The following is a 229,683-nucleotide window of genomic DNA, read 5'->3' on the forward strand; positions in this document are numbered from 1 at the left end:
GATGCTGAACGGAAAATAAAACGCTCCCTCGCCACCTCCACCATTATCATCCTCATCACCTTTCTGAACACTAATCAGTTTATCTAAATGACTGATCGCTCCGATTTCCTCTTCAGGCTGATTCACGGTACACATCCAGGCACATAACGGCAGCTATGATCCTGACATATGTCTTCATTAAACACACATACGGTTCTCGGTTCTTACGCTCGACATCGTGCAGTTTGGCTCTCTCCTCCTCCAGCTTCGTCTTCAGCGTCTCGGACTCGGTTTTGAGCGTCGTCAGAGTGTCGCTTGGCTGCGCGTCCACCTCCTGCGCGGCCATTTCCACGAGAAAACACAAGGTTCGCGGAGGCGAGGAGTGTTTTGTTGGAGAGAGGAGAGCAGGGACACGGAGGAGAGCTTGGAGACGGAGCGCACGGATAGATGATGCAGCTGGCGTGACGTCGTGAGGGACGCGCACGTGCGCGCGCTCTCGCTCTCTTCAGCATCCGTCTGAACCCCCAGAGAGCCACTCGGATGTGCGTTATATCCTCCTGATGATCAATATTTGCGCTTTCTACATCTGCAAGGGCTTCACAAATCCCTGACTGGAAAATGTATTCTCTATAAATTCACTACTCCTTTTTATCAATCTCAGGATTTACCTCAAAATAACAAGAAAAAATATTAAACAAACTAATTTTACAATTATTTACCTTAATTTAAATATTTTATTATATTCTTTAAAAATTTGTTTAAAAAAGTGAAACCTATATGCAGGGCCATATTGTTATGTGACATTTTTATGACAACTAATATATATATAGAAAAAAAGATGTATTACTTAAATTTTAGTACTGGTAAAATTGGATGTACTGTATCTAATGTGATGATATATATATATATATATATATATGTGTGTGTGTGTGTGTGTGTGTGTGTGTGTGTGTGTGTGTTCTGATGATTTTTATTGCCTTATTAGATTATGGAGAATATGCAAATGAACATTGAAAATTAAAACTCAAAAGTAAAACATTACAGCAATGAATATATATATATATATATATATATATATATATATACATATATATACATATATATATGTAAACACAAACTTATATTTTTAGATGTTAGATTTGACAGCCCTAATATATATATGACAGCTAATATTTATATTTGACAGCCCTAATATATATATATATATATATATATATATATATATATATATATATATATATATAATATATATATTAATACTCTGTGAGAGATTTACTAATTGCTAGATTAGTTCTAGGGGTTTCCTTCTCTAGTCCTCAGAGAATTAACCATCATAAATATTGTATTTCCACTGCATATTGTGGCGAAGAGAGAAGGACTCATTTGGCAGTTGTGTTTATTGATTTATTTCTGATTTATAAAAAATTCAACGGAAGAGCAATTTGTGACAATAACTATTTAGGATTTACAAAATGGAGCTGAACATGTGAGGCTGGTTTGGGTTATTGAATAGTATGTTACAGTGTTTGTTCATGGTTGATAAAAAGCTATTCTAAAAGATACTATTTAGAGAACATGTGATTAAAATATTTATAAATAAATCTAAAAATATACAAATGTTAGCATTAATGTTAGCAGTGTTTACATAATGCATTCAGGTCAGCACAGACACATCCTGATCATAAGTACTGGTGTCAGACGCATAAACACAGTTAACAACCAGTCTGACCAACTAGCAGTTTGCCAAGAGGTAATAATTAGTCTTACTTTTCAGATTAAAATTACACCTTTCTACATTATGTAACTGACTTAAAAAAAGTTATTACTAGTCTTACAGAAAAAAATAGATGTCTAAGCATTTTATGCAACTGGCCCCTGGTCCTGAGATCACTAAGGTCAGAGGTTAAAGGTCAAATACGAGTGGCGAAGCCCAGACGGAGGCTGCTGGGCACCTGTAGGAGTTCCAGTGCTTGTGGCGAGGAGCAAAAGGGAAAAGTGACCTGGAAACGATACTGTGAGTCCATCATCAGCTGAGACGAGCCCTCGCGCTCCTGCAGCAACGCCTGTTTCCATAGAGACAAAACAAAAGCCAATCAGAGATGATGCTTGATGCTCAATTCTACAATAGAGTGCATTAGTTCCTGCCTCCTTTTTCAGCAGTGTTGGTTCCGGTGTAGTGACAAATTGGGTCCCCCCCATGTAATCTGACAAAATGACAATGATACAAGACTGCGTACTTAACGGCTTTAGTGAGGGAAAGAACTACAGTCCCATGAAGCATTGCGAACAGCATTATCGAATTAAAAATGACGGAGAAATATAAAACTTCTCATGTACAAATGTTGATTGTATGTATAAAAACAATATATATAATTAGTTTGTACGCAGATATATACACAAATATTTAAGTATTTTGAGAGCTTAAAGAGATTGACTCAATTACATTCATGGGAGTGGGCGGGGCTGCTCTTTTTGACTCACTAATTGGTGTAATTTTCTGCACAGCATCATGGGTAATGTAGTTTTTAACTAGGAATTCTATCATTAAATATAATTATTTTAAAAATAAGCTGAAATAACTCGGGCTGACGACGAAAACACCATGTATTAACAACCTCGTAACTCACAGTAGGCTTGTTCAAACACTACTGTTCAAAGGCTTGGGGTCAGCAAGATTTTTTAAAAAGAAATTAATACTTTTATTCAGCAAAGATGCATTAAATTGATCAAAAGTGACACTAAAGACATTCGTAATGTTACAAACTATTCATATTTTAAATAAATGCTGTAAATGCTGCTTTCTATTCATCAAAGAAAGTATGTATCATAGTTTCCACATAAATATGAAGCAGCACAACTGTTTTCAATATTCATAATAAACAGAAATGTTTCATGAGCATCAAATCATCATATTAGAACGATTTCTGAAGGATCATGTGACACTGAAGACTGGAGTAATGATGCTGGAAATTCAGCTTTGATCACAGGAATAAATTACACTTTACAATATATTCACATAGAAAACTGTTATTTTAAATTGTAATAATATATTTGAACCTTTCAAAAACATAAAAAAATCATACCGATCCCAAAATTTGAACGGTAGTCTATCTGCTTAAAAAAAAAAAAAAAAAAATCTTACCTGCACTTTGCGGACAAAGGATGGAGTCACTCGCTTTTCGAAATCATCAATGGGTGTGTAGGAGTTAAGGATTTTCACAATCTACAAAAACACAAAACAATCAGATTCTGAAGACTTATAAATGAAGACAAAAGAAATGACAATCTGTGGAGGTGGTGGCACAATTTAACTAGGCCAGTGTTATATATTTTGTTCACTTGAGTATTTACAATATCCCAAATGTTTCCAACTATTTGTAAATCGTGAGAAAATTGCAATTTTAACCAAGGCTCCGGGACGTGTGAGGAGTCGCCTGTCAATTGCGTCATACCCGCGTTACCCTCGGTCTGCCTCAGTTTCCGGTTTTATTTTGTAGAAACCATGGAAACATGGAAGACGCTTTAATATTTACACGTTTTAATAGACAAGGGAACAACTGTTTTGATATATTTATAGACAGAAATCTAATTATTGTTATGTAGTTCAACACGTTTAGTCTTATTGTTTAAATCTAATTTTCTTGATTTTTTGTGAGTACCATGCTTTACCATGCCTCAGAGAAAAACACTATTTTGTCAAGTAGCTAACATAGCATAATCAGATGCAGCTTTATTTTTAGTAACAGTAATACAGAATTTTCTCCATCATACAATACGTTTTAAAATAATTGCAAGCCATCCAGCATTTAATATGATATTCTAAAATCGATCTATCTTACTGCAGTGTGTAACAAGTGTCTCACAGCAGCTGCCAAGCGAACGCACAGAGTAACGTTATAACATCATTTTCAACACACTCAAATGTATCTAATATGATAAACAGAGCTGCGTTACCTCATATTCGTGACCAGAAAAGCGGAAGCAGCGCCGGCTGTGTCATAATAAAAGTTCTGCTGCTCATGAGGCGTGTGTTGCGCAATCGCTCCAGCTCCCACAACACTCGGTCCTGCTCTGCTTCATACTACAATAACGTTAATAATCATATCCATGAACATGATTTCTTCCCGAGTCCTATCCCTATTCTTTTGCACTGTCTGTTGAGGTGAAGACCACATTCTGCGCTCAAACCGCATCAAGCTACGCCTTTGTTTTGAATAGGCCTCTAGTGGACAGAAATCCTACATGCTGCACCTTTAAATAGCATAGGTAAAGTGGCAGGCTTTAGATTTCACCTGCACGGACGAGAGCTCGGAGCATCTCTGCTTGATCTCGGCTGCGTCTTCATCTGTGGTCTTGTTGACTTGAAGAAGCCAGGCGACCTGAGACAGCGGCCCCAGCGTTTCCATGGCAAAGCTGCTCTGCAGACCCTTTTCTCGCAGCCACTCCTCTAGATAACTGATGTTACACCTGACAAAGAAAGATGCTCTAATAAACTCTATTTCTGAGGACGTTCAGAAAGGTGAACTACCATGCTAGCCATATTAATTGTGCAGTAGATCTCAACTTCATTTCCTGTGTGATGAATAAACAATCTCAACTGCAATCGCTTTCTTGACTCACTGTTCGATTGGTCTACCAAGTTAAGACATTTTTATTCAAACTCTAATTAAAAACTAAATAACATGCAACATATTGAGGTCATGTGCATATACACACCTGATCTGCATGCCCTTCCGGCAGGAGCACAGGTCCTTACGGAGCAGAATGCTGTTCACCGACGTGGATCCGATGAGGTAGAACAGCTGTCGTATGACCTGACCCTGCAGCTGCGGCTCCATGCCCTGCTGCGCCATGCTGGTGTGGAACGTGCCGAGCTGCTGCAGGATGGAGGTCACGCTGAATGGCTCAGCCCCGCTGAGGTCCCCGCCATCCTCGAACACGCTATTCGAGCGCTTACGGAAACCCGTGGGCTTCATGCTGGAGATTCCCTGGAGACTTTCGTGCTCCAACATCCCGGGGACTAAATGAAGAGAGGATTGTTTAACAAGAAGGACCAAAGAAATATACATTATATAAACACCAACATATCAAATTAATTTCCATACTGATCATGGGATAGAGCGTGTCCTCCATCACGCTGATGAACTGATGGTAGATGTTGATGGCGAGGTCGCTGAGAATCTGCCGGTGCTCAGACAGGTCGAAGTTCTTCAGGCAGTTCTTATTCTGACGAGGCGTGTTGTGCTTCATGAACTCCTGTTGATAGAGGGAAAACAAGGAATCTCATTGGTTGTTTTCAGGCGTTGTACATTAAAGGTGAACTTTCAAAAACACTGTTTGGAAGTTAGTCGGGCCGACTCCAACAACAAACGTCTAACCGATCAGCATTAGGGGGCGTATGACAGTCAAGGAGAGAGAACGAGCAAGAGGGAGATTTGAAAATAAGAAAAAAAAAAAACTGCAGAAAGAGAGATGGGACACAATACAAAACAGCTCAAAAGAATATCACTGGAATGAAGGTTTATGACTGGGCAAGCGCTTTAGGACCGCGTTTATATTAGAAAAGCTTTCCGGCGCTGGAGAGAGCTAAGCGGGAAGGCCTGAAAACAGATGCGAAGGCTGCTTTGATTCTGCTTCACATATGAGTAACACAGTTTTGATTGTCTGGAGCTGCTGTGCTGTTTGCGACTAACAACAAACACTTTGTATTTACTCGTACATTTTTTGTGCTTATTTTTCGTGAAGCATTTTGTGGCACGTCAGCTGTGATAAACAGACATCCACTCATGTACCAGTGGCCAGATAGTGAGAGTTGTGAGGTAATCCACTGCACACTGACGCCCACTAGAGAATGCCACGTTTAGCGTCATTGTTAGTGGATTCGCGTCGACTGCCAGCAGCAATCGGGCCGGGGTTCGAGACCGACTCAGAGCAGGGTGGTTAGGATTGGAAGGTGAGTTTTGGAGGCGGAGCAATGAAGAAAGGGGTGGGTTTGTTTGGGTTGATTTCAAATATCAACAATGTTCAACAACGTTTTTGAAAATCTACTTATCCCACCTTTAAGATAGATTCTTGCTGATGATGGTGTTGATGTATTAATAATAATATATTGTAGGGGTGTAACGGTACACAAACGTGATGGTTCGGTACGTACCTCGGTATTGAAGTCACAGTTTGGTACAGGTTTGGTACAGCAGGGGGGCAGAAAACTAAACATAAAATTGCTTCTTTTTTATTAAACAGTGGTTTATTGAACAAATTGTGTCTCTCTCTTTAAATAAATTCAATTATAATTAACATTTTCTTAAGGATAAAAAAATATCTCAACTAATGCTGAAAACTATATACAGGGAGCCCTTTTTTGCACATTACTATAATATTAAAGGTTACAGTTAACAACAGAGCCTAAACTATTAAATTCAGCTGCTATTTATTTTTTAGATATAATAATCAACACTCAAATAAAAAAAAAAAAACATGTATATAAGGCAAGTTTTTTTTTCAATTATTTTTCTACTTCATTTTTGAAATATAATCATTTACACAGTTACTGTCATAACTTGTTTTCATGACAAATTTACTTAAACGTATATTAAATAAGACATTACTAACAGGTAAAGTAAATATAATTAATATATATAAGCTAATATAGTGCATATATTTAGTGAAATGTTCATTTCTCTAGTGAACTAACATACTGTGGACACTAAATGACTTGCCTGAGGTAAATGTGATGCTATGTGAGATATTATTCTCAAGCTGTTTTATTAATGTTTTTCTGCGGTTAAAACACTGGTTAAGAGATTACATGTATATCTATGCATAGATCGTCTCTTCTTCTTCTTCTTCTGCACTTTTTCCTGTTGTGGCGGTTAGCAAACAGCGTTGCATTACCGCGCGCGCCCCCTTCTGGATTGGAGTGTGGATCGCCTGTGACTGACTGTATGCACCGAACCGTGACGATTAGGGACGAATTCATGTACTTTTAGACCCCTAATACACTGTATTTATAATTTTCTCATGCCTAAAGTGCTACAAAACAGAAAATAGAAGTAAAATACAGAAACTACAGACATAATACAATACAATAAATACAGTAAAACAAACAATAAATAACTCAATACTCTATTAAAGAGCTAAATGTATTTTCTATTGAATCAGGATTTACATTTTTTTGGGTCTTTATTAGTGAAGGAGAAAGACACAGAAAAAGACTTTACCTCGTCCCCGCTGTACTGTTTGAGACAGTTGAGGAAGTGATATGTGTTGGAGAGCCAGAAGGACAGAACTTCAAAATTCTCCTGGTGGCCCTGAAATCATAGTTATCATCATTAAGGAAACTCTAGTGACATGCAGCAGCAACACCCCATGTCAGAGGATTCTGTAGCGCCTTAGCTGTGTTCAGATGTGATTGCGTGTTTGAAAGAGCACAGCGTCTTACCGCGATCACCTCTTTTATGGCTGTAATGATGCCGCGCATGAGGGACTTGAGCTTGTTTCCATCGTTGAGGTAATCGGCGTGTCTCACACACATGAAGAGGAGATGTGCAGCCAGACCGGGGATCATTTGCACACCCACACCACGAGGTTTCAGCTCTGCAGATTATAAATCGCTGATTAAGTTATGAGTTATGATTTAAACTTACACAGGCTTTACATTATAGGTTTACCGAGTATGAGCGCCTGGATCAGCCTGCTTTCATCCTCCTTCTTGTACTCCAACATGCCCAAGTACTCTTTGGGCACAGCCGGTACTGCTTTCTGATTGGCTGATGGGCACATGAAACACACAGAGAATGAGACATGATTGGCTTAATGTGAAATCAGCTAAATAGAGAGAGTTTTACCTGTCACATGTGTTTGAAGAGCTTTGATTTGGTCTTGGAGTCGTTTTATCAATCTGTCCTTCATGTCTAACTGTTCCTCAAAGTCCTGAAACAAGAAAATGTTCGAACACATTAGATTAAGATTAACAGATCGACATTTTGGTCCGCAAAAATATATTTCCTTTGCATTTCTCCAACCGTTTATTTATGTTGTATATTGTATTATTGTATTGTTTTTGATGAGGGGTGCCTTTATTTATGCATGTATGCTTTGGAAAAAAGCTAAATGAATGCATGTAAACGCGAATGCAATCATGAGCGTGACCTTTCACACACACCATATTCTCAGCTGTGAGGCGTGAGGTCTCCTGTCTGAGTTTGTTCTTGGCTTCGCTCTCTGAGAGCTGAGCTTTCTGTAGCTGTTCGTTCTCCTCCTGGAGGTCAGCCATCTGTCTCTCCATCTCTTCTCTTCTTCTCTCGCTCTCTGTAATCTTCTCCTCCAGGTGCCTGTGAACACAAGCACAACACCTGCTCCTTCAGCCTCGTGCCACAGTCTGTGGTGTAAATATAGTTTGAGGGTTATAAACGCCTCACCTGCGCTGTGATTGCTCCTCTTCGACAGTGAGCTGAAGCTCATTTGATAACTCCTTTATTTTTGCTGCCACATAAAAATTAAGTTGTAAAGAAATGCCAACAGATACAACAGATAACCACAACTGTATAAACCTAAACAGATATATTTTTGAATGTAACATTATTTATTAATACATTTTAAGTGCCCCTATTATGCTAATTTAAAGGCTCCTAATTTTGTTTTGGAGTCTCCTAGAACAGGTTTACATGCATCAGATAAGTCTTTTGTGATTGGTCTACTCTGCTCTGATTGGTCAGATGGCCCAGTCTTTTACATTCACAAACAGCTATATTACACTACATGAAAGGTCATATCCGATAAAGCATAATAGGGGCACTTTAAAAAATATCCTGTTGCCCAGATTTGTCCAAAATATTTTTGCATGCATACAAGCTAGTCTATTCAAAATGTGTTCGGCTCACCGCTCATCTCAGCGCTCTGATCTTGTAACTGGGTCTCAAGCTCGTGTTTGTGGCGGTTCAGTTCTGACACCTGCTGCTTCAGTTCTGGAATCGCCTGCACACGGGAAGTCACCATCATCACCAGGTGACTTTAAACTATGACTATAAACAAACATACGCGCTTCATAAATACACTCTACCATGTTCTCAGCAGTGAGGCGGGCCACTTCCTGCCCGATGCTTTGGTTGACGTTACTTTTCTCCTGAAAGAGAGCTTGAAGCTGCTCGTTCTCTTTGTTTAAATGTTCGTTTTTGAAGACCAGAGCTTCCAGTTGACTCCCATAAGCTTCTTTCTGCTCCCGCAGCTGAGTTTCCATCACCCTGAGAGAGAAGGACAGTAAATTTGCTAGTTATGGTCAACTATTTTGGTCATATATATATAACTATAAAATAGTTGCAAAAACATGCTTACTTTTCTTTAAGCAAAATATATATTTTTCTATTTGATGAGAAAACAAACACTATGGATAAAACTGAAAACCTTTAGAGGTCATACTTTGCAGCTTTCTCCATGCCGTCAAAAGCAGTGAGAAGATCAGCTCCATCATCAACATCTTCATTCAACCTGGAGAAAAAGAGACAATCTGAATCAAGCTAATCCAGATAACAATCAGCGCTGGCAATCCCAATATTTTGACGCACCTCTGGATGAGATCTTCTTCTGTGGTGTTCCTGAGCAGCTGCCTCGTGATTAAACCCATCTTAGCTGAGGGCATAAAAATGGATTAAGACAGCTCAGAGTTTAATAGTTTTAAATGTATTGCTCGTTGTATGTTTTATACCTCTGGCTTGTAGACTTTGCGCTCTCATGGCTTTATCAGCTTCAGCTCGTTGCATCTGTAGGCTGTTGATTTCTTTCCGTAAATCTGGTATGATCTTCAAATGTCACAAAAAAAAGTTATTGTCTGTGTGACTGACAGAGAAAAACCCTTCACCTTAAGGTCCCTATTAATAACCAATATTATAATATTATATATTAAATGTCTTGGAAGCACTGTAATAAAACAACCGTTTGCACCTGTTCTTAAAGGGGTGGTTGATTATGATTTCACTTTTTTAACTTTAGTTAATGTGTAATGTAAGTCTGAACACCGTTACTGACAATCCTCATTTTGGCTGCGTGAGATTCTCCAGCTTTGTTGTTGTTGAGCAACCGAAGCACGAGCTGTTAAAGCTCCGCCCTCTTCTGGAAAGGGGGCCGGGAGCAGCAGCTCATTTTCATTTAAAGGGACACACACAAAAATGGTGTGTTTTTGCTCACACCCAAATAGGGGCAAATTTGACAAGCTATAATAAATGATCTGTGGGGTATTTTGAGCTGAAACTTCACAGACACATTCTGGGGACACCAGAGACTTATATCACATCTTGTGAAAGGGGCATTATAGGTCCCCTTTAAAAAAAATGTAAGAAAAAAAAAGGAAGCATTACAGGTGTAATTCACCTTAACGTGTTTAGTGAGCTGCAGAAGTTGTTCTTGCAGTTCTGCATTGACCTTCATGTCCTCCTCCACTTGCGTCTGGAGTCTGATTCGCTCCTCTTTCAGTCTACGGCTTTCCTCTTTCAGTGTTACAATCTCTTTGTCCGCGTCTTCCTTCTGGAGTTCACCGTTGTGCTCCGCCACCCTGACAGAACAGAGAACGGATTTGGACAAACACGTTTAGACAAAGGTCTGATTGATAGCCAAACAAAAGATAAAGAGAAATGTCCAAGCTGCAATTTTCTGCGTGAACAACTGAAAGTTGGGTCTGTTCCTCACAAGGTTGTCCTTTAGCTTCTGATGCCCAACTTTTGAGTTTTACTGAGGAAACAAACTCAGACGTGTTTGGAATGAGATGAGAGTGAGTAAATGAATTGGGGGAAATATCCCAATGAAGGTGTGGTTGATTATGATTTCACTTTTTTAACTTTAGTTAGTGTGTAATGTTGTTGTTTGAGCTTCTTCCCAGGTTGGTGACATCACAAACCCCAAAATTTACATAAACCCCGCCCCCGAGAACACACAACAAAGGGGGTGAGGCCATGTTGGGCTGCTTTAGAGAAGAGGAAGAGTTGCTGTAGTAGAATGTTGATGTCATGCCGTCACTTTATGCCGGACTTCTTCACAAACGAGGGTCAATTCAACGCTGGATTTACACAAAAGTTTAACATGACGGCACATGCTAGTCGATGAGTTGAATCAACTCCACAGCAACTACATACATTTATCCACTAACCATTCAGAAACGTCCAGTTTCATTCTAAAAGTTGTAACTTCTTCCTGAGTCTCTCCATCAGTGTCGACTCTGGTTTGAACAATGTAAGGCTGAACACCGTTACTGACAATCCTCATTTTGGCTGCGTGAGATTCTCCAGCTTTGTTGTTGTTGAGCAACCGAAGCGCGAGCTGTTAAAGCTCCGCCCTCTTCTGGAAAGGGGGGCGGGAGCAGCAGCTCATTTGCATTTAAAGCGACACACACAAAAACAGCGTGTTTTTGCTCACACCCAAATAGGGGCAAATTTGACAAGCTCTAATAAATGATCTGTGGGGTATTTTGAGCTGAAACTTCACAGACACATTCTGGGGACACCAGAGACTTATATTACATCTTGTGAAAAGGGGCATAATAGGTCCCCTTTAAGAAAGCGCTCTTACTTTCTGAGCCTCTCCTCTCTTTCCAGATCTTCCATCAGTTTTCTCTTTACATTCTCAAATTGATCTGAAAAACAAATGTTTCGTAAGTCACAGTCACATACTCTTCAATATCACGGTTTTAAAATCAGTTCACTCTTCACCTTGCATCTGAAGGGTCGTGTCTTTCAGTTTCTGTTCCAAAGCCTTATTCACCTGAACAAGTTTCTCTTTATCATTCTGAAGCAGAGCGATTGCCTTAGAGAAGAGAACAAAGTGAACAACCTCAGAATTATATTCAATATTGTATCAACGCTACAAAGATATTGTACAAATCAGTGTGTGTATTACCTGATTGGCCTCTTCTGAGTTTGTTCTCGCCCTCTCCTCTAAGGCTGCCATCTCATTGGTTAGCTTTCCAAGCTCCACCTCCAGAGCCTGAATCTTTTCTAGTCCTTGAGCACGTGCATTGGACAAACTGGTGACTCTTTCCATGAGGCCACGGTTCTCTTTATTCTAGAGGAAGAGAGAGAAAGGGCTTGTATTTCAGAGACACTGAAGAAAATTACATATTTAAAAAGTCTGGACACTTTATTTTAATTTGTACATTTGATCATTAGTGTTAGTATTTATAAATATCTTGTATAATAACTTCAAATTATTTATTTCAGTTAGTTGGCTAGGTAATTTTTTTATTTTTTTTTATTTTAATTTATCTAATATTTATACTTTAATTTATAAAATATAAATATTACATTATTTTGAATTTGAGCTTTTATTGTTAATTAATTTTAGTTTAAGTTGTAGTAATTTTTGTTATGTGCTTATTTCATTTTCATTATATATATTTTTTCAATATTTCTATTTATTTTAATATTAGTAATTTTCATTTTGGTAAATTTAATATTTAATTTAATATAATTTATTCAATTTGTTTTATTTTATAAAATATAAATATTTTATGAACACTGACCCATTTGCGACTACTTTCATTCATATGATAGAATTTTAGGAGAAACATCGGAGACAAAGTTCATATTTAATTGAAATCTCCATTAAGTCTCCTGAGATTTGAACAACAACCTTGATCAATAATCGTTGTAGGTTGTCTGATCGTACCTGCTCTTCCACCTTCTTACGCAGCTGCTGGACTCTGTACGACAGCTGCACGTTGATGACCAGCCGTCGCATTGTTTGAAACCGCCGGCGCACCAGCCAAGCTCGAGCGTACTTCTGCAGAACCAGAGCCTTGTGCTCCGCCATCATCTACAATAAAGACACATGATCAAACTTGTGACCTGCATGGTCAAAAACTCTGAGACAAACGATGAGACTGGTGGCTTTGCCTTTCTGTAGCGCTTGCGGGCCATCCATCCTCTGGTGTAGGCCTGTATGATGACTGCAGCCCTCAGGACGAGCTGGTAAATCTTCCGTACCAGATACCCACGACAGTGTCTCTGAATCACCACAGCGGCCCAGCCCTGCTTCAGCGCCAGAGCTGTGACAGTGCGTCTGAGGAAGAAAAACAGAGTTTTTCAGGATAAATTCATTTCTATGATCATCCTAACTCTAAAAGTAGCATATAATGAAAAGTTCTGTGCTATTTTTTAATTGTCTATGTTCAGACTATTAAACAATACAACAGGTTACTTGCATCATCCTATCTGTGTACATGACCATTCAAATGTTTAGGGTCAGTAAGATTTTGTTAATACTAATAATAATAGAAATTAATACTTTTATTCATCAAGGATGCATTAAATCGATCAAAAGTGACAGTAAACACATTTATAATGTTACAAATGATTTCTATTTAAAATAAATGCTGTTCTTTTGAACTTTCTATGCATCAACGAATCCTGAAAAATTTATTTTGCACAAAAATATTAAGCAGCACAAATTTTTATCTCACAATTCTGAGTTAAAAGTCAGAATTGCGAATTATAAAGTCAGAATTACGAGTTATAAAGTCAGAACTGCGAATTATAATGTCAGAATTACGAGACATAAAGTCCGAATTACGAGACATAAAGTCAGAATTACAAGTTATAAAGTCAGAATTACGAGACATAAAGTCAGAATTACGAGTTATAAAGTCAGAATTACGAGACAAAGTCAGAATTACGAGACAAAGTTAGAATTACGAGTTATAAAGTCAGAATTACGAGATATAAAGTCAGAATTACGAGACATAAAGTCAGAATTACGAGTTATAAAGTCAGAATTACGACTTATAAAGTCAGAATTATGAGACAAAGTCAGAATTACGAGTTATAAAGTCAGAAATTCTGAAAGATCATGTGACACTGAAGACTGGAGTAAATTCAGCTTTGCACCACAGGAATAAATTACATTTGAAAAAATATCCAGATGGAAAACAGTTATTTTAAATTGTAATAATATTTCACAATATTACTGTATTTTTGAACAAAAGGTTTAAGAAGGTAAAGTTTTGGATTGGTAGCGCTCTGGAAACACTCACCTGATCTGTTTCTTTCCCCGCACGTACTGTTGTATCGTGATGGCAGCTTGTCTCATGTGCAGAAACCTGCGTCTCTGCCTCCAGCCCCTCACGTGCTTCTGAATGGTCACACAAGCCCCACGAAGATGATCCAAACGCAGCTTCTCTAGGTACGCCACCTGTCCAGCTCGAAAGAAGATCTTAGTCCGACCAAACTTGTACTGGTTGGAATCCTGTAATGCACCAAAGATGACATTTTTCAGAACATACTTAAAGAACACAAGCTCTCAGATGTACCACAGCGCGATTCTCTTACAGGAATGAGTTTCTGCAGAACCGTCCTGCACGTCTGCTTCTTCTCTCCCAGCTTCAGCTCTGACTGGCTCATCAAGATACTGTAACGGCTGTAAAACTCTATATACGTCCACCTGTAAGGATAGACAGAGAGGATGAGAACTTTACAGAAAAGAGAGAGACCTGACAGTCAAGGAAACATTGCTAATCTGTACCAAGATGATGTTCTGTGGCATTTTAACCTTGCTTGGTTGGATCTTCTGATGTGTTCCTTGAGATTTGCTAGAATTTTTCACTTTTTAATTTTTGTTGTATATGTAAATATGCACAACTTACACAAAAACATGTCCAGGTCACATTTCACCCAAAAAAAATGGAAATTATATTTTTCTTGAGGAAAATGATTTAAAGAATGACATTGAGATATTATTTTTACACATTTTAAACACATTTTCAGAATACAAGGATTTTTAAAAAATACTACATGAATATTTTTTTATATTATAATACTGATTTTTTTTTGCAATAATGAACTTTTAAAAAAGTAAATAAAATTAAATAAATGTTATAGTATTTATTAATATTTTATTTTAATTCATTTTAATTTTAGTTTAAATTTTAGTAATTGTGTTATATGCTTTTGTCATTAGTTTTTTTATATATATTTCTATATATTTCTATATATATATATTTTTTATATATATATTGGTTTTCATTTATTTTTAAGTTTATTTCAGTTTTAGTAAATTTGTTATGTGCTTGTCATTTTCGTCATTTTTTTTTAATATTTCTATTTAGAATTAATTTATTATTATTTAAGTTTTAGTCATTTTGTTATGTGCTATAGTGCTTTTTTATTGGTTTTTAATATTTCTATTTAACTTTTAATTTATTTTTATTTCAGCCTGAGTTTTAGTTATTTTAGTATTCGACCTAAAACTATTTTATTTCAGTTCAGCTCTATTTTAATTAAATTTTAATAATTTTACATAATGATTAAAAAGAAAACACTGATATTCTTTCCTAGATATATCACTATAGATATGCCTTCCTAAATATTTCTGTTTTGTATCATTCAGTCATGTGATAACATACATATGAAGATCACAGAGTCACAAAATTGTTCAAAATGAAGTTAAACTTCCACATAGTGATGTTTTGATGGTGCTTTGAGAGTTTAGACTAAACTAAAACTTGTGAGATGGTAGAAGATATCTGAGAACTTAACATATAAGTTCTGTCACTTTAAATAAACATGAGTTAAAGATTGGGGTGCTGGTCACCTGGACGGGTAACTCTGGGCACTGATGCGGATGGTCTCCAGCACACCACAGGCCCTCAGCTGCTGCACCACACGCTTTGAGTCGTACCTGAGCAAACACACACACACACAAAGTCTCATTTACTGTATACAAACAACAAATGAAATAATTCAGGCTTGTTGTCACTTACTCAAATGGCTGTTTCTCCTCATTGGGTTTAATACAGCGCACATAATGAGGTGTAGTAGCGTTCAGTGTCTCCATTAACAGGTACAAGGAACTTCGAAACTGTGATCAGAAAGCGGATAAAGATGTTAAAGATGTTACATTTCCTGTGCAGTGCTGTATTGTTTATTATCTCAATGAATTGACCAAATTTATGAGTATTTAAGATCACACCGTGCTGACCCATAATGAGCAGTTATCATGTATATTATGCATGAAAGAGCTTCAGTCTTTTCAACCACTCATTATCATTATTTGTGTGTTGCAAGCATTCAAATAATCACTAGGATAAAAGTTTATAGATTGGATCTAAACACGGTGGATGGGCTGGTTTTTTGGAAAGATCTTTGCTGCTCTCACATGCTGTATTTCAATGTAAACAAACATGACTGTGCACAAGTCACATTATTACACCATTAGGTGGCGACAAGTGACTGTCTTCATGACTTTTATCCTCAATAGTGAGTCTAAAAGTGAGTATATGTATTTTGTTTTTGCAGGTTACATTATTACACCAGTAGGTGGCGACAAGTGACTGTCGTTATGACTTTTATACTCAATAGTGAGTATAAAAGTGAGTATATTTTGTTTTTGCAAGTCACATTATTACACCAGTAGGTGGCGACAAGTGACTGTCTTTATGACTTTTAGTGAGTATAAAAGTGAGTAAACATTTTATTTTTGCAAGTTACATTACACCAGAAGGTGGCAACAAGAGACTGTCTTTATGACTTTTAGCGAGTATAAAAGTGAGTATATATATTTTGTTTTTGCAAGTCACATTATTACACCAGTAGGTGGCGACAAGTGACTGTCGTTATGACTTTTATACTCAGTAGTGAGTATAAAAGTGAGTATATTTTGTTTTTGTAGGTTACATTATTACACCAGTAGGTGGCAACAAGACACTGTCGTTATGACTTTTATACTCAATAGTGAGTATAAAAGTGAGTATATTTTGTTTTTGCAAGTTATATTATTACACCAGTAGGTGGCGACAAGTGACTGTCTTTATGACTTTTAGTGAGTATAAAAGTGAGTAAACATTTTATTTTTGCAAGTTACATTACACCAGTAGGTGGCGACAAGCGACTGTCGTTATGACTTTTAGCGAGTATAAAAGTGAGTATATGTATTTTGTTTTTGCAGGTTACATTATTACACCAGTAGGTGGCGACAAGTGACTGTCGTTATGACTTTTAGCGAGTATAAAAGTGAGTATATGTATTTTGTTTTTGCAAGTTATATTATTACACCAGTAGGTGGCGACAAGAGACTGTCATTATGACTTTTATACTCAATAGTGAGTATAAAAGTGAGTATATTTTGTTTTTGCAAGTTACATTATTACACCAGAAGTTGGCGACAAGTGACTGTCTTTATGACTTTTATACTCAATAGCGAGTATAAAAGTGAGTATAAAAGTAAGTATATATATTTTGTTTTTGCAAGTTACATTATTACACCAGTAGGTGGTGACAAGTGACTGTCTTTATGACTTTTATAATCAACAGTCTGTGATTTTGTACCTTGTCTCCTACGGTGGTTCTCAGCTGCTTGTTTGAAGCTTTGACTCTGGCTTGTGCTGGTTTAACTTTGATCATTTTGTGGACAGAATTTGGTTCCTCCTCTTTAAAAAAATCTGCCAAGAGAGCAAACTAACAGCACAGAAAGATACACATCATTATAACAACATTAAACTCACAGACTCATTCTTCAAAGATCATAAAGGAAAACATCAGGTTGATACCTGACTAGTGCGCATGATGTCGACTAGCTCTTCATAAAGCGTGTCTCTGTTCTTCTCCAAAAAACCTTTACACTGATATTCTACCTAAGGAAAACAGTTTCAGTTCTTTTTGCAACATTTGAACTATATTTTTTAAGACAGTATAGAAAAGTAATAGTCTCTCACCTTATCAGCAAAATGCTGGATCATAAAAGAGTCATTAGACATACGAGGTTTCTCAAATAGTGGGTTTGAACCTAGAAAATTGTACAGCTTTTGCAGCCAGTTTTTATCAGTGCCCTGTGGGAACTGTGGGAGATCATTCAGTTAATTCAAACAAATTAAAACAAACAAAAATCTGCTTCTCTGGAATTGGAATTTCAACTGGAATTTCATTATGAACTCATACACATGACAGTTTGTATCCTAACCAGGTCATTTTTCTGTCATTTTTCTTTTCAGTATCTTTGATACTGTAAAAAATAACAGCCAATCAGAACATATCAGATGATTAATATTAAGCTGTGTGTGACCAATGAGAATTCAGTGTGGGCGGAGCTACCCAGCAAGCCGCATCAGAAATATAAATCGCTGCTTTCTTGTAGCGTGCCGCGATTTAAGCTGGTTAGGACAGAAAACTTTCACAAGTGTTATTCCTACCAGACACTCCTCATCTAAAAGGTCCAGGATGCCCATCTTAGCCTCGATGAGATCAATAACAGGCTGATTGTCGTAGAAATCGATCAGCGTCCACGGAATGTCCTCTTTCATGTACTCCTCCTGCTCCAGTTTAAACACGTGCTGATGGGATGATAAGCAGAGGCATGTTTTTATAAATAGTTCCACTTCAAATCAAATTTATTTCTTGCAAAAAAAATAATAAAAAGGAACACACCAGGTTGAACTGCTGTTGCAGCTTTTCGTTGGCGTAGTTAATGCAGAACTGCTCGAAACTGTTAACTTCAAATGTCTCGAATCTAGAAGAAGCAGAAAGACAGATCAACATTAGAAAAATGTATATTTCATCATGAATTTAACATCTTTCTTTTTTCTGACCAACGTCAGAATCTCTCTATATTTCTGGTCCTATTTTGTAAAATCATAGAAATGCTACAGGGCTTGACATTAACTTTTTTGCTCATCAGCCACTTATGCTAGTGGTTTTCCAAAGTTACTAGCCACTCAGCATTTTCACTGGCCACAATTTTGACATTGATACCATGGGGAAAAACTGCCATATAGATATTTTTAATATTATCTCTTAATTTGTCAGCTGTCACTTTAAGACCTGACGCACTGATCCATTATACTGTTACACATGCGTTTTCTTTCTCAACTGTTTATGTTGACTTAAAGGGTTAGTTCACCCAAAAATGAAAATTCTGTCATTAATTACTCGCCCTTATGTCGTTCCACACCCGTAAGACCTTCGCTCATCTTCAGAACACAAATTAAGATATTTTTGATAAAATCCAATGGCTCAGTGAGGCCTCCATTGACAGCAAGATCATTAACACTTTCAATTCCCAGAAAGCTACTAAAGACATATTTAAACCAGAACATGGTTTAAACCGGTTTCAACTTTAATGTTATGAAACAATGAGAATACTTTTTGTGCACCAAAAAAACAAAATAACGAATATATTCAACAATATCTAGTGATGGGCAATTTCAAAACACTGCTTCATGAAGCTTCGTAGCTTTACGAATCTTTTGTTTCGAATCAGTGGTTCGGAGCATGTATACAAACTGCCAAAGTTTGTATACATGCTGCCAAATAAAGTCGTTATTTTGTTTTTTTGGTGCACAAAAAGTATTCTTGTCGCTTCATAACATTAAAGTTGAACCACTGTAGTCACATGGACTGTTTTAAATATGTCTTTAGTAGGTTTCTGGGCATTTGAAAGTGTTAATTATATTGCTGTCAATGGAGGCCTCACTGATCCATCGGATTTGATCAAAAATATCTTAATTTGTGCTTTGAAGATGAGCGAAGGTCTTATGGGTGTGGAACGACATGAGGGTGAGTAATTAATGACAGAATTTTCATTTTTAGGTGAACTAACCCTTTAACGTCAAGCCCTGAAATTCTGCCATGGATTTTTCTTTTAATATTGGGGTAAATGGGAAAGCTAAAATGATATTTGTTTAGTTTCTGTTCACCTATGATGACTTGTGAGAACTGTGGAAATGAGAAAGGGGTTCATACTCAAGCAAATATATATGTAGATGAATTTAGCGTACCCATAAATATCCAACACCCCAATAAATGAATGTTGCTTCCCAGGGACCATCAGTGCCTGGTTGATCTTGTTGATGACCCAGTCGAAAAGATGGGCGTAGATTTGTTTGGCCAAGGCATCACGGGCATTGATGGCACGTTCCTTAGGCTGCGGCTTCACCACCGTCTCCGCTGACAAGACTATCCGTCTGTGACATAGCCAGCGGCACATGTTCTCCATGTTCACGCCCATCAGGTCACAGAATATGGCCAAGTGAGGGTCTCTGGACTGGAGAGAAAGCAGAAAGTATTATGGCAACTCTGTGAATTATCAATTGAAAAAACATCAAGATTGTCTAAAACAGCACAGATAAAAAAAAAAATTCTTACACCGATGGATGATTTCTCAGAGCTGTTCTCCTTGATTACTACGTTTCCTAAATGCAGAATTGCAGCGAGCACCTTAAACACATCAGCCTGAAAACTGTCCTTAAGACCTAAAGAGAAACAAGACAGACGGAGGAAGAGCAGATGAAGTTCACAGATGGACAGACATGATCTTGATAAATATGCTAAACTGAATCAGATGTTAAATGTTTTTGTAAACCTCAGCCTGTTACCCAGTAGACTGAAGGTTCTGCGTGTTTCTGCCATGTCAGCGCGGTCGTCCACACCCTCGATCTCCGTCTCTCCACCCAAACGAGTGTAATTAAACTTGTTTGCACCCACTAATCAACAGATGAAGAACAAACAACATTTCCACTCTACATTATTAATCTCATTTTGCTTATATGTACTGAAAGGTGTTCTTTATATATTTTTAAGAGAAAAATATTCACTTAATGTCACTTTAACCAGTTCACAATCATGATAACTAGGTATTTTCATATGCATTTTTAAGTATTTTAATTATTAATGCAAAAATGTATTAATACAAAAAAAAACAAAAAAACAGTATGCAATCATAAATTATAATGCGTTATTATAATGCATAATTATAGATCTATTTATCTATCTATCTAAAGTTGCATGTACTGTATACTGCCTACTGCAACGATAAATTATTGTGCATCTTCTCCTATTATTCTAAAATAATATATGCATTTTTATTTTAACTTTGATGAAAAACGTCTACTTTTTGGTAGTCCAATCAGATATTGAGTTACAATGTAAAGTTAAGAGTTATATAAATATACAAGATGAAAAATTTACATAAACTATACAGTGTACAAACCTCAAAAATAGTGCAATTAAAAGTAGTGCATTTATGATTATAGTCTTTTTTGCTCCCTGGACTCTACACATCTTTTGTAGCTATTCCCATTTTTGTGTTTAGTCATAAAATCATATAACATGTACAGTTATAAACACTCACACAGTCTCAAGCCTTTGAACTCCGGCTGATTTGCACAAGCACACATTTGGTAGAAGATGTGATAATTTCTCTCATTCTCTGACTGCAGGGGAAACAAATGAGACATTGTGAGTTTTGCACCTTTATTATTTAGTTAATCAGTCGACAAAAAGTCAACAAAAAGCTTCTTTCACCTGAAACACAACCCTTGACTTTTCCAGAAGGTACGTCCTCATGTTGGCACCAATGATTTGGTATCTTTTGTCGAAGCTGATCTCAGTGTACTTCCCGAATCGACTGCTGTTGTCATTTCTGGTTGTTTTCGCATTTCCAATGGCCTGAAAACACATCAGATTATTTTTGTTTGATGATCCAGTGATCTGATCTTGCTAGCAGAACACGTTGGTTTGGTTAAAAACACACAGTTTTACCTCAGTGATCGGGTTGGATGCCAAAACTTTGTCCTCCACTCGAGTTTTGCTGCCAGATTTGCTGACCATAGCGAAGTATCTCATAGCATACCGAGCTGATACGGTCTTTCCAGCCCCGGACTCACCGCTCACAATGATAGACTGGTTCTTGTTATTCCTGCAGTTTGAAGAAAAAACTAGGTCTCATTTTGAGCTCAGCCTGTAAAACCTGGACAGTTGGTTATTCTGCAAATGTTTGTGTCAATCCAAAGTCTTCCTGAATCATCCAGGGTTTAAAGGAATAGTTGGGATAGTCACCTGGCCATTTGTTTGTAGGCCTCTTCAGCCACAGCAAATATATGAGGGTCCAGGTCGCCCATGTTTTGACCAGAATACGCATGGATGACTGCATCTCCATAGATGGGAAGCTGCTTGTATGGATTGACTGCCACCAGGATAATTCCTGATATGATAAATATCATGGTGATGTTCTCACATTTTTCAGAAAGGGATTCACATCAAGAAAGCCATTCTTCAGCCAACCTACCACAATACGTATAGATGATTTTGGACTCGACAAATCGGACTTTGAGGTTGTGTAGCACGGCCGGCTCATGAAGGTAGCTGAGGGCCGTGAGGTCATTCTCACCCACCAGGATGTCCGGGTTTCGGAGGGGTGGCAACTTCTCACCCCCTTCCAGAGGATACTGCAACTCCTACAAGAGAGATTCACAAGTCAGGTCAGGTCCTATTAAAGTCAAAGTTTCTATTAGGGTGATCAAACTGTTTAATTTATAATAACTTTCATTGTTATCATCAACAAGAATTTTAACAATGCTTAACCCTCTGGGCCTCTTTGGTCAGAACTGACCAAAACAAGTCTTTAATTTTTTTGCTTCATCAAAATGGGATGACATTTGGTGGCTTTTGTCGCATTAGCTTTGTAAACGCACAAAAAAATCATGGACATGATTCGGATATGTTAAAGGCTTTCGCTCTATTTTAATCTGAAATATTGCATTTTTTGAAAAATAATAAAAATATTAAGTACACAGCAAAATCTCCAGAGTTAAATCAAAATAAATAAACACTCTAAATAGTGTTAAAATAACACTGAAGCAGAGTTAAAGTTAATGAGATAATTAAGTAATGATTGTGCATTAGTGATGAACACCTGCTGTTAACAAGCAAAATCACTGAAGAAAAGAGAATCACAAGAACTACAACTGACTTCAGTCACAGCCATATTAATTGCTTAATTATCTCATTAACTTTAAATCTGGTTCAGTGTTACTTTAACACTATTTAGAGAGGGACCATATGTACTCTGAGCAGAGTTGATTTAACTCTGGGGATTTTACTGTGTATAAATATTGCATAGTATCATAAAATCACCCCAGAATTCTAAATAATAATCAAAAAATATTATTGAACAAAAATATATTACATTGATTTTCAATGCTTCGGTCACTTTTGACCGAGAAGGTACAAAAATGAAGGAGCTCAAAAATCAGTATTTAATGTACTTTTGGTTTAAAATTACCAAAAGAAAAAAACACTAAAATACCAAGTCAGTGTTATTTATTGGGAAAAACAACTTTTAAAAATACTACAACAAAAGTGGCCAAAAAGTGCACCACTTTTTTTCAATCTTACTGTAATGGATTGATTTTTTGTCTACTTTTTCAATCAACATATTTTAGGTTAATATTAAATCTGAAAGTATTTTTAGGTCAGTTAACAGGTTGACAACTTTTACCTTTTTTTTTTCATTTCCATAGAACTCAAAAACCTGAAGTAAAAAAAAATAAAAAGTCCTTTCCTGATAAGAAGGTTCTTGAGCATTGAAGGTGCTGCAAAGAACCATTTATGATACTTTATAGTGCAGCCTATTATGTATGAAAATGCTCATTTATCAAATTATGAAAATAATTCTATAAACAGCTGCTCAGTTTAAATATTTAACTCTTTAATACAGTTTTTGTCCTACCGTCCCATCCTCCAGCAGTAGTTCCAGCTCAGTATCTCCAGGCTTGAAATCTGTCAGAATCTCCGCAGATTTCCAAACATGTTCCGCGTCAGGGATCCACACCCTGTTATACTACAACACAAAACTCACATTACATCGCTTTTTTAAATAAGATTGTGCTTTGGAAAAGATGTTGTAGCCTGTGGCTTATGTTTTTGTGCTTGCACTGCGCTTTCAACAATAACAAAACTACTGACCATATGTCACACAACTATAACTAACTTTTTAAGTTTGATTTAATAATGTCGTATATAAAGTCTTTGACTAGATCAATATCTTCTCAAATGCATACATGCTAGACTAAAATATGTTAATAAACTTGCTAAACACTTCTGAAAAGTGATTTGTTACTCATACCTTTGTATACAACTCCGACAGAGCCATGGCAACAGGAGTCGCTTCCGATTTATTTCATAATGAAATACTTTCTCATGATACTTACAAGCTAAAAACTAATATTCATACGCATAACTTTTTAGTCATGACACCTGCTAAAAGTCTGGAAATGACGGTGGGAACTTCCTCGCTCACCTGCGATCGCCGGCGAAACTACGAGTCCTACTATAGTGAAGGCTTGTGCTGCTTAATATTCATGAGATTCACGCACCAGTTATAAATATTCATAAACACGCGGTGTATTCTACAAATTATTATAGCTACTCTGAACGTTTCAACCTACTAAAATTCAGAATATTAGTTTATAAATTTATAAGTTTATAAATAAGTTTAATTGTCTTAATTTTCTAAATAAACTCAAAGAGATATGCTACAGCCTGAGGTAATAAGTTCACTGCACTTTGGATTTGATTACTGATGAAGAAAATAGAGTTAAAACTCGATAAAAATTAAGTAGAATAAACAGAAATTATTATGACAAGATGGATGGAAAGAGAAAATATTACTGATGAAAACACATAGCGATGAAAACATTGCTAAAGGAAGAAAAAAAAGATAAATGTTTTTAAACCACGGTCGCAGAAGTGCCTTAATATAAGCTGTAATAGGAATAGATTAAAAAAAAAAAAAAAAAATATATATATATATATATATATATATATATATATATATATATATAATAAGGTCCGCGTGTGACCTACTTAATATTCATGAGATAATCCTTCGCCATAGTGCAGTTCGAGTTTCGCGAACTTTGACTGCTTCCTACCGCGCGCGAGCGAGTCTCGTGACGCTTTGCTTACCGTAGGGGTGTGTTCATTTGAACAAGGATTTGAGACCAAAGGAACAGGATACTGCTCTTACTCATTCAGTTAGTGACTGCACAAGAATGCAGATATATGATCCTCAGATGATCAGACACGAAGACGTGTTTTCTCTTGGCTTAGTGGAGACAGATTGAAATAGAGAGAGACAGTTAAGCTAAATTGTCAAAATGATAAGGTTTTTTTTTTTTTTTTTTTAAAAACACTGCCTCACTGTATCACAGACTGCATACCCATATTCATTGATTTTTATTTACTTATTTTGCATTCTGTGGAAGCACAAAGATTAATCTTTATATAAATGTATCTTCATTAATAACAATAAAGAGCTTAACTTGATTTGATTGAATCAGATATATTATCAAATCGACATTTTTACTTTAATATTCTTATAAACAAAACATTTACCAAATGAGTCTTCTTTCCCCAAAGCCAAACTGTATAGTTATTTCGAGAAAGACAAGTCTAGACTCCTTCTGTTTTTTAGTTATTCCATCCGAATCAAATCAAATCAAATTCACATGGGATCAATACATACTGTGACAATGTATAGAAGGTCTTTGTAGCAATTACTTTAGCATGTATTGCAGGTAAAATGCAATGCTACATGAAAAGTGAAACCTGTTGCATTACAGAGGACGTTAGATCAAGATCAGAACTGAGTAAGATCAGGTAATACCAGTTCGTCCTCTCCGTAGTGCTGGAATATACTTGTGACAAAAATAAAAAATAATCTGTGGACCTTGGCAATAAAATGATTGAAGCATAGGCTTTGGTCCTGAGTAAATCTGTGAAAATAACAATAACAACGCAGTATGCAAATAGTTACCCTGAGATTCAAAATTGGAATCTGTAGCCTACATTAAGTGGCTCAAACTGAATTAATTGTAGAAAATTGAGGAGAAGAAGTATAATGTTTGAGAAAAATCAATACAGTTACATGTCATTTGAACATTTGTAGTTTTGGTTATGTGATGTATAATTTGAAACACATTAAAGGTAGGGTAGGCAATTTGTTTTAAAAACACTTTTTGTTACACTGGTTGAAACTCTCTTCACATCCTGATAGCAATCAATAATAGAAGTGGTCTAAATATTAAAATATGTACATATCTTTTGTGGAAGTCTCAGGACCAAAAAATGTTTGTCTAATCATTGCATTTGATCCAAATGCAATGATATGATGTCCTATGCCTATCAACATATGTATTTCAGCGGTTTTGTTCGGTTACGAGATCCCAATGAAGGTCAGTTTTGTTCCTTTATAACATCTCAACAACGGTCGGTTTTGTTCCTTTACAAGGTTTCAACGAAAGTTGGTTTTGTTCCTTTACGAGATTTCAATGACAGTTTTCATTGTTAGTCAGTTTTGTTTCCTTACAAGATCTCAATGACAGTCAGTTTTGTTTATTTGTTCTTTTACGAGATTTCATTGATGGTCAGTTTTGTTCCTTTATAACGTTTCATCGAAAGCCGGTTTTGTTCCTTTACGAGATTTCAGTGACGGCCGGTTTTGTTCGGTTATGAGATCTCAATGACAGTCAGTTTTGTTTATTTGTTCTTTTACGAGATTTCATTGATGGTCAGTTTTGTTCCTTTATAACGTTTCATCGAAAGCCGGTTTTGTTCCTTTACGAGATTTCAGTGACGGCCGGTTTTGTTCGGTTATGAGATTTCAATGACAGTCAGTTTTGTTCCTTTAAAAGATTTTAATGATGGACGGTTTTGTTCCTTTACAAGATCTCAATGATGGTTGATTTTGTTTCTTGACAAGGTTTCAATGACATTTGGTTTTGTTCCTTCACGAGATTTCAGTGATGTTCGGTTTTGTTCGGTTACAAGATCGGTTTTCAGTGTAAATAGTTTTTTTTCTGTTATGAGATTTCAAAGACAATTGGTTTTGTTCGGTTACAAGATCTCAATGATGGTCGGTTTTGTTCCTTCACAAGGTTTCAACGAAAGTCATTATTGTTCCATTACGAGACTTCAATGACGGTCGGTTTTATTCGGTTATGAGATTTAAATGACAGTCGGTTTTTTCAATGACAGCCGGCTTTCATACAAAGCTTCTTAATGAGAATTAACAGAGGTTTAGATGTTGACGTTTTATTGAAAATAATAAAGTTTGAAGTCACCGTTATGGAGGTGAGCGTTTGCTTTAGATGAGCTGTGTCTCATTTAATTAAATTTTGAAGGCTTCATTCTCCAGAGGATGCCTCCTGTGAAGGATGCAGTATACGGAGTGTCCTTAACCAGAATTAAACTAGACGTCCTTCGTAGGACCAGGAAGTATCCCGCTGCTATGCCAACATGTTCACTGCAGTGTCATTGTGCTCTCACAACAGTTAAATGAATGAAAATTATTTATAAATTTGGAAAATAATTTGAAAAGAAAATGTGTTTATTTGTTTTATTTTGGTTAATGCTTGAGGAGCTGTGGTGTATGTACAACAGATTCGGTTTGAATCTTGGCGCAACATTTTGACAGATATATAACTGACCCATGGGATCCCCTCAAAATGTGTAGAATAATAATATCTCCCCCCCTGCCTATTATGACCAAAGAATTTATTTAATCACATTTGATAGTCCCATTCATTTGAAGCCAATACGTTTATTACACAGTTATGTTATAGGCCTACAATCATTATATACCACCAGAAAATACATTATATTAATATAAATAGATTAGTCTATGTGGAAATTGATTTTTTCTTCACCGTTATTTCTAAGCCTTAACTGGCGCAAAATACAGTGTATCAGATCACATCAGGTCATCTGTAATGTATCTGCTTGTTTTACACTCTTTGACCACCAGGTGGTATTGTGAGCAAATGAAGCCTCGAGAAATGAACCCTTTTGTGAACCACTTGGCTGAAAGGCTTCAATGCTTCATGAGGCTTCAGCTTGCCATCACTAATTACCAGCTTCACTTTTGACTAAACAGATTGACTTCATTTCAGTCACCATTATGGTGGTCAGTATTTGCTTTATTTGTGCAGTTTGACTCTTGACTTTTTAACGTTAGTTGAACTTGAAAAGCTGACGATGTTACAACCATTGTATAGTTAGCTGCTGTAATCTAGGATTCATTCAAATTATATAATTTTCATTATTAATTATAGCAAGATTGCAATTTTATATTGTACACTAAGCATTTTGAACTGCAATACCAGTTGGACTCACTCAGACACCAAAACTCAGCATATGAATCTCAGCAATGGTGACAATGCTTCATGCATCCTATAACAGACTGTTATTAAGTTGGAATTAGCTACATTACATCTACATGATCAAAAAATACACTCTGTGTAAGATTTTTCCCTTGCTATTTTTGCCACAGCTAACACAATTTTAACAGCAAGAGAAAAACTAACATTAAATCAAGTCAAACTGCACAACTACAACAAACACTGATCACAATGAAAGTGACTTCAAACTAAACAAAGAAGAAAACAGAAAAAAAGAGACAAACAGAAACACAAGAGCTACAGCTGACTTCTGGCCACAGCCTTAGATGAAATTAACTGAAGATAAAAGACGTTAAATCTCTCAAGATCTGATTAAACAACCCCACAAACAGCATTACCAGCTTCACTTATTACTAACCACTGACTTAATTCTGTTAGACATCTACATACATTCTTATTGAGAATAAACAGGGGTTTAAACGTATTTTTTTCATTTGAAGTCACCATAATGGTGAAAAAGTATAGTGTTGCGTTCTGTTCACTGAAATGAAAATGTGTTGCTCATACAGTATGTTTTTGTAACTTCATACCTTCTGAGAAAGCCAAACTGCTTGTTTTTAACATGGTCATCTAGATGTAGGACATAGGCTAAATATCAAAAGTGACTAAAAAGTTATCTATATCATGGATTTTCCAATAAATATTGTTTTATCTCTCAACCCTACACCTGGTGGGCAAACATACCCAACTTGCATTGAAGGAGTAACCCGAGTCTAAAGACCAGAATATCATAGAGACTTGTTGTGAATTTGTTTTTTAGATATGCAGTATGGAGTTCTTTGACACACACTGATGATTTGAGTGTGTGTGTGTTTCAGTTGGCGATCTGTCTCAGTGTGTGTGTGGGTAATGTCCTGCTCGGATGTCATGTGACTCTGGGAATCTGAAGACGTCAGTGTTTCTACTTTCTGTGCCGTCAGAAGACAAAACCTGTTGCTGTTTCATTTACTGGTTATGTTTGTGGTTCATTAAAATTTTGTTCTTTATTGGCTTAAATCAACACCATATTATTATATAAAATATTTTAAAATGTTTTTGCTGTTTTGAAATTGATCATTTAAATCAGATTAGCCATATAATACCTTGCCATATTTGAATTCCATACAACAACGTCCTTTCATTTCAACATACATTTCATTCAAAGAAAGTTTTCTACATTTTAAAATGAAAATTGGCAACAAAAACTATTTTTGTTGACATATAATCAGGACTAATCAATAATGAGAAATATTTTACTTATCTTTGCCTTTCCATCTATTAAAGGTTCTACCATATAAACAGATTTAAAAGAATACAACTTTGTGTCATTTGATATCATGTTCTCCTCATTCCTCAATGGTTTCATCACAATGAGGCACTTCCTGTAAATCAATTCTGTTAAAACACGTTTACTGTTTCTTGCTTTTACTTACCTGCATTTTCACTTCTACCTTCTGTACTACTGTAACTTAGTGTGATTTTTTATTATTATTTCTTATGCATGAAATTTTATATTTCTTATGTAGGCTATATGTTGTGATTATTTTTATGATTATTTTAACTCCTTTTCTATGTAAAGCACTTGAGATACCATCGTATGTAATGTAATTTTTTTGGCCAGAACTATATTTTGTTTCTTACTTATGCAGATCAAATCATTTAAAGGGACAGTTCACCCAAGAATAAAAATTCTGTCATCATTTACTCACCCTCAAGTTGTTCTAAAACAAATTGCTGGTCCCCATTGACTTTCATAGTATGAAAAAAAAAATATATATTATGGAAGTCAGTGGACAAAATATCTTCTTTTTTGTTCAACAAAGAAACTCATACAGGTTTAGAACAACTTGAGGGTGAGTATAATGATGACAGGATTTTTATTTTTGGGTGAACTACCCCTTTAACTTATATTTGATTAAATTGTAGTTTCTCAGACAACATGTGATGCATTTTTAACTTGCTAATTTCAAACAATTATGCTATGGCTAGCTAAACAATGGCTGGCAGGGGTGGGGTGGGTTGTTACAACTTTGAAAAGTTTTACAACCATCCCCTTGCATACAACTAAGAACATTTTCTTTTTATTAATTTTAGGAAGGAACTGATGAGGATTATGAGACCTTAGACAATGAAAACTTTTGTGTTTTAGTATGGAGCTCAAAGCCAAAGGAAGTGTGGGTAAGTTGTGCCCTGATCGGTGCGGTTTGGACAGTCATAGTTCCGGCAGAGTACCGTATTCATTCAGCATAAATACCGTTAAGGAAGTTTGTTCTGGTTGACTAATGTACACCCTGATTCAAACAGGAGGTGGATTTGAGCTGTGGTCAGTCACAGAAAGAGAGACATTGTGTTGTTCTTTAGGATTGTTTCAATAAACCTGTTTTTGAAGCATATTGCATGGTGTGGCTGCTGTTTTTACTTCTTTTTTTTTTTGTCTAATTGTTACATCTTACCCCAGCATATGTTATATCCCACCCTGGTAGTGGGGTAAGTTGTTACAAGGGCACACCATGTATTTGACATCAACTCAAGGGCTGTGATGTTCTTACAGAGGTTTGAATGGGTGCCTTTGTAGTAAACAAAAGTGGGTACTTTGCATAAAATTTCTGTGAGTAAATTTCTGTGAGTTAGCTGCATATTATGATTAGATATGTAGCTGCTTTTTCTATATATATATATATAGTTTAAAAAAATGCTGTATGGGGAATTTTAATTAGGCTATTGATAGCTGTTGTTATTGTTTATATTTTTATCTGGTTTAAAATGATAATTCAAATATGTTTGCATTGATATTCCTACATGTGGTTATCGCAAAATCTCTGGTCAACAAGTAGAGGGCGTCTAATTAACGTGTAGTATTTTGGAATTTGATTTTGAAGAAACCTTCGCTTCGCGTGCGGAAGATATTACGCTGCTACAACGGTATATTAAATTAGGAATGATATAATTAAAATTTATTAAAGAATATAATTATTAGTCTACCCCTAATGTAAGAATCAGCCAAATTTTTTAGAATCTGCTGTATAGAAAATTCGTTTGGCATAAAAATCTCAGCGTTACGGCGCTTCTGCATTTAGGCTAATTAATATTCATGAGCCAAATCTCCGCCTCAGTTTAAATACCACAGAGTTTAACGGTCTTCTGACTGATGCTGCAGCGCCGTTTCAACGACTAACAGAAATCAGCTCCTCTCTTCATCAAAACATTCAGTCGAGTTAGAAAGTCTCTGAAACACTGATTTACTCATTAAATGAGTCTTCTGTGAAGATTTAAGGCAGATTAAAAAAAGGCAGTATTTTGGGTTCACGTTCGATCACTTTTGAAGTAGATCATCTAACTTAGTTCCTCAAACAGAGCGTGAGAATGGTGAACTGCGGTCTTGTGACTGAGACAAATGAGCCAGGTATGAATTCACCTATTTACTTTTACTGATTCCGAAATTTTAATATGTCGGAGTGTTTTTCAAACAGGGAAGTTTGTCGCAAAGACTTTATCTCAGCATTATTTTAATCTAAAAAATAATGCTGTCTAATAGACTTTTTTTCAGAGAGCTGTATTTGAGGTGATGTAGTTCTGCTGTATTTGTGATGTTGGTTTGTGTGACTCAGTGCCTCTGAAGAGCATCTCAGTGGAGGTTCGGGTTCAGGATCATGTAGCCACAGTCTCCTCCACTCTGCAGTATGTGAATGAGGAAGAGCGCCCCCTGGAGGCCTTGTTCGTCTTCCCTCTGCCTGCTGATGCTGCTGTCTGCCACTTCAGTGCCAAGATCGGAGAGCAGGAGATTGTGGCAGAGGTGCAAGACAAACAGAGCGTGAGTCCAAATACAAAACCTGCAGGATGCTGATTAGCATATTCATACTACACATCAACTTTAAACTAAACTGTCTCACAGGCGAGGGATCGTTATGATGATGCTGTGAGTTCGGGTCAGCAGGCGTTTCTGTTGGAAGAGAGCGCAGAGAGTCCTGATGTGTTCAGACTGAGTGTCGGGTGTCTGTCGCCGGGTCAGAACGCTGCCGTCACCATCATCTACGTCACCGAGCTCGCTGTGCAGGCCGACCACTCGCTGCGCTTCTGTCTGCCGGCTGTACTCAACCCCCGATACACACCAGCAGGTACTACAGCAGCTGCTGACACACACTTTATTAGTGGAGAGAAGCTGATTCTAACACACTCTCTCTGTGTGTGTGTCAGGTTCAGGTGCTCGTATAGCCTCAAAGATTTCATCAGTACGTGGATCTGTTCCCTACACGCTGACTCTCAGTGTCCATGTGAGCTCTCCAAAGCCCATCTCCAAACTAGAGTCCAGCTGCACTCTGGATCCTCTAGTGTTCCTCCACTCTGATCACACTCAGGCGACGGTACTGTGTGTCTTCATGTGTTTATCTGGATGTGTGAGCACAGCAGTTTTATTCATGTGTTTTATGTGTGTAGGTGAATCTGAGTCCTGGTCACATGTTTGATAAGGACGTTGAGCTGTTTGTGTACTATCAGGATACCCATCAGCCCTCTGCTATAGTGGAGGCAGGAGTGAACACTGCCCCATCAGGTATGACCCGCAGCTCACTGGGATTATGGGATTGAGTGATCAAGGCATCACTGACTCTCTCTCTATTTCAGGCTCTCTGATGAGGGACCCAGTGGTCATGATAAGTTTGTACCCAGAGTTCCCAGAGGAAGTGATGTCATCACTGGCAACACAAGGAGAGTTTGTTTTTGTGATGGACAGATCAGGCAGTATGAGCAACACACGGATAAAAAGTGCAAAGGTAACATTTAAGATTCAAAACAGAATTTGTTTAGGTATGGATTTGTAATGGATTTTAAATATGGATTGGAAATTGATTGCACTGTAAAAAGTGTACCAAAGACTTGTGTACAAAGGCTATGTTCAGACTGCAGGCAAGGCATTTTTTTTCTCAAATCAGATCAGACAGGCAGACTATCCGCAAGTGATCAAATAAGATTTGTGTGTCCAGACACAAACAACCTACCTGCATGGGTTGCTTTGGCAATAATGTAGGAGAATCCACATAATATGTCCCAAGGCTTTCAAAACAGATGCAGGAAAAATGGAGGTGCATCATCTCGCTGCAGCACTGTATGAAAACAAAGTTTGGAATACAAAGATACAGAATATAAAGACAGATTGCTCCAGTCTAGCTAGCAAAGCATCAAACTGAGCCACTGACATCCTGAAGTAAACTTTGAAACGCTCTGGATAATCACGCATCTCCTTGATGGGTTGGAACTCTCCTTAGTCTTTATGTAATCTTGTGATTGGATGGACTCAATATTTCCTCTTTTTTGTTCTCTTTTTAAGAGGAGCGAGGACAACTAAATCATGCTCACTGCTTGAAGACTCCATTTTATATTGTTTTGCGATTTTTTTTTTTTTTTTTTGCAACAGATTCATTAATACGGATCGGACTCAGTGTGCAAGGTCTTTGCGCGTGACGAATTTTTAGGATCACGAATACGAAAAAACGCATACGAAAATTTCGGACTCAGTGTGCAAAGGCCTTTATCACCGGTTTTGACGTTATCATTATGTGTTCTATTAAGAGTGATTCAAAAGATAATCTGAAATCTGATTTGAGCAGCCAGAGAGTCCAGACGGAGACGCATCTGTAAAATTCTGATTGGAATCACATTTTAAATCATCTCCAAATGTGGTTTAAATCATTTCATGTGGGGTTTTTTTTGTTCAGACTTTCAAAAACCCATCTGGATAAAATCTGGATATGCAAATAATTGGATTTTTGCTGGCAGTCTGAACATAGTCAGTGTGCTTGATGAAAGTCCATAGAATCATGTTGAGTTTCAGTATCTGTCCATGTCTCTCTATAGGACACTCTGCTGTTACTGTTGAAGAGTCTGCCCATGGGATGCTACTTCAATATCTATGGATTTGGCTCTCGTTTTGAGTCCTTCTACCCGTTAGTAACTAGACCTTCATTCATAGATATTCAGTTTTGAAATGTGTCAGAGGAAAGATATCATTGTGGGTTTTTTTTATTGCAGTAAGAGTGTCAAGTACAATCAGAAAACAATGGATCAGGCTCTGAAGAGAGTGAAGGAAATGCAAGCAGACATGGGCGGCACAGAGATTTTACAGCCTCTAAAACACATCTACAGTCAGCCCTGTGTGCCCAACCACCCCAGACAGGTACAACAACACCTCAACATGCACCTGAACGACACATTGTATATGTTTACTGATGTGAGTAGAGGTTCATGGGACAGATCTTAGCTGAAGATTTTAATCTCAGATGTTTTTCTCTCTTCAGCTGTTCATCTTCACTGATGGAGAGGTGGGAAACACTAAAGAGGTGCTGGACCTGGTGAAACATCATGTTGACTCTCACAGGTAAAGGTCTGCTGGGTTTGATCTTCCCATCATTCATATCTTCATCACTTACACTAACAGAGTTTATTGTGTGTTCAGGTGTTTCTCATTCGGGATTGGTGAGGGTGCAAGTACCGCCCTCATCACAGGAATGGCCAGGGAGGGATCTGGTCACGCTCAGTTCATCACAGGCACCGACCGCATGCAGCCCAAAGTAAAGCTCTCCACTGGATTTCACAGGCACAAATGTTTCCTAGTCAAATGTCTCAATGGTTTCTCTTTCTCTTCAAACTATATCAGGTGATGCAGTCCCTCAGGTTTGCGCTGCAGCCCGCTGTGGTTAATATCTCTGTGGATTGGACCCTTCCAGATGGCATTACTGTTGACACACTGTCTGCACCCATCAATGTACTCTACCAGGGTCAAAGGTCACTCATTTACGCCCAACTTAAAGGAGAGGTGAGATGATGTAGCATGTGTTTCTTTAATGAGAATAAGAGTGTCTCTCATTTGTTTAAATGATACAAATGTTCCTCTCTTATAGAGTTCAGGAGGCTCTGAGGGAACAGTGACAGTCAAATACAGTCTTAAAGATCAACCAGTAACAAACCAGCTCCACTTCTGCCTCAAACCAACTGAGGAAACAGGGTAACACACACAAACACACATAGAAACACATTGAATTAGAGTGACATCAGCTGCTCTTCTAATCCAACAAATTTCCTCCATGTTGTTGCAGGTTAGCCGTCCACCAGCTGGCGGCTCGGACCCTGATCCGTTCTCTGGAGCAGAAAGAAAGGGATGGTGGTTCAAAGCTGGAGAGCATCAGGTGCAGGATAGTGAAGCTCAGTGTTCAGACAGGAGTCAGCAGTGTTCATACAGCCTTCATTGCCATTAATAAAGACTGCAGACAGACTATGAAAGGACCCCTGCTGCAGAGAAGAGTGCCGACATGCGGTTAGTGCTCTCATTGTGAACTTGTGAGGAAGTCTGTCTTTTTTTATTATCATTACAAAAGTGTTCTTGTCACATTTATTTTACATTTGGTGTGTTAAATTAATGGAAATCAAATGCTGTTTTAGGGTCACAGCAGTGGAATTTATGATCAACATGTCAAGTTAAACGAGTGTTTGTAAACCAAGTTTTCCGACAGATGTTTAGTGCTCTGACTGTGTGTATAAATGACTTGAGGATTTACAGTATCTCTTTAGGATGTGAAAACAAATGTTTTAGATTATGTACTGTATACAGAAAGTCCCAGGATGCCAGTATGTGCCTGTGGCTTTTGCATGGCATTGCACCAATATCATTTTCTTCAGAAAATTATAAAATTCAGTTAAACTTATTATTACAAAATAGTTCACTGTCTGGTAACAGTTTACATTTGGTATGTACAACTCATTATGATTTGAAATGTGTTTGTTTTTTAGGGATAGCTAATGGAGCCTTGCCTGGTAAGATGAATAATATAGACTCTTCTTTTCTCATGTCAGTGTGTTTTAAAGCTCTGATTGTGTCTGTATGGATGTGTGTGTTTTTGACAGCAAGGATTTCAAATGCTTTTCTTGTCACTTCACAGTTTAATGCATTTGAGGTGTTGATTTGACCTCATTAAGATGTAAAACAGTTTTTTTTGTTTTAGGGAGGATGTGGTGAGTGGTTCTTTTCTATCAGTGTGGGTTTCTTGTTCCTGCAAGAATGTGTTTGTGGTATTTGCTAAGAACTTTAAAGCATAACATCAATTCAGAACAATTCAGTAACATTCACTGGAAATGACTGAGTGGCTTTTTTTATGCATTCATTGACAAACAAAACAATACAAAAGCAAATAAAGGGTTTTAACCTTTAAGATAATAGCAAAATTGTTTTGGGCCAAAAATGTCCATATCAGTCATCCCTATTCCAAAGCTTTCCTTGTTGGTTAGTTCTTTTGGATGTGTCTGTTCTTGGCTGTTTCTCCAGATCTGAATCTGTTCTGACCTTTGGTTTCTCTGCCTGTAGTTGCACAATGTGCTTTAGCACCATACAGACCATCTATGTCTAGGTCACTGCAGGGTAAGTGCATCTCAAAGTAATATATATGCAGTGTTTGAAGAAATGATTGATTTTGCAATTTTGTCTGTAGTAATAATGACTGAAATATGTTAGCACTTTTTTGTTTTAGTATCACTGCTACATTACATATATATGTTGTTTTATATCTCTGTCTAAGATTACTAAACAAATGTGTTTAATTTGCTCTGATCATAAATGTTAATTCAGTCTGTTACTGTTACTGTTTTCTAACCATTACAGAAAACATTCTGTTTTCAAAACTTTCAGGTTTCACGTCCCCCATTCATTCACAATATTCATTAATCTTGTGCATAATATGACGAAAAAGGCTTTGTTAATGTTTCTTGTCTCGTCACATTGACAGTTACGAATTACATTACATGAAATATTACATGTTTAGTTTAGCTACTTCCATCTTATCTCACACTGTGAACATAAACCTGCCTACTTTGATTTGATTCTTCATTTAAAACATTTTGACATCAATGAGCAGTGTTGCAGCACAAAAGTATAGTTAGTATTAGGCAATTATATCACAATCTTTATTATATACACCTTGGAAAATACAGAGGTCTGGACCTTGGGAATGTGAATGGTGGCTACAGCCCTGGTCATATGACCTCATAAAGTTACATGTGAATGGCATTTCTAGTTACCATATTGGGAAAAAATCATTCGTTTGGCTTGTTTAATTCAAAAAATAAAAATGTCAAGTTTTGACAGTTATTTGTCACTTAACAGTTTATCTGTGCTGCATGCAACTCATTTTGATGTGAAATTAATTTGTTTTTTAGGGATGGCTTATAGACTCTTCTTTTCTCATGTCAGTGTGTTTTAAAGCTTTGATTGTGTCTGTATGGATGTGTGTGTTTTGTTGTGTTTGACAGCAAGGATTTCAAATGCTTTTCTTGTCACTTCAGAGTTGAATACATTTGAGGTGTTGATTTGACCTCATTAAGGTGTAAAACAGTTTTTTGTTTTAGGGAGGATGTGGTCAGTGCTTCTTTTCAATCAGTGAGGGTTTCTTGTTCCTGCAAGAACGTGTTTGTGGGATTTGCTAAGACAAACTTCACAACATACAGTAACACCAAATCAGAACAATTCAGTAACGTTCACTGGAAATGACAAAAAAAACAATACAAAAGGGTTTCAGGCTTTAAGATAATAGCAAAATTGTTTTAGGCCAAAAATGTCCATTTCAGTCCATTCCTATTTCAGAGCTTTTCTTGTTTGTTAGTTCTTTTGGATGTGTCTGTTATTGGCTGTTTCTCCAGATCTCAATCTGACCTTTGGTTTCTCTGCCTGTAGTTGCACGAAGTTGCTTAGGAAGTGCACCTCAATGTAGTGAAGTACGCAATGTTTAAAGTAATGTTTGTTGATTATAATTATACAATTTGTCTCTAGTAATAATTAATAAAATTCATAAGCATATTTCTTTTTTTTTATCGCTGTACACATATTCAGCTTCTCTGTCTGAGATTACTAAACAAGTGTGTTCAGTTTGCTCAGATCATAAATGTGTTCATTCAGTCTGTTACTGTTAATCCCTTTAACCTAACCATTACAGAAAACCTTCTGTGTTTTTACATTTTCAAAATATAATTTAGTATGATTGATGAGCTGTTTTCCTCATGGGGACCAAAATTTAGTCCCCACACAATAAAATATTTCAGGTTTTACTATCCTTGTGTATGTTCCACAATGTAGGGAATCCTGGAATCCACACACACACACACACACACACACACAATCTGTTGTGACTTTTGTTTTCTCTGCCTGTAGGTCAGCTGTTTGACGGATGTGATAGATCACTTCTAGGTAAATGCACCTCAATGTAATAGTTTTGTGAAGCATGAAATGTTTAAAGCAATGGTTGTTGTTTTTATGGCATATTAGAAAATGTGTACATTTAATTATTGATTTACAAGCCTCACTAAACCACAACAACATCTTAAAACTGCAACACTCATGGAGCAAGACACTGAAAAACCTTGAGGTGTTGATTTGACCTCGTCAAGATATAAAATGTACAGTTTTTTTGTTTTAGGGAGGATGTGGTCAGATGTGGTTCTTTTCAATCAGTGTGGGTTTCATGTTCCTGCAAGAATGTATTTGTGGTATTTGCTAAGACAAATTTCACAACATACAGTAACACCAATTCAGAACAATTCAGTAATGTTCACTACAAAATGTCTTGTGTACGTCTTTTTTATGGGTTCATTGACAAACAAAACAAATTACAAAAGGTAATTGCAAAAAATGTCCATATCAGTCCATCCCTGTTCCAAAGCTTTGTTAGTACTTTTGTTTCTCCAGATCTCGATCTTTTCTAAACTTTGGTTTCTCTGCCTGTAGGCCCACGATCTGCTCAGCCACAGGCCCCTGAACGTGCTAAGTCTAAATCACTGCTGGGTAAGTGCACTTCAATGGAACATTACTTTTATGAAAGAGTGAAGTATGCAATGTTTGAAGAATTATTGCTTTCGTTTTACAAAACTGTTACGTTTAATTAATGGTTTATAAGCCTCACCAAACCACAGCACTAAACCGAGAGCACTAAATGATTCCCTGTCACATAACAAGATGTGAAATTCATTTGGTTTTTTAGGGAGTCTACGTCAAGCCCTGTTTAAAAATCATGGTAAGAAATCATATTGAATACTCTTCTGTTGTGGTTTTGTGTTTAGGTGTTTTTTTGTGTCTGTTATGTAAGTTTGAATGTGAAGATTTTAAGGGGGGGGTTTCTGCCAATCTCATGTTAATCTTGAGTACCTATAGAGTAGTAGTGCATCCTTCATATCTCCAAAAAGTCTTTAGTTTTATCATATTTATAAAAGATACATACGCTGTACCAAGTATTTCCGAAAACAGCCGAGCGCCTGGAGGTGTGACGTGTGAGCAGAGCTAAAGAGTGACAAGCTATCTTGTCATAAAGTTTATCTTGTTATAAACTTGTCTTAATAGATTGCTTGGGTCATGCTGAGAACATAGATACCAATTTTGCAATATCCGCCATTTTGATTTCCTTTCAAAACCTACTTTTACAAACTCCTCCTAGACCGTTTGTCCGATTTTCACCAAAATGGAATTGTATCATCTTCAGACTGTGCCAACAAAAAGTTATAGTTTCATGTAAATTCAGAGCTTTTCTTGTTTGCTTATTTATTATTTCCATTTGTTAACTTTTGTTATTTCTTAATACCTGAATGTGCTGGCATATTTATTTTATTTTATTTTTTTATTTTATTTTTTTGACAGATTCCCAGAAGTTTAAACAGTCAGAGAGGAAGGATGCCCAAAATAGTCAATATGGCTACCTTTATTCTACACTTTCAGTGAACAGTAAGTGAATCAAACAGACACACCAAAGGCCATTTCACAAACTTTTGTCAGGGCTTTTTTTGCCACCTACTTGTCTGGAGATATGAAAAATGGCTTCTGAATAACTTCTGAATGGTTTATAAAGTAAAAACTTCTGAATGGTTTATAGAGAATTATAAAGGTGGTCTTCTTAGATTTGGGACATCATGCCGAGTAGAATTATATCCAATTTTTACACATCGGCCATTTTGGGCATCAGCGTTGGGAGTTTTGACGTAAAATGCTGTATTTTATGAATACATTAGCATATTGTTACAAAACTCGGTATGTGTCTTTGGCACCATGCCCTGACAGCACTCAAAAAGTTTCCAAAAATGCTAATAACTTTTGCTTAAATTAGCCTATTGTGATCTTAATAGATTCCTTGGGTCATGCCAAGAACATTGATACCAATTTTGCAATATTTGGCCAGACTTCCCGTCTGCCATTTTGATTTTTTTTTGTTCAAAACCTACTTTAACGAACTCTTTCTAGACCATTTTTCTAATTTTCACCAAAATTACATCTGTAATTACACTGTTGTTCCATCCTTTACATCTTAACTCACCCTTAAACCAATCCATACCGCCAAACCTGTCCCTAACCTTACCAATATCCCATCTCAAAAGCAGCAAAAGTTTTTTGCAATACAATATGAACCCAATAAGTGAACTGTACTTATTTTTTGATGTAAGTACATAGTAGTTAAGGCCACCTAATATAAAGTGGGCCGCTATGTTTAAAAGTTATGTATGTAAAATGTTATAGGTTTAAATATTATTTTGTGCTGTAATTGCTAGGAATGCATGTCCCCTATGATATGTGAATATTATGTAGACTTGCATCAAATTTATGCTTTAATAGTAGACTAATCACTGCAGGTTTCATCAGTCCAGTCTGTGACTTGCTAAAACGTCTGTTTAGCTTCAAAGGGTGCCTTCAATTATGGTATTTTATAAAAATGAAGGATACAAAGTTCTGGCATGAAACTCTAATGGGCAGAAACTCTAATCCTTTAACTCAACTTGTTCGTAATCACATCATTATCCATAGGACACAAATGATTGGTTCCTGCTGTACCAGTAGCCAATGAGCTGCGTGCTCAATCTTTAAATACATGAGTAGTATTTGCCTTAGCAGTGCAGCGTGCTTCAGAAACCCTTCACCTTCCCCAGCTCCACCTGTATAGATCTGCTACGGGTAATTCATGTATGTTATATTGTACAGCAGCAGCATGTCTTACTTGCTCACAGCAGCGTGTCGTGTATGTGTTGGCAGTAGCAAGTCCCGAACTTGTTCTGCAGCAGCAGCGTAGAAGATCGATTCTGCCAAGACCAAACATACAACATTGTCATACCCATTACCATGCCAAACACTCCAAGAGTTGTCATGACAGAACTATATTTTTTGCATTCCGATTCTGACATCCAAAGACACAGCAAAACATTTTTCTCATATTCTGTGGATTTTGCACATTTTCCTCCACTTGTTACCGCTATTATTCCGCCACCATTATATGCGCGCTGCTGCAAGTGATGTCACTGTGACGACTGCTGCAAATGGGTCCATAGCTTCACATGTGGCGTTTGTGAATGTTGTTTTTTCTTTAGAGATGGCGAGACCCTTATGTGGTTCTGCAAGAAAAAAATTCAGAGCTTTTCTTGTTTGCTTATTTATTATTTCTGTTTGTTCACTTTTGTTATTTCTTTTTTATCTGAATGTGCTGGCATATTTTTTTTCCAGTTTTTTATTTTTATTTTTTTCTATTTTTCGATTCAGAGAGGACGGATTATAATCAAGCATGTTATTCATCACTTTCAAGAACAGGTAAGTGAATCAAAAAGGCCATTTCACAAACTTCTTTCAGCGCTTCAACATTGTGATGTACAACATCATTTATCGTTCAGAGATTACTAAACAAATGTGTTTCATTTGCTCAGATCATAAATGTGTTCATGCCTCATTTTCAGTCTGTTACTGTTAATTTTTGTTCTGAATCAAGAGAAACAAAGTCATTTTGGAGAACACATTCCCCCGCTTTCACAGACAAGGCTTAAGCTAGTCCCAGACTAAAATGCATGTTTGAGCTGTTGTAACTGAAAGAAACTTGAACTGACATATCTTAACATATATCACGGTCATTGTTTTGTCTCAAGTACCAGTAATGTTTATTTCTAAGGCACGTTTACTAAGGAGTTATCCTGGCTTAGTCTAAGCCCTGTCTGTGAAACCGGGCCTTAGATTGTATGTGGAAATATATTTCTTCAGATTTACTATAGAGACATGAATTCTCCTTTTTCTGTCTTTTCCATTTGATCAGGAACAAATGAGGCTACCAGATAGTAAGACAATGAATCCACACTGATTGACATGTTTTTGTGATATGTGTGTGTGAATTTTATTTCTAATTCTATGTGTAACTCTAATGCACAGTCATCTTATGGTTAATGATTGTTGTTGTCAGTTGCGTAGATCCTATTGTGGCGTCTCATCAAGTAAACTCTCTAGACAAACAAAGAGGTAAACTAATACACACACACACCAACACACACACACACACACACACACACATAGACATTGGGTTTCCATGTTTTATGTAGGGTTTACCAGGATCACACACACACACACAAACACTAACAGCTAAACAATACATGTTGAATGTGAGTGCTGTCTATTTATCATGGAAATTAAAACATTATTTCCCCCTTTTTTTTCACATTGTTTCCACACATCTCAACTTTTGGTAGTATGATTAAATGAGTCAAAGAACAACCTTCAGTTCATTCATCACACTGCAAATAGAATTAAACATTGCATTGTGGGATGCAATATTGCATGTGTGCTCTGTTGTATACTGAATATTTTGACAAATGTAATAGGTCATATGGGTAATTCACACATAAAAATGTGCTTAAATATTATATATTGCAGTAATAGTTAGAATGTTATGCTAGTATGTCATTCCTAACGTCCACTATAGAGGTCAAAACAACCAACAAGGACAAAGAGGCAAGAAACACAACAATAAAAAAGACATTACACTAAAAAATTATTATTAATAAAGAACAAGAACACTAAAGCACTGTCACGGGTCAGTTATGTAAACAGCACGAAGACAAAGGAGAACAGTTATAATAATATCTAATGACAAAACTCAAAAAGGAAACTCACACTAACACAACTTAACTAACTGCAGACCCGTTACTTCAGCTGGTTTCTCTCCAGAAGGCGTCAGGCTGCTGGGAGCTGGACGCCACACTGGCGGATGTGTTTGGGAAGACGGAGGATGAGCTGACCAATCAGAAACCAGCACAGGTGAGAGATGTGATGAAATAATAACACAGCGATGATTGTGTCCAGTGTCCAGTAACAAATGCAGTGGATGATGGTTTGTACACAGGTGGATGGGTCAGTATGGGCCACTCTCCTGGCTCTGATCTGGTTATACGGCTGTAAAATAGACCAGCAGGTCGAGTGGCAGTTTGTGGCCATGAAGGCAGCGTCATGGATCGGCTCTCAGAAAGGTGGGGTCTCCATTCCAGAACACATTCATTCAGATATCTTCAGTTCTTTGACACACACTGATGATTTGAGTGTGTGTGTGTTTCAGTGGGCGATCTGTCTCAGTGTGTGAGTGTGGGTAATGTCCTGCTCTGATGTCAGGTGACCGAAGAGACTCTAGGAATCTGATGACGTCTGTGTTTCTACTTCCTGTGCCGTCAGAAGACAAAAGAACTGTTGTTTCATTTTCTGTAACTGAGCTCTGCTTCGTGTTTTATTAACATTTAGGCCATTTTATTAGCTTACCAAATTGTAACTGTATGTGACCTGTGGCATTATTTTTGAGTCACTCTGACCTAGAAACACATTTTGAGTTTTATGTCATATGATGTATTTTTGTAGGCCAAAACCCTGAAGGACTTTGAATGGGTTGAAGGACCCCAGTGGGTCTTTGAATGGGTTTTTGGTTAAATGCCGAACTGGTAAACTCATCTAGTCACTAGTCCGCTTTCACAGCATTGTTGTGTTTATAATCACATTATCATATGTAATTATAAATCTAACTTGAATTTTTAGGGAAAATGTTTTTAAACAAAGACTGGACGAGTTGTCAGAAGCTTAGTGATGGTGACGTTAAAGTCATGTGACCATGGTGTAGTTTGTTTATAGCCTACCTTTAGCTTTTTACTTCTGCCGATTGTATTTACACTTTAAGATTCATAAAGTTGTGAAGACTATCACAATGAACAAAACATGTAAGAATCATGAGCTTTTGTTAGTCGCAGACCATATTTTCTGTAATAATTCAAAAGTTAGTGGAAAAATCCTATTGGGTTTTTGAGGAGGGAATCAGTGTGATGCTAACTTCCAGGTTGGCCTACCAAAATATGTCATTACTGCAGCACTCTATTCCAAGATTATACCAAGATTTGCCAAATTTTTAACCCCCAGTTTAAGCATTACCTGGTTGCCTAACCCCACCCCTAATTATAACTCCACCCCCTAATCCTAAACCTGCCTATACTGGAGATTTAGGAGGGTAATAATCTTGTCGGGGGTCAGAATTTGGCAAAGCAGGTGTACTGTATTCTGAAATATTCAGTGGCATACGTGAATATTCATGAGATTCCTGTTTCACGTTAAAATGACTCGTGACATGTTCTCCAGATCACAGAAACTGTTTTCAACAAAGTAATTTTATGTTTCAGCATCGAATGAAGTTAAGCTTAGAATTCAATTGTTTATCTGTGCACAAAATGCTATAAATTGTCATGTTAATGATTGTGGTCATAGATTAGCCTAAATGAGCCAAAAGTATTTTGTTATATTCTTATGTTTTTCCTTTAAAAGTATGTTGTTTGTTTACGTTTCCTAATAGGCTTGTATATGGTGGCATAAGCCTAATAAAAAAGACCAAAATCTTTCTCACAGCATTAAAAGTGTATGGTGAGAAATAAAGAATAATATAAAGTCCCTCAAGTAGGCTGTTAATAACATTTTAACTCCTTCAGATAAGGTATTTCATGGACAAAAAGTGTCCAGGGTGCCACATGACAGGACCTCAACCTACAATCAGATGGTATTTCATGGGTATATAGAAGCTGTTTGTAATGGATGTAGCTGTTATAAGTCTATACAGTACATGTACTACTGTACCATATTACATTATGTTGCTGAAATCCACTCTCTTTGCTGGGATCAGGATAGGTAGTCTACCACAATCCAACTAAAACGTTTTGAAAAGCTCTCTTTATAATATTCTTGAATCAAACCTTCGCTTCAGTTTAAGCGTGCACGTCGCTTCTGAGCACAGCCCAGTTAATGTTCATGAGGCATGATTCCAGTATCCTCTATTCTTGGACTTGTGATTAACACCGCCGCGGGGATTCAGCGACTTCGGGAAATCATCCGATCCACAGACTGGAAAAATAAGATCCCACCCCTTCCCCTTTCCTATATATTTGCCATTTGAAATGTTCAAAAACAAGGAATTACTGATTAAGTCGGTGTGTGAAGATTTAAAGCTGATTTAAAGGCAGTAGCGCTTCTGTGTTTTAGTTTCACTTTCGTTTTAGACTTTTCGATTCATTCCGTCTAACGGAGCGTGAGAATGGTGAACTGCGGTCTTGTGACTGAGAAAAACGAGCCAGGTATGAATTATTTGTTTACTGCTGTCGGTTTCTTAATTTAATTTAGAGCTGAGATTTTTTCATTCAGGGAAGTTTGCCGCGAGGGTTTAATCTCAATATACTATCTCAGTATTTAACCGAATTTAGTATTTTTCTCTCAGGGGATAAGAAAGGTAGTTTTCAACGGTCAAATGGGGCATGTTGTCACATGCTCCGTTCTCCTCTTTCATTACTGATGATGATTATGAAGTCTATTACATCCTCTATCTGTCAAAGAGCAGTATTTGAAATTGTTGAATATGTTTTTATGCTGTAATTGAAGTTTATTTGTGATTTGTGTTGTTGTTGTGTTGGTTTGTGTGACTCAGTGCCTCTGAAGAGCATCTCAGTGGAGGTTCGGGTTCAGGATCATGTAGCCACAGTCTCCTCCACTCTGCAGTATGTGAATGAGGAAGAGCGCCCCCTGGAGGTCTTGTTCGTCTTCCCTCTGCCTGCTGATGCTGCTGTCTGCCACTTCAGTGCCAAGATCGGAGAGAAGGAGATTGTGGCAGAGGTGCAAGAAAGAGAAACCGTGAGTTCAAATATAAATCTGCTGGAAGCTTATTTGCATATATTTTTTCCGTGCACCATGTAACAAAATTGTGTCTTGCAGGCGAGGGATCGTTATGATGATGCTGTGAGTTCGGGTCAGCAGGCGTTTCTGTTGGAAGAGAGCGAAGAGAGTCCTGATGTGTTCAGACTGAGTGTCGGGTGTCTGTCGCCGGGTCAGAACGCTGCCGTCACCATCATCTACGTCACCGAGCTCGCTGTGCAGGCCGACCACTCGCTGCGCTTCTGTCTGCCGGCTGTACTCAACCCCCGATACACACCAGCAGGTACTACAGCAGCTGCTGACACACACTTTATTAGTGGAGAGAAGCTGATTCTAACACACTCTCTGTGTGTGTGTGTGTGTGTGTGTGTGTCAGGTTCAGCTGCTGGTATAGTCTCAGAGATTTCATCAGGATGTGGATCTGTTCCCTACACGCTGACTCTCAGTGTCCATGTGAGCTCTCCAAAGCCCATCTCCAAACTAGAGTCCAGCTGCACTCTGGATCCTCTAGTGTTCCTCCACTCTGATCACACTCAGGCGACGGTACTGTGTGTCTTCATGTGTTTATCTGGATGTGTGAGCACAGCAGTTTTATGCATGTGTTTTTATGTGTGTAGGTGAATCTGAGTCCTGGTCACATGTTTGATAAGGACGTTGAGCTGTTTGTGTACTATCAGGATACCCATCAGCCCTCTGCTATAGTGGAGGCAGGAGTGAACACTGCCCCATCAGGTATGACCTGCAGCTCACTGGGATTATGGGATTGAGTGATCAAGGTGTCACTGACTCTCTCTCTATTTCAGGCTCTCTGATGAGGCACCCAGTGGTCATGATAAGTTTGTATCCAGAGTTCCCAGAAGAAATGATTCAAGGAGAGTTCATTTTTGTGATTGACAGATCAGGCAGTATGGATGACACACGGATAGAAAGTGCAAAGGTAACATTTAAGATTCAAAACAGAATTTGTTTAGGTCAGAATATGGATTTAAAATGGGTTTTGAATATGTATTGGAAATTGATTGTATTGTGAAAAGTGTACCAAAGACTTGTGTACAAAGGCTATGTTCAGACTGCAGGCAAAAATTTTTTTTTCTCAAATCAGATCAGACAGGCAGACTGTCCGCAAGTGATCAAATACGATTTGTGCATCCAGACACAAACAACCTATCTGCTTGGGTTGCTCTGGTAATGACGTAGGTGAATCCATGTAATATGTACTGAGGCTTTCAAAACGGATGCAGGAAAAACTGAGGTGCATCATCTCGCTCTCCAAATATGCACCCTGTTGAGTCACGTGAAAAAAACTTACGTGTTTTAGGTGACTGGTATATACATGTATGAATGTTTGAATACTTCTGGAATTACCGTCACCGGTTTTGACGTTATCATTATGTGTTTCATTAAGAGTGACGCAAAAGATAATTTGAAATCTGATTTGAGCAGCCAGATCTCATCTCCAAATGTGGTTTAAATCAGATTTGAAAAAAAAAAAATCTGATATCATGTGTTTTTTTTGTTTGTTTTTTTTTTGCTGTTCAGACTTTCAAAAACCCATCTGGATAAAATCTGGATAATTGGATTTTTGCTGGCAGTCTGAACATAGTCAATAAGACTTATGCTTGATGAAAGTCCATTGAATCATGTTGAGTTTCAGTATCTGTCCATGTCTCTCTATAGGACACTCTGCTGTTACTGTTGAAGAGTCTGCCCATGGGATGCTACTTCAATATCTATGGATTTGGCTCTCATTTTGAGTCCTTCTTCCCGTTAGTATCTAGATCTTCATTCTAATAGCGCTCAGCTGAATATGGCATGACGCTCTCCCCTGACTGTGAGACTCTTGGAATATATATTCACTCTAAAAGAGCGTAGTTCTCCAGCATTTGTTGTAATATGCCCAGTCTCTGAGCGTGTCGTTTGCCGGCCACACCCCCGCGAGCCGCGTTCCCTGAGGGCGTGTGCTCTGACGATGAGAGCGCTACAATGAGCCAAATACTGACAATGCTCAGCTGAATATGACATGACGCTCTCCCCTGACTCAGGTGAGGCTCATGGTATATATTCACTCTGAAAGAGTATTTCTCTAGTGTTTGTTGTAAAATGCCCAATCTCTGACCGTGTCGTTTGCCAGCCACGTCCCCGCGAGCCAAGTTCATTGAGGGTGCATGCTCTCCCTACAAGAGCAGGAAAATGAGCTCAGTGCTGACAGTGCTCAGCTGAATATGACATGATGCTCTCCCCTGACTCAGGTGAGACTCATGGTATATATATTAACACTGAAAAAGCATATCTCTCTAGTGTTTGTTATTAAATGCCGAACCTCTGAGCGCTTCACTTGCCGGCCCCGTCCCCGCAAGCCGCGTTCATTGAGGGAATGTGCTCTCACTACAAGAGTGTTAGAACAAGCTCAATGCTGACAGCGTTCAGCTGAATATGACATGACGTTCTCCCCTGACTCAGGTGAGACTCATGGAATAAATTAATTCTGAGAAAGCAGATTTCTCTGGTGTTTGTTCTCAAATGCTGAATCACTGCGTGCTTCGCTTGCTGGCCCCGCCCCACAAGCCGCATTCACTGACCCTAACAGCCTCGTATGTGTTCCCAGTCACCCCGTTCAATTCCGGGTGCTGGGAAAATGTGTTTATTGCATGCAAAGGGCCCGTTCTAGCGCCCAAGTGTATAACCGCTGTGGTAGCGGACAAGATAAAAAACAAACAAAAAAAAAAAAGGGAAGAGAGCAAAATTCCTCTTCCACCCCATATGTGCACCACAGTAACTTAGTGCCAGAACCTATCCAGCCCCTTGCCATGCAGGCCATCACCGGAGTGTCAACTTGAGTGCTGAACATAATAAAATGAAGTTATGTACTCCAATTTGCTCAACGGGCCCCGTTATTCAACGGTGTGGCCCAGACCTCTGCGGAAAGCAAGGACGTGCACGACCTGCGTTCCGAGGTGAACACCATTGCTGGCAAAAGGAAGTTGTTCCCCCAGCACTGAGCGAGTCAGGCTACTACAGCAGGTACTTCCTCGTTCCCAAAAAAGGATGGCGGTCTCAGACCCATCCTCGAGGTCTTCCAGTCACAAAGCCCAGGCTTTCCAGATGGATAGTCGCTATAGCACTCGCTTACTCCTCCTTAGGCCTTCAATGCCCTTTGGGTGTAAGAGCGCATTCCACGAGAGGTATGGCCTCCTCGTGGGCGTGGTCCTGTGACGTTTCCATTGATGACGTCTGTGCGGCGGCCGGCTGGGCCTTACGTCCACATTTGTCAGGTTCTATATATCCCTGTGCTTCAGCCATAGGTCCTTTCTGCATGAGCCTCCCTGCTGTGTCCAGCTTATGGTTTTCCATTACGACCCTGACCATGTCCGGGTGTAACTATGTTCTGTGCCCTCTATATGCACCCTAGGCCCCACTGGTGCCCTAGTATATGGGCTTGGGAGGATGACTACAGTGTTTCAGTCCCTGTTGTCTGGGCCATCCTGTTTTATGAGTATCTGTCACAAGCCCTTTTTCAAGTGCTCTGCCCCGATGCTCGGTCGTCCCCCTGCGTAGCACGGCGTGATTGTACTGTCCCCATTGCGTCTTGTCTTATTAATAATTAATAATAATTAATAAGATGAACAACGCAGTACTCATGTAGTATCGCAAGGGAACGTACTCGGTTACTAACGTAACCTCGGTTCCCTTAGATACGGAACGAGTACTGCGTACTTTGCCGCGCTACACGCGAAACGCCTCATGCTGTCGAATTAAATCAATTTGCCATGGTGAGACGGCTACTTATATAGCCGATACCCCGCCCCTTTTGGCAGGCTTGAGCAGGCTCGCTCACCATTGGTTCGTGCGATTCCGCGCTGTCATTGGTTTGTTTACTTTTTATTTACATGACAATGTTGTTTTGGTGGCCTGAAAATGCAAGCTTTTGAAAACGGGTTTCAAAGTGCAAGTTTTTGAAAACGATACTGTTGTCATCTCTGTGTAAACTGCAAAAACGTGAATCTGTGAAAACGGTAATAGCATGCACATGCGTAATACGTGTTACAGTAAGTCTATCCAGCTTATTTTTCAATGCAGAAGTAAGTTATTTTAATAGCCGCTACAGGAAAATAACAAGAAGAAAATCAGTGCAGCAAACTGTAAAAATAAAGCACAAAGTATACTCGAGGGTCACTGTACAGTATGCCTGATGCAAATTTCGTCATCAGAAGAGTACGTGTGTACACTGCCCGATTTTGTAACCCTGCATACTTGTACACGCAGGTTGCACGTGCGCATTTAATTGTTTTGCAATAATTAGTTTGTCCACAAGGTGGCAACCTAATATTTTCTAATATTTCAGTGTTTGTTTTCTATTCTATTTGTATTCTATTTTAAAATGCATTTTTACTTTGACTACCTTGTGAATTCGACACTGTCATTTTTAGTCATTTTTGCAGATACATGTAAACGGAGATAGTTTTGATAAAGTTGTCATCTGTACAAAGAAACATACCCTAAGAACAGAAACACAGGAACACAAGAGTCAAACAAGGTAATTAATCACACAGCTGAACAGAATGCCGATTCAAATTAACATCTATGGCAACAAACTAAACAAGGAAAGACTGTGACTGGACGAGCCGTGTTAAACTACAGTGTATGATTATGAGTTAGTTTGAAGCACTTAAAATTAAGCATGTCAAGTCAAATCAAGTCACCTTTATTTATATAGTGCTTTTTACAATGCAGATTGTGTCAAAGCATCTTTACAGTGATAATTGGTATATAATTTTGGCTGCACAGCAGCTCTTAAAGAAAATGGTATCAATGCAGGAAGATGCAAAGCACTGTTGAATATCAAATGTCAAGTGTCCCCAACTAAGCAAGCCAAAGGCGACAGCGGCAAGGAACCCAAACTCCAACAGGTGAGAAAAAAACCTTGGGAGAAACCAGGCTTAGTCGGGGGGCCAGTTCTCCTCTGGCGAACAGTGCTTTGTTACGATTCAGGTAGCTATCATAAGTCCCATGGGATCGCAACATTCAAAGTATTTATTCCAGTATCCAATATGTCTCATGTTTAGGAAAATTTGAATGTTGCATTTTTATATGCGCTTGCAACATGAAATGACTGTATAGCAAAATAAATGATATTGTCTTAAAAATAATGAGATACTGTATCTTGATACACTACCCTGGAATATTCAGTTTTGAAATGTGTCAGAGGAGTTTAGGAGATGTTTTTCTTTGTCTTTGCAGTAAGAGTGTCGAGTACAATCAGGACACAATGGATCAGGCTCTGAAGAGAGTGAAGGAAATGCAAGCAGACATGGGAGGCACAGAAATTTTAGAGCCTCTAAAACACATCTACAGTCAGCCCTGTTACCCCGACCACCCCAGACAGGTACAACAACACCTCAACATGCACCTGAACGACACACTGCATTTGAGTAGAGGTTCATGGGACAGATCTTAGCTGAAGATTTTAAACTCAAATATTTTGCTTTATTTCAGCTGTTCATCTTCACTGATGGAGAGGTGGGAAACACTAAAGAGGTGCTGGACCTGGTGAAACATCATGTTGACTCTCACAGGTAAAGGTCTGCTGGGTTTGATCTTCCCATCATTCATATTTTCATCACTTGCACTAACAGAGTTTATTGTGTGTTCAGGTGTTTCTCATTCGGGATTGGTGAGGGTGCAAGTACCGCCCTCATCACAGGAATGGCCAGGGAGGGATCTGGTCACGCTCAGTTCATCACAGACACCGACCGCATGCAGCCCAAAGTAAAGCTCTCCACTGGATTTCACAGGCACAAATGTTTCCTAGTCAAATGTCTCAATGGTTTCTCTTTCTCTTCAAACTATATCAGGTGATGCAGTCCCTCAGGTTTGCGCTGCAGCCCGCTGTGGTTAATATCTCTGTGGATTGGACCCTTCCAGATGGCATTACTGTTGACACACTGTCTGAACCCATCAATGTACTCTACCAGGGTCAAAGGTCACTCATTTATGCCCAACTTAAAGGAGAGGTGAGATGATGTAGCATGTGTTTCTTTAATGAGAATTAAAGATGAGTGTTTCTCATTTGTTTAGATGATAAAAATTCCCCTCTTTTACAGAGTTCAGGAGGCTCTGAGGGAACAGTGACAGTCAAATACAGTCTTAAAGATCAACCAGTAACAAACCAGCTCCACTTCTGCCTCAAACCAACTGAGGAAACAGGGTAACACACACAAACACACATAGAAACACATTGAATTAGAGTGATATCAGCTGCTCTTCTAATCCAACAAATTTCCTCCATGTTGTTGCAGGTTGTCCATCCACCGGCTGGCGGCTCGGACCCTGATCCGTTCTCTGGAGCAGAAGGAAAGGGATGGTGGTTCAAAGCTGGAGAGCATCAGGTGCAGGATAGTGAAGCTCAGTGTTCAGACAGGAGTCAGCAGTGTTTATACAGCCTTCATTGCCATTAATAAAGACAGCAGACAGACTATGAAAGGACCCCTGCTGCAGAGAAGAGTGAAGACATGCGGTTAGTGCTCTCATCGTGAACTTGTGAGGATGTCTGTGTCTTTTTTTATTACCATTACAAAAATGTTCTTATCACATTACATTTCGTGTGTTAAATTAATGGCAGTGGTGGACAGTAACGAAGTATTTTTACTTCGTTACTGTACTTAAGTACATTTTTCAAGTATCTGTAGCCTACTTTACTCGAGTATTTTTATCTTGAGCAACTTTACTTTTACTTCACCTCATTCGAAAGCATAAGATCGTACTTTTTACTCCACTACATTTCATAAAACATATTGTTACTCATTATTTTAAAATTAAGAAATCGTCACATGCTCGGAGACGCAAAAGCGGCTTACGATTCGTGACGAACTGATTCTCTTCAATCATAAATCGGTTCACAAATCACATCAACAATTCATTTGCGAATTGGACTGATCATATTGCAGCTGTTGTTGAGTCAACAAATCACTGATTCAATGATCCGCTCACAGCAACTCTCCAGTGAATGAATTTCACTGTCTGACTGAAAATTAGCCAAGAACTGGGGGATCCCGTGTGCGACTTATGGCGAAAAGTAAGTTAGCCTACTAATGTTGAATTTTCGGATTAATTATTGTAACTGAAAATCATATGTAGGTCAGTTGTTTTTGAACTAAATCTGCTGTAAAGGGCGATCTGTTTAAGCCCACTGAAATGCTTTAATGCGGACCAGTGTCTACAGATCGCGATCTCGATTCAATCAGATTACATTTTAAAACTTGCCGCTTCAAATAACTGTTGTATTGATTACATCGTTACGGCACTAGGAGGCGACAAGTGACTGTTGAAATGTATTTGACGTTGATTAATTCAAAAGATGTGTTCAAACCCATTCAGTCCAACCCAATTCTAACCCATTTTATTAAATTAATTAATTAAATATTTTTAAATAGACTGCAGCAATTAATATTTTGTCTTCTAGTAAATATTTATACACAATTTTGTTTAGCTGTCTGTTCAGAATCGTGGAAGAATCATGATTTCTATTTAAAAGAAACAAACAAACAAACAAAAAATCTTGATTATCATTTTATCCAGAATCGACAGATTCCGACAGATGTTTAGTGCTCTGACTGTGTGTATAAATGACTTGAGGATTTACAGTATCTCTTTAGGATGTGAAAACAAATGTTTTAGATTATGTACTGTATACAGAAAGTCCCAGGATGCCAGTATGTGCCTTGTGACTTTTGCATGGCATTACACCAATATCATTTTCTTCAGAAAATGTTCAAATCCAGTTAAACTTTTTACATTTGGTATGTACAACTCATTTTGATGTGAAATTAATTTGTTTTTTAGGGACGGCTTATGGATTCTTGTCTGGTAAGATAAATAACTTAGACTCTTCTTTTCTCATGTCAGTGTGTTTTAAAGCTCTTATTGTGTCTGTATGGATGTGTGTGTTTCCCTGACAGCAAGGATTTCAAATGCTTTTCTTGTCACTTCACAGGTTAATACATTTGAGGTGTTGATTTGATCTCAAGATAATAGCAAAATTGTTTGGGGACAAACATGTCCATATCAATCATCCCTATTCCAGAGCTTTTCTTGTTGTTAGTTCTTTTGGATGTGTCTGTTCTTGGCTGTTTCTCCAGATCTGAATCTGTTCTGACCTTTGGTTTCTCTGCCTGTAGGCCCACGATCTGCTCAGCCACAGGCCTCTGATCGTACTAGGTCTAATTCACGGCTGGGTAAGTGCACTTCAATGTAACATTGGTTTTATGAAAGAGTGAAGTATGCAATGTTTGAAGAAATTATTGCTTTCATTTCATTTTAAAAACTGTTACGTTTAATTAATGGTTTATAAGCCTCACCAAACCACAGCACTAAACCGAGAGCACTAAATGATTCCCTGTCACATAACGGTTAACAAGATGTGAAATTGTTTTTTTAGGGCGTCTACGTCAATCCCTGTTCAAAAATGGTAAGATGAATCATATTGAATACTCTTCTCTTGTGGGTTTGTGTTTCTGTGTTTTGTGTGTGTGTGTGTGTGTGTGTGTGTGTGTTTATGTGGTTTTGCTTGTGAACATTTAAAAAAAAATTATATACAGTCAAACCAAAATTTATTCAGACACCTTGAACATTTCATTCATTAATACAGTTTATTCACTATAGTTAAAAAAATGGTAATAAAATATGACAAGATCTCAAAGTTAAACTGTGTCAGAAAAAATTAATCTTAAAAGGCATGTTGCAAAAACGACTCTTGGGGCTGTATATATACAATGCTTCACCAAACTTTGCATGTGTCATTGTCACTTCTCTTTGACCACACCACATCAATTTGGTCACAGTGCCACCTATTGGTTAAAACTGAGAAACCATTAAATCAAATTATAGTGACTGCATTTGATTTTTCAGTCATTTTGCCTTAATGTATTTGTAATTGCTCATTTTTGCAGTTAGTCTGATGCTCTCAGCCATGAGTTTGGCCCCTTAATTGCTGCTTGCAGCTATATTTAGTGTTGCATTCATTTAAATAACTTTACATATGCGTTTGAGTGTTTTTTTTCTTTAGAGATGGTGAGATCCTTATGTGGTTCTGCAAGAAAAAAAATTCAGAGCTTTTCTTGTTTGCTTATTTATTATTTCCGTTTGTTCGCTTTTGTTATTTCTTTATATCTGAATGTGCTGCCAATTTTTTTTTTTTTTTTGACAGATTCCAGGATTAACCAGTCAAGGAGGAAGGATCGTTCATTGTTAAGTAGAAGTAAGTGAATCAAACACATTCACCAAAGGCCATTTCACAAACTTCTGTCAGGGCTTCAACATTGTGATGTACAACATCATTTATCATTTGCAGATTACTAAACAAATGTTTCATTTGCTCAGATCATAAATGTGTTCATGCCTCATTTTCAGTCTGTTTCTGTTAATTTTTATTCCGAAAGAAGAGGAACATAGTCATTTTAGAGAACACGTTGATTGTTTGTGGAAGTATATTTCTTCAGATTTACTATAGAGACATGAATTCTCTTGTTTTCTGTCTTTTCCATTTGTGCAGGAACAAATGAGGCTACTATATAGTAAGACAATGACCCACAGTGATTGACATGTTTTTGTGATATGTGTGTTTGTATGTTTGAGTTTTATTTAAAATTCTGTTTAACTCTAATGCAAAGTCATCTTATGGTTAATGTTTGTTGTTGTCAGTTGCACAGATCCTATTGTGGCGTCTCATCAAGAAAACTCTCTAGACAAACAAAGGGGTAAACTAATACACACACACACACACACACACACACACATTGGGTTTCCATGTTTTATGGGGACTTTCCATGATTTTTATACTGTACAAACTGTATATTCTATCCCCTAACCTTAAACCTGTCCATAACAGAAAACCTTATGCATTTTTATATTTTCAAATAATTTAATTCACTATGATTTATAAGCAGTTTTCCTCATGAGGACCAAAACAATCAAACAAACAAACAAAAAAAAAAAAAAGTCCCCACAAGATAAAAAAATTACTACATAAAATAAAAACTGGTAGCCTATTACTGGGACATTTGGTCCTCTTTATGTAGGGTTTACCAGGATCACACACACTAACAGCTAAACAATAGATGTTGAATGTGAGTGGCGCCTATTTATCATCTTGGAAATTAAAGGTGCAATATGTAAAAAATTTGTCCGCTAGAGGTCGCTAGAGGCCTATTCAAAACAAAGGTGTAGCTTGATGATGCCAAGTTTGAGCGCAGAATCTTGGGACATGTGGTCTTCACCTCAACGGACGGTGGAAACAATCGGGATAGGACGAAGAAAGAAAGAGAAGGAAGAAATCATGTTCATAGATGCGATTATTAACGTTACTGTAGTATGAAGCAGAGCAGGACCGAGTGTTGTGGGAGCTGAACGAGGCCGCTGGAGCGATTGAGCAACACACGCCTCACGAGCAGCAGGACTTTTATTAAGACACAGTCGCCGGCGCCGCTTCCGCTTTTCCGGTCATGAGTATGAGCTAACGCAGCTCTGTTTATCATATTAGATACATTTGAGAGTGTTGAAAATGATGTTATAACGTTACTCTGTGCGTTTGTTCGGCGGCTGCTGTGAGACACTTGTTGCACACTGCAGTAAGATAGATCGATTTTAGAATATATTACTGTATGGCTTGTGTTGATAAATGGCATGCAATTAATTTTAAAACGTATTGTATGATGGAGAAAATTCTGTATTAGCCTACTGTTACTAAAAATAAAGCTGCATCTGATTATGCTATGTTAGCTACTTGACAAAATAGTGTTTTTCTCTGAGGCATGGTAAAGCATGGTACTCACAAAAAATAACAGTAAGACTAAACGTGTTGAGCTATATAACAATAACTAGTTTTCTGTCTATGAACGTAACCAAACAGTTGTTCCCTTGTCTATTAAAACATGTGATATTTTAAAGCGTCTTTGGTGTTTCCATGGTTTTTACAAAATAAAACCGGAAACCGAGGGTAACGCGGGTATGACGCAATTGACAGGCGACTCCTCACACGTCCCAGAGCCTTGGTTAAAATTGCAATTTTCTCACGATTTACAAATAGTTGGAAACATTTGGGATATTGTAAGTACTCAAGTTGAACAAAATATATAACACTGGCCTAGTGGTTTTTGGATATTTTACTGCAAAAATATTACATATTGCACCTTTAAAACATTATTTTCCCCTTCAAATTTGTCTAAAAGCAGCTTTTTTTCAAATTTGTCTCAACTTTTGGTTGTATGATTAAAAAGTCAAAGAATAACCTTCAGTTCATTCATCACACTGGAAATACAGGTGCTGGTCATATAATTAGAATATCGTGAAAAAGTTCATTTTTTTTATTGTAAATTATTTTAAAAAATGAAACTTTCATATATTCTAGATTCCCTACATGTAAAGTAAAACATTTCAAAAGTTTTTTTTTTTTTTGTAAATTTGTTGATTAGAGCGTACAGCTAATGAAAGTCCAAAATCCAGTATCTCAAAATATTAGAATATTTACATTTGAGTTTCATTAAATGACCATCCCTACAGTATAAATTCCGGTTATCTTTTGTTCTTTGAAACCACACTAATGGGGAAGACTGCTGACTTGGCAATGGTCCAGGAGACAATCATTGACACCCTCCACAAAGAGAGTAAGTCACAGAAGGTCATTACTGAATGGGGTGGCTGTTTACAGAGTGATGTATCAAAGCATATTAAATGCAAAGTTGACTGGAAGGAAGAAATTGGGTAGCAAAGGTGCACAAGCAACAGGGATGACCGCAAGCTTGAGAATACTGTCAAGTAAAGCCGATTCAAACACTTGGGAGAGCTTCACAATGAGTAGAATGAAGCCGGAGTCAGCGCATCAAGAGTCACCACACTCAGACATCTTCAGGAAAAGGACTACCAAGCCACTTCTGAACCAAAGACAACGTCAGAAGCATCTTACCTGGGCTAAGGAGAAAAAGAACTGGACAGTGAACAGTGGTCGAAAGTCCTCTTTTCAGATAAAAGTAAATTTTGCATTTCATGTTGAAATCATGGTCCCAGAGTCTGAAGGAAGACTGGAGAGGCACAGAATCCAAGCTGCTTGAAGTCTAGTGTGAAGTTTCTGAAGTCAATAATGATTTGGGGGGGCCGTGACATCTGCTGGTGTTGGTCCATTGTGTTTTATCAAGTGCAAAGTCAATGCAGCCATCTTCCAGGAGATTTTGGAGCACTTTATGCTTCCATCTGCTGACAAGCTTTATGGAGATGCTGATTTCCTTTTCCAGCAGGACTTTAGCACCTGCCCACAGTGCAAAAACCACTTCCAAGTGGTTTGCTGACCATGATATTACTGTGCTTTATTGGCCAGCCAATATGCCTGACCTGAATCTATGGGATATTTTCAAGAGAAAGATGAGAAACAGTCGATCCAACAATATACAGATGATCTGAAGGCTCAATAGTGCCTCAGCAGTGCCACAGGCTGATCACTTCCATGCCACACTTCACTGATGCAGTAATTTGTGCTAGGAGCAAGTCATTTGCTGTAATATGTCCTGCCGATCAAGTATTGAGTGCACAAAAGAACATACTTTAAAGAACTTGAACTTTTCTGTTTTGCAAATCCATTTTTTGATTGATCTTAGGAAATATTCTAATATTTTGAAATACTGGATTTTGGACTTTCATGAGCTGTACGCTCTAATCATCAAAATAAAAAAAAAAAAAACTTTTGAAATGTTTTACTTTACATGTAGGGAATCTAGAATATATGAAAGTTTCATTTTTAAAAATAATTTATAATAAAAAAATGAACTTTTTGATGATATTCTAATTATATGACCAGCACCTGTAGAATAAACATCACATTGTGGGATACAATATTGCATGTGTGCTCTGTTGTATACTGAGTCATTTGGGTATTTCACACATAAAAATGTGCATACATATTGTATATTGCAATAATAGTAAGAATGAATATTAACGGGAAACACAAGACCGCATATGTTACACCCACCTAGTGCTTATTGTGTTCACAATTTGTGAATTTAAATATCAGTGATTTGTTGCTCATTATTTTGTTCAATTCTATTATTTTTTTTTTTTTTTAATTACTTTTAATATTATCAGGATTTTTGTTGAACATATTTTTCAAGAATACTCATGTAACATGTATTTCTCTGTATGTGTTGAACTGCAGACCCGTTACTCCAGCTGGTTTCTCTCCAGAAGGCGTCAGGCTGCTGGGAGCTGGACGCCACACTGGCGGATGTGTTTGGGAAGACGGAGGATGAGCTGACCAATCAGAAACCAGCACAGGTGAGAGATGTGATGAAATAATAACACAGCGATGATTGTGTCCAGTGTCCAGTAACAAATGCAGTGGATGATGGTTTGTACGCAGGTGGATGGGTCAGTATGGGCCACTCTCCTGGCTCTGATCTGGTTATACGGCTGTAAAATAGACCAGCAGGTCGAGTGGCAGTTTGTGGCCATGAAGGCAGCGTCATGGATCGGCTCTCAGAAAGGTGGGATCTCCATTCCAGAACACATTCATTCAGATATCTTCAGTTCTTTGACACACACTGATGATTTGAGTGTGTGTGTGTTTCAGTGGGCGATCTGTCTCAGTGTGTGGGTGTGGGTAATGTCCTGCTCGGATGTCAGGTGACCAAAGCGACTCTGGGAATCTGATGACGTCGATGTTTCTACTTCCTGTGCCGTCAGAAGAACTGTTGCTATTTATGTTTGTGTTTCATTAATTTTCTTCTTTCTTAGCTTAAATCAACACCATATTATATAAAATATTGAAAATTCAATAGCTAGATCATGTTTCATTTGTTTGAATCAGATTATTCATTAACCTTTTCTTGTTTCTCTCAGTTTTTTGTGCATCAGTGATTTACTAACGCTGTTGAACGAGTCCTCGATCGCTGAGGATACTTTCACACAGCGACAGAATCATGTTTATGTGCTAAAAATGATTGTTAAAAAACAAACATGTGAATGTTGAACAAGAGCAGCAACATAATGCAAAGACTACTATTAAAGTACAAAAATATTTAAGTACTCTCTGTCACTCTTTTTCATGTAATAAAAGAGAAGAGAAATACTTCATGTCTGTCTCACCATCTAATAAAGGTTTTACTATATAAACAGATTTAAAGGAATACAACTTTGTGTCATTTGATATCATGTTCTCCTCATTCCTCAGTGGTTTCAAAAGTTTGGCATTGTGTGGTATAAATTGTTGAATAAAGTCGTTATTTTTGTTTTTCCGCACAAAAAGTATTCTCATCACTTCATAACATTAAGGTTGAACCACTGCAGTCACGTGTTTTAACGGTGTCTTTACTACCTTTCTGGGCCTTGAAAAGTGTAATGTCGTTGCTGCCTATGTGTGGTTCAGAAACCTCTCGGATTTCATCAAAAATATCTTAATTTGTGTTTCGAAGATGAACGAAGGTCTTACGGGTTTGGAAAGGAATGATGGTGAGCATTTAATGACAGAAATATCATTTTTGGGTGAACTAACACTCTAAGATCAACCTCCTGACATCTCCCCTCGTACACCACACCAAAACCACCTTGCCCTAGCTGATCACTTAATAGTATAGTGACTGAAGATGTAGTCTATTAAAAGATCAAATATGATATTTCAAACTGTGGGTGCTGTATATCTAAAAAGTAACTATATATATATATATATATAGTTACTTTTTAGATATATATCATATATATATGATGAAATATGATATTTCAAACTGTGGGTGCTGTATATCTAAAAAGTAACTATATAGTTACTTTTTAGATATACAGCACCCACAGTTTGAAATATCATATTTCATCATATATATATATACATATATAAGATGAACTGAACTCTACGGCGCTTCTGCACTTAATTAATATTCATGAGTCAAACCTCCTCAATTTAAATAGCGCGACGCGTCTGCAAACCGCTCAGAGTTTAACGGTCTTCTGACTGATTCTCTTTCAACGACTAACAGAAATCATTTCCTCTCTTCACTAAACATTCAGCCGAGTTAGAAACTCTCAGAAACATTGGTTAACCAATTAAATGAGTCGGTCTGAGAAGATTTAAGGCAGATTTAAAAGCTGTAGGTCATTTCGGCGTGAAAATGGTGAAGTGCGGACTTTTGTCTCAGAAAAATGAGCCAGGTATGAATTAACCTGTTTACTTTTACTGTTACCTGTTTTCTAACTTAAAACCTTTGTGATATGTTGGAGAGAATAGTGTTTTTCACAGAGGGAAGTTTGTCGGGAGGGCTTTATCTCAGTAATACTATAATACAGGTAGATTTTAACAGAAAGGATGTTCTTTAAGAGTGTTTTCATAAATGTTATATGGGGCAAATTGTCACACATCCCGTTCTCCTTTCTTTTTTCTTAAACTCAAACATTTTAATTGTATGTAGATGTTGTAGGTTTTATGATAAAATAAGTCTTCTGCTGTATTTGAGGATTATTTGTGATGTTGTTGTGTTGGTTTGTGTGACTCAGTGCCTCTGAAGAGCATCTCAGTGGAGGTTCGGGTTCAGGATCATGTAGCCACAGTCTCCTCCACTCTGCAGTATGTGAATGAGGAAGAGCGCCCCCTGGAGGCCTTGTTCGTCTTCCCTCTGCCTGCTGATGCTGCTGTCTGCCACTTCAGTGCCAAGATCGGAGAGCAGGAGATTGTGGCAGAGGTGCAAGACAAACAGAGCGTGAGTCCAAATACAAAACCTGCGGGATACAGATTTGCATATTCATAATACACATCACCATGTAACAAAATTGTATCTCACAGGCGAGGGATCGTTATGATGATGCTGTGAGTTCGGGTCAGCAGGCGTTTCTGTTGGAAGAGAGCGCAGAGAGTCCTGATGTGTTCAGACTGAGTGTCGGGTGTCTGTCTCCGGGTCAGAACGCTGCCGTCACCATCATCTACGTCACCGAGCTCGCTGTGCAGGCCGACCACTCGCTGCGCTTCTGTCTGCCGGCTGTACTCAACCCCCGATACACACCAGCAGGTACTACAGCAGTTGCTGACACACACTTTATTAGTGGAGAGAAGCTGATTCTAACACACTCTCTGTGTGTGTGTGTGTGTGTGTGTGTGTGTGTGTGTGTGTCAGGTTCAGCTGCTGGTATAGTCTCAGAGATTTCATCAGGATGTGGATCTGTTCCCTACACGCTGACTCTCAGTGTCCATGTGAGCTCTCCAAAGCCCATCTCCAAACTAGAGTCCAACTGCACTCTGATTCTAGTGTTCCTCCACTCTGATCACACTCAGGCGACGGTACTGTGTGTCTTCATTAGGGTGGTCCTCAAGAGAACACCAAAACTAAACAGGGGACTTTCTTTGGGTGCTTTTTGATCAAATGTTTCACCTTTGCAAGAAAATCATTGGCATCAAATATTTGGCAAATCCGACTTTATAAAAACCCACTGCCACATGTGGGTTGAACATTGTGTTGTTCAAATATAGATGCTCCGTGCACGTGAACCGTGACTGTTCACGAGTGCTGCAAATATTAAACCAAAAAAATAGTCAAAGCTTTTTAACATAAAGGGTTGGAGGCACCTGGGCCATAACAGTTTCAAGTTCCAAGTGGTCAAGAGGTCTCGACGCCAGCAATCCATAATATCCAAAATGAGAACAGTGGAATAGTGCAATAGTGAAAGCAACAAGTTATGACCATCTATCTTCGTAGTGTTAATCCTGCTCATTTGCTGGGTCTACTTCATACACACACATTTGATCTGGCCCAAGTTTTACATCACATTTAATTTCACATTAGCATGATATGGCATGAAACAGAGGTCCATAAGAGGAGTCAAAAAAATGCAAAAGTGCTTTAGAAAAGCTTAACTCTATATTTGAGGACCACCCTAGTCTTCATGTGTTTATCTGGATGTGTGAGCACAGCAGTTTTATTCATGTGTTTTTATGTGTGTAGGTGAATCTGAGTCCTGGTCACATGTTTGATAAGGAATTTGAGCTGTTTGTGTACTATCAGGATACCCATCAGCCCTCTGCTATAGTGGAGGCAGGAGTGAACACTGCCCCATCAGGTATGACTTGGACTGAACAGTGACCAACCATTGGTCTTAGATCCAGAAGTATTTTTTCCACTCATTTCCCATAGGCATTTAAAAAAGTATCAAACCATCCAGCTCCAGTGAATCACATAACATTTGACTTAAAGCAAAAAGTACACTGTTAAAAAAAATTAAAGGAACACTTTGAAAACACATCAGATCTCAATGGGGAAAAATATCATGCTCGATATCTATACTGATATGGACTGGGTAATGTGTTAGGAAGGAAAGGATGCCACATCGTTTGATGGAAATGAAAATTATCAACCTACAGACTGAATTCAAAGACACCCCAAAAATCAAAGTGAAAAAATTATGCAGCAGGCTAGTCAGTTTTGCAGAAATTTCATTGCAGCAACTCAAAATGGTACTCAGTAGTTTGTATGGCCCCCACATGCTCGTATGCATGCCTGACAACATCGGGGCATTGCTCCTAACGAGACGACGGATGGTCGTCAGGCGAGCGTGGAGGCCATTCAATGGTATCAATTCCTTCATCCTCCAGGAATTGCCTGCATACTCTCGCCACATGAGGCCGGGCATTGTCGTGCACCAGGAGGAACCCAGGACCCACTGCATCAGTGTAGGGTCTGACAATGGGTCCAAGGATTTCATCCTGATACCTAATGGCAGTCAGGGTGCCATTGTCTAGCCTGTAGAGGTCTGTGCGTCCCTCCATGGATATGCCTCCCCAGACCATCACTGACCCACCACCAAACCGGTCATGCTGAACGATGTTACAGGCAGCATAATGTTCTCCACGGCTTCTCCAGACCCTTTCACGTCTGTCACATGTGCTCAGGGTGAACCTGCTCTCATCTGTGAAAAGCACAGGGCGGCAGTGGTGGACCTGCCAATTCTGGTGTTCAATGGCAAATGCCAATCAAGCTCCACGGTGCCGGGCAGTGAGCACAGGGCCCACTAGAGGACGTCGGGCCCTCAGGCCACCCTCATGAAGTCTGTTTCTGATTGTGGGGGTCGTCTCATTGTTACCCATCTAGTGCACCTGTTGTTAATTAACACCAAAGCAGCTGAAACTGATTAACAACCCCCTCTGCTACTGAACTGACTAGATCAATATCCCAGGAGTTTAACTGACTTGATGCTATTCCCTGATTAATAAGTGTTCCTTTAATTTTTTTGTTGCGTATGGGGCTGCATAGCCGCAGACCAGTCAGGGTGCCCATGCTGACCCCTGACCACCGCCGAAAGCGCCAACAGTGAGCATCAGAACTGGACCACGGAGCAATGGAAGAAGGTGGCCTGGTCTGATGAATCACGTTTTCTTTTACATCACGGTTGTGTCACTTACCTGGGGAACACATGGCACCAGGATGCACTATGGGAAGAAGACAAGCCGGCGGAGGCAGTGTGATGCTTTGGGCAATGTTCTGCTGGGAAACCTTGGGTCCTGCCATCCATGTGGATGTTACTTTGACACGTACCACCTACCTAAGCATTGTTGCCTTTCATGGAAAAGGTATTCCCTGGTGGCTGTGGCCTCTTTCAGCAGGATAATGCGCCCTGCCACGAAGCAAAAATGGTTTGAGGAGCACAACAACGAGTTTGAGGTGTTGACTTGGCCTCCCCATATCTCAATCCAATCGAGCATCTGTGGGATGTGTTGAACAAACAAGTCCGATCCATGGAGGCTCCACCTCGCAACTTACAGGACTTAAAGGATCTGCTGCTAACATCTTGGAGCCAGATACCACAGCACACCTTCAGGGGTCTAGTGGAGTCCATGCCTCGACGGGTCAGGGCTGTTTTGGCAGCAAAAGGGGGACCAACACAATATTAGGCAAGGTTGTCATAGTGGTATGCCTGATCCGTGTATACTATTGCTCAAGAATCTCAGAGCTCATAGTTGGTCTGTTTTGAATGGTTTTAATGTCATCGCTTTTACTTCATGCCCTTCTATAAGGACAGACAGTGTTCACTGTGGATTATAACTTACACTCAATGCAACCCCCGTACATCATTTCTCTCTGTTTTAGGCTCTCTGATGAGGGACCCAGTGGTCATGATAAGTTTGTACCCAGAGTTCCCAGAGGAAGTGATGTCATCACTGGCAACTCAAGGCGAGTTTATTTTTGTGGTTGACAGATCAGGCAGTATGTACAGCATGATGCATCGTGGTAAAGGAGCACAGATGCGCATTGAAAGCGCAAAGGTAATATTTAAAATGTGCCTTTGAGTCGGTTGACACGTATTCTGATGAGACACACTTGAATATCTGTCCATGTCTCTCTATAGGACACTCTGCTGTTACTGTTGAAGAGTCTGCCCATGGGATGCTACTTCAATATCTATGGATTTGGCTCTAATTTTGAGTGCTTCTACCCGTTAGTAATTAGATCTTCATTCCTAGATATTCAGTTTTGAAATGTGTGAGAGGAACGATATCAATGTGTTTTTTTATTTGCAGTAAGAGTGTCGAGTACAATCAGGACACAATGGATCAGGCTCTGAAGAGAGTGAAGGAAATGCAAGCAGACTTGGGTGGCACAGAGATTTTACAGCCTCTAAAACACATCTACAGTCAGCCCTGTGTGCCCGACCACCCCAGACAGGTACAACAACACCTCAACATGCATCTACTGTACTTGTTGTCTGCAGTATCAGGTGGGTTCGCTGACTGATTTGCAAAAAATATATCATACTGTTGTATCAGACCTAGGTAGGTACCATCAAAGATAACTGATAATTAGCATACAGTTTGGGTTAGCGGTATTGTTCTGTGCAAGGTCAGCGATTAAATCTGAGAGGCACATTCGGGGATGGATGGAGCATTGAAATATTAGCCAGATTCGATGAAGATGCTTTGCCATCTAATTAGCTATTAATTTCAGAGAACAAAATGTAGCAGTGAAAATGGCCAACACCTCTGATTGATGTGAGCAGAGGATCTTTTGACAGAGCTAACGATAGTATAAACAAGACTTAAGACTCAGATATTGTTCTCTCTTCAGCTGTTCATCTTCACTGATGGAGCGGTGGGAAACACTAAAGAGGTGCTGGACCTGGTGAAACATCATGTTCACTCTCACAGGTAAAGGTCTGCTGGGTTTGATCTTCCCATCATTCATATCTTCATCACTTACACTAACAGAGTTTATTGTGTGTTCAGGTGTTTCTCATTCGGGATTGGTGAGGGTGCAAGTACCGCCCTCATCACAGGAATGGCCAGGGAGGGATCTGGTCACGCTCAGTTCATCACAGGCACCGACCGCATGCAGCCCAAAGTAAAGCTCTCCACTGGATTTCACAGGCACAAATGTTTCCTAGTCAAATGTCTCAATGGTTTCTCTTTCTCTTCAAACTATATCAGGTGATGCAGTCCCTCAGGTTTGCGCTGCAGCCCGCTGTGGTTAATATCTCTGTGGATTGGACCCTTCCAGATGGCATTACTGTTGACACACTGTCTGCACCCATCAATGTACTCTACCAGGGTCAAAGGTCACTCATTTACGCCCAACTTAAAGGAGAGGTGAGATGATGTAGCATGTGTTTCTTTAATGAGAATTAGAAACTGTTTGCCACTGAACCTATTATGCTCAAAGTAAGATAATCTCTCCAAAAGGAAACATCTGCCTGAAATACCTCATTTGTAGTCCTATCATTATTTCCGTGACTTCAGCAAGTGATACATTTGCAAAATACACGCTTATTGTGAAACGTCTTTGCAAAGGTGGTTTGCCCTTCGCCTTGATTGGACCCGGTCTCAAACTGGTACGGCAAAACAGACGACATAATTACAGTATGTTTACAGATACTAATGAAGCCTCAGAAGCTGAAACCAGACAGTTATGGTAAGGGACGTTACGTTTTTGACACATGCTCTAAGCGGATGACCAATCACAACAGACTGGGCTAGCTGACCAATCAGGTGGGTTTTAAAGCAACAGGAAGTAAAACAGATTGTTTCGGACAGATAGTGAAACAGGTGCTTTAAATCATTTAAATCTATTATAGACCACCTAAACGAACCTGTAAATGAGCATAATAGGGGCTCTTTAAAGGGATAGTTCACCCATCATTTAATCATTTACTCACTCTCATGTCATTCCAAACTTGTATGACTTTCTTCTGTGGAACACTTTTAAATTTAAAACTATAACTTGATCAGGTTTTATGTTTTTGTTCAGCTGAATAAGTGACAAGATTTGACTCAAAAGAATGATTTCAAACTTTGTTCTGTGGTGTGGGTTTTAATATGACGTGTTTGAGTGAACTATTCCTTTTAACTGTTCCTTTTAAAACAATAATTGTTCAAGTTGCATAAGTAAAATGTAAAGAAGTGACCCTGAGTATTTTGTTTGCCTTGGGTTTTGCTATTTCTTGTTGTTAGGCTAAGGACTTTTACATTGTAGGTAATTTGTTATCTTTTTCAATTCCTTATTCCATTGTCTTTTCACTGTCTCGTAGAGTTCAGGAGGCTCTGAGGGAACAGTGACAGTCAAATACATGCTAAAAGATCAACCAGTAACAAACCAGCTCCACTTCTGCCTCAAACCAACTGAGGAAACAGGGTAACACACACAAACACACATAGAAACACACTGAACTGTAGTGACATGAGCCTTTTTTAAAGTAACATACAGCATTCCTGTTGCTTAAACAGAAGAGTATGGTGCTAGCAATGCCAAGGTTGTGGGTTCAATTCTCAGAGAATCCAAGAACTGATAAAAATGTATGCCTTGAATTGTATGCAATGTAAGTTGCTTTGGATAAATGTGTCTGCTTATCTTATGCATACATTTAAATGAAAAGTAAAGTAACAATACATCTCAGTAAACAGTTTTAACAGATTTCATCCATGTTGCTCAGGTTGGCCGTCCACCGGCTGGCGGCTCGGACCCTGATCCGTTCTCTGGAGCAGAAGGAGAGGTCAGGTGATACAGTTGTGTTCGGCATCAGGAGCAGGATCGTGGAGCTCAGTGTTCAGGCAGGAGTGAGCAGTGTTCATACAGCCTTCATTGCCATTAATAAAGACAGCAGACAGACCGTGAAAGGACCCCTGCTGCAGAGAAGAGTGCCGACACAAGGTTAGTGCAAGGATTGTGTTTGTGTATTTTGTAGGAGTGCGTGTGTGCTGGATATTTGTGTCATATAACATTTTACATTTGATGTATTCATTTAATCAAAATCAAATGCTGTTTTAGGGTCACACTGGCAGATTTCACAGGGATTTAGTTTTCAACCCGGACCAAGTGTTTTGACACAAGGTTAGTGTTCATATTGTGTGTGTGAATCACTTTTAGTGTTATTTGACTATTTACTACAGTACATTTGATGTGTTCATCCCATTGGGATCTGAAATCAAGGATGCCAGTATTTGGCGGTGACTTTTGCATGGCAAGCAGAATCACTCACTCATTAAGAAATGAAATTGTTTTTTAGGGTTTTCTTTGGGAGGTTCACTTGGTAAGATAAATAATATATATTCTTCTTTTTCAATCTCTCATGCTCTGATTTTGTCTGTATAGATGTGTGTGTTTCTGTGTTTGCTTGACATGAATTTCAGTTTACTACATTTGAGGTGTTGACCTCATTAAGATGAAGGTGAAATGTACTTTTTTAAGGAGGATGTGGTAATAGTTATTTTCATTCTGTTGTGTGTGTGCCCATGTGAATGTATGTGTGGTGTTTGCTAAACATCCTGCTAACACATCCACTGCAGTAATGTTCAGCAGAAAAAACATTTCAAAGCTTTTCTTGTTTGTTAGTTCTTTTGGATGTGTCCGTTCCTGGCTGTTTTTACAGATCTGAATCAGTTCTGACCTTTGGTTTTCTCTCTCTGTAGCCGCACAATCTGTTCAGCCAATGGCTTTTGGAAGCTTTATGTCATCGCCAGGTAAATGCACCTCAATGTATGTTTTATGGCATATTACAAAACTGGTACATTTAAATGTTCATGTGCAAGCCTCACCAAACCACACTTACCAACATTTCAGAATGAGTAGGAGCCATTCACACAGGAAGTGTTTTTTTTGTGTTCAAAGGCCACTAGACAGACTGCAATGGAACAGAAAGTAGGGGTCTTGAGAAGCATTTTAAATGAATCTGCTCTGACAAAGTGAATCAAACACATACAGCATAAAACAGGGTTGTCCAAAGTCCGGCCTGCAGGACAATTATGGCTCAGGGATGACTTTCAAACGGCCCACAGCTTGTCTATTAAAGGAATAGTTCACCCAAAAATGAAAATTATCCCATAATTTGCTCACCTCCAAGCCATCCTAGGTGTATATGACTTTATTCTTTAGCCGAACACAGTCAGAGTTATATTGACTTTTCCCAGCTTTGTAATGGCATTGAATAGTGCCCAAGTTTTTTGAAGCTCCAAAAAGCACATCTATCCATCATAAAAGTAATCCATATGACTCAAGTGGGTTAATAAATGCCTTTTGAAGCGAAGCGATGGGTTTTTGTGAGAAAAATATCCATATTTAAAACACTGGCTTCCAGCAACAGCCGTAAACACGTTTACAAGAGAGTTGAGTTATAGGTCATATACACCTAGGATGGCTTGAGGGTGAGTAAATTATGGGATAATCACCCATTTTGGGGTGAACTGCTCCTTTAAAATATATTATATGTGGCCGCCATGCATAATTTACAAATCATGCAGTTTCTAAGGAAAATCATGTGTTTGCTTGAATTTCTAATGAATTTCAGTTTACATTTGAGGTGCTGACTTCATTAAGATTTTTTTCTGTTTTAGGAAGGATGTGGTCATAGTTATTTTCATTCTGTTGCATGTTCCCATGTGAATGTATGTGTAGTGTATATGCAGTAATGTTCAATGGAAAATCCATTCCAGAGCTTTTCTTGTTTGTTAGTTCTTTTGGATGTGTCTGTTCTTGGCTGTTTCTCCAGATCTGAATCTGTTTTGACTTTTGTTTTTTCTCTCTGTAGCCACACAATCTGCTCAGTCACTTTCTTTTGGAAGCTTTAATTCATCGCTGTTTGGATGCAGTTTGATGTCGATGCACGGTAAATTAACCTCAATTTAATATTACTTTTGTGAAAGAGTGAAGTATGAAATGTTTGAAGCAATGATTGTCTTTTAATGTATCAATTAAATAACGATGAGTAGAAGAACAAGCTTCTCCTTCTAAGATAAATTATATTGAGTCTTTTTTTCAGTTTTTTGTGGGGTTTTTTGTGTTTAAGTGTTTTGGTTTGTGTAAGTGGGTTTGCATTTGTTTTTATATTCTGTATATATGGTCAGGTGTGGTGGAGGGATGAGGCAAGGACTCCGATGCAGAGAAGCATAAGGGCTTTACTGAAGTCAAAGACTCAATTTATTTAAAAATGAAGAAAAAAAACCAACAAACAAAAACATGACACCAAACTATAAACATGACAGACCAAGTGACAGTATCCTGACACACTTTAAAAGTTCATGTAATTTTGAATGTGTGTGTTTTGTGATATGGATGATGCCCTAAACCACACATTATTCTTCTAAGTGCAGCACTTCCGTGTTCTACGTCAGAACTCATTATTGGCCGGCTCCTGCATCACATGAACAGCATCGGCCAATACTGAGCCGGCGTTCTGACGTAGAACACTGAAGTACTGCACTGCGTTCACTATGTCAACAGCGTAGGAGACTATATTTTAGGAGATCTATATTTTATACAGTGAGCACTATAGTGTTATTTTACATTAATTTACTTTTCTGTACCTGAATATTACTGCTAGACCTTACTTTATTTGTAACTTTGTTATATTGTATTTATATATGCTTTTTTCTTGATTTGTTCTTATTTTTACTGACAGTTCACTTGCAAATTACACCCCACACCCAAATAATGATTCGATCCGTGACTCAAAAACCGTAATATGATCCGAAATGTGAGTTTTGTGAAAAACTAAGTTGCTTAAAATTAGTAATCAATTGACAACTTGTTTTTGTGTGTGTTTATGATCGTGTTCTTCTCTCTGTCCATTTTACCATTATCCTAAAAGTATGTCTATGTGTGTTCAGCTGCTCCTGATCCCCAGAAGGACCCGTTACTCCAGCTGGTTTCTCTCCAGAAGGCGTCAGGCTGCTGGGAGCTGGACGCCACACTGGCGGATGTGTTTGGGAAGACGGAGGATGAGCTGACCAATCAGAAACCAGCACAGGTGAGAGATGTGATGAAATAATAACACAGCGATGATTGTGTCCAGTGTCCAGTAACAAATGCAGTGGATGATGGTTTGTACACAGGTGGATGGGTCAGTATGGGCCACTCTCCTGGCTCTGATCTGGTTATACGGCTGTAAAATAGACCAGCAGGTCGAGTGGCAGTTTGTGGCCATGAAGGCAGCGTCATGGATCGGCTCTCAGAAAGGTGGGATCTCCATTCCAGAACACATTCATTCAGATATCTTCAGTTCTTTGACACACTAATGATTTGAGTGTGTGTGTGTTTCAGTGGGCGATCTGTCTCAGTGTGTGTTTGTGGGTAATGTCCTGCTCGGATGTCTTGTGACCAAAGAGACTCTGGGAATCTGAAGACATCTGGGAATCTTTAAAACTGTCATGATTATGTTTTTGCTGTTTTGAAATTGAAAATAATTTGAATCAGATTAATCATTAACCTTATCATGTTCACATTCGGCATGTTTGGTTCAATTAAAACGAACCCTGGTGCGATTGCACGGTTAGTGCGGTTCATTTGAACATATGTGAACGCTGCCATCCGAACCCTGGTGCGCACCAAACAAGCCGACCGCTTCCGAATGAACTCTGGTGCGGTTCGAATGATATATGAAAGCAACACAGACCAAAGACATGTAAACGAACCAAAAACAGGAAGATGAAGCCCTAAAAAGGACAGAATCCTCACGCATATCGGTTTTTCTCGTCATAGTCGCGAGTTTGCCCATGACAGGCATCAGACTCGTGTCTCCACGAGGCAGATCGTTTGTGTGTGACAGATGGATTCCCGCCACTGTTTTGAGTACTTTACACATTTTATAAGCTCTTCACGAGTTCCCAGCTGGCCAATGCAATATAACCCCCCCCCCCCCCCCCCCCCCCCCCCCCCCTCACCTACTGGATGCTTACCACATTTTTCCATCTTAAAAATATATCTAAATTACGACATATGCTCTCAATGACAAATGCAGAAAAGTAAGTTCATGACCTCAAGGCTAGATTACGGAAACTTTACTGGGTGGTTGCCCTGCACGCTTAATAAACAAACTCCACCTGGTCCAAAATGCAGCAGCTAGAGTTCTTACTAGAACCAGAAAGTATGACCATATTAGCCCAGTTCTGTCAACATTCCATTGGCTCCCTATAAAACATCGCATACATTTCAAAATCTTGCTAATTGCTTACAAAGCACTAAATGGTTTAGCTCCTCAGTACTTGAACGAGCTCTTAACGCATTATAGTCCTTCACGTCTATTGCGATCTCAGAATTCTGGCCAGTTGATAATACCTAGACAGAATATCAAAATCAACCGCAGGCGGTAGACAAGTCCTCTGCACAGACCCTTATAGCCATCTTCATCTCCATACCAGCGTGATAAATCTGATCTTCAAGCAGAAGGAACTGGATGAAATATTTTAAATGCTACCAATTCACAATCTGACTTCTGCCTTGTGATGCAGCCTGAATCGTACCGTGTTTGTTCGTTGACCAGGGGAGAACTGCCCCCCCCGACTGAGCCTGGTTTCTCCCGAGGTTTTTTTCTCCTTTCTGTCACCTGATGGAGTTTGGGTTCTGTCGCCTCTGGCTTGCTTAGTTGGGGACACTTAATATTTAACAATATTACTGATTTGACACTGACACTATTGTACTTTACACAGTTATTGAACCAAAATGAATCAACTGAATTGATTTCAACTGAATAATGACTCTGTACTCTTGTCTTTTTACAGTTGAATTCTGTTTGCATCAATCGTTATTTTCCTGTTATCACTGTAAAGCTGCTTTGAAACAATCTGTATTGTATAAAGCGCTATATAAATAAAGGTGACTTGACTTTAATCTTTGTTCTTGCTGTTTATATTACATATTAAGCTTTTTTCCCTTTTTTTAGGGTATATACTCAATTACACTCTTTGTTTATATTATAAGCACTGTTTCAGTTGTATTTGTGATGTTGTTCTGCAGGTCTGCTTATAAAACACGTGTTCTTGTACTTTTTATAATATTACTACTAAAAGTAAATGACTATCATTTAAAAATATCACGAGGTGCTGAAATGATAACACAGCGATGACTGTGTCCAGTAACAAATGCTCTGGATGATGGTTTGTACACAGGTGGATGGGTCAGTAATCACTGAGGATACTTTCACATAAGAAAAAAATATTGTTTGGAGTGCTAAATATGGTAACACTCATACACAAATGTGTCAAAGTTTAGCAAAATTATGGGAGAACTTAAATTTAGTTTCCTTCTCACAAAAACAAAGATGATATATAGCGCACAAATCTTACGGACTGATCATAATATCTGATCATAAAGATGTTGTTTATATTAAAAATAAAATGTTTATATATATTATTTTTTATGAACAAATCTAAATTAACATTTCAAATATTCGTCTTCGCGCAAGGATATCACAACGTCATTTAGCAACTTACAGCAACAAATCGACTCTCCTTTAGCAACTTCCTCTCAACACAGTCAAAGGTCTTCTGACTGAGGAAGCAGCGGCGTTTCAACGACTAACAGAAATCAGCTCCTCTCTTCCCCAAACATTTGGTCGAGTTAGAAACTCTCAGAAACACTGATTTACTCATTAAATGAGTCTTCTGTGAAGATTTAAGGCAGATTTAAAAGCTGTAGGTAACTTTTGAAGTCGATCATCTTGTCATTTCTTCTAACGGAGCGTGAAAATGGTGAAGTGCGGACTTTTGTCTAAGAAAAATGAGCCAGGTATGAATTAACCTGTTTACTGTTAATAACTTAAAACTTTTGTAATATGAAGGAAAGCTATGTTTTCACAGAAGGAAGTCTGTCTGGGCTTTATCTCGGTAATGAATGTAGATTTAACAGGAAATTATATTCTTCCGGACAATAAGAGTGTTTTCATGAATGTCATGTGGGGCAAATTGTCACACGTCCCGTTCTCCTTTTTTTCTTAAACTCAGAAATTTTAATTGTATGTAGACGTTCTAGTTTTAATGATAATGTGAGTCTTCTGCTGTATTTGGAGTTTATTTGAGATGTTGTTCTGCTGTATTTGTGATGTTGGTTTGTGTGACTCAGTGCCTCTGAAGAGCATCTCAGTGGAGGTTCGGGTTCAGGATCATGTAGCCACAGTCTCCTCCACTCTGCAGTATGTGAATGAGGAAAAGCGCCCCCTGGAGGCCTTGTTCGTCTTCCCTCTGCCTGCTGATGCTGCTGTCTGCCACTTCAGTGCCAAGATCGGAGAGCAGGAGATTGTGGCAGAGGTGCAAGACAAACAGAGCGTGAGTCCAAATACAAAACCTGCAGGATGCTGATTAGCATATTCATAATACACATCACCATGTAACAAAATTGTGTCTCACAGGCGAGGGATCGTTATGATGACGCTGTGAGTTCGGGTCAGCAGGCGTTTCTGTTGGAAGAGAGCGAAGAGAGTCCTGATGTGTTCAGACTGAGTGTCGGGTGTCTGTCGCCGGGTCAGAACGCTGCCGTCACCATCATCTACGTCACCGAGCTCGCTGTGCAGGCCGACCACTCGCTGCGCTTCTGTCTGCCGGCTGTACTCAACCCCCGATACACACCAGCAGGTACTACAGCAGCTGCTGACACACACTTTATTAGTGGAGAGAAGCTGATTCTAACACACTCTGTGTGTGTGTGTGTGTGTCAGGTTCAGCTGCTGGTATAGTCTCAGAGATTTCATCAGGATGTGGATCTGTTCCCTACACGCTGACTCTCAGTGTCCATGTGAGCTCTCCAAAGCCCATCTCCAAACTAGAGTCCAGCTGCACTCTGGATCCTCTAGTGTTCCTCCACTCTGATCACACTCAGGCGACGGTACTGTGTGTCTTCATGTGTTTATCTGGATGTGTGAGCACAGCAGTTTTATTCATGTGTTTTTATGTGTGTAGGTGAATCTGAGTCCTGGTCACATGTTTGATAAGGACGTTGAGCTGTTTGTGTACTATCAGGATACCCATCAGCCCTCTGCTATAGTGGAGGCAGGAGTGAACACTGCCCCATCAGGTATGACCTGCAGCTCACTGGGATTATGGGATTGAGTGATCAAGGCATCACTGACTCTCTCTCTATTTCAGGCTCTCTGATGAGGGACCCAGTGGTCATGATAAGTTTGTACCCAGAGTTCCCAGAAGAAATGATTCAAGGAGAGTTTATTTTTGTGATTGACAGATCAGGCAGTATGAGTGGCATGATGTGTCATAGGAAGGGAAAACAAACGCGCATAGAAAGCGCAAAGGTAAGATGTAAGAATAAAAAAAAAAAATAATAATGCCAGAATATGGATTTATTGTGATTTCTTGAATTTATATATTGGAAATTGATTGGATTGTGAAACGTGTATCAATGACTTGTGTACAATAAGACGGGGAATGTGCTTGATGATCGTCCATTGAATCATGTTGAGTTTCAGTATCTGTCCATGTCTCTCTATAGGACACTCTGCTGTTACTGTTGAAGAGTCTGCCCATGGGATGCTACTTCAATATCTATGGATTTGGCTCTCATTTTGAGTCCTTCTTCCCGTTAGTAACTGGATCTTCATTCATACTGTTTATATTCAGTAGGGCGATATGGATCAAAAATCGTATCTCTATATTTTTGCGATATACAATATACATCTCAGTAGTGTCTACATACAAAGTGGGCTGAATGTTTAGTTTCCTTTTCATAAGGCACATCATGGGTAATTGAAGCTTGCTAGGCCCTTTGTCTCAGTGCAGACGGTGTACAAATCGAAGGCTATGAAACAAATGTAGTGAATGTTTTATGTAGGCTGTGTTGAACTACATGCTTATGAGTTTGTTTGAAGCGCTTAATATTAAAGGGATAGCTCACCTAAAAATGAAAATTACCCCATTATTTACTCACCATCGAGCCATTCAAGGTATATATGACTATCTTCTTTTTAGACGAATACAATCAGAGGTATCTTTAAAAATATTCTGGCTCTTCCAAGCTTAATGGCAGTGAATGGGGGGCCCGATTTTGAAGCCCAAAAAAAAAAATTTATTCATCCATCGTAAAAGTAATCAATACAACTCCAGTGGGTTAATAAAGGCCTTCTGAAGTGAAGCGATGAGTTTTTGTAAAAAAAAAAAAAAAAAACGATTCCGTGTTCGTCATTACGTCATGAGTCGGGTCAGAGGTCACTCTTCCACCGCAAATCGATGCGTACGGGCGTCTGTCGGAAGCAAATTAAGCCTCATTCAGACTGTCAGTCCAAATCCGATTACTTGTGTATCCGATTGGAATCTGATCTAAAAATTTAATGTCCACACTGTGTATCGCAAGTGTTCAGATCCAATTTGTGTGTCCATGGCGCTTTTTCGCTTTCTGGAATATCTGCATTGGTTTCTATGGCAATGACGTTGTGTTCGTAGGTATACGCCAAAAACAACAACAACAACCGCAACATGTAGGGGTTTGCAATACAGATGTTGTCTTATTTACATCATGACAGTGTGTGTCCACCGGTGCTGGACTACTGCGTTATGAGAAGGCAACAGCAGAAACATAGGAGGCAGGTGTGAGCAGCTTTATTCCGTGCTGTCGTCTCCCCCGGTCTCAAAACTTGTCTCAGTTATAGCCTATTGCTAATTTCTGCGGTTGTTTTGAATCCTTCGTGTTAGTAACTAGATCTTCATTCATAAATATTCAGTTATTGAGTTTTGAAATGTGATTTTCTGACGTTGCAGTGAGAGTGTCGAGTACAATCAGGACACAATGGATCAGGCTCTGAAGAGAGTGAAGGAAATGCAAGCAAACTTGGGCTGCACTGAGATTTTACACCCTCTAAGACACATCTACAGTCAACCCTGTTACCCCGACCACCCCAGACAGGTACAACAACACCTCAACATGCACCTGAACGACACATTGTATTTGTTCACTGATGTGAGTAGATGTTCATGGGACAGATCTTAGCTGAAGATTTTTTTTTTCTCTCTTCAGCTGTTCATCTTCACTGATGGAGAGGTGGGAAAACACTAAAGAGGTGCTGGACCTGGTGAAACATCATGTTGACTCTCACAGGTAAAGGTCTGCTGGGTTTGATCTTCCCATCATTCATATCTTCATCACTTACACTAACAGAGTTTATTGTGTGTTCAGGTGTTTCTCATTCGGGATTGGTGAGGGTGCAAGTACCGCCCTCATCACAGGAATGGCCAGGGAGGGATCTGGTCACGCTCAGTTCATCACAGACACCGACCGCATGCAGCCCAAAGTAAAGCTCTCCACTGGATTTCACAGGCACAAATGTTTCCTAGTCAAATGTCTCAATGGTTTCTCTTTCTCTTCAAACTATATCAGGTGATGCACTCCCTCAGGTTTGCGCTGCAGCCCGTTGTGGTTAATATCTCTGTGGATTGGACCCTTCCAGATGGCATTACTGTTGACACACTGTCTGCACCCGTAAATGTGCTCTTCCAGGGTCAAAGGTCACTCATTTATGCCCAACTTAAAGGAGAGGTGAGATGATGTAGCATGTGTTTCTTTAATGAGAATAAGAGTGTCTCTCCTTTGTTTAGATGATAAAAATTCCCCTCTTTTATAGAGTTCAGGAGGCTCTGAGGGAACAGTGACAGTCAAATACAGTCTTAAAGATCAACCAGTAACAAACCAGCTCCACTTCTGCCTCAAACCAACTGAGGAAACAGGGTAACACACACAAACACACATAAAGACACACTGAATTAGAGTGACATCAGCTGCTCTTCTAATCCAACAAATTTCCTCCATGTTGTTGCAGGTTGGCCGTCCACCGGCTGGCGGCTCGGACCCTGATCCGTTCTCTGGAGCAGAAGGAAAGGTCAGGTAATACATTTGTGTTCGGCATCAGGAGCAGGATAGTGGAGCTCAGTGTTCAGGCAGGAGTCAGCAGTGTTCATACAGCCTTCATTGCCATTAATAAAGACAGCAGACAGACTGTGAAAGGACCCCTGCTGCAGAGAAGAGTGCCGACACACGGTTAGTGCAAGGATTGTGTGTGTTCAGGTCTGTGTTTTGTTGTGTTTGACTGCAAGGATTTCATATGCTTTTCTTGTCACTTCAGTTTAATACATTTGAGGTGTTGATTTGACCTCATCAAGATGTGGGAGGAGAGGATGTGGTCAGTGGTTCTTTTCAATCTGTGTGGGTTCTGTGAGAATGTGTTTGTGAGACGAGCATCACAACATTCTACTAACCTCCAATTTAGTAACAACTGAAAATGACTAAATGATAAAAGCAGCTCTAATGCCACTTATTGGATTAGATTTGAATTGTGTTCATTGACGAACAAAGCAGTTCAAAAGCAATTAAAGGGTGTCTGTCTTTAGGTTTATACATTTATGGGACAGTTCATGTCAGATTTTGTTGCTGATTTGAAATATGTTATTTAATTATGAGTTCGTCAAGCAGTTTTTGAGATTTCAGGATTCCCCCATTCAAATAAATAGGACTTGGTCTTGGATGCCTGAAATAGCTGCCCGGAGGCGTTGCAAATATGCCTTCAGAGTGAACAGACTTTTCCTGAAATGGATTTTGGTATTAGTTACTTTCCGCCACCCACTTGTGTAATGATGTAACCTGCAGAAAGATTCATAGAAATGTTAATCTGAACACAAGTAGAGAACAAGTTGATCTTTACACATGTTAGACTGCAACCAAAGTTGTTTTTTTTTGTTTTACATTTTCTGTGCAGTTTGAAAAATATAGTGTCTGTTGTTGTTTTTTTGTGTGTGAAACATATCAACATATTTTTTTATAAAGTCTGATCCACCAAAAAACTGCAGATCCCTCATAATTATAGGCCACTGACTTATTTAGTTTTCTTTCCTTAAGAAGGATCTGATTGCTGGTCGAGTGATGATGATGACTACGACTATGGCAATTTCTATGCATCACCAGGTGAGGAGGGTATTTGTAAATCTAAAAAAACCAAACAAGATTCAAAATTGTTAAAAATAAAAAAAAAAAAGCTTTAAATATGTTTACTTTGCTTTCAAAGTTCAGACGCAGGCAGAAAATGTCACTTAAAACTGTTGATGTGACAATGTTAAGATTTAAAAGTACATTTTATGCAGTGAATTTTCACTTATTACATTACAATCCTTACAGTAATTGCACACTGACTTGTATAGTTTTCTTTCCTAAAAATGATTCAGATTCAGAAGAATTTGATGAAGATGACGATTGTTATGAACAGCGATCAGACGGTAAATGATTCAAACACACACACACCAAAGGCCCTTTCACAAACTTCTGTCAGGGCTTCAACATTGTGATGTACAACATCATTTATCATTCAGATTCACAGAGCTTTTGTCCTTCTCTTTCGTTTTAATTTCTGAGATTACAAAACAGTTCATTTGCTCTGATCATAAATGTGTTCATGCCTTTAAACATTTTCAGTGTGTTACTGTTAAGTGTTCTGAAAAATTGAGAGAAACATACAGTGATTTGAACTCATTGTTTGAACTCATAGTTTGTGTTTTTGAAGGGTATTCATTCAGTTTTGTTATAGACACTTGAATTCTCTTGTTGTTTGTCCTTTCCATTTGCGACTAAACTGTTGATTCGGATTATGAAAGGTATTGATTGTCATGTTTTTGTGATATGTGTGTGTGTGTGTGTGTGTACTCTGAAAGTTTAATTTCCAAGTCTTTGCAAAAGTCACCTTATGGTTAATGATTGTTGTCATTTGCAGAGATGTTATTTCTAAAACTGAAGCTGTGCCATCTCATTAAACAGAATCTGTAGGGGAAAAAAGGGGTACAAACACACACACACACACACACACACACACACACACACACACACACACACACACAACAAACATTTAATACCTACTATTCTATAAAAATAGTATACCCCAGATAGAATGTAATCACTGAAACAATGTTGAATCAGTGTTGATTCAACATTACAAAGTGATATTTTTTCAACATCACTTTTACACCCTCAGTTACTGTTGAAACAATGTTGAAATGTCAACAAAAAAATCAATAATAATATCATTAATTCATAGGGGTGTAACGGTACCCAAAAATAATGGTTTGGTACATACGGTTTTGAAGTCTTAGTTCGGTACAGCAGGAGGGGAAAAACTAAACATAAAATTTGCTTCTTTTTTTATTAAACAGTGGTTTACTGAACAAATTTTTTCTCTGTCTTAAAATAAATTCAATTATAAATAACATTTTCTAATAAAAAGGATAAAAAAAAATCTATCTCTTCTAATGCTGTAAACTAGCCTAAATAGGGAGCCCTTACTATAATATTAAAGGTTGCAATTAACAACAGAGCCCAAACTATTAAGCCTCGTTCAGACTGTCAGTCCAAATCCGATTATTTGTGTATCTGATTGGAATCTGATCTAAAAAACTTTATATCCACACTAGCCTCGTTCAGACTGTCAGTCCAAATCTGATTTTTGAGCATATCCGATTGAAATCCGATCAGATTCAGCAAGTCTGATGAAGCAGCAACCACATGAAATGCAATTTTTTACAAATCCGTTTCGAACGGTTTCGAACTACATTCATATGTGGTTTGGAATCCTATTCAAATCGCATTTCTGGTAATCTGTTTCAGTCTGACTGCTCTGATCGGATTTCACGTGGTTTATGTGACTTTGTCACGCAAAGTAAAACGTAAACGTCAGACGTTGTTATAGGAAACATGCTGTTAGTCGCTGCAGAAACAAGGCTGTGTTGTTGTAAAGTGCTGGACGAGCAGAAATTAGCAATAGGCTATAACTGAGACATGTTTTGAGACCGGGGGAGACGACAGCACGGAATAAAGCTGCTCATACCTGCCTCCTATGTTTCTGCCGTTGCCTCCTCATAACGCAGTAGTCCAGCACCGGCAGACACACACTGTCATGATGTAAATAAAACAACATCTGTATTGCAAACCCCTACATGTTAAGGTTGTTGTTGGTTTTTTTTAGCGTATACCTACGAACGCAACGTCATTGCCATAGAAACCAATGCAGATATTCCGGAAAGCGAAAAAGCACCATGGACACACAAATCGGATATGAACACTTGCGATACAAGACTGTTTAAGAAAATATAATGAATATAAAGGCTAATATAGTGCATATATTTAGCGAAAGAGTTCCTTTCTCCATCGAACTAACGAGCGGTGGACACTTGTCTCAGAAACATTTACAATTTAATGCTACGTCACATTGTTCACAAGCTGTTTCATTGACGTCTTCCCACTGTTGAAACACTGACTGAGCGATTACATGAGATATGTTTCAGTAAGTTGTACTGCTTCTTTCAACATACCTTCAAATGCTTATTCATCGTGTTCATTCTGTAACTAGTATAAAAGAGGAAGGGATGAAGGCAGAGGAAGGCAGTGGCCTTAGGAAAACAGTAAAAAGTGACATGCATGTAAGCGAGTAAATACAGGAGAAACATGGCAAAGTCATTTTGACGTTCCACACTTCCTGATGCCACACTTCCTGCTGCCAACAGGTGGCGCTTTGACTATAACTGAATATTGCCATGTAGATGTCTTCAGGCCAGGACTATCATCAAACATGAAATTTGGAGCATAGTATGCCTGAGTTACAACAACTACTTCTTTCATGGCGAAACATCAGATTTTGTCAGGCCGCCACGGACACACCCTTCAACAAAATTTAATGTCGCTAAGGCCTTAAGATTAGACAGAGCAAAAATTCTGGTTAAAATTCTATGAGGAGTTAATCAAGGTGCAAAACATGACATTTCCTTTTGCCCACAGGTGGCGCTATGACTGTAACTGAATATTGGCATTTAGAGGTCTTCAGGCCAGGACTCTAATGAAACATGTGAAGTTTGGGGCCGATCCGACATTGTATGCCCGAGTTACAACAACTTCCTGTTTCATGGCGAAACATCGAACTTTATCAAGCCGCCACGGACACGCCCTTCAGCAATGAAACGTTTCAAGGCCTTTATATTAGACTGACCAAAGTTTCATGAGTTATGGAGCATGTTAAGGCCCTCAAAAATGCGATTCATTTCGGAGAAGAAGAAGAATTGACTGAGCAATTACACTAGGGTCCTCACCCTGATAAAAAAAAGAATATGGGCGATCTTCTTTCTCAATACTCCATTTTCGTGACATGTTTCAGCTAAAGAAGCACGCAACATCCTTTTTCTCACTTTATCAGTTTTTATTTTGATAAACATGACGTATAAATATAACATCACGACTACATGAAAGAGCTTTAACTGTTATAAAAATACAGATTTGTGAGCATTAGTGGAACTGAAGTTTTCAGAACAAACAAGAAACACACGTGATCGTTATCATGCAGTGAATCCGGCCAATCGTGAAACAGCTGTGTCGTCATCAGAGCTTGTGCAGCTGCTCTGGAGATGATGAGCAGAATGAACTAGCCGGCTGCTCTCCAATCGCTCTCGCGGTACTTCGATGCCATTCGTCACAGTCACATGGCATCATCGCTCTCGCGGTACTCGAGCATCGTCAGTCACATGGCATCAGCGCTGTCTCAAGTCGGACAAAATTTCTAACCGCCATGCACTGTTTCAAGTCAGCCACGGATCGGTCTGTGCAGTGCTGCTTAAGGTCGAACAAGTCTTAGATGTTTTTCACCCATTTTTCTACAGACTTGTTAAAATCATGAAGGCTCACCCCTAAACCAAGCCCCCAGTGGATTAGAGCGAATCGATCAATCTCAACCAAAATCATGGTTTGGATCAAAACTCAATATTGTATCAATGTCACCATGCTATCTGGGTGTGCTACTTAAATCAGTGTAGTTACTGTCTAGTTGTTCAAATGACATTGTTTTTCTTCATTGTTCTTCAAAAGAAACACAGTTAATTCAAAGCAGAGACTGTCAGCAACATGTCTTCAACTTGAATCCTGTCAGTTTCATAGAAATGTTAATCTGAACACAAGTAGAGAACTACATCTTTACACGTTAGACTGCAACCAAAGTTTTATTTACATTTTCTGTGCAGTTTGAAAAATATAGTGTCTGTTGTTTTTTGTGTGTGAAACAGAGTAATTATTATTATTATATTCATTTACATATTTTTTTATGAGTCTGATCCACCAAAAAACTGCAGATCCCTCATAATTATAGGCCATTGACTTATTTAGTTTTCTTTCCTTAAGAAGGATCTGATTGCTGGTCGAGTGATGATGACAACAATTATGCACCACCAGGTGAGGAGGGTATTTGTAAATCTAAACCTATTACAACTGGAAAAAATTGTTTAAAAAAAAAAAGCTTTAAATACTTTAAATATGTTTACTTTGTTTCAAAGTTCAGACCCTGGGCAGAAAATGTCACTTAATTATTTAAAACTGTTGATGTGACAATGTTGAGATTTAAAAGTACATTTTATGCAGTGAATTTTCACTTATTACATTATAATCCTTATAACAATTGCATATTGACTTGTATAGTTTTGCGGGGCGGGGCGATGGATGAAGATTATTATGCTGATGCTGCTGACAAGGATTATGAACCGCCATCAGTCGGTAAATGATTCAAACACACACACACCAAAGGCCCTTTCACAAACTTCTGTCAGGGCTTCAGCATTGTGATGTTCAACATCATTTATCATTCAGATTCACAGAGCTTTTGTCCTTCTCTTTCGTTTTAATTTCTGAGATTACAAAATAGTTCATTTGCTCTGATAATAAATGTGTTCATGCCTTTAAACATTTTCAGTCTGTTACTGTTATTTGTTGTTCTGAAGAAATAAGAGAAACATACAGTACAAACACACACAATATTTAAAAGCTATAATAAAGTGAATTCCAGTTGGTTCCTGTTGGTGTGTGTGTGTTCAGCCGCTCCTGATCCCCAGAAGGACCTGTTACTCCAGCTGGTTTCTCTCCAGAAGGCGTCAGGCTGCTGGGAGCTGGACGCCACACTGGCGGATGTGTTTGGGAAGACGGAGGATGAGCTGACCAATCAGAAACCAGCACAGGTGAGAGATGTGATGAAATAATAACACAGTGATGATTGTGTCCAGTGTCCAGTAACAAATGCAGTGGATGATGGTTTGTACACAGGTGGATGGGTCAGTATGGGCCACTCTCCTGGCTCTGATCTGGTTATACGGCTGTAAAATAGACCAGCAGGTCGAGTGGCAGTTTGTGGCCATGAAGGCAGCGTCATGGATCGGCTCTCAGAAAGGTGGGATCTCCATTCCAGAACACATTCATTCAGATATCTTCAGTTCTTTGACACACACTGATGATTTGAGTGTGTGTGTGTGTGTTTCAGTGGGCGATCTGTCTCAGTGTGTGTGTGTGGGTAATGTCCTGCTCCGATGTCAGGTGACCAAACAGACTCTGGGAATCTGAAGACGTCTGGGAATCTTTAAAACTCTCATGATAATGTTTTTGCTGTTTTGAAATTGAAAATAATTTGAATCAGATTAATCATTAACCTTATCTTTTTTTTTTTTTTGTGCATCAGTGATTTACTAACGCTGTTGAACGAGTCCTCAATCACTGAGGATAGTCAAGTCAAGTCACCTTTATTTATATAGCGCTTTTTACAATGCAGATTGTGTCAAAGCAGCTTTACAGTGATAAATGGTATATAATTTTGGCTGCACAGCAGCTCTTAAAGAAAATGCTGTCTATGTAGGCAGATGCAAAGCACTGTTGAATATCAAATGTCAATACTTTCACATTGACATGGATACTTTCACACAGCAACAGAATCATGTTTATGTGCTAAAAATGATTATGTTCAAACACAAACATGGTAATGTTGAACTAATGCAAAGACTACTATTAAAGTACAAAAATAGTTAAATACTCTGTCACTCTTTTTCAAAAAACACCATAGTCTGTACATCTTCTTCTGAAGCCATATAATACCTCACCATGTTTCAGTTCCATACCATGATGTCCCTTCATTTCAACATATGTTTCATTTAGAGAAAATTAAAATTGACTAAAACTGTAGTTGACATAATCAGGACTAATCAATAATGTGAAATATTTTACATATTTGTCTTGCCATCTATTAAAGGTTTTACTATATAAACAGAGTTAAAGGAATACAACTTTGTTATCATGTTCCCTCCATTCCTCAATGGTCCATGAGTGAGCAGCATCTGGTGGTTTCATCACAATGAGGTACAAAGTCAAAAGGCACTTCCTGTAAATCAATTCTATTAAAACACTTACCTGCATTTTCACTTCTAGATTTGGGTTAAAGCATCTGATAAATGACAAAATGTAAACATTAATTTCAAAGGCAAAATTTTAAATTTCAGATTTGCTTTTACTGGCTGGATGGACACCCAGAAGCTCTGACACCAGGGACAAGGAGCTCCCGCTGTGGCAGGAACCTCTGAGACATGACAGGAAGCTCTGGGATCAAGCTGGCATTAAATGGAGCCTGGAGACTAGGACGTCTCAGGCTCAGGTGGTTGAGTTCTGGCTTTTGACCCTGTGAGACATCCATGACAAGAACCTCTAGGACCATGCAGCCATGATGGGAACCCCTGGTCCTGGATGGACACGGCATGGAGCTTGGAGACCAGGGGGGCTAGGTCAGAAAACTGGGACTGAGAAGGCCTTGGGTGCTGGTTCAAGGTGAGACCATTATAGGAACCTCTGAGGTGAAGGAAATGACGGCAATCTTTGGGGTGCTGGCATAGTGGAGGCAGAAACAGAGAGATATAGACCTCTGGGCCGACAGTGGCAGGAATCATTAACCGACTGTGATGCGGTAATGACGGGAACTTCTGGGACAGGGTGGACCTGACAGAAACCTCTAAGCCTGGACGGAGATAACTGGGAGTTTTAATAAAAACATTAAGGGTGCGTTCACACTTGGCATGTTTAGTTCAATTAAAGCGAACCCTGGTGCGATTGCTCTGTTAGTGCGGTTCATTTGAACATGTGTGAACCCTGGTGCGCACCAAACAAGCCGACCGAGACCGCTGAAAAGATGGGTCTCAGTCCACTTCCGAATCAACTCTGGTGCGGTTCGAATGATATATGAACGCAACACGGACCAAAGATATGTAAACGAACCAAAAACAGGAAGATGAGACTAAAAAGGACAGAATCCTCACGCATATCGGTTTTTCTCGTCATAGTCGCGAGTTTGCCCATGACAGGCATCAGACTCGCGTCTCCACGCAGCAGATCGTTTGTGTGTGACTGAGGGATTCCCGCCACTGTTTTGACTACTTTACACATTTTATAAGCTCTTCACGAGTTCCCTGCTGGCCAAAATACCATCATATGCAGGGTACACAAACACAACGAGCGCATTTACCTCAGAACACAGCATTGTTTTGGATGTTCGGTAAGTTCCGTCTCCGAATAGGCAATATGTCGTAAAATCCGACCAATCACGTTGTGAATGTATCCCTATGCCTTTTGGTTCAGTATCTTTTGGTTTGCTGATAAAATTGCCAACCTGAACGCTAATCGGACCAGAACTAAATGTTTTTTTTTCTTTTTTGGTCCGGACCAAATGAACCAAACGAACCAAACTACAAGTGTGAACGCACCCTAAATGATGTAATGATGAATCTGAAATGTATTTAGGCTAGTGTTGTTGCCTTGTTCTACACTTTGAAAAAAGTCATGCCCAGAAGTTAAAATTAACCCCAAAAAGTCCCACTGAAAGAACTTTAATGATTCTTTTCAATAAACAGATTAAAATCATTCGCCTAACTGAGATAAATCACAAAACCTACTACTGAGTAAAACCAAAGGGACTTTGTTCAGACCCAGAGGTTTTTTCACTCCATCTTACTCCATCTTGACTTTCAGTCTTACTATGCAAGTAAATATTACAATTGCAATATAATTCTCATTTCATCTCCCCCTCCCCCCATTTACAGCGACTGTAAATAGGTCAGCAGCTCAAACCCACACAATAAAATGTCATTTCCTCCAAGTGAGCGTGAGAACGTTGAACTGTGGTCTCAGATAAATTACCCAGGTATGGCTCACCTACAGGATGCTTACCACATTTTTCCATCTTAAAAACGTATCATATGCTCACAATGAAAAATGCAGAAAAGTTAGTTCATAACCTCAAGGCTAGATTACGGTAATGCTTTACTGGGTGGTTGCCCTGCATGCTTAATAAACAAACTCCACCTGGTCCAAAACGCAGCAGCTAGAGTTCTTACTAGAACCAGAAAGTATGACCATATTAGCCCAGTTCTGTCAACACTGCATTGGCTCCCTATTAATCATCGCATACATTTCAAAATCTTGCTAATTGCTTACAAAACACTAAATGGTTTAGCTCTTCAGTACTTGAGCGAGCTCTTAACGCATTATAGTCCTTCACGTCTATTGCGATCTCAGAAAAACCCCACCCCCCACCTTAGCCTGGTTTCTGCCAAGGTTTTTTTTCTCCTTTCTGTCACCTGATGGAGTTTGGGTTCCTTGGCCACTGTCGCCTCTGGCCTGCTTAGTTGGGGACACTTAATATTTAACAATATTACTGATTTGACTGCACTGACACTATTAGACTGACACTATTGTACTTTACACAGTTATTGAACCAAAATGAATAAACTGAATTGATTTCAACTGAATAATGACTCTGTACTCTTGTCTTTTTAGAGCTGCTTTACAGCAGAGTTGAATTCTGTTTGCATCATTTAATCGTTATTTTCCTGTTATCACTGAAAAGCTGCTTTGAAACAATCTGTATTGTATAAAGCACTATATAAATAAAGGTGACTTGACTTTAATCTTTGTTCTTGCTGTTTATATTACATATTAAGCTTTTTTCCTTCTTTGTAAGGGTATATACTCGATTGCACTCTTTGTTTATATTATAAGCACTGTTTCAGGTGTATTTGTGATGTTCTGCAGGTCTGCTTATAAAACACGTGTTCTTGTACTTTTTATAATATAGCTACTAAAAATAAATGAATGTTCATACACAGTGTCAAAGTTTAGCAAAATTATGGGAAAACTTAAATTTAGTTGGACTGCTTTATGAGGCATTTCTGTGTTTTTATTTTTTATTTGATTTGTCATCATTATTATGTTAATAATAATATTATTATTATTATTTTATGTTTTGTTTAGACACAAACAGAGAAGAAATAATTCAGTGAACAGATTTCTGTGAAGTGTTTTCACATCATTTAGAAAGTGTGCATTTTTACCGTTTCTTGCTGTTACTTTCTTTATAATGTTAATAAATGTTAATATTAATGTTAATTATGATACATAATTTATTAATTTTAATTTTCTTAAATTTATATTTTTGATTTTAATGTTTTTATATATAGTATACATAAATTAGTATACATGAATGTTTATACATGGCTCAATTTGAGCGTGACGGCGCTTCTGCACTTTAATTAATATTCATGAGCCAAATCTCCGCCTCAGTTTAAATACCACAGAGTTTAACGGTCTTCTGACTGATGCTGCAGCGGCGTTTCAACGACTAACAGAAATCAGCTCCTCTCTTCCCCAAACATTTGGTCGAGTTAGAGACTCTCAGAAACATTTACTCATTAAATGAGTCTTCTGTTAAGATTTAAAACAAATATAAAAGCTGTAGGTAACTTTTGAAGACGATCATCTTGTCATTTCGTCTAACGGAGGGTGAAGATGGTGAAGTACGGTCTTTTGTCTAAGAACAATGAGCCAGGTATGAATTAACCTGTTTACTGTTAATAACTTAAAACTTTTGTAATATGAAGGAGAACATAGTGTTTTAACAGAAGGAAGTCCGGACAATAAGTCTTCCGTTCCCCTTTTTTCTTAAACTCAGAAATTTGAATTGTATACGTTAGACGTTGTAGTTTTTACGATAATGTGAGTCTTCTGCTGTATTTGTGTTGTTGTTGTGTTGGTTTGTGTGACTCAGTGCCTCTGAAGAGCATCTCAGTGGAGGTTCGGGTTCAGGATCATGTAGCCACAGTCTCCTCCACTCTGCAGTATGTGAATGAGGAAGAGCGCCCCCTGGAGGCCTTGTTCGTCTTCCCTCTGCCTGCTGATGCTGCTGTCTGCCACTTCAGTGCCAAGATCGGAGAGAAGGAGATTGTGGCAGAGGTCCAAGACAAACAGAGCGTGAGTCCAAATACAAAACCTGCAGGATGCTGATTAGCATATACATAATACACATCACCATGTAACAAAATTGTGTCTCACAGGCGAGGGATCGTTATGATGATGCTGTGAGTTCGGGTCAGCAGGCGTTTCTGTTGGAAGAGAGCGCAGAGAGTCCTGATGTGTTCAGACTGAGTGTCGGGTGTCTGTCGCCGGGTCAGAACGCTGCCGTCACCATCATCTACGTCACCGAGCTCGCTGTGCAGGCCGACCACTCACTGCGCTTCTGTCTGCCGGCTGTACTCAACCCCCGATACACACCAGCAGGTACTACAGCAGCTGCTGACACACACTTTATTAGTGGAGAGAAGCTGATTCTAACACACTCTGTGTGTGTGTGTGTGTGTGTGTGTGTGTGTCAGGTTCAGCTGCTGGTATAGTCTCAGAGATTTCATCAGGATGTGGATCTGTTCCCTACACGCTGACTCTCAGTGTCCATGTGAGCTCTCCAAAGCCCATCTCCAAACTAGAGTCCAGCTGCACTCTGGATCCTCTAGTGTTCCTCCACTCTGATCACACTCAGGCGACGGTACTGTGTGTCTTCATGTGTTTATCTGGGTGTGTGAGCACAGCAGTTTTATTCATGTGTTTTTATGTGTGTAGGTGAATCTGAGTCCTGGTCACATGTTTGATAAGGACGTTGAGCTGTTTGTGTACTATCAGGATACCCATCAGCCCTCTGCTATAGTGGAGGCAGGAGTGAACACTGCCCCATCAGGTATGACCTGCAGCTCACAGGGATTATGGGATTGAGTGATCAAGCTGTCACTGACTCTCTCTCTATTTCAGGCTCTCTGATGAGGGACCCAGTGGTCATGATAAGTTTGTACCCAGAGTTCCCAGAGGAAGTGATGTCACTGGCAACACAAGGAGAGTTTGTTTTTGTGATTGACAGATCAGGCAGTATGAGCAACACACGGATAGAAAGTGCAAAGGTAACATTTAAGATTCAAAACAGAATTTGTTTAGGTCAGAATATGGATTTATAATGGGTTTTGAATTTATGTATTGGAAATTGATCATGTTGAGTTTCAGTATCTGTCCATGTCTCTCTATAGGACACTCTGCTGTTACTGTTGAAGAGTCTGCCCATGGGATGCTACTTCAATATCTATGGATTTGGCTCTCGTTTTGAGTCCTTTTACCCGTTAGTAACTGGATCTTCATTCATAGATATTCATTCGGGCTGGGTGATGTAGACTAAAAATAGTTGTGGCCTAATGGTTAGAGAGTTGGACTTCTAACCCGAAGGTTGCAGGTTTGAGTCTCAGTACTGACAGGAAATGTTGGTATGGGGGTGAATGAACAATACTCTTTTCCACTCTCATTACCCACAACTGAGGTGCCCTTGAGCAAGACACCTATCCCCGGCGCTGCAGCAAAAACGACTGCTCCGTGTGTGTGTGTGTGTGTGTGTGCGCGTGTGTGTGTGTGTGTGTTCACTACTCACTGCTATGAGTGTGGATGGGTGAAATGCAGACCACAAATTCCCAGTATGGGACGGGGGGAGTCTTCTTTTTATCTGAAAGTGAACTAATCCTTTAAATACATATCTGTATTTATAGGCTGAATGGCGATATACAATATATAGCTCGGTATTTTCTACAAAGTGGGCTGAATGTTGAGTTATTATTTTTCATAAGAAACACAATGGGTAAATGAAGCTTGTTAAGCGCTTTGTCTCATAATTGTCTCGAATTGAAGACTGTGAAAACAAATATAGGGAATGTATCTATGTAGTCTTGCCTGTGAAGGAATCAGGTTCAAAAGTCTTTAATAATATACACTGAAAATAATCCAAATTGGGCAGGCAAACGAAACGCAACCATAACATAGACGAGACCGGACCACTAAGGGTCTGTTTACACAACTGCATTTTCAACTAAAAACGGAAAACGTTTTGGTGACAACTGAAAATGACAACGGAGTTTTGGTGGCCTGAAAAAGCAAACTTTTAAAAAACGGTTTTCAAAGTGCAAGTTTTTGAAAACGATATTGTTGTCATCTTCGTGTAAACTGCAAAAACGAGAATCTGTGAAAACAGTTTTGGCATGCACATGCGTGTTTAGTCTATCCAGCTTATTTTTCAATGCGGAAGTAAGTTGTTTTCTGCGAATATTTGCGGATCCGTGTGAACGGGGATAGTTTTGATAATGTTATCATCGGTACAAAGAAAAAACGTTTCTGTTTCAGTACATCGTTGTTATGTAAATGTACCCTAAGAACAGAAACACAAGAGTCAAACAAGGTAATTAATCACACAGCTGAACAGAATGCCGATTCAAATTAACATCTATGACAACAAACTAAACAAGGGAAGACTGCAAACTGAAATCAAAATCCATGTGATGAGTGTGTGTGACATATTTTATCAAAACGAACATTTTATCAAAAAATATATTTTATTTACAATTACTGTCCTAATTGCGCTCTGCCTGTTTGAAGTCTGTGAAGTCTTCTCAAACAGCACACATATCTGTCAGAACACGTGACTGGACGAGTCGTGTTAAACTGCAGTGTATGATTATGAGTTTGTTTGAAGCACTTAAAATTAAGCATGTTTAGGAAAATGATGTTGCACTTTCAGATGCGCTTGCAACATGAAATGACTGTATAGCAATATAAATGGTATTGTCTTAAAAATAATGATATACTGTATCTCACAAAGTTGCTACACTGCCCTGCCCTAATATTCAGTTTTGAAATGTGTCAGAGGAGTTTAGGAGATGTTTTTCTTTGTCTTTGCAGTAAGAGTGTCGAGTACAATCAGGACACAATGGATCAGGCTCTGAAGAGAGTGAAGGAAATGCAAGCAGACATGGGAGGCACAGAAATTTTACAGCCTCTAAAACACATCTACAGTCAGCCCTGTTACCCCGACCACCCCAGACAGGTACAACAACACCTCAACATGCACCTGAACGACACACTGCATTTGTTCACTGATGTGAGTAGAGGTTCATGGGACAGATCTTAGCTGAAGATTTTAAACTCAGATATTTTTCTTTATTTCAGCTGTTCATCTTCACTGATGGTGAGGTGGGAAACACTAAAGAGGTGCTGGACCTGGTGAAACATCATGTTCACTCTCACAGGTAAAGGTCTGCTGGGTTTGATCTTCCCATCATTCATATCTTCATCACTTACACTAACAGAGTTTATTGTGTGTTCAGGTGTTTCTCATTCGGGATTGGTGAGGGTGCAAGTACCGCCCTCATCACAGGAATGGCCAGGGAGGGATCTGGTCACGCTCAGTTCATCACAGACACCGACCGCATGCAGCCCAAAGTAAAGCTCTCCACTGGATTTCACAGGCACAAATGTTTCCTAGTCAAATGTCTCAATGGTTTCTCTTTCTCTTCAAACTATATCAGGTGATGCAGTCCCTCAGGTTTGCGCTGCAGCCCGCTGTGGTTAATATCTCTGTGGATTGGACCCTTCCAGATGGCATTACTGTTGACACACTGTCTGCACCCGTAAATGTGATCTTCCAGGGTCAAAGGTCACTCATTTATGCCCAACTTAAAGGAGAGGTGAGATGATGTAGCATGTGTTTCTTTAATGAGAATAAGAGTGTCTCTCATTTGTTTAGATGATAAAAATTCCCCTCTTTTATAGAGTTCAGGAGGCTCTGAGGGAACAGTGACAGTCAAATACAGTCTTAAAGATCAACCAGTAACAAACCAGCTCCACTTCTGCCTCAAACCAACTGAGGAAACAGGGTAACACACACAAACACACATAGAAACACACTGAATTAGAGTGACATCAGCTGCTCTTCTAATCCAACAAATTTCCTCAAATGTTGTTGCAGGTTGGCCGTCCACCGGCTGGCAGCTCGTACCCTGATCCGTTCTCTGGAGCAGAAAGAAAGGGATGGTGGTGCAAAGAGCATCAGGAGCAGGATAGTGGAGCTCAGTGTTCAGGCAGGAGTGAGCAGTGTTCATACAGCCTTCATTGCCATTAATAAAGACAGCAGACAGACTGTGAAAGGACCCCTGCTGCAGAGAAGAGTGCCGACACACGGTTAGTGCAAGGATTGTGTGTGTTCAGGTCTGTGTTTTGTTGTGTTTGACCACAAGGATTTCGAATGGTTTTCTTGTCACTTCACAGTTTAATACATTTGACGTGTTGATTTGACCTCATCAAGATCAGATGCACTGATTAAGATCAGAAATTCTGTTTTAGGGAGGATGTGGTCAGTGGTTCTTTTCAATCTGTGTTGGTTCTGTGAGAATGTGTTTGTGTTGTTTTCTAAGACGATCATCACAACATTCTACTAACATCCAATTTAGTAACAACAACTGAAAATGACTAAATGATAAAAGCAGCTCTAATGTCACTGATTGGATTACATGTGTTCATTGACGAACAAAGCAGTTCAAAAGCAATTAAAGGGTATCTGCCTTTAGCTTTATACTAAAAATCAGTTTGAGCCAAATATGTCCATATCAGTCCGTCCCTATTCCAAAGCTTTTCTTGTTTGTTAGTTCTTTTGGGTGCATCTGTTCTTGGCTGTTTGTCCAGATCTGAATATGTTTTTTCTGTCTGTAGCCAGACGATGTGCAGCACCGATCCTTGGGTCACTGCCAGGTAAATGCACCTCAGTCTAATAGTTTTGTGAAATAGTGAAGTGTGAAATGTTTGAAATTATTGTTTTGAAAAAAAAAATAATAATTAACTGTGAAAACTAACTGTGCTAGGACACAAGATTTAAAATAAGTATCTGTTGTGCCCAGAATGTGTCTGTAAAGTTTCAGCTCAAAATACCCCACATAATTTTTTATAGCAATTTAGTAGCAACAACTGAAAATGACAAAATGATAAAAGCAGCTCTAATGTCACTATATTTGAATTGTGGTTATTGATGAACAAAAAAAAATCAAAAGCAAGATAAAGGGTCTATACTATACTAAAAGTTTATACTAAAATCAGTTTGAGCCAAAGATGTCCATATCAATCCAAAGCTTTTCTTGTTTGTTAGTTCTTTTGGATGTGTCTGCTCTTGACTTTCTCCAGATCTGAATCTGTTCTGACTTTTGGTTTTCTCTCTCTGTAGCAACACAATCTGTTCAGTCACCGGCCTTTGGAAGCCTTAATTCATCACGAGGTAAATGCACCTCAGTATATGTTTTATGACATATTACAAAACTGGTACATTTAATCATTGGTTGACAAGCCTCATCGGTTCTAACAAAGTGAATCAAACAACTTGTGTATCTTTTTATATGGGGGTGTGATGGAATATGCATTCTGTGACAAAATTCAATAGCAGACTGGTCAGCCTTTTAAGTTTATGCAAAAAAAAAAAATTCAAACAAAAATATCCATATCAATCCATCCCTATTTCAAAGCTTTTCTTGTTTGTTAGTTCCTTTGGATGTGTCTGTTCGTGACTGTTTCTCCAGATCTCAGTCTGTTCTGACCTTTGGTTTTCTGTCTGTAGCTGCTCTAAATTTTCAGCTACAGTCCTCACTAAACCACACAATTACTGAGAGCTCAGAATGAGTAAGGGGTCGTTCACACAGGAAATGCGCTTGTGTTTAAAGACAACTAGATGAACCGCAGCAGAATGGAACAGAAATTAAGGGTCTCAAGCATTTTCCAAAGCTGAACTACTTTCAGCTTCAACATCTTAAAGCCACAACACTCAGGGTGCAAGACACTGAAAAACAGTGAGACGCCACACAGTAGCCAAAGACAACAAAACAGTGTGACCAGTGTAGTCTGATTCCTGAATCAATGACTCTTATGAACTGATTCTTTTTAGTGAATCAAACTCATACAGCATACAACTAACTGTTACTTAAATCAGTGTCCCTGTTCATATGACATTGTTCTTCTTCAATGTTCTTCAAACGAAACATACAGTTAATTCAAAGCAGAGGCTGTCAGCAACATGTCTTGTAATGCAGCACTTGAATCCTGCTAACATGACCAATTCAGTAATGCTGGTATCGGTCCAAATAAATCCATCCCTATTCCAAAGCTTTTCTTGTTTGTTAGTTCTTTTGTATGTGTTTGTTCTTAGCTATTTCTCCATATCTAAATCTGTTCTCTGTTCTTTGCCTCTAGTCCCACGACTTACTTCAAAAAAGACCACTTTTTCAGTGCCAGGTAAATGCACCTCAGTCTAATAGTTTTGTGAAATAGTGGAGTGTGAAATATTTGAAGAAGTTATTGTTTTCATGCCATATTACGAAACCACCAAACCACATTTACAGAGAACTGTGTAATGGGATGTGGGGGTGATTTCTGTGAATCTGAGTGACCTTTGGTTTTTCTGCCTGTAGTTCGACTACTTGGTTCGACAGCTATCCCTATTTCACAGCAAGGTAAATACACCTCAGTCTAATAGTTTTCTGAAATGATGAAGGATGAAATGTTTGAAGAAATTATTGTTGTTTTCATACCATATTACAAAACGTACTCGGTTACTAATGTAAAATCGGTTCCCTGAGATACGGAACGAGTACTGCGTATGGGGAAAGGTCTCCTTTTTCTCCGTTACTGAAGCCTTTTTCAATAACGCAGTGTAACTGCATCCTCATTGGTTCACTCATAGAAAGTTGTTGAACCAATGACGGCGCGGCATAGCTGTGCGGCCTATGGCGACAAAGCGCGTGAAGAAGCCCGCCAAAATGGGCGGGGCTTACGGCTATATAAGCAGGCATTTCGCCATAGGATTTCAGGTCATACGACTGAAGCGACGACACTGAAGCCGCAGCCTCGTGGCACGGCATGTAACGCAGTACTCGTTCCGTATCTCAGGGAACCGAGGTTACGTTAGTAACCGAGTACGTTCCCTTTCGATACTTCACTCGTACTGCGTATGGGGAACGAATATAACCGCGCCGTGCCACGGCAGGGAACGACTGAAGTAACATGGACACCGCAAGGGAACCAGCAGACAAGTGAGAGGGCCGGAGCCGTCGAACCCAAGTGTTACACTTGCAAAAGGGGAGCTAACTCCCGAAGTGGCATGAGGCGGAGCCCTAACTCCTATAGGGCAGTTCAGGCCCATAGAGGAGTAGGAAAGAGCAATAGCGTCGACTATCCAACGCAAAAGACGTTGCTTTGAGACCGAAGACCCTTTGGTGCGGCTGCCAAAGCAGATAAAGAGCGATTGGATTGCTGGAAAGGCTGTGATCGCTCGACATAGGTCCTCAATGCCCTGACAGGGCAGAGTAATTCCAGCTCTCGCTCGTCCGACGAGGGAGGAAGCGCTGAGAGGGAAATGACCTGTGCTCTGAATGGAGTCGAGAGCACCTTAGGAACGTAGCCATGCTTAGGTTTCAGAACGACTTTGGAGTCTAATAAACTGCTCTATTTAGATGCGCCGGATGGCGGCAGGAGATGCGCTGAGAGGCGACCGGAAGCGGGAAGCGGGCGGCTCGAGAGCGGCGCTCGAGGTGGCAGTCTGCGAGGGCGCCGGCGCTGTCTTCGTCCGGCGAGCTCAGCTCAGTCCGCTGCGGGAGCCTCTTCGACGGCGGCGAGAGCTTGTTCAGGCGAGAGCTTCTTCGAAGGCTTCAGCTCGGAGATCAGCGAAGAGATGCGTTGTTGTCGCTAAAGGAGATAGAACTGAAATCCTATGGCGAAATGCCTGCTTATATAGCCGTAAGCCCCGCCCCTTTTGGCGGGCTTCTTCGCGCACTTTGTCGCCATAGGCCGCGCAGCTATGCCGTGCCGTCATTGGTTCAACAACTTTCTATGAGTGAACCAATGACGATGCAGTTACACTGCGTTATTGAAAAAGGCTTCAGTAACGGGGAAAAAGGAGACCTTTCTCCATACGCAGTACGAGTGAAGTATCGAAAGGGAACCACATTTACGGAGAACTGCATAATGGAATGAGGGGGTGATTTCAAACACAGTTAGTCACTTGCCGCCACCTACTGCTGTAATGATGTAACCAGCAGAAAGATTCGTAGAAATGTTAAAGGTGGGATAAGTAGATTTTCAAAAACGCTGTTGGACATTGTTGATATTTGAAATCAACCCAAACAAACCTCTCTTCATTGCTCCGCCTCCAAAACTCACTTTCCAATCCTAACCACCCAGTCGGTCTCAAACCCCGGCCCGATCGCTGCTGGCAGGCGAGGCAAATGCACTATCAATGACACTAAACACGGCATTCTCTAGCGGTTGTCATTGTGCAGTGGTTGCACTAGCTGTATTGCTGTCACTGTTACACACGCAGTGCGAGAGTGGATGTCTGTTTATCACAGCTGATGCACAAAAAAATGCTTCACGAAAAATAAAGTGCAGATGGTGAACGAACAACAAGGAAGCAAAAAAATACAAACACAAGAGTAAATACAAACAGCACAGCAGCTCCAGACACTCATGACACACAAACCCAGCATTACTCACATGTGAAGCGGGATCAAAGCATCCTCCGCGTCTGTTTTCAGGCCTTCCGCTTAGCTCTGTCCAGCGCTGGAAAGCTTTTCTAATATAAACGCGGTCCAAAAGCGCTTGCCCAGTCATACATCTTCATTCCAGTGATCTTCTTTTGAGCTGTTTTGTATTGTGTCTTATCTCTCTTTCTGCAGTTTTTTTCTTTCTTCAAATCTCTCTTTTACTCTTTCTCTCTCCTCGACTGTCATACACCCCATAATGCTGATTGGTTACACATTTGTTGTTGGTGTCAGCCCGACTAACTTCCAAACAATGTTTTTCAAAATCGATGTACCCCACCTTTAATATGAGCACAAGTAGAGAACTACACCTTTACATGTTAGATTGCTCGAGAAAGACAAATCTTTCTCGAGCAAGTCCTGTGCAGCGCTGCCGATGACTTCTGTCACCCGAACGAAGCATTGATGGGCGTCTCTTGCTCTCTCGCTCTGGTCGATGTGTGCGCGCTCTTCCTGGAGAAGTGCCCATACAACGAATTCCACCCTTTATGATGTCATACAGGGCCTACTCGAAAAAACTTTCTGAAACTTGCATAATGGCACATTGACTTACAGTATTCTATGCAGGATCTGAATGTCAACTTTGGAAAAAATAGGAGAATAACCAAAATTGACAGTCATGTATTTGTATATATATTTATAGGTGAATTCAGGTTGATTAGGACATTTTTTCCCAGTCATCTCAGTGACAAAAAGTGCCCCAATCAACCTGAATTCACTCTATACTTGTAAATTGTTCTTATTTCCTAATATCTGATTGTGCTGGCATAACTTTCTCATTCTCAGAATTTTATGATGACATTGCTGCGAGTGATGCTCCGCAATGGCCACCAGTGAAGGGTAAATTTATCAAACATACACACAAGGCCCTTTTACAAACATTGTGATGTACAACTTTATCTAGGTTCACAGAGGATTTGTCTCTCTCTCACTTTGATCTGAGATTACTAAACAAATATGTTTCATTTGCTTTATGTCATTTGCAATATTTGAAGAAATTGTTGTTTTTATGCCATATTACAAAACCACTGAACCACATTTATGTAATGGGATGCGGGGTGATTTCAGACACATTTAGTCACTTGCCGCCACCTACTGGTGTAATGATGTAACCGACAGAAGTGCACTATTCTATGCCGTTTTGTAGTATAAGTAGTGTTCACACTGAAAATTCCAAAAAGAAAAAGTACACTTTAAATACCCAGTGCACTTAATTAACAGAAAAAACAAAGTGTGGAATGTTGCACACTTCATGCACTCAACTGTCACAGCTTTAATTATGTAGCAGAGGGGGAGGGGCTATCAGACTCTGATGTAAAATGACAAAATAACCTTATAAAATTCACACACTACACAGATGAGTACATAGTGCATAAGTACTTAGTGTATACAGTAAGTGCATAGTGTATAATGCAACATTTGGGATGCAACTATAGAAATGTTAAAGGCACCATATGTAAGTTTTCGCCACCAGAGGTCGCATTTTTAAAACAATAAAGGCGAAGCTTGATGACGCTGTGAAGGAGAGTGGAACAATGGGAAATGTGGTTTTCACCATGCAGAGAAGTATGGAATTCACAAATCACGTTCACAGATGAGGCAATGAATTAGTTTTTGTATTATCTGTACGTTTGATCACACTATTTAAGTTGCTATATTAGCCCCTTACTGATATGTGACTATTCGTCAAATGATTTGGTGGGTTAATGCTGCGGAGGATGAGCTGACCAATCAGAAACCAGCACAGGTGAGAGATGTGATGAAATAATAACACAGTGATGATTGTGTCCAGTAACAAATGGATGGATGATGGTTTGTACACAGGTGGATGGGTCAGTATGGGCCACTCTCCTGGCTCTGATCTGGTTATACGGCTGTAAAATAGACCAGCAGGTCGAGTGGCAGTTTGTGGCCATGAAGGCAGCGTCAGAAGACCCAGAGAAGTGCCCATACAACGAATTCCACCCTTTATGATGTCATACAGGGCCTACTCGAAAAAAACTTTCTGAAACTTGTACGAACCCTGATGGAGTGTATTTGCCACAGAAATACTCCATCATACGTCCAACTCGTTTTTTGAAACTTTGGCCATGTTTAGCAAGAGAATCCAACTCTTTAATAGTGTAAATAAGTCAGAATGCATGAAATAGAATATAAACCGTTGATGCTACAAATAAGTGAATTTCATGCAGTGAATTTTCATTTATTAAATTGCTGATTCTTTGCACAATTGCATAATGGCACATTGACTTACAGTATTCTATGCAGGATCTGAATGTCAACTTTGGAAAAAATTGGAGAATAACCAAAATTGACAGTCATGTATTTGTATATATATTTATAGGTGAATTCAGGTTGATTAGGACACTTTTCCCAGTCATCTCAGTGACAAAAAGTGCCCCAATCAACCTGAATTCACTCTATACTTGTAAATTGTTCTTATTTCCTAATATCTGATTGTGCTGGCATAACTTTCTCATTCTCAGAATTTTATGATGACATTGCTGCGAGTGATGCTCCGCAATGGCCACCAGTGAAGGGTAAATTTATCAAACATACACACAAGGCCCTTTTACAAACACTGTGATGTACAACTTTATCTAGGTTCACAGAGGATTTGTCTCTCTCTCACTTTGATCTGAGATTACTAAACAAATATGTTTCATTTGCTTTACGTCATTTGCAATATTTGAAGAAATTGTTGTTTTTAATTTCATTGCCAGAGTTGGTCACCAGACTTGATAAAGAGTATTACTGAAGTACAAACAAAGAGTGGGGGTTTCTGTCAAGTCCAAGTTTGTCGCGAATCGCGAAAACGCTACCCCGATACTGATCCTTGTTTTATTTCTCCATTTGCCCCAAAGCTTGCTTGCCTCAGTTGCTTTATGTTTACATTTTTTTTTTTTTTCTGTACACGCCAGTGAATAGTCGTGATCCATGATGACTGAACGACACAGCAGCGGTGTGCTAGATGCTGTATAACCAACTCTTCCACATTTGTCCACATTAGTTGCCATGGTTTCTACATGAGGAAGCTGAGGATAATGCGGATATTATGTCATTGACCTGTTGGTGTGTGTGTGTGTGTGTGTGTTCAGCCACTCCTGGTCCCCAGAAGGACCCGTTACTCCAGCTGGTTTCTCTCCAGAAGGCGTCAGGCTGCTGGGAGCTGGACGCCACACTGGCGGATGTGTTTGGGAAGACGGAGGATGAGCTGACCAATCAGAAACCAGCACAGGTGAGAGATGTGATGAAATAATAACACAGCGATGATTGTGTCCAGTGTCCAGTAACAAATGCAGTGGATGATGGTTTGTACACAGGTGGATGGGTCAGTATGGGCCACTCTCCTGGCTCTGATCTGGTTATACGGCTGTAAAATAGACCAGCAGGTCGAGTGGCAGTTTGTGGCCATGAAGGCAGCGTCATGGATCGGCTCTCAGAAAGGTGGGATCTCCATTCCAGAACACATTCATTCAGATATCTTCAGTTCTTTGACACACACTGATGATTTGAGTGTGTGTGTGTTTCAGTGGGCGATCTGTCTCAGTGTGTGAGTGTGGGTAATGTCCTGCTCCGATGTCAGGTGACCAAAGCGACTCTGGGAATCTGAAGACGTCTGTGTTTCTACTTCCTGTGCCGTCAGAAGAACTGTTGCTGTTTCATTTTCTGTAACTGAACTCTGCTTCGTGTTTTATTAACATTTAGGCCATTTTATTAGCTTACCAAATTGTAACTGTATGTGACCTGTGGCATTATTTTTGAGTCACTCTGACCTAGAAACGCATTTTGAGTTTTATGACATATGACGTATTTTTGTAGGCCAAAACCCTGAAGGACTTTGAATGGGTTGAAGGACCCCAGTGGGTCTTTGAATGGGTTTTTGGTTAAATGCCGAACTGGTAAACTCATCTAGTCACTAGTCCGCTTTCACAGCATTGTTGTGTTTATAATCACATTATCATATGTAATTATAATTTTAACTTAAATTTTTAGGGAAAATATTTTTAAACAAAGACTGGACGAGTTGTCAGAAGCTTAGTGATGGTGACGTTAAAGTCATGTGACCATGGTGTAGTTCGTTTATAGCCTACCTTTAGCTTTTTACTTCTGCCGATTGTATTTACACTTTAAGATTCATAAAGTTGTGAAGATTATCACAATGAACAAAACATTAAGAATCATGAGCTTTTGTTAGTCACAGACCATATTTTCTGAAATAATTCAAAAGCCAATAGAAAAATGCTATCGGGTTTTTGAGGAGGGAATCAGGATTTAGGGGGGTAATAATCTGGTGTGGGTGGGGGGTTAGAATTGGGCACAAACAGGTGTACCTTGTTCTGAAATATTTGGTGGCACTGGGCGGAGCATACATGAATATTCATGAGACTCCTGTTTAATGCTAAAGTGAAAATATTAGTACATGTTCTCTGGATTTCAACAAAGTAATTGTTTCAGCACTGAATGGAGTTAAGCTTAGAGTGCAATTGTTTATCTATGCATGTTGTGTTGAAGGGATAGTTTGCCCAAAAATGAAAATTCTGTCATCATTTACTCACTCTCAAGTCGTTCCATAAAAAGAATGTCTTTGTTCTGCTGAACACAAAAGAAGATATTTGGAAGAATGTTTGTAATCAAGCAGATCTTGCCCCCCATTGACTACCATAGTAGGAAAAAAAATACTATGGTAGTCAATGGGGGGTGAGATCTGCTTGATTACAAACATTCTTCCAAATATCTTCCTTTGTGTTCAGCAGAACAAAGAAATTCATACAAGTTTGGAACAAATTGAGGGAGAGAAAATGATGACAGGATTGTAATTTTTAGGTGAACTATCCCTTTAACAGTGATTTGCCATAATTAGCCTAAATGAGCCTACTGCTTTTAAGTATTTTGTTATATTCTTCTGTTTTGCCTTTAAAAGTATGTTGTTTGATTACGTTTCCTAAATGTATAGGTTTGTATATGGTGGCCGAGGCCTAATAAAAAATTGTGTGAAGATAAAATCTTTCTCACTGCATTAAAAGTGTATTGTGAGAAATAAAGAATAATATAACGACCCTCAGGTAGGCTGTTAATAACATTTTAACTGCTTAAGGTATTTCATGGACAAAAAGTGTCCAGGGTGCCACATGACAGGACCTCAACCTACAATCAGATGGTATTTCATGGGTATATAGAAGCTGTTTGTAATGGATGTAGCTGTTATAAGTCTATACAGTACATGTACTACTGTACCATATTACATTATGTTCCTGAAATCCACTCTGAATCCTCCTTTGCTGGGATCAGGATGGTAGTCTACCACAATCCAACAAAACATTTTTGAACAGCTCTTTATAATAGTCTTGAATCAAACTTGCGCCTCCGTGTAATCGTGCACGTCGCTTCTGAGCACAGCCCAGTTAATGTTCATGAGGCATGATTTCAAGATCCTCTATTCTTGGACGTCTGATTAATTCCGCCGCGTTGATTCAGCTACTTTGGGAAATCATCCCACCCACAGACTGGAAAAAAAAGATCCCACCCCTTCCCTAAATATTTTGCCGCATTAGAAACGTTCGAAAACAGCGATTTACTGATTAAATAAGTCGGTCTGTGAAGATTTGAAGCTGATTTAAAGGCAGTAGCTTCGGTGTTTTAGTTTCACTTTCGATTTGAAGTAAAATCGTAATTTCGTCTAACGGAGCGTCAGAATGGTGAACTGCGGTCTTGTGACTGAGAAAAATGAGCCAGGTATGAATTCTTTGTTTACTGTTACTGTTACCTGTTTCTTAAATTAAAACGTTTTTAATATGCGGGCGAGCTGAGATTTTTTCATTCAGGGAAGTTTTTTCGCGAGGGTTTTCTCTCAGTATACTATCTCAGTAGGCTATTTAACCGAATTTAGTATTTTTCTCTCAGAGGATAAGAAAAGTAGTTTTCAACGGTCAAATGGGTTAAGTTATCACATGCTCCGTTCTCCTTTATTTCATTATTGATGATGATGAAGTCTAATTACATCCTCTATATATCTGTCAAAGAGCAGTATTTGAAATTTATTAGTGTTGTAATTGAATTGTATTTGTGATGTTGTGATGTTGGTTTGTGTGACTCAGTGCCTCTGAAGAGCATCTCAGTGGAGGTTCGGGTTCAGGATCATGTAGCCACAGTCTCCTCCACTCTGCAGTATGTGAATGAGGAAGAGCGCCCCCTGGAGGCCTTGTTCGTCTTCCCTCTGCCTGCTGATGCTGCTGTCTGCCACTTCAGTGCCAAGATCGGAGAGAAGGAGATTGTGGCAGAGGTGCAAGAAAGAGAAACCGTGAGTCCAAATATAAATCTGCTGGAAGCTTATTTGCATATATTTTTACTGTGCATCATGTAACAAAATTGTGTCTTTCAGGCGAGGGATCGTTATGATGATGCTGTGAGTTCGGGTCAGCAGGCGTTTCTGTTGGAAGAGAGCGCAGAGAGTCCTGATGTGTTCAGACTGAGTGTCGGGTGTCTGTCGCCAGGTCAGAACGCTGCCGTCACCATCATCTACGTCACCGAGCTCGCTGTGCAGGCCGACCACTCGCTGCGCTTCTGTCTGCCGGCTGTACTCAACCCCCGATACACACCAGCAGGTACTACAGCAGCTGCTGACACACACTTTATTAGTGGAGAGAAGCTGATTCTAACACACTCTCTGTGTGTGTGTGTGTGTGTGTGTGTGTGTGTGTGTGTCAGGTTCAGCTGCTGGTATAGTCTCAGAGATTTCATCAGGATGTGGATCTGTTCCCTACACGCTGACTCTCAGTGTCCATGTGAGCTCTCCAAAGCCCATCTCCAAACTAGAGTCCAGCTGCACTCTGGATCCTCTAGTGTTCCTCCACTCTGATCACACTCAGGCGACGGTACTGTGTGTCTTCATGTGTTTATCTGGATGTGTGAGCACAGCAGTTTTATTCATGTGTTTTTATGTGTGTAGGTGAATCTGAGTCCTGGTCACATGTTTGATAAGGACGTTGAGCTGTTTGTGTACTATCAGGATACCCATCAGCCCTCTGCTATAGTGGAGGCAGGAGTGAACACTGCCCCATCAGGTATGACCTGCAGCTCACTGGGATTATGGGATTGAGTGATCAAGGTGTCACTGACTCTCTCTCTATTTCAGGCTCTCTGATGAGGGACCCAGTGGTCATGATAAGTTTGTACCCAGAGTTCCCAGAGGTAGTGATGTCACTGGCAACACAAGGAGAGTTTATTTTTGTGATGGACAGATCAGGCAGTATGGAGTGTATGATGCATCATGGGAAAGGAGCACAGACACGCATAGAAAGCGCAAAAGTAAGATTTAAGGATCAAAACAGCATTTATTTAAATGTGTTCAGATGAGACACATGTAAAGTCGTCATGAAACTCGGTTCACAATCAATTTTACTTCTATTTTGTGAAATTTCTTAGGGAAACAGGACATTTAATGAGGAAAAATAATGTAATCTGGGTCTGTATTTTATCCATTTGCATTTCATATCAGACTCCAGTCACAAGGTTGGAGGGAAGGGATTAAAAAGTAAGAAGGATTTGAAGAGCAAGCTATTATGTTTTGATGCAAGTTTAAAGAGACTAACCATGTTTTTCTTTGTGCACAATAAAATCAGGAATGTGCATTAAGAAAGTAATCATTTTGATCTCACGCTGACTTTCTGTCCATGTCTCTCTATAGGACACTCTGCTGTTACTGTTGAAGAGTCTGCCCATGGGATGCTACTTCAATATCTATGGATTTGGCTCTCGTTTTGAGTCCTTCTTCCCGTTAGTAACTAGATCTTCATTCATAGATATTCAGTTTTGAAATGTGTCAGAAGAGATGAGATGATTTTCTGTCTTTGCAGCAAGAGTGTCGAGTACAATCAGGACACAATGGATCAGGCTCTGAAGAGAGTGAAGGAAATGCAAGCAGACTTGGGCGGCACAGAGATTTTAGAGCCTCTAAAACACATCTACCGTCGGCCCTGTTACCCCGACCACCCCAGACAGGTACAACAACACCTCAACTACTCATTGACATTGGTGTTAAAGTATAAACAAGGCTTATGAATCAGATGTTTTTTCTCTCTTCAGCTGTTCATCTTCACTGATGGAGAGGTGGGAAACACTAAAGAGGTGCTGGACCTGGTGAAACATCATGTTCACTCTCACAGGTAAAGGTCTGCTGGGTTTGATCTTCCCATCATTCATATCTTCATCACTTACACTAACAGAGTATATTGTGTGTTCAGGTGTTTCTCATTCGGGATTGGTGAGGGTGCAAGTACCGCCCTCATCACAGGAATGGCCAGGGAGGGATCTGGTCACGCTCAGTTCATCACAGGCACCGACCGCATGCAGCCCAAAGTAAAGCTCTCCACTGGATTTCACAGGCACAAATGTTTCCTAGTCAAATGTCTCAATGGTTTCTCTTTCTCTTCAAACTATACCAGGTGATGCAGTCCCTCAGGTTTGCACTGCAGCCCGCTGTGGTTAATATCTCTGTGGATTGGACCCTTCCAGATGGCATTACTGTTGACACACTGTCTGCACCCGTAAATGTGCTCTTCCAGGGTCAAAGGTCACTTATTTACGCCCAACTTAAAGGAGAGGTGAGATGATGTAGCATGTGTTTCTTTAATGAGAGTAGGAGTGTCTCTCATTTGTTTAGATGATAAAAATTCCCCTCTTTTATAGAGTTCAGGAGGCTCTGAGGGAACAGTGACAGTCAAATACAGTCTTAAAGATCAACCAGTAACAAACCAGCTCCACTTCTGCCTCAAACCAACTGAGGAAACAGGGTAACACACACAAACACTGACAACAACAGCTCCAGTCCTGCTTTAGACCAATTCACCTCTAAATTGCTAAATTTACACGATAATATAATAATATAGATGCATAGTATACCAGGACCATATGAGTGATTTTTTTTATTTATTTATTTTTTTTGTGTGAAGCATGTGTGTCAACTAGTCCAATGCCGAGATGGAACGTCGTGGGCGGGTGATGTCACGACCAGGAAAGCATAAGAGCACTCCAGGAATGACTGACATTAGCTTCTGTGCCACAGGAAGCGATCTGTGTTCAAGTGTAGGAAGCCCGCAATGTGGCTTCTTCCACCCAGAAGCTATCCAGCTCCGAGGATTCGCCACCTCTTTCCCCAGCATATGAGGAGCTGGTGGAGGTGATAACTCGCGCTTTGTCTAAACTGAGCATTGTGGCCAGCCGAGAAACAGGGCGCTCATCTTAAAAGTAAACTGGACACCTCCACCACGGGGCCTTCCCTTTTTTCCTGATCCTCATAACGAGTTATCTAGATCATAGAATAAGCCATACTCGTCCTGACTTTTCAGCCCCCAAGTTCATGTATATTCAGATATAATGGGGTTGAAAGAGTATGGCTATGGGGCGATGCCTAGGGTTGAACAGACGCTTGTGAGTTATCTGCTCTGCATCGTCCCTGAAGGCCCCAGTGCAGCCCACTAAGCCACTAAGAATGTCATCAGGCTGGCATGTGTCTGCACTATGTCTATACTGCAGCCATACCAGGCTGACCTGCAGAGGGATTTTGATGATGGTGAGGAGGTAGGGCCAGAGGTGGTTTGAGAACTGCGTCGGGCCACAGAGCTGTCGGAGCAGTCTATGGCAGCTATGGTGGCTACTGAGAGGCATCTTTGGGTCAGTTTCTCTGGGATCAAAGAGAAAGACAAAGCCTTTTACCTTGATGCCCTGCTATCGCCCCCTGGCCTCTTCAGTGACACCATGAATACAGTTGTCGAGAAGTTCCAGGAGACTTAAAAGCAAGCAGAGAAAAACGCTACGCTTCCCTCGCCATTCTCCACCCTCTGGGGCTGCTGGACATGAGCAGCCCCAGCCTTCAAGCTCCTTGCACAGGGAAAGCAAAAAGAGAGTGTCGCATCTCGTGCTTCCCCACAAAAATCATAGGGACCAGTACTACACTCTCAGCTGAATCCTTCTAAGCAGAAGCCAGATCTAAGGACCATTCTTCTGGCGAAGAAGGCTTCGGCTCAAAAGAAGTCCTGACGCCACCAGCATCAGATTTCTGAGGGCAGCCCCCCATGCGGTGGGCTGATGTTCACCTCATTTAATGGTGCCCGCTGCGTCAGGCTCACGCCCTCTGAGGAGGTTCGAAGAGCAGTCAAAACAGTTGTTTCCTGCTACTTTGCTTCGGGTCACCGAGGTGGCTGCTCAAAGTACACCACAGGCCAGCCTCGAGAGGCTCCCTTAGTAGATTCTCTGGCAGAGTGGATGCTTCTGCCAAATGTATCTCAATGAGTCCTGCAGATGGTAGAGAAAGATGTTACTTCATTGTTCCAAAAAAGGATGGAGGGTTGTGTCCGATATTAGATCTTCGACAACTGAATCGTTCAGTCAAAAAGCTCAAAATGTTGACTCTGAAACAGATTTTGATGCAAATCAGATCCGAAGACTGGTTCATCACAATAGATCTAAAGGACGCGTACTTCCATGTCTCCATCCTTCCACATCACAGTTCCTGAGTGTGGAAATTCCTCAGGTTCGCTTTTGGGAGCGAAGCGTACCAATGTCGGGTTCTTTCTCCCTTCGAGCTCATTGAATAAGTTTCAGAAAAGTTTCTGACATTGAAAACAGTTTTCCTTCTAGCCATTTCTTCTCTAAAGAGAGTAAGGCAAGGCAAGGCAATTTTATTTGTGTAGCACATTTCATACACAATGGTAATTCAAAGTGCTTTACACAAAGAGGAAACAAATACATTAGATGGATCTAAACGGATCTATCCATCAGAGCGGATCTAAATGGATTAGGAGTAGGAGTAATCCATGGAGTAGGAGATCATCAGGCCCTATCGGCATGTGCCTTGAGTTTGCACCATGGATGGTTAAGGCTTTCCTTTACCCTAAGCTGGGCTGTGTCCCCAAGGTGCCGACCAATGTACCGAGGCCTATCGTGTAGCAAGCCTTCTGCCCTCCTCCTTTCAAGGATCAGGACCAGGAAAAGTTTAATCTTCTCTGTCCAGTAAGAGCGCTGGATACATATGTCCACAGAGCTGCCATGTGGAGAAAATCCAATCAGCTTTTTGTCTGTTTTGGACTGGCTAAGAAAGGTCATCCTGCTTCTAAGCAGACTGTTAGCAAGTGGATAGTCGAGGCTATCTCTCTTGCTTATGAGATCTCTTGTCTAGTCTAGTTGTCAGAGCTCACTCTACCAGGTGTATGGCGGCCTCCAAGGCCTTAATTTCAGATGTAAACTACAAGAGGTTTGTGATGCGGCGGGCTGGTCTTCCCCGCTCACATTCATACGCTTCTATAGCCTGGACCTGGGCTATAAAAGTTGTGCCAAAATTTCACACGGACAGGCACTTGTAAGTACGGCGTTTGGGCATTTCGTTCCCAAAGTGTCATTGACGCAGTGCAAGTTCCCTTGAAAGGTAATGTCTCAGGTTACGACTGTAACCATAGTTCCCTGAGAAGGGAACGAGACGCTTCCGCTAATTGAAGCTAATGCCGGTCATTCTGGATGAGCTCTTATGCTTTCCTGGTCGTTCTGGATGAGCTCTTATGCTCGTAATGCCGGTCATTCTGGATGAGCTCTTATGCTTTCCTGGTCGTGACATCACCCGCCCGAGACGTTCCGTCTCGCCATTGGACTAGTTGACACACGTGCTTCAGACGCAATCACGCAGGAGCATTTCCAAAGCATCATTGATGCAGCGTCTCGTTCCCTTCTCAGGGAACTATGGTTACAGTCGTAACCTGAGATGTTTTTAATATCAGCCATTTATTTGTTTTTAGCTGTAACATGAAAATAATTATTGCCTTATTGTTACTGGCCAGAATTAATATCTGTGCATCTTTATCCGTGTTACTTTGTCAAATAAGTAATTCATTTAGTGACAGAAATAATGGAAAAGTGCTCTCTTCCTAGTTGTTGAATCAGCTTTCCAAAATTAATATAATTTATTCTTTTTATAATAAGTTATACAATATGGTAGTGCATTACTTTTATCCCCAACACGGACATGTGTTTTTTGTTAAATAAAATATATTCGATTTAATTATTTTGGGATTTTCACTTGCAGTTGTATTAGCTGTTTGCTTTTCTAAGCCAACAATAATTCCCAGTTTTCCTCCATGTTGTTGCAGGTTGGCCATCCACCGGCTGGCGGCTCGGACCCCGATCCGTTCTCTGGAGCAGGAGGAGAGGTCAGGTGATACAGATGTTGAGGGCATCAGGAGCAAGATAGTGGAGCTCAGTGTTCAGGCAGGAGTGAGCAGTGTTCATACAGCCTTCATTGCCATTAATAAAGACAGCAGACAGACTGTGAAAGGACCCCTGCTGCAGAGAAGAGTGCCGACATACTGTCTGTACTCTAGTTGTGAGTGTATAAATCGCTTTTACTGTAAAACCAGACATACTCAGATGTAGAGAATAAATCTCTGAAAGGCCCTTTCACATGACTTGGGGCTGCTTTTTGATATACAACTTTATTTATCTAGATTCCCGCAGGAATAGTTACTGTTTTTTTTACATTTCCCTACGAACACCATCAGGAATCATTGACTGAACTTCGAAATGAGAGCGGCAGACAGGCTTGAGGTCATTTGAACGGGCATTTACACTACTGCGTGTGTTTAAGATATAATAATTTTTAAAGTCCCCCTGTAGTCAATATATATATATATATATATATATATATATATTTATGGAAATGTTCTATCTGTTGTTATGGTTAATCTTTGTTCTGAAAAACTTAGTTAAAATTAAAACTGTATGTTTTTCTTATCTTTTGATCTTGATTTTTTTTCTTTAAGTGACTGGACCTGAACAGAAGATTGGATTAATGACAAATAATACAATGAATACATAGTGTCACTAAAGCTCACTAAATGTGAAACACAAATGCAGCGTCGCCTCATGGTTAATGATCATTATTTGTCTTTTGCAGAGGAACGGAATTTCTTCCGTCGTGGTTCTAAGACTGAGGCTGCCCCGACTGCTCAGACAGACTCTCAAAGCAAGAATGAGGGTATATACAGTACAAATACACACACACACACACACACACACACACAAGAGATGGACACAATGGCTATGTTTGGAAAGTACTATCTTACTTACTGAATACTGAAGCGAAAAGCCGCTTGTTTGTAAAAAACAAATCAATCATTAATGCGTTTTTAACTTAAAACCATTAAAATACGAGTCCTCTATCCATAATATCACTTTCTCCACTGAAAAAGTTGTCTCTTCTGAATCAGGAGAGAAATATGCACAGATCAAGCACCGTTTACAAGCGAAAATAGTTCTAAACAAGTATGTCATGGATTTTAATGGACAACAAGGGATGGACTTTTTTTTACTAGAGAAATCAATATGGACTCATATTTTGTGACGGTTTGAGGTATAATGTATTTTGCTTTCAATTATCATAATTTATGTAACATCATTTTGTGTGTTCAGCCACTCCTGATCCCCCAAAGGACCATTTTCTCCAGCTGGTTTCTCTCCAGAAGGCGTCAGGCTGCTGGGAGCTGGACGCCACACTGGCGGATGTGTTTGGGAAGACGGAGGATGAGCTGACCAATCAGAAACCAGCACAGGTGAGAGATGTGATGAAATAATAACACAGCGATGATTGTGTCCAGTAACAAATGCAGTGGATGATGGTCTGTACACAGGTGGATGGGTCAGTATGGGCCACTCTCCTGGCTCTGATCTGGTTATACGGCTGTAAAATAGACCAGCAGGTCGAGTGGCAGTTTGTGGCCATGAAGGCAGCGTCATGGATCGGCTCTCAGAAAGGTGGGATCTCCATTCCAGAACACATTCATTTAGATATCTTCAGTTCTTTGACACACACTGATGATTCGAGTGTGTGTGTGTTTCAGTGGGCGATCTGTCTCAGTGTGTGTGTGTGGGTAATGTCCTGCTCGGATGTCAGGTGACCCAAGAGACTCTGGGAATCTGAAGATGTCAGAAGACCAAAGATGTCAGAAGACCAAATTATAAAATAAACTCAGCAAAAAAAGAAACGCCCCCTTTTCGGTATACTGTATGTTAAAGATAATTATGTAAAATCTAGTGTTTTTCATGTTTGTTCAATGAGCCATAAACAATTATTGCACATGCACCTGTAGAACAGCCTTTAAGACACTAACAGTTTACAGGTGGTAGACAATTAAAGTCACAGTTCCAATAACTTAGGACACTAAAGAGACCTTTCTACTGACTCTAAAACACACCAGGAGAACGATGGCCAAGGTTCCTGATCACATGTGTGAACGTGCCATAGTCCTTCTGCAGGAGGCTTGAGGACTGCAGATGTGAACAGAGCAATGAACTGCAATGTCTGTAATTTAAGACGCCTGAGACAATGCTACTTTTGATATTGACTCATTATTCCATTTCTGTTCATCAAATATCTGTGAAATTTATTCAGTTTACATCTCACGTCTTACGTCTTATGTTCATACAAATATTTACACATGCTCAGAAATTTGTTGGAAAAAAGCAGTTGAAAGTGAGAGGATGCTTCTTTTTTGCTGAGTATTTGTGTGACCTGTGCCATATTTTTGAGCCACTTTGACTTTAGAAACACATTTTGAGTTAATACCATAAAACATAAAGTCTCAGGTTGAAAATATTTTAAATCAGATTAAAAAACTGTTGAACAAAACTGCTGTTCGTTTTCTTTGTCTCTCAGTAATTTACTAAAGCGGTTGGAGGAAACTTTCACACAGCAGCAAAATAATGTTTGGAGTGACAATTATGTTTATACACAAATATGAAAAATAGTCACAATTTGCATTCTGTAACCAAAAGTATGTGTATATAACATTTTAACACCCTTAAAATTACGAAAAATGAAAGAGCTACAATTACAAAAAGGACGAATTCTGTTTCTAAAGTCTGAATAACTGATGAATCACCTGTAATGAAGTTTCCTGGAAAGCTTCCAGTAGAAATTCCACTTGGCTTAAAAGTTTGAGGCGCAAGGCGTTTTTGAATATAACTTAATATTCATGAGCCAAAATTGTGACTCAGTTTAACCCTCATCCTCTCCTCCCGTACTTAACAAAAGTGTTCCTCGCGAGTCAAAATGAATTATACCTATTTTTTTATTTTTAATGCATTTTTGTAGATTTTTTGTTAGTTATTATTTAAGTACATTAAAATTACTAATTTTATTAATAAATAATATAATTTAAGCACATTCTTCACATTCTTTTAACATAAATTCAAAATAACCCAATATCATGCATAACCCTGTTAAAGCAGCTCAAAATATCTCACATTTGGTGTCTCTGTCGACCTCTTGTGGGTCCAACCCGCCATGTATTCACAAACGAAAGCAAACGGTTGGGTGTTTCGGGCGGTTCGGGGCCCCATGGTGGGTCGGGGTCGGGCGTTTCAGGCGGGTCGGGGTCAGGCGTTTCGGGCGGTTCGGGGCACCATGGCGGGTCGGGCAAACTTTGCCCCTTTGTGTCGGGGCAAAACTAGACACAAAGTTTAATAGACAAATCTATGACAAAATAATCAAACAAAATAATCAAAATTACGTATCAATATATTTGTTACAGCTCTGCTAATGTGAATTACTATTAACTTCATCACTCAAGGTTAAAACAACTGCATGTAACTTTTAGTTTTAGTAATATTTATCATTAAATATTGTCAAAACTATAAATGTCAACATTTAAAGACACATTCAAAGACTCTTTCATTAATTTGATATAATTCAAGTTCTCAGTGTCTTCAATTTTATCATGCTTCTTTACTCTTCTTGGGAAAAGTTTTGGGATCTTGGGCAGAGCAAGTGTTCATCTGGTTCCTGAACGTTCCTCAGACTCCGGGATGGACCGCAAAGACCCGAATCCTGAGCTGTGAGATTTTGAGCATGATGAGCTAAAAACTGCTGATGATAGTGATCTGAGTGAACCATAAGCAGAACTTCCCACAGACCATGTGTCCGACCGCTCATCTCCACTCACTGTGGAACAAAATAAATCAGTAAACGGCTTAAAACTCAAAAATCTGACATTTAACTCATTATGTTCCTAAAAATAATGTAGCCTATTGATAATCATTACCAGTTGCCCTTTAAAACATTATACAAATACTTTATTAATCAGATGGGATTTTAAAAGATGGGATTCTAATGCTTTAAAAATTTCACAGGGAAACAAAAGTTACTGAAAGTGCCAAATAAAACAGAAGACACTCACTGGTTGGTGGTAGCCATTCCATACTGTTATATAGTTTTATGTCCCCTGACTCGTATCTTGTATGAGATGAATCTCTGGAACGTGATGAACTGAAAACTGTTTCTGTTCCTGATCGTGATCTGAATGAACCGTAAGCAGAACTTCCCAGAGAGCATGAATCAGATCCATCATCTCCACTCACTATAATAATGAAAGCAGAGAGCAGATCAGGAGAACATTTACATTAATGTGTTTGACAGACACTTTTATCCACAGAAACTGACATGGCATTGAAGAAATATATTCATCAGTTTCTTTTCATTCAGTATTCTTTACAGAATACTGTAAAGCCATTTTCCTGGCTTTTTGGCAGGTGGGCTGGGTTCTTTGGATGCCTTTGATAAAAAGGGATGTTTGTGAATATGCTATTTCAGAGGAGGGTGAGCCGAAAATATGTTTATGGAAAAATTGGATTTTGCGTAGGTAACCCTTAATAGAGCCAGCCTGGAGGTTCTTAATGCTGTTTACATGAGATACAAATAAGGTAATGCTGAGAAGAGAAAATCAGGAAAAGGCAGGCTGGAAGAATGGCTGGGACCGGGGCCGCTTGCGGTGGCAGCCTCACGCTCGGGCCAGCCCCTGGAGCCTGGAGAGGAACAAGGAGGGTAGAAAAAGAGGGAAGCTGGCAAAATAAGGCATCTGGGCTTGCGACGCTAAAGGAGGGAAGGCGCTAGCATCTAGGAAGGTGGAAGCAAACAGAAATATCCTATTGAATCCTTATGCAGTGAGGCCTGGAAGTTAGCTGTATTCAAGTTAAAGCCCAGAAATTCAATGGACGTGGCTGGACCCATGGTTTTATCCAGGGCGATTGGAAACCTGAGCAAAAACTGTGCAGGGCTGAGAGATAGATTATTAAGCTTTGTACATATTCTTATTTTTTCAGAAGAAGCCTAAAACGCTTTATAACCTGCATATATTCACCTCCGACACGTCAGTTTGATATTGTAATCGTTGTTTGATGTTGAATGATCAAACAGCAAAGTGCAGTCTGATTTAGATGATCGGTTGTTCTTTTAACTTTTGCTGATTTGAATCACACACACCTTCATTTAGTAAAGATCAAAAGAGACTCACTTATGTAAAAAGACAAAGAGGTTTGCAAAATAAAAATATGTGCACCTTGAATTTATTCAATTGTGTTCAACAATCACTAAAGGATCACTAAAATTTGCCATGAACACGTTGCTTGTATGATATTATTTATTTATTTAATTTTATTTATTTATAGTTTAGTTTTCTTTTCCATACTTATCCAGACCTGGAAATGATTTAAATCAAATTCCATATTTTTCCAAACTGCGTAGGAACCGTCAACATAATCAGTTATTTAATCAGTTATCTGTCTATTTCTGCTCGTTCTAAATCAGATACAGCTTAAAGGTGCAGTCATACTGCACTTTTTGTCCCATTGACTTACACGTATGCTAATGCGTCAGACCGGAAACGCCAGCTCGTGCGAAAAATTTTGCATTTCGCTGCGTTCCAAAGTTCAAGTTTGGTGAATTCTGACCTGCGAATTCACATTAGTAAAAGAACGATTGCATGTAAAAATTTGTCTTACCAGTCTGTGCTGCGTCTCTTTACCAATAGTGAAGCTGTGGGTTGAAGTTAATTCAAAACAGAAATACATATATACTATAACTTTAAGTTTCTAAGCAACTTTGTTGATAAATCGCAGGACAGCGATGACAGTAAGTTCAGAGTTTCATAATGATTCTGTCTGCGACTGTGCATGTGATCTGAACGTGATATACGAGCTACTGTTTGCGTGTTTAAACCACAAGGAAGCCAGACGTTAGTTTAGAAACGGCAAATCACTTGTACAGAAACAGTTTAAATGTGAATCAACCAATCAACATTGATCCAGATGGCGTAACTGTGAAAATTTTGTGTGTACACTTTTTCTTATTGATCTTATGAAGTATTCTAATTTATTGAGATGAATTGGTGGGTTTTTGTTAAATGTGAGCCAAAATCATCACAATTAAAAGAACCAAAGACTTAAAGTACTTCAGTCTGTGTGCATTGAATTTATTTAATACACGAGTTCCACAATTTGAGTTGAATTACTGAAATAAATGAACTTTTCCACGACATTCTAATTTATTGAGATGCACCTGTATGCTTTGCGGGCTAGCCCTCACCAGGGCCGACCTAACAGCTGGCCTAGGCTAGCGCTAGGGATAATTTAGGCGGTCTGCTAAACATTCCTGCCTCTGACCCCTCATTAGGTGAGCGTAGGTTCCTTTTTTCTAAAAGATTTTTTTTTATCCCTAGAGTTGGCCTCCTCTCAATAGAGAGTCGTCTGGCCAAGGCCCGCCCCTCTGCATTGGGGCATAATGCAGGTTGGTGTAGAGGCAGAATAGGCAGTTCCCTTTTTCTATTTGTGAATAGTAAATGCTTTTTGGTAGGCGTCCCGCATTTCATAAGCTGAGCTATTGTTAGACCATCGCTAGACTCTGCTGAAGCCCACTGAACTAACGTTCAAGCGTTGGGTCGATTATGGGTGGCTTTTATATGAAAGGCCCCATTCCACTTCGCTTATAGCTCTGTTTTATCTGCCCTGCACCATTGTGGCTCAGGTCGAGCGGTATTTTGACCTTCACTTCGGTCTGGTCATTTATTACGCTCCCTTGTAGCCCAAGCATTGCCACGAACTGACACCCGTGTTCATCTGGAGTAGTAGGCCCAGATGGGATTCCTCCAGGGCATGTTGGAGTATGTTTGCACTCCCCTTGCTTAAAGAGTAAAAGGTGCTTTTACTGAGTACACTGCTTGTCGGCAATGTGATAGGTCCCAGGCTTAGGCGCTGTTTAAACAGTTGATCTCTGCTACTAGACTTGCTATAAGGTAGCTGGCCTTAACAGGCCTCCCTGTGAGCAGCCCCAGCAAATGTGTTTCTGGTAGCTATTGTAATTTTTATCAGATAGTAGGCCTTAGCAGGCCTCTCTGTGATGAACCCCATCAATGTGGATGTTGTAGCACTTTGAGTTTGTGACAGCTAGTAGTAGTTTACTGTCAGGTAGCAGGCCTTGGTGGTCTCCCTGTGGGCGAACCCCCAACGTTTTGTGGGGCTCTTAATAGCAATGCCTTGCTATTGGATAAGTAGCCCTGGAGGCTAGTCCCCAGCAGTAATGGGTTTTTCTGGTAGGTGTGCATAGTTTTGCTACAGATAGTAGGCCTTAGCAGGCTTCTCTGATGACACAGTGTAGGATTCTGGCTGCTAGCGAATGCTTGTTCTCAGTTGCTGCCTTAACAGACCTCTCTGAGAATGGCGAGCCACAGTGTTGCAAGTTCTGAATAGCTAGCTAATCATGCTATCAGGTAGCTGGCCTCAGCAGGCCTCCCTGAAAGTTAGCAGGCCTTCCTGTGGGCAAGCCCCAGTGTTGCAGGCCCTAGACAGCTAGCTAGCAGGTAGTTGGCCTTAGCAGGCCTCCCTGACAGCCAGCCCATAGCAAGTGGGTGCATGGCGGCTAGCAATGGTCATTTCAGCCAGTGAAATTTTGCAAGCGATGTGTTCGGCCCTATGGGGCCCCTCTGAATGTGAAATTCCCCAGAATGCGGGTATTTCTCTGCCAGTTTAGACGCGATACCAGGTAGTTGGCCACTGTAGGCCTCCCTGATGCGAGTCCCCAGCAGCTGGTATCGGTCAGTAAGGTCTTGTTGTCAGGTGGTTGCCCTTTCGGGCTTCCCTGAGACTGCACGTTACTACGTGTAGCTGGCCTGGCTTTCTATTGCCTATAGCCTGGTCAACCTAACAGGTCGAGCTTTTTGACTCCCCTCAATTTGAGGGTAGGTTTGAGTATTTAGCTCCCTAAGTCTGGTCAGAGGTCGAAGGCTTCTATCGAGGCCTCCCAGTTAGATCAGCCCTTAGGCTGTGAGCACTCCCCTCGCAAGGGTCCCCCTTTAGAGTGCACAGCTTCCTTAGCGCCTTGAAACATAGGTGCTTTGTAGATCCTAGGATTGAGCAGATCAACTCCCCTTGCTGGCAAGGGTCGATAGCGCTTTGCTGAGTCCTGCTCTCCAGGATGCCCGTCTCTAAGATCTGGTCTGAGTTGGTTACGGCCCTTTTGCAGTCCCTCTTTCTGGATGTCTCTTCGTGAGACTTATGTATCTGGAGACTCTGTTTCTGTTGAAACGGACAGGTTGTTGGCAGACTAGGTTACTAGTAATGCTAGGAACCAGGTCAGCCTCCCTGGTGGCATTCGGGGTGACGTAGATCCCCTGAGAAGTGACTAGCTGGGGTTCCTTTGGCCCCCTAGCCACACTCCCTAAAAGGGACCCCTTCTGTTGAAGCTGTTGGTCCCAGGCCTTGGAGCGGCCTTGGCAGGCCCCGATGTGCAACATATGGGAGGCTTCTTTGAGGCTTATAGCTTGGGCTTTGACCGCAGGGAGTGATGTCACTGACAGCTCATTTGTGACCCATAGGAATAGTGGGTCTTGTGTTTCAGTGGAAATTGCTTGATTCTGACAGTTGTCACTGCCATATGCTGGCATGCACTCCCCTTAGCATGACGACATGGGTATATCGTTCCCCTAGCGCTCTGACGCAGCGCGAGTTCCCTTTTGAAAGGGAACGTCTCAGGTTACGCATGTAACCATGGTTCCCTTTCGAACAGGGAACGAGATGCTGCGTCTCTCAGCCATGCATCGGGGCCCGCCTGCATACACTCCCTTCAGACGATAAGTGGATGACATGTTATCTAGGCGCCCCTTTATATGCTTACGGGTCGCACCACTATGATGTCATGGGCTGTCGCCGGTCAATATGATATTGCCGAGATTAGATAAGTGTTTCAGACACCATTTCCCGCAGAAGCGGTTCCCCTAGTGCTCTGACGCAGCATCACGTTCCCTGTTCTCAGGGAACCATGGTTATATGCGTAACCTGAGACATTTCTTTTTGTTATTGCTATGACTTACATTTTAATGATTTACCTAATATACTCAGTATACAGTCAGCAGTGACTGTATAATTTTGAGATCCATCTTTTCACACTGAGGACAACTGAGAAACAAACATTCACTGATGCTCCAGAAGGAAACACAATGCATTAAGAGACAGGGGTGAAAACTTTTGAACAGGATGAAGATGTCTAAATTTTTCTTATTTTGTTTAAATATCCTATTTTTTTTCATATAGTACTGCCCTTTGGAACCTACAGAAGATACTTTATATGTTTCCCAAAAGAAAAATTAGGTACAATTTACCTTGATCTTCAAATTCAAAAAGTTTTCCTCCCCTGGCTCTTAGTGCATCATGTTTGCTTCTGGGGCATCAGTGAATGTTTGAACCTTTTGTAATAGTTGTGTTTGAGTCCCTTAGTTGTCCTCAGTGTGAAATGATGGATCTCAAAATTATACAGTCACTGCTGGAAAGGGTTCAAATATGCAAAATATGCTGGAAAATTAAAGAATTCGCTGGACCTGGAGGATTTTTCTGAAGAACATTGGGCAGTTTAACTGTTCAGGACAAACAAGGAACTCATGAACAAACATCACAAAACAAATAAACAATCATGGATCATCCAGGTTATGTTAATTTTTGAACAGGGTCATTTTTTTGTCTTGTGGAATATATACACATCTTTTATATAAAATATTTTTACTCAGGATGGTACTAAATATAAAATAACACACATTTTGTATGATCCCTCTTAATTTGTTAAAATAATTAACATTTTGCAGATTCTGCAAGGGGTATGTAAACTCTAGAACATGACTGTATCTGAACTATAAAGTATATCGACTTACTCATCTGTGATCTGATGTCCTCTCCCTGTTTTTTCATCCTCTTCATTCGTTCTTTTTCTCTCTCTTCCTCTGCACTTCTTCTCTCTTTCACCTCCTGTAAAATCTTTCTGTCTAATTCAAAATGGCAGCCGTTGTTTTGTGCCACTGTCTCCTCAATCTTCTCCAGCAGCTCCTTGATCTGAGTGTCGTCACTCCTGTTGTGATTGTTGAGAACATGATACCTGTTCCCACATTTGTCCAGCAGCCACTGGAGATCCTGTCCTTCACTCTCAATGTGCTGCTCTATAGATGTGTCTAACAGAGAGTCTCCACAGGTGAACAGAACTATAGTGTGACTCCAGACTCTCTCACTGAGAAGATCCAGATGATCCTGCACTGCTTTTCTCTCAGTCTCTTCAAATATATTGTGAACATCTATGATCAGTAGTACAGCATGTGGTCCTGGAGGACACAGAGACACACTGAGCAAAATCTCCTGTTTCAGTATCTCAGGACTCTCCTCTACAGTGTCATTCCTCCACCATCCTGGAGCTTCAATGACAGTGACGTGTCTGTCTGCTACTTCTCCGTGTCTCCTCACACACTGAGCAGATGTCTTCAAGTCAAACTCCTCTCTGCCCAGGATGGTGTTTCCTGATGAACTCTTACCAGATCTTCTATACCCCATCAACACAATCCTCAGATCTGAGAGATGTTGAGTATTACCTGAAACAAATAGAGAACAAAACAAACTTCTTAAGACGGGTGACATCTTAAGTCTTTCTAAGTATTCTCTCTCTGTGAAACAAAAAGTTACTGAAATAAAGTTCACCGTATCTGTATGGGTGTCAAACTACACATTATTGATTAAAAATAACATATAAGTGTATCTCAAATTAATTAAACTCTTGAATCAGAGTTGAACAAAAGTTATTGATGGGCAATAATTATGAATTATGGAGAAAAGAAAACACCTCGGTTATGTATGTAACCTTAGTTCCCTGAGAAGGGAACTGTGTTGAAGCGCTGCGGGAACGTCTCTGTGTGATTGCGTTGTGAAGCATGTATGAAATCAGTCCAATGGAGTGACGGAATGTCATAGGCGGGTGACGTCACTGAACAGGAAACTATAAAGTCTATCCGAAAACCCATTCATTCAGCTTCTGGAAAACTGAAGCAAGTCGCTTACGGGCATGCTGGGAGTATGGCAGGGCGATGCAGCGTCTCGTTCCCTACTCAGGGAACTAAGGTTACATACGTAACCGAGACGTTCCCTTTCAAGGGAACTCGAGCTGCGTCGAAGCGCTGCGAGAATGCTAATACCCACGTCGCCATATGAGCAAGTGACCATCCATGTGAAATCGATGCGCACACTAGGATGATAGCACCTGCGCCCCTGGAGTGGAGCCGAGGTCCAGTTCATAGAACCTCACGAAGGTATGCGGCGAGGACCAGCCTGCCGCATCACAAACTTCTTGGAGAGAAACTCCTGACAATAGTGCTTTAGAAGCAGCCATACATGGTCGAGTGAGCTTGAACAGCCAAAGGTGAAGGCTGACCAGCCGACTCGTAAGCAAATGAGATGGCCTCGACCACCCACTTGCTCATCCTCTGCTTAGATGCAGGGTAGCCTTTTCTAGGTGGTCCGAAACAAATGAACAACTGTTCTGACTTTCTCCACAGGGCAGCTCTGTGGACATAAGCATCCAATGCCCTAACCGGGCAAAGCAGATTCAGCTTCTCCTGGTCAGAAGTCCGGAGGGGAGGAGGACAGAAGGCCTGCAGCACAATAGGCCTCACAGTATTAGTGAGGACCTTCGGAATATAACCCGGTCTAGGGTGCAAGAAGGCTTTAACCATGCCGGGCACAAATTCCAGGCACGAGGGAGATACCGAAAGGGCTTAAATGTCTCCAATTCTCTTGAGAGACGAAATAGCAAACAGAAAGATAGTTTTCATTGTGAGAAACTTCTCAGGGATTTCTTCGATAGGCTCGAAGGGGGCCACAGAGAGGTCTTGTAACACAACGGCCAGGTCCCAGGCCGGTACCCTTGTGTGAACTGCAGGTCTAAGTCTCATAGTGCCACGAAGGAAACGAGTAATAAGCGAGTGTCTCCCCAAAGATACACCAATCAAAGGAGCGTGGTAAGCAGCTAAGGCCGCCACATACACCTTTATTGTGGAGGGGGATAGCCCTGTGGAAAATCTTTCCTGCAGGAACTCTAGCACCACACCAACAGGGCAGTTAACTGGGTCCCACTGGTGGTTTCCACACCATGAAGTGAATAATCTCCACTTCAAAGCATAGAGTTTCCTCGTGGAGGGAGCTCTGGAGTGGAGTATGGTCTCAACAACCTCAGTTGAGGGACATGAACTCATGAGCTGGGCCCCCTCAGAGGCCAAGCCCATAGTTTCCACAACTCTGGGCGGGAGTGAAGGATCGACCTGCTCGCCTGAGAGAGAAGGTCCGTCCTGATTGGAATCTCCATCGGAGAGCTGTCTAGAAGGGATATCAGGTCCGAGAACCATACTCGGGCTGGACAGAATGGGGCCACTAGCAACAGACGGACCCTTTCCTGGTGAACTCTCTCCAGAACTCCCGGGAGCAGCGCAATCGGGGGAAATGTGTACAGACGTAGCCTCGGCCATGCCTGTACCATAGTGTCCAGCCCCAGAGGTGCTGGGTTTGTCATAGAGAACCATAATGGGCAGTGAGTCGTCTCTCGAGACGTAAACAGATCCATGTCGGCTCGACCGAAGTTCTCCCATAGGAGCTCCACCACCTCGGGGTGAAGTCTCCACTCCCTGGGCCTCGGCCCCTGTCTCGACAGGATGTCTGCTCCCAAACTGAGGTACCCTGGGATATAAACTGCCTTGATTGAGAGCAGTTTCCCTTGGGTCCACAGGAGCGGAATTAAAGTATGTGGACTCACTCATCTGTGATCTGATGTTTTCTCTCCTTTTTTTCATTCTCTTCATTCGTTCTTTTGCTCTCTCTTCCTCTGCTCTTCTTCTCTCTTCCACCTCCTGTAAAATCTTTCTGTCTAATTCAAAATGGCGGCCGTTGTTTTGTGCCACTGTCTCCTCAATCTTCTCCAGCAGCTCCTTGATCTGAGTGTCGTCACTCCTGTTGCGATTGTTGAGAACATGATACCTGTTCCCACATTTGTCCAGCAGCCGCTGGAGATCCTGTCCTTCACTCTCAATGTGCTGCTCTATAGATGTGTCTAACAGACGGTCTCCATGAGTGAACAGAACTATAGTGTGACTCCAGACTCTCTCACTGAGAAGATCCAGATGATCCTGCAATGCTTTTCTCTCAGTCTCTTTAAATGCAGTGTCCACAGGTATGATCAGTAGTACAGCGTGTGGTCCTGGAGGACACAGTGACACACTGAGCAAAATCTCCTGTTTCAGTATCTCAGGACTCTTCTCTACAGTGTAATTCTTCCACCATCCTGGAACTTCAATGACAGTGATGTGTCTGTCTGCTACTTCTCCATGTCTCCTCACACACTGAGCAGATCTCTTCAAGTCAAACTCCTCTCTGCCCAGGATGGTGTTTCCTGATGAACTCTTACCAGCAGCTCTATTACCCATCAACACAATCCTCAGCTCTGAGAGATGTTGAGCGTCACCTGAAACAAATAGAGAACAAAACACACTTCTTAAGGTGGGTGACATCTTAAATCTTCTTAAATCTCTCTCTCTCTATGTGAAAAAAGGGGTTACTGAAATAAAGTTCACCGTATCTGTATGGGTGTCAAACTACATATTATTGATTAAAAATGTAAGTGTATCTCACATTAATTAAACTCTTAAATCAGAGCTGAACAAAAGTTATTGATGGACAATAATTATGAATTATGGAGAAAAGAAAATTGCTTAATTTCAATGATCTGCACACAAAACAACAGATTACAGAAAGTGTAATCATTTTAAAGTGAAGTAATCCTTTAAGCATGACTAAATTACAAATAGCTTCAGAATAATGTTTTCAGAAAGTGTATTCATTAAAAATAATTAAATAGAGCTCTAAACCAGTGAATGAATCTCTCTCGTGTGTGTGTTCACACCTGGGAAAGTGTTATCAGTGCACTGGTGTCTATTAGCTCCAGCAAACACATGACTGTATTACATTTACATTCACTTACTAGATGTAAAGGAAGACAAAAAAAAGACAAATTTTAACTGAAAAAAAAAAAATTATGGAAAAAAAACTAAGCCTAAAGTGTCATAAACAGATCCAAAATCTTATCCGTACAGACCAATATGAAAGTGAAAGCATGTCAAACATGTTGACATATTTTCTTTTATGAAAATAGATTTATTACGATTGAAATGCTTACTGATGTCCATTTTACATGACATATTTTTTGCCTTATTTGAAGCTCCAAATGAAATATAGATCCACCAGCAGTCTAGTAGTTTTTACTTGTAATGTTCTTTCAAAGTGTATTTGACGAGACTCACTTCCTGCTGCTTCAGAACAGACAAACATGAGCGTGTCTATAGATGTAAAGATGATGTTTGAGTTATACTCAAGACAAGCTGATTGCAGTTATTTTTTGTTTGTTTGTTTATTGTTTTCTATGGATTAGGTAAAGCGATTTCCATTTTCAAAAGCACACCCTATGAAGAACAGCATTGTTTAAGAAATTAAAGCACTTATTTCCTTCAGTAACAGCTTTTAGGGGCGTCACTGTGAGCTGCTCTGAACCCGTCATTAGGAATGCCTCTACAAATAGAGATTAATGAGAAGAAGTTTCTTGTTATTACTGCTGTGACTGTTACATTTTCATGATTTACTTCATATATCAGTGTGAATATCTGCACTATAAAGTATGTGGACTCACTCATCTGTGATCTGATGTTTTCTCTCTGTTTTTTCATCCTCTTCATTCGTTCTTCTGCTCTCTCTTCCTCTGCTCTTCTTCTCTCTTCCACCTCCTGTAAAATCTTTCTGTTTATTTCAAAATGGCGGCCGTTGTTTTGTGCCACTGTCTCCTCAATCTTCTCCAGCAGCTCCTTGATCTGAGTGTCATCACTCCTGTTGTGATTGTTGAGAACATGATACCTGTTCCCACATTTGTCCAGCAGCCGCTGGAGATCCTGTCCTTCACTCTCAATGTGCTGCTCTATAGATGTGTCTAATAGAGAGTCTCCACGAGTGAACAGAACTATAGTGTGACTCCAGACTCTCTCACTGAGAAGATCCAGATGATCCTGCAATGCTTTTCTCTCAGTCTCTTTAAATCCATCATCCACACGTATGATCAGTAGTACAGCGTGTGGTCCTGGAGGACACAGAGACACACTGAGCAAAATCTCCTGTTTCAGTATCTCAGGACTCTTCTCTACAGTGTAATTCTTCCACCATCCTGGAGCTTCAATGACAGTGATGTGTCTGTCTGCTACTTCTCCATGTCTCCTCACACACTGAGCAGATCTCTTCAAGTCAAACTCCTCTCTGCCCAGGATGATGTTTCCTGTTGAACTCTTACCAGCATATCTATTACCCATCAACACAATCCTCAGATCTGAGAGATGTTGAACGTCACCTGAAACAAACAGAACAAAACACACTTCTTAATGTGGGTGACATTTTAAGTCTTTTTAAGTAATTTTTCTCTGTGTGAAAAAAGGGGTTACTGAAATAAAGTTCACCGTATTTGTATGGGTGTCAAACTACATAATATTGATTAAAAATAACATATAAGTGTATCTCACAATAATTAAACTCTTAAATCAGAGTTGAACAAAAGTTATTGATGGGCAATAGTTATGAATTATGGAAAAGTAAATTGCTTAATTTCAATGATCTGCACACAAAACAACAGATCACAGAACACACAGATTAAACAAGACTAAATTACAAATGATAATTCAGAATAATGTTTTCAGAAAGTATATTCATTAAAAATAATTATATTGGTGCTCTAAACCAGTGAATGAATCTCTCTCTTGTGTGTGTTCACACCTGGGAAAGTGTTATCAATGTACTGGTGTCTATTAGCTCCAGCAAACACATGACTGTATTACATTTACATCCATTTACTAGATGGAAAGAAAGACAAAAAAAAAAAAAAAGTACAGTACAGTACTTATCCGTACAGACCAATATAAAAAAAGTAAAAGCAAGTAAACAAGTTGACATTTTTTCTTCCATGAAAAATCCTAATTTTACAGAAAATAACTGATTTTTTTTCCAGGTTGTTTTCTTGTATTTTAAATTGTACTCAATACTCTGTAAAATTATCTCTAAATTAACATCTCGGCTGTTATTTTAAGTATTATGACATTAATGACAAATTACAGTAATTCACATTTTTTATAGCTACAGAAAAAATACTATTTTTATACAGTATTTTTCTGTTTTCTTAAATTACATACAAGTGTATGTAAAATTACAAGAATAATCTGTAATTAGTACAATAACAAAACAGATGATAAAATGGTCAAATGACTGGCAGCAACAACTACCAAACAAAAACCATAAAATTAAAGTAAAATTTCCATATTTAAATAAGCTGAAAACACTGTTATTTTACAGTTATTTCCTGAATTTTTACGATCAAATGCCTTTACTGTAAAAAGAAAATGGTTAAATGACTGGCAGCACCGGGTGCCAAACAAAAACCTTAAAATTAAAGTAAAATCTCCTTATTTAAATAAGCTTTAACTGAAGAAAAAAAAAACTAAGCCTAAAGTGTCATAAACAGATCCAAAATCTTATCCATACAGACCAATATGAAAGTGAAAGCAAGTAGACAAGTTGACATTTTTTCTTTCATGAAAATAGATTTTATTACAATTAAAATACTTACCGATGTCCATTTTACATTACATATTTTTGCCTTAGTTCCAAATGAAATATAGATCCACCAGCAGTCTAGTAGCTTTTACTTGTAATGTTCTTTCAAACATGTGTTTGACAGGAAGTAGCGTACTCACTTCCTGCTGCTCCAGAACAGTGACAAACATGAGGCGTGTCTATAGATGTAAAGATGATGTTCAAGACAAGCTGTTTGCAGTTGTTTCAAGTGACAGTAACTTTTGTTTAAAGATTAAATCAGTTTGACTTTGTTTCTTTCATACAAAACTTCTTTCATACAGAATTAACTAATCTCGCAGTTTTTGCTAGGCTATAACAAATATACTGTAGAAACACACAGTTACAGCAGCTGGAGAAAAACTAAAGCTAAAAATCAAGGGTCAAGAGGCCAACTAAAGCAAACACTGATCTCCATAACGATGACTTCAAACTTTATTATTTCAATAAAATATCAACATCTAAACCTCAGGTTCTGCTGCATGTTGCTTTATTTAAAGACAGTAACTGTGTAGTTGCTGATGCAGTGATACAGTAGTTATGTTAGCTCATACATCAGCAAGCGCTTCTGCCAGTCATTGACCATGTCTTTTTTAACGATCTTTAACCATTATTTTCATTAATGGTAAACGTTTGGCACCCTTTGCTGCCATGCATTTCACAGTTTTTTTTATGTTTATTGTTTTTTACAGTGTAGTTCACCCAAAAAAGAAAATTATCCCATGATTTACTCACCCTCAAGCCATAGGTGTATATGACTATCTTCTTTCACACAAACACAATCTGAGATATATTTAAAAATATATTTGCTCTTCCAAGCTTTATAATAATCCATCGTAAAAAATAATCCATACGGCTCTGGGGGGGTTAATAAAAACCTTTTGAAGTGAAGTGATGGCTTTTTGTAAAAAAAATTATCATATTTAAAACTTTCTAAATTCAAATAACTAGCTTCCGGCGGACAACCGTACACATACTGCACATGTCCATTTGCGTCAAAAGAGTAATCGTGACGTTGTGTATGACGCAGGATGTACACACTTTTATATATATATGCATATATTATATAGTAGAACCTGATCCCCAGAAGGACCCGTTAGTGAACGCACATATAACTTGTATTTCTCTGTCTTTCTCTGCAGACCCGTTACTCCAGCTGGTTTCTCTCCAGAAGGCGTCAGGCTGCTGGGAGCTGGACGCCACACTGGCGGATGTGTTTGGGAAGACGGAGGATGAGCTGACCAATCAGAAACCAGCACAGGTGAGAGATGTGATGAAATAATAACACAGTGATGATTGTGTCCAGTGTCCAGTAACAAATGCAGTGGATGATGGTTTGTACACAGGTGGATGGGTCAGTATGGGCCACTCTCCTGGCTCTGATCTGGTTATACGGCTGTAAAATAGACCAGTAGGTCGAGTGGCAGTTTGTGGCCATGAAGGCAGCGTCATGGATCGGCTCTCAGAAAGGTGGGATCTCCATTCCAGAACACATTCATTCAGATATCTTCAGTTCTTTGACACACACTGATGATTTGAGTGTGTGTGTGTTTCAGTGGGCGATCTGTCTCAGTGTGTGTGTGTGGGTAATGTCCTGCTCCGATGTCAGGTGAGCGAAGAGACTCTGGGAATCTGAAGACTTCGGTGTTTCTACTTCCTGTGCCGTCAGAAGACAAAAGAACTGTTAGTTTCATTCACTATTTTTCTGTTACTTGTTTCCTTAATGTTTAGTCCATTTCATTTGTTCAAATCAACACCAGTTTATAAATATATGTGAGTGAACACATCATTTGAGTTTCATGTACCAAAGTAAAAATATGTTTGACTTTCTTATATATTTTTTTTTCTCAAGATACAATCATTTAAAAGAATGAGGTCACATAAAAACTGTTCTGTTCTGTGGTTTTTTGTGGTTTTGAGACTGAAAACTTGAATCCGATTAAAAATAATTGTTCTATAAAAGACAAGTCCTGTTGGTCCTGTATGGTTTTCAGCACTTAGTGTAATTAGCCAAGGCTAGCATATGTTATTCGCTCATTTGTTTGCTCTGCTTTATCCTTACGTTACTTATTTATCTGAATGCCTGTAATCAATTAGGCAAAACAGCTCAAACGATGTATCACATTACACAATATATACATTGTTTTGAACATGTAAACTCTTGCACTTTATGCTGAATGTTGACACTTTTATTACCATTTCGAAATAATCCATTAAACAGTTGCAATTTGAGGATCGTGCACTAATATTTTAAGTTCCACTGCGCGTTGTCTCTTGGACACGCCCACAATAGGACGATCTCATGAATATTCATGTAGACACCACCCAGAGGAACTGACGAACACCCCCCAGACATTTGGCCTCATTAGAAACGTTCAAAAACAGTGGATTTACTCGCATAAATGAGCTTGTCTGTTCAGATTTAAAGGAATTACGTTCTGTGTTTTAGTTTCACTTTCGATTTCGACTTTTCGATTCATTTCGTATAAAGGAGCGTGAGAATGGTGAACTGCGGTCTTGTGACTGAGAAAAACGAGCCAGGTATGAATTCGCCTATTTACTGTTCGCTGTTTCCTAACTTAACACTCACATGTTGGATGACAGTTGTTCAGTGTCAGTTGGGCATGTTGTCACGTGTTCCCATTTACGTTTATTCTGTTATTTATGAGTATGGAGTCTATTAAACCCTTTATTTACCTCTCAGAGAGCTATATGTGAGGTTTTTTGTAATGTTGTTCTGCTGCATTGTAGAGTTTTTTTTTTTTTTTTTGTGATGTTATGCTGTATTTGAGGTTTATGCTCTGCTGTATAAGGGTGTATTTGTGATGTTCTGCTGTATTTGTGATGTAGTTCTGTTGGTTTGTGTGACTCAGTGCCTCTGAAGAGCATCTCAGTGGAGGTTCGGGTTCAGGATCATGTAGCCACAGTCTCCTCCACTCTGCAGTATGTGAATGAGGAAGAGCGCCCCCTGGAGGCCTTGTTCGTCTTCCCTCTGCCTGCTGATGCTGCTGTCTGCCACTTCAGTGCCAAGATCGGAGAGCAGGAGATTGTGGCAGAGGTCCAAGACAGAGAAACCGTGAGTCCAAATACAAAACCTGCAGGAAGCTTATTTGCATATATTTTTACTGTGCACCATATAACAAAATTGTGTCTCAGCAGGCGAGGGATCAGTATGATGACGCTGTGAGTTCGGGTCAGCAGGCGTTTCTGTTGGAAGAGAGCGCAGAGAGTCCTGATGTGTTCAGACTGAGTGTCGGGTGTCTGTCGCCGGGTCAGAACGCTGCCGTCACCATCATCTACGTCACCGAGCTCGCTGTGCAGGCCGACCACTCGCTGCGCTTCTGTCTGCCGGCTGTACTCAACCCCCGATACACACCAGCAGGTACTACAGCAGCTGCTGACACACACTTTATTAGTGGAGAGAAGCTGATTCTAACACACTCTGTGTGTGTGTGTGTGTGTGTGTGTGTGTGTGTGTGTGTGTGTGTGTGTGTGTGTGTGTCAGGTTCAGCTGCTGGTATAGTCTCAGAGATTTCATCAGGATGTGGATCTGTTCCCTACACGCTGACTCTCAGTGTCCATGTGAGCTCTCCAAAGCCCATCTCCAAACTAGAGTCCAGCTGCACTCTGGATCCTCTAGTGTTCCTCCACTCTGATCACACTCAGGCGACGGTACTGTGTGTCTTCATGTGTTTATCTGGATGTGTGAGCACAGCAGTTTTATTCATGTGTTTTATGTGTGTAGGTGAATCTGAGTCCTGGTCACATGTTTGATAAGGACGTTGAGCTGTTTGTGTACTATCAGGATACCCATCAGCCCTCTGCTATAGTGGAGGCAGGAGTGAACACTGCCCCATCAGGTATGACCTGCAGCTCACAGGGATTATGGGATTGAGTGATCAAGCGATCAAGCTGTCACTGACTCTCTCTCTATTTCAGGCTCTCTGATGAGGGACCCAGTGGTCATGATAAGTTTGTACCCAGAGTTCCCAGAGGAAGTGATGTCACTGGCAACACAAGGAGAGTTTGTTTTTGTGATTGACAGATCAGGCAGTATGAGAAACACGCGGATAGAAAGTGCAAAGGTAACATTTAAGATTCAAAACAGAATTTGTTTAGGTCAGAATATGGATTTATAATGGGTTTTGAATTTATGTATTGGAAATTGATCATGTTGAGTTTCAGTATCTGTCCATGTCTCTCTATAGGACACTCTGCTGTTACTGTTGAAGAGTCTGCCCATGGGATGCTACTTCAATATCTATGGATTTGGCTCTCGTTTTGAGTCCTTCTACCGGTTAGTATCTAGATTTTCATTCATAGATATTCAGTTTTGAAATGTGTGAGAGGAAAGATAGCATTGTGTTTTTTTTATTTGCAGTAAGAGTGTCAAGTACAATCAGAAAACAATGGATCAGGCTCTGAAGAGAGTGAAGGAAATGCGAGCAGACTTGGGCGGCACAGAGATTTTACAGCCTCTAAAACACATCTACAGTCAGCCCTGTGTGCCCGACCACCCCAGACAGGTACAACAACACCTCAACATGCACAATAATTATTTACTGTACAGTTTATCTTAACAGGAAGTGAGTTGCTGTCAAAACAACAAAAAACTTCACTTACTGTAATTGTGCAGCACCAATATACTCAATCACAGCTTCCCAGGAACTAAATGTCTCTTTACAGCAAATAAACAATTATGAAAATAATTTTTTGTTTCAGCCTTAACAGGAATTGTTTATATGTTTTAAGTAGTATATATGCATGTATGTATGTTTTAAGAAAAACTAAAAGAATAAAATTATTTCATATGTATTTTCATGCTCGCAGACTTTTTAATGCGACACACAGGTGGCATAACTATATTTATACAGGTGTCACATGCTTAGATGTAATTGCTGATTATTGCACACAGATGACAGGAAATTGTCAAAAAAATAACAAAGTTTCAGGTGGCACTTTTCTTAGAGCTGATTTATAATCTTCAAAATTCAATTAATTTTAGCTGTGCCTTTTCATAGTGGAGAGAGAGAGAGTCTGTAAAACTGAAAAAATCTGAATATTTACAGCTCTGATCAAGTGGTTTGTCTGATATAAATTATTATTCTCTCTTCAGCTGTTCATCTTCACTGATGGAGAGGTGGGAAACACTAAAGAGGTGCTGGACCTGGTGAAACATCATGTTCACTCTCACAGGTAAAGGTCTGCTGGATTTGATCTTCCCATCATTCATATCTTCATCACTTACACTAACAGAGTTTATTGTGTGTTCAGGTGTTTCTCATTCGGGATTGGTGAGGGTGCAAGTACCGCCCTCATCACAGGAATGGCCAGGGAGGGATCTGGTCACGCTCAGTTCATCACAGACACCGACCGCATGCAGCCCAAAGTAAAGCTCTCCGCTGGATTTCACAGGCACAAATGTTTCCTAGTCAAATGTCTCAATGGTTTCTCTTTCTCTTCAAACTATATCAGGTGATGCAGTCCCTCAGGTTTGCACTGCAGCCCGCTGTGGTTAATATCTCTGTGGATTGGACCCTTCCAGATGGCATTACTGTTGACACACTGTCTCCACCCATCAATATGCTCTTTCCGGGTCAGAGGTCACTCATTTACGCCCAACTTAAAGGAGAGGTGAGATGATGTAGCATGTGTTTCTTTAATGAGAATTAAGGTGTGTTCACACTTGGCAGGTTTGGTTTGATTTAAACAAACTCTGGTGCGATCCGAGACCGCTGAAACGATGGGTCTCAGTCCGCTTCCAAGCGAACTCTGGTGTGGTTCGACTGAAATATGAACGCAACATGGACCAAAGACAGGACGTGACATCACAAGATGGCAACCCTAAAAAGGTTCTTGTCATCATATGATGCCCAATACAGTTGGGTACAGGCGTCTTCTTGCAGATATTCATTTGTGTGTGTAACGGAGGGATTCCTGCCACTGTTTTGACATTTTCTAAGCTCTTCATGAGTACTCAGCTGGTTAAAATACCATGTATACGCACATATAATGAGCGCATTTAGCCAATGTAAATATACATCATAAAAGCCTTTTTTTGTTTTGTTTTGTATCTTTAGGTTCAGTGTTAAAAATGACAATGTGAACGCGAAGTGAATCAGGACTAAATGTATACTTTTCTTTTTTGGTCCAGACCAAAAGAACCAAGAGAACCAAACTACGTGTGTATGAAGTGTGAACACACCCTCATTTGTATAGATTATAAAATCTTCCTTTTTCCTCTCTTACAGAGTTCAGGAGGCTCTGAGGGAACAGTGACAGTCAAATACAGTCTTAAAGATCAACCAGTAACAAACCAGCTCCACTTCTGCCTCAAACCAACTGAGGAAACAGGGTAACACACACTATAGCTGCGTTTCCACTGAAATTACCTGTCCCAGGTACTTTTTTCCCCCAGACCTCTTGCTGTCTGTGCCTCCATCGCGGTCTAAAGTACTTTAAAGATCGTCAGTTTAAGATTCGTAACACAAGACACTTCTCTTTCTAAAACAAACACACACACATTCACACTAGTTGCAGAAAGAAAGGAAGTGAGGAAAGAATAGGTTTTAAGAGAGTGAAATCTTAGCAATATATGCACTTCATAAGACCTGATCTGAACGAGCCATCAATCATTAATTTAACCCTTCTATCACTTCTTAGGCAGGGTTATTAGACTTTATATCAATGCACCAGTTCAGCTAGAATCTGGAGGTACTTGCGTTTGTCGTTCGTGTCTTTAAATGGGGATTCCTTTGTCGGCGTCCTTGGCTTGGAGAAAGGTGTTTCCCAGGTTCGTTGCTGAAGGTCTTTTCGTGTCCGGATTGATGTCGTTGGAAGCCAATCATGTTCTGGTGTGCTGACGGAGGAGTGGAGTCTCCCTCGTGGCTGAAGTTTAAAGCGTTGAGGCGGGCAAAGACTGTAGAGTCATTGATTAAATTTTGCGGCAAAACTTAACTTAGAACACGAGACTCTCTACGGAAAAGAAAGAAAACTAAGGGAAAGAAAAGAAGGTAAGTGAGTGAAACGAGAATAGTTGGATGGCTTGAATGAATATTTTCATCTGATCTTGATCTGCCTTGATCAGGTCGTCTGCTCGTCATCGTCTTTTTGATCTTTGTATACTGAATATTTAAACTGAGGTGTTTGTCCAACCTCTTTGAGGAGTTCTGACCAATTAGGTATCGTGTTTGATTCAGAGGTGGCTTTCTCCTCCCCGATCATAAATTAAATGTTATCTCCTGGTCTCTTAACTTTCCCGCTCTCAGCAGAGAATACAGAAAACACATGATTTCTCTAAAAATAATACGATACATTTTACAGATTTCATTCAATCCATCCTTTGAGTTATCAGAAGTCAATCACACACAGTAAACAACACACTCTTCAAATCAACCATTCAAAAACAATTACATGAATTGTGAGTGTTCGGGGCATAATAGTCCCGTATATAGTTTGTAGACATAATATAGAATTATGCAGCAGTTGGACGACGTTTGATTACCAGTCTGTTTAGAAATGTTTTGATGCATTTTTGATATGTAAAGGCAGTCTCTGTGGTTTCCCTATGGATTTGAACTTTGTGTCACTTAGAAGAAGAAGGCCTGTTTTATCTCTCGGTCTCATGAGATCAAACACACTCTGGTGTTATCTTCTTGTGGCTCAAGTTGCGTTGTCTTTTCAATCATTTAGTCTTGTGTTTACTGCTCAACATTTATAACGTTCTTCCTTAGCTAGGAAGCATGTGTAGCCATAAAGTACTTAGCTGAGGGTTTTGGTAGACTGAATGGAGCCGCAAATGACAGATTCTCTGATTTTGGGTAATAAATCCCTGTTTCCGTTGCAGGTTGGCCGTCCACCGGCTGGCGGCTCGGACCCTGATCCGTTCTCTGGAGCAGGAGGAGAGGTCAGGTGATGCAGATGTTGAGGGCATCAGGAGCAGGATAGTGGACCTCAGTGTTCAGGCAGGAGTGAGCAGTGTTCATACAGCCTTCATTGCCATTAATAAAGACAGCAGACAGACTGTGAAAGGACCCCTGCTGCAGAGAAGAGTGGAGACACAAAGTTTTTCAGATGTGTGTCAACAAAGGGCTCTATTAGGTAAGACAAACAAGAGTTTTGTCAATCTGTTATTTGTATGTATGACACACCACCCGTCAAAAGTTGACTGGACTTGAACTTTAGCCACACTTGACTGAATTTATGTTTGTCATGATTAAATTTGGTTAAGAAATCATATAATAATATATAATATACACTTTGTGTTCAACTCATTAACATGAGAAATCAAATGTTTTACAGATTTGCGTCTAGGATGTAGCCTAGTAAACGGTAACCCACCCACCTCACCAAAATGTTTTTTTCTAAACAAATCATTTAAAGGGATAGTTCACCCAAAAATGTAAATTTTGTCATCATTTACTCTCCCTTAAGCTGTTCCAAACATGGTGATCTGCTTGGTTACAAACTTTCTTCCAAATATCTTAATAGATTGGAACAACTTGAGGGTGAGTAAAAGATGACAGAATTTTTCTTTTTGGGTGAACTATCTCTTAAAAATAATATATCATTAATATATCATTATAAATTTGTGTGTTGTTTGTTCTTTTTGGGCAGCGAGATCCCATGATGGCATCGATGAACAAGTGTTTCACTGCTCAAAAATGTTGGGTTCTTTCAGTAAGAAGGCAAAAATAGGTAAAGGCTCCAATGTACTCATGGCGAAGATCTTTTTTGTTCTTCACTTGAGGGTAAAAAGAAGTTTGAAATACTTGAGGAGTGATCTACTGTAAGCGAACATCCCGATGCCACCCACGCTTCTGAGAGCGGCGTTTACACTGTGTCCTAACCAGACGTGACGCAATGCCGCGACATGTGATAAAAGGCATCTTTTCCATATTAATCAGAGTATTTGTCCTAACCAGCTGCCATACGAGACAATTCTGTTTCAATCCGACAATATACTGTTTGATTTCAGCAATGTTTCTGTTAAATACCAACTCTCACTGTACGAGTAAACCGAATGCAATGTAAAGCCAAATCTCACGATTTATGTGCTCACACTATATTGAGCTGTGACTTCACTGCTCACACTATACATGTGAAATAAATACATGGGACACCCCTTCTCATAGTTGTGTCACGTCTGGTGTGGATTGCTTGTTGGTGGAATCTTAAAGGATTAGTTCACTTTCAAATGAATATTATCCCAAGCTTTACTCACCCTCAAGCCATCCTAGGTGTATATGACTTTCTTCTTTCAGATGAACACAATCAGAGATATTTTAATAAATATCCTGCTGCATAAAAATTATATATATATATAATTTTTAAATACCTTTTTAATAGTTTTTCATTTTAATTTAAATACCTTTAAAATAGTGAAGGAAAGCAGTTCAAATAATAGTCACAGACATAAATGTTTTCATATCTGTGAAAATCTGTTGTTACTGAGTAAGAAAAACATACAGTTTTCATTTTAACTATCTTTTCTTTTTCAGTGACTGCACCTGAACAGAAGATTGGATTAAAGACAAGTAATACAGTGAATACACAGTGTCACTAAATGTGAAATACAGATGCAGCGTCGCCTCATGGTTAATAATCATTGTTTATCATTTGCAGAGGTCCAGAATTTTTTCCGCCATTTTAAGACTGCTGCTCCGACTGCCCAGATAGAGTCTCAAATCAAACATTATGGTATATACAGTATATACACACACACACACACACACACACACAAATAAGTGGCAAACACAACATGAGATGGACACAGTGGTTATGTTTAGAAAGTTTAGCTTCTTCTTGAATACTGTGCAGAATAAAATTTAAACTACAGTACCTGCTATTCTTTAAACAAATCTATGAGGCATTATTCCACGATTAATTTTTGACAAGGACAAACGTCTTTCCAAACAAATTTCATGCACATAATATGAACAATATAATTTTATCTTTTCAGCTGCTCCTGATCTTCAGAAGGACCTGTTACTCCAGCTGGTTTCTCTCCAGAAGGCGTCGGGCTGCTGGGAGCTGGACGCCACACTGGCTGATGTGTTTGGGAAGACGGAGGATGAGCTGACCAATCAGAAACCAGCACAGGTGAGAGATGTGATGAAATAATAACACAGCGATGATTGTGTCCAGTGTCCAGTAACAAATGCAGTGGATGATGGTTTGTACACAGGTGGATGGGTCAGTATGGGCCACTCTCCTGGCTCTGATCTGGTTATACGGCTGTAAAATAGACCAGCAGGTCGAGTGGCAGTTTGTGGCCATGAAGGCAGTGTCATGGATCGGCTCTCAGAAAGGTGGGATCTCCATTCCAGAACACATTCATTCAGATATCTTCAGTTCTTTGACACACACTGATGATTTGAGTGTGTGTGTGTGTTTCAGTGGGCGATCTGTCTCAGTGTGTGAGTGTGGGTAATGTCCTGCTCGGATGTCAGGTGACCGAAGAGACTCTGGGAATCTGAAGACGTCTGTGTTTCTACTTCCTGTGCTTTAATACAAACACTGTTAACAAGTCGACAGCATGGGTTCATCAGTGTAATAGCTTTAAATGTTTATAAAGATTTATAGCATGAAATTCAGACAAAATACAGCAAAATCAACCAAAATGCTTTAAAAATGGCCCATAATGGAGATAACACTTACTGCACTTTTTGCATTTGTAATCATCTTTGTTTTAAACAAACATCTAGTTATTAATCATTGTACATTTATATCTGTGACTTTACTCCTGTATTTACCTCTGCTTTGTCCACTAAATTAAACATATATATATATATATATATATATATATATTAGGGCTGCCTCCTAATAGTCAACAAGGCTTAACGTTAGTCCACAGGAAGTGGCGAAGTCACGCAGTCTTGTTGTGACGGACACATCATTAAGCTGGTCTATGTGGTAAATACAGTCCATCGGGCAGGACATCCATCGACCTCAAATATGGCTTGTCATCTGAAACATGTAAGTAGTAGCAACTTTACATGGCCGCTCGCTTTAACGTTAAACTAGTAAACTGTGGGTTATTCAAGTGTTTGTGTGTGGAGTGTGAATAGTAGCGCGCTAACTGCATGAGAGCTAAAATGGAGGCGCCGGTGCGATCACTCTCACTTTAAATACTCCGTCATTTTTGGTCCTACAGATTCGAGTAATACATATTTTGAATCTGTGAAAAGTCTACTTTTATTTGTGTGCACTCACAATAACAACAAAACGTTGTGCTTTTGTAACAGGGTGCGCTTTCTGCCGTCTCTCTCTGTGAACTTGAGCGCGCCAAAAAAAAAAGAAAAAAAAATGAAAGAACCGAAACTCCATGTAAACTTTCCTCACAGACTTGAACATATGAACCAATTCAAATGGAAAACAACAAATATTCTCCGGTTATGTAATCCATATGAAACGAGAATATAGAGATGACGAGTCAGCATCGACGATTTCTTCAGAAAACCAGTTTATCGATTAATTATTAGTCGAGGGCAGCCCTAATATTAATTAATTATATAAAAGTTTTTTTTTATTTCCTCTGTAATTCTGTCCTCAGATTAAAGGATCTTGCATTGTGTCTTGCCATTCAGGTCCATCCTAACCAGTGTGTAACCATGACTATAAAGTCACAGGTACCATGTGACAATGTTATGAGTGTTCATTAAAAAATGTGCATTTTTTACAAAAAAAAATAAAAAATAAAACTATTTTTACTTTGCCTTCATAATATTGTTACTGTTCAAATTCACATAATTTGAGATATGCGTTGGAAGTTACATTGTGGTTGATTATATTAATGGCTTTCAGAAAAAAAAAAAAATGAATTCCAGAATCTTTCATTTGATTCATGTATATAATTTTTCAGATGCTGTTAAAAAACAAATTTAACTATTGAAAGTGTATATTTAAGAGACTTTTTTATTTTAAAAGTCAGATCAAAAGTGGCCACAGTTGCAGAAATTCTCTGAATATAAAAACCATAAAAGACTGACATTAAAATACTAATTGTTTTTGGAATTGCTTAAACAGTACATCCTTAAAATAAGAAAAAAAATCAAAGCAAATGGTCAGTAAGAACGGATATGCACGTGTATTCATTTTAATTGTAGCATAAAGAACAGTTTGTCTCTATAACTTAAACATTTTAAATCACCATATTTAATGGTAAATGTCTTTTGAATCTGTTTCTCAGATTGTTATTCAATTATCATCCGGTAGGGGATGCAACATCCACGCCGCGTTCATAGAGCGAAGAAAAAGGGGGACAAAACAGCATCAGAGTATGAAGGCACTTTGAAAGTAAACACACCTTGAAAGTAAACACACCTTCATCGTGAGTGAATTGAAATTATAAATGATGCTGATATACACTTATTAATCAGTTATATTTTATTGATATCATCCAGAGTAGAGTGTTTAAATGGCGTCAGGAATCTTTGATGAGGAGCTGAGTACGAGGCTGAATCCAGTTACTTATTTGTTTGTTACTTATTGACGCATGAACCTCCCCTTTCTGGATAGTCATAGTATCACTTACAAAAGTGTCATGTACGGTGTACATTTTAGGACATCCTCAGACCTCAGTCATACTACAAAAGGCGTCATGTCTCAGATTAAAAGGCTTCAGTCATTGGACAAAATGGCATCGCGCCTCAGACTGAAAGGCAGTGATGTGTCTGTCTGCTACTTCTCCATGTCTCCTCACACACTGAGCAGATCTCTTCAAGTCAAACTCCTCTCTGCCCAGGATGGTGTTTCCTGATGAACTCTTACCAGCTCTTCTGTGACCCATCAACACAATCCTCAGATCTGAGAGATGTTGAGCGTCACCTGAAACAAATAAAGAAAAAAATATACAAATGCAAAATTATATCGTGCTGAGAATCTATAAATATCTATTCTATATAAGCCTCTATTTACAAGATGTAATATAAGCATCCCCAGAACATGTCTGTGAAGTTTCAGCTCAAAAAACTCCACAGATCATTTATTATAGCTTGTCAAATTTGCACCTATTTGGGTGTGGAAAAAACACGCCATTTTTGTGTGTCCCTTTAAATGCAAATGAGCTGCTGCTCCTGGCCACTTTCCAGAAGAGGGCGGAGCTTTAACAGCTCTTAAAAACCGGAGTCGGACACTGATGGAGAGACTCAGGAAGAAGTTACAACTTTTAGAATGAAACTGGACGTTTCTGAATGATTAGTGGATCAATTTATGTAGTTGCTGTGGAGTTGATTCAACTCATCGACTAGCATGTGCCGTCACGTGTTAATCATGGCATCTTCCAATAATTTTTCCATTTAACACACAAAATAAAAGGAGAAAATGATCAGGAGAAATTTTATTCTTATTCATATTAAGCACATAGAAAAACAGACCTTCATAATAATGTAATTTTGCTCTTATTCATAGAGTTAACCGGTTAACTAAAGTTCGGGAACAAGCCCATGCCTCAACCATCAGATCCTGACAACATAGCAGCGTTTGTCTCAGTTTCTCAACCCCACCTTCCCTCCTCTTCTACTCATATTAACCCACTATAACCCTGTCGTCGTCTGTTGTTCAGGATGTTCAGAGCTCTTCTGAATGACTGAGATCCCGTCCATATCCAGATCCATTGAAGGAACCAATGCCCTGTCAAAACAACAGCCGGACCAACACCATTCATCAAACACATTTTACTTTTTTCATTTATGTTTTTTCATTTTAACTATGGTTAAATTAAAGGTTAAGGGTTCTTTTACATGCAGGCTGATATCTGACTAATGCCGCTTTGTTCAAAATGGTGGAACAATTCTAGTCTATTTTTTTTAGTTTGTTTCTTTCATTTGCCTGAAGTAGTGCAGTGGAGATGTTGGTATGATTTGAGCTGCCTGTCTAGACATCATTTAGACATCTTCACACTCCACAATATGTTCATGCTCAAAGTGTCTGCCTTGTAAGAATTCTCATTTTAGCAAATTCTGGGGCAGTGAACATGTGTCCTTCTCAAGTAATATAATCCCAGAATATGTTACAATGCAATATTGATTTTAAATACAACTATATCTGTCTGATTACAATTGAAAAGCTATTTCACTCGATTCTTGTGTTCAGTGTATTTTTGTGCTTTATTGAAGGAAGTCAATAACTTCAGACTATTCTAGAATTAATATAAGCATTAGCTGAGTCACGTATGCACTTATGATCTCTTGAGGAGGATTTTGATGTTTAGGACGCTGCATTAGAAGCTTCAAATCATGAACAATACATAAATAGCAGCTAAAACACTTTAGCTTTCAAAAGAAGTGAGCTGCATTTGCCAACAGTAGACAGCAAAGCTTCTGTGTGTCTGTGTACATGAACAGAAATCTGGGATTTATACAGAAATAACAGAAAGTTTAATTTACAAATCTATAACAAAATAATCAAAAAGCACTGCACTATTTCAATGTTAATTACATATCAATATATTTGTTACAGCTCTGCTAATGTGAATTACTCAAGGTTAAAACAACTGCCTACCTTTTAGTTTTAGTAATACTTATCATTAAATACTGTCAAAATTATAAATGTCAACATTTAAAGACACAATTTCTCTTTCATTAATGTTATATAATTCAAGTTTTCTTAGTGTCTTCTTCAATTTTATCATGCTTCTTTATTCTTCTTGGGAAAAGTTTTGGGATCTTGGGCAGAGCAAGTGTTCGTCTGGTTCCTGAATGTTCCACAGACTCCGGGATGGACCGCAAAGACCCGAATCCTGAGCTGTGAGATGAGACTTTTGAGCGTGATGAGCTAAAAACTGAATCGCTGTCTGCTGATGATCGTGATCTAAATGAACCGTAAGCAGAACTTCCCACAGACCTTGTGTCCGACCGCTCATCTCCACTCACTGTGGGAACAAAATAAATCAGTAAACAACTTAAAACTCTTATGGAACAAAAATCTGACATTTAAAACTCTCAATATGTTACTAAAAATAATGTAGCCTATTAGTAATCATTATCAGTTGTCCTTTAAAACATTAAACAAATACTTTATTAATCAGATGGGATTTTCTAAGTCTTATTCCTGTTTTATCTATGAAATTTCTTTATTACAAGCCTGATCACTATTTATTGCATGTATATAAAGCTGACCATAAAGATTTATAGAGTCTGAAACTTTCAAAATGAGGTCAAACTAAATATTAAATGAGCTTTTTATTTTATTTCACATCAGGTTTGCATTTATTGCCATAAATTAAATATCAGTTTTGTTATTTGTGTAAAAATTGACAAAATGGCAGATGTAGAAAGGGTCCAAATTTTGTGATGGGAAAAAAACGCGGTAAAAGATTTATGACAATCTACATTTAAATATTACATTTTCACAACCAAACAGATGGGATTCATGGAAAACACGGGCTCTAATGCTTTAAAAGAAGGTCACAGGGAGACCAAAGTTACTGAAAGTGTCAAATAAAACAGAAGACACTCACTGTATGGTGGTAGCCATTCATTGCTGTTACATCGTCTTATGGCTCCTGACTTGTATTTTGTGAGAAATGAATCTCTGGAACGTGATGAACTGAAAACTGTTTCTGATCCTGATCGTGATCTGAATGAACCGTAAGCAGAACTTCCCAGAGACCATGAATCAGATCCATCATCTCCACTCACTATAATAATGAAAGCAGAGAGCAGATCAGGAGAACATTTACATTAATGTGTTTGACAGACACTTTTATCCACAGAAACTGACATGACATTCAAGAAATATATTCATCAGTTCATGTGACTGTAATTCATTCAGATGGTCAACATTATGTCAACTCTAAATGGTTCACACAGAAACAGAAAATATTAAATGATTACAATATTAAAGTTGTTTTATTTTGACCCTGCAGATCTTGCCTGGAGGGTATTAACTTACTGTCACATACACCCTGAACTCTCAGTTGATTAACCCAAACCTTGCTTACTCGAGGCATGCTGGTATAGTATAATATAATATTGTATATAACTGTAACTATAACAAATTTAGTTACATTAACTATATAAGCTATAGAAATTATATAACATGCATCTGAATACCTCTTAAGCAAACTAAAGCCTTGTTTACACTGCAGACGTCTGCAGTGCGTTACGGCTCCGATCCGCGGCCACTCTAGTCAATGCTTGTTTAGGCGTCAAGTCTATTTTTGACTGATGCCGTGTCCAAGCCACGCCGTTCAAACACAAAATAAAGTCAAAATAATCACCCTCTGAAGACTCCCGCTCATATTTCACATCACTAGGAGGCCAAAAATTGATGACAAGAAATTCGAAGTTAAAAAACTTGAAAATCTTTTATTCTTGTCATCCATAACTGGACTTTTAAGTGTATTAAATAAAGTAGGGCATAGCAATAAACACAATTAAACCGGACAAAATATAACCAGTTAGCTATTAAAAACACGAAAAATCAAGGAAAACAGTGTCAGACAGGCAAATATTGTGGTCTCTCGAATCCAGACGCTTCTCCTCTGAAATGCCTCTGGTGTGAGTTGACACCTCATGGAGGACAGAACAAAACCTCGCCGGAGCCCTGGAACAATCTGCTCAGCTTATGTTCAGAGAGTAAGTTGCTATGGCTATTTACATACCCTGAAAGTTACCTCCGTTTTTAGAACTGAAAGTTGAGGTTATCCGCTTGCTTACTCTTAAACATACGTCACATAACCTGCTTTCTGGAATACCCCCTGGTTTCCTAATGAAGCTAAACAGGATTTAACCTTGTCAGTGTCAGGATAGGAGAACATCTGATAAAAATTAAGACTGGAAGAGGTATTAGTGAGTGTTGGAGCTCAACCTGAGGTCTGTGTGATGGACACTTTTAAACTATTATCTGAAAAGCTCTAGAACAATGAGGAGGAAACACATCTGAAGTTGTGTGTAGACAAAATTCATACAACTTTATGACTTCACTCACTGGTCTGTGATCTGATGTCTTCTCTCCATTTGTCCAGTCGCTCTTCTGCTTTCTTTCTACCATCCATCTCCTGTGAAATCTTTCTGTCTATTTCAAAATGGCAGCCGTTGTTTTGTGCCACTGTCTCCTCAATCTTCTCCAGCAGCTCCTTGATCTGAGTGTCATCACTCCTGTTGTGATTGTTGAGAACATGATACCTGTTCCCACATTTGTCCAGCAGCCACTGGAGATCCTGTCCTTCACTCTCAATGTGCTGCTCTATAGATGTGTCTAACAGAGAGTCTCCACGAGTGAACAGAACTATAGTGTGACTCCAGACTCTCTCACTGAGAAGATCCAGATGATCCTGCACTGCTTTTCTCTCAGTCTCTTTAAATCTAATGACCACAGGTATGATCAGTAGTACAGCGTGTGGTCCTGGAGGACACAGAGACACACTGAGCAAAATCTCCTGTTTCAGTATCTCAGGACTCTCCTCTACAGTGTAATTCTTCCACCATCCTGGAGCTTCAATGACAGTGATGTGTCTGTCTGCTACTTCTCCATGTCTCCTCACACACTGAGCAGATGTCTTTAAGTCAAACTCCTCTCTGCCCAGGATGGTGTTTCCTGATGAACTCTTTCCAGCATATCTATACCCCATCAACACAATCCTCAGATCTGAGAGATGTTGAGCGTCACCTGAAACAAACAGAACAAAACACATGAATGCAAAATGATATTGTACTGAGAACATGTATCTGTATATGTGTCTGCTCTATATACATTTAATAAATGGTCCATCCATCTCAAGTGGTCCAAAAATTCAAAAAATAGTTGCTTATCCATTTTGAATTTTCCTATACATATTGGCAATTGCAAAAACAGACAAAGTTTTTATTTTATTTGGTTTAACCACACTGGCTGTCTTTGTGTCACGGCTCATACAGGCTCTATGGAAACTTCAATATCTCAGCTCAGGAAGGTTGTTGCTGCTTGGAACAAAAACTGATCTTTAAAGCACATTACAAAGTTATAAACAAAACAAATAAAAAATTAATTTCGCATATTCTTGTTCCTAAGACACTATGGTGCACTAGCAGTTAATAAACAAAACTCTTCGTCTTACAGAAGAACACTGAAGCCAGGGCTACTTCTCTCTGTTTATGTCTATGACGAGTCACGCAGGTACTGTTCTACTCCGCAGCGCTCTGTCTAAAATAGTCTAAATATAAACACCATGGTGATTCAGGATAAGATAATTTTGAAGTTTAAAACAAAATTCACATAGTGTACATTTTAGGCTAAATGTAATGATCAAGATCACTCAAAGTTCCACATTCAGGGTCAATTTATAATGGGAAGGATTTGGATCTCTTTTTAGGGAGTACCTGGCTAAGAATAGTGTACAAGCAAAATTTTCCAGTTTTGAGACTTAAAGGGTTAGTTCATCCAAAAATGAAAATTATCCCAAAATTTCAACTTTATTATTTTCTATAAAACCTATAAAATCTAATCTGTCACCTGGAAACGTTCCCAGAACGATCAGAGACGGTCATGATGTGTTGTTCTTTTAAGGTTTGGGGACGTTATTTGGTGGACCTTCAGGGAACGTTCTGGGAATGTTTAGGGGACTGTTACTATAGAACGTTCTGATAACTTCCCAAATGTTCTCTTTGTAACATTCTTATGTGACCATAAAATAACCAAAATGGAACATCCCCCTAAAGTCATATAAGGAACCTTGAACTGCAGCACTTTAATTACCAAAATAGGACATTTTAGGAATGTCCCTAATGTTCTGTAAAGGTTCCGAATTTTCGTCACCTTTAAAGAACTATTAAGGAACATTGCACAAGGTCCTGAGAACGTCACCTTCTATGTGGTCCTCAAGCCATCTTCTTTCAGACGAACACAATAGGAGATATATTTAAAAATATCCTTAGTCCTCCAAGCTTTATAATGGTTGTGAATGGCTGCCCAAATTTTTAAGACAAAAAAAATGCATCCATCCATAAAAAAATGAATCCATACGACTCCAGGGGGTTAAAAAAAGGCCTTCTGAAGTGAAGCGATGCGTTTTTGTAAGAAAAATATCCATATTAAAAATAGAGACGCACCGATACTAAATTTCTCTGCAGATACCAATAGCCGATTATTCAGAATGATACTGGCCGATACCGATAGTTTGTTTTTTCTTAAGAAAAAAAATCTCTCCCAAATAATGTTGCAAACTATACAGGGAACCCTCTCATTTGGTACACTACAATATAATATAATATAATAATTACACTCAAATAAAAAACGAAATGTATAAAACTTAGTATCGCATAAGGTTTCATAAGCACTTGTCTTCATGGCAAATTTGCACAAACATATAATTAACAGTAAATGAGCTCCTCTCTAGTGTTTTTGTTTATATATAGATAGCTAAGGAACTGTGAACACTGGAAAACATTCCTGAGGTAAATGTGACATGATGTGACATTTTGTTCACAAGCTGTTTTATTGACGTCTTTCCGCGGTTGAAACACAAATAAAGTGATTACATGAGACATGATACATTCTGGTAAGATGTACAATTTATTTCAACATACCTTTGATGTTCATTCATGTTTTTCGAGATGTAACTTGTATTGAAGAGGAAGAAAAGACTCGCGCTCTGAGCTGCCGCCTGAACTGAGACATTACAGCGATCTGACACGTCACGTGTTTCATGATAAAATGGACAGAATTTGAAAACTGAAACTTTAATTCTTATCAGAAGTAATAAAGCACAAATCTTTTTGTGATTATTAGATGGGAGGCGGCGCTACAAATAATATTTGATGTAGGAAAAAAAACGCAGACCTGGCAACCCTGAACTATGGGTGATTCATAGCGTCAAAAAGAGCCTGCTTTAATGTCTCTATTTTTAAACTGTTAATGCGTTAAAATTCAACACAAGAGTGATTTTCTTCACACACAGTATGTATGAGTTGCAGTCTGAAGTCGTCTTTTCGCACCCTTTTGATTGACAGGATATAATCGGCCCTGACCATCAGCAGTTTTTAAACAATCGGCCGATGGCCGACAGTGATAATAATAGCTTTTATCAGCCGATACCGATTGTTAGCCGATACATCGGTGCATCTCTAATTAAAAACTATCAATTCAAATAACTAGTTTCCGGCAGACGATGTAGGCATACTGCGCTCGTCGATTTGGGCGGAAGAGCAACCTTTGACCTGACGCAATGACGCATTGACGAACACGGAGGCGCAGAGGAGAGAGCAAAACAAAACACAGGTCACGAATTAGAATGGCAAAAGACGACGTGTAAAACATCATGGCATTGTGGCAGATGTTTGTGTGGAGAGTTGGAATCTGTGAAGCATGTAGTAATGGAGTGTGAAATTCATCGTGATGCAAGAATCCGCATGTTTTCTGATCTGTTGGAGTCTGGAGTCTCATCTATATCTTTGAAATCAATTCTTGAAAATAAGGATTATGAAACAACAAAGACTGTTATAAACTTGTTACTCCACACTGGGCTTTATTTGAGGATTTAATATATAAGATGGAGTTCTTCAGATGATCTGAGGAGGGCAGCAATATGCCTTTGAAGCTTCTAAGCTGCCGCAAATTACACAAGAAGAAGAACAGGAAGAAGACATGGCATTGATTGTGTACTACGTCACGGAAGTTAATGCTTTTTGGACGTACCTAGAATGCATACGACTGTCGCGCCAAAAGCTCATTATTTTACTTTATAAAGTTTTAAATAAGGATAGTTGTCTTACACATATGCATCGATTCGCTTCAGAAAGCCTTTATTAACCCCCTGGAGTCGTAAAGGTTAATTTTTTTATGGATGGATGCTTTTTTTTTTTTTTGGTCTTCAAAATTTGGGCAGCCAGAATCTTCGATTGTGTTCGTCTGAAAGAAGATAGTCATGTACACCTAGGATGACTTGAGGGTGAGTAAATTTTTGGGTGAACTATCCCTTTAAACAGATTTGAGATCTAATTTTTATGGGGCTGAAAATTGCAGTTTTTTAAAATACCCCTCACATTCGGGTTGATTTTCTCTGGTGGGGGAGCAGATAGGAAGCTGAAATTGTCACAGATATTAGTCCTGTATGGCAGCATCTGCTGTAAAAATGATGAGATTGAGATTCTGCTGGTTAAAGAGCAAGAAGAAATCTGGAAAAAGTCTACTTTATTTGTGTGTTTTGGGAAATAAATAGAAATATAAGCATAACAATGATACAAATTAACAGAATTTTACAGCAATTATGTTTATAATTGACATAAAATTGTTCATTCACTTTGACCACAGACTTTGCTCAGGCATTTCAACCAAAACAGCATTTCAGATGCTGTGGAAAAAGATCAGTCCGCTGGTTGCTCCAGTTATGCCGTCCCATCGCGACAAGTTATAATATTTTTGATGCGCATAAAGGAATTTATTCTAGTTTATGCGCATGTTTTGTTATCAGATAAAAAAAAATTCAGACTCAAACGAGCGCATAAGTTTTTAGGTGCATGTTTACAATTTATGCGCATCTTGGTGTTTCCATCCAGAAGTTTTTTTATGCAATATCCCAAAATGCACATAAAAATAGGTGGATGGAAACATAGCTTATAAAACTGCTTTTCATCCAGAGGACAGGTGTCCACTATAGGGGGCCTCAGCAAACGTCCAAAGGGACCTAATAACTAAAACTTGTTGTGGTTCATGACACAAATAACTTTGCTGTGGTTAAACCAATAAATACAAATAAAAACTGGTTCCGCAATACCAACTGTTGTATTATATCAAGGAAATGCAATTACCCTGCCTCCTTATTTAGATTTTAGATGCCTGTTGCTACACATTTGGCCAATGTATTAAACATTAGGCATTGCTTACAAATATTATTGTTATTTATTTTTGTTTGTTTCTAAGAAATGCCTTATACTATATGGGTAGAGATGTACAGTTATTGTTAGTTATGTGTGTGTGCCTGTCCATGAGAAGGAGCAAAACTGGACTGCGGTTCTGTGTGTGTGTGTGTGTGTGTGTGTGTGCGCACACCGTCATTAGACCACTTGAGGTGAACTGACTCACATAATAAAACAAGTCAGGGATAATGTAGAGTCATTATCAGACAATAATCCTGACAGGGTGATCAGGACCCAAACGTGACACTGAGTCTGTATGTTTGCATTAAAAATGATGTTCATGAAATGATAAGTGCAGATTTTAAATATTCTTGACCAACAAACACCAGAAACACCAGCAACATTTGCTGTTGGACTGATAATATCAGGAAACATGACTGTCATTGTCACACTGATCCAACTGATGTTTGTTGGGTCAGATCTTAAGAGTCGTTAAGTATCTTAATAAAGTCCATCTTCCACATGAAAACAGACAAAACAGAGAGAGAAACACAGAATAGCAAAACAGCCCTGTCTGTATGTGGACTCTCATCTGTGATCTGATGTTTTGATCTGAGGTAAAACGATTTCTGTTTTCAAAAGCACACCCAATGAAGAACTGGATTGTTTAAGAAATGAAAGTGTTTATTCCCTTCAGTAACAGATTTTAGGGGCGTCACTGTGAGCTGATATTGGGAATGAATCTACAAATAACAGTTAATGACAAGAAGTTTCTTGATATTATTGCTGTGACTGTTACACTTTCATGATTTACTTCATATACTCAGTGTGAATATCTGCACTATAAAGTATGTGGACTCACTCATCTGTGATCTGATGTTTTCTCTCCTTTTTTTCATCCTCTTCATTCGTTCTTTTGCTCTCTCTTCCTCTGCTCTTCTTCTCTCTTTCATCTCCTGTAAAATCTTTCTGTCTATTTCAAAATGGCAGCCATTGTTTTGTGCCACTGTCTCCTCAATCTTCTCCAGCAGCTCCTTGATCTGAGTGTCGTCACTCCTGTTGCGATTGTTGAGAACATGATACCTGTTCCCACATTTGTCCAGCAGCCACTGCAGATCCTGCCCTTCACTCTCAATGTGCTGCTCTATAGATGTGTCTAACAGAAAGTCTCCATGAGTGAACAGAACTATAGTGTGACTCCAGACTCTCTCACTGAGAAGATCCAGATGATCCTGCACTGCTTTTCTCTCAGTCTCTTTAAATCCATCATCCACACGTATGATCAGTAGTACAGCGTGTGGTCCTGGAGGACACAGAGACACACTGAGCAAAATCTCTTGTTTCAGTATCTCAGGACTCTCTTCTACAGTGTAATTCCTCCACCATCCTGGAGCTTCAATGACAGTGATGTGTCTGTCTGCTACTTCTCCATGTCTCCTCACACACTGAGCAGATCTCTTCAAGTCAAACTCCTCTCTGCCCAGGATGGTGTTTCCTGATGAACTCTTACCAGCTTCTCTATACCCCATCAACACAATCCTCAGATCTGAGAGATGTTGAGCGTCACCTGAAACAAACAGAGAACAAAACACACTTCTTAATGTGGGTGAGATCTTAAGTCTCCTTTAAGGTTTAGAAAATGATAAAATGATTTTGGTAATTGTGTAGCTGCTGGAGAGTTACTGAAATAAAGTTTACCATATCTGTATGAGTGTCAAACTACACATTATTGATAAAATTACAAATAAGTGTATCTGACATTAAATCAACTCTCAAATCAGAGTTAAGCAAAAGTTATCAATGGAAAATAGTCATGAATTATGGACAAAAGAAAATTGCTTAATTTCAATGATCTGTACACAAAACAACAGATCACAAACACAGATTAAACAAGACTAAATTACAAGAGTAAATTAGCGTCAGAATAATGTTTTTAGGAAGTATATGGTTCAAAGACGAATAAGGGTTTTCAAGCATCAAAACAATAAGTGTAATACAGCTTTGAATTGTTGTTGTTTTTCATTACATCAGAATGGGTCCTGTTTAATTTGTTTGTTTGTTTCTGAGCAAAAATCAAATATCATACACCATGATTTACAGAAGACACCCACTGAAATGTCATTCAATGTAACAATCTTGTCAGGCATATTTCCAACAAAAATCATATTAATGCCATATTAAAGATTAATTACTTTTACCCCAAATGCTAATTACTTGTAATTTTACATTTTTAAACTTTGCCACTATCCTAGGTTTTGCCCATTTGTCAGCAAGAATTTTTTACTCATTTAAAATGTAGTAAAATTTAGTATGCTCACTTATTTTTTTATATACATTTTAATAAGTACAGGTCAGAATAAGTATGTTGTTTCAATTTTTACATAAATGTAAGTGTTACAATGAATGACAATGGAACATTATTTCACCCGCATTGACATTTTATTCTCCCAAAACTTATTTGAAACCTTAAAAACAGACGTTTTACTTGCGTTTAATGTGCTTTCTATGTATATAAAATCACTTCTGTAAATTTCTATTGATGTGGACATCTAAATGCCTTTGACCCATATTCATTAAAAATAATTAAATCAGTGCTCTAAACCAGTGAATAAATCTCTCTCGTGTGTGACCAATATGAAAGCAGTAAAAGTGTCACAAAATCTGTAAACGTTGACATTTCTTTCTTTCATAAAAATAGCTACTATCACGAGTTCAAATCTTACCAATGTTCATTTTACATGACATATTTTTGCCTCATTTTGAGCTCCAAATGAAATATAGATCCACCAGCAGTCTAGTAGTTTTTACTTGTAATGTTCTTTCAAAGTGTGTTTGACGAGACTCACTTCCTGCTGCTTCAGAACAGACAAACATGAGCGTGTCTATAGATGTAAAGATGATGTTTAAGTTATATTCAAGACAAGCTGTTTGCAGTTGATTTTTGTTTGTTTGTTTATTGTTTTCTATGGATTAGGTAAAGCGATTTCCATTTTCAAAAGCACACCCTATGAAGAACAGCATTGTTTAAGAAATAAAAGCACTTATTTCCCTCAGTAACAGCTTTTAGGGGCGTCACTGTGAGCTCTGAACCCGTCATTAGGAATGCCTCTACAAATAGAGATTAATGAGAAGAAGTTTCTTGATATTATTGCTGTGACTGTTACATTTTCATCATTTACTTCATATACTCAGTGTGAATATCTGCACTATAAAGTATGTGGACTCACTCATCTGTGATCTGATGTTTTCTCTCTGTTTTTTCATTCTCTTCATTCGTTCTTCTGCTCTCTCTTCCTCTGCTCTTCTTCTCTCTTCCACCTCCTGTAAAATCTTTCTGTTTATTTCAAAATGGCGGCCGTTGTTTTGTGCCACTGTCTCCTCAATCTTCTCCAGCAGCTCCTTGATCTGAGTGTCGTCACTCCTGTTGCGATTGTTGAGAACATGATACCTGTTCCCACATTTGTCCAGCAGCCGCTGGAGATCCTGTCCTTCACTCTCAATGTGCTGCTCTATAGATGTGTCTAATAGAGAGTCTCCACGAGTGAACAGAACTATAGTGTGACTCCAGACTCTCTCACTGAGAAGATCCAGATGATCCTGCAATGCTTTTCTCTCAGTCTCTTTAAATCCATCATCCACACGTATGATCAGTAGTACAGCGTGTGGTCCTGGAGGACACAGAGACACACTGAGCAAAATCTCCTGTTTCAGTATCTCAGGACTCTTCTCTACAGTGTAATTCCTCCACCATCCTGGAGCTTCAATGACAGTGATGTGTCTGTCTGCTACTTCTCCATGTCTCCTCACACACTGAGCAGATCTCTTCAAGTCAAACTCCTCTCTGCCCAGGATGGTGTTTCCTGTTGAACTCTTACCAGCATATCTATACCCCATCAACACAATCCTCAGATCTGAGAGATGTTGAACGTCACCTGAAACAAACAGAACAAAACACACTTCTTAATGTGGGTGACATTTTAAGTCTTTTTAAGTAATTTTTCTCTGTGTGAAAAAAGGGGTTACTGAAATAAAGTTCACCGTATTTGTATGGGTGTCAAACTACATAATATTGATTAAAAATAACATATAAGTGTATCTCACAATAATTAAACTCTTAAATCAGAGTTGAACAAAAGTTATTGATGGGCAATAGTTATGAATTATGGAAAAGTAAATTGCTTAATTTCAATGATCTGCACACAAAACAACAGATCACAGAACACACAGATTAAACAAGACTAAATTACAAATGATAATTCAGAATAATGTTTTCAGAAAGTATATTCATTAAAAATAATTATATTGGTGCTCTAAACCAGTGAATGAATCTCTCTCTTGTGTGTGTTCACACCTGGGAAAGTGTTATCAATGCACTGGTGTCTATTAGCTCCAGCAAACACATGACTGTATTACATTTACATCCATTTACTAGATGGAAAGAAAGACAAAAAAAAAAAAAAAGTACAGTACAGTACTTATCCGTACAGACCAATATAAAAAAAGTGAAAGCAAGTAAACAAGTTGACATTTTTTCTTCCATGAAAAATCCTAATTTTACAGAAAATAACTGATTTTTTTTCCAGGTTGTTTTCTTGTATTTTAAATTGTACTCAATACTCTGTAAAATTATCTCTAAATTAACATCTCGGCTGTTATTTTAAGTATTATGACATTAATGACAAATTACAGTAATTCACATTTTTTATAGCTACAGAAAAAATACTATTTTTATACAGTATTTTTCTGTTTTCTTAAATTACATACAAGTGTATGTAAAATTACAAGAATAATCTGTAATTAATACAATAACAAAACAGATGATAAAATGGTCAAATGACTGGCAGCAACAACTACCAAACAAAAACCATAAAATTAAAGTAAAATTTCCATATTTAAATAAGCTGAAAACACTGTTATTTTACAGTTATTTCCTGAATTTTTATGATCAAATGCCTTTACTGTAAAAAGAAAATGGTTAAATGACTGGCAGCACCGGGTGCCAAACAAAAACCTTAAAATTAAAGTAAAATCTCCTTATTTAAATAAGCTTTAACTGAAGAAAAAAAAAACTAAGCCTAAAGTGTCATAAACAGATCCAAAATCTTATCCATACAGACCAATATGAAAGTGAAAGCAAGTAGACAAGTTGACATTTTTTCTTTCATGAAAATAGATTTTATTACAATTAAAATACTTACCGATGTCCATTTTACATTACATATTTTTGCCTTAGTTCCAAATGAAATATAGATCCACCAGCAGTCTAGTAGCTTTTACTTGTAATGTTCTTTCAAACATGTGTTTGACAGGAAGTAGCGTACTCACTTCCTGCTGCTCCAGAACAGTGACAAACATGAGGCGTGTCTATAGATGTAAAGATGATGTTCAAGACAAGCTGTTTGCAGTTGTTTCAAGTGACAGTAACTTTTGTTTAAAGATTAAATCAATTTGACTTTGTTTCTTTCATACAAAACTTCTTTCATACAGAATTAACTAATCTCACAGTTTTTGCTAGGCTATAACAAATATACTGTAGAAACACACAGTTACAGCAGCTGGAGAAAAACTAAAGCTAAAAATCAAGGGTCAAGAGGCCAACTAAAGCAAACACTGATCTCCATAACGATGACTTCAAACTTTATTATTTCAATAAAATATCAACATCTAAACCTCAGGTTCTGCTGCATGTTGCTTTATTTAAAGACAGTAACTGTGTAGTTGCTGATGCAGTGATACAGTAGTTATGTTAGCTCATACATCAGCAAGCGCTTCTGCCAGTCATTGACCATGTCTTTTTTAACGATCTTTAACCATTATTTTCATTAATGGTAAACGTTTGGCACCCTTTGCTGCCATGCATTTCACAGTTTTTTTTATGTTTATTGTTTTTTACAGTGTAGTTCACCCAAAAAAGAAAATTATCCCATGATTTACTCACCCTCAAGCCATAGGTGTATATGACTATCTTCTTTCACACAAACACAATCTGAGATATATTTAAAAATATATTTGCTTTTCCAAGCTTTATAATAATCCATAATAAAAATAATCCATACGGCTCTGGGGGGGTTAATAAAAACCTTTTGACGTGAAGTGATGGCTTTTTGTAAAAAAAATTATCATATTTAAAACTTTATAAATTCAAATAACTAGCTTCCGGCGGACAACCATACACATACTGCACATGTCCATTTGCGTCAAAAGAGTAATCGTGACGTTGTGTATGACGCAGGATGTACACACTTTTTTATATATATATACAGGTGCTGGTCATATAATTAGAATATCATCAAAAAGTTGATTTATTTCACTAATTCCATTCAAAAAGTGAAACTTGTATATTATATTCATTCATTACACACAGACTGATATATTTCAAATGTTTATTTCTTTTAATTTTGATGATTATAACTGACAACTAAGGAAAATCCCAAATTCAGTATCTCAGAAAATTAGAATATTGTGAAAAGGTTCAATATTGAAGACACCTGGTGCCACACTCTAATCAGCTAATTAACTCAAAACACCTGCAAAGGCCTTTGGTCTCTCAGTCTAGTTCTGTAGGCTACACAATCATGGGGAAGACTGCTGACTTGACAGTTGTCCAAAAGACGACCTTGCACAAGGAGGGCAAGACACAAAAGGTCATTGCAAAAGAGGCTGGCTGTTCACAGAGCTCTGTGTCCAAGCACATTAATAGAGAGGCGAAGGGAAGGAAAAGATGTGGTAGAAAAAAGTGTACAAGCAATAGGGATAACCGCACCCTGGAGAGGATTGTGAAACAAAACCCATTCAAAAATGTGGGGGAGATTCACAAAGAGTGGACTGCAGCTGGAGTCAGTGCTTCAAGAACCACTACGCACAGACATATGCAAGACATGGGTTTCAGCTGTCGCATTCCTTGTGTCAAGCCACTCTTGAACAACAGACAGCGTCAGAAGCGTCTCACCTGGGCTAAAGACAAAAAGGACTGGACTGCTGCTGAGTGGTCCAAAGTTATGTTCTCTGATGAAAGTAAATTTTGCATTTCCTTTGGAAATCAGGGTCCCAGAGTCTGGAGGAAGAGAGGAGAGGCACACAATCCACATTGTTTGAGGTCCAGTGTAAAGTTTCCACAGTCAGTGATGGTTTGGGGTGCCATGTCATCTGCTGGTGTTGGTCCACTGTGTTTTCTGAGGTCCAAGGTCAACGCAGCCGAATACCAGGAAGTTTTAGAGCACTTCATGCTTCCTGCTGCTGACCAACTTTATGGAGATGCAGATTTCATTTTCCAACAGGACTTGGCACCTGCACACAGTGCCAAAGCTTCCAGTACCTGGTTTAAGGACCATGGTATCCCTGTTCTTAATTGGCCAGCAAACTCGCCTGACCTTAACCCCATAGAAAATCTATGGGGTATTGTGAAGAGGAAGATGCGATATGCCAGACACAACAATGCAGAAGAGCTGAAGGCCACTATCAGAGCAACCTGGGCTCTTATAACACCTGAGCAGTGCCACAGACGGATCGACTCCATGTCACGCCGCATTGCTGCAGTAATTCAGGCAAAAGGAGCCCCAACTAAGTATTGAGTGCTGTACATGCTCATACTTTTCATGTTCATACTTTTCAGTTGGCCAGGATTTCTAAAAATCCTTTCTTTGTATTGGTCTTAATTAATATTCTAATTTTCGGAGATACTGAATTTGGGATTTTCCTTAGTTGTCAGTTATAATCATCAAAATTAAAAGAAATAAACATTTGAAATATATCAGTCTGTGTGTAATGAATGAATATAATATACAAGTTTCACTTTTTGAATGGAATTAGTGAAATAAATCAACTTTTTGATGATATTCTAATTATATGACCAGCACCTGTATATATATATATATATATATGCATATATTATATAGTAGAACCTGATCCCCAGAAGGACCCGTTAGTGAACGCACATATAACTTGTATTTCTCTCTCTTTCTCTATATGTGTGTTCAACTGCAGACCCGTTACTCCAGCTGGTTTCTCTCCAGAAGGCGTCGGGCTGCTGGGAGCTGGACGCCACACTGGCGGATGTGTTTGGGAAGACGGAGGATGAGCTGACCAATCAGAAACCAGCACAGGTGAGAGATGTGATGAAATAATAACACAGCGATGATTGTGTCCAGTGTCCAGTAACAAATGCAGTGGATGATGGTTTGTACACAGGTGGATGGGTCAGTATGGGCCACTCTCCTGGCTCTGATCTGGTTATACGGCTGTAAAATAGACCAGCAGGTCGAGTGGCAGTTTGTGGCCATGAAGGCAGCGTCATGGATCGGCTCTCAGAAAGGTGGGATCTCCATTCCAGAACACATTCATTCAGATATCTTCAGTTCTTTGACACACACTGATGATTTGAGTGTGTGTGTGTTTCAGTGGGCGATCTGTCTCAGTGTGTGTGTGTGGGTAATGTCCTGCTCCGATGTCAGGTGACCGAAGAGACTCTGGGAATCTGAAGACATCAGTGTTTCTACTTCCTGTGCCGTCAGAAGACAAAAGAACTGTTACAGTTTCATTCACTATTTTTCTGTTACTTGTTTCCTTAATGTTTAGTCCATTTCATTTGTTCAAATCAACACCAGTTTATAAATATATGTGAGTGAACACATCATTTGAGTTTCATGTACCAAAGTAAAAATATGTTTGACTTTCTTATATATTTTTTTTTCTCAAGATACCATCATTTAAAAGAATGAGGTCACATAAAAACTGTTCTGTTCTGTGTTTTTTTGTGGTTTTGAGACTGAAAACTTGAATCCGATTAAAAATAATTGTTCTATAAAAGACAAGTCCTGTTGGTCCTGTATGGTTTTCAACACTTAGTGTAATTAGCCAAGGCTAGCATATGTTATTCGCTCATTTGTTTGCTCTGCTTTATCCTTACGTTACTTATTTATCTGAATGCCTGTAATCAATTAGGCAAAACAGCTCAAACGATGTATCACATTACACAATATATACATTGTTTTGAACATGTAAACTCTTGCACTTTATGCTGAATGTTGACACTTTTATTACCATTTCGAAATAATCCATTAAACAGTTGCAATTTGAGGATCGTGCACTAATATTTTAAGTTCCACTGCGCGTTGTCTCTTGGACACGCCCACAATAGGACGATCTCATGAATATTCATGTAGACACCACCCAGAGGAACTGACGAACACCCCCCAGACATTTGGCTTCACTAGAAACGTTCAAAAACAGTGGATTTACTCGCATAAATGAGCCTGTCTGTTCAGATTTAAAGGAATTACGTTCTGTGTTTTAGTTTCACTTTCGATTTCGACTTTTCGATTCATTTCGTATAAAGGAGCGTGAGAATGGTGAACTGCGGTCTTGTGACTGAGAAAAACGAGCCAGGTATGAATTCGCCTATTTACTGTTCGCTGTTTCCTAACTTAACACTCACATGTTGGATGACAGTTGTTCAGTGTCAGTTGGGCATGTTGTCACGTGTTCCCATTCACGTTTATTCTGTTATTTATGAGTATGGAGTCTATTAAACCCTTTATTTACCTCTCAGAGAGCTGTATGTGAGGTTTTTTGTAATGTTGTTCTGCTGCATTGTAGAGTTTTTTTTTTTTTTGTGATGTTATGCTGTATTTGAGGTTTATGCTCTGCTGTATAAGGGTGTATTTGTGATGTTCTGCTGTATTTGTGATGTAGTTCTGTTGGTTTGTGTGACTCAGTGCCTCTGAAGAGCATCTCAGTGGAGGTTCGGGTTCAGGATCATGTAGCCACAGTCTCCTCCACTCTGCAGTATGTGAATGAGGAAGAGCGCCCCCTGGAGGCCTTGTTCGTCTTCCCTCTGCCTGCTGATGCTGCTGTCTGCCACTTCAGTGCCAAGATCGGAGAGCAGGAGATTGTGGCAGAGGTGCAAGACAGAGAAACCGTGAGTCCAAATACAAAACCTGCAGGAAGCTTATTTGCATATATTTTTACTGTGCACCATATAACAAAATTGTGTCTCACAGGCGAGGGATCGTTATGATGACGCTGTGAGTTCGGGTCAGCAGGCGTTTCTGTTGGAAGAGAGCGCAGAGAGTCCTGATGTGTTCAGACTGAGTGTCGGGTGTCTGTCGCCGGGTCAGAACGCTGCCGTCACCATCATCTATGTCACCGAGCTCGCTGTGCAGGCCGACCACTCGCTGCGCTTCTGTCTGCCGGCTGTACTCAACCCCCGATACACACCAGCAGGTACTACAGCAGCTGCTGACACACACTTTATTAGTGGAGAGAAGCTGATTCTAACACACTCTGTGTGTGTGTGTGTCAGGTTCAGCTGCTGGTATAGTCTCAGAGATTTCATCAGGATGTGGATCTGTTCCCTACACGCTGACTCTCAGTGTCCATGTGAGCTCTCCAAAGCCCATCTCCAAACTAGAGTCCAGCTGCACTCTGGATCCTCTAGTGTTCCTCCACTCTGATCACACTCAGGCGACGGTACTGTGTGTCTTCATGTGTTTATCTGGATGTGTGAGCACAGCAGTTTTATTCATGTGTTTTATGTGTGTAGGTGAATCTGAGTCCTGGTCACATGTTTGATAAGGACGTTGAGCTGTTTGTGTACTATCAGGATACCCATCAGCCCTCTGCTATAGTGGAGGCAGGAGTGAACACTGCCCCATCAGGTATGACCTGCAGCTCACTGGGATTATGGGATTGAGTGATCAAGCTGTCACTGACTCTCTCTCTATTTCAGGCTCTCTGATGAGGGACCCAGTGGTCATGATAAGTTTGTACCCAGAGTTCCCAGAGGAAGTGATGTCACTGGCAACACAAGGAGAGTTTGTTTTTGTGATGGACAGATCAGGCAGTATGAGCAACACACGGATAGAAAGTGCAAAGGTAACATTTAAGATTCAAAACAGAATTTGTTTAGGTCAGAATATGGATTTATAATGGGTTTTGAATTTATGTATTGGAAATTGATCATGTTGAGTTTCAGTATCTGTCCATGTCTCTCTATAGGACACTCTGCTGTTACTGTTGAAGAGTCTGCCCATGGGATGCTACTTCAATATCTATGGATTTGGCTCTCGTTTTGAGTCCTTCTACCCGTTAGTATCTAGATCTTCATTCATAGATATTCAGTTTTGAAATGTGTGAGAGGAAAGATAGCATTGTGTTTTTTTTATTTGCAGTAAGAGTGTCAAGTACAATCAGGACACAATGGATCAGGCTCTGAAGAGAGTGAAGGAAATGCGAGCAGACTTGGGCGGCACAGAGATTTTACAGCCTCTAAAACACATCTACAGTCAGCCCTGTGTGCCCAACCACCCCAGACAGGTACAACAACACCTCAACATGCACAATAATTATTTACTGTACAGTTTATCTTAACAGGAAGTGAGTTGCTGTCAAAACAACAAAAAACTTCACTTACTGTAATTGTGCAGCACCAATATACTCAATCACAGCTTCCCAGGAACTAAATGTCTCTTTACAGCAAATAAACAATTATGAAAATAATTTTTTGTTTCAGCCTTAACAGGAATTGTTTATATGTTTTAAGTAGTATATATGCATGTATGTATGTTTTAAGAAAAACTAAAAGAATAAAATTATTTCATATGTATTTTCATGCTCGCAGACTTTTTAATGCGACACACAGGTGGCATAACTATATTTATACAGGTGTCACATGCTTAGATGTAATTGCTGATTATTGCACACAGATGACAGGAAATTGTCAAAAAAGTAACAAAGTTTCAGGTGGCACTTTTCTTAGAGCTGATTTATAATCTTCAAAATTCAATTAATTTTAGCTGTGCCTTTTCATAGTGGAGAGAGAGAGAGTCTGTAAAACTGAAAAAATCTGAATATTTACAGCTCTGATCAAGTGGTTTGTCTGATATAAATTATTATTCTCTCTTCAGCTGTTCATCTTCACTGATGGAGAGGTGGGAAACACTAAAGAGGTGCTGGACCTGGTGAAACATCATGTTCACTCTCACAGGTAAAGTTCTGCTGGATTTGATCTTCCCATCATTCATATCTTCATCACTTACACTAACAGAGTTTATTGTGTGTTCAGGTGTTTCTCATTCGGGATTGGTGAGGGTGCAAGTACCGCCCTCATCACAGGAATGGCCAGGGAGGGATCTGGTCACGCTCAGTTCATCACAGACACCGACCGCATGCAGCCCAAAGTAAAGCTCTCCGCTGGATTTCACAGGCACAAATGTTTCCTAGTCAAATGTCTCAATGGTTTCTCTTTCTCTTCAAACTATATCAGGTGATGCAGTCCCTCAGGTTTGCACTGCAGCCCGCTGTGGTTAATATCTCTGTGGATTGGACCCTTCCAGATGGCATTACTGTTGACACACTGTCTCCACCCATCAATATGCTCTTTCCGGGTCAGAGGTCACTCATTTACGCCCAACTTAAAGGAGAGGTGAGATGATGTAGCATGTGTTTCTTTAATGAGAATTAAGGTGTGTTCACACTTGGCAGGTTTGGTTTGATTTAAACAAACTCTGGTGCGATCCGAGACCGCTGAAACGATGGGTCTCAGTCCGCTTCCAAGCGAACTCTGGTGTGGTTCGACTGAAATATGAACGCAACATGGACCAAAGACAGGACGTGACATCACAAGATGGCAACCCTAAAAAGGTTCTTGTCATCATATGATGCCCAATACAGTTGGGTACAGGCGTCTTCTTGCAGATATTCATTTGTGTGTGTAACGGAGGGATTCCTGCCACTGTTTTGACATTTTCTAAGCTCTTCATGAGTACTCAGCTGGTTAAAATACCATGTATACGCACATATAATGAGCGCATTTAGCCAATGTAAATATACATCATAAAAGCCTTTTTTTGTTTTGTTTTGTATCTTTAGGTTCAGTGTTAAAAATGACAATGTGAACGCGAAGTGAATCAGGACTAAATGTATACTTTTCTTTTTTGGTCCAGACCAAAAGAACCAAGAGAACCAAACTACGTGTGTATGAAGTGTGAACACACCCTCATTTGTATAGATTATAAAATCTTCCTTTTTCCTCTCTTACAGAGTTCAGGAGGCTCTGAGGGAACAGTGACAGTCAAATACAGTCTTAAAGATCAACCAGTAACAAACCAGCTCCACTTCTGCCTCAAACCAACTGAGGAAACAGGGTAACACACACTATAGCTGCGTTTCCACTGAAATTACCTGTCCCAGGTACTTTTTTCCCCCAGACCTCTTGCTGTCTGTGCCTCCATCGCGGTCTAAAGTACTTTAAAGATCGTCAGTTTAAGATTCATAACACAAGACACTTCTCTTTCTAAAACAAACACACACACATTCACACTAGTTGCAGAAAGAAAGGAAGTGAGGAAAGAATAGGTTTTAAGAGAGTGAAATCTTAGCAATATATGCACTTCATAAGACCTGATCTGAACGAGCCATCAATCATTAATTTAACCCTTCTATCACTTCTTAGGCAGGGTTATTAGACTTTATATCAATGCACCAGTTCAGCTAGAATCTGGAGGTACTTGCGTTTGTCGTTCGTGTCTTTAAATGGGGATTCCTTTGTCGGCGTCCTTGGCTTGGAGAAAGGTGTTTCCCAGGTTCGTTGCTGAAGGTCTTTTCGTGTCCGGATTGATGTCGTTGGAAGCCAATCATGTTCTGGTGTGCTGACGGAGGAGTGGAGTCTCCCTCGTGGCTGAAGTTTAAAGCGTTGAGGCGGGCAAAGACTGTAGAGTCATTGATTAAATTTTGCGGCAAAACTTAACTTAGAACACGAGACTCTCTACGGAAAAGAAAGAAAACTAAGGGAAAGAAAAGAAGGTAAGTGAGTGAAACGAGAATAGTTGGATGGCTTGAATGAATATATTCATCTGATCTTGATCTGCCTTGATCAGGTCGTCTGCTCGTCATCGTCTTTTTGATCTTTGTATACTGAATATTTAAACTGAGGTGTTTGTCCAACCTCTTTGAGGAGTTCTGACCAATTAGGTATCGTGTTTGATTCAGAGGTGGCTTTCTCCTCCCCTGATCATAAATTAAATGTTATCTCCTGGTCTCTTAACTTTCCCGCTCTCAGCAGAGAATACAGAAAACACATGATTTCTCTAAAAATAATACGATACATTTTACAGATTTCATTCAATCCATCCTTTGAGTTATCAGAAGTCAATCACACACATAGTAAACAACACACTCTTCAAATCAACCATTCAAAAGTTATAACAATTACATGAATTGTGAGTGTTCAGGGCATAATAGTCCTGTATATAGTTTGTAGACATAATATAGAATTATGCAGCAGTTGGACGACGTTTGATTACAAGTCTGTTTAGAAATGTTTTGATGCATTTTTGATATGTAAAGGCAGTTTCTGTGGTTTCCCTATGGATTTGAACTCTGTGTCACTTAGAAGAAGAAGGCCTGTTTTATCTCTCGGTCTCATGAGATCAAACACACTCTGGTGTTATCTTCTTGTGGCTCAAGTTGCGTTGTCTTTTCAATCATTTAGTCTTGTGTTTACTGCTCAACATTTATAACGTTCTTCCTTAGCTAGGAAGCATGTGTAGCCATAAAGTACTTAGCTGAGGGTTTTGGTAGACTGAATGGAGCCGCAAATGACAGATTCTCTGATTTTGAGTAATAAATCCCAGTTTCCGTTGCAGGTTGGCCGTCCACCGGCTGGCGGCTCGGACCCTGATCCGTTCTCTGGAGCAGGAGGAGAGGTCAGGTGATGCAGATGTTGAGGGCATCAGGAGCAGGATCGTGGAGCTCAGTGTTCAGGCAGGAGTGAGCAGTGTTCATACAGCCTTCATTGCCATTAATAAAGACAGCAGACAGACTGTGAAAGGACCCCTGCTGCAGAGAAGAGTGCCGACACACGGTTTTTCAGATGTGTATCAACAAAGGGCTCTATTAGGTAAGACAAACAAGAGTTTTGTCAATCTGTTATTTGTATGTATGACATACCACCCGTCAAAAGTTGACTGGACTTGAACTTTAGCCACACTTGACTGAGTTTATGTTTGTCATGATTAAATTTGGTTAAGAAATCATATAATAATATATAATATACACTTTGTGTTCAACTCATTAACATGAGAAATCAAATGTTTTACAGATTTGCGTCTAGGATGTAGCCTAGTAAACGGTAACCCACCCACCTCACCAAAATGTTTTTTTCTAAACAAATCATTTAAAGGGATAGTTAAAAAAACAAAAATTAAAATTTTGTCATCATTTACTCTCCCTTAAGCTGTTCCAAACCTGGTGATCTGCTTGGTTACAAACTTTCTTCCAAATATCTTAATAGATTGGAACAACTTGAGGGTGAGTAAAAGATGACAGAATTTTTCTTTTTGGGTGAACTATCTCTTAAAAATAATATATCATTAATATATCATTATAAATTTGTGTGTTGTTTGTTCTTTTTGGGCAGCGAGATCCCATGATGGCATCGATGAACAAGTGTTTCACTGCTCAAAAATGTTGGGTTCTTTCAGTAAGAAGGCAAAAATAGGTAAAGGCTCCAATGTACTCATGGCGAAGATCTTTTTTGTTCTTCACTTGAGGGTAAAAAGAAGTTTGAAATACTTGAGGAGTGATCTACTGTAAGCGAACATCCCGATGCCACCCACGCTTCTGAGAGCGGCGTTTACACTGTGTCCTAACCAGACGTGACGCAATGCCGCGACATGTGATAAAAGGCATCTTTTCCATATTAATCAGAGTATTTGTCCTAACCAGCTGCCATACGAGACAATTCTGTTTCAATCCGACAATATACTGTTTGATTTCAGCAATGTTTCTGTTAAATACCAACTCTCACTGTACGAGTAAACCGAATGCAATGTAAAGCCAAATCTCACGATTTATGTGCTCACACTATATTGAGCTGTGACTTCACTGCTCACACTATACAGGTGAAATAAATACATGGGACACCCCTTCTCATAGTTGTGTCACGTCTGGTGTGGATTGCTTGTTGGTGGAATCTTAAAGGATTAGTTCACTTTCAAATGAGTATTATCCCAAGCTTTACTCACCCTCAAGCCATCCTAGGTGTATGTGACTTTCTTCTTTCAGATGAACACAATCGGAGATATTTTAATAAATATCCTGCTGCATAAAAATTATATATATATATAATTTTTAAATACCTTTTTAATAGTTTTTAATTTTAATTTAAATACCTTTAAAATAGTGAAGGAAAGCAGTTCAAATAATAGTCACAGACATAAATGTTTTCATATCTGTGAAAATCTGTTGTTACTGAGTAAGAAAAACAAACAGTCTTCATTTTAACTATCTTTTCTTTTTCAGTGACTGCACCTGAACAGAAGATTGGATTAAAGACAAGTAATACAGTGAATACACAGTGTCACTAAATGTGAAATACAGATGCAGCTCCGCCTCATGGTTAATAATCATTGTTTATCATTTGCAGAGGTCCAGAATTTTTTCCGCCATTTTAAGACTGCTGCTCCGACTGCCCAGACAGAGTCTCAAATCAAACATTATGGTATATACAGTACACACACACACACACACACACACACACAAATAATTGGCAAACACAACATGAGATGGACACAGTGGTTATGTTCAGAAAGTTTAGCTTACTTCTTCTTGAATACTGTGCAGAATAAAATTTAAACTACAGTACCTGCTATTCTTTAAACAAATATATGAGGCATTATTCCACGATTAATTTTTGACAAGGACAAACGACCTTCCAAACAAATTTCAGGCACATAATATGAACAATATAATTTTATCTGTTCAGCTGCTCCTGATCTTCATAAGGACCCATTACTCCAGCTGGTTTCTCTCCAGAAGGCGTCAGGCTGCTGGGAGCTGGACGCCACACTGGCGGATGTGTTTGGGAAGACGGAGGATGAGCTGACCAATCAGAAACCAGCACAGGTGAGAGATGTGATGAAATAATAACACAGCGATGATTGTGTCCAGTGTCCAGTAACAAATGCAGTGGATGATGGTCTGTACACAGGTGGATGGGTCAGTATGGGCCACTCTCCTGGCTCTGATCTGGTTATACGGCTGTAAAATAGACCAGCAGGTCGAGTGGCAGTTTGTGGCCATGAAGGCAGTGTCATGGATCGGCTCTCAGAAAGGTGGGATCTCCATTCCAGAACACATTCATTTAGATATCTTCAGTTCTTTGACACACACTGATGATTTGAGTGTGTGTGTGTTTCAGTGGGCGATCTGTCTCAGTGTGTGAGTGTGGGTAATGTCCTGCTCGGATGTCATGTGACCAAAGCGACTCTGGGAATCTGAAGACGTCTGTGTTTCTACTTCCTGTGCTTTAATACAAACACTGTTAACAAGTCGACAGCATGGGTTCATCAGTGTAATAGCTTTAAATGTTTATAAAGATTTATAGCATGAAATTCAGACAAAATACAGCAAAATCAACCAAAATGCTTTAAAAATGGCCCATAATGGAGATAACACTTACTGCACTTTTTGCATTTGTAATCATCTTTGTTTTAAACAAACATCTAGTTATTAATCATTGTACATTTATATCTGTGACTTTACTCCTGTATTTACCTCTGCTTTGTCCACTAAATTAAACACATATATATATATATATATATATATATATATATATATATATATATATATATATATATATTAGGGCTGCCTCCTAATAGTCAACAAGGCTTAACGTTAGTCCACAGGAAGTGGCGAAGTCACGCAGTCTTGTTGTGACGGACACATCATTAAGCTGGTCTATGTGGTAAATACAGTCCATCGGGCAGGACATCCATCGACCTCAAATATGGCTTGTCATCTGAAACATGTAAGTAGTAGCAACTTTACATGGCCGCTCGCTTTAACGTTAAACTAGTAAACTGTGGGTTATTCAAGTGTTTGTGTGTGGAGTGTGAATAGTAGCGCGCTAACTGCATGAGAGCTAAAATGGAGGCGCCGGTGCGATCACTCTCACTTTAAATACTCCGTCATTTTTGGTCCTACAGATTCGAGTAATACATATTTTGAATCTGTGAAAAGTCTACTTTTATTTGTGTGCACTCACAGTAACAACAAAACGTTGTGCTTTTGTAACCGGGTGCGCTTTCTGCCGTCTCTCTCTGTGAACTTGAGCGCGCCAAAAAAAAAAAAAAAAAAATGAAGGAACCGAAACTCCATGTAAACTTTCCTCACAGACTTGAACATATGAACCAATTCAAATGGAAAACAACAAATATTCTCCGGTTATGTAATCCATATGAAACGAGAATATAGAGATGACGGGTCAGCATCGACGATTTCTTCTCTGTGGCCGAAAATACAGACAACCAGTTTATCGATTAGTTGTTAGTCGAGGGCAGCCCTAATATTAATTAATTATATAAAAGTTTTTTTTATTTCCTCTGTAATTCTGTCCTCAGATTAAAGGATCTTGCATTGTGTCTTGCCATTCAGGTCCATCCTAACCAGTGTGTAACCATGACTATAATGTCACAGGTACCATGTGACAATGTTATGAGTGTTAATTAAAAAATGTGCATTTTTTACAAAAAAAATAAAAATAAAACTATTTTTACTTTGCCTTCATAATATTGTTACTGTTCAAATTCACATAATTTGAGATATGCGTTGGAAGTTATGACATTGTGGTTGATTATATTAATGGCTTTCAGAAGAAGAAAAAAAAATGAATTCCAGAATCTTTCATTTGATTCATGTATATAATTTTTCAGATGCTGTTAAAAAACAAATTTAACTATTGAAAATGTATATTTAAGAGACTTTTTTTTTTATTTTAAAAGTCAGATAAAAAGTGGCCACAGTTGCAGAAACACCCAAATTCTGTGAATATAAAAACCATAAAAGACTGACATTAAAATACTTGAAGATTGTTTTTGGAATTGCTTAAACAGTACATCCTTAAAATAAGAAAAAAAATCAAAGCAAATGGTCGGTAAGAACGGATATGCACGTGTATTCATTTTAATTGTAGCATAAAGAACAGTTTGTCTCTATAACTTAAACATTTTAAATCACCATATTTAATGGTAAATGTCTTGTGAATCTGTTTCTCAGATTGTTATTCGATTATCATCCGGTAGGGGGGCGGTAACGCAACATCCACGCCGCGTTCATAGAGCGAAGAAAAAGAAAAAAAAAACAGCATCAGAGTATGAAGGGACTTTGAAAGTAAACACGCCTTCATCTTGAGTGAATTTAAATTATAAATGACACTGATATACACTTATTAATTAGTTATTTTTTATTGATATCATCCAGAGTAGAGTGTTTAAATGGCGTCAGGAAGCGCACTGATCTTTGATGAGGAATTGAGTACGAGGCTGAATCCAGTTACTTATTTGTTTGTTACTTATTGACACGTGAACCTCCACTTTCTGGATAGTCATAGTATCACTTACAAAAGTGTCATGTACGGTGTACATTTTAGGACATCCTCAGACCTCAGTCATACTACAAAAGGCGTCATGTCTCAGATTAAAAGGCTTCAGTCATTGGACAAAATGGCATCGCGCCTCAGACTGAAAGGCAGTGATGTGTCTATCTGCTACTTCTCCATGTCTCCTCACACACTGAGCAGATGTCTTCAAGTCAAACTCCTCTCTGCCCAGGATGGTGTTTCCTGATGAACTCTTACCAGCAGCTCTATTACCCATTAACACAATCCTCAGCTCTGAGAGATGTTGAGCGTCACCTGCAACAAATAATGAAAAAAATACACTAATGCAAAATTATATCGTACTGAGAATCTATAAATATCTACAGGTGCTGGTCATATAATTAGAATATCATCAAAAAGTTTATTTATTTCACTAATTCCATTCAAAAAGTGAAACTTGTATATTATATTCATTCATTACACACAGACTGATATATTTCAAATGTTTATTTCTTTTAATTTTGATGATTATAACTGACAACTAAGGAAAATCCCAAATTCAGTATCTCAGAAAATTAGAATATTGTGAAAAGGTTCAAAATTGAAGACACCTGGTGCCACACTCTAATCAGCTAATTAACTCAAAACACCTGCAAAGGCCTTTAAATGGTCTCTCAGTCTAGTTCTGTAGGCTACACAATCATGGGGAAGACTGCTGACTTGACAGTTGTCCAAAAGATGACCACTGACACCTTGCACAAGGAGGGCAAGACACAAAAGGTCATTGCAAAAGAAGCTGGCTGTTCACAGAGCTCTGTGTCCAAGCACATTAATAGAGAGGCGAAGGGAAGGAAAAGATGTGGTAGAAAAAAGTGTACAAGCAATAGGGATAACCGCACCCTGGAGAGGATTGTGAAAAAAAACCCATTCAAAAATGTGGGGGAGATTCACAAAGAGTGGAGTGCAGCTGGAGTCAGTGCTTCAAGAACCACTACGCACAGACGTATGCAAGACATGGGTTTCAGCTGTCGCATTCCTTGTGTCAAGCCACTCTTGAACAACAGACAGCGTCAGAAGCGTCTCACCTGGGCTAAAGACAAAAAGGACTGGACTGCTGTTGAGTGGTCCAAAGTTATGTTCTCTGATGAAAGTAAATTTTGCATTTCCTTTGGAAATCAGGGTCCCAGAGTCTGGAGGAAGAGAGGAGAGGCACACAATCCACGTTGCTTGAGGTCCAGTGTAAAGTTTCCACAGTCAGTGATGGTTTGGGGTGCCATGTCATCTGCTGGTGTTGGTCCACTGTGTTTTCTGAGGTACAAGGTCAACGCAGCCGTATACCAGGAAGTTTTAGAACACTTCATGCTTCCTGCTGCTGACCAACTTTATGGAGATGCAGATTTCGTTTTGTAAACAGGACTTGGCACCTGCACACAGTGCCAAAGCTACCAGTACCTGGTTTAAGGACCATGGTATCCCTGTTCTTAATTGGCCAGCAAACTCACCTGACCTTAACCCCATAGAAAATCTATGGGGTATTGTGAAGAGGAAGATGCGATATGCCAGACCCAACAATGCAGAAGAGCTGAAGGCCACTATCAGAGCAACCTGGGCTCTTCTAACACCTGAGCAGTGCCACAGACTGATCGACTCTATGCCACGCCGCATTGCTGCAGTAATTCAGTCAAAAGGAGCCCCAACTAAGTATTGAGTGCTGTACATGCTCATACTTTTCATGTTCATACTTTTCAGTTGGCCAAGATTTCTAAAAATCCTTTCTTTGTATTGGTCTTAAGTAATATTTTAATTTTCTGAGATACTGAATTTGGGATTTTCCTTAGTTGTCAGTTATAATCATCAAAATTAAAAGAAATAAACATTTGAAATATATCAGTCTGTGTGTAATGAATGAATATAATATACAAGTTTCACTTTTTGAATGGAATTAGTGAAATAAATCAACTTTTTGATGATATTCTAATTATATGACCAGCACCTGTACTCTATATAAACCTCTATTCATGAGATGTAATATAAGTCTCTGGTGTCCCCAGAACATGTCTGTGAAGTTGATTCAACTCATCGACTAGCATGTGCCGTCATGTTAATCATGGCATCTTCCAATAATTTTTCCATTTAACACACAAAATAAAAGGAGAAAATGATCAGGAGAAATTTTATTCTTATTCATATTAAGCACATAGAAAAACAGACCTTCATAATAATGTAATTTTGCTCTTATTCATAGAGTTAACCGGTTAACTAAAGTTCGGGAACAAGGCCATGTCTCAACCATCAGATCCTGACAACATAGCAGTGTTTGTCTCAGTTTCTCAACCTTCCCTCCTCTTCTACTCATATTAACCCACTATAACCCTGTCGTCGTCTGTTGTTCAGGATGTTCAGAGCTCTTCTGAATGACTGAGATCCCGTCCATATCCAGCTCCACTGAAGGAACCAATGCCCTGTCGAAACAACAGCAGGACCAACACCATTCATCAAACACATTTTACTTTTTTCATTTATGTTTTTTCATTTTAACTATGGTTAAATTAAGGGTTAAGGGTTCTTTTACATGCAGGCTGATATCTGACTAATGCCGCTTTGTTCAAAATGGTGGAACAATTCTAGTCTATTTTTTTAGCTTCATTTGGCAAACCTGTCGCTTCTTTCATTTGTCTGAAGTAGTGCAGTGGAGATGTTGGTATGATTTGAGCTGCCTATCTAGACATCATTTAGACATCTTCACACTCCACAATATGTTCATGCTCAAAGTGTCAGCCTTGCAAGAATTCTCATTTTAGCAAATTCTGAGGCAGTGAACATGTATCCTTCTCAAGTAATATAATCCCAGAATATGTTACAATGCAATATTGATTTTAAATACAACTATATCTGTCTGATTACAAATGAAAAACTATTTCACTCGATTCTTGTGTTCCATGTATTTTTGTGCTTTATTGGAGGAAGTCAATAACTTCAGACTATTTTGGACTTAATATAAGCATTAGCTGAGTCACGTATGCACTTATGATCTCTTGAGGAGGATTTTGATGTTTAGGACGCTGCATTAGAAGCTTCAAATCATAAACAATACATAAATAGCAGCTAAAACACTTTAGCTTTCAAAAGAAGCGAGCTGCATTTGCCAACAGTAGACAGCAAAGCTTCTGTGTGTCTGTGTACATGAACATAAATCTGGGATTAATACAGAAATAAAGTTTAATTTACAAATCTATAACAAAATAATCAAAAAGCACTGCACTATTTCAATGTTAATTACATATCAATATATTGGTTACAGCTCTGCTAATGTGAATTACTCAAGGTTAAAACAACTGCCTACCTTTTAGTTTTAGTAATATTTATCATTAAACATTGTCAAAATTATAAATGTCAACATTTAAAGACACAATTTCTCTTTCATTAATGTTATATAATTCAAGTTTTCTTAGTGTCTTCTTCAATTTTATCATGCTTCTTTACTCTTCTTGGGAAAAGTTTTGGGATCTTGGGCAGAGCAAGTGTTCGTCTGGTTCCTGAATGTTCCTCAGACTCCGGGATGGACCGCAAAGACCCGAATCCTGAGCTGTGAGATGAGACTTTTGAGCGTGATGAGCTAAAAACTGAATCGCTGTCTGCTGATGATCGTGATCTGAATGAACTGTAAGCAGAACTTCCCACAGACCTTGTGTCCGAACGCTCATCTCCACTCACTGTGGGAACAAAATAAATCAGTGAACGGCTTAAAACTCTTATAGAAAAAAAATCTGATATTTAAAACTTTCAATATGTTCCTAAAAATAATGTAGCCTATTGGTAATCATTATCAGTTGTCCTTTAAAACATTAAACAAATACTTTATTAATCAGATGGGATTTTTTAAGACTTATTCCTGTTTTATCTATGAAATTTCTTTATTACAAGCCTGATCACTATTTATTGCATGTATATAAAGCCGACCATAAAGATTTATAGAGTCTGAAACTTTCAAAATGAGGTCAAACTAAATATTAAATGAGCTTTTTATTTTATTTCACATCAAGTTTACATTTATTGGCATAAATTAAATATCAGTATTGTTATTTGTGTAAAAATTGACAAAATGGCAGATGTAAAGGGTCCAAATTTTGTGATGGGGAAAAAAACATGGTAACAGATTTATGACAATCTACATTTAAATATTACATTTTCACAACCAAACAGATGGGATTCATGGAAAACACGGGCTCTAATGCTTTAAAAGAAGGTCACAGGGAGACCAAAGTTACTGAAAGTGTCAAATAAAACTGAAGACACTCACTGGTTGGTGGAAATTCCATACTGTTATGTCGTTTTATGGCTCCTGACTCATAACTTGTGAGAAATGAATCTCTGGAACGTGATGAACTGAAAACTGTTTCTGCTCCTGATCGTGATCTGAATGAACTATAAGCAGAACTTCCCAGAGACCATGAATCAGATCCATCATCTCCACTCACTATAATAATGAAAGCAGAGAGCAGATCAGAAGAACATTTACATTAATGTGTTTGACAGACACTTTTATCCACAGAAACTGACATGGCATTGAAGAAATATATTCATCATTTCATGTGACTGTAATTCATTCAGATGGTCAACATTATGTCAACTCTAAATGGTTCACACAGAAACAGAAAATATTAAATGATTACAATATTAAAGTTGTTTTATTTTGACCCTGCAGATCTTGCCTGGAGGGTATTAACTTACTGTCACATACACCCTGAACTCTCAGTTGATTAACCCAAACCTTGCTTACTCGAGGCATGCTGGTATAGTATAATATAATATTGTATATAACTGTAACTATAACAAATTTAGTTACATTAACTATATAAGCTATAGAAATTATATAACATGCATCTGAATACCTCTTAAGCAAACTAAAGCCTTGTTTACACTGCAGACGTCTGCAGTGCGTTACGGCTCCGATCCGCGGCCACTCTAGTCAATGCTTGTTTAGGCACCAAGTCTATTTTTGACTGATGCCGCATCCAAGTCACTCATATTTCACTTCACTAGGAGGCCAAAAATTGATGACAAGAAATCTGAAGTTGAAAAACTTAAAAATCTTTTATTCTTGTCATCCATAACTGGACTTGTAAGTGTATTAAATAAAGTAGCAATAAACAATTAAACCGGTCAAAATATAACCAGTTAGCCATTAAAAACACGAAAAATCAAGGAAAACAGTGTCGGACAGGCAAAAATTGTGGTCTTCCGAATCCAGACGCTTCTCCTCTGAAATGCCTCTGGTGTGAGTTGACACCTCATGGAGGACAGAACAAAACCTCGCCGGAGCCCTGGAACAATCTGCTCAGCTTATGTTCAGAGAGTAAGTTGCTATGGCTATTTACATACCCTGAAAGTTACCTCCGTTTTTGGAACTGAAAGTTGAGGTTATCCGCTTGCTTACTCTTAAACATACGTCACATAACCTGCTTTCTGGAATAACCCCTGGTTTCCTAATGAAGCTAAACAGGATTTAACCTTGTCAGTGTCAGGATAGGAGAACATCTGATAAAAATTAAGACTGGAAGAGGTATTAGTGAGTGTTGGAGCTCAACCTGAGGTCTGTGTGATGGACACATTTAAACTATTATCTGAAAAGCTCCAGAACAATGAGGAAACACATCTGAAGTTGTGTGTAGACAAAATTCATACAACTTTATGATTTCACTCACTGGTCTGTGATCTGATGTCTTCTCTCCATTTGTCCAGTCGATCTTCTGCTTTCTTTCTACCATCCATCTCCTGTAAAATCTTTCTGTCTATTTCAAAATGGCGGCCGTTGTTTTGTGCCACTGTCTCCTCAATCTTCTCCAGCAGCTCCTTGATCTGAGTGTCGTCACTCCTGTTGTGATTGTTGAGAACATGATACCTGTTCCCACATTTTTCCAGCAGCCACTGGAGATCCTGTCCTTCACTCTCAATGTGCTGCTCTATAGATGTGTCTAATAGAGAGTCTCCACGAGTGAACAGAACTATAGTGTGACTCCAGACTCTCTCACTGAGAAGATCCAGATGATCCTGCACTGCTTCTCTCTCAGTCTCTTTAAATCCAGTGTCCACAGGTATGATCAGTAGTACAGCGTGTGGTCCTGGAGGACACAGAGACACACTGAGCAAAATCTCCTGTTTCAGTATCTCAGGACTGAACTCTACAGTGTAATCACTCCACCATCCTGGAGCTTCAATGACAGTGATGTGTCTGTCTGCTACTTCTCCATGTCTCCTCACACACTGAGAAGATCTCTTCAAGTCAAACTCCTCTCTGCCCAGGATGGTGTTTCCTGATGAACTCTTTCCAGCATATCTATACCCCATCAACACGATCCTCAGCTCTGAGAGATGTTGAGCGTCACCTGAAACAAAGAGAACAAAACACACAAATGCAAAATGATATTGTACTGAGAACATGTATCTGTATATGTGTCTGCTCTATATACATTTAATAAATGGTCCATCCATCTCAAGTGGTCCAAAAATTAAAAAAATAGTTGCTTATCCATTTTGAATTTTCCTATACATATTGGTAATTGCAAAAACAGACAAAGTTTTTATTTTATTTGGTTTAACCACACTGGCTGTCTTTGTGTCACGGCTCATACAGGCTCTATGGAAACTTCAATATCTCAGCTCAGGAAGGTTGTTGCTGCTTGAAACAAAAACTGATCTTTAAAGCACATTACAAGGTTATAAACAAAACAGTTACAGTAATTTCACATATCCTTGTTCCTAAGACACTATGTAACTTTTGGCGCGCTAGCAGTTAATAAACAAAACTCTTCGTCTTACAGAAGAACACTGAAGTCAGGACTACTTCTCTCTGTTTATGTCTATGACGAGTCACGCATGTACTGTTCTACTCTGCAGCGCTCTGTCTAAAATAGTCTAAATATAAACACCATGGTGATTCAGGATAGACAAAAACCTGGTTTGGAAGATGGATTCATGATGTACTCACTCATTATATACATTTTGTAAATTTTGAAATTTAAAACAAAATTTACATATTGTACATTTTAGGCTAAATGTAATGATCAAGATCACTCAAAGTTTCATTCAGGGTCAATTTATAATGGGAAGGATTTGAATCTCTTTTTAGGGAGTACCTGGCTAAGAATAGTGTACAACTTTTCCAGTTTTGAGACTTAAAGGGTTAGTTCACCCAAAAATGAAAATTATCCCAAAATTTCAACTTTATTATTTTCTATAAAACCTATAAAATCTAATCTGTCGCCTGGTAACGTTCCCAGAACGTTCAGAGACAGTCACGATGTGTTGTTCTTTTAAGGTTTGGGGACGTTATTTGGTGGACCTTCAGGGAACATTCTGGGAATGTTTAGGGGACTGTTACTATAGAACGTTCTGATAACTTCCCAAATGTCCTCTTTGTAATGTTCTCGTGTGACCATAAAATAACCAAAATAGAACGTCCCCCTAAACTCATATGGGAACGTTATTAAATGACCAACAGAGGACCGTGTGGGAACGTTCTGTTAATGTCCCAAATGTCCTCTTTGTAACGTTCTTATGTGACCATAAATTAACCAAAATGGAATGTCCCCCTAAAGTCATATAAGGAACCTTGAACTGCAGCACTTTCATTACCAAAAGAGGACATTTTAGGAATGTCCCTAATGTTCTGTAAAGGTTCAGAATTTTCGTCACCTTTAGAGAACTTTTAGGGAACATTGCACAAGGTCCTGAGAATGTCGCCTTCTACGTGGGCCTCAAGCCATCTTCTTTCAGAAGAACACAATAGGAGATATAAAAATATCCTTAGTCCTCCAAGCTTTATAATGGTTGTGAATGGCTGCACAAATTTTTAAGACAAAAAAATGCATCCATCCATAAAAAAATGAATCCATACAACTCCAGGGGGTTAAAAAAGGCCTTCTGAAGCGAAGCGATGCGTTTTTGTAAGAAAAATATCCACATTAAAAATAGAGATGCACCGATACTAAATGTTTCTGCCGATACCGATAGCCGATTATTCAGAATGATATCGGCCGATGCCGATAGTTTGTTTTTTCTTAAGAAAAAAAATCTCTCCCAAATAATGTTGCAAACTATACAGGGAACCCTCTCATTTGGTACACTACAATATAATATAATATAATAATTACACTCAAATAAAAACCGAAATGTATAAAACTTAGTATCGCATAAGGTTTCATAAGCACTTGTCTTCATGGCAAATTTGCACAAACATATAATTAACAGTAAATGAGCTCCTCTCTAGTGTTTTTGTTTATATATAGATAGCTAAGGAACTGTGAACACTGGAAAACATTCCTGAGGTAAATGTGACATGATGTGACATTTTGTTCACAAGCTGTTTTATTGACGTCTTTCCGCGGTTGAAACACAAATAAAGTGATTACATGAGAGATGATACATTCTGGTAAGATGTACAATTTATTTCAACATACCTTTGATGTTCATTCATGTTTTTTGAGATGTAACTTGTATTGAAGAGGAAGAAAAGACTGCCGCCTGAACTGAGACATTACAGCGATCTGACACGTCACGTGTTTCATGATAAAATGGACAGAATTTGAAAACTGAAACTTTAATTCTTATCAGAAGTAATAAAGCACAAATCTTTTTGTGATTATTGGATGGGAGGCGCTACAAATAATGTTTGATGTAGGAAAAAAAACGCAGACCTGGCAACCCTGGCTTAAACTACGGGTGATTCATAGGGTCAAAAAGAGCCTGCTTTAACGTCACTATTTTTAAACTGTTAATGCGTTAAAATTCAACACAAGAGTGATTTTCTTCACACACAGTATGTATGAGTTGCAGTCTGAAGTCGTCTTTCCGCACCCTTTTGATTGACAGGATGTAATCGGCCCTGATCATCGGCAGTTTTTAAACAAATGGCCGATGGCCGACAGTGATAATAATAGCTTTTATCGGCCGATACCGATTGTTAGCCAATACATCGGTGCATCTCTAATTAAAAACTATCAATTCAAATAACTAGTTTCCGGCAGACGATGTAGGCATACTGCGTTCGTCGATTTGGGCGGAAGAGCAACCTTTGACCTGACGCAATGACGCATTGACGAACGCGGAGGCGCAGAGGAGAGAGCAAAACAAAACACAGGTCACGAATCAGAATGGCAAAAGATGACGTGTAAGACATCATGGCATTGTGGCAGATGTTTGTGTGGAGAGTTGGAATCTGTGAAGCATGTAGTAATGGAGTGTGAAATTCATCGTGATACAAGAAACCACATGTTTTCTGATCTGTTGGAGTCTGGATTCTCATCTATATCTTTGAAATCAATTCTTGAAAATAAGGATTATGAAACAACAAAGACTGTTATAAACTTGTTACTCCACACTGGGCTTTATTTGAGGATTTAATATATAAGATGGAGTTCTTCAGATGATCTGAGGAGGGCAGCAATACGCCTTTGAAGCGTCTAAGATGCCACAAATTACACAAGAAGAAGAAGAAGAGGAAGAAGTCATGGCATTGTGTACTATGTCGCGGAAGTTAATGCTTTTTGGACGTACCTAGAATGCATACGACTGTCGCGCCAAAAGCTCATTATTTTACATTATAAAGTTTTAAATAAGGATAGTTGTCTTACACATATGCATCGATTCGCTTCAGAAAGCCTTTATTAACCCTCTGGAGTCGTAAAGTTTAATTTTTTTATGGATGGATGCTTTTTTTTTTTTTGGTCTTCAAAATTTGGGCAGCCAGGATATTTTTAAACATATCTTCGATTGTGTTCGTCTGAAAGAAGATAGTCATATACACCTAGGATGACTTAAGGGTGAGTAAATTTTTGGGTGAACTATCCCTTTAAACAGATTTGAGATCTAATTTTTATGGGGCTAAAAAGTGCAGTTTTTTAAAACACCCCTCACTTTCAGGTTGATTTTCTCTGGTGGGGGAGCAGATAGGAAGCTGAAATCATCACAGATATTAGTCCTGTATGGCAGCATCTGCTGTAAAAATGATGAGATTGAGATTCTGCTGGTTAAAGAGCAAGAAGAAATCTGGAAAAAGTCTACTTTATTTGTGTGTTTTGGGAAATAAACAGAAATATAAGCATAACAATTATACAAATTAACAGAATTTTACAGCAATTATGTTTATAATTGACATAAAATTGTTCATTCACTTTGACCACAGACTTTGCTCAGGCATTTCAACCAAAACAGCATTTCAGATGCTGTGGAAAAAGATCAGTCCGCTGGTTGCTCCAGTTATGCCGTCCCATCGCGACAAGTTATAATATTTTTGATGCGCATAAAGGAATTTATTCTAGTTTATGCGCATGTTTTGTTACCAGATAAAAAAAAATTCAGACTCAAACGAGCGCATAAGTTTTTTAGGCGCATGTTTACAATTTATGCGCATCTTGGTGTTTCCATCCAGAAGTTTTTTTTATGCGATATCCCAAAATGCACATAAAAATAGGTGGATGGAAACATAGCTTATAAAACAGCTTTTCATCCAGAGGACAGGTGTCCACTATAGTGGGCCTCAGCAAACGTCCAAAGGGACCTAATAACTAAAACTTGTTGTGGTTCATGACACAAATAACATTGCTGTGGTTAAACCAAGTAAATACAAATAAAAACTGGTTCCGCAATACCAACTGTTGTATTATATCAAAGAAATGCAATTACCCTGCCTCCTTATTTAGATTTTAGATGCCTGTTGCTACACATTTGGCCAATGTATTAAACATTAGGCATCGCTTACAATATTACTGTTATTTATTTTTGTTTGTTTCTAAGAAATACCTTTTACTATGTGGGTAGAGATGTACAGTTATTGTTAGTTATGTGTGTGTGCCTGTCCATGAGAAGCAGCAAAACTGGACTGCAGTTCTGTGTGTGTGTGTGTGTGTGTGTGTGTGTGTGTGTGTGTGTGTGTGTGTGTGTGTGTGTGTGTGTGTGTGTGTGTGTGTGTGTGTGTGTGCTCAAGGACACAAAGAACTGTGGGACTACTATTCATAGAAACTTATAAGGACGTCAGCCATCTTGGCTGAGTTTCTGGAGTTCAAGCACATGAAAAGGCAGACAGCTTGGACCTGCAATGCCTGCAAAACTTTGGGAAACTTACAACTTACATCAGTCAAGAAGATAACCTAACGTCTATGATAAACAGCAGGATACTGATTTGGATACTGATACATCAGTACCCGCGACGCCTAGAAGCCCAGAGCTGAGGACAAGAAACCCCAGTCTGAAGATGGGAAGCCCAGAGCTGACTACACCTCTGACTCAAAGCGTGATTATTGTATTTTATACTTTAATGATGAAGTTTTATTTGCCTTTACATTTTTGTTTATTATAAAAAGAAAAGTAACCAATTAAAAGAAATTTAACTGATTACAAAAGCTGCTTACAGTGGCTTGATTTATAGTGTTTTAAGACTTTGAACAAGAACATACCACAGAGGAGTCTTCTGACCAAATTTTAAGTCATTTAAAATGCTTATGATTTAGGCCAGACTCGACTTACTTTACCTAACCTGAGAATAATAAATAAGGTTAAAGGTGTTAAGATCAAAATACACACCGCAAAACACAACGGATAGAGCTAAGCACTCAAAAAAAAGGAAAATTAAAAATGGTCAAGCAACCGCCATTAGACCACTTGAGGTGGACTGACTCACATAATAAAACAAGTCAGGAATAATGTAGAGTCATTATCAGACAATAATCCTGACAGGGTGAACAGGACCCAAACGTGACACTGAGCCTGTATGTTTGCATTAAAAATGATGTTCATGAAATGATAAGTGCAGATTTTAAGTATTTTTGATCCAGAAACACCAGAAACACCAGCAACATTTGCTGTTGGACTGATAATATCAGGAAACATGACTGTCATTGTCACACTGATCCAACAAAACCCAAGAGCCCCTGGAAGCTGATGTTTATTGTGTCAAATCTTAAGATTCTTTAAGTCTCTTAATAAAGTCCATCTTCCACATAAAAACAGACAAAACAGAGAGAAACACAGAATAGCAAAACAGCCCTGTCTGTCTGTGGACTCACTCATCTGTGATCTGATGTTTTGATCTGAGGTAAAGCGATTTCATTTTTCAAAAGCACACCCAATGAAGAACTGGATTGTTTAAGAAATGAAAGTGTTTATTTCCTTCAGTAACAGATTTTTAGGGGCGTCACTGTGAGCTGATATTGGGAATGAATCTACAAATAGAGATTAATGACAACAAGTTTCTTGTTATTATTGCTGTGACTGTTACATTTTCATGATTTACTTCATATATCAGTGTGAATATCTACACTATAAAGTATGTGGACTCACTCATCTGTGATCTGATGTTTTCTCTCCTTTTTTTCATCCTCTTCATTCGTTCTTTTGCTCTCTCTTCCTCTGCTCTTCTTCTCTCTTTCATCTCCTGTAAAATCTTTCTGTCTAATTCAAAATGGCGGCCGTTGTTTTGTGCCACTGTCTCCTCAATCTTCTCCAGCAGCTCCTTGATCTGAGTGTCGTCACTCCTGTTGTGATTGTTGAGAACATGATACCTGTTCCCACATTTGTCCAGCAGCTGCTGGAGATCCTGTCCTTCACTCTCAATGTGCCGCTCTATAGATGTGTCTAACAGAGAGTCTCCACGAGTGAACAGAACTATAGTGTGACTCCAGACTCTCTCACTGAGAAGATCCAGATGATCCTGCAATGCTTTTCTCTCAGTCTCTTTAAATCCATCATCCACATCTATGATCAGTAGTACAGCGTGTGGTCCTGGAGGACACAGAGACACACTGAGCAAAATCTCCTGTTTCAGTATCTCAGGACTCTCCTCTACTGTGTAATTCCTCCACCATCCTGGAGCTTCAATGACAGTGATGTGTCTGTCTGCTACTTCTCCATGTCTCCTCACACACTGAGCAGATCTCTTCAAGTCAAACTCCTCTCTGCCCAGGATGGTGTTTCCTGATGAACTCTTACCAGCAGCTCTATTACCCATCAACACAATCCTCAGATCTGAGAGATGTTGAGCGTCACCTGAAACAAATAGAGGACAAAACAAACTTCTTAATGTGGGTGACATCTTAAGTCTTCTTTAAGGGTTAGTTCACTCAAAAATTAAAATTCTGTCATTAATTTCTCACCTTCATGTCTTTCCTAAGACTTTCGTTCATTTTCAGAACACAAATAAAGATCTTTTTAATGAAATCTGAGACATTTCTGTCCTTCTAGCAGCTGACACTTTGACACTTCAAAAAGTTCATAAAGAGATTGTAAAACTAATCCATATGAATTGAGCGGTTTAGTCCAAATTTTCTAAAGAGACACGATCACTTTATATGATGAACAGTTTTGTCAGGACCACTATTGTCAAATATGATTGATAATTGCATAGAGTTTGTATTGGCGGTATGATTCTGTTCTGGGAAAGAACTCCCTGCGCATCCATGCAGCCTAGCATTGATAAGAGCAGGGAGAGCAGCAATAACCCCCCTAGGGTAAACAGAACAGAACCAACATATGCAGATATATTTAATGTCAATAATTTAACATGTACAGATATTTCAAGAATAGTTTGATTCAGAGGAATCCTGACTGAAGAGAGGAGGAGCTGGGATGGAGGAGGGTAATTCGCTCCTGAGAAATGTAATAGCTGCTGATAATACTGAGGAGCTTATATTTGAATGCCGTGATAGGCGTCGTATACCTATAGGTAGACGTAAGTCACCTGGGAGTCAGCTGATGCGAGCTTGACTTGACGTGACCTGCCAGAACTGACGCTAACGCTGGATATTTAATTTAGGCTTTTATTCACATATAAATATTGATCAGCGCACATAAACAGAAGCTCAACCATATTTGCTTGACGTGCAAGAAAACCTCATTGGTTCTTGCTGAAGCTCAAATGTGATGCGTAACACGAGAATGAACCTCATGCTTGAGCTTCTGTTTATAACTGATGTGTGAGTTGATCAGTGTTTATGTGAATAAAAGCCTAAATTCAATCTGTTCATCATATAAAGCGATCGAGTCTCTTGAGAAAATGTGGACTGAACCGCTCAATTCATAGTTTTATGATCTCTTTATGAACTTTTTGAAGCATCAGTTTGGTAATTGTGTAGCTGCTGGAGGGACAGAAATCTCTCAGATTTTATCAAAAAGATCTTCATTTGTGTTCTGAAGATGAACGAAAGTCTTACAGGTTTGGAACGACATGAAGGCAAGTAAATGATGACAGAATTTCCATTTTTGGGTGAACTATCCCTTTAAATAATCTCTCTATCTGTGGAAAAGAGTTACTGAAATAAAGTTTACCATATCTGTATGAGTGTCAAACTACACATTATTGATAAAAATTACATCTACAGTTAAACCAAAAATTATTCAGACATTTTTGATATCTTTAATATATATTTTTACTAGTGGGTGCAGGACACTATAGTTCATTTCTGTAAGTGAGGATAGCAAAATAAAGTAAACTGTGACATATTATACCCAAAAATTCTTCATACAGTGGACTACCAGTAAAACTGATAAAAATTTGGAACTAAAAATTATTCAGACACTTTGACCTGACCATGTTTTGCTTAAGTGTTATCTGACATAATTAAGATTATTTTTTTCTGACACAGTTTAACTCTGAAATCTTGTCATATTTTATTACCATTTTTTAAACTATAGTGAATAAACTGAATTAATGAATGAAATGTTCAAGGTGTCTGAATAAATTTTAGTTTGACTGTAAGTGTATCTGACATTAAATCAACTCTTAAATTAGATTTGAGCAAAAGTTATCAGTGGAAAATAATTATGAATTATGGACAAAAGAAAATTGATTAATTTCAAGATCACAGAACACATAGATTAAGCAAAATTAAATTACAAATAGCTTCATAATAATGTTTTTAGGAAGTATATTCATTAAAAATAATTAAATTGGTGCTCTAAACCAGTGAATGAATCTCTCTCTTGTGTGTGTTCACACCTGGGAAAGTGTTATCAATGCACTGGTGTCTATTAGCTCCAGCAAACACATGACTGTATTACATTTACATTCACTTACTAGATGGAAAGAAAGACAAAAAACACAGTTTGTGACTGCTTATATTTAGTGAAAAATATGAAAGCAGTAAAAGTGTCTCACAGAAACTGTAAACATGTTGACATTTTTTTTTCTTTTCTAAAAATTGCTTCTATCAAGAGTGCAAATCTTTCCAATGTCCATTTTACATGGCATATTTTTGCTCCAAATGAAACATAGATCCTCCAGCAGTCTAGTAGTTTTTACTTGTAATGTTCTTTCAAAGTGTGTTTGACGAGACTCACTTCCTGCTGCTTCAGAACAGACAAACATGAGCGTGTCTATAGATGTAAAGATGATGTTTAAGTTATATTCAAGACAAGCTGTTTGCAGTTATTTTTTGTTTGTTTGCTGTTGTTGTTTTTTTGTTTTGTTTTTGTTTTGTTTTTTTGTATTGTTTTCTATGGATTAGGTAAAGCGATTTCCATTTTCAACAGCACACCCTATGAAGAACTGGATTGTTTAAGAAATGAAAGTGTTTATTTCCTTCAGTAACAGCTTTTAGGAGCGTCACTGTGAGCTGATATTGGGAATGAATCTACAAATAACAGTTAATGACGAGAAGTTTCTTGTTATTATTGCTGTGACTGTTACATTTTCATGATTTACTTCATATATCAGTGTGAATATCTGCACTATAAAGTATGTGGACTCACTCATCTGTGATCTGATGTTTTCTCTCCTTTTTTTCATCCTCTTCATTCGTTCTTTTGCTCTCTCTTCCTCTGCTCTTCTTCTCTCTTTCATCTCCTGTAAAATCTTTCTGTCTAATTCAAAATGGCGGCCGTTGTTTTGTGCCACTGTCTCCTCAATCTTCTCCAGCAGCTCCTTGATCTGAGTGTCGTCACTCCTGTTGTGATTGTTGAGAACATGATACCTGTTCCCACATTTGTCCAGCAGCTGCTGGAGATCCTGTCCTTCACTCTCAATGTGCCGCTCTATAGATGTGTCTAACAGAGAGTCTCCACGAGTGAACAGAACTATAGTGTGACTCCAGACTCTCTCACTGAGAAGATCCAGATGATCCTGCAATGCTTTTCTCTCAGTCTCTTTAAATCCATCATCCACATCTATGATCAGTAGTACAGCGTGTGGTCCTGGAGGACACAGAGACACACTGAGCAAAATCTCCTGTTTCAGTATCTCAGGACTCTCCTCTACTGTGTAATTCCTCCACCATCCTGGAGCTTCAATGACAGTGATGTGTCTGTCTGCTACTTCTCCATGTCTCCTCACACACTGAGCAGATCTCTTCAAGTCAAACTCCTCTCTGCCCAGGATGGTGTTTCCTGATGAACTCTTACCAGCAGCTCTATTACCCATCAACACAATCCTCAGATCTGAGAGATGTTGAGCGTCACCTGAAACAAATAGAGGACAAAACAAACTTCTTAATGTGGGTGACATCTTAAGTCTTCTTTAAGGGTTAGTTCACTCAAAAATTAAAATTCTGTCATTAATTTCTCACCTTCATGTCTTTCCTAAGACTTTCGTTCATTTTCAGAACACAAATAAAGATCTTTTTAATGAAATCTGAGACATTTCTGTCCTTCTAGCAGCTGACACTTTGACACTTCAAAAAGTTCATAAAGAGATTGTAAAACTAATCCATATGAATTGAGCGGTTTAGTCCAAATTTTCTAAAGAGACACGATCACTTTATATGATGAACAGTTTTGTCAGGACCACTATTGTCAAATATGATTGATAATTGCATAGAGTTTGTATTGGCGGTATGATTCTGTTCTGGGAAAGAACTCCCTGCGCATCCATGCAGCCTAGCATTGATAAGAGCAGGGAGAGCAGCAATAACCCCCCTAGGGTAAACAGAACAGAACCAACATATGCAGATATATTTAATGTCAATAATTTAACATGTACAGATATTTCAAGAATAGTTTGATTCAGAGGAATCCTGACTGAAGAGAGGAGGAGCTGGGATGGAGGAGGGTAATTCGCTCCTGAGAAATGTAATAGCTGCTGATAATACTGAGGAGCTTATATTTGAATGCCGTGATAGGCGTCGTATACCTATAGGTAGACGTAAGTCACCTGGGAGTCAGCTGATGCGAGCTTGACTTGACGTGACCTGCCAGAACTGACGCTAACGCTGGATATTTAATTTAGGCTTTTATTCACATATAAATATTGATCAGCGCACATAAACAGAAGCTCAACCATATTTGCTTGACGTGCAAGAAAACCTCATTGGTTCTTGCTGAAGCTCAAATGTGATGCGTAACACGAGAATGAACCTCATGCTTGAGCTTCTGTTTATAACTGATGTGTGAGTTGATCAGTGTTTATGTGAATAAAAGCCTAAATTCAATCTGTTCATCATATAAAGCGATCGAGTCTCTTGAGAAAATGTGGACTGAACCGCTCAATTCATAGTTTTATGATCTCTTTATGAACTTTTTGAAGCATCAGTTTGGTAATTGTGTAGCTGCTGGAGGGACAGAAATCTCTCAGATTTTATCAAAAAGATCTTCATTTGTGTTCTGAAGATGAACGAAAGTCTTACAGGTTTGGAACGACATGAAGGCAAGTAAATGATGACAGAATTTCCATTTTTGGGTGAACTATCCCTTTAAATAATCTCTCTATCTGTGGAAAAGAGTTACTGAAATAAAGTTTACCATATCTGTATGAGTGTCAAACTACACATTATTGATAAAAATTACATCTACAGTTAAACCAAAAATTATTCAGACATTTTTGATATCTTTAATATATATTTTTACTAGTGGGTGCAGGACACTATAGTTCATTTCTGTAAGTGAGGATAGCAAAATAAAGTAAACTGTGACATATTATACCCAAAAATTCTTCATACAGTGGACTACCAGTAAAACTGATAAAAATTTGGAACTAAAAATTATTCAGACACTTTGACCTGACCATGTTTTGCTTAAGTGTTATCTGACATAATTAAGATTATTTTTTTCTGACACAGTTTAACTCTGAAATCTTGTCATATTTTATTACCATTTTTTAAACTATAGTGAATAAACTGAATTAATGAATGAAATGTTCAAGGTGTCTGAATAAATTTTAGTTTGACTGTAAGTGTATCTGACATTAAATCAACTCTTAAATTAGATTTGAGCAAAAGTTATCAGTGGAAAATAATTATGAATTATGGACAAAAGAAAATTGATTAATTTCAAGATCACAGAACACATAGATTAAGCAAAATTAAATTACAAATAGCTTCATAATAATGTTTTTAGGAAGTATATTCATTAAAAATAATTAAATTGGTGCTCTAAACCAGTGAATGAATCTCTCTCTTGTGTGTGTTCACACCTGGGAAAGTGTTATCAATGCACTGGTGTCTATTAGCTCCAGCAAACACATGACTGTATTACATTTACATTCACTTACTAGATGGAAAGAAAGACAAAAAACACAGTTTGTGACTGCTTATATTTAGTGAAAAATATGAAAGCAGTAAAAGTGTCTCACAGAAACTGTAAACATGTTGACATTTTTTTTTCTTTTCTAAAAATTGCTTCTATCAAGAGTGCAAATCTTTCCAATGTCCATTTTACATGGCATATTTTTGCTCCAAATGAAACATAGATCCTCCAGCAGTCTAGTAGTTTTTACTTGTAATGTTCTTTCAAAGTGTGTTTGACGAGACTCACTTCCTGCTGCTTCAGAACAGACAAACATGAGCGTGTCTATAGATGTAAAGATGATGTTTAAGTTATATTCAAGACAAGCTGTTTGCAGTTATTTTTTGTTTGTTTGCTGTTGTTGTTTTTTTGTTTTGTTTTTGTTTTGTTTTTTTGTATTGTTTTCTATGGATTAGGTAAAGCGATTTCCATTTTCAACAGCACACCCTATGAAGAACTGGATTGTTTAAGAAATGAAAGTGTTTATTTCCTTCAGTAACAGCTTTTAGGAGCGTCACTGTGAGCTGATATTGGGAATGAATCTACAAATAACAGTTAATGACGAGAAGTTTCTTGTTATTATTGCTGTGACTGTTACATTTTCATGATTTACTTCATATATCAGTGTGAATATCTGCACTATAAAGTATGTGGACTCACTCATCTGTGATCTGATGTTTTCTCTCTGTTTCTTCATCCTCTTCATTCGTTCTTTTGCTCTCTCTTCCTCTGCTCTTCTTCTCTCTTTCATCTTCTGTAAAATCTTTCTGTCTATTTCAAAATGGCGGCCGTTGTTTTGTGCCACTGTCTCCTCAATCTTCTCCAGCAGCTCCTTGATCTGAGTGTCGTCACTCCTGTTGTGATTGTTGAGAACATGATACCTGTTCCCACATTTGTCCAGCAGCCGCTGGAGATCCTGTCCTTCACTCTCAATGTGCTGCTCTATAGATGTGTCTAACAGAGAGTCTCCACGAGTGAACAGAACTATAGTGTGACTCCAGACTCTCTCACTGAGAAGATCCAGATGATCCTGCAATGCTTTTCTCTCGGTCTTTTTAAATCCATCATCCACATCTATGATCAGTAGTACAGCGTGTGGTCCTGGAGGACACAGAGACACACTGAGCAAAATCTCCTGTTTCAGTATCTCAGGACTCTCCTCTACAGGAACATTAATTATCCATCCTGGAGCTTCAATGACAGTGATGTGTCTGTCTGCTACTTCTCCATGTCTCCTCACACACTGAGCAGATCTCTTCAAGTCAAACTCCTCTCTGCCCAGGATGGTGTTTCCTGATGAACTCTTACCAGCATATCTATACCCCATCAACACAATCCTCAGATCTGAGAGATGTTGAGCGTCACCTGAAACAAATAGAGAACAAAACACACTTATGCTGTTGTTTGTGCTTTCTGAACAGTTAACAAGAAAGCTGTACTGAAAAATAAAAATATGCTAATCATAATAATACAAATGCCAAATGAATGGAGTTAAGTTAATCATCATCCATGGTTAACTAAATTATGAAGAAATGAATCGTTGAATTTTCTCAATCAGGAGAAAAAAACACATATTACATAAAACTCAGGGCTAAATTGCCATTTGTTGCTAAAAAAACTTGTTTTCAGTAAATATATATATTTTTTAAAAATATACAACATGTAAAACCGCTGAACTAAATTAATGAATAAATCTCTCGCGCGCATCTGACACAATCATAGTTGCACAGCCACACACTTTAAAACACATGACTGTATTCTGCAAATAAACCTTAACGCAATCAGTGACAAGCCATATTTATAAGCATAAACGACTTTATGGAGAACAAAAAGCAAGCCCTAAATATCTTACAAAACATTATTAGCTGTATCGACCAATATGAAAGTGAAAGCAGTCATAATGTCTCACAGAAACAGTAAACACGTCGAGTTTAAATAAAAGACATTTTTACAATGAATTAACAAGGAAAAGAGGTTTAGTTTTTAAAATAAAAAAAAATGCTTACTTAACTCCATTTTGTCAGTCGAAGTTCCAGAGTAAATGTAGGTTCACTATCACTCTAGTAGTGTTGATCTTTCTGGACTTTCACACAGGAGTTTCAGAACATGGGCGGGGCTACAGGTGTACAGGTGAGTGCAAAGGTGATTTTCGAGGTTAATTTACACACACACAAAAATAAGATGTTAGCTATTTTTTTCAAAAGTGATATCTTTAAATCCAGATATTTAAAAAGTGACTGATGTTTTAAGAGTAAACTACCCACGATTAATCAAACTACCCTACTTTACCTTACTTACCAAACTACCCTACCTTAATCCCACGATGAAAAGATATACAGCCTACTTACTTTTAAAAAAGTAACTATTAACAGTTGCAAGTTGTAGAATTATTTAGCCTCCCTGCAGTCAATAATTTTATCCATTAAAACTCATATTTGATAATCAAATTGGCATATTTAAACGTTGTGAAAATAATTTTCATGCCCTAAAATAGTTTGAATGTAACTCTACACCCTTGCTTCATGTAGTATAAGCAGATTCATGAATATGCAAATTAGCCCCCGCCACCACTCAATCACACCAGCTCATAATATCTGATCCACTCGCTCAACTTTACTATAGTAAACACAACACAATGGCAAGTGGAAATACTGGTACATCGACTGATATATGTTTGTGCAACGTGATGTAGAGAGCAACTGCGGTTTCAAACCGCGTCTTTGGTTCACTGCAGTTTTAAGTTGAAAATACTCAGCAGTGCTGCTGACTTTTCTTAAAGCATTAAAAACACCACACTGACATATTAACAACTTGATTTTCACCACAAGAGTCTTTAATTATTTAATCTTAATGTAAGTTCTTGTGATATACAGAACAATCAAAACACAAGTAAATGATTCAAGCATCAACATGGCCTTATAACATTTTCTTTCACATTTAGTACAGAAAAGAATAAGTCTAAATGTCATTGTTCAAATGTTTTTGATACATTACATATTTTACATTCCATTCATTCTTCTTCAGGATTGACAAATGTTAAAATATGGAAGAAATCTATATGAAACAAATGTTTCTAAATGTAATATTTACAGAAACAACATCAGTTTAATTGTTATTTAAGGCAGTCAGATTTCTGTTGTTCAAGATGTTCAGAGCTCTTCTGAATCACTGAGATCCCGTCCATATCCAGATCCACTGAATGAACCAATGCCCTGTCAAAACAACAGCAGGACCAACACTATATGAAACACATTTTACTTTTTTCATTTATGCTTTTTCATTTGAACTATTAAGGGTTCTTTACATGCAGGCTGATATCTGACAGTGAATTGATTAATGTCGCTTTGTTCAATATGATAGAACAATGATTTGAGCTGCCTGTCTAGACATCATTTAGTCATCTTCACACTCCACTATATGGTTCATGTTCAGAAGCAAAATTATCCTGCCTTGTAAAATTTCTCATTTTAACCAGTTCTGAGGCAGTGAACATGTATCCTTCTCAAGTAATGTAATCCCAGAATACATTACAATGCAATATTGATTTTAAATATAACTATATCTGTCTGATTACAAATGAAAAACTATTTCACTCGATTCTTGTGTTCAGTGTATTTTTGTGCTTTATTGGAGGAAGTCAATAACTTCAGACTATTCTGGAATTAATATAAGCATTAGCTGAGTCACGTATGCACTTATGATCTCTTGAGGAGGATTTTGATGTTTAGGACGCTGCATTAGAAGCTTCAAATCATGAACAATACATAAATAGCAGCTAAAACACTTTAGCTTTCAAAAGAAGCGAGCTGGATTTGCCAACAGTAGACAGCAAAGCTTCTGTGTGTCTGTGTACATGAACATAAATCTGGGATTTATACAGAAATTGCAGAATTATACAGAAAGTTTAATTGACAAATCTATGACAAAATAATCAAAAAATGTCAATGTTAATTACGTATAAATATATTTGTTACAGCTCTGCTAATGTGAATTACTCAAGGTTAAAACAACTGCATATACCTTTTAGTTTTAGTAATATTTATCATTAAACATTGTCAAAACTATAAATGTCAACATTTAAAGACACAATTTCTCTTTCATTAATTTTATATAATTCAAGTTTTTTTAGTGTCTTCTTCATGCTTGTCATGCTTCTTTACTCTTCTTGGGAAAAGTTTTGGGATCTTGGGCAGAGCAAGTGTCCGTCTGGTTCCTGAAGGTCCCTAAGACTCCGGCATGGACCGCAAAGACCCGAATCCTGAGCTGTGAGATGAGGCTATTGAGCGTAATGAACTAACATCTGAACCGCTGTCTGCTGATGATAGTGATCTGAGTGAACCGTAACCAGAACTTCCCACAGACCTTGTGTCCGACTGCTCATCTCCACTCACTGTGGGAACAAAATAAATCAGTAAATGACTTAAAACTCTTATAGAACAAAAATCTGATATTTAACACTCTCAATGTGTTTCTAAAAATAATGTAGCCTATTGGTAATCATTATCAGTTGTCCTTTAAAACATTATACAAATACTTTATTAATCAGATGGGATTTTTTAACTCTTATTTCTGTTTTATATGAAATTTCTTTATTTTTATTTTTAAATTTCTTTTGTGATGGGGGGAAAAAACGTGGTAACAGATTTATAACAATCTACATTTAAATATTACATTTTCACAACCAAACAGATGGGATTCATGGAAAACACGGGCTCTAATGCTTTAAAAAAAAATGTCACAGTGAGACAAAAGTTACTGAAAGTGCCAAATAAAACAGAAGATACTCACTGTTTGGTGGTATTAATTCAATGCTGTAATATAGTTTTATGGCCCCTGACACGTATGTGAGAGATGAATCTCTGGAACATGATGAAGTGGAAACTGGGTCTGATGTTGATCGTGATCCGAATGAACCTCCTCCACTCACTGGAGGAACAAAATAAATCAGTAAACGGCTTAAAACTCTTATAGAACAAAATTCTGACATTTAAAACTCTCAATATGATTCTAAAATAATGTAGCCCAGGGCTCATAAACTGGCGGCCCGCGGGCCAAATCCGGCCCGACAATCATATTCATTTGGCCCGTGGGACCCCAATTTCCCTCCTCCTCTTTTCTTGGCGGTGCGGCTAAATTTGGTTAGATATCGTGGCCGCAGTGGCGCATGCAGCTGTACGGCTATATACACACTGTTTGTACCATGCACGCTCTTCCGACTGACCTGAGAAATGTTTTCAGCTGTTATGTGTCTATTTCTGTCGAAGGAACCAGTGATATCAGTCATTCGTGAATTAATCATTCTTTTGTCTCGATTCTTTTCCGTGAATTGGCCAAGGGCGCTTGCATAACAATCTGAAAAGATTTCGGACCGCTCTGTCACTGAATCATCTGAGGTGATTCCTCGGTCGGTAACAATAAATACAGAACAAATAGCGCTGTTTTCAGGCGTTTCACTAGTTTACTTTGCACTACGCAGCACGCCCCAGTGGATAACGGAACGAAAGCTTAAAGGAGCTGCGTTTATTCCCGGTCACCATTATTAAACCGCGTTGCGACATCTAGTGAGAAGTGTTTCAATTCGACACACACCTCTCGGTTACAAACTACAAATCACTCGATGATTAAACTAATTTTAAATTGGATGAAACAGCCAGCATTCCCAACAAGATTGATGAGGAAAACGGGAGAAACATTGTGCCATGAATGAAGATAAGACTTTTAAATCCCCAAATCACCACACTAACACACAAAATTTTACCATGAATAAACTGTAGTAAATTACCATGGTTTGTGGAAAATTGGAATATTTATATTGAAAATTATGTTATAGCCATTTATATTGCAATATATTTATTAGGTGGGTAGGGGAATATACAATTCGTTTCTTTGTGAAGGTGTGTATAGTTTTTACCAGTGTTTAGGTGTTTTTATAGACCTATATAACATATCATAATATAATATCATTTGACAGTGGTAGTGAGTAGCCATGTATGGTTTTACCTGTGGTTACCAAGTCTCACTGTGATGATATTTTCATTTAAGCCTAATAATAAAATATTTTTTACCAATAAGGACGTACCCTGCTTGCACAGGGAGCGTGCCTTGCAACCATGCGACATTTGTGAGAGACGCTGCATAATGTCATTGCGCCTGCTGCAACCATACCCCAACAGCAACCAACTGCAGAACCGCAGAACCATACGTCATGACAGTCTGAGGACCACAGCGCCAGACTAACAGCCTGAGGCCGGATGTGGGCGGAGTAACAGTCTCACGCCGGATGTGGGCGGAGTTAGCGACAAACAAACAAACAATGGCGGAAGAAGAGAACACGGTAAAAAAAAAGTTTCTTTGTGTTGTGTTTTTAATCGATCACGTTTATTTGTTGTGTATTTAACCGATCGTAAACACTTAACATGACTCAAATATTTTGTAAATGGGCTTCAAAGTCACTTTATCGCGTCTTTTGATATTTTACAAATCGTCTCGCCTTGCTTGCGCCCAGGTGAAAAAAAATACTATAGTAATTTATAGTAAATACTATAGTGTTTTTGAACCACACTATAGTACTATAAGTACTTGAATTAATTTATTGTGGTAATTCTATAGTTGCTGTGATAATATAACAACTATAGTAATATAAACAAATTACTTTACCCAATATTGTACTAAGTTTTTTACAACTTTAGGGTATATTATACTACAATATACACTACAGTTTACTGTAGTAAAAACTAAAGTATACTACAGTATTTATTACCGTTTATCAGTTCACTATAGTTAATACTACTATATTCTGTAGCATTCATTAACACAGTGTTGTAAATACTATAATATATACAGTATACTACAATTCACTATAGTATTTTTTCACCTGGTTGGTTATATATTCCTGGTTTGTGATTTTACTTTGTTGTTGGTGCTGTATTTTATTTCATTGGTTACATTTTACAATACTGACCAATGTTTTTGTGGATTTTTAGAGGCATACTAGTATTGGGAGATGCTCCGCTTTACTTCATTTACAGCGATGCAAAACGTGCTTTAACAATTTCCACTGCCCAGTGTTTTTAAACCGACCAGACGGCACAAGTTGAATGCACACCTTCAAATTCACTTCAAAAAGGCTGTTGTCCATGGAGGTATGAACATTTCTTTTGTATTCTGAATTTAAAATGTTGTTTTTGCAATGCAGTAAGTAGTAATTTTGACTTTAGAACAACGAAACTTGTCTCTTTTATGCAATTTTTATGGTTATATATTTAAGTTTTTCTGTTTTGATTTTCCAATGCAGTAAATTGACAAGCAGAATCACCCCAGGACAGTGGAAGCTGATCAAAAACAAGGTTAGTTTCATAAGACTTTCATAAACACATAAGCTACTTATACAGATGGTGCATTATATCTGTCAAATCTTTTCAGGAATAACTTAATACTTTTGTATTGTTTTAGAATGTTCCGTTGACCTGCTCTATTGACTGTGGGATCTTCATGTTAATGGTAAGAAAAAGAAGGGAAAGTTAAAAGTTTTTTAAAAATGTATGAACTTCTCTTTTCATTAGAATCTAAAACAAATATCAGGGCTTTTCATACTTGAAATAGTTAACCCTGGGTGATTGTACACCCCAGGTAAACAGAATCCTGGGTCATCTTAATTCATGTTTCACACTGATCATCATTTACCTGAGGTTAACAATTAATTCTGAGCGTTTCACACTGTACATTACTAAGCCCTGGGTTAACGTCCTTATTAGCATATCGGCAGTGTCAGTGTCACTGATTGGATGAACAAAGCACACAATATGTTTACATAAATGCTCAGGCATTGCACATCCTCATTACATATAGTCAACTTCACTATCAAGTTTATCTCGAAAGGACATTTCAGACTATAAAAGAATTAAACAGTATTTTCTGCACTGCAATTGTTGCATTTTCTGTCAGCATTTGTTGTTTTTTTCTTTCAAATGCTGAATTTTCTATTTATATACAATGCACAGTGTTTCTGTGACTGTCAAAAGCGTGTAAATATACAAGCAATATGTGGAGCGTTACTTTACCCACGGTTAAAAGTGGTGTTTAGGACGGCGATAACGCGGGGTTAAGTGCAGCGTCATGTGAATTGCTTGCCTTTTTAAAAAAATAAATAAATTAAAACTGAACATAATTGATTAATTTCATTAGTAACAGGGTATGATTTCTGTCTTCAATATATAAACATGAGAAAAACAGAATGTCAAAACTTTATTATGTGAAACTTTTTTTACATGCTGTGCTACATCCTGACTACAACACAAAGTATTGGTAAAAACACTTCTAACATTTCATCCCATTTGTTTGTACCCTTCTCTCATGAAGGAGCCACAGATCACAGAAGACCTCTGCGCTGCACTTGAATGGCTGCACAACAACCAAAAGTCTTCAAGCATTTAGTGGAAGAGCCGTGCTTTCTGATATTGAAAGAGGAAGACGAGGAAAAAACCCCTCTTCATTTTTCACAGGCTGAAAAGGATGATGACAGACAACTGGCCAAAGAGCCTTTAGTGTTTTGCTTACAAATTAAGGATGATATGGACATTTTTCTTAATGAGTGTCTGGACAAAAAGAGTCTTGTAATTAATTGCATGTTTATGGAGATTTGATTTTTTTTTTTTTTTTTTTTTTTTTAAAGATTTAATTTGTCATCATGTACCTGCTGTTCAATTTACACTCTTTGGTTTGATTTAGCAATTTTTTAGAGCAAAGCACAGCTAGTAGCTATATAATGCTTTTGCAGTACATTTTATTAAAATTAAATAAATATCTTTTGTGTTTTGTTTTTGGGTTTGATGGATCTGAATTTGCTTAATTCATGCAATCTAGTGTACAACTGTGTAACATGTATTATATATTATTAAAAACAATGGTTCATTCTGAAATGCTTGAGTAAAATTAATTAATTAAATTAATAAATCTTTATAATTTTCAGTGTTTAAGCTTTGTGTTCAATTTATATTCAGTTAATCATTTAAGACATAAAACAAATTGATGAACATTTAACTTGTAAATGGGCTTCAATATATATATATATCTCGTAACTTTTATGTGTTTGTGTGTATATGATTAAGCTATTAACACTGCGAGTATCTATCATCTATCTATCTATATAGATGTATGTATATATATATAGTAACTTTTATGTGTGTGTGTATATGATTAAGCTATTAACACAATGTGAGTATATCTATCATCTATCTATCTATCTATATCATTTCAATTAGATCGTTTTAATAAAATATTTGACATTAACATGGTTTTAAACTTTAAAAAGCTCCAAATGGAGCAATGCCTACGAAGATAAATTTGCTCCGCCCACTTCCAGCCTCAGGCTGTTAGTCTGGCGCTGTCGTCCTCAGACTGTCATTACGTATGGTTCTGCGGTTCTGCAGTTAGTCCTATCTCCATCCATGGTACAGCAGCAAGTTCCTTGATTATTACGCCAGAATGAGAGTATAGTTCCTAGCCATATCAACTTAGAAAATCGCAACTTTTCATTTTCCGTCGGTCTTAGTACACGATGTAACTACAGAAGAGTCAAGTTTTAAATAGAAAAAATATCGAAACTCTTTGGTCATTTTTGAGCGAGATGCTAACGGTCTAATCAGATTCAATGAACTATGCTAAGCTATGCTAAAAGTGGTACCGCCAGACCCGGAGATCGGCTGAATGGATTCGAAAACAGTAAAACTCAACTGTTTAACTCTAGGGGAGTTGGAAAATGAGCCTATTTTCAAAAAAAGTGGAGTGTTCCTTTAAGCCTCTTAATAATGTCCATCTTCCATATGAAAACAGACAAAACAGAGAGAGGAACACAGAAGAGCATCTGATGTTTTGATCTGAGGGAAAGCGATTTCTGTTTTCATAAGCACACCCAATGAAGAATGTGATTGTTTAAGAAATTAAAGTGTTTATTTCCTTCAGTAACAGCTTTTAGGGGCGTCACTGTGAGCTGCTATTGGGAATGAATCTACAAATAATGGTTAATAACAAGAAGTTTCTTATTATTGATGTGACTGTTACATTTTAATGATTTACTTCATATACTCAGTGTGAATATCTGCAGTATCTGGACTCACTCATCTGTGATCTGATGTCCTCTCTCTGTTTTTTCATCCTCTTCATTCGTTCTTTTGCTCTCTCTTTTTTTTCTGCTCTTCTTCTCTCTTTCACCTCCTGTAAAATCTTTCTGTCTATTTCAAAATGGCGGCCGTTGTTTTGTGCCACTGTCTCCTCAATCTTCTCCAGCAGCTCCTTGATCTGAGTGTCGTCACTCCTGTTGTGATTGTTGAGAACATGATACCTGTTCCCACATTTGTCCAGCAGCCGCTGGAGATCCTGTCCTTCACTCTCAATGTGCTGCTCTATAGATGTGTCTAACAGAGAGTCTCCATGAGTGAACAGAACTATAGTGTGACTCCAGACTCTCTCACTGAGAAGATCCAGATGATCCTGCACTGCTTTTCTCTCAGTCTCTTTAAATGCAGTGTCCACAGGTATGATCAGTAGTACAGCGTGTGGTCCTGGAGGACACAGAGACACACTGAGCAAAATCTCCTGTTTCAGTATCTCAGGACTCTCCGCTACAGTGTAATCCCTCCACCATCCTGGAGCTTCAATGACAGTGATGTGTCTGTCTGCTACTTCTCCATGTCTCCTCACACACTGAGCAGATCTCTTCAAGTCAAACTCCTCTCTGCCCAGGATGGTGTTTCCTGTTGAACTCTTACCAGCAGCTCTATACCCCATCAACACAATCCTCAGCTCTGAGAGATGTTGAGCGTCACCTGAAACAACAAAACACACTCATCCTGTTGTTTGTGCTTTCTGAACAGTTAACAAGAAAGCTGTAGCCTAAAATATGTTAATCATAATAATACAAATGCCACATGAATAGAGTTCAGTTAATCATCATTGATGGTTAACTAAATTATGAAAAAATGAGAATCGTTTAATTTTCTCAGTCAGGAGTGTGGTGATTTTTTAAAACTAATCATAATTAACTAACATTTATTGTTTCTTACAGGCCTAATAATTAACTCTTGGGAATAGAAAAGTATTTACTAAGACTGAGTGTGTTGTAATGGTGGAACATTTTGCTATGCTGGCTAGACAGCATCCAGATATAAAAGTCTGTAATAATCTCTTAACATATTGAGTAATCAAACAAACAATTAACCTTGTGATTTTGATGATTCTGATCTACATTTGCTCTGCCAGTAATAGAGGAAGAAGGTGGAAGCTTGTTTTGCTCAAATCTGAACCAATCATATTAAATAATGATGATAATGAGTAATAGATCATGTTATTTTGGCTGTGTGATGTACCTGAGATCTTATAAAAACCTGCAGATTCTCTGAGATTGTTATGAGAAATCTCCCGGCTGTGATTACAAGCATTCAAGGACATTTACTGGAGTCTGTCTTTATTTGTTGCAAGTTAGAGCCCTAGAGATCTATTTCCCATTATAGTGTTCAAAAGGATCAAAACGTTGACCAACTCAGCCGACGTCGACTAGGAGACGCGCTAGAGGATAAACTAATGTTAAGCGTCGATTAGGAGACGAGCAGGTAAACTTGTCTAAGTCAGGTGCGTAGGGGAAAAATCTACCGCAGGAGAAAACAAAACCACAGATTACATAAAACTCAGGGCTAAACTGCCATTTGTTGCAGAAATAACATGTTTTTCACTAATTATATATCCTTTAAAAATATGCAACATGTAAAACAGCGAACTAAATTAATGAATAAAACTCTCTCTTGAGCGCGCAAACATTATTAGCTGTATCGACCAATCCGAAAGTGAAAGCAGTCATAATGTCTCACAGATACAACAAACACGGAGAGTTTGATTAAAAGTAATTTTTACAATGAATTAACAAGGGAAAGACGATTAGTTTTTAAAATAATAAATGCTTACTTAAGTCCATTTTGTCTCAGTCGGAGTTCCAGAGTAAATGTAGGTTCATCAGCACTCAGTGTTTATCTTTCACACAGGTGTTCAGATCATGGGCGGGGCTACAGGTTTACGGAAGAGTGCGAAGATGATCTTCGATGTTAATTACACGCACACAAAAGTAAGATGTTAGGAATTTTTTTTTCAGAAGTAATGTTTAAATTCAGATATTTAAAAAAAAAAAAGTGACTGATATTTTAAGAGTAAACTGCTCCTAATCCCACGATGAAAACATATTATATATATATATATATATTTTTTTTTTTTAAAAAGTAACTATGTTACAAGTTGTAGAATTATTTAGTCTCCCTGCAGTCACTAATTTTGTTCCATTAAAACTCATATTTGATAATCAAAATTACATATTTAAACGTAGTGAAAATAATTTTCATGCCCTAAAATAGTTTGAATGTAACTCTACACCCTTGCTTCATTTAGTATAAGCAGATTCATGAATATGCAAATTAGTCCCCACCTCCACTCACTCACAGCAGCTCAGATTACTTGTTTCACTCGCTCAACTTTACTATAGTAAACGCAACACAATAGCAAGTGGAAATACTGGTTTAATTCAGCCATATATGTTTGAACCAGAAACTACATTGACTGATTTCAAACCGCGTCTTTGGTTCACTGCAGTTTTAAGTTGAAAATACTCAGCAGTGCTGCTGACTTTTCTTAAAGCATATTAAAAACACCACACTGACATATTAACAACTTGATTTTTACCACAGGAATTATTTAATTTTAATGTAATTGTGATATACAGTACAATTAAAACACAAGTAAATGATTCAAGCATCAATATGGATTTATAACATTTTCTTTCACATTTAGTACAGAAAAGAATAAGTCTAAATGTCATTGTTCAAATGTTTTTGATACATTCCATATTTTTAAAAAAATCCTTTCATTCTTCTTCAGGATTGACAAATGTTAAAACATGGAATAAATCTATATTAAACAAATGTAATATTTACAGAAACAACATCAGTTTAATTGTTATTTAAGGCAGTCAGATTTCTGTTGTTCAGGATGTTCAGAGCTCTTCTGAATCACTGAGATCCCGTCCATATCCAGATCCACTGAATGAACAGTGAAGGAACCAATGCCCTGTCAAAACAACAGCAGGACCAACACTATTCAGAAAATACATTTTACTTTCACCATTTCTGTTCTTCTGTTTTTACTAGGACACTAAACACACGTAGGTCTTTCAGAAACCAGTCCTGTTGAGTTTAAACCGCACAGATATTGAATGATTCAGAGAGAAGTGCTTCTACATTATCAGTTTAGAAAGGGTTAAATTCTTCATGTTCTCATTCTGTAGCGCTTGAACCAGTTCCTCTGCCTCACCTGTATGTTTGTGAGAATCTCTGTCACTGTTTCCTTCTGCTGAGGCTCACGGGTGAGTAAGAACAGGAATCCTCCTCCTCCTGCTCCTGCCAGACTCTGTCCTAAACTCAGCGGCTGAAGAGCGTTCATCATGGATCTCACTGCCGCCGGCTCACAGCCTGGAGCCATCCGCTTCTTCTGCTGCCAGTATGTGTCCATACACTCGCCCAACCTGAGGAGAGATCCTGAGAGAAAGAGTCAAATAATAGTGTGTGTGTGTGTGTGTGTGTGTGTGTGTGTGTGTGTGTGTGTGTGTGTGTCTCACCCTCTCTGCAGGCTTCAGCACACTCCTCTGCATTGGTCACCAGCTGCTCTGCGTTCTGTACGATGGAGGGTAAACGCGCGTACCAGCTCCGCACCACGTCCTGCACACACACAGTGATCCAGTGACACACACACAGTGACACACACACACCGTTCATGAAGTCTGACCGTCAGCATCAGCCGCTCGTACCTGCAGCAGGTTCCGTGCTAAACGCGTCTTTCCAGTGTAAACCAGAAGAAGATGCTGCTGCAGGACAGACAGGAAGTCTTGAGTAAGAGAGAGCTGTTCTACTTCCACTCTCAGTGGTAATTGAGCTGCAGATCGCGCCAGCTTCACTCCTCCAAACAGCCCGCCAACCTGATCCTGCCATCCACCACCTAAAACAGCAACAAATATACAAAACGCCTTCAAATTCAGTTCGTTAAAATGTAAAGTCCTGCCTGGTCGAGCTTCACAGCACAGTAAAAGCCTATATTACTCTAGAAAGGAAGTGATGCGTCTCTCATACCGGTGGTGAGGATCTGCTCCAGGTAAAGAACATCATGAATGAGAGAGTTTGTGTCGAAGCTCCGTCCCGTGCATCTGTACACTGCTGCAAGAGCTGCACCTGCCAGAATACTGCTGGTGCCTACACACACACACACACACACACACACATATACACTTTATCATTTAAAAATATAATATAGTATATATTATTTCATTGTGTGATCCAAAATGCAACGTAATCTATTTAAACAAAAATATTAATATATAATAAAGTAAAATAGATTACACATTTCTTACACAAATAATTAATATATTTACATAATATTAATAATTATTGTTATTAATATGATTATCATCATAATCATCATCATCATCATCTAAAAATAAAAATATTAATATTTAATAAAAAAGTAAAATGGATTATTATACATTTGCTATACAAATAATTAATATATTTACATAGGGATTATTATTATTAATTATATTTAGATATTATTAATATTTATATAAATTATATATTTTATTAATATAATAAAATTATAATAAAAAGTAAAATGGATTATACATTTGCTATACAAATAATATATTTACATAAGAATTATTATTATTAATAATAATATTTAGATATTAATATTTATATAAATTATATATTTTATTTGATATTAATATAAAATAAAATACATAAATTAAAATGGATGATTATAAATTTGCTACAAAAATAAGAAATATAATTAATATTAATATATTTACAAAATTATACTAGTAATTATTATTATACAATATATAATAAAAGGATTATACATTTGTTACGCAAATAATTATAATTAATATGAATGTATTTAAATCATAATTATTTTAATTAGTATTGTGTGAATATACAGTATATTAGAAAAACATGTATACAATCAATTTTATATTACAGATTAATTTATAATAATAACACAACAATAATAATTATTATGATTATTTATTATTATAAAGTATATTAATCTATAATAAAATTGATAATATACATATTGTAAATAATTAATATATTTACATAACTACAATAATATTATTATTATTATTCATTATTTGTATAGCATGTATAATCACTTTTATTTTATATATTAATATTTTATTTTATTTGATATAATAATAATATTATGTAAATACATAATTAATCATAAATTATCTAGGCATCATTATGCATTACCAATATTTCTTCTGCTCTTTTTTGCGCATTTTTTTGTACGGGAGACGTTTTATGTGCGCTAATCCAAAAAAACGTTTACTGCACATTTAAACGGTGAAGTAAATCAGAAGTAACGTCCTCACCGAGACCAGAACCATGTGGCAATGAAGAGCAGCTGTGGATCTCCAGTCCTCCTCCCCAGCGCTGCAACAGCTGCTCTTTCAGAGAGACAGGAGATGACACACACACCAGATCACTGCACACACACACGGCTTTCAGCAGCGCACCTGAAATACAAACATAGTGAACATTTACAGACATTTCTGCAATTTATTTTTCATGTAAAAACATTCTCAAGCACAGAAATGTGTTATGCCGTGTCATATTGTATGTCAGTTGTGTGCTCCTCACAGTATCACATGTTCTCTCACCTGGAGCATGAGGTTGGCAATAGTCCTCCAGGTCAGTAAGATCCTCACAGAGAGTTTCTGTGGAGAAGCTGCATGATGGATCACCGCTGGTGCTGACCAACAGCAGATGAGGCTTTGGGACGCGCCGAACTCGAGCTCCAATCGGACGTCTTCCATCCACCTTGATGGCCACATTGACCACCAGTCCACCATGTTCAAACGCTATAGGAGGAGTGTCACTCCAGCCGCCTGGTGACGTATTCAAACACACTTTCAGCACACAGTGAGAAAGACACAATGAAATCTGAATAGTTTTGAGCTAAAATTGTTCTGATACGCTTATGACAGGAAGAATTCTGAATATAAAGTTGAAAAGAACAGCATTTATTTGGAATTTAAAAAGTATTTATTTTTCCAAATAAACTGTACTGACTCAAAACTTTTGAACATTAGTGTATCTATCTGTAGTTTTATCTGTGAGGCCTGTAAACCTTCAAAATTCAAAGGGTTTTAAAACTTTTTTTCAAAACTCCAAGTGTCACACGGCACCGTCAAACATAATCTCTCTGATCAGATTTCCTGCTGTACAGTTGAAATGAAGAATGTTGTTCTCACCTGACAGATCCAGTCGAGCAGGACACTCCAATTCCTGCCACTCGCCCATCGGCGGCATCTCTCCTTGACCAATGAACACAAACTGGCGCGCTGACATCACTGCCTTCCGCAGCAGTATCTGTCCCGCCCCCTCATAATGTCTGGCAGCTCGCACCAACAAATCTGGTCTTTAGAAAGCAATGACAAATTTGAAAGCCTCTCACTTTAAAGGCCCCACAGATCATTTAATATAGCTTGTCAAATTTGCCCCTATTTGCACGCCGTTTTTGTGTGTGTCCCTTTAAATGCAAATGAGCTGCTGCTCCCGGCCGCCTTTCCAGAAGAGGGCGGAGCTTTAACAGCTCAGCGCTTCGGTTGCTCAACAACAACGAAGGTGGAGAATCTCACGCAGCCAAAATAAGGATTGTCAGTAACGGTGTTCAGCCTTACATTGTTCAAACCGGAGTCGACACTGATGGAGAGACTCAGGAAGAAGTTACAACTTTTAGAATGAAACTGTACGTTTCTGAATGGTTAGTGGATAAATTTATGTAGTTGCTGTGGAGTTGATTCAACTCATCGACTAGCATGTGCCGTCATGTTAATCTTTTGTGCAAATGGCGTAAAATGACGGCATAGCAACAACACTCTACTACAACAACTCTTCCTCTTCTCTAAACGCCACACCCCCTTTGTTGGGTGTTCTCGGGGGCGGGGTTTATGTAAATTTTGGGGTTTGTGATGTCACCAACCCGGGAAGAAGCTTGTTGTAGTCCCTACCAGCCGTTTTTATTGTAGTCCTTAAAAAGCGATTTCTGTAAAAGAAAATATCTCTCTTTGCATTGAACTTTGAGCGTCGTAACTTTGCAGATGTTGTTTATGCTCAAACAGCAACATTACACACTAACGAAATTTAAAAAGTGAAATCATAATCAAGGACCCCTTTAAAGCAAGCATATTACAGTATTACACATGAAAAACAGTGTCAGTGTCGCTTTTAATTAGAATTACAGCTTCAATTTCTTCTATAAAGCAGCTCTCCAGTGTATTCATGTTTTTAAGCACGTCTAATCTTGACAGATTGAACAGATAAAATGAACAAGAGATCCACACTAAAAGGCGGAGCCTCAAAGCCACACCCACCTATTATGCAATCGCAATGGACCAATGGTAGTTTGAAGGTTTTCCAGAAAGTTTGTATAGCAAGTTGTTTCAAAGTCCCAAAAATGAACACCAAATGAACTTCATTTGGGCATAATTTTGTTCTAAATTACGTCAGACCAGTTCGTTCTCCAATTTCGCTTTAAGTACATCAGGGCCTTAAGGCTATCAATTTTTTACACTTAAAAAAAAAAAATCTATAAGTTCTGACCTGCTAAACCAGTGCTTTCTTTGATTAGCCAGTTCTTGGACACCAGCGGATAAGTTTCCATCTTCTAGGAGTTTAAAAGCAGGAGCCCATGACGGATTTGCCGCTGGTCCGCTGCGCAAACCACCCTTCCCCTCACCCGCCAGGCAGCCAAGAACATCTGCGATACAGGCAAGACAACGTGCCGCTACTCCCAGATCCTCACTGCTGTTTGCAGCAACTGAGAAAAGAGACAGAATATTAGTACCCTCAAAAGTCAACAGATGTGAACCATTTCTCATCTTTTGCTCCTCACCCGAATCTAGCGCCTGTAGTAGCGCCTCCTGCTGGCCAGACAGCGCTGCTGCTCTGAAGAACGCCAGTAGATTGAGATCCTGTGTGGCCTTGCAGAGTGTCCACGGCTCTTCGTCGACCCACACTGAAGAACAGCTCCTCTCTCCAGCGCAGCTCCGTCTGCTGGTCCGTCAGGATAAGAATATCCCTGAGCGAGAGTCTCCAGGCTTCCTTCCAGCTGTCCAGCCCACCAGCGCCGCCCAGAAGCCAACAAACACCCTCAAGTCCTACTGGTCCTGAACGTGGCATGAAAACCGGGAACAATCGGGCATCCAGCAGACAGCATGACTCGGTTCTCTCAGGTCCCCAAAGGTCCAGAGGCCTTTAACACACACACATATATTTTGGAAACACTATATGGTGCCGTGACCAGGGCCTAAAACTTTTTGCCAAAACTGCCAATGGCAGGTGACTTAAGAAATTTTACAGACCAGAAATATTTTTTTACCAGCCATAAAACTGTGTGAACGACTTTAACCCAAAAATCTTGTGGCTGTGACAGTCTCAGTCTAACCCAAAAACACAAAAAATGAACTGTGGTTGTACACTTTAGATGTAATTTAGACACCCTCTTCCAGGGTTGTCAAGTTTTCACAGCAAAATCTGCCAAATTGCTACTCAAAACTAGCCCAAATGTGTTTCAGGGGGGTTCCCCCAGTAAAAATTGGGCTCCAGCGGGTAAAATCTGCATTTTTGGTGGGGTTGCCCTGGTAAAATTTGTATTCCAAGGGCTAAATATCATGTTATTTGGGGTCGCTTCAACCCGCGGATATGACAAGCAACCCGCGGCAACAGTGTTAAATTAGCCCAAGTCCACGGGAAAACCGCAGACTTGGCAACACTGCCCTCTTCCTGTATAATCAGGTGGTTTTTGGCCAAAATAAGCTGAAAAATAGACCAAACCTTCAGTCTAAAGTCTGATTACATGAGGTATGAATGTACAAGTTTCTTACTGTATTCCAGTCCGACTGTAAAACTCACTCCATTTTTGATTAAGGAATGAAGCAGTAACATCATCAGCATGGACCTGTGTGTAGTTAAAAGAGTATATAACAAAGCACAAAATTAGCACAAATTATTTTATATTGTTCTTCAAAACAAATATATACAGAACTTACTCATTTGTAAGTGGCTTTGGATAAAAGCATCTGCTAAATGAATGGGTAAAAATAGGCTCTAAACTCACCTCTAAATTATCATGAGCTCCAAAAGCTGTGTACACGGTTAACTTTAACTCTCCGAGCATCACTCGATGACCCTGAACGATGAGGTCACTGGACAGAGGTAGACGCTGGATGCAGGATGATGAAGTCAAATCAAGCCCTGACAGCAGGCACCCAGAATGCACCTGGACTGGACCCTTTAATTGACATTAGCACATTTTGATAATTGTGGTATTACTCACAAAATAGTCAACATGAAACATTTGTGAGCAATTTCACTACCATAAAGTTCATATGTGAGTTTATGTAAAAACAGCAGGGTCAAGTTGCTTTTTATTTCTTTTCCTATTAATTTCTTATTTGACAAGATTGGTTTAAATCCTCCAGACCTGTAGGTGGCAGTGCTGCACTACAGCTCCTGCTGATACACGAACATCTCCTTCCAACACACTATTAATCACCCTGCTGCCTTCTGACACAGACTGCACATCCTTTAAAACCGAAAGAGCAAAACATTTATGAAAACATACTTTATTAAAAAAATATCTCAGAAACATGTTCACGACATTTCCCACCTGAATATGAGACAGAATTATTGTCTCTGATCCTGATTCTGTAAGACGGATGACATGTTCTCGGCCCGATTGAGTTAAATAATCATAGCGGCCTTCTGGAATGTACACTGGCAACAGAGACAAAGGTTACATCAAAACAACATACTATTCTTAGTATGTGAATTTTCAAGTATGCAAGGCCAAAATGTGAAGTATACAACAGAGTACCAACAGTGCACCAAACCTTTTGCTTCTTTTGTGATTAATGAATTGGTAATAGCAGTTACTTTAAACATATTTTCTTGACTCATTATTTGACTATATTTCAAACACATTTTTGAAACGGTTTGAAATGCAAAATTCAATTTTTATCTAAATGCGAACCATATTTACATCTGAGACAGGGAAGGTGCTGCGGAGATAAATGTATGTATTGAGCTCATGTGAATGTATAAAAACATGTTTGAAACACTGTCATTGCATAATGCGTACTGTTTTACATACTGCTTTTGTAAATAATAGTCAGTATACAATATTCTAGTATTTCATTCTTAACACATCCATGCAAACGCATTTAGATGTTAAATTCTATGGAAGCTTGTTTCTGTCACTAAATAAAAAAAGGTAATTGCTACTTTTTATCTCAGAATTCTGACTTTTTTCTCAGAACTGCGATATTTAAACTCACAATTGCGAGTTGTAAAGTCAGAATTGCGAGATATAGAGTTGCAATTCTGACTTTATAACTCGCAATTCTGACTTTATAACTCGCAATTCTGACTTTATATCTCGCAATTCAGACTTTATAACTCACAATTCGGACTTTATAACTCGCAATTCTGACTTTATAACTCGCAATTCAGACTTTATAACTCGCAATTCGGACTTTATAACTCGCAATTCGGACTTTATAACTCGCAATTCAGACTTTATAACTCGCAATTCGGACTTTATATCTCGCAATTCGGACTTTATATCTCGCAATTCTGACTTTATAACTCGCAATTCGGACTTTATAACTCGCAATTCGGACTTTATAACTCGCAATTCAGACTTTATAACTCGCAATTCGGACTTTATAACTCGCAATTCAGACTTTATAACTCGCAATTTGGACTTTATATCTCGCAATTCGGACTTTATATCTCGCAATTCTGACTTTATAACTCGCAATTCAGGCTTTATAACTCACAATTCGGACTTTATATCTCGCAATTCGGACTTTATAACTCACAATTCGGACTTTATAACTCGCAATTCGGACTTTATATCTCACAATTCTGACTTTATATCTCACAATTCTGACTTTATATCACGCAATTCGGACTTTATAATTCAAAATTCTGACTTTATATCTTGCAAAAAAAAAAAAGTCTGAATTTTGAGATATAAACTCGTAATTGCGAGAAAAAAAAGAATTGTCCGATAAAAAGTCGCAATTACCTTTTTTATTTTTTTATTTCACGGTGGAAACAAGCTTCCATAAAATTCTAATATAGAGAGAAAAAAGCTAAAAAAAAGAGCAAAAGAGTACACATAGAGATAGAGGCTCCCCTGAGCATCCTCCACAGCACAGCGCGGCCGCTCCTCACTACTGCCCCCTGAGGTCCGGAGGGTGAGGTGCAGCCTGCTCTCTCTCCATTGATGAATTCATGCTCTGTCAGGTCAGAGCAAAGGCACACCAAAATATCCAGAAAGAGAGATATCTGCAAGAGAGCAAGAAAAATGAGAGGGGGAGATGCATCTGAGAAAAAACTATGTTGTGTGTGTGTTTTTACCTCAAGCGGTGGAGCTCCCGAATCCATGCCAAGATATGTACAGCCGTCCAATGGTGACGTAACATGAGTCTGCAGGAGTTTCTCTGCAACAGCCTTAGAGAAAAACACCGGCCCGGACACCTGAACATCACACAGACACTGTTAGGAAGCTCCCAAAAACTATTCAACATGCAATCAGAACATCCCATGCCTCTTTATAAAAAAAAAAAAAGTGATAAATAAATAAATAAATAAATACAACTTTTAGAATTATTTTTAGGAAAAAGACTGAATTTAGACAATAATGTAGACAAATCTGTGTATTTGAAGGAAACAACATTTTTTTGAAAGAAATAATACTTTTATTCCACAAGGATGCATTAAATTAATCAAAAGTGACAGTAAAGACATATTTCTAATGTTACAAAAGACTACTATTATTTCTTTTGAACTTTCTATTCCTAAAAGAATTTTATGAAAAATGTATCACGGTTTCCACAAAATATTCCGCACAATATTCCAATATTGATAATAATCAGAAATGTTTCTTAAAGGAACACTCCACTTTTTTTGAGAACAGTTGAGTTTTACCGTTTTCGAATCCATTCAGCCGATCTCCGGGTCTGGCAGTACCACTTTTAGCATAGCTTAGCATAGTTCATTGAATCTGATTAGACTGTTAGCATCTCGTTAAAAAATGACCAAAGAGTTTCAATATTTTTCCTATTTAAAACTTGACTCTTCTGTAGTTACATCGTGTACTAAGACCTACGGAAAATGAAAAGTTGTGGTACCGCCAGACCCGGAGATCGGCTGAATGGATTCGAAAACGGTAAAACTCAACTGTTTAACTCTAGGGGAGTTGGAAAATGAGCCTATTTTCAAAAAAAAGTGGAGTGTTCCTTTAAGCATCAGCTCAACATATTAGAATGATTTCTGAAGGATCATGTGACACTGAAGACTGGAGTAATGATGCTTTGATCACAGGAATAAATTACATTTTACAATATATTTAAATAAAAAAACTGTTAAATTGCAATAATATTTCACAATATTACAGTATTTTTGATCAAATAAATGCAGCCTTGGTGAGCAGAATAGACTTTTTAAATATTATATATATATATATATATATTTACTAACTCTAACTTTTAATAGTATATACAGTTAGTTTAACTGCATAGTATATTGAAATGTATCACAGCAGCACATCATTTTTATATAAAAGTCTTAAAGGTACAGTACCAAAACTAGTCCTTTTATTCTGACGGTAAAAGAAAGGATGGAAAACAGTCATATAAAACTAAATTATGACTGTTTTTGGTGGTTTATTTGGTTTATTGTGGCCCAAAACATTTGTGATTCAAAATCATATTTTAAGTGACAAATACAGGCACATTTATAGCAACAGACATTATCAATCAAATTCATACCAGCGGTACTTTCCCATCAGGGAGTGCGGCAAGGCTGATCTTCTCCTTTGAGCCCTTATAGATAATGTTACGCACTCTGTTCTGTAAAAGCAGTCATTCAAAATTTCTCAGAAAATTAAACCCAAAGGCACAATTAATAAATAAAATAAAAATCGCCATAATTTTGAATAACGCACCTCTGCATCGGTGAGATAAACGCCATGATTAACAGCAAAACAAGCGTCACCAGGCAATGCCACAACCTGAACCCCGGAGAACCCGTCCCATGAAAACACTGTAAAGAAAAAAACTATTAGATACTGATCAAATTCACCAGTACAAACACCTTCCTGAAGTGTTTTCGAAGCTTTAAACTGCTGATTTGTCTGTACGTAATAACTAAACAGGTAATTGTAACTTTATATATCACATTCAGAAAAAAGTCAAATGCTTTTTGAGATATTTTGTTTGTGCATCAGACATGTGATCGTATAAATGTCAGCTCACGCTGTCGTGTTGGAATATTCAGGATCATATCAGTACCGCACACCCAAACGCCTGGAGGAGAACCAGCGCAAATCTGGAAAAACAGGATGTTTCACTAAACGTGGATTTGCATAATAGTTCACTCGCCTCGTTGTGTTACATATAGAGAGAGTGGTTTATGAATTCATGTACATATGTGTGTGTATAACTGTGTGCGTTCCTCTCACTTTTGTGGACAGACAATCCAACAGCAGGTCTAAGCAGCAAACGGCTCCTTCTACAGCATCTGATCTCTGTACGGGCATCCAGCAGAAAGCCCTGCTGCAGCCGTCCCACGGGAAATCTCTACCCTAAAAGCATACACTCTTATGAGCACATGTCTGAGAATCATCTTCATCTGAAATGCTTTTTGTTTTTATTACAGACCGTGTGAAGGATGAGAATATGAGCTTCATCCAGAACATCTGCGTTCACCACCTAAACACAAACACACACACATTTAACTGTGTTTAAGTATGTTAAAATATGTTTTGTATGTTAAAAATTATTTTCTTAGGCTAAGATACTAATTCAAAAATATTTCTAATGTTGAAAGAAGACTATTATGCTTACCAAGACTGCATTTATTTGAAATATTACAATTTAAAATAACTTTTCTATTTGAATATGTTTTAAAATGGAGTTTATTTCTGTGATGGCAAAATTTTACCATTCAAAAGTCTGGGGTAACTAATATTACGAAAAGTAAATAAATAAACAAATAAATAAAAGTCGCTAAAAAATAAAAGACGAAATTAAGCAAGGGCCCAGACAGCAACATAGTGTCGGCCCAGATCCGGCCCACATCCGGTCCACATGTAATCCACATATACCAGATGTGGGCCTGATCTGGGCCACACTATGCCATTAAATTGATCAAAAGTGATAGTAAAGACATTTATAATGTTACAAATGATTTCTATTTCAAATAAATGCACCGTCCTTCGGATGAGCAAATTCCTGACCAAATTCCCTCCATTGCCCTTTATCAGTCATGGCCTCCTAATAATCCACATCCACTGAATTGGCTCTATCACTCTCTCCTCTACACCTATAGCTGGTGGGTAGTTGAAATATCCCATTAAGCTGCAAAAAAAATATATTTTTTTAACATTCATAATAATAGGAACCTTTATTAATAATGGAGTACCAATAATAATTGAACCCTGAGGATTCAAAACGATCCCCATACGGATACAAAATTTTCTGCTGCTATTCTGCTGCTAGGCCCGTAGGTGGCGATGTCACACGTCACCGTTAACACAAATCCGCGTTTTTGTAGTTTACGCAATGACGATAGCTGTACCGTTTTCAAAAACTTGCACTTTTCAAAAGTTAGCATTTCTAGGCCCCCAAAATGCCGTTGTTGTGTAATTTGAACAGCCAAAACGCATAAAAAGTTTTCTGTTTTTAGTTGAAAACGGTGTCGTGTAAACGCCCTCTAAATCGTATTGGAATGATTTCTGAGGAATCACTGAAGACTGGAGTAATGATGCTGAAAATTCAGCTTTAAACACAGGAATAAATTACATTTTAATATATATTAAATTAGAAAACTGTAAATTGTAATAATTTTTTCACAATATTACCATTTTTACTGTATTTTTGAACAAATAAAAGCAGCCTTGGTGAGCATTAGAGGCCTATTCGTGTACCAGTACAGTATTGCTAACAGAAAAAATAATCTGGAAACAACCCTCTAAAATCTACTAATGAGAAAATTATTATTATTATTATTACTAAAATAGATAAAATAAAGCAATTTAAGGGTTTTTTTGAGGATCTTATTTTTAAAATAATAATAATAAATCTATTTTATAAGATCTGATAGGATTATATTTAAATCCAGGAATCTATTTTATCCCATTTAGATCCTTTAGGTTCAAGTTATTCATTTGGCAATCCTGCACACACCCTATAGGATTCCTCCCCAAACCTCCAGCCATCTGCACACACACACACACACACGCACACAGCCCTCTACAGTAATGTGAAGCTCACGCTGTATCCGGCTCTAGCGCTCAGGTGTTCTGCAGCCACCAGCAGGGCGTTCAGTGTGGCCCCGCCACTGCCCAGCCGGGCGTTAGGGTCCGGGACCGTCAGCAGCAGGGCATCAGCCGGGAGAATGCCACGCTTCTGACGCACCTCCAGCTCTGAAACACACAAACCTCCATGAGATCCACCTGAACCTGCTGTGGAGATCTGTTCATGTGTGGTAGACCCACATACAACAAAATACATGGTACAGTGATAGCATCAGATGGTAATACCATGTTACTTACTTTGGTATATACTATCTTACCTAAATTCATGTAGGCCTACCCTTATATTTATACGGTACTCCACAATACTTTTTTTTTTTTTTTTTTTTTTATAAATATACATTTATAACGCTGTGCTTTTGCGTTATGTTACCTTGGGAGTAAATGATAAACAAACAAATAAATAAATAAATAAAAATTAACACTGATTAGTGGGTGTTTCTAATATAACGGCTAAGGGAGTGATGGCAAATTTCACATCTGTCTCTCTTCTGACTGCCGTAATCAATCTCTTCATATTTTTTCCTCTTTTGGAAATTATTGGAAACTCCATATTTTTTGTTTGCTACTGGATCAAATGGGAATACAAAAATTATATTTGCTGTCGTCTCCCTTTCACCACTATGACGACTTCCGCTTCTGAGAACCACGGAACTGTGGAAAAAAGTCCCCCAAAACAAACCAGAGTAATACCATAGTACTTTTTTGTTATCGTCCTCATGTCTTTTAAATTACTTTAACGTAGATTAACGCTTTAAAAAAAAAAAAAAAAAATCAGCAGAAACATACGATGTGAATAAATCATGAACTCACCCCTCTGGAAAGCATAAACACTGTCTTTATGTTGACAAGTGAGCACAATAACTGTCCACTTCAGCAATCCTTCATCTGCCATCCTGACCTGCTCTATTTCTTCTCATGTGACCGACAGACGAGGTCGTGCAAAGACCAGAAAAGCGAACAGCGCTCGGATCCGATTTATTCACCATCTGTCACTAGACTAGAACTCAAGTTCATTGTTAATTTCTCCAAGTGTCAAAAAGGGGAGGAGAGTCTCCACACGCAAAGACGAGACTACAAATCAGCAGCTTCTGGACTACAATCTGACTACAGTCACGGTGCGATGGGAAATGCAGTTTTACACTACATAAAACTTTTAGGTTTGTTTTTATAAATATGGATGATTATGGGGTAACACAACGAATAAAAACTATGAATAATTATAGGCCTAAATATCCTGCATTGCACAGGGAAATAAAAATTTTAGAAAGAAACCAGCAACTTGAATAAATTCATTAGTTTCTACATAAATAGAGCGTTTTGCTGGGAAACGTAGTTTGAAACGATCAAAAAGTATTATAATAAGACTGTTTTATGCTTTTTGGGAAATTAAAACTAAAATGTTAAAAATTGAAAATCTAAAAAAAAAATAAACACCACAAATTCATTGGATAAAGCGATTTTATGAAAGAACTAGCAGTTTCTACATAAATACAGCTTTTTCCTGGGAAATGTAGTTTGAAACTGAGAACTTCTTTTTCTTGGGAACTGTAGTTTTAACTAAAATAATAATAAATTGGCTAGGTGGCTTTTGGTTAATACAATAAAAAAATTAAAATAGATAAAAAAAGAATCTCCGCTCACTTGGATAACCATGATTTTAGAAATAAATAGGGAACTTGATTAAATAGGGTAGATTCAATTTCTTAACTGAATCCTATGTTTGAAACTAACAAAAACTAAAATGATGATGATAATGCTTACCTGAAACTAAATCTGCTACTGCTTTGAAGCAAACAAGTTCCATTACTTTCCATATACTTCATCTTACCTAATGAATTGTCTCAGAAACAGCCAGCAGGGTTTCTGCAGGTTTTATAAAGGTAAATTTAAGACCTTTTTAAAGGGATAGATCACCCAAAAACCAAACCTATATGAATTTCTTTTTTCTGCTGAACACAAAAGATATTCTGAAGAATATGGGTAACCAAACAGTTGATGGACCTATTATGCCCCTTTTCACAAGATGTAATATAAGTCTCTGGTGTCCCCAGAATGTGTCTGTGAAGTTTCAGCTCAAAATACCCCACAGATCATTTATTATAGCTTGTCAAATTTGCCTCTATTTGGGTGTGAGCAAAAACACGCCGTTTTGTGTGTGTCCCTTTAAATGCAAATGAGCTGTTGCTCCCGGCCCCCTTTCCAGAAGAGGGCGGAGCTTTAACAGCTCGCGCTTCGTTTGCTCAACAACAACAAAGCTGGAGAATCTCACGCAGCCAAAATGAGGATTGTCAGTAACGGTGTTCAGCCTTACATTGTTCAAACCGGAGTCGACACTGATGGAGAGACTCAGGAAGAAGTTACAACTTTTAGAATGAAACTGGACGTTTCTGAATGGTCAGTGGATACATTTATGTAGTTGCTGTGGAGTTGATTCAACTCATCGACTAGCATGTGTCGTCATGTTAATCTTTTGTGCAAATCCAGCGTTGAATTGACCCTCGTTTGTGAAGCAGTCCGGTGTAAAATGACGGCATGTCAACAGCACTCGACTACAACAACTCTTCCTCTTCTCTAAAGCAGCCCAACATGGCCTTACCCCCTTTGTTGTGTGTTCTCGGGGGCGGGGTTTATGTAAATTTTAGGGTTTGTGATGTCACTATCCCGGGAAGAAGCTCGTTGTAGTCCCTACCAGCTGTTTGTTGTAGTCCTTAAAACGATTTCTGTAAAAGAAAATATCTCCCTTTGCATTGAAGCGTTGAAACTTTGCAGACGTTGTTTATGCTCAAACAGCAACAGTACACACTAACTAAAGTTAAAAAAGTGAAATCATACTTTTTAAGGACCCATAGAAACAAGAGCCGGTATGAATGAAACATGCACTGCACAGATTAAAATGAAAAAAAGTTAAAGAGGAAGAACTCCCTTTTTATTTATTGAAAACATTATAAAATATGAACTCCCAGCTGTAACATGTCTACATGAACCACTAGAAGCAGAGGCAGACAGATCATCACATGGTCCCACAAAGAGATAATTCTGATCATTTGGATGAGAACATATTAACTTTCCCCTCATAGTTAAATCAAAATGAACCCTAAACACCGTCAGTAACATGATACTACACAGTAACAGCTCAGGCATTGGCGCTGAAGTCGAACTAGTGCTAGACGTTTACATTCACAGTAAGATTATAATGGCGTTCGATACACCGGATCAGGCCGTTTTGGACTTGCACATTATCAGAATACAGACACACTATCACAACACAACAGCACACAACCCACTCACTGCGACCAGATCCTATACACGGACAACATGAGCTTTGGGATGACTTTTTCCCATTTATCAGACCCAAAAGGTTCTGTCTATGGTTTCCCAGCATCAGCAAGATGAGTGTTTTGGCTGTTATGGTCTCACGCACACATTCACACATGCAAACGGAAGGTTTTAACAACGTAAAGTTCTTCAATTTTGGTCCAGTCATGGCACTGACCCATGTTAAGAAGGTCAGAGGGATTGTCCGTGTGTGAGTTGCTTGTGTAACTTCCTTTAGTATCCTAAACATAGCAGAAGTATACAGCCGATTAAATAATTACATTCTCATAGCTTTTTAAATATAGTTTTATAGCTTATGTGAGATGTTTAGGAGCACTTTCCTACTAAACGTCACTTAAAAAGGATTGTTTTATTCATAAATGGCTATATGTGCACTTCCTCTACCCCCAGCTCACTGCATAGTGTTCTGCATCGACTAGTGTCTTCCTGCATAGCACCGATCAATAAACCCCAAACCAGAGGGACAGTGGACCCCGAACCCTAAACGCCTCACCTATGTAACAGCTACAAAGACATTTTTTCCTAAATATACAACAACCCTCTCCATGTGGAGAGAAAATTATGGCATCAACCTGTCTGGAAGCAGCTTGACAGACACCGTGAGTGTTGGTATGATCTGAACAGGATTACAAACACAAATGTGTGTCCAGTTGCGATGTGCAGCGCATGACTGTTAGTGTGTGGAAGGATGGATTCATGACTTCCTTTGTCGGACTGTGTCCATGCTGCCGTTCAGTTTGCTACGGCCAGATGAGGCCGTATTGCTGCCGTCGGCATGTCCAGGGACTCTGTCCCGCTCCGAAGACCCTTCCTGTCTGCGCCGCCGTGTTTCTTTGTATCGGAGTGTGATGTCTCTGTCAAAGCAAAACACATCTTAGTCAGAACGCTGGGTCAGTTTCTAATGCTTTACTAAGTGAATTGCAATATGGTTTGATTCATTTGAACTATTTGGATGATTTATCTTCTGGTAAAAGGTTAAAAAAATATATATACATTTTGTGTAAGAAATTAACAAATGTTATTAATAATAATTGATTAAATCTGCATTTATACTGCTATCCATCAATGTGTTTAAAAAGCTGATATGTAGGGTCATTACCGGATGAAAAACCGCCACAAGGTCCAAATAAGGATGAGAGCGATTCCGAGTATCCAGCACTGAGTGACAAAGAAGGGGATTGGCAGCATGATGGTATTAGGATCGTATTTGACCACGATCAGAAACTCTGTAACAGTGATGGTCGCCACAATCCACGCTTGCTGGCCCAACTTTTTATGGAATTTCCTAAAAAGCAAATGATACATTAGATTTACTTACTGCAAACACACAAAAGGAGGCATGACAGCACAAAAAAAAAAAAAAATCCTATTGAGCTGCCTAACTAGGTCATATTTTTTGGGCCTCACAAGCATGTCCCAGAAAAGCCACTCCAAACAACACAATCTAAATAGCACACAGTGGCGGCTCGTGGAAAATTTTCTAGGTAGGGCTGTGTTTAAGAAAAAGGTCAACAGAAGGAGACTTAAAACATATTTTGAAAGCTTGAAACATTTTAAATAAAGATAATCATTTTACCAAGTTGAGGATTAAGTTTGAGGATGATTCTTGTATCATATATGTGACCCTGGACCACAAAACCAGTCATGAGTCAATACATTGTATGGGTCAAAATTATCGATTTTTCTTTTATGACAAAAATCATTAGGATATTAAGTAAAGATCATGTTCCATCAAGATATTTTGTAAATTTCCTACTGTAAATACATCAAAAATGTATTTTTGTGAGTGGATATGCATTGCTAAGGACTTCATCTGGACAACTTTAAATGCGATTTTCTCAATATTTTAATTTTTTTGCACCCTCAGATTCCAGATTTTCAAATAGTTGTATCTCGACCAAATATTGTCCTATCCTAACAAACCATACATCAATGAAAAGCTTATTTATTTAGGTTTAGATGATGTGTAAATCACAATTTAAAAAATTGACCCTTATGACTGGTTTTGTGGTCCAGGGTCGTATATATACACACATATGAAGTCAAGCTGCAGTACCAAACAGGACCACTAGATGCCAACAGACCACTAGACCAGCTGCTTTAACCTTAATACATAGATATACAGACCATTCAGAACTATTTAACACAGCAAAACACAAATAAATAAAATGAAAACATTCTGAATGTGTCAAATGTGGTGATCTGAAGGCGGCTCAACATCATCAGTGTACTCTTTCTTTGTCAGAGCGAGTGTTTGATGTCCATATGTACATAAACACCACTAACCCTCGCAAACTCCTATATAAAACTCTCACCAAACATGATGCGACCATACTGAAATATGTGCTCGCAGAAAAAGCTATCAGTGCACCGATAGCGCACATACACGGTTTGTTTCGCGTTAATGATTACAACTGTCATCAAAACTTTACTGGTGAGATACTTGTTTGCTTTATTCAGCCTCTGCACGTATTATTTGCAAATAACACAATCTCTGAATACATGGCAACAAACTTCCAAAACAGAAGGGAGAACTGAGAGAAACTGATTTTTTTTATCTCTGATGATGTGTTTACTGGTGCGAGGGCAGGATGACCTGTCACTCACATGAGATCGACCAACAGCAAACCACAACCATCCAATCAATTCCCCATGGATAAAATCAAGTCCCTCCCTATGTTTTTCTGTTTAACTTGGATATACATCACAGTAGAGAAGAAAAGACTATCGCAACTTCCGTTTCAAGCCAACTTTAACGAAACTGCTGAAGCTAGGATGTCACCTTAGAAGGTAGCAGCCTACACTGACCACGGTTAGTGAGGCAGCTCATTTGAATTGAAAAAGCTCTAGATTGTACTTACGGATCATCCATGAAGTCGTAGATCTCTCGCATGGCCACTCCGCCCACGTTCACAAAGAAGACGAGCCGCAAAAGCACCAGATAATGCTCCGGAGGCATCCACAACACGAACTTCAAATAAAACGTATTCAGCTCTGCCAACAAGAACTACAAACAAGGGTGAAAACAGGGTCATTTTTATTTCAAAATCATTGTGCCGTGATTGTATGCACTAGTCATGTGACTCACCATGAAAATAATACCCAACACCGCCAGCCATCGTCGCAGGTTAGACGCCGGACGCCATTCAAACTTCACCCAGCTGTACGGGGTAAACTGGAAGGCGATTCGCTTAATTTTCCCCCTGTAATACAAAAATTGCAGGGTGTCATGACAGTTCAGTGTGTTTTACCTGCTGACAGATCCTTTAAGAGGTTTCATGTGTTTTTACTTGTATGTTGGGATGTGCCACAATCCCTGCCACTGATACGGCTTCATGGAGAGCCAACCGAGCGTCTTCATGCCGCAGTAAATGCCCAACCCGTTACACAGCAACACATCCATGATCCACTGCAGCAGGAGAGATTCATTTCATCTGACCTCTTTAAAACAGAGCGATGTCCGATTCACAGGGTGTATCTGCTGTGTTTTACTCACGTGGTCCCACCAGCACTCTGAGAAGTTGGGCAGCTGGTGTTCGAGGCTGTACTCCAGGAACTCAAACATCACGCTGATGATCATACACATCCACCAGTCCCTGATCATCAGTGTCTGACACACACAGAGACAAACACATGACTAAATGTTTCTAATTCAATTTATTGATGCCGTCTGCTGATTTCAAACATGTGGTAGCGCGTTTATTTGCCAAACCCAGACATGCTCTTGCACTGAATAAATCAGACAGCGGTGGATAGATTCAGATATAGATAGTTACAACACCAACCTTAATGTACCAGCCGAGGAAATGGGCAGGAACAAATCCATCCATTTTGTCCTGTTGGGAAAATAAGCAATATAATTGTTTTCTGATACAAAAATCAAACTAAAGTTTTAAAAACAACATTACAAATAAAATGAACCCTATTCATTTCAATAAATGTCCCTGGACACGGCATTTAAAACAGGGTATCTGCAGGGTTTTTAAAATCAAATTTAAGGCTTTTTGAGACCTGCACAAATAAAATTAATACCATATGGGTAAAGCAGCGCTATTGTAACATCCAAAACCATAAAATTCACAAGTTTAACAACTTCAAATTATGCAAGTTTCGACAAAAACAAAAAGTTTTATAAAATGATAAATCTCACATTTCAGCCTATAAACCATTTTTTTTAAGCAAAGGCATAAGTCAAAATTTTAAATTATATTTATATTCATTTGTAAAAGACAAGCCTGTAGAATAAATCCCATTTTCCTGTTTTGCTGTCTCCAAATTTAAGACCTCTTGAAATGATAATTAATTGGATTAAATGGATAGTTCACCAAAAAATGAAAATTATCCCATGATTTACTCACCCTCAAGCCATCCTAGACGTATATAACTTTCTTTCAGACTAACACAATCAGAGATATATTTAAAAATATCCTTTCTCCTCCAAGCTTTATATAATGGGAGTGAAGGGGGACCAGATTTTGAAGCCAAAAAAAAAAAAAAAACTGCATCCATCCACCATACATATAATCCATACGGCTCCCGGGGGTTAATAAAGAAAAATATCTATATTTAAAACTTTATTAACTATAATTACTAGCTTCCGACAGACAGCCATATGCATTGATTTGCGGCAGAAGAGTGACCTCTGACCCGACGCGTGACAATGCCGAACGCGGGAGCGCAGAGGATAGAGCAAAACAAAACACCGGTCACGAATTATAAATCTAAAACAATCATTTTTAAAGAGAAATGTCAGAGGATTTCGATATAAAAGAAGAGGAGCTTGAGTTTGTTGCCCAGCCCTATTTGTTTGAACCACGAGAGGCGTCTAAAGTTAAGATACATCGCGTCAGGGGGTTACTCTTGTGGCGCAAGACGGTTGTCCGCCAGAAGCTAGTTATTTGAATTTAAAGTTTTTAATATGGATATTTTTCTTACAAAAACCCATCGCTTCACTTTAAAAGGCATTTATTAACCCCCTAGAGTCGTATGGATTACTTTTTATAATGGATGTATTAATTTTTTGGGTTTTCACAATCTGTCCCCCCCTTCACTACCATTATAAAGCTTGGAAGAGCAAATATGTTTTTAAATACATCTCAGATTGTGTTCGTCTGAAAGAAGATAGTCATATACACCTAGGATGGCTTGAGGGTGAGTAAATCATGGGATAATTTTCATTTTTGGGTGAACTATCTCTTTAAGACTTTTCATATACCATTTCAGATACTTAAAACTATTTATGACCTTAAATTTGTTACAACTGAACTTAAGACTTTTAGGACCTGTGGGGACCTTGATTTAGAAGAAAAAAAAAAATTTTCATTAAAAAAAAACAAAAACAACAATAAATAAAAAATCTAATATTCAGTTGGTTGGTAATAAATCACATTACAGAAGTTTAATGCGGTTTCATATTGTTCCTACACAGCTGTGCTAGTTTTATGTCTCTAATATCACGCTGCAGCCTCTACTCGTATTATAATACTTCAGTTTAAATCAATATTTCATGTCTATTTATTTATTTATTTGAAAGTAACCCTATAAGAGCAGGATAATGTACAGTCAACCAGTCATTATCATCAGAGTTTATTCTGTGATGTACAAATTATTGTACATTATCTCTAGGATTAAATGTATATGTAATGCCCTATAAGTGACCAGGCTTATGCCTGACCCTCTGTAACAGATGCGTATTTATTATCTGTGTCGATATTGTTTTTATTATGTTGGTTGTAATGCATACCCAGATATTGTGGAAGGGGTCGGCAGGGTTTCCAGGGTCATAAATGAGACAGTTTCCGCCATAATCTCTTTCAGGAAGAGGGACGCCCAGCTTCGGGTCAATGTATTTCATAAACTGCCTACCATCATGTACAGTCTAAAAAACAAAAAACAAAAACAAAGATAAATGTTACATTTAAATATGATACAATATCAAAATAATATGTAAGCTTGTGCTGTTGAGGCTGATAACAAACCTGGAACAGGATGAAGATGAGGAAGAGTTCATACACAACAGAAACACACAGCCAGAAACGCCAGTAAGCTGCAGAGACAAATGCATAACCATAAACATCAACTCTTACATAAACAAAAAAAATACTAATGCAGTAAAATAGCTCTAATTATAAGTCTTGTACAGGAGAATATTGGGGGTTTGTTGTTTGTATCACACCTGAACTTTCTGACCTGAAACAATTACAATTCATCTGCATTTGTGTTGTTGAGGTTTGTGAGTGATGTGTTGAAAACTTCAGGACCAGCTCATCCAGCAAAGCGAGTCGGCCCTCATAACACAACAGAGTGTGTGTTGAAAGGGGAAGCGCGTTACTGTTGCTACAACAGTATTCTCATTGTTTCTTTATGTTGAAACTCTGTTTTAAGCTGGATCTCTGGAAGTCTCTGGGTCTCTAAGCATATCTTATCTAATCATAATTTAAAGGGATAGTTCACCCAAAAATTAAAATTATCCCATGTTTACTCACCCTCAAGCCATCCTAGATGTATATGACTATCTTCTTTCAGACGAACACAATCGGAGATGTGTTTAAAAATATCCTTGCTCTTCATGAGATAATTTTCATTTTTGGATGAACTATCCCTTGAAATAATAATAATAATAATAATAATAATAATAAATAATCATAAAAATAATAAATTGTTTATTAATTATAATAATAATTATTATTTAATAGTCCTATTGATATACAATCACGCTTTTTGGCCAAATTGTGCACCCCTAAAAGCAAATATGGAAAATGTTTCATGCGTTTTGGTTGTTCATTTACACGACAACACCGTTTTGGGGGCCTGAAAACGCAAACTATTGAAAACAGGTTTCAAAGTGCAAGATTTTGAAAACTATACCGTTATCGTCTCCGTGTAAACTATAAAAACACAAATTTTCGAAAATGGTGACGTCACGCGCATGTGTATTACATGTTCAGTTCAGTCTATAGGCACGTAGTCTTTATTTACAAAGTGACATTGCCAACTACTGGCCTGGCAGCAGAATACAGCGTTTTTAGTCGTTTTCACGGATCCGTGTGAACCAGGACTATTTTGACACGAACATTTTCAAAAACGCAAAGAAAAAATGTTTCAGTTTTTACATTGCTGTCGGGTAAATGTACACTTAATTTCTTTATCTTCAAACATTAAACCATCAAAGCTTTTATTTTGGCAGAAATTCTCAGGGAGACCTTTAAGTTTCTACAGCAAGCCAAGCCACTCTAAAAACACCAGATCTTGAGCTGCTTGCATGTAAATGTACATAGTGCTGTGCTTAGACATATCACAATTTTGGTTTTATTTCAATTAAATGGCATCCTTAATTCACAGTTAATATAACTTTGATGGTTTCTTTAAATCTATAATCTAATCTAAAACAGGAATGCAGTTAATTATTTAAATTTATATTGTAACACAAAAAGAAAACATAAAATGCCATGTACTTCTGAGAGCACTACTGAGTGATGACTCAAATCACTGGGTGAATCATTTTTATGAACTGGTTATTTGAAATAAAGACAAATGAATCAGTTTTCCCAACACTACTTGCAAAGTCCTTCCAGAAGACTGTCTGATCATTGCATCAGCTTGCTCAATTGTAATGCAATGTGAAAAACAAAGACGTATTTGTTTAGTCATGCTACACTGCTAGTTGTTGGAAAGCATGTTACTGGAAATGCTAACCTATTCTCAAAGCAGCAGAGCAAATGTCACACTACTGAAACGTATGGTTAAGTCACTACTTTTAGCTACTCCACCCCAATGGCACCATGGGATCATCTCACAATTATAGCATCTCATCCTCACTGTAAACCGCACCAACAAAGAGAAGCCGAAGTTGACGTGAAGGTGATGTGAAACCTGGGTTAAGGTTAAATCATCTTTGAATAAAGGTGACCGTTCTAGCTTCAGTTAGGGTTAGGTTATGTTTAAGTGAAGGTTATGGTCTGACCTGGGTGAGGGCGCGTGAAGGGACCATCTTTAGCTTGTGTTACTCCAAAACAAAGGAACACCAGAATACTAGCCACAATTCCTCTGAAAAAGACAAAAAAAAAAAAACATATTAAAAACCAAACACTGATTAAGGGAACTGTAACTACACAACTTTGTGAAAAAAATTTGTTTTTTTTCCCTGGCACAATATTAAGGTGTTCTGGGGCATTGCTAGGCAAAAGCTAAAGTATAGAGCGCAAGAGAGGCTGACCACTTTTTCCCAGTAGTATTTTTCCAATTTATTTTGTATAAAAAGTCTTTGTTAAAGTGTTATACCAAACCAACCCGCTACACAGTGAATCACAACATTACATTCTTTGATACGAAGTGAAAAATTATTCGACCATCAGACAAAAATGTGTACTTAAAGACTTTAAAGGCACAATATGTAATTTTTCGCCACTAGAGGTCGCCTATTCAAAACAAAGCATAGCTTGATGTCTAGATGACACGAGTGTGGAATCACGGGAGTTGTCGTCTTTACCTCACAACTGGTAGAAAAGAATCCGACATGTTTATGGATGAGGTAGGTTTCTGTCTATAAATGTATCCGAACAGTTGCTCACCTGTCTAATAAAACATATAATATATTAAAGTGTCTTTGGTGTTTCCATGTTTTCCACAAAATAAAACCGGAAATAGAGGGTAATGCAGGTATGATGTCATTGATAGGCGACGGACGGACACAGTCCGTGTCCTGGTTAAAATTGCTTATTTCTCTGGATTTAAACATTCTTGGAAACATTTGGGATAATGTAAGTCAACAAAATATATAACACCGTTCAAGTGTTTTTTGGATACTTTAATCCAAAAATCTTACATATTGTGCCTTTAATAAGGCAAAGACCTGCAAAAAGAATTTAAAAAAAATGACAACTGAAACTAAAAATGATGAAAAAATATTAAAAATTTTTTTAAAGATGTTGAGAGACACACACAATTATATAAAACAAGATATTTTATGTTTATTGCAAAAATATGCATAATACACATGCATATATTTAAGTAGTTTGAGAGCGTAGAGAAATTGGCTCTACTTTATTCGAAGTGCTTCATAGGTACTTTGAGCGATTTGCTTCTGATTGGTGGAGATGCTCTGCAGAATTATGGGTAATGTAGTTTTCATCATGAATTCCGCTGTTGAATATGATTATTTAAAAAATAAACTGAAATAATGTGTGTTGATAGCTTCCACAAAAGTATATTCCATCGATTAACTAACTTGTATCTCAAAATTTTCCCTATGGAAAAAATAAATGGGATTTTTACTTCCGGAACCTGACTGTTGCACTCTTTACTAAGTGTTTGATTTGTACGTTGCTATTTAATTTGTCACGGTTGTCTCACAAAATTCAATATTCAGGGGCTGGTTTTAATCTTGCAAGCACAACTAATAATACCACACAGGACATTCATACAGAAATACTAGCTGCTCTTTCTTCTGATAAAGGTCATGTGCTCTTAAGCACAGCGGGTCAGTCTGTGACCTGGACTTTGTGATCAGCAGCAGATGTCACACATAATCCTGTTAGCCAATAGAAAGCAAGACACTTGCCAAGTCCCTCCCAGCTACAGCCATTTGACATTTCTGGCCACATCAGACCACTTTAACTTTAGCTTCTGGTGGTGTGTCTCATTCTCTGACGCTCTGAACTGCGTTCTGGTCCCAGTGCTGCATGTCAGCCATACCTTTTAGTGTTGTACGCAGTGTCTTGTGGCGTCTCCTCCAATAGTGTCACATAAACCAGAGCACATGTTAGGATGAACAGCACTGTCAGGGTATGTGCCCTCCTGCAGATACAAGAGGATCAGAGTACAGAGCTTGTATTCAAAAGTTATTGGCAGAAATCCAGTCTAGTGATTTTTTTTTTTTTTTTTCGACAGCCAAAACCTGCTGATCTGGTATACAGGTTGATCATAAACACAACCCCGCCTCAACATACACACCCCAACACACATTTACAAGGGGGAGAGAGGAGAGACCAGTATAGCAGTTCATTACAACATTTAGTTCTTGGGATTGAGTTTCAAGGAGCATTTCGACCTTCATCAGGTCAAAACAAGTTTTTAATCTGAACAATTACGGCTGTTACCTACAAAATCTTACCAGAAAAATAATTAAATAATTATCATAAAATAATTACAGATTTTTATGGATTTTAAAAACAGACAACCTAAAACAAAGAAAACCAATGCATTAGCATAAGTATTATTGTATTATTATTTTCTTTTCTAGTTGTAGCCTGATTTCATTATTGTGTAAAAAATCAGAAATAAAACAAAAATAGTTTCTGAATATTGGTTATAAAGACAACTTAGCACAAGTACTATTGGATTTTTATTACTACTATTAATAATGTAATTATTTATACTCAACATGTTTTTTTTTTAAAAAAAAAACAAGAATTGGTTCTGAATAGGGATGCACTGAAATTTCGGCTAACGAAAATTTTTCAGAAATTGAAAAGAACTCATGGTATGGTTTCTTAAATCTAAAATCTTTTACTCTGCGCTATTTTCTGTTATTAACAAGCAAAACTTCAGTAGACATTTATAGCGCGCTTGCCATCCAATAATCACAAAAAGTGTCATGCTTTGTTACTTTTAATATGAAGCAAATTCAACTTAAAAATTATTTTTGATTTTATCACGAAATTCAAACAATAAATGTTGTTTTGGCGCTCTTTAATACGGCGTGACGGATCACTGTAGCCGCCTATCTCATCTCCTCTTTACTACTAGTTACAGCACCAAATAAACATGAATGAACATCAGAAGGTATGTTGAAAGATACATTACAACTTACCGAAATGAATCCTGTCTCACGTAATCGCTCAATCAGTGTTTCAACCAGGAAAAGACGTCAATAAACAGCTTGTAGGCTATACAATGTCACTTAACATTACATTTACCTCAAGAAAGCTATTCAATGTCCATAAACTCAGTTAGCTAGCTAGAAAAAAATAACTCTAGAGAAGAGCAATTTGCTAAATATATGCACTGTACTACATAATCGTTGCATTTTTACTTAACCTGTTGGTGTTTTCTTCATTATTTAATGAATAAATATGTAAAGTTATTACAGTTAACTGTCGATTAAATGTTTGTTTTTATTTCACCAACAAACTGGAGTAGAAGCAATTGTGTTATTAAAGGGTTGATATAAAATCTGCCTTATGTGCAATTTAAATGTTTATACAACTCAGTTTTAGCTATTTAAGTGTTGATTAATTAATTTATTAACCTATTTATTTTTATTTCGGTGCATCCTTATGTTATAAAACAAAACGAAGACAAAAAAATAATGCAAAACAATTTAGCAAGTATTATTGGATTATTACACTGGATTAATAACAATAATCATAATTTGGGATGATTTTGGATATTAATTATGAAATATATCAAATGTCATTATTTGGCCACACATTTTAGTTTTTCCAAAACCCTAGGTCAGCTTTTGACACTGTGCACATCATAACTAACCTAAAGAAAGTGTCCAGATTTAAACAGATGTGACAGCAGTTAACTTATATAAACTATTCATCAATCTGTCATGTTTTTCTTCTCTACGAGTCTGTGTTAGTGACTAATAAGAGGGAAAGAGTCTCTTCCCACAGCATCTGTCCATCTTAAAGCCTTTAATGGCTCGAGTGTCATTCTGCTGAGGTTGCAGAAGAGAGAAAAGCCGAGCAAAGCTGTAATACTACTGAACAGCCTCTGGACATCACACACAACATAAACCACACACACGGGTGGGGGGAACTACAGAAAGACACTGAAATCAAAGAGCAGAATCAGCAAATAAACAATCATCCATTATTATAACATAAGAGGTGTGAACTCACCAGAAGAATGTGTTGGTTCCATCATCGAACACTTCACACTCAGTGCGGCCGGATAACTGGAGTTCATCTGTGCCTGACCTCTTCCACTCGCCTTTAGCCATCACGGCAGAGATAGTTTAAACTAAACCTAAACTAAACTAAACCTAACCCAACTGTGATTTCAATTACAACTAAACCCAACACACATGAACCAAACTTACTCTAACACATCTATAATTTCCAATCTGAACTTGAAGCAATGGTTGTGATTTCAACATGAACAAAACCTAGTTGACACCTGAACTATCTGTAAGCCAACAGACCTGTCATTTAAAAGTAGACAAAACCCAACAGACCTGTGCTTAACTGACTCAACCTGACCTGCAACTAAACAAGCCCCTAACCCAACCTACCCATGCTGTGATTTACAACCAAACTAATCCTGAATAGCACACCTGATATTAAAACAACTTAATCCTAACTAACCCAAAACCGCTGAGATTTCTCCTGAACTAACTCAACCTATATAAATCACTACAACTCAATAAATAACCCAAACAAACAAAGACTCACCAGTAGCACCTAAACCAGCACATCTGTGCGGACCTTTAAACCTGCAATAAGACATAAAACAACTAAAATCACAGTGAGTCACAGGAGCTCGCGCGCGTCCCGCCGCTGGCCGGTAACGGAGCGCGAGCGCTTTAACCGGATCAACAGTCGCTCGTAGATGCGAGGCTTTAAGACCCAGTAGGAAAATAACGTCTTCAAGCTTTATACATGAAACTAACGCGGGCGCATCATCCTCCGATTGCCAATAAAACGATATTACAGACTGCAGCAGACGCACGCGCACTTCTCGTGCACTTCAGAAAAATATAACCATCCTAAGGTCGCGCGGCATGGCGTCATTTCCGCTCATACCACAGGCGGCGTCACAAATTTGTGTTTGTGGTCATCAAACTATGTGCACAAATATGTAGGGCACCATTATGTGTTTATTATTTGTTGTTTATGTATAATGAATTTAATGACGCTGCAATGTGATATATAGTTAGGCTTATTTATTATCTATAGTTTTACAATATGTGAATTATAAGTATAGGTTGACGTTATATAGTTTATTAAATATGATGAAAGCACAAATAATCTTAAATAAACACTAACAAACCGTGTTTTTTTTTTTCCAGGTTTACAACATTGATTGACAGGTTACGTGTGTGGTGGAAAGGTTTACATAAGGAAAGTCTGTCACATGATCATAGGAAACATTATGATGCCTGTCACATCATACCATCCACAGAATAAGTACATTAAACCAGGAACTACTAGACAACACTGGAATAATTGCCATATATTATGTAAGCAGACCGTTTTTGTAAAACACATTATGCCCTGCTTTAGCATGGAAATGGTGTGTGCAACTCTAAAAGCCGTCACAGAAAGCAGAGTCAGCACAAATACAGCACGTAGCCAGTTTAAACATGTCAGTGGTTCTCAGTACAGCTCATCTTCCTTATTTAGAAATGTATGGGATGAATTATATTATTACTAAGGGCTTGCTGCAACTGGCTGCAGCTCATAAAGCTGGTCAAACTTGCCTGTTGTAGGGAAAGACTGCACTAAAAACTCAAGATAGGCTACTTGTATTTTTTATATTATGTAAACAGGTTACATAATATAAAAATGTCGACTAAAGCCAGCAATTAACAAGGTCATTTACTTCTTATCTCTGATCTTATTGAGATTCACCTTGAAGTTTATTTAACGTAATACCATATTGTGATCAAAAGGGGGCGCTGTTGTATTATACTCAAAGCGCAACTAGTGAACTGAACGATTAATTTCTGGGTTTTTCTCAGAGGTTGATTTTTAACATCCATTTCTTTTTGGTATGTGAAGATCATTTTAACACTGAGTTGGAAATGTTTATACTTTTAAAATATTATTATACTAGGTTTATAATTATATAATAATATATAATATAGATAATACTCATTTGTTTTTGCTCCTTTTGAGTCATTTAATGTATAGATTTTTTTTTCTTTTCCCATGCCCACATTTTTGTAATTAAAATTAAAAATATATATATATTATGTCTTAAAAATCGTGAAATCAAGTAATTACAAAATTCAGATTAATTTTTAATAAAAAAATTAACAAAAATATTAATATAAAAAATATATTTTATATTAAAGGGTTAGTTCCCCCAAAAATGAAATTTCTGTCATTAATTACTCACCCTCATGTCCTTCCAAACCCGTAAGACCTTCGTTCATCTTCACAACACAAATTAAGATATTTTTGATAAAATCCGATGGCTCAGTGAGGCCTCCATTGACAGCAAGATAATTAACACTTTCAGATGCCCAGAAAGCTACTAAAGACATATTTAAAACAGATCATGTGACTACAGTGGTTCAAACTTAATGTTATGGAGCGACAAGAATACTTTTTGTGTGCCAAAAAAAAAAAAAAAAATAGCGACTTTATTCAACAATATCTAGTGATGGGTGATTTCAAAACACTGCTTCATGAAGCTTTACGAATCTTTTGTTTCGAATCAGTGGTTTGGAGCGTGTATCAAACTGCCACAGTCACGTGAACCATTGAAATTTCGAAACGTTTCGAAGCACTTATGACGTAACAAAGCCTCGTTTACTGAAATCACATGACTTTGGCAGTTTGATACATGCTCCGAACCACTGATTCGAAACAAAAGATTCGTAAAGCTTTGAAGCTTCATAAAGCAGTGTTTTGAAATCACCCATCACTAGATATTGTTGAATAAAATCGCTATATTGTTTTTTTTTTTGGTGCAAGTATTCTCGTTGCTTCATAACATTAAGGTTGAACCACTGTAGTC

At 38.5% G+C, this 229,683-nt stretch overlaps 10 protein-coding genes, 3 long non-coding RNA genes and 1 pseudogene across 31 annotated transcripts in view; 9 read left to right on the forward strand and 5 right to left on the reverse strand.

Annotated features, from left to right (window-relative positions):
• Positions 1–500, reverse strand: part of gnb5a (guanine nucleotide binding protein (G protein), beta 5a) — an 8,470-nt gene extending 7,970 nt beyond the window's left edge. Inside the window, exon 1 of the mRNA XM_051884032.1 lies at positions 208–500. Coding sequence (XP_051739992.1) covers positions 208–325 — 118 coding nt within the window. The 5' untranslated portion in view covers positions 326–500. The remainder of the gene's footprint in view (positions 1–207) is intronic.
• An 869-nt stretch (positions 501–1,369) lies between these two features.
• myo5c (myosin VC) lies at positions 1,370–24,033 on the reverse strand. The gene is made up of 41 exons (XM_051884887.1): positions 23,854–24,033; positions 23,458–23,568; positions 22,015–22,183; positions 21,786–21,930; positions 21,489–21,645; positions 21,252–21,395; positions 21,079–21,160; positions 20,324–20,431; positions 20,094–20,200; positions 19,727–19,992; positions 18,378–18,459; positions 18,143–18,283; positions 17,669–17,791; positions 17,504–17,587; positions 17,283–17,411; positions 15,719–15,816; positions 15,550–15,636; positions 14,289–14,400; positions 13,994–14,205; positions 12,858–13,023; positions 12,631–12,777; positions 11,863–12,027; positions 11,676–11,769; positions 11,536–11,599; positions 10,345–10,525; positions 9,683–9,776; positions 9,543–9,606; positions 9,397–9,465; positions 9,041–9,221; positions 8,862–8,955; positions 8,400–8,463; positions 8,144–8,312; positions 7,827–7,911; positions 7,650–7,748; positions 7,421–7,575; positions 7,200–7,289; positions 5,085–5,235; positions 4,696–4,999; positions 4,272–4,446; positions 3,122–3,202; positions 1,370–2,042 (listed from the first exon to the last, which is right to left on the reverse strand). The coding sequence occupies exons 1-41, from the start codon at positions 23,878–23,880 to the stop codon at positions 1,890–1,892; spliced, it is 5,229 nt and encodes a 1,742-aa protein (XP_051740847.1). The 5' UTR covers positions 23,881–24,033; the 3' UTR covers positions 1,370–1,889.
• Positions 24,034–31,090: 7,057 nt separating this feature from the next.
• On the forward strand, positions 31,091–44,639 carry LOC127507384 (von Willebrand factor A domain-containing protein 5A-like). Of its 2 annotated transcripts, none has more exons than XR_007928333.1 (25): positions 31,091–31,349; positions 31,555–31,757; positions 31,839–32,061; positions 32,141–32,307; positions 32,381–32,495; positions 32,567–32,715; positions 33,797–33,885; positions 33,971–34,115; positions 34,237–34,316; positions 34,395–34,509; positions 34,596–34,754; positions 34,840–34,943; positions 35,035–35,252; positions 35,726–35,749; positions 36,297–36,350; positions 38,133–38,168; positions 38,706–38,762; positions 38,959–38,991; positions 39,609–39,692; positions 41,490–41,537; positions 42,031–42,052; positions 42,175–42,230; positions 42,936–43,025; positions 43,111–43,234; positions 43,321–43,351. XR_007928333.1 is itself a non-coding variant. In XM_051884449.1 (25 exons), exons 1-25 carry the CDS (start codon positions 31,310–31,312, stop codon positions 43,365–43,367), a joined length of 2,511 nt encoding a protein of 836 aa, XP_051740409.1. In that variant the 5' UTR covers positions 31,091–31,309; the 3' UTR covers positions 43,368–44,639. The 2 variants fall into 2 exon arrangements, 1 of the variants encoding a protein (XP_051740409.1); XM_051884449.1 differs by having other exon boundaries at positions 42,907–43,025; positions 43,321–44,639.
• A 450-nt stretch (positions 44,640–45,089) lies between these two features.
• LOC127507386 (von Willebrand factor A domain-containing protein 5A-like) lies at positions 45,090–60,087 on the forward strand. The gene is made up of 22 exons (XM_051884458.1): positions 45,090–45,361; positions 45,709–45,911; positions 45,993–46,215; positions 46,309–46,475; positions 46,550–46,664; positions 46,736–46,869; positions 47,610–47,698; positions 51,171–51,315; positions 51,426–51,505; positions 51,584–51,698; positions 51,785–51,943; positions 52,034–52,137; positions 52,229–52,446; positions 53,772–53,795; positions 54,107–54,163; positions 54,367–54,396; positions 55,135–55,185; positions 55,480–55,501; positions 55,629–55,684; positions 59,128–59,246; positions 59,332–59,455; positions 59,542–60,087. The coding sequence occupies exons 1-22, from the start codon at positions 45,322–45,324 to the stop codon at positions 59,619–59,621; spliced, it is 2,355 nt and encodes a 784-aa protein (XP_051740418.1). The 5' UTR covers positions 45,090–45,321; the 3' UTR covers positions 59,622–60,087.
• An 829-nt stretch (positions 60,088–60,916) lies between these two features.
• On the forward strand, positions 60,917–73,030 carry LOC127507390 (von Willebrand factor A domain-containing protein 5A-like). Its single transcript, XM_051884462.1, has 20 exons — positions 60,917–61,109; positions 61,452–61,654; positions 61,738–61,960; positions 62,066–62,229; positions 62,891–63,005; positions 65,030–65,205; positions 65,289–65,377; positions 65,461–65,605; positions 66,005–66,084; positions 66,163–66,277; positions 66,364–66,522; positions 67,461–67,564; positions 67,863–68,080; positions 68,198–68,260; positions 68,436–68,459; positions 68,839–68,889; positions 69,954–70,031; positions 71,032–71,171; positions 71,257–71,380; positions 71,465–73,030. Exons 1-20 carry the CDS (start codon positions 61,070–61,072, stop codon positions 71,542–71,544), a joined length of 2,391 nt encoding a protein of 796 aa, XP_051740422.1. The 5' UTR covers positions 60,917–61,069; the 3' UTR covers positions 71,545–73,030.
• Positions 73,031–73,691: 661 nt separating this feature from the next.
• Positions 73,692–88,111, forward strand: LOC127507388 (von Willebrand factor A domain-containing protein 5A-like; annotated as a pseudogene).
• A 388-nt stretch (positions 88,112–88,499) lies between these two features.
• On the forward strand, positions 88,500–102,314 carry LOC127507389 (von Willebrand factor A domain-containing protein 5A-like). The gene is made up of 22 exons (XM_051884461.1): positions 88,500–88,835; positions 89,055–89,257; positions 89,341–89,563; positions 89,659–89,825; positions 89,900–90,014; positions 90,086–90,231; positions 90,355–90,443; positions 92,045–92,189; positions 92,312–92,391; positions 92,470–92,584; positions 92,671–92,829; positions 92,915–93,018; positions 93,111–93,322; positions 93,851–93,889; positions 94,356–94,406; positions 95,372–95,413; positions 95,590–95,631; positions 98,503–98,556; positions 100,203–100,256; positions 100,815–100,954; positions 101,040–101,163; positions 101,250–102,314. Exons 1-22 carry the CDS (start codon positions 88,796–88,798, stop codon positions 101,327–101,329), a joined length of 2,424 nt encoding a protein of 807 aa, XP_051740421.1. The 5' UTR covers positions 88,500–88,795; the 3' UTR covers positions 101,330–102,314.
• An 804-nt stretch (positions 102,315–103,118) lies between these two features.
• LOC127507385 (von Willebrand factor A domain-containing protein 5A-like) lies at positions 103,119–165,948 on the forward strand. 7 transcript variants are annotated; one of them, XM_051884456.1, is made up of 21 exons: positions 128,573–129,081; positions 129,414–129,616; positions 129,700–129,922; positions 130,046–130,212; positions 130,286–130,400; positions 130,480–130,625; positions 130,749–130,837; positions 130,922–131,066; positions 131,657–131,736; positions 131,815–131,929; positions 132,016–132,174; positions 132,792–132,895; positions 134,387–134,640; positions 134,842–134,871; positions 135,157–135,237; positions 136,041–136,076; positions 136,165–136,239; positions 136,502–136,641; positions 136,727–136,850; positions 136,939–137,022; positions 137,353–138,251. In XM_051884456.1, exons 1-20 carry the CDS (start codon positions 129,042–129,044, stop codon positions 137,016–137,018), a joined length of 2,406 nt encoding a protein of 801 aa, XP_051740416.1. In that variant the 5' UTR covers positions 128,573–129,041; the 3' UTR covers positions 137,019–137,022; positions 137,353–138,251. The 7 variants fall into 7 exon arrangements, 6 of the variants coding, with proteins under 6 accessions (XP_051740412.1, XP_051740410.1, XP_051740416.1 ...); XM_051884452.1 differs by lacking the exons at positions 128,573–129,081; positions 129,414–129,616; positions 129,700–129,922; ... (15 more) ...; positions 136,939–137,022; positions 137,353–138,251 and adding exons at positions 103,158–103,452; positions 103,815–104,017; positions 104,099–104,321; ... (14 more) ...; positions 165,304–165,427; positions 165,514–165,948; XM_051884450.1 differs by lacking the exons at positions 128,573–129,081; positions 129,414–129,616; positions 129,700–129,922; ... (15 more) ...; positions 136,939–137,022; positions 137,353–138,251 and adding exons at positions 103,161–103,452; positions 103,815–104,017; positions 104,099–104,321; ... (14 more) ...; positions 165,304–165,427; positions 165,514–165,948.
• LOC127507381 (uncharacterized) lies at positions 113,261–198,231 on the reverse strand. Of its 12 annotated transcripts, none has more exons than XM_051884445.1 (11): positions 198,133–198,229; positions 196,293–197,000; positions 186,838–187,542; positions 180,249–180,732; positions 149,179–149,399; positions 143,670–144,153; positions 124,565–124,785; positions 122,642–123,346; positions 119,730–120,434; positions 113,937–114,116; positions 113,261–113,701 (listed from the first exon to the last, which is right to left on the reverse strand). In XM_051884445.1, the coding sequence occupies exons 1-11, from the start codon at positions 198,140–198,142 to the stop codon at positions 113,532–113,534; spliced, it is 4,593 nt and encodes a 1,530-aa protein (XP_051740405.1). In that variant the 5' UTR covers positions 198,143–198,229; the 3' UTR covers positions 113,261–113,531. The 12 variants fall into 12 exon arrangements, with proteins under 12 accessions (XP_051740405.1, XP_051740401.1, XP_051740404.1 ...); XM_051884441.1 differs by lacking the exons at positions 143,670–144,153; positions 149,179–149,399 and adding exons at positions 149,400–149,883; positions 151,544–151,764; XM_051884444.1 differs by lacking the exon at positions 180,249–180,732 and adding an exon at positions 183,654–184,137.
• On the forward strand, positions 147,079–156,766 carry LOC127507391 (uncharacterized). Its single transcript, XR_007928335.1, has 4 exons — positions 147,079–147,409; positions 156,300–156,418; positions 156,504–156,627; positions 156,714–156,766. It is a non-coding gene; the product is annotated as an uncharacterized LOC127507391 (long non-coding RNA).
• On the forward strand, positions 176,855–178,655 carry LOC127507393 (uncharacterized). The gene is made up of 2 exons (XR_007928337.1): positions 176,855–177,512; positions 177,613–178,655. It is a non-coding gene; the product is annotated as an uncharacterized LOC127507393 (long non-coding RNA).
• On the forward strand, positions 192,311–195,144 carry LOC127507392 (uncharacterized). Its single transcript, XR_007928336.1, has 5 exons — positions 192,311–192,511; positions 193,161–193,319; positions 193,472–193,523; positions 193,630–193,677; positions 194,536–195,144. It is a non-coding gene; the product is annotated as an uncharacterized LOC127507392 (long non-coding RNA).
• Positions 198,232–198,716: 485 nt separating the features above from the next.
• LOC127507383 (L-fucose kinase) lies at positions 198,717–212,727 on the reverse strand. Its single transcript, XM_051884448.1, is given in 24 exon segments — positions 198,717–199,281; positions 199,525–199,748; positions 199,829–199,928; positions 200,018–200,205; positions 200,337–200,456; positions 201,635–201,778; positions 201,923–202,150; positions 202,517–202,683; positions 203,868–204,084; positions 204,160–204,235; positions 204,237–204,519; positions 205,151–205,224; positions 205,384–205,557; positions 205,750–205,851; positions 205,936–206,042; positions 207,449–207,620; positions 207,693–207,812; positions 209,105–209,185; positions 209,281–209,378; positions 209,591–209,663; positions 209,797–209,919; positions 209,996–210,046; positions 211,610–211,761; positions 212,464–212,727. Coding segments are annotated over 24 exon segments (3,267 nt in total). The 5' UTR covers positions 212,546–212,727; the 3' UTR covers positions 198,717–199,170.
• Positions 212,728–214,541: 1,814 nt separating this feature from the next.
• On the reverse strand, positions 214,542–227,751 carry ptdss2 (phosphatidylserine synthase 2). The gene is made up of 12 exons (XM_051884459.1): positions 226,839–227,751; positions 224,683–224,784; positions 222,953–223,035; positions 220,968–221,035; positions 220,733–220,867; positions 218,775–218,825; positions 218,486–218,599; positions 218,280–218,398; positions 218,078–218,192; positions 217,851–217,996; positions 216,089–216,274; positions 214,542–215,843 (listed from the first exon to the last, which is right to left on the reverse strand). The coding sequence occupies exons 1-12, from the start codon at positions 226,937–226,939 to the stop codon at positions 215,684–215,686; spliced, it is 1,380 nt and encodes a 459-aa protein (XP_051740419.1). The 5' UTR covers positions 226,940–227,751; the 3' UTR covers positions 214,542–215,683.
• Positions 227,752–229,683: the final 1,932 nt, after the last annotated feature.

Source organism: Ctenopharyngodon idella, chromosome 24 (assembly GCF_019924925.1).
Source record: "Ctenopharyngodon idella isolate HZGC_01 chromosome 24, HZGC01, whole genome shotgun sequence".
Classification (NCBI taxonomy): domain Eukaryota; kingdom Metazoa; phylum Chordata; class Actinopteri; order Cypriniformes; family Xenocyprididae; genus Ctenopharyngodon; species Ctenopharyngodon idella.

What these genes read in the sequence shown, in the direction of transcription:
- LOC127507385 (XM_051884452.1), top strand. Translation starts at nt 103,413, where the DNA reads ATGGTGAACTGCGGTCTTGTGACTGAGAAAAATGAGCCAG. An exon ending in ACCCCGACCACCCCAGACAG is followed by an intron (nt 105,718 to 105,801) that starts GTACAACAACAC and finishes TTCTCTCTTCAG; the next exon opens with CTGTTCATCTTCACTGATGG. An exon ending in CAGTAAGAAGGCAAAAATAG is followed by an intron (nt 163,813 to 164,615) that starts GTAAAGGCTCCA and finishes TTTCTTTTTCAG; the next exon opens with TGACTGCACCTGAACAGAAG.
- LOC127507381 (XM_051884447.1), bottom strand. An exon ending in AGACATCAGATCACAGACCA is followed by an intron (nt 125,270 to 143,472) that starts GTGAGTGAAGTC and finishes TGTTTGTTTCAG; the next exon opens with GTGACGTTCAACATCTCTCA. An exon ending in GGACATCAGATCACAGATGA is followed by an intron (nt 114,117 to 119,729) that starts GTAAGTCGATAT and finishes TCATTATTATAG; the next exon opens with TGAGTGGAGATGATGGATCT.
- LOC127507384 (XM_051884449.1), top strand. Translation starts at nt 31,310, where the DNA reads ATGGTGAACTGCGGTCTTGTGACTGAGACAAATGAGCCAG. An exon ending in AGTGAACACTGCCCCATCAG is followed by an intron (nt 32,496 to 32,566) that starts GTATGACCCGCA and finishes TCTCTATTTCAG; the next exon opens with GCTCTCTGATGAGGGACCCA. An exon ending in GAGAAGAGTGCCGACATGCG is followed by an intron (nt 35,253 to 35,725) that starts GTTAGTGCTCTC and finishes TTTGTTTTTTAG; the next exon opens with GGATAGCTAATGGAGCCTTG.
- LOC127507386 (XM_051884458.1), top strand. Translation starts at nt 45,322, where the DNA reads ATGGTGAACTGCGGTCTTGTGACTGAGAAAAACGAGCCAG. An exon ending in GACTGAGAAAAACGAGCCAG is followed by an intron (nt 45,362 to 45,708) that starts GTATGAATTATT and finishes TGTGTGACTCAG; the next exon opens with TGCCTCTGAAGAGCATCTCA. An exon ending in TAGGTCTAATTCACGGCTGG is followed by an intron (nt 54,164 to 54,366) that starts GTAAGTGCACTT and finishes TTGTTTTTTTAG; the next exon opens with GGCGTCTACGTCAATCCCTG.
- myo5c (XM_051884887.1), bottom strand. Translation starts at nt 23,880, where the DNA reads ATGGCTCTGTCGGAGTTGTATACAAAG. An exon ending in AGCTCACTAAACACGTTAAG is followed by an intron (nt 9,777 to 10,344) that starts GTGAATTACACC and finishes TGACATTTGAAG; the next exon opens with ATCATACCAGATTTACGGAA. An exon ending in CCGAGCTCTCGTCCGTGCAG is followed by an intron (nt 3,203 to 4,271) that starts GTGAAATCTAAA and finishes GTGTTTTTGTAG; the next exon opens with ATTGTGAAAATCCTTAACTC.
- LOC127507390 (XM_051884462.1), top strand. Translation starts at nt 61,070, where the DNA reads ATGGTGAAGTGCGGACTTTTGTCTCAGAAAAATGAGCCAG. An exon ending in CATCATGTTCACTCTCACAG is followed by an intron (nt 66,085 to 66,162) that starts GTAAAGGTCTGC and finishes TTGTGTGTTCAG; the next exon opens with GTGTTTCTCATTCGGGATTG. An exon ending in ACCAAGTGTTTTGACACAAG is followed by an intron (nt 68,261 to 68,435) that starts GTTAGTGTTCAT and finishes ATTGTTTTTTAG; the next exon opens with GGTTTTCTTTGGGAGGTTCA.
- LOC127507389 (XM_051884461.1), top strand. Translation starts at nt 88,796, where the DNA reads ATGGTGAAGTACGGTCTTTTGTCTAAGAACAATGAGCCAG. An exon ending in GATCCTTGGGTCACTGCCAG is followed by an intron (nt 93,890 to 94,355) that starts GTAAATGCACCT and finishes CTCTCTCTGTAG; the next exon opens with CAACACAATCTGTTCAGTCA. An exon ending in GCAATGGCCACCAGTGAAGG is followed by an intron (nt 100,257 to 100,814) that starts GTAAATTTATCA and finishes GTGTGTGTTCAG; the next exon opens with CCACTCCTGGTCCCCAGAAG.
- ptdss2 (XM_051884459.1), bottom strand. Translation starts at nt 226,939, where the DNA reads ATGGCTAAAGGCGAGTGGAAGAGGTCAGGCACAGATGAACTCCAGTTA. An exon ending in CTTCACGCGCCCTCACCCAG is followed by an intron (nt 221,036 to 222,952) that starts GTCAGACCATAA and finishes TTGTCTCTGCAG; the next exon opens with CTTACTGGCGTTTCTGGCTG. An exon ending in ACCCCTTCCACAATATCTGG is followed by an intron (nt 218,826 to 220,732) that starts GTATGCATTACA and finishes TTTTCCCAACAG; the next exon opens with GACAAAATGGATGGATTTGT.